General features: G+C 46.8%; 5 protein-coding genes, 3 long non-coding RNA genes and 1 other non-coding gene across 16 annotated transcripts; 5 read left to right on the top strand and 4 right to left on the bottom strand.

Annotated features, from left to right (window-relative positions):
- The first annotated feature begins 68,459 nt into the window (after positions 1 to 68,459).
- Positions 68,460 to 96,190, top strand: LOC134472475 (uncharacterized). The gene is made up of 6 exons (XR_010042300.1): positions 68,460 to 72,347; positions 74,205 to 74,319; positions 88,149 to 88,637; positions 91,445 to 91,518; positions 92,770 to 92,998; positions 94,743 to 96,190. It is a non-coding gene; the product is annotated as an uncharacterized LOC134472475 (long non-coding RNA).
- Positions 73,518 to 88,182, bottom strand: LOC134472476 (uncharacterized). 2 transcript variants are annotated; one of them, XR_010042301.1, is made up of 5 exons: positions 78,885 to 88,182; positions 77,864 to 77,997; positions 76,656 to 76,747; positions 76,062 to 76,140; positions 73,518 to 75,785 (listed from the first exon to the last, which is right to left on the bottom strand). It is a non-coding gene; the product is annotated as an uncharacterized LOC134472476 (long non-coding RNA). The 2 variants fall into 2 exon arrangements; XR_010042302.1 differs by lacking the exon at positions 76,062 to 76,140.
- Positions 96,191 to 103,959: 7,769 nt separating the features above from the next.
- LOC111756950 (small nucleolar RNA SNORA2/SNORA34 family) lies at positions 103,960 to 104,099 on the top strand. The gene has a single exon (XR_002791344.1). It is a non-coding gene; the product is annotated as a small nucleolar RNA SNORA2/SNORA34 family (small nucleolar RNA).
- Positions 104,100 to 146,286: 42,187 nt separating this feature from the next.
- CUNH7orf50 (chromosome unknown C7orf50 homolog) lies at positions 146,287 to 262,821 on the top strand. Of its 3 annotated transcripts, none has more exons than XM_063234000.1 (6): positions 146,287 to 146,435; positions 154,633 to 154,762; positions 258,042 to 258,235; positions 259,574 to 259,657; positions 260,739 to 260,820; positions 262,285 to 262,821. In XM_063234000.1, the coding sequence occupies exons 2-6, from the start codon at positions 154,634 to 154,636 to the stop codon at positions 262,462 to 262,464; spliced, it is 669 nt and encodes a 222-aa protein (XP_063090070.1). In that variant the 5' UTR covers positions 146,287 to 146,435; position 154,633; the 3' UTR covers positions 262,465 to 262,821. The 3 variants fall into 3 exon arrangements, with proteins under 3 accessions (XP_063090070.1, XP_063090072.1, XP_063090071.1); XM_063234001.1 differs by having other exon boundaries at positions 146,305 to 146,425; XM_063234002.1 differs by lacking the exon at positions 259,574 to 259,657.
- Positions 184,924 to 189,298, bottom strand: Gper1 (G protein-coupled estrogen receptor 1). The gene is made up of 2 exons (XM_005003736.4): positions 189,068 to 189,298; positions 184,924 to 187,131 (listed from the first exon to the last, which is right to left on the bottom strand). Exon 2 carries the CDS (start codon positions 186,882 to 186,884, stop codon positions 185,757 to 185,759), a length of 1,128 nt encoding a protein of 375 aa, XP_005003793.1. The 5' UTR covers positions 186,885 to 187,131; positions 189,068 to 189,298; the 3' UTR covers positions 184,924 to 185,756.
- On the bottom strand, positions 216,694 to 233,354 carry Gpr146 (G protein-coupled receptor 146). Of its 4 annotated transcripts, none has more exons than XM_063233998.1 (2): positions 233,210 to 233,354; positions 216,694 to 221,126 (listed from the first exon to the last, which is right to left on the bottom strand). In XM_063233998.1, the coding sequence occupies exon 2, from the start codon at positions 221,098 to 221,100 to the stop codon at positions 220,096 to 220,098; it is 1,005 nt and encodes a 334-aa protein (XP_063090068.1). In that variant the 5' UTR covers positions 221,101 to 221,126; positions 233,210 to 233,354; the 3' UTR covers positions 216,694 to 220,095. The 4 variants fall into 4 exon arrangements, with proteins under 4 accessions (XP_063090068.1, XP_005003792.1, XP_013008097.1 ...); XM_005003735.4 differs by lacking the exon at positions 233,210 to 233,354 and adding an exon at positions 232,896 to 233,085; XM_013152643.3 differs by lacking the exon at positions 233,210 to 233,354 and adding an exon at positions 223,454 to 225,889.
- LOC106027759 (uncharacterized) lies at positions 243,554 to 249,445 on the top strand. Its single transcript, XR_001201336.3, has 2 exons — positions 243,554 to 244,829; positions 248,165 to 249,445. It is a non-coding gene; the product is annotated as an uncharacterized LOC106027759 (long non-coding RNA).
- A 2,840-nt stretch (positions 262,822 to 265,661) lies between the features above and the next one.
- Positions 265,662 to 275,007, bottom strand: LOC100733972 (cytochrome P450 2W1). 2 transcript variants are annotated; one of them, XM_063233997.1, is made up of 9 exons: positions 274,783 to 275,007; positions 270,343 to 270,505; positions 270,010 to 270,159; positions 269,736 to 269,893; positions 268,557 to 268,736; positions 268,167 to 268,305; positions 267,905 to 268,089; positions 267,500 to 267,641; positions 265,662 to 267,376 (listed from the first exon to the last, which is right to left on the bottom strand). In XM_063233997.1, the coding sequence occupies exons 2-9, from the start codon at positions 270,482 to 270,484 to the stop codon at positions 267,189 to 267,191; spliced, it is 1,284 nt and encodes a 427-aa protein (XP_063090067.1). In that variant the 5' UTR covers positions 270,485 to 270,505; positions 274,783 to 275,007; the 3' UTR covers positions 265,662 to 267,188. The 2 variants fall into 2 exon arrangements, with proteins under 2 accessions (XP_063090067.1, XP_003469979.1); XM_003469931.4 differs by lacking the exon at positions 274,783 to 275,007 and adding an exon at positions 271,562 to 271,825.
- A 2,338-nt stretch (positions 275,008 to 277,345) lies between these two features.
- Positions 277,346 to 285,645, top strand: LOC100734254 (cytochrome c oxidase assembly protein COX19). The gene is made up of 3 exons (XM_003469932.5): positions 277,346 to 277,504; positions 278,762 to 278,873; positions 282,746 to 285,645. Exons 1-3 carry the CDS (start codon positions 277,423 to 277,425, stop codon positions 282,828 to 282,830), a joined length of 279 nt encoding a protein of 92 aa, XP_003469980.1. The 5' UTR covers positions 277,346 to 277,422; the 3' UTR covers positions 282,831 to 285,645.
- Positions 285,646 to 288,358: the final 2,713 nt, after the last annotated feature.

Genomic DNA, 288,358 nt, shown 5'->3' with positions numbered 1-288,358 from the left:
CACACAATGGTGAGGCTGATGAGCGCAGGCTGTGGTTCCCTGGCTGAAACTGTGTGATAGAGGTTTTTCACAGAGTCTGCACTTGGTCCAGAAATGGTGCACCACTTGTCATGTCCTCTTCCTAAGGGGCTGCATGTAAGGTGATGAGGCATAGTCCATGTCTGTGCTGTGTTCTCTTTGACTTTGCAAAGGGCACACACATCAGAGCGGGTCAGGGGAGGGATGATCTGCACACACTTCCACATTCTGCAGGGCTCCAGCAGTGCCTGAGGTCATCAAGACACGGCGGAGTGGCCCTGCTCACATCTGTGGTGTGTGGTGCTACACACATTCATGGCAGAGTCAGATCAGGAGTGTGTGCTCACCACTCTGTGCTGGACTCCATGCCATGGGACAGGTGACTAAAATGATGGTGACATTGCACTAAGCATCAGACAAGTGGGAGTAGGGAGGACATGATGGGAACATGAGGTCAGGTTCACAATGCACAAGGTTTCATACATGCTTGAGGCAGGGCTGACAGGTCAGGGGGATGCAGGTTTACAATAGAGAGGGCCCCTTTTACAGTTGGTTATTGAGCTCATAGGGTTCTCAGGGGACAAGACATTGGACAGGAATCACAACTGTATCCGTGGTAGGTCCACTACAGGGGGGACTGGTGTTCATGTCCTTGTTCTGCAGGACTCTTCTGAGGCCCAGGATGTTCTTTATCTCAAGGTATCATAAAAGATGCACATTTTACAGAATTCCACATCCCTGCGGTGGTGCCGATGAGACGAAGATCTGACCATACGGATGATGTGGAGTTCTTTTATAAAGAAATCCCTTCTCTGATGGGGATTGGGCGAGGCTGCATTGTCATCTACAGTGTAGCAGGCACTGCAGGGGCCCAAAATGGTCAACACAAGGGGTGTCAGTGTGCTCCTAACATCCCCATCGTGCAGGCCACACATGTACCTGAATCTGTCTGCCTGTGAGAGACCCAACTCACATGGACATCCTCCAGAGTGTGACTACAACCCTGGACAGTCGGTACATGTGTGGAGATTCTGATCACACATAGATTTGGCACGTTGTGTTCACCCTTAAGGGGGTCAGGTAGTTTGATTTCTGTTCACAGCGTGGTTCTCCAGGCCCTGACAATTGCCGATGTTGTTCAGAACATGCATTGCGCTGCTCCCATGCATATCTCAGCAGCGATGAGGAAAATGACTGAGTGCTACTTACCAGAGCTGGTGAAGAGTCGGCTTGGTACTGCTTGCATCGGTGTTTGAGGGGTCAATCCAGGCTGCCTCTCTGGTCACACATGTCTTGCAGTTCCCAGGCCATGTCCTCCTTGTGACTCTGGGAGGTGCACGTGGGAGCAGGTCAAGAGGTCAGGAGCAAAGTGTGCGACTTACATGCATGGTGCAGACAAGTCTACTGACAGGAATGGTAGCCAGGACATGCAGGCTCTGCTCCCATCATGCTGTATGGGCTTGAGTTGTCCAGGACACAGGAGGATGCTACTCATGTCTGTGTTTGCACAGGGCTGCACAGCTGCGTGGGATGGTGAGGATGCATATGTGGGTGCAGATGTGTGTGTTTGTGTGTGAGCTTATGGGCATGTGTGCTGTGACAGAGGGGCTGTTTTGCACATACTCACCTTGCAGATCTTTCCACATGTGGCTGAGGGATGGAGGAAATTGGCAGCACTTTTCAGAACCTCATTATGAAGGCCTCTGCACATGGGTGTGATCATTACCCCAGGAAATTTCTTTGGTCACAGCCATGCTGCAGTTTGTATTCCTCTGCGAGGGTCAGGAGTAGGTTGAGCTCCTGTGGTGTCCACGGTGGCAAGGCTCCCCAGGAGACAGAGATGCAAAGGCCTTGCTCATGCTTACCTGATTTACAGAGACTGGAGGTCCCCGATTGGCAGGACACGGAGACCCCTTCTTCACATTCATGTCGCTCAGGTATTCCCAAATTCCTGAGTGTGTCAGGACAGGTTGAGAGGTGGTCTTGCTCACGTATATACTGGACAGGTTCCCTATATTGTTTGTAAGTGCAGTCTCTTTGTCTGTGGAGGCCTCTGTCCACATTCGCATAGTAGATTCTCCACAGGAATCTTCCATGGTTGAGTCCCGTACTGCTCCAGGGAGGTGCAGATGCAAGCCAGCTCAAATCAGAGGTGAGATGTAGCTGGGGTGTTGGCAGAGTCTGTTCGGAGAGTCACTTTGTAGAGTGCTCACAAACATGTGAGTTTGTGAGGATGTGATGGGACATTTTTCGCAGCATAATGTAGAGGCGTCCCACGTAGCTGATGGATTGAAGTTATGAGGCCTGTGCTTCCACTTACCTTGGAGAGGGCTCCCAATCCCAGCAGATGTTTGCAAGGGGGAAGTGAGTTCTCATCCTCCTTTTGTGAGGTTCTTGACTTGCAGAGGTGATCATCGCCTATCTGGGCTGCAACCGTACCTCAGGTAGTCTGGACAAGACACGGCATCGCCCACATAGTTTTTGAGGGCTCCACAGGAACCTGAGATGGTCTTTGTGTGTGCGGGCACACGGTGACCATTTCCTGGTGGAGAGTTCCACACAGGCCTGAGGCATTGATGGAATGAGCCGCTGTGTGCCTCTTACATGTTGAAAAGGGCTCCACATGGGTGAGATGAGCACCACTGTGCACTGCTCTGCTCACCTCTGTGTCACTGAAGGCTTGTACCTACCTGAGAGAATCTGTCAGCAAATGGTGTGCCTCTTCTTGCCTCCACCCTTTAGGAGGCTTCATGCATGATGCTGAGGTCTGCAGTATGTGGGGCTCTTCTTGCCTTCTCTTTATAGTGGGGCCAGACTTACCTGAGAATTTTGGTGTGTGGAAAGGCTGTGTCCTGATCCACCCTGTCCAGGGCTCTTCCATGGCCTGAGGTTGTCAGTACAAAGGGGAGGCTCTGCTCTCAGTCAAATCGTGCAGGGGGCCACACATGCCTGAGTTGTTCAGGACAGTGAGAGGTTCTGCTCACATTCACTTGAGAGCTGAGTGCACATCCGTGGTGTTTAAGACAAGGGCAGGGTCCTGCTCACATTCACTTGGGGAGGGCCACACAATGGTGAGGCTGATGAGCGCAGGCTGTGGTTCCCTGGCTGAAACTGTGTGATAGAGGTTTTTCACAGAGTCTGCACTTGGTCCAGAAATGGTGCACCACTTGTCATGTCCTCTTCCTAAGGGGCTGCATGTAAGGTGATGAGGCATAGTCCATGTCTGTGCTGTGTTCTCTTTGACTTTGCAAAGGGCACACACATCAGAGCGGGTCAGGAGATGAATGATGGGCACACACTTCCACATTCTGCAGGGCTCCAGCAGTGCCTGAGGTCATCAAGACACGGCGGAGTGGCCCTGCTCACATCTGTGGTGTGTGGTGCTACACACATTCATGGCAGAGTCAGAACAGGAGTGTGTGCTCACCACTCTGTGCTGGACTCCATGCCATGGGACAGGTGACTAAAATGATGGTGACATTGCACTAAGCATCAGACAAGTGGGAGTAGGGAGGACATGATGGGAACATGAGGTCAGGTTCACAATGCACAAGGTTTCATACATGCTTGAGGCAGGGCTGACAGGTCAGGGGGATGCAGGTTTACAATAGAGAGGGCCCCTTTTACAGTTGGTTATTGAGCTCATAGGGTTCTCAGGGGACAAGACATTGGACAGGAATCACAACTGTATCCGTGGTAGGTCCACTACAGGGGGGACTGGTGTTCATGTCCTTGTTCTGCGGGACTCTTCTGAGGCCCAGGATGTTCTTTATCTCAAGGTATCATAAAAGATGCACATTTTACAGAATTCCACATCCCTGTGGTGGTGCCGATGAGACGAAGATCTGACCATACGGATGATGTGGAGGTCTTTTATAAAGAAATCCCTTCTCTGATGGGGATTGGGCGAGGCTGCATTGTCATCTACAGTGTAGCAGGCACTGCAGGGGCCCAAAATGGTCAACACAAGGGGTGTCAGTGTGCTCCTAACATCCCCATCGTGCAGGCCACACATGTACCTGAATCTGTCTGCCTGTGAGAGACCCAACTCACATGGACATCCTCCAGAGTGTGACTACAACCCTGGACAGTCGGTACATGTGTGGAGATTCTGATCACACATAGATTTGGCACGTTGTGTTCACCCTTAAGGGGGTCAGGTAGTTTGATTTCTGTTCACAGCGTGGTTCTCCAGGCCCTGACAATTGCCGATGTTGTTCAGAACATGCATTGCGCTGCTCCCATGCATATCTCAGCAGCGATGAGGAAAATGACTGAGTGCTACTTACCAGAGCTGGTGAAGAGTCGGCTTGGTACTGCTTGCATCGGTGTTTGAGGGGTCAATCCAGGCTGCCTCTCTGGTCACACATGTCTTGCAGTTCCCAGGCCATGTCCTCCTTGTGACTCTGGGAGGTGCACGTGGGAGCAGGTCAAGAGGTCAGGAGCAAAGTGTGCGACTTACATGCATGGTGCAGACAAGTCTACTGACAGGAATGGTAGCCAGGACATGCAGGCTCTGCTCCCATCATGCTGTATGGGCTTGAGTTGTCCAGGACACAGGAGGATGCTACTCATGTCTGTATTTGCACAGGGCTGTACAGCTGCGTGGGATGGTGAGGATGCATATGTGGGTGCAGATGTGTGTGTGTGTGTGATCTTATGGGCATGTGTGCTGTGACAGAGGGGCTGTTTTGCACATACTCACCTTGCAGATCTTTCCACATGTGGCTGAGGGATGGAGGAAATTGGCAGCACTTTTCAGAACCTCATTATGAAGGCCTCTGCACATGGGTGTGATCATTACCCCAGGAAATGGCTTTGGTCACAGCCATGCTGCAGTTTGTATTCCTCTGCGAGGGTCTGGAGTAGGTTGAGCTCCTGTGGTGTCCACGGTGGCAAGGCTCCCCAGGAGACAGAGATGCAAAGGCCTTGCTCATGCTTACCTGATTTACAGAGACTGGAGGTCCCCGATTGGCAGGACACGGAGACCCCTTCTTCACATTCATGTCGCTCAGGTATTCCCAAATTCCTGAGTGTGTCAGGACAGGTTGAGAGGTGGTCTTGCTCACGTATATACTGGACAGGTTCCCTATATTGTTGGTAAGTGCAGTCTCTTTGTCTGTGGAGGCCTCTGTCCACATTCGCATAGTAGATTCTCCACAGGAATCTTCCATGGTTGAGTCCCGTACTGCTCCAGGGAGGTGCAGATGCAAGCCAGCTCAAATCAGAGGTGAGATGTAGCTGGGGTGTTGGCAGAGTCTGTTCGGAGAGTCACTTTGTAGAGTGCTCACAAACATGTGAGTTTGTGAGGATGTGATGGGACATTTGTCACAGCATAATGTAGAGGCGTCCCACGTAGCTGATGGATTGAAGTTATGAGGCCTGTGCTTCCACTTACCTTGGAGAGGGCTCCCAATCCCAGCAGATGTTTGCAAGGGGGAAGTGAGTTCTCATCCTCCTTTTGTGAGGTTCTTGACTTGCAGAGGTGATCATCGCCTATCTGGGCTGCAACCGTACCTCAGGTAGTCTGGACAAGACACGGCATCGCCCACATAGTTTTTGAGGGCTCCACAGGAACGTGAGATGGTCTTTGTGTGTGCGGGCACACGGTGACCATTTCCTGGTGGAGAGTTCCACACAGGCCTGAGGCATTGATGGAATGAGCCGCTGTGTGCCTCTTACATGCTGAAAAGGGCTCCACATGGGTGAGATGAGCACCACTGTGCACTGCTCTTCTCACCTCTGTGTCACTGAAGGCTTGTACCTACCTGAGAGAGTCTGTCAGCAAATGGTTTGTCTCTTCTTGCCTCCACCCTTTAGGAGGCTTCATGCATGATGCTGAGGTCTGCAGTATGTGGGGCTCTTCTTGCCTTCTCTTTATAGTGGGGCCAGACTTACCTGAGAATTTTGGTGTGTGGAAAGGCTGTGTCCTGATCCACCCTGTCCAGGGCTCTTCCATGGCCTGAGGTTGTCAGTACAAAGGGGAGGCTCTGCTCTCAGTCAAATCGTGCAGGGGCCACACATGCCTGAGTTGCTCAGGACAGTGAGAGGTTCTGCTCACATTCACTTTAGAGCTGAGTGCACATCCGTGGTGTTTAAGACAAGGGCAGGGTCCTGCTCACATTCACTTGGGGAGGGCCACACAATGGTGAGACTGATGAGCGCAGGCTGTGGTTCCCTGGCTGAAACTGTGTGATAGAGGTTTTTCACAGTGTCTGCACTTGGTCCAGAAATGGTGCACCACTTGTCATGTCCTCTTCCTAAGGGGCTGCATGTAAGGTGATGAGGCATATGCCATGTCTGTGCTGTGTTCTCTTTGACTTTGCAAAGGGCACACACATCAGAGCGGGTCAGGAGATGAATGATGGGCACACACTTCCACATTCTGCAGGGCTCCAGCAGTGCCTGAGGTCATCAAGACACGGCGGAGTGGCCCTGCTCACATCTGTGGTGTGTGGTGCTACACACATTCATGGCAGAGTCAGAACAGGAGTGTGTGCTCACCACTCTGTGCTGGACTCCATGCCATGGGACAGGTGACTAAAATGATGGTGACATTGCACTAAGCATCAGACAAGTGGGAGTAGGGAGGACATGATGGGAACATGAGGTCAGGTTCACAATGCACAAGGTTTCATACATGCTTGAGGCAGGGCTGACAGGTCAGGGGGATGCAGGTTTACAATAGAGAGGGCCCCTTTTACAGTTGGTTATTGAGCTCATAGTGTTCTCAGGGGACAAGACATTGGACAGGAATCACAACTGTATCCGTGGTAGGTCCACTACAGGAGGGACTGGTGTTCATGTCCTTGTTCTGCAGGACTCTTCTGAGGCCCAGGATGTTCATTATGTCAAGCTATCACAAAAGATGCACATTTTACAGAATTCCACATCCCTGTGGTGGTGCCGATGAGACGAAGATCTGACCATACGGATGATGTGGAGGTGTTTTATAAAGAAATCCCTTCTCTGATGGGGATTGGGCGAGGCTGCATTGTCATCTACAGTGTAGCAGGCACTGCAGGGGCCCAAAATGGTCAACACAAGGGGTGTCAGTGTGCTCCTAACATCCCCATCGTGCAGGCCACACATGTACCTTAATCTGTCTGCCTGTGAGAAACCCAACTCACATGTACATCCTCCAGAGTGTGACTACAACCCTGGACAGTCGGTACATGTGTGGAGAGTCTGGCCACATGTAGATTTTGCAAGCTGTCTTCACCCATAAGGAATCAAGTAGTTTGTTTTCTGCTCACAGCCTGGTTCTCCAGGCTCTGACCATTGCCGATGTTGTTCAGAACATGCATTGCGCTGCTCCCATGCATATCTCAGCAGCAATGAGGAAAATGACAGTGCTACTTATCAGAGCTGGTGAAGAGTCGGCTTGGTACTGCTTGCATCGGTGTTTCAGGGGTCAATCCAGGCTGCCTTTGTGGTCACACATGTCTTGCAAGTCCCAGGCCATGTCCTCCTTGGGACTCTGGGAAGTGCACGTGGGAGCAGGTCATGAGATCAGGAGCAAAGTGTGCTACTTACACACATGTTACAGACAAGTCTACTCACAGGAACGGTAGCCAGGACATGCAGGCTCTGCTCCCATCATGTTGTATGGGCTTCAGTTGTTCAGGACACGGGAGGATGCTATTCATGTCTGTGTTTGCACAGGGCTGCACAGCTGCGTGGGATGGTGAGGATGCATATGTGTATGCAGATGCATGTGTCTCAGCTTATGGGCATGTGTGCTCTGTCAGAGGGACTGTTTTGCACATATTCACCTTGCAGATCTTTCTGTATGTGGCTGAGGGATGGAGGAAATTGGCAGCACTTTTCAGAACCTCATTGTGGAGGTCTCTGCATATGGATGTGATCATTTCCCCAGGAGATGGCTTTGGTCACAGCCAACCTGCAGTTTGTATTCCTTTGCGAGGGTCAGAAGTAGGTTGAGCTCCTGTGGTGTCCACGGTGGCAAGGCTCCCCAGGAGACAGAGATGCAAAGGCCTTGCTCATGCTTACCTGATTTACAGAGACTGGAGATCCCCAATTGCCAGGATATGGAGACCCCTTCTTCACATTCATGTCGCTCAGGTATTCCCAAATGCCTGAGTGTGTCAGGACAGGTTGAGAGGTGGTCTTGCTCACATATATACTGGACAGGTTCCCTACATTGTTTGTAAGTCCAGTCTCTTTGTCTGTGGAGGCCTCCGTGCATATTCGCATAGTAGGTGCTCCACAGGAGTCTTCCATGTTTGAGTCCTGGATTGTTCCAGAGAGATGCAGAGGGAAGCCAGCTCAAATCAGAGGTGAGATGTAGCTAGGGTGTTGGCAGAGGCTGTTTGCAGAGTCACTTTATAGAGTGCTCACAAATGTGAGTTTGTGAGGATGTGATGGGACATTTGTCAGAGCATAATGTAAAGGCATCCCACGTAGCTGACAGATTAAAGTTATGAGGCCTGTGCTTCCACTTACCTTGGAGAGGGCTCCCATTCCCAGCAGATGTTTGCAAGGGGGATGTGAGTTGTCATCCTCCTTTTTTGAGGTTCTTGACTTGCAGAGGTGATCATCACCTGTCTGGGCTCCAACCGTGCCTCAGGTTGTCTGGACAAGACACGCATCAGCCACAGAGTTGTTCAGGGCTCCACAGGAGCCTGAGATGGTCTTTGTGTGTGTGGGCATGCGGTGTCCATTTCCTGGTGGACAGTTCCACACCGGTCTGAGGCGTTGATGGAATGCTGCACTGTGTGCATGTTGCATGTTGAAAATCACATGCGTGAGATGAGCACCACTCTGCACTGCTCTGCTCACCTCTGTGTCATTGAAGGCTTGTACCTACCTGAGAGAGTCTGTAAGCAAATCATGTGCCTCTTCTTGCCTCCATCCTGTGGAAGGCTTCATGCATGATGCTGAGGTCTGCAGTATGTGGGGTTCTGCTTGCCTTCTCTTTATAGTGGGGCCAGACTTACCTGAGAATTTTGGTGTGTGGAAAGGCTGTGTCCTGATCCACCCTGTCCAGGGCTCTTCCAGGGCCTGAGGTTGTCAATACAAAGGGGACGCTCTGCTCTCGGTCAAATCATACAGGGGGCCACACATGCCTGAGTTGTTCAGGACAGTGAGAGGCTCTGCTCACATTCACTTTAGAGCTGAGTGCACATCCATGGTGTTTAAGACAAGGGCAGGGTTCTGCTCATATTCACTTGGGGAGGGCCACACATTGGTGAGGCGGATGAGTACAGGCTGTGTTTCCTTGGCTGAAACTGTGTGATAGAGGTTTTTCACAGTGTCTGCACTTGGTCCAGAAATGCTGCACCGCTTGTCATGTCCTCTTCCTACAGGGCTGCATGCAAGGTGATGAGGCATAGTCCATGTCTGTGCTGTGTTCTCTTTGACTTTGCAAAGGGCACACACATCAGAGCGGGTCAGGGGAGGGATGATCTGCACACACTTCCACATTGTGCAGGGCTCCATTAGTGCCTGAGGTCATCAAGACATGGTGGAGTGGCCCTGCTCACATCTGTGGTGTGTGGTGCTACACACATTCATGGCCTAGTCAGAACAGGAGTGTGTGTGCTCACCACTCTGTGCTGGACTCCATGCCATGGGACAGGTGACTAAAATGATGGTGACATTGCACTAAGCATCGGAAAAGTGGGAGTAGGGAGGACATGATGGGAATATGAGGTCAGGTTCACAATGCACAAGGTTTTATACATGCTTGAGGCAGGGATAACATGTCAGGGGGATGCAGGTTTACAATATAGAGTGCCCCACTTACAGTTGGTTATTGAGGTCATAGGGTTCTCAGGGGACAAGACATTGGACAGGAGTCACAGCTGCATCAGTGGTAGGTCCACTACAGGAGGACTGGTGTTCATGTCCTTGTTCTGCAGGACTCTTCTGAGGCCCACGATGTTCTTTATCTCAAGGTATCATACAAGATGCACATTTTGCAGGATTCCACATTCCTGTGGTGGTACACAATGGACGAAGCTCTGACCATAGAGATGTTGTGGTGGTCTTTTATAAAGAAATCGCTTCTCTGATGGAGATTGTGTTGGGCTGCATTGTCATCCACAGTGTACCAGGCACTGCAGTGGCCACAGATGGTCAACACAAGGAGTGTCAGTGTGCTGCTAACATCCCCATCGTGCAGGCCACACATGTACCTGAATCCTTCTGCCAGTGAGAGACCCCACTCACATGTATATCCACCAGAGTGTGACTGCCACCCTGGACAGTCGGTAAATGTGTGGGGATTCTGGTCACATGTAGGTTTTGCAAGTTGTCTTCACACTTGGAGGGGGTCGGGTAGTTTGTTTTCAGCTCACAGCCTGGTTCTCCAGGGCCTGAGAATTGCCAATGTTGTTCAGAACATGCAGTGTGCTGCTCCCATGCATATCTCAGTGGCGATGAGGAAAATGACTGAGTGCTACTTACCAGAGCTGGTGAAGAGTCGGCTTGGTACTGCTTGCGTGGGTGTTTGAGGGGTCAATCCAGGCTGCCTCTGTGGTCACACATGTCTTGCAAGCCCCAGGCCATTTGCTCCTTGTATCTCTGTGATTTGCACGTGGGAGCAGGTCAAGAGGTCAGGAGCAAAGTATGCTACTCACATGCATGGTGCTGACGAGTCTACGCACAGTAATGGCTGGCAGGTCATTCATGCTCTGCTCCCATCATGCTGTGTGGCCTTCAGCTGTTCAGGACACAGGAGGATGCTACTCATGTGTGTCTTTGCACAGGGCTGAACAGCTTCCTGGGATGCTGGGGATGCATATGTCTGTGCAGATGTGTGTGTATGAGCATATGTGATTATTGCTGCGATAGAGGTGCGGTTTTGCACATACTCACCTTGCAGATCTTTCCACATGTGGCTGAGGGATGGAGGAAATTGGCAGCTCTGTTCACAACCTCATTGTGGAGGCCTCTGCACATGAGTGTGATCATTACCTGAGGAAATGGCTCTGTTCACAGGCAATCTGCAGTTTGCATTCCTCTTGGAGGGCCAGAAGTAGGTCAAGCTTCTGTGCTGTCCATGTCGGCAGGGTTCCACAGGTGACTGAGATGCAAAGGCCCTGCTTATGCTTACCTGATGTACAGAGATTGGAGACCCCTGATGGCAGGATGTGGAGACCCCTTCTTCACATTCATGTCACTCAGGTATTCCCAAATTCCTGAGTGTGTCAAGACAGGTTGAGAGGTGGCCTTGCTCACATATATACTGGACAGGCTCCCTATATTGTTGGTAAGTCAGTCTCTTTGTCTTTGGAGGCCTTTGTCCACATTGGCAAAGTAGATTCTCCACAGGAGACTTCCATGGTTGGGTCCTGGACTGCTCCAGAGAGATGCAGATGGAAGCCAGCCCAACTCAGAGGTGAGATGTAACTGTGGTGTTGGCAGAGGCTGTTCCCAGAGTCACTTTGTAGAGTGCTCACAAACAAGTGAGTTTGTGAGAATGTGATGGGACATTTGTCACAGCATAATGTAGAGGCGTCCCTCGTAGCTGACGGATTGAAGTTATGAGGCCTGTGCTTCCACTTACCTTGGAGAGGGCTCCCAATTCCAGCAGATGTTTGCAAAGGGTAAGTGAGTTCTCATCCTCCTTTTGTGAGGTTCTTGACTTGCAGAGGTGATCATCGCCTGTCTGGGCTCCAACTGTGCTTCAGGTTGTCTAGACAAGACACAGCATTCCCCACAGAGAGTTGTTCAGGGCTCCACAGGAGCCTGAGATGGTCTTTGTGTGTGCAGGCATACAGTGCCCATTTCCTGGTGGAGATTTCCACACAGGCCTGAGGCATTGATGGAATGGGCCGCTGTGTGCTTGTTGCATGTTGAAAAGGGCTCCACATGCACGAGATGAGCGCCACTCTACACTGCTCTGCTCACCTCTGTGTCCTTGAAGGCTTGTACCTACCTGAGAGAGTCTGTCAGCAAATGGTGTGCCTCTTCTTGCCTCCACCCTGTAAAAGGCTTCATGCATCATGCTGAGGTCTGCAGTATGTGGCGCTCTGCTTGCCTTCTCTTTATAGCTTGGCCACACTTACCCTGGATTTTTGGAGTATGGAAAGGCTGTGTCCACATCCATCCTGTCCAGGGCTCCTCCAGGGCCTGAGGTTTTCAGTACAAAGGGGAGGCTCTGCTCTCAGTCCAGTCATGCAGCGGGCCAGACATGCCTGTGTTGTTCAGGACAGAGAGAGACTCTGCTTACGTTCCCTTTAGAGCTGAGTGCACATCCGTGGTGTTTAAGACAAGGGCAGGGTTCTGCTGACATTCACTTGGGGAGGGCCACACATTGGTGAGGCTGAAGTCCGCAGGCTGTGGTTCCCTGGCTGTCACTGTGTGATAGAGGTTTTTCACAGAGTCTGCACTTGGTCCAGAAGTGGTGCACCACTTCTCATGTCCTCCTGCTTCTGGGCTGCCTGCAAGGTGATGATGCATGTGCGATGTCTGTGCTGTGTTCTCTCTGACTTTGCAAAGGGTACACACATCCGAGTAGGTCAGGAGATGGATGATCTGCACACACGTCCATATTCTTCAGGGCTCCAGCAGTGCCTGAGGGCATCAAGTCACGGTGGAGTGGCCCTGCTCACATCTGTGATGTGTGGTGCTACACACATTCATGGCCTAGTCAGAACAGGAGTGTGTGTGCTCACCACTCTGTGCTGGACTCCATGCCATGGGACAGGTGACTAAAATGATGGTGACATTGCACTAAGCATCAGACAAGTGGGAGTAGGGAGGACATGATGGGGACATGACGTCAGGTTCACAATGCACAAGGTTTTACCCTCACTTGATCTAGGGATGTCAGGTTAGTGGCATGCCGGCAGGCCTGCTGTGATTTACTGTAGAGGCGGCCCCATTTACACTTGTTTATTGAGGTCATGAGGTTCTTAATGGACAACACATTGGACAGGAATCACAACTGCATTAAGGTCCACAAAAGTGAACTGGTATTGGCGTCCTTGATTTGCAGGACTCTGCTCAGCATCGTGATGATCTTTTTCTCAAGATGTACAAGATGCACATTTACAAGATTCCCATTGCCCGATGTGGTGCAAATGGGACAAATATCTGACCATACACATGGTGTGTTGGTCTCGTATAAACATTCCTCCTCTGGTTTGGGCAGTTTCAGGCTCCACTCTCATCCATAGTGTACCGGGCACCGCACAGGTCACAGATGTTCAGCGCAGATGGTACCAGGGCACTGCTCACCTTCCCATTTCAATGGCTGCCGGACCCCTGAGCTCATCCCCTGCAGGGTGACACAACTCATGTGTACATGGTACAGCACATGACTGCCACCCCAGACTGTGAAACATGTGTGAAGATTCTTGCCACTTGTACATTTTGCCAGGTCACCTGATCTACCTGAGTAGGTCTGGTCCTGGGGTTTCCACTCACAGCCTGATTCTAGAGCGCCCACACTTTTCTACATTGTTCAGAGCATCCCATGCACTGCTCCGGTGCATGCATACTCTAGTGCGGGTGGTAAAATGACCTAGTGCTGCTTACGAGAGGTGGTGAGGACATGGGTTGGTGCTGCTCACATGGGCATTTGAGGGGGTCTCTACAAGGGGCTCCTGTTGTCATGTCTTGCAGGCTCCTAGGTATGTCCTCCTTGTGTCACTCTGCTATGTATGTGGAAGAAGGTCATGAAAAGAAGAGGAGGACGATGGGTTGCTTATATCCATGTTATAGATGATTCTCCATACGGCAATGGTCAGGTGAACATTCAGACTCCGCTCACATGCCACATGTGCCTAACTTGGTTAGGACACAAGAGGGCGATGTTGATGTTTAGGTTTCCACAGGGAAGCACAGCTACCTGCAATGGTGAGCATGCGTGTGCCTGTGTGCGCATAAGTGCGTGCATGCACCCTGGTATAGAGGTGGTGTTGTGCGCATACTCTTCTCGCAGACATTATCCCACATGCTTGGGGGACTTAGGGTATTGGTGTCTCTTTGGTGGATCTGTTCACAAGGACATTTTGGAAGCCTCTGCACATGGATGTGATCATGGTCACAGGCAAATGTCTCTGTTGACAGCCCCACAGCAGAGGTTTTCCACATTTCTGAGATGGTCACAAGTAGATAGGGCTCTTGTTCTGTTAATGGGGGAATGAGTTACATAGGTGACAGAGATGGAACTGCCTTGATTGTGCTTTCCTGCTGTGGAGGGTTCACTGATGCTCTGACTGGCAGGACATAGAGAGCTGCTCTTCACATCCTTGTTGCTCAGCTGTTCACAAATGCCTGAGTGTGTCAGGACACATGGGGGTGGCCCTGCTCACCTATAAATGGCAGGGCTCTCAATCATAGCAAAAGTTAGGGCTCTTTACTTGGAGCAGTGAGAACCACCAGGCTGGGCTCTACCTCTACCTCACATTGCCTGGACAGGAGAGGGCACTGTCCACAGAGAGTTGTACAGGGTTCCACATGAGCCTGAGTTGGTCATTGTGAGTGTGGACCCACAGTGCCCATTTCCTGGTACATGGTCCCCCACAGGCATGAGGCATTGATGGAATGGGCTGCAGTGTCCATGTTGCATGTTGAAAAGGGCTCCACATGCACGAGATGAGCACAACTCTGGCTCCTTTCCAATCCATCTCATAAAAGATTAGCACCAACCTGCAAGGGTCAGTCAGCAAGTAGTAGGCCCCTTCTCACCTCACCCTGTAAAAGGCTCCATGCATGATGCTGATGTTTGGGGCATATAGGGCTCTACTTGCCTTCTCTTTGTAGTAGGACTATACTTCCCTGGGATTGTTGCTGTTTGGAAGGGCTGAGTCCACATTCATATTATGTAGGACTCCATCAGTGCCACAGGTCATCAGGACATAGAGGAAGCTCTGCTCCCAGTAACATCATGCGGGGCGCTACATATGCCTGAGTTATTCAGGACAGCGAGAGGTTCTACTCACATTCACTTTAGGGCTGAGTGCACATCCTTGGTGCTTAAGACAAGGGCAGAGCTCTGGTCACATTCACAGAAGGGACCTGGACATGGCGCTGTATGTGGGGTGCTCTGCTTACAGTCAAATTGTACAGGGCTCCATGTACAGCCTTGATGATCATGATATGGACATGGGGAGTTCCGTATACTACAGAATTAAACATAGCCCTGAGATTACCAGTACATTGGGGTTAGATTCTTGTTCACAAACATTTTTCTAGCGTCCCAGAGTGCAAGCAAGTGGACAATAGAAGAGATGTTTGTGCTTTCATGTTCTCTTTTAAGAGGCCCACACACAGGCGATTTGGTAGGCCATGGGTCCTTGATGCACAGATTCAAAATGACGGGCCACACACATCCAGAACATGGCTGGGACATTCTGTTCTCTGCTCTCCTCCACAAAACGGAGCATCCAGTTATCTGACTGTATCCAAAGAATGATGCACTGCTCATATTTGTGGCATATAGTGAATCCTGTGCCACTAGAGGAGAGATTAAAGACATAGAAAGCTCTGTTCACCTCCTCGTGAGATAGGTCACCCCCGCCACAGATGCGTCACCAGAGAGTTGGACTAATCATATGCAAGTTGCCCAATTTTCTACTCGTGTCTGCAGTTTTCAGGCCACCAGGAAGCTCAACTCATATTTTACTCATGGAATATTCCACACCAGCCTGGGTTGGTTCTGTGAAAACATGGCTCTGGTTGCATTCCTGATGCTCAGATTTCTATCTAGCACTGAGCTCCCAAGGATAGGGTGTGTCTCTGTCCACATTCACTTTCAGGAAGGCTGCAAATTCATGAAGGCTGATGACAGCATGCTAAATAGTGCTCATCAAAGCAATGTGGGAGAGATTTTCCACAGATCTGCATTTGTCTGGAAATGGTACCACTCTTGTGTCCTCTTCCTATAGGGCTCCATGCAAGATGGCCATGCATATGACATGCTCAGACTCTTTTTTGTTTTACTTTATAAAGGATGCACACCAGCACTGGTCAGGGTGTGGAGTGTCTGTATGCACTTCCACATACTGCAGGGCTCCAACAGTTCTAGAGGTCATTAAGACACAGTGCATTGGCCCTGTTCTTATCTGTGGTGTGCAGTTCTGCACACACTGATGGGGTGGTTGGAAGAGGAGTGTGTGTGCTCATAGCCCTGTGATGGACTTCATGCCATGATGCATGTGACTGGATTGATTGTGACATCACACAAGTCATCAGACAGTTTTGAGCAGGTTTTAGGTTGTGGGTCGTGAGGTAAAGTTCACATCATATAAGATTCTCTACAGGCCTCAGGCAGAGAGGACAGGTCAGGGTACTGCAGGCAGCCCTGCTCACATGTATAACATAGTGGCCCCTGTGCATAGCCAGTTAGTGATATCATGGGGCTCTCAGGGACTACCACATTTAATAGGGATCACAATAGAATGCGAGGGAAGTGTGCTACAGGGGGACTGCTGTTCATGTCCTTGTTCTGAAGGACTCTATTCAGGCCTGTGATGTTCTGTGTCTGAGGACATTACACTGATCCTCATTGGGAAGGACCCATGTGATGGTGCAGTATTAGGGATATCTGAGCATGTCAGTCTTCTAGAGGTCTCATATAAACAGATTTCTGCTTTGATTATAATAGAGTATGGCTGCAGTGTAATCCACTGTGTGCCAGGTGACACAGAGGCCACTGATGGTCAGCACAAGCTACTCATGTCGCCATCTTGCAGGCTGTACACATGCCTGAGTTCATGTACCTTGGGAGACCCTGCTCCCATGGACACCCTACAGAGTGCCACTCCCAGCCTGGACATTCAGGACATTTAAAGTGATTCTGATCACACTGACATTTTTCCAGTTGTCCTTACACACCTCAGGATGGCAGGTCCTAGGGTTTGTACTCACACCTTGGCACTAAGGGCCCCACACTTGCATGTGTTGTGTACACCATGCAGTGTGCTGTTCATGTGCATATTCCAGAGGTGTTGAGGAAATGCCTTAGTGCTACTTTCCAGAGGTGGTCAGGAAGTGGGTTGATGCTGCTCATATGGTCATTTTAGGCATTTCTACAGGTGGCTTTTGTTGTCGTTTTTTAATCCCCAGGTAACTTCCTTCTTGTAGCCCCGGACTACACCCCATGGAGGTCAGGAAAAAGGTGCTCTTCTCACATTCTTGTGTTGGAAGATTCTCAGAGAGCTAAGGGGGACAGGGCTTGTAGGCCTGTGATTTACACACCTTGGCTATCATAAGGCAAGTGGTTGGGCTCCTTGTCTTCAGGCCTTTTTTGCTCTCAGGGCAGCCCCCTTCCTCATTCAGGCATGTGGGGCAGCACAAATGCTTTTGGCCTGCTCCACACTGTCAAAAGCCTTCCCAGACAATCCTGCTGACCTTACAGACAGTTTTACCTTCTTCCTTCACTGCTCCACCGTCCCCACAAACGTCCTCCTGTTCTCCTCTGCCTCCATCTTCACTTTCACATCCTTTCTCCCCCACTACTCCTCCATTGCTGTCTTCTCTCCCCCAAAACACCCTGCTTCCTGCTTCTCCTCCACTCCACTGTCACCACTGTTTCCATCTCCAGATCATGCTCCTCCCTCTCACCAGGTCTTCAGGCCCCTCACACTCACTGCCATCTGGCAACCCTTCCCACAAGCTGTCTGCAGTACCCCTACCCCAGCCACCTTTGAAATGATGCTCACCCCAACCTCTCCTTCCTCTTTGTGAGTAACAAAGGTCCAATCTCTGCTCACCTCTTTTTCCCTGTCTGATCCCTCTCCGAATCACATATCTTCCACAATGTAAAATCCTTTCCTGCTGACCGGTTCAGTTAAATTAAAAAGTTTAACTTCCTTATTGAATCCTATCTCCAAAGATCTTTATCTTATTTTCACTTCCATTTTCCCCTGAACCAAAAATGGAACTGCTATTTTATTTCCCAAGCAGCATCACACATTGATACCAAATTCAAAAAGTCACATGTTGGTCCTCAATCTCCCTGGGAGACCTCTTAGGTATGCCTTTCTATGTCTTCACCAATAGAAAAACAGAAACAAATCACAGCCTCAAATAGATTACCTTCTAGGACAACCTTCAAAAGGCTGCATTCCAAGCTAAACTCTAAGGCCAATTCCTGGCCATTGCAGCTGCAGCTACAGTAGCAGCAGCTCTCAGAGCTTAAGATAAAGCACAGGCTGGAGAAAAACACTGGAGCCCATCCCTAGCACCAAGCTTCAAGTACAGCAGAAAAGTGACACTGTGCATGAGCCTGCCATGCCCTGCCGCCACGACTGGGACCCAGTCCTATCTGCAACCAAGAGGGCCTCTGGGAGTGCACCTGTCCTGTCTGCCGGACAACTAGCAAGTCATCACATTCCCTGCCCTCACACAATAGGACCTTGTCACCTTGGACTCATCACCAGCTGATCTGTTCTGCAGCACTGCTGAAGAGGAGTGATGGGGCTCGGGACCCACGGCCCTCACCAAGACATCTGCCTTAGAGCCCCGAGTCTAATGGTACATCTCAGGGAAAAACCCCTACTTTTTTGTTGACATGGAGGCCACTTCTAGTGTTCTTCCTGAGTACTCAGGCTGATGTTCTCAGTGTGAAGTCTCTGTAGTGGGAGTTAATGGCCAATGTCCATGACATCCCCAGACAGGACCTACTCCCAGCAGATTCCAAACCCTTTCTTTTGACACAACTGTCTTATTATCCCTACCTATCCTGTACCCCTTTTGAATTAAAAAAAACAACTCCAAAACTCAATTTCTCTTATACTCTCTGTCTCCCCATGGCTCTCCTACTGCACCCCAACTGTCATGTGCCACTTACTCTGCCCCCCCTTTCCTCCTTCCTCATCAACCCTGCAGTCTGAGACACCTCCAGTCCCACTCATGTCACCCACATTACTCCACTGTTAATTCATCTCAAACACACTCAGTCTTCCCTTCTGTTCCCCAATGGGGGCTTCAACCTATAATCTGCTGCATGTTAACTAATGGGTCTCTAAAAGTTACTGACTCACCTTATGACAGCCCTATTCTCCCTGTCTTCAAATCCAACAACTCCTGTCACCTAGTCCAGGATCCAAGAGCTATTCACAGTGTGGTAACACCAGTTCACACAGTGGTTCCAAACGCTTACACTGCGCTGTCTCCTATTCTTCCATGTACCTCTCACTTCTTGTATTAGACCTTAAAGGTATATTTTTCACTATTCCCTTACACCATGATTGCCTTTCCATGGATAAAACCAAATACTCCAATCTACACAGCTTACCAAGACAGTCCTGCCACAAGGCTTCAGGGACAACCAACACTTGTTTACCAAGCCATTGCTGCTGACCTCACAGCTCTTACTCTTAAATCTAACAATCTTCTCCAATATACAGATGATTTTTTTCTCTATTCTCCATCCTGTGCTCTCACTATATAACACATCCCTACCCTTCTCATCTTTCTCTCAAGTCACAGACAAAGAGTGTCCCCAGTAAAGCCCAAACACTTTCACCAAAGGTTAAATTCCTGGGTCTCACTCTCACTCCCATCACTCATTTTATAACCCAAAATCACAAAGCTTGTATCCATGATCTCCTGGTACCAACTACAAAACAACAGCTTTCATCTTTTTAGGTTTAAAAAACTTCTTTGATTTCTCAATTCCTAACTTTGCTACTCTAGCTGAACCTCTCTAGAAGACATCTAAACCTTCCCTTTCAAAGCCTCGCAACCTGCTACTCCTATACACTCCTCATTTTCTAAACTAAAACAGGCCCTTTCAAAGGACCCAGCCCCTACTCTCCTGATCCAGGCAAGCTTTCTACCTCTCAAGATCATCATTCTGTAGGAGTTTTAAGAAACACACACCATCAAATACATACAAACCATTCTTTCACAGCAGTAGCCTACCTTTCAAAACAATTGGATAACACAACACAGAGCTCACCTCCCTGCCTTGCCTCTGCAGCCACACTAATGCAAGAGGCCAAAGAGTTCATGCTAAATCAAGCAATTATGGTCCAGTCACCCCGTTCCCCATGACCTAATTTCACACAGACACTTCTTGCCTTAATGCCATCTTCTTGCTGACAACAAGTTGATTTAATACACAAACAAAATCCTACAATCACCATCTTGGCCAACAGCTCCCCCCAATCCAGCCAACTATCTTCCCATCGCTGATGTGACCCCTCTCCACAATTATATTGAGGTCCCACAGATGACTCCTATTCCCTTCCATCTCAGTGACAGTACTCCTGTACCTACATCTTGTGATATCAAATTCAGAGATGCCAACATAACCAACACAAACACTCAAAAGACAACAAAACATGCTACAATCAATGGTTCTAAGGTAATACAACCATTGACCAGTGTACATGACTGCAGATAGGCCCACTGCCACCTAAAACATCTTCACAAAAACATAACTATTTGCCTTCATATGGGCCCTCACATTAATTACACAATCACAAACAGTTATACTGATACCATATATAACTTTAACATCCTTTACTGTCATATGACTTGGCAGAAAAAAATCTAATTAATACTCAAGGGACCCCCATCACTATTGCATCTCTCATTCTCAAATTGGTTGAGACAACAAAACTTCCAAAACAGGTAATAATCATTCACTATAGGGGACACCAAACATCATCAGACTCTATGTCTCAGGAAGATACCTTTGCAAATACATGGGCCAAATTAGCTGCACAACAGCCACGTCTCTCTCACCATCTCTCCCTTATCCCAAATACCTTGCACTCACCTCAGCATTCACCTACACAACCACAATTAATTCACAAACCCACTTAGATCTCACCCTCCCAGATCAGCAAGCCATAGACAGCATCACTAACTTACATAACTTTCGTGTACACACTCAGTCACACATAAACTTCCTAACTCTAGTCACTTCTCATCCTTCTCTAAAAGATACTATTCACCAAGTCACTCACAGCTGTCATATTTGTGCTGAAATCTCTGCTCAGTGACACCTGCTTATTTTCTAACCTACCAACTGCATAGACACACTCCAAATAAACACTAATAGATTTTACAACACACAAACCTCATCAAAAGACCTACACACCTCTGCCTCACCCATTCATAGCCCAGTGTTCTGTTGTTCCCTTTGCTTGCTGGTCATTTTTGACTGCTGGTTCTCATCTTCACTGTCATACTTCAGACAGTCTCTCCCTAAAACACCTAAACTCTTCATTACAATGTTAGTTTCAAACTACCTACACTGCCTAAAATGAAGCCTTCAATCCTCCTCCTCCTTCCACTCTTTCTGCTCATTCTCCTTCTAGGACACATAAGTTGACAGATTGCTACACCATTTTAAACCTCACTTTTCCTCTCTCCAACACACATGCCATCCTAAAATCTCAAACTCACACCAAAATTCCCTAGTAGTATAACACAACAAATAACCCCAACTGAAACCCAAACTCTTTCTACCCTTTGTACAGGCTCCCACAATGCCCCTACCTTCACCTCGACTGTCTTCAAAAGTGATAATAGTGATTTCCTACTGCGCATTTTTTTCTTCTGTAAATCTGTATAACTTGTACCCCTTCACTGTTTTTTTTCTTTCTTTTCTTTTCTCCTTAAATAAAAAAAAAGTGATAACCAAAACCCTTACAATGATTAACCATATGGCTGTCAATACATCTGTCACTCTTTGTTTCTGTACTGTCATTTTCACCCCTCCACACAAATGGTGCATAACTACAACAACTAACTAAAACATTACATTAGACATAATCATCCAAAACACCTCCTCTCACCAGTGCTCCTCACACAACACACAGAGATATGCATTTAATGATGGTGTAGGTCACTCTTCAGTCCTCCTATTTCATTCGATGCCTATTAGAGTCCCAGTCCTAAGTACTCTTGCTGAGATTGTCTCTCTCACAGCATGCCTAGACTACCCACAGCACAGCTCTCCATTTCTTTTCTCCTCAAACAAACATCCAAGACTCACTCCAGAAACATTAATATGACTGACAAAGTTTTTCCATCTGGAATTCTCTGATGTAAATGACCCCTATCTCCTCCCCCTTGACATGATCTCTTATGTTATTCATCATACTTTTAATTATAGCTCTTTTTAAGGTTTTGTTTCTCCCCCAAGATTTCTTCAATACAGGATATAGACTTTCACTACCAGAGCTCCTTCTCCTGGCTGAGAGTCCTGGCATGAACTTCTACCTGGGCCTAACCCTTCAACCCAACAACCACAACAGCCCCAGTGTAATGCCCCTCTCCAACACGAAACAGTCTAAGATGAACACTGCCCCTCTTCACCCATAAACCAAAAGAATCAGAATGATAGTTTCTGCTATACTAGGGCTTAAACATCTGTTACATGGCATCTGCCCTGATAGGTACCAGACCCTGAGAAACAACTCCAAGAGTAACTTCTATGTTCTCTTTCTCATTCCAGAGATAAAAATTCCACTCCTTTTTTGCACCTGAGCCAAGTCCTTGCAGTTCCAAGACTCTACAATGAGTCAAGCCTCCACCTCTAGCCACCAGTAAGTCTTTCTGTCTCCTGTTTTACACAGATAGATACTCCTTGAAATCACCTGTTCATGTCATTTTGCTCAACTCCCTAACTACCCGCCCCGCGAAAATTGATAAAATTAGTCTCATGTCGTTTTTTTTGTTCAGAGCCACTGCACCCCTATAAAACTCTCCCAGACCCACATCAAAGGACTCTTCCTCCTTTGTCTCTTTCTTATCTTTCCCATGCTGCTTTAGATTGAGTGCCACAAAATAATCAAGTGAGACCTAAAGCTTATGAAAAAAGCAGATCTGCCTGCAGCAGGACTCACAACTAAAAGTCAGAAGCCACGAAGAGATGGGGTCCAACACAACAAAACAAAACAAAACCAACATGTCTTGAGACAGAACCCAAGAGCTGTCTGAAGCTAGCCTGCAATGAAAGTGTATACTATTAGCCAAGTATGGTAGTGCACACCTTGAATCATAGGTTTGGGATCCCGAGGCATCAGTGTGATTGTGAGTTGAAGACCAACCTAAGCACCAAAGTGATCTAAAAGCCAGCCTGAACTGCATAGTGAGACCTGTATTACACACACACACACACACACACACACACACACACACACACACACAAACACACACACACACACAACACCTCAACAACTTGTGTAGTGTAAAAAGCCAGGACATTAAATGGGTGAATGTTCAGAGAAAAAAAGGATAGTGGAGGCTACAGGACCAGAGGCCTCAATACTAACTTCTATTCATAGAGAAAACAGGTAGCAGACCTGATGAGACTGATGGAAAACAAAAGCTATAAGCATTAGGCCAGAGCAGCACCATCCTCCTAGGCCCCAAATAGTGCATTGTCATAATAAAAATAGGGAACTAAAAAATGAAAATAAAAAATAAAAGTAGGGAACTAATGCTTTTATGGTGGATAGTAGAGCTGAATACGTGGCAATGACACAACCCGTTGCACCATTGTCTAATAACGATGTGACTTGCAGGTGCCACCAATGTCCCAGAAAACAGACCATTTTGTCAGCCAAAAATGTGTCATGAGGCAATGACAAGTCCAACAGGAGGTCCTAGATCTCCCAAAGTGTCCAGTTTCCTTTTTTAGGGAGAATCTTACTCCAAAAGTTCCAAGCTCATGTAAACCTTGGGCCACAAGGAGATGTAGCTCTGAACCTGGCCTGGCCAAAAGCTATGATGGTAACAATTACAGTCCGACAAAGAGAATAAAAAACAAAAATATATACACACTATCCAGATAAGCCAGCAAAGGAATGAAAACAGCTCCTCCTTTGGAAAGCTGTCCTGGAGAAAATATTGATTCAAATCTAAGAGGCCCCGACTGAAGCCCAAGTTTCAGAATTGTCACATATATAACCAGGCCTTCCTCCCTCTATGTCCATATGTGGAAAAAAGGGATCTTAACTCAGGTCATGGGATCCTGGCATTGTCTGCTGAGATACTTGTCAAAACACACTCTGAAACCCTAGGATGGTTTCTACACCTCAGGGCACTTGATGCCACCTCGCTACTGATGCAGGAACCTGACAAGTAGACTTTAAGACAAAACTGACCATTCAGATACCACACTCAGTTATAAGCTTAATGGACTAAAAGGGATACCAAGGGCTGTTGAGTCTAAGGATGATTAAGTAGCAGCAGCTCTTATGTGAAAATTTCTACATAAATCTAGAGACAAGAAACACAATTGACCTGGCCACTTTGCTTCCAGTCCAACCAGATGTCTTCCTTCTCGATAGTAGGAATGAGGTAAGCCATGGAGCCATGGAGATATTACAGATCACCTTCTGAGAGAACCAGATGTTGAGTATTTCACAGATGGAAACAGTTTTGTATTAGAAGAGCACCAAAGAATAGGCTACACAGTGGTGACATTGGACTCTGTGGTAGTGTCCCACCTTTTCCTAATAGAACCGCTACTCAGAGGCCTGGATTAATAGCCAACCGGCCGTGTGATTAGCTAAGGACCAGAAAGTTAATATCTATGTTGATTTTAAGTCTGTCTTTGCTATGCTTCATGTTCATGGGTTTATATACAAGGAAGGAGGGATCCTCACTGCTGAAGAAAAAAGGTACAAAAGAAAATTTTACAGCTCCTCAATGCTATGTGAATGCCAAAGAGACTAGCTGTTGTACAATGGAGGGGACATCCACAGGCTGGTAACATGGAGGCCTAAGAAAACCAAAACGCACACAGAGAAGCATAATGGGCTCTTATGGTGGCTTCAAAACACAAAGGTGGGGTCTCCACACTACTCCTGATCCCAGAAACCCCACCCCTAGTGACCTCAAGTTATACTTCTCTTAAAAAGAAATAGTTCGTCCAGGAACATGAGATGTTGATCAAGCAAGCATGGGGAGATTCTCTAACAGGAGACTGGCTATATCCCAAATGATAGCCCTAGGTTTCTGAGGGGTGTCTCACATGAGGAAAATGACATGAAAGACATCATGGAATCATCAGATTTCTGTGACAAGGCTCCCTCCAGTGACTGGAGCTTTTAAATTCATTGTCTAACCTGTGCACAAAATACTGCGGAAGAAGGCATAGACAGGTCCGGCTGTGTAAGATGGTGCCACCCTGTGTGAAAACTTCTTGTGAACCTCACTGAACTGCCATAAATGAGAAGGCATTAACGTATGTTGATGCTAGTAGGCCAAAGCCTCCAACTCAGACAAAGATGGCACTAAACCTGACAAAGGTAGTGTTAAAGGCTGTCATCCCAAGATTTGAACTGGCCTTAAATGTGGGATCAGACACTGGGCCAGCATTCATGGGTGGGACAGCTCAAGAGCTCACACAGATGTTAAAAATAAAATACAAATTACAAACAACTTACCAGCCTCATAGCTCTGAAAGGCAGAATGTGTGAGACAGATAGTAAAACAATGCTGAATAAAGTATTGTTAATAAACACCCTTGGGACAGGATGAAGTCCTGCCCTGGGTTCACCTCCATGTCTGATTTACCCCTACAATCACCCACACATTCCATTATAAAACCTTGTTTGTCTGGCCATCCCCAATTCTAAGTCTTTCAGGGATGGTTCACCATACATAAATCAATACATGTAATCCACCATATCAATAAAGCCAAAAGTAAGAATCATATAATCATTTCTATAGGTGCAGAAAAAGCTTTTGATAAAGTCCAACATGCATTCATGATAAGAACCTTACAGAAAATTGGAATAGATGGTCTTTACCTCAATATGATAAAGGCCATCTGTAACAAACCAACAGCCAGTATCATGCTAAATGGCTAAAAACTGAAAGCCTTTACCTTGAAATCAGGCACAAGACAAGGATGTCTCTTATCACTGCTCCTATTTAGTATAGTATTGGAAATACTAGCCAGAGCAATTAGACAAGAGAGAGAAATAAAAGGAATAAGATAGGAAAAGAAGAAGTTGAATTATCATTATTTGTGGATGCCATGATACTCTACATAGAAGACCCCCAAAACTCCATAGAAAGACTCTTAGATGTAATAAATTCAGCAAAGTAGCTGAATACAAAATAAATACTCAAAACTCAATAGCATTTCTATACACTAACAACAAGATCACAGGGAAAGAAATAAGAGAAGCCACACCCTTCACATTAGCAACACCAAAAAAGAAATATTTAGGAATTATCCTCACTAAAGAAGTGAAAGATCTATATAGGGAAAATTATGATACACTGAAAAAAGAAAGTGAAGAGGATCTCAGAAGGTGGAAAGATACCCCTTCCTAATGGATAGGAAGAATAAATATTGTGAAAATGGCCATTCTTCCAAAATTTTTGTACAGATTCATTGCAATCCTGATAAAAATACCATCAACATACCTCATAGATCTAAAGAAATCACTCCTGAAATTCATCTGGAACCAAAAGCGACCTAGAATAGCAAAGACAGTTCTAAGCAGCAAAGGCAGGGAAGGAGGCATTACATTCCCTGACTTGAAGTTATACTACAAAGCAATTGTAGTAGAATCAGCATGATACTGGAATAAAAACAGAGCCAAACAACAATGGAATAGATTAGAAGATACAACCACAACTACAAACACACTTAACCACCTGATCTTTCATAAAGAGGCCAAACATATTCACTGGAAGAACAACAGTCTCTTGAATAAATGATGTTGGAAAAACTGGCTCTCCATATGCCAAAAACTAACACTAGACCCATGCCTATGACCATATACTGAATTAAAATCTAAATGGATCAAAGATCTGAATATTAAAAGAGAAACACTAAATCTATTGGAAGCCAAGTTGGGTAAAACCCTTGGGGACATAAGGCTAGGTGGAGAGTTCATGAACAGGAATCAAATCACACGGGAAATACTTCCCACAATCAACCACTGGGATCATGTCTTATTAAAAGGATTCTGCACGTCAAAAGAAGTCTCTAGCACAGTGAAAAGAAAACCTACAAACTGGGAAACAATCTTAGTGAACTGTCCCTCAGACAAGGGCCTTCTGTCTAAAACATATAAAGAATTAAAAAAAATCAGACCCCCAAAATCCAAGGATTCAATCCAAAAATGGGCATCTGAGATGAATACAAAATTCTCAGATGAAGAAATACAAAGGCAAATAAATACATGAAAAAGTGCTCATCATCGCTACTCATTAGAGGAATGCAAATTAAAACCACATTGAGATTTCATCTAACTCCTGCCAGAATGGCCAGGATCAAGAAAACCAACAACTACAAATGCTGGAGAGGTTGTGGGGAAAAAGGAACTCTCTTGCACTGTTGTGGGAATGTAGACTGGTGCAACTTTTGTGGAGTTCAGTCTGGACATTTCTCAGAAAGCTCGGATTGGAGGTTCCATTTGTTCCAGCTATTCCACTTCTAGGCATATTCCCAGAAGAAATGAAAACATCATACCACAGTGACATGTGCACCCATGTTTATAGAAGCACAATTTGTAATAGCCAGATCTTGGAAACAATCTAAGTGTCCATCAACTGAGGGATGGCTTAAAAAAGTGGTATTTTTATACAATGGAGTACTACTCATCTAAAAGAATGATCACATTGATCATATTTATAAATAAATGGACGCAGCTTGAGACCACACTCATAAGCAAAATAAATCGAATTCACATGCATAAATACCAAATAGTTTCTGTACTGTAAGACATGGTAAGAATACATAAAAGTATGTGGTAATCATGATTCCCCATTATATTGCTTTGAAGCCTTATAATGTTTTCATTCACTAATTGGAATGGTTTTATTCTGGGTTGTTTGATTTTATTGTCTGTGTTGGTATGAACAGCTACTTGGAAGAAAACAAGACATTATAATAGACAATGGTGATTTAATATCATCTTGTTTTGAAGTCCCACCAAGTTTTGTTCTTCTGTCTCCATTGGTTTTATCATGTTGTATCTTATTGGATTTGATTATATGTGATAGTATAAACAAAATATTTTATAGACAAGGAAATGATATAGTAACCTTTGTTCGTTTTCTGTTAATTGATTCTGAATACTCTGTGATACTTTCATTCTCCTGAATGATTTTACATTGTCTTTTTATGTTTGATACTACAATATATGAAGGTATACTCAAATATTTCAAGGAAAGAGACACTATGGTAGCTACTGTTATGTTGGACTTCTTCTTGTGGAGAAACACTATGTTGCTTAAACTGTTCTGTTCTGAACTATTTTGTTATGTCCCCTTTTAATCTTTTTATAAAAAAATAAATATCTAAAAAAAAGCAACCACACATTTGCTGATAAAATCTTGTTTGTCTGGCCATCCCCAATTATAAGTCAAATAATAGGTTATCTTCACAAACTAACTCTAAGAGACAAATGCAAGCGTGGGGATTACTATGGAAATTATCCATGGCTGGGTACAGGAAAACATGCCTATAAGTTGCACAAACCCAATTTACCTCTTTAAATCCAGAGACTCTATTTGAGTCAAAAAACTCAATCCTACCACCCTTGTGCCATATAGCCTAGTCCCCACACTGTAGTCTCATCTATCTCCACTGCAGTGAATGTTGCAGGAGTTGTGCCTTGGATCCACCACAGCTGGCTGAAATCAACAGACCACGATATTTGGACCAGCCTTCAGGAACAAACTTGCTGATCTTGTGGGAGAGTGACCATCACTAATGAGGACAGCCCTGCTCTACACATACTGGAAGCTGACTAGTATACCCAAAGCAGAAGTTTAAGGATCTACAACCCTGCTCTGGTCATTCCAGAGGCTGACCAGTTGTTGCACGCGAAAAACTTGAGGATTGTGACTCAGTTACACCACCACATAAGTCTCTTTTCCTTTTTGTGACAGCTCTCCATAAGCCCAATGGGGAACCAAGCCATCTGCTACCAAAGTAAATGATAATTATAGTGTTACTTTTTATTAAATCTTATTGACAGAAATTATCCGTGGAGAAAATAAAACAGTACCTTGTGACCCTATATGTCAAATTTTATAAATTCCTTTTTCCATAACATCCTGTTGTGTCTGAGCAGGACCACCAAGAAATAAAACTGTCACATCCTCACAAACTTCCTTTGTTTTTCTGTCTACAAAATTCCATGCAAAAGACACAATTCTCTTGAGCAAATGTGCAAAACCTGTCCTGTGTCCTTTCCTCAGGAACTTTGATCAGTAGAGCTACTGTATACCGAAAATAAAGTCCTTGTGTTTTCCCTATTGGTGCCTCTTATATCTTAAATCCTGCAACAGTACTTTTATAACAAATTTTTGATCATCTTTTCAAAATCATTACGTGAGTCTTCTCCCTTATTTGGCTCCTAACCGCAAATTTCAGTGGCCACAACATATATGTGGCTTCTTGGGGGTACATCAGGACTGAGGTCTCTCTGATCCGGTACTTACTTTAGTGGCCTGCACACTGTTGAGATGGTAAAGAGAAGACCATGTTCATCTCCTTGCTTCTACAAGTAGCTGAATATGTCAGATCATGGTGGGGAGTCTTTACACAAGTAGCTGAAAAATTTCCATCCTCTTGGGGCTCCCATATGCCTGCATTGGGGACAAGGATATGGGAGAACTGCTTACCATCTCATTATGCACGACTCCACTAGTATCTGTGATTTAGTCAGGACATTGTACAAATGTCTATTCCTGCCTTAGATCCTCAGAACATGGGAGACTCTGGTCACCTCCTGATTTTACAAGACTTTGCACACACCTGGCATGCTCAAGGCCTTGTTGCTATGCTGTAGCATGAGGTCATAGAATATACCTAGTGATAGAATTTCCCATAAAAAAATGATGCAAAAGTACTTTTTAAATTATATTTTTAGGATGTTATACCAATAGCATACCAGCTGTTTACTTTTGAGTCTGGAGACTGCTTTCTGAAGTATGCTTAAGCAGCTTCTCATACCCCATCTCTAATACTTGGGTTTATGTACATTGTTGCTCTCCTTTTGAGCTAGAAACTCAGGCATGTTTTGCTTTTATTTATTTATTTATTTATTTGTACCACGGCTTGAACTCACAATGTTGCCCTTGTTAGCAATGTTGAAGAGACAGGCTGGCATTTTAGTTACCTAATTTTTAAGACAATGGTCTTGCTGTGTTGAGCAGGCAGGGACCAACCTTATAATCATCCTGCCTTAGACTCCTGAGTAGCCAGGATTCTAAGGTATGACACTAGGTCTGGCATGGAGCTAGGCTTTTAGATAGTTTTGCTATGGTGAATCCTAGAAAAAACTAGAATATGAGTTAAGAATTGGGGCTCCTCTTTCTGATTTCTGATAACACTGCCTAGAGCACATGAATCATTAGAAGGTTTAATGTTCCCACAGCAGCAAGGAGGAAAGGTTATGAATTGTAGTAACTGCATTGTGTGACCAGGAGCTGGGGAAACCTTTGTGCTGAACGTAGAGTCACTTGTGTAGCGCTGGGCTGTCACTAAGCTGACAGCTCCAAAACCCTGTGTTCCTGGGCTTTGCCTGGGGAAAACAGCCTGGCAGGACGGTTTTGATCTTTGTTCTGCAGAACTCATGTCTGTCTTCCGCATTGCAGTATCACATACCTGGGTTGAACTGAGGTCAGTGAGCCCTGAACATCTTGTATGAAGAAGTGCTTCCCAAGCTTGTTGAACCGTGATGCTCTACAGCATTCTCAAAGTGAGGATGAGCTTTGATTGTGGCCACTTAAGCTGCACCATCTAGTGAAGTGTAAGATAAGGAACAGATTCATTGGGGTTTGAGCGGAATCCTGTAGCAACAACACTAAGTTCAGTAACTCTATCACTTAAAGTTTTGCCATGAGCATGAGAACCACTTTTATTTGAGATGAGGGCCAGACACGCTTTGGAGCTACTCAGGAGTATTTTCAAGAGTCAGCCTTGGTGAGTGGTGCTGGGATTCCTACAGAAACACCCTTTAGTGTGATGGGGGTGCAGATTGTAGCACAGGAGTTGCCTCACATGCCCAGAATACTGGGCTCAGTCCTCAGTTTCAAAATCAAAGCAATACACAGCACAGTACAACACCTCTCAGAAGAATGTCAGAATTATTACATCTACTGATGTTATTTATTTAAATTCTAATCTCATGTCAGGGTCATTTCTGGTTTTTGTTTTCTAATACTAAGGGAAGCAATGAACTGTGTTTGGACAGAGGAATAGCAAATAGCATTGAAAACTTCTGTGGTGGGAAATGGCTTCAATCCCAGTCTTCTGGGAGGCTGAGGCAGGGTAGGATCAAAACACGATCCTACCCTGCACAATTTAGTGACTTAGTGATATCTTGTCTCCAAATAAAATTGTAAAACCAGGACACAGTGTTAGTCAATCGGAAGACTCTTGGGTTATTCCTCAGTACCACAAAAAACAAACCAAACCAAACATTCCTTTGCTTATAGAAGCATTGTCTCACCATGATAACAATAAGTAGGATGATGTCATTTGTATAAAACTGCTTGTTATATGGCCAAAAGAAAGACTTGGGATAACTTATAGAAATATATCCCCCCGCTGCCATTTAGCAACTAGAAGGTGTCTAGGAGAGCCAGTGTTGGTAGCACCTAAGCGATATAGAGCCACTAAATGCTTGTATTGCTGGTTGATTATGTTGACCTGAGGCCAGAGGTCTGAGCATCTCTTAGGAAGATGACTGTACACAAAATAGCAAATATGAGGGATTTTCATATATCTTCTCTGAAGGCAAATATTGTTTTCAATATTCTGCTTTGTTATGATCAGTTGTCTTGCTTTATTCAATATTCTGTTTGATCGGTCTTATAATGTTCTGTTTCTGGTTTGATTTTGCTGCATCTGATTGAATGGACAACTACTGTGAAGATAACGAGACATACTTTGGAACCTATTACTGGTGTCCCAGTATCTGTCCCAAACTTCTGTGCCAATGTCACTGCATTTCTTTGATTGGTTTGTTCTGGCTTGTTTTTTTGTATTTTGCTACCTTCAAAATAAAATAATAAAATAACATGTATTTTGAACATTGTAAGTGCCTTCTGAAGCGCGTTATTCTTTGTGTTTACCTATTGATTCAGGTGTTCAGCTTCTCTTTGGTAAATCTCAAGTGTATTCACTGACACAGTGCAGCTGGGGAAATGGAGATAATTGTGATAATTACAAATACATTTTCTTCTGGAAAGTCAAAAGCAAAATGAACCTTATAATTATCTAATGCACATTTTACAACATACCCACTCATATGTTATGGGAATAAGCTATGAAGCTAACACAATATTCAATGGCTTCCATTCACATAAATAGTCACCAGAGGATAATGGAAGAGAAGATCCCATTTGCAGTAAAATACTTAGGAATAAACTTGAGATGACTGAAAAACCTGTATTGGAACAATATGAAGACCCACAAAGTTTGAAGAGTAGATGCAAGTCTCCAGTGTACTCACAGGACTGACATATTGCATTTGTAGAAACTGGAGATAATTTTAATAATACAAATACTTGTCCTTCTTGAAAATCAAAAACAAAATGAACCTTAAAATGATCTACTGCACATTTTACAACATACCCACTCATGTGGAAAGACACTACAAGCTCATGAGGGAATCAAAATTGTGAAATCTCATTTTGCTCAATTAATTTAAGGTCTCGTACATGCCCAGGAACTGCCCAAGGAAGTGGTTGAAATGATCGATTCTTTATAACCTGGGTATCAGAACCTTCTCTTGGAGCTTCAGTGGCACAATCAGTTAGGGCATGATATTCATGCAGACTGTCAGATAAGTTATTCTCAAGTATTTTCTCCTGTATGAGAGCTGAATTTTTCTGTCCTTGATGGTGAATGCTGATATGCAAATGTTAAATAAAATTATTTTTGTAGTGCTGGTAATTGATCCCATGCCAGGCAAGCACTCACCCACTGAGCTACATTTCCAGGTACAACAGTTTTTAATTTTAGTGGATCCCTGTTTATGTATTTCTTCTTTCATTACACATCACCTAAAAGCAACCCCTCCAAAAATCAAGGTTCTAAAGATTTACCCTTACGTTTTTCCCAACCGTTTCACAGTTTTAGGTCCTACCAGTGGATATTTGTTGCACTTTGTGTTAATTTTTGTATTTGTTAAGAGCAAGGATTCCAATTCTTTCCTCACATGTACGTATCCTGTTATCATAGGATCACTTCCTTGTCCTTTCGATGGGTCCTCATGAAGTATGATAGAAAGAGGAAAGATACTTTCCTGTATAGAAATGAGACTAGTAAACTCGGTATTTTTGTCTCTCCTATTATTTTAAAACTCTGCACATAGATATGAAAATCACATAAGGATTTTCTGTATTGCAAGTTTTATCAATGTTAAATGACCCTAATCTATCTCATCCCGTTAAAAAACTTGAAGACAGCAACGTAAGAGTAAAATATTTTCAGCATTTAGCTGTAGTAAATTCCATCAAGACTCAATTTTCTAGCTAAATGATGTTACAAGGTGTCCTAACACAAAATCAAGATTTCTCAAGAAAGATGACTTACCTGATACATGTTTTAACTCTAAGACCAAAACTGTTGTTCTCAGGAAAACAGGCAATTTGTGGTCTGGCTTCCCCAGAGTCCAAACACAGACCAAGGCCTTTTTGTAGCAATATCAGGTTTCCACCCCTTATAGATAACTCAGTATGCCCCTAGCCCTGCAGAGACTGAGATGGTGACCATCGGATCTCACATTGACATGGCTAATATTGTCTCTTGTGACACAAGAAATCACAGTTTCTGGTATGAGTGGGTAGGTTATGAATGTACTATGCAAAACAATGAATTTTGACAGTGTTCTGATCACCAGGTGTGTTGGCACATATTTGTAATCTTAGCCCTCAAGGGGCTGAGGCAGGAGGGCCTTGAGATCAAGGCCAAAGTGGACTACACAGCAAAACTTTTGTCTCAAATAAAAAGAAGGAAAAATGTTTTCTTTTTGAGTACACAGTGAATTTCTATGGTGTGCTGGATGTAATCCATAAGCAATTATAATTTGAGGCAAGCAATATCACTTTCTCATATTTCCCTTTGTCTCTCATCTATCTAAGTTGATCATAAAAAAACCTGACTCAACAAAAGTTTCAAAAGTTTAGGTGAATTTGAATAAATTTTCTAAGGGCTAGTCTGCTACTGCTTTCAATTCCCCGCTTCTCTGCAGCTTTTCCCAATCCCAACCCAAAGATGGGACCCCTGTCCCCCGTCACTGGAACCACAGACCTGGCAGAATCCCTGTCTGGGATTTCAGCTCTCAGCTGCCTCTTCCAGAGCCCACTGATCCCGAGTGAAAATGGCCCTAAATGTTGCACTAACATTCCTCAATTTTCTTTTTCTGCTGGTTGTTGACATTGTCATATTTTACTACTACAGTATCACTCACTCTCATGCTATAAACCGAATTTTATTCTTCACTCCTTTCTTTTTAACCTGGTGTCCCATAGGAGAAGGAGCCCAGAATTATTTTTTTGAATGCTGAGGATGGAACCCAAGCCATCATGCATGCCAAGCAAGTAAGTGCTCTACTGCTGAGCTACAACCCTAACCTTTTGATTTTCTATTTATTTATTTTTATTATTTTGAAACAATATCTCACTAACTTGCCCTGTCTGGGTCCCAACTCACAAACCTATTGCCACAGCCTCTGCTATATCAGGGCTGTATCACCGCATAAGATAACATTATTATTCCTAACAACTGAAGGACTAAACAGACCTTTGGTTTTGGCACCTGAGCTGATCTTAGCCTTTATGGGCCTGGGCCACTCCATTCCCTTCCCCGATCTTCAAGCCATCTGTCACCTGAGCTGCAGCCCTGGCACACACAGCTTCACTATCTGTGTTGGTCAGCATTATTAACAGTGTGGCTGTTTAAGTGGTGACAAGCGCTTCCATAATCCCCACTGTTTTTCTTTTAAATCACCGGTCTTCGTACCCTTGTGGAAAAAGTCATTAGCCGCAGGTCGCCAACAGCCACAGCCCAGCCTCTCCTTGGCCAGAGTGGAGCTTCTCCCTTGTGTTCTGGCCTGTGTCCTACTCAGGCCATGTTGCCTGGAAAGCAGCAGCTTTCCAGTAAACCAGGACCCCCAAGAAGGGAAGTCACTGGCACCTGATGGTTTGGCTCAGCCTCTGTGGGGTAGCTGCTTGCCATTGGTCGGTTGGAGGATACAAGGAACAGTTCTCGCCCAATGGGATGCGCGGGTTGTGGGAAGGCGTTACTGATGGGAACCAGAAGCTCCTGTTCTAGTTCTACTGCTGTGGCACACCAATGAGTGCTGGTAGGTGCTTGGGCCTGACCAGTACTGGTCACGCGGGTATAGAGTGGAGGCGGTTATGGAACTCTCAAATGTAAGTGGCGCTGCGCGTGCAGTGGGCTGTGTCAGCTCCGCGTGGGTGCTCAAATGCTCTGTGGCGCTTTGGGGACCTCCGGGTGATAAGGGACATCCCAGTCAGATCCTGACCTGTGCAGAAGAGCAGAGATCTCCTGAGCTCAAGGTGCACGGGGCAAGCACCATGACACTAGGTGTGGCGTTTCTCTTCCTCTACAGAAGTGGGATGGAACTCTGAGCAATCTTTACCTGTTGAGGGCTTTTAGTGCTTCCTTTGTCCTGTCAGCATGCCCTACATTTCCCTTTCATCTTTCCATTCCATGTATTTGTTTGTTCTTTCAAGTAATTTTCTTTGGATTTTTTGTATTTGGAAATTGTTTTAATAGCAGTGAATAAATAAGAGGCACACTTCTGACCTAGTGAGTTTGCATTCTAAAGAAGACTGACAAATCAGTAAGATCCCACAGAAGGTGGTAAGTACCAAGGAGAAAAATCAGGATGGTGTGGAAAGGAGTGTGGAGAAGTGAAATGCGTGAGCACCTACAGTGACGTGATGGGCAGAATGTAAATGGGCAGTGTCTAAGTGGACAGCTGCTGTCCTGACATTCAGTGTTGTCATGCCCATTGTATCTGGTGCAGAGCAGGTGGCAAGGCTCTGGGTGACCTGGCAGGACATGGGTGTGTCAGGAGGAGGCTCTGAATCCCCAAGCTTAAGTGCTCAGCCCAGTAGTGAACCCTTTTGTGTTCAGTGATATGTGCATGACAGAACATCTCCCTTGTGTCCTGGGGCCATGTTGTCACACCTTGCATCTTGGAGGTGGGCAGCCTCTCCTGTAGCCTCTGGTGATGCTCACATCTAAGTGATCTCACTCCCTGGATGAGCTGAAATTGTGAACAGGATACAGAAGAAATGATGAGAAGTCACTTGAGAGAAAAGATTGAAAGAGGACTTACTTGTTTCTTGCATGTACCTCTTCATCCTCACTCACAGGGACACCACTACCATGTCCTAGGGGGCCCCATGGAGAGGCCCTTTGTAATCTGGCAGTGGGGACTGGAGCCTTCAGTCAGTGCCTGTAGTGGACTTGTACCTGAATTCTTGTACCTGAATTAGCAAGTTTAGGTTTAGATGATCACAGCCAAGGCTCCAGCTGTACTTACAGCTCTAGCCTAGACATGTGACAGACAGGCAGGCAGAGACTTATAGTTGAGTGTCATCCACTGTCCCAATGGATGGATAACAGTGCTCTGGGTTGCTAAGGTTTGCTTTTCTTTGTGATGCAGGGTGCAGTCTTTTACCATATGGAGGAGCTTTGCTTCCCTTGGTTAGTGCCTTTGAATTTGTTGGTCACCTGTGTCATTTTATATATGATCACCTATACACCTATCCATGAAAACTTTTTGGGTTTCTAAAACATCTGATTGTTTGAATGGTTTCAGTATTGGGGATTGTACCCATGTGGGCATTTACATGCAACTCCAGCAGGCTGTTATTGTGAAGTTTCTCATACTGGCTTTGAATTTGCCATCTCCTGCCTCATCTTGGATTTATGGTTATGTACCACCACATCTAGCTGATTTTCATTCCTGAGTCAGGGGCACACAAGAGAAAGTTCTGCAGCAGGTCATCTGTAATACTGACTGCCCTGCTTTCAGAAGACCCAGTGTGCTAGAGCGGTACATGGTGAACACCAAGAGCCCCCAGGCTATAGAGTGAAGCCAAGCCTCCAAGTGTGCAAAATCACAGGCTTTGTAAGGAGAGCCATGTGCCACTACCCTACAGACACTGAGTCCCTGAGAACTAGACCTCATATTAACAAGTGACTGAAGCTGCCCCTCATGACCCACAAAAGCAGAATGTTTCAGGATGGGTGAATAGGTCATCCTTGCACTGTGCAATGAAAATGAAAATTGTTTTTCCTGAATTTTTCTACTGTTGTATCACCTAGTATGGTGACACTTCCCTGTATGCTTAGCACTTAAGCGGCTGAGGCAGGCAGATCTTAAGTTGGAAGCCACACTGCCCTACATACTGATGTCACAGCCAGTATGGATCAAATAGTGAGATCTTTATCTCACAAAAAATTGTTGTCTTCTCAGATACCCAGCTAATTTCTCTGCCTCCTGGGTGTAATCCATAAACAATTAGAATTGAGGCCTTGGATATCACCTAGAATCTGCCTTTTCTTTATTCAGCTGGCTTTGGTACCACTAATAAATGCTGACTCATATAAAAGTAATTTCAGAGCCTGGAGTGAATTTCATGAAGTTCCTCAGGGGTGGTCTACTTCCAGTTTAAATTAAACCCCCTTAATCCATCTTTCCTATGAATTGAAGGATAGGGTCCCATTCTCCTGTCCTCTGTCCCCCAAACTAGTCACAGTCTCTGTGCAGGATTTCAAATTCTCATCTACTTCTTTCAGAACCCACGGATCTCTGAATGCAAATGGCCCTAAATGTGAAGATGAGAGTCCTAGGCTTGCTTTTCTTGTGATTATGGCTTCATGATATTTTACCTCTAAAGCACTACTCTTAGTCCATAAACCAGACCTTGATTTTCTCTCTTTTCTTTCTTTTTTATCTGAGGAAGGAGCCAGGAATTCTTTCCTTTTCCCTTTCTGAGTTTGGAAGTCAGGGCCTCACACATGCCAGCATGGGCTACATTCCTAGCTCTTGTACCTATGTACTTATTTATTTATTTGTGTTATCATTATTATAACTATTATTATATTATTATTATCATTATTATTTTGCCACAATATCTCAGTAAATTGTCCAGGCGGGGCTTGAACTTGCTATCCTGCTGCTTCACCCTCCAGGGTACCTAGGATTACAGGCTGGTGCCACCAACCCAACCACAGTACGATTTATAAGTGCTGAAGATGAAATAGAGGGTTGTTCTTTGCTGCCGTGCTCTGCTGTCACAGTCAGTGATTATGAGCTGGCCCATAGCCCTTCCCCACCTGGAGGGTCCTGAACTGGTGCCCTGGCAGACAGATCTTCACTGCCTCTGTGTGTCAATAAATGTGTAATGCTGTTGATTCCTCACATGGTGACAAGCACTATTGTAACAATCTCTAACCTCTGTGTCATTTGTTTTTTAACATTTGTCCTTTTCGCCCTGGTTTTTACCAATTAGATACCAGCTGGATGCCAGCAGCCACACTCACATAGTCATGTGGTGACAGAGTTGCCATGGCAACCAGAGGAGACCCCAGCAACTTATGGCACCAAAAGATGACACCACAATCTAGCAAAAAGGCAGAGTACTGCCATGGTTCAGCCTAGCATTGCCACTGGTCAGTGCAAGGTGGAGGAAGGCATTGCCAATGGGAGGCACCCTGTAACAGCACTTGCAAAATGTGTGAGGCCTGAGATAATTCCACATAGGCCTGTCTCAAGGGCATGCACCTTTGAGCACAGGTGTGTGCAGAGGTAGGTGCTTGGTGCCAGAGCCAGTTCAGCTACTTGTGGGGTTGTCCATGGTGATTGGAAGCCAGGAGTGAAAACTGCACCATGTGGTTGAGGGGTTTCCTGGGTGGCCACTGGGAGCGTGAGAATCCTGGTGATACACACGTGGCAGGTAATGTGGAGGACCTCTGGACACCTAGGCTGCAGCTACCCATAGCCACTCTCCTCACTCAAACTCTTGACTTCTGTCTGACTCTGTAATTGCAGATTGGACATGGAACCTGGTCACCTGCTGTGTGTTTTCAGTGCTTCCTTTCTATGGTAGGAATGCTCTATATTTTCATTCAGTCATTCTTTTATGCATTCATCAACATTCCTTGGGTTCTTTTTTATTCATTGTTCTATTAGCACTGAAGGAAACAGGAGACCAACTTGGTTGCAGTGATCTTGTGTTTTAAAAGGGAAGATGGATAACAAGATCACACAGCAGATGATTCATGCCATAGAGAAAAACTAAGACAGGGATGGAGTAGAGAGAGGTGATGCAGGTGAAGGGAGCCAGAACCTTGGTATCCATAGCATCCAGGTAGCCAAAACAGGTTCCTGGGCACCACCCATAAGAAACTCAGTATAGCTATGATTCAGTGAAGGAAAAAGAGCGTTGTGGAGGATGATCAGGAGCTGTGTGGTGAGGTGTGAGGTGTGAGATGCTGTGTATACATGTGTGAGGCATGTAGGTATAGTTATACACATGGATACTTAGCGGAGAGTGGTGAACAGAAATCTGCCATGGAAAATGCTGGAGTCCACGGCATCCCGCTGGGTTTAGAGCCCTGTGGCATAAAGTGCCTGTGTCTCTCAAGTGCCCATACACTCTAGTGGTAACCATCAAATAGTGATAGATGTGTTCATTCACTTGATGTGGAACTCAGTTTACCAAGTACATGCATACAGAATCATCGCATTGTATACCTTGAATGTACACAGTGTTTTTCAGTTATACCAGCCATAGGACCAGAGAGTCATCCTGCCTCAGCCTCTTGAATGCTGGGATTCAGGCATGCACCATGCCACCCAGCTCATACTATCTCAGGTGACACCATGAATGGAGGATCCTACACGTGGCTTGATGTTCATGAATGGAGGTGCCTACACGTGACCTATGTTGATTTTTCCATCCTCACGTTGAGCGGGAGTCTCTTAATGTGGGAGCTGACCTTCTGCTGAGATGTTCTAATCGCTTGCTATTTTTCCTTAAGCACTTGGTTAAGACATTGAGATAGCTCAGAAGAGCTTAAGTTAGGAACATGAAAGTCTGCTTCTTAGTCACAGTCCAGGAAATAAGTCCTGGTATGTTTAAACTCAGAAAATTCTGTGCTTGTGCAAGAATGTGTCTCTTCAAGGTCAAGGCCACACCCTGGCTCTTCACTGCCTGATTTTCCATCTGACCTTTGTAGGGGTCTAGCCATGGCGTGGGGAGTCTGCTCACAAACTGCTATATGGTGCTGCACGGCCCCGGGTGGGTTGTACTCCTTTGGTAGCGTGGACCCTCTGAGGTCTCCCAGTTGTTCCTACAGTGCCTGAAAGGGGCACATGTTGTGCCAAGCTGATGTCTGCAAATACACACCAGTTCTGTCAGTTGCCCCGCATACTTCGAAGCATCTGTTAGGGGTTTTGTTTTCTCCTCACGTGAAAAGGTGGCAACAGCTTAATTGGAATTAGGGCATCTTTAATTAAGGCAGTTGGTCCTCTTCTTAGGTGTTGGCAAGAATTGGAGATGGGTGAGGCACCTGATGTGGGCCAGTGTAACTGCTCCCAGGGACATAGGAGGCCAGAGGCTGCAGCAGGCCCCCGTGCAGAGGAAGCCCAGGTACATTTAAAAATTTGATATTGTGGAGAACATTCTTTTATTTTTATTTTTTCCATTCATGCTTATATTTATTGGTACATTTCAGATATATAATAATCATATTCAGCATGGGAATTTGTACCAGAAAACTTGTGAAGCTTTTTTGGGTTTTTTTTTTTTTTGTCTTTTTCTTTTTTTTTATTGGTACCAGGGATCGAACTCACAACTGCCTGCTTGTAAGGCAGGCGCTTATGCCCCTGAGCTAAATCTCCAGCCCCAACACTTGTGAAGCTTTAAATATTTACATGAACTTTTGAGTAGCGGAGCATTACTGAGCCTGCCCTTCTTTTCTGAGTAGCAAGGATTTGCCTTCCTAGTTTCCCGAGTGCTTCAGCACAAATCTCTGAGGTACCCTGTGTGATGGGAAGCACTCTGGAGTTGGCAGCTTTAGGATTAAGCCAGGTGCTTTCCCCCAATGAGTCACATTGGGCAGATAACTTCACCCCATTTTTGTCTGCATTTGGTAGCCAGTGGGACGTAGTATGAATGGCCATAGGATTCACAGATGCCATCTGTCTTTTCAGTGCTCTAATGAGCTTCTGAACCGTGGGCCCAGTGTGTCCCCCAGGAAGAGCTAAGACGCACAGCTGTGAAATCAGAATGAATGAGAGTTGTGCTGGTGGGAAGATCCAGGGGTCACCCTCATAGTGAGTTCCAGGGTGTCACTGTGTGCCTGCCATCCAACTGTGGTTGTGTTTTGGTGAGTGGAACCCAGCATTATAGTGTTGACCTCCACTTTGCAGAGATACTTAGAAATCTGTGTTTCAAGTCAGCAATAAAGGAAGGAACATAAGCCAAACATTTCTCTAACTACTGACATGGGTACATTTTCACAGGTGCTTGATGTCTTCAGTCTCAGGAAGACCTTGGTGCAGAAAACTGAGAGCCACCCATGCCTCAGTGCTTTCCTGTTGTCCTGAGCTGAGTTCTGGCTGGCACATCCAGCTTGTCTCTGCATAGCGCCCATATATAGGCTTGTGTTCCATGCTGAGTGTTTGGTAAACCGCTTATTTGCCATGCAGCTGTTTAGGCTGCACCAAGGAACTTTTTCACAAGATGTCACCAAGAGGCATTTGCTGAAATCAGGAGGATTGACAGTGTCCTGAACAGCAGCCCATCAGTGCTCTTCTGGCTGTGCAGGTTAATAATTCATTGAGGGCTGTATTCTGTTCACCTTCCAAAGGCTCAGGCTGTGCCATGAGCCTACTTCAAACCTGAAAGTTTGGTTGTGAAACGAGTCAGTGAGTGAAACAGTCTTACACACAGGGTTCTACATTTCAGCTCAAGTGTCAAAATCTTGGACCTTTTCTCAGATTTGCAGTGTGTTAAGTGCATGATAGGAAAGCTGATCTCACAATGGTCCTGAGTTGCATGTCCAGATGATCCTGTACGTGGCTGCAATGATATAGAAAGATACAAAGACAACTTGCTCTGCAAGGGGAGTAAGCAGTCAGAGCTTAGGCTGTGGCATTAGCTCAGTTTTCTTCCCAGAATTTGTTTGCTGTTTGCACTTTATTTCCTTTGTTTAGCTGGTGCTTTCAGGGCCTGCTACCAACAGTCAAGACATGGGGGCTCTGCCATAATCTTCCTTGCAGAAGCTTCCACACATGATTGAGAGGGTCAGGAGAGTCTGGGCCTCTGCCCACATCCTCCTGGAAAATGGCTCCACCCATGTCTGAGTGGTCATCCCTGGGGTTCTCGGCTCATCGGCACACTGCACAAAGTTCTCTGTGTATTTTAGATAATTGGGGTAGGGTGAAACTCTGTTCACTTCTGTGTTGTAGGGGATCCACATCCATGTGATTTATCAGATCAGGAGCTCTACTCATAACGGTGTTGGGGAAGGCTCTGCAGACATCACTGATATGAAAACATAGTGGATCCTACTAAATCTACATATATGGCTCCACATACGTGAAATACACAGGATTCCAGTCACTTCGTATGGTGCAGAGGGTGTGGGTAACTGACAACGAGGACATTGTGGAGGCTTCATATAAATAAATCCCTGTTTCAACAGGGACTGAATGGGGCTCCACTCTTATCCACAGTGTACCGGGAAAGACATGGGCCACAGATGATCAGCACAAGGGATGCCAGTACACTCCTCGCATCCCCATTGTTCAGGGTTGCACTTGTGCCTGGGTTCATCCACCTATGTGGGACCCACTCACATGTACATCATACAGAGTGCAACCAGCTCCCCAGAATTTGGGACATGCAGGGAGATTCTGGTCACATCCACATTTTACCAGGTGTCCTCATGCACTGGAGGAGGTCAGCCTCCAGGGTTTCTGCCCACAGCCTGGTTCTAAGGGCCCCACACTTGATTGAGTTGGGCATTACAGGAGTACACTGCTCTACCATATTCAGAAGTGGTGAGGAGGGTCACGAGTCATGGGGTGATGCTGCTCACGTGGTCAATTTAGAGGTTTCGTCAGGGGGCTTCAGTGGTAAAATCGTGAAAGCCCCAGGTCGCATCCTCCATGGGACCCTGGGTCGCACATGGGAGAGAAAAGCAGGAGCTCTGTCTCTGCACACAGTTAAGGTCAGCAGGACTTACAGGCTATGCTCACATCATGATGCATTTGCACTAGTTTGTCAGGACACAGGAGGGTGCAGCTCACCTTTGGGTTTGTACAGGGCTGTGCAGCTGCCTGAGATGGTGAACCTATATGTGTTTGTGTACATGTGTGTGTGTGGTGTATGTGTGTACATCTGGGAGTATCTTTGGTGTGCTGCACATACCTTGCAGACAGTTCTACACATGCATGGGGAATTCAGGAAATTGGCAACTCTGTTTACATCATTGTTGTAGAGGCCTCCTCATGTGTGTGATCATCACCACAGGCACGTGGCTCTGCTCACCACCACACATCAGAGGGTGTCCACAATTCTGAGATGGTAAGAAAAAGGTAGCATTACCGTCCTATTACTGGGGGACAGGACTCCGTATCTGACAGAGATGGACTCACCTTAGTTTTGCTTTCCTGTTGTGGAGGGTCCACACATGCCCTGATTGGCAGGACATGGAGAGCTGCTCTTCCCATCCATGTTGCTGAGGTGCTCACAAATGCCCCAGTCTGTCTGGTCATTTTGGGGGGTGGTGGCCCTGCTCACATGTGCATTATACATGCTCCCCATGTTCTTTGATGTTGAGTCACATTATAACAGGAGGCCACTGTCCACTTTACCTAGTAATTGCTTAACAAGTGCCTGACAGGCACACATGGGCTGCTCTGGCCCAATAGACATGGACTGTGGCTCAACACAAAGGCGGGATATAGTCCAGACACAGGAAGAGGCTGTTCCTAAAAATCCCTTGAGAGCTCACAAACATTTCAGGTTGTCAGGATGTGATGGAGCATTTCTCTTACTACATGATGGAGGTGTCTGGAGCTGAGAGATTGAAGACATGGGATCTGTTCTTGTACTGGCCTTGGAGATGTCTCACAATCACCACAGAAGTTTGCACAGAGGAAGTGTGTTCACATCTCCCTTGTCTAAGGCTTTATATACTTGGAGCAGTGAGAAACACCTAGCCAGTCTGAGCCACAAATTGAGGTTGTCTGGACATTGGCACTGACCACAGAATGTGTTGTAATGGCTCAACATGAGCCTAAGATAGTCATTGTGTGAGCGCAAAGTGCTCATTGCTAGGTAGAGTCTTGCACGTAGGCCTGAGGCATTGATGAAATGGACTTCTGTGTCCGTGTTGCATGTTGAAAAGGGCTCCCCATGGAAGAGATGAGCACAGTCTGACACAGCTCCACTTACCTCCAAGGGTAGAAGGTTTGCACCCACCTTAGAGGGTCAGTCAGCAAATGGTGGGCTTCTCACCACCCCCCTATAGAGGGCTCCATGCATGTTGCAGATATCTGGGGCATGTTGGGCTCTTCCTGCCTTCTCTTTGTAGTGGAACCCCATTTCCCTGAGATTGTCATTGTATGAAAGGACATTTTCCACATTCACACTGTCCAGGGCTCCACTGGTACCTGTGGTCATTAGGACACTGGGGAGTTTCTGCTCACAGTCACATCCTGCAGGGTGCCACACATGTCTGAATTTTTCAGGGCAGTGAGAGGCTCTGCTCACATTCAGTGTAGTGGCTGAGTGCACATCCATGGTGTTTAAGACAAGGCGGTGCTCTGGTCACATTCACATTGTGCATGCTCCACATACACTGGAGGGAGTCAGCACATTGTGGTTGCTGGGGGTTTGGGACCCTCTGATTACAGTCAAGTTGTACAGGGCTGCATGTGTGGCCTCGGTGGTCAAGACATGGACATGGGGAGCTCTGTTTAGAATCACACAGCACAATGTTCAACACAAGCCTGAGGACATGGGTTTGGATTTCTATTAACATAAGTATTTTATGGTGACCCATGCTCTAGGGAGAAGGAGAGAGGGGATGGCTGTGTTTCCATGTGCTCTTTTCAGAGCCCTACACACAAGTGATGTGATGGGGACCAAGCACTTTGACTCACGGTTTCGGTATACAGGGCTGAACACATGCAGAACATGGATGGGATGTGGGGCGCTCTGCTGTCTCCACACAGCTAAGAAATCCACTTAACTGGTTGTGTCCAAAGAGTGAAGCAGTGCTCACATTTGTTTTGTAGAGTGAATTCTCTGCCATAAGTTGAGAGGCTGAAGACATAGCAAGCTAGGGTCACCCCTTCTTTGTGACAGAACTGTCCAAATACCTGCAACAGGCAGTGGACAATTGGTCTGCTCACATCCACCTTGTCTATGGTTTTCCAGTTGCCTGTGGATGAGAGACCACGAAACACTCTGCTCACATTCTGCTGGTTGTGACTTTCAAACATGCCTATGGTTGTCAAGACATGGTGTGGTTCTGCTCACAGTCCAGATGCACAGTTTTCCCCCTAGAACTGAGGACATTGGGTAGCCTTGTTCACAGTGATGCGGAGCATGGCTGCAGACTCTTGAGAGCTGATCACTTTGAGTTGAATTCTGCTGGTCACACCAATGTAGAAATTTTCCACAGGTCTACATTGGTCCAGAAATGGTGCACAACTTGTTTTTTTGTTTTTTTTTTTTTATTTAAAGAAAAGGAAACGAAAAAAATACATGGAGATAAAAAAAATGGGTAGAAATAATACAAAATTACAGACAAACAAAAGGTAAGAAATTGCCAGTTAATAAGTTACACATTGTCATCTTCGAAATAGCTGTTCAGGTTATAGAATTAAAGTATTTAGAATGACATTCAAAAAGTGACCCTACAAACAATTCTGCTCTATGATCGAACAAAAGCTCAGTAATATGATTATCAGTCCTACACATTTGTTTTACATGTCAAAGAGGGTAAGATTAAACATATCAAAACAGAACAGAACATTTAAAAAAATAAAAAACAATTTAAAGAAATACAGATTTCAAAGCAAGTCCACTGGAGATCTTCATTATCTAACTGTCTCTAGCTTCTTACAAATAGTTGTCCCTATCTTCACCCACTTTATATACTTATTGCATATTATAGAACTAATCAAATCATTACAGGATGATGAAGTCTTTTTAGGTCCTCAAGTTCCAAATTAGGGAAGACAATAGCAACTACCATCGCATCTCTCATTCTCTTTGTGATAGCCGTCCCCATCTCTGCATATGCTGAAGTTGAACTGAAGAAACCAGTCCAATGTCATTCTAATCAGCGAACAATAGATTGCTAGAATTTATATTATAATGCTACAAAATAAGCCTCGGGTTTCTCAGCGTCTCTTCCTCAGAGTATCTGTTCCTTACATCTTGCATTATATAATCTGTTCCCGTAAATAATTAAAAAAAAACCCATGTGTGAATTTCTACCTATAAATCTATCCTCTCTGTATTATAGGGAAAACCAAGTCATAGCAAGACAGCAAAACAATTTCCTAGAAAAACATGCAATGGATAAGACATATAAGACTACAATATAAATGATCTTCCGTAGCTACTATGTTTTCTCTTGTTATTTTCAATAGATTTGTCCACAACACTGGCTTATTATAGTTAAACATACTATCACCTATTTTTATAAAAACTTAACTTTGACAGCATTGTAGGATTTGAGAGTTGTTACTAATTCATACCAGTATGGATATCCTTTACATCTTGTCATGCTCAGAGTAGTTTCCTCTACTTTTAGGGTTGATACTAACAAGCATACCAATTTCAAATAGAATCAGCCAAGGCCAACCAATAGTCTTAAGATTCAAATACAATTAAGATCAGTCATAGTAAGACAATGTAAGTAATACAGGATTTTTAAGTTAATAGGAAAGTAAGGATAGTTACCATGGTATAACCTGCTATTTTTGGTTCTAGAGGTCTGTGTCCTCAAATCTGACATGAGTGGACAGACCAGAACAAATTAAATTCAATCTAAACATGGCACTAGGACTACTGTGTCTTTTAAATCATTATACACGATTAGCAATGACCTCTGATTTTTTTAAATAGAGTTTCAGAGCTGTCTATACTAAAGACTATAGCTTACCGTCTCTGCCTCATGTCTGCTACTCCACTTTTCTGCTATAATTTGTCCACCTTATTCCCTCATTCCATTGTCTGCCCCATTCACTGAGGCCTATCTGCCACTGTTGCTGGAATCCAGGTATCTCTTCCTCTCTTTCTCTGTAATGTCCTTCAGCACTCTCTGTAGGGTTGGATTGGTGGCCACGGACTCCCACAGTTCCTCCTTGTCTTGAAAGTATCTTATTTCTTCATTAATTTTTAGAGAGAGTTTTGATGGGTATATGAACTTTGGTTGCATATTTTTTTCTTTCAGGACTTGGAATATTTCTCCCCACTCCCTTCTTGACTTAAGAGTTTGTGTTGATAAGTCTGCTGTTATTTTGATAGTTTTCCCATTTTAGGTAACCTGAATCTTTTCTCTGGCTGCTTTTAATATTCTGCTCTTTTGGTGGATTTCTGGGATCTTGATTATTATATGTCTAGGCATAGATCTGTTTTGGTTGTAGGTAGCTGGTGTTCTGTATGCTTCTTTTATCTGGATATCATTTCTTTTTGCTATACATGGGAAATTTTGCTTTAATATATCTGTGAATATTTTTTGTATTTCATTTTTGGATGCTCCTGCTTCCTCACTCACATTCTTTATTCTTAGGTTATGTATCTTTTTGTCATCTTCCAGTTTTAGAATTGCTTCTTTCTGGTTCCTTGTTATTTTTAAGAGGCTTTTTCTTTCACATTCATATGCCCTAAATCTCTCTTCAAGTTTCAGAAGGCTGTCTTTAGTTTCTGTCAAGGCATTTTGCCAGTGTTCAATGGAGTTTTTAGTTTCCTGATATTCTCTTTGGATCTGTTTCATGTATTCTAAGTTATGTTTAAAATCTTCTTCAGATGCTTCTCTTTCTTTTCTGATTTCCTCAGTTCTTCCATCTGTGTTCTCTTGGGCGGGGCTTGTCATTTCTTTAATTAATCTCTTTATATCTTGCCTCACTTGTATCAGGAGTACAGCTTTAAATTCCTCTATGGGATCATGTAGGTACTTTTTAATTTCGGCTGATGCTGTGTCGAGTAGTGGATGGTTACTGTGCTTGTTCTCTTCAGTGTTTAGTTCTCCTGGGCTTATTTTCTCCTGTTGGGAAGCTGGAGATTTTTTTTAAATTTTTATCTCTTGTCATGTTTCTGGTTTCTTTCAGACTGTTCTGGAGTTCTCTGGCCCTCTCCGAATTGCTTAGGGCCTTTCAGAAGCGTGCTGGCTTGAGTTTTTGCTGTCCTCCCCAATTTACTGTTATCTGGGGTAGGCTGGGATGCAGGGGTGGTACAGGCTAGTCTCTAGCCTCTGTGCCAGTTAATTCATAAATTAGGCTGTACTTTCTGGTTGTCACTGAGTTGTGACTATTTTGTATCTGCTTATTGGGCCCCAAGCAGAGGCTTGGTTTAGCCCCAGTAGCTCCTGCCAGTTCTCTTTGTACCAGAAGCAGCTGAGTAATGTCACTATGGCACAGGGTTCTGCCAAAATCCCAGCCGTTCTCTTCCAAACCTCTCTGTGACAGGAGCACCAGAATAGCAGATCTGCCCAAAACCAAGATGTCTCCCACTAAGTTCTCTGTATGGAGCTGAAGCCAGCACGTAATCAGGCTTTGCCAGATTTTAAGATGTCTTCCACCAGCCCTCCCTACAGGGGGACCTGGTGATGTCACCGAGCTGCAGTTTCTGCCGCCAGACTAAGATGTCTACCACCAGACTCTGTGTTATTGATTTCCCTGTGGTGGCGGGCCAGCTGTTCTCTGGCCAACCCCAGCAGCTGTGGGGTTCCCAGTACTCACCAGAGTCCGGCACAGGTCCTCATTCCAGGACCACTGCACACCAAGCTGCCCACCTTTCCCGCACTCCCGGCACATCGTGGAACAGTGCACAGTGTGCACCCCCGGCACAGTGCAGAACGGTCAGATATCTGTGCACCGTTTAGATTTGAAATGCCAGAGCCTTGTACATCTCCTCTGGTGCAGCGGTGCAGTCCTGGCTGCTACTCGGAGTCCCGGGTCTCATTTTCCCGCAGTCACCAAAAGCAACACAGCTTTTCCTGCTGGGTCCACGGGTCAGTTTGTTGATTTAAAGGTGCGGGATTTGCAGCCTCCTGTTATCAGCGTTCACGGTCTCAGCATGACTTTAAATCCTCCAGCTGTACTGTCTTGGTTAATAAGAATCGCTATCGATTTGTCTGGCCCTCTCCATGTTGTCATTTTTTAGCTTCTAGTATGATTTCTCCGGAGAGACTCTTTGCTCGATCCCCTATCAAGCCGCCATTTTTTTTCCCTGCACAACTTGTTGATTCCTCTTTGTATACTGTTCCATGAATGACGATGACACACATGTCATGTGTGGGCTCTTTTCTGGTTGACCTTGTAAAGGACACACAAAGCAGTGCTGCTCAGGAGATGGAGGATCTGTAAGTGCTTCTACATTCTGCAGGGCTCCAGCAGTACCTGAGCTCATCAAGACATAGTGGAGTGGCCCTGCTGACATCTGTGGTGAGCAGTGCTACACACAGGGCCAGATGGGAGAGGAGTGTGTCTGCTCACAACCCTGTCATGGACTCCACCCCCTGGGCAGGTGGCAGGTGGGTGGATTGACACTGACACTGTGTAAGTCATGAGACAAGTCTTAGTTGTTGCACCATGCTTGGTGTTGAGGTCAAGTCCATAGTGTACAGGTTTTCTACACTTCTGTTGCTCAGGGTGATGCAAGCAGCCCTGTTCACATTTGTAATAAAGAGAGCCCCATCTGCAGCCAGTTTTTGGAATCTCTTCAGGAGGCAACCACTTTGAACAGAGATTGTAATAGCATTAGAAATAGGTATACAATAGTGGGACTGGTGGTCATGTCCTTTTTCCGCAGGGCTCTGCTTATATCTGCCATGTTCTGTGTCTACAGGTATCACATCAATGCACATTGGGTAGGATTCCACAGGCCTGAGATATTGAAGGTGGGGTAGAGAACTGACCTTGTGGATGATATGGAGGCCTGGGCTTCACTCTCATCCACTGTGTTCCAGCTGCCACACAGGCACAGATGGTCACTGCAAGGGGTGACAGGGTGTGCCTCAAATGCTAGTCGTGTGGCTGTACATGCACCCAGATTTTCCATTTTTTTCTACCCCACTTACATGTACATATTATATTACCACCCCAGTGGAACCCCAGTGCCACCCCAGATAATGGGGAAACACAAGGAGATTCTGGTCACATCTTCATTTTTCCAGGTGTCATCATACACCTAAGGAGCTGAAGTCCTGGGTTTCTGCTCACAACCTGCTTCTGTAGGTTCTCACACTTGTGTGCATTGTGCACAGCATGGAGTGTGCTGCTCGCATGCATATTCTACGGGACATAAGGAGATGCCTTTTGCTACTTACCACAGATGGACAGGACATGGGCTGGTGCTGCTCACAGTCATTTTAGAGGATTTTTCAAGTAGTTCCAGTGGTCATGTCTTGCAAGCCCTAACCACATCCTCCTTGTGACTGTGGTGTATGCACATGGGAGAAGGTCAGGAGGTCAGAAGCAAAGTGTGCTACTCCCATCCATGTTGTTGATGATTCTACACACAGTGATTGTCAGCAGGACATGCAGGCTATGGTCCCATCATGCTGCACGTGCCTGACTTGGATGAGATATGGGAGGTCAAAGTGAGCTCTCAAGTCTGGGTTTTCACAGGGCTGCACAGCTGCCTGAGATGGTGAGTGTGCAAATGTGTGTGTATGTGTGTGTGTGTGTGTGTGTGTGTGTGTGTGTGTGTGCGTGCTGGGGTATGGAGGGTGTTCCTCACATACTCACCTTGCAGAGGGTTCTACACAGGAAGGAGGAATTGAGGATATTGGCATGTGTTCACATCCTTGTTGTGGAGACCTCTACACACAGGTGGTTTCACACCACAGGCACATGGCTGTGGTCACAACCACACTGCGGAGAGTTTGCACACTTCTGAGAGGATCAGAAGTAGGTGGGGTTCCTGTGCTGTCCACTGGGGACAGGGCTCCATAGGTGACAGATGTGGAGCTGTCTTAGTTGTGCTTCCTGTTGTAGAGGGACCACCCATGCCCTACTTGGCATTACATGGAGAGCTGCCCTTCATTTTCATGTCACCAGTTGATTTTCAGCTTCCTGTCTCTATCATCACATGTGGGTGCTGATATTCTCACGCATACACTGAGAAGCTCCTTACTTCCAAAGTCCATTCACAATGTACATGGGGTCCTCGGTCCACATTCACTTACTAGGTGCTCTGCAATAGACTGACATTATTCTAACATGTGGTGCTCTGGCCACGTGCAGGGGGAAGCCAGCTGAACACAGAGCTGTGATGTATCTGGACCTCAGGGAGGGCCTGTTCACACAGTCACTTTATACACAGCTCACAAACACCTGAAGTTTTAAGAGTGTCATGGGGCATTTCGCACCACATGTTCAATGTATCCATGGCTGAGAGGTTTGAGACATGGGTGCTGTGCTTCCACTGACCTTGGAGAGGTCTCACAGTCAAAGTAGAAGGGTGCACAGGCAAGTGTGTTCACATCCCCCTGTCAAAGGCTTTCTACTTGGAGAGGTGATAACCACCTTATTGGGTTCCCACCCCTGCCTCAGGTTGTCTGGACAGGAGAGGGCACTGCCCACAGAGAGTGCTGCACAGGGCTGCACACAGGTCTGGTTGGTCAGCATGAGTGTGGGTGCACAGTGCCCATTGCCTTGGTAGATGGTTCCACCCAGGTTGGAGGTTTTGACAGAATGGGCTGCTGTGTCCCTGTTGAGCATTCAAAGGGCTCCACATGCATAGGATGGGCACTATTCTGATGCAGCTCTGAGCCACTCTGTGTCATAGCAAGTTTGCTCCTACCTGAGAATGTTGGTCAGCAAATGGTGTGTTGGGAGCCGTGGCCGAGCCCGGTCGCCTTATTTGGCGGACGTGAGGCCTGTAAGAAAGAGCAAAGCCTGAGCTAGATTACCCCTCCCATCGAGTGTGCTAAGATGGCGCTTATCTCCTGCTTCCTGCTTGGTAAACAACCCGCTCTGTAAGATAGTCTGCCTAGCAACAACTGATGTTAACCAATCAGCCCGCATCGCACGCTTTGAACTGATTGGCCACTGTAACCCTATAAAAGTGAGTGCCTCTCCCGCCACGAGAGAAGAAGCACGGAAGGAGCCGCAGAGAGCGGACCGGTAGAGGCTTCGGGACAGACTGTAGTGAAGAAGCACGGAAGGAGCCGCGGAGAGCGGACCAGTAGAGGCTTCGGGACAGACTGTAGAGAAGAAGCACGGAAGGAGCCGTGGAGAGCGGACCGGTAGAGGCTTCGGGACAGACTGTAGAGAAGAAGCACGGAAGGAGCCGCGGAGAGCGGACCGGTAGAGGCTTCGGCCGGGAAGAATCCCGGGGCAGACTGTACGGAGAGGGAAAATAAAGAAAAGCCTGACCACCGCCAGATATTGTTGCGTGTTCTTCCTGCCGGCCGGGAGCGACACCGACAACTGGTGGCCCGTACGGGGACTGATCAACCCCGAGACGTGGCGGTGGACTGCATTCTCCAGTACGGTGCTGCAGGACAGGTGAGTAGAGGATAAACCTGGGCCCTGGGTGGCGCGCACCTACAGGGTTTGTAGACTCCTCTCAGGCTCACGCGTAAGTGGCGGATTCCTTGGGCCTCACGTGGTGAGTAACATATTAAAAAAAAAAAATGGGAAACATGCCAAGTAGCGGCACTAAGAGTGAGGGTAGTTACGGGGGGAGCTCTCAAGAACTTGTAGAAGTACGCGAGGTGTTTGAACAGGCACAGTCAAGGAGCTCCCGAGAGGGGTCCATCAAGGAGGACAAAGGTACAGAAGAGGAAGACAGGGCTCAAGCCTCGGAGTCGTCAGACTCCGAGGAAGAGGGAGACTTGAATGACGGGGAGGCCAGAAGGGCCGACTGCCGGGAGGCTAAGCCAAGTGATAGGGAGGCACACGGCTCTTTCGCCGCGTTGCGCCGAGAACTGCGCTCCGCTCAACTAGGCTTACGGAAAAGCAGAGAGCTTCTGAGCGCCCCCTGGCAGGGGAGGGAGACAGAACCTTCCGCTCCGCCCTGGAATTCGTTCCCGGAAGCGGTCCCTCACCGCGAGGCCGCCGCCTGGGACTTCCCCCCTCTTCAGCCAGTACAGGAAGTAATGCCTAGGCCGCCATTTTCTACCCAACCGCGGCCGCCATCTTATGATGCTCCGCCGCCGGCGGGACGTTATTTCCACAGACAGCTGTGGCGTGGGGGTCGTGTGTCTAATGAAGACCACCCGTTCCCAGGGATAGATAGCGGCCCCTATGGGATATATCCTGTAGAAATGGCCCTAGGCCAGGAACGTAATGTGTGGGAACCCTTTGAAATAAAACAGATTAGAAAACTTAAAAGTGCTGTTACGACCTTCGGACCTACTGCACCGTTATACCATTGCCATGCTGGAGAACCTATCTGCCGGGCCCCTTACCCCCGTGGATTGGGTCCAGTTGGCAAAAGCCTGCCTGCCCTCGGGTAGTTACCTAGACTGGCGAGCCTGGTACGCGGAGTTCTCCGCCGAACAGGCTGAGAGAAATGCCAGCCGGGGAAACCGGGGATGGAATAAGGATATGCTTATGGGAGAAGGCCAACACGCAGATGATCAGACCCAGTTCCCCGGCGCTGTTTATGAACAAATTAATGCCATAGGGCTTCGCGCCTGGAAGCAGGTAAGTGGTGCTGGAACAGCCTCCCTATGTCTTTCAAAAATAGTTCAAGGCACCACGGAGCCATTCGTTGACTTTGTGGCCAGGATGCAGGACGCTGCTGACAAAATATTTTCCGACCAGGATGTGGCTCGTCCGCTTGTCAGGCAGTTGATTTTCGAACAATGCACAAAGGAATGTAAGGCAGCGATAGCTCCCCATAAGAATAAGGACCTTAACGCCTGGATCAGAATATGCAGAGAAATAGGAGGGCCACTTTCCCATTCAGGAGTTGCGGCCCTCCTAGCCGCAGCAGTACAACAAAAGGGCCCTCGAGGGCCGAGGAAAGAGCGCAAGGCCAAGGGGTGCTTCAGCTGTGGGGACCCAGGGCATATCAAATGCGACTGCCCGAATAACACAAGCGCCAGGCCTCGCCCCCAAAATGAGGGATCGTATGGCGTCTGCGGGAGATGCAGAAAGGGCCCACATAAGGCAGAGGATTGCAGATCAGTCTATGATGCTCAAGGAAATCGTATTTGTGGCCGAGATGTTAACGAGCCAAAAAACGGCCAGAGGGGGCCCTCCTCGCCGGCGGGCCCCCACCCCCGAGACAGAACAACACAGGGTGGCAGCCTTCCACAAGGGCTACCCCTGGGTCAGCAGGCGTGGACCTCTGTGTCGCCTCCAGACTCATATTAGCGCCCGACATGGGTGTTCAGGTGGTCGAAACCACCTTCAAGGGACCGCTGCCTGAAAATACAGTTGGCCTAGTAATCGGAAGGTCCTCCACGGCCCTTCGGGGTCTCACCGTGATCCCTGGGGTCATAGACTCAGATTATACAGGAAATATTCAGATTATGGTTCAAACTCTTGTAGGTACTATGGTAATTAATGAGGGGGACAGGATAGCACAGCTCCTGCTGCTCCCCAGCCTCCATAAGAGGTTCCAGTACTCCACATGACTCTTGACAAGAGGCCCATGCTTTTGCTTAAGATCAATGGCAGACAATTAAAGCATGGTATCCCATACAATCATCAAGGTCAAGGAATTATTGAGAGAGCTCACAAAAGCCTCAAAGAAGTTTTGTATAAACAAAGAGGGGGAGTAAGCCAAGGCCTGCCTCCAAAGGCACGGTTATCTATGGCACTGTTCACATACAATTTTTTAAACAATAATAACCGCTCACCAGCTATGGAGCATTCTAGTCCATCCCCTAGCAATAAGGGATGGGTGAAATGGAAAGATGTCCTAACAGGACAATGGATGAGCCCGGATCCGGTAATCAGCTGGAACCGAGGTGCGGTTTGTGTTTTTCTGCAGGAACCGGGACGGGAACCACTGTGGGTCCCAGAGAGACTGACACGTGCGACAAGTCCATCGGCCGAAGACCAGACTTGCCCCACCAGGGACCAGCCGTAGACGTAAAGTCAAGATGAGCCAAAAAAGGGCTGCCCTCTACACTGGGAGTGCTATCTGCTCCCTGCTTCTGCTTTTACTTATAGGACCATTCTTGCTCAGATGGGTCACATCGTTTATTAATGGACGCCTTGCGGCGGACCGACGACAGGTCCGCTTGGTTGCCCACGCGGCTCTGGCAGCGGTCCAGAACGGACAAAACGACCCCCAGGCATACGCATGGCTCGCTCGCATGGCCTACGACCGCGTTTAAAAGTGACAGGCTTCCCACATTCTCCTCCCTAGACAACAACATGTAGCAGGGTGGGTGAGTCAATGACGGGTAAGAGCGTGCCTCCCCAGCATGACTCGACCTAAGCCAGGCCCTACCCCACATCGCACGAAAGCCGCTGGATTGCTAGATTCTGCCCAGAGTCTAGATGCCTCTCCGAGGGGATCACACGGAGTGGCATGAGCGCATGCCTATGTGCATCCAGGTTCCGTCCAGTTCGTTCCTGGCCCTGGAAAAAAGGACGAGGGCCTCAAGGCCTTGGTGGACCCTGGGACGGCCGCCCGGGTTCCAACCCAAAGGCCTGCGGTGGGCCTCAGATACAGGGCGTAGGCCTCTACGCTCGATCCAGGATGGGCTGCGATGCGCTCGTTCTTGTAAAATAAAATAGGGGGAGATGTTGGGAGCCGCGGCCGAGCCCGGTCGCCTTACTTGGCGGACGTGAGGCCTGTAAGAAAGAGCAAAGCCTGAGCTAGATTACCCCTCCCATCGAGTGTGCTAAGATGGCGCTTATCTCCTGCTTCCTGCTTGGTAAACAACCCGCTCTGTAAGATAGTCTGCCTAGCAACAACCAATGTTGTTAACCAATCAGCCCGCATCGCGCGCTTTGAACTGATTGGCCACTGTAACCCTATAAAAGTGAGTGCCTCTCCCGCCACGAGAGAAGAAGCACGGAAGGAGCCGCGGAGAGCGGACCAGTAGAGGCTTCGGGACAGACTGTAGAGAAGAAGCACGGAAGGAGCCGCGGAGAGCGGACCGGTAGAGGCTTCGGGACAGACTGTAGAGAAGAAGCACGGAAGGAGCCGCGGAGAGCGGACCGGTAGAGGCTTCAGCCGGGAAGAATCCCGGGGCAGACTGTACGGAGAGGGAAAATAAAGAAAAGCCTGACCACCGCCAGATATTGTTGCGTGTTCTTCCTGCCGGCCGGGAGCGACACCGACAATGGTGGGCCTCTTCTCACGTGCACCCTGTAGAGGACTCCATGCACGATGCAGATGTCAGGGTATGTGGGGCTCTACTTGCCTTCTCTTTGTAGCGGGATCCCACATTCCTGGGATTGTAGTGTATGGAAAGGCTGTGCCCACATTCACACCATGCAGGGTTCCACCACTACCTGAGATCATTGGAACACTGGGGAGGCTTTGCTCACATTTGCATCATGCAGGGCCACACATGTGACTGACTTGTTCAGGACAGCAAGAGGTACTGCTCACATTAGTCTTGGGGGCTGAGTGCACATTTGTAGTGCCTAAGGTACGGACAGGGTTGGAAACAGGACATTGTGCTTTTGGGAGTCTTTGAGGGTGAGTCTGCTTAGAGTCAAGTTGTACAGGGTTCCATGTACGACTTTGATGTTCAGGACATGGACATGGGGAGCCATGTTTACATCCACATGGTACAAGTTTCAATACAGGTCCGAGGTCACCAAGACATGGGGTGGCTTCCTGTTCACATATACTTTATTGAATGACCCAGGCTGCAGGCAGGGGGAGGACACGGGGATGGCTGTGCTCCCATGTTCTCTTTCCAGAGCGCCCCACACAAGGGATGTAGTGGGGATCTGGGTACTTGCATCACAGCTTCCATATCCAGCGCTGCACACAAGCAGAACATGGTTCTGTGTTGTCCCCCACCCAGCTGAGGATTCCACTCCTCCAACTGTGCCTAAAGAGTGAGGCAGTGATCACATTTGTGGCTTCCACCGAGTTCTCTCCCACCAGTTGAGAGGTTGCAGACATAGGAACCTTGGGTCACCCCCTTCTTGTGACAGAGGTTTAGCACATGAGATAGTCAACAGACAGGTGGGCTGCTCAAATTCATCTTGTGCAGGCCTCTGCATGTGCCTGCAGTGGACAGTCCAAAAAGAGCCTTTGCTCACATTCTGGTGGTAGAGAGCTCCATCCTTGCCTGTGATAGGACACGGCATGGCTCTGCTCACATTCCAGATGCACAGGTTTCCACACAGCACTGCACTCCCGAGGCTATGGAGTGGCTTTGTTCACATTCATGTTGAGGAGGGCCACACACTCATGAGACCTGATGATCACAGGCTGTGTTTTCCTAGTTGTACCTGTGTGGTAGAGGATTTTTGCAGTGGTCTGCAGTGGTCTAGAAATGGTACACTTCTTGTCAGGTTCTCTTCCTACAGGGTTGTATGCCGGCTTGTGATGCCTGTAATATGTGCACTCTGCTCTTGATGACTTTGCAGAGGGCACACACATCAGAGCTGGTCAGGAGATGCAGGGTCTCTATGCACGTCCACATTCTCCAGGGCTCCAGCAGTGTCTGAAGCCATAAAGACGTGGTGCACAAATTCAAGACTGGCTTAGATATGTGGTGAGTGGGGCTACATATAGGTGGCATAGTCAGAAGAGGACCATGCATGCTTGGAATTCTGTTGTGAACTCCCTGCCAAGGGGCATGTGACCTGATTGATGGTGATATTGCACAAGTCATTAGAGAAGTTTGAGCAATTGGGACATCATGGGTTTTGAGGCCCAATTCACAATGTACAAGGTTTTTTACATTCCTGAGGCAGGATTACAAGCCAGGCATATGCACGCAGCCCTGCTCTGATTTACAATAGAGATGCCCTATTTATAGCCAGTTAGTAAAGTCAAGGAGTTCTCAGGGGCCAACCATTTTGAACAGGGATCAAAATCACATTAGAGGTAGGTGTGCTACAGGAGGACTGGTGTTTATGTCCTTATTCTGCAGGACTCTGTTTAGGGCTGTGATATTCTGTATCTGAGGGTATCGCCCCAGATGCACATTTGGCAGGATTTCCCATTGCACCTTAGGTAGTGCAGATGGAATGGGGATGTAGCCACATGGACTATGTGGTGGGCTCATATAAAGAAATCCCTGGTCTGATAGGAATGAGCTAGGGCTTCACCTTCACCTACAGTGTGAAGGCCACAGAGGGTCAGCACAAGATGTGCCAGGGAAATGTTAACATCTTTTTCATGGAAAATAGCACATGTGCTTGGGTTCAGTGCAGTAACTTTCATGGCTGTGGTATTTCCAAGGTTCAATTGAGTGTTAAAAATAAAATAAAATTGGGACTTCCGGGAGAACATGGCGGACAGATAACAGCAACTACCGGAGGCTCTCTGAAAGACTCGGCTCAGAAGCCAGGAATGGTGCGGACTAAGGAGACATAAGCAGGTGGAGATATGCTCTGCTGACTCAGGAACGAACTGGGCTGAGAGAAACCAACTTGGAATGCAGTCCTGGTGCTAAAACAGGAACAGAAAAGCCTCGGTGTGGAGCTGGACCCCGCGCCACTGTAAGCCGCGATTTGGGTTTCCCGCCGCGCGGCGGCTGGCTGCCTTTACAGTGGCTCAGCAAGGAGAGAGACACGCAGAAGCTCTGAGAACAGCAATCTGCGAACGGCAGGGAGGCGTGCACTGACTTGTGGTGAGGTGAGTGAGAGAAACTGACACTCTACCACAGTTTGACTCCAGAGGAGGACTTTCTGGGCCCGAGCAGTCCTGCGGGAGCAGGGCGTGGTGGCGACTCCAGCCACACATCCCCCTCTTGGGCGGGATTGGTGAAAAGTGCCTGGCCTGCGTGACGCTGCCGGCGGACCTGGTAGGCTGTCCCAACCCAGATCCCAGAGCCTGACGGTGGCCCAGAGGGGCGACTCCCGCGTAGGCTGCCTGGTCCGTAACTCCCTGGTGCGCAGCGGTGAGCGGGAACACCTAACTGGCGCAATTCGATCAGGCTGTGGCTGACTGGGAGAGAAGCTGGGCCTCTTATATAAGCTTGCATATATAAGGAACAGAGAAGAAGAGGCAGCATGGGAAGAGGCAGCAACAAGAAAGGCTCCTCGGCCCCCAATTCTGAGAAACAGGCAATAGCAGACACCGCACCAATATACATAAGGCACCATATAGAGAGCCTCATAGACCAATTCAGGAATGAAGTTATCAATGACCTGAAGCTAGAAGTATGCAGAATAGTTAGAGAAATGCTAAGTACCACCCAAGAAAAAACAGGCGGTGGAATGGAAGAACAGAAAAAAAGGGGAGAATTGTTTGATGGAGAAAACAGAGAAACCATAGAATATGTGAAGCAGGTTCAAAGGGACTACCAAGATACCAAGAAGTCTATAGAAGACTGGCATAACAGCTTGAAAGAAACTAAGGACAGACTATCTGAACTGGAGGGCAGACTTGTAATATGGGAGAATGAAATGAAAAACTTCTTAAAAATAACAAAGAAACAAACAGCAATAATACAAAGACAAGAAGATGATAAGAGGATCCATAACTTAAGGATTAAGAACATAAAAGAAGAAGTAGGAACACAAACAAGTGAACTACAAAAGCTACTCACAGAAATAATCCAGGAGAATTTTCCTAATTTAGCAAAAGGTAAAGATACTCAGATGTATGAGGCATACAGGACCCCAGCTACCTACAACCCAAACAGACCAACACCCAGGCATATAATAATAAAAATTCCAGAAATTCAATACAAGAACAGAATATTAAAAGCTGTCAGAGACAAGAAACAGACCACTTACAAGGGAACACCCATCAGAATTACAGCAGATTTCTCGGCACAAACCATCAAATCACGAAGAGCATGGGGGGAAATAATTCAAGCTTTGAAAGATAATAATCTCCAGCCAAGATTGAGATATCCTGCACAACTGTCCCTGGAAATTGATGGAAAAACAAGGTGCTTCCAGGATAAAGAGGAACTGGGGGAATTTGCAGCCACCAATTCAACTCTACAGAGAGTATTGCAGGATATTCTAAAAAAAGAAAAATACAAAGAATCCAGAAATAATGGCAGAGAGGCCACAACGAATGGAGCAGAGAACAAAATGAAGAAGACAAACTGACAGCTACTGACAGAAAAAGAGCTCAACAGAAATGAGGCAGAGAAGATTGGATGATAGGAACAGCTATTTTGGAGAAAATGACATCTTAATAGGTAATACTGATTTAGTATCATCTTGTTTTGAAGTCTCATCTAGCTTTTGTCCTTCTGTCTCCAATGGTCTAAATAGGTTGTATCTTACTGGATTTTATTATGTACGATAGTATAAGCAAAAACCTTGTAAAGACAAGGAGATTATACAGAAACCATTATTCATTTTCTGTTAGTCAATTCTAAATACTCTGTAATGCTGTCATTCTCTTGAATGGTTTTATATCGTTTTGATATACTTAATGCTACAGTATATGAAGTTGTACTCAAGGATTTCAAAGAAAGACAATATAGTAACTACTTTTAGGTTAGAATTATCTGGTGGTGAAACACTATTCTGCTTAAATGGTTATGTTTTGATCTGCGCTGTTTCGTTGTTATGCCCTCTTTTATCTCAATCTCCACTCCATTATTTACTTTTTTATCTTTATCCTTTTAATTAAAGGAAAAAAATAGCAGGATATATTATAGTAACCCACTTTGACTTTTCATTACTTTGATTTAAAGCCCTGTATTACTCTCACCATCTGGTTTTTAACTGATGTTCCCCTATTCTGTTTTGCTGGATAGTATCAGGTTCGAAAGTTTAGGCATCAGCTGTGAAGATAATGAGATTCATTATGACGCCCATTCTTGTTGACTTTTATCTACTTTTGAAGACCTACAATGTCTCCAATGTTTTGGTTTTGTTGGTTTTATTCTTTACTGTTTTGTTCAATTGTATTATAACTAACGATATAGGCAATTCTATTAGAGATAGCGGGAGGCATTATAGTAACCATTGTTGATCACCTTGTATTATGTTTTTACATTATCTATTATGTCCACCCTTTTGACTTGACCGATTCTGTTCTGTTATGTCGCATTTGGTTTTACTCTCTTCCAAAAAAGTAATAAGAACCGTGGGAGCAATGAAACCCAAAATGTGTAATAGTCATGGTACAAAAGAGAGGAAAAGAAAGTGCTCCAAACTATATAACTGCATGTATATTTAAGTGCATAAGATAGAAAATGATATCACAGAGTTTTATTGGATCAATGAACAGAACTGTTTGCAGTATCGTTGATGGAATGTCCACTTTACAAGCTTTAATTTTGTGACTTGAACAATTATTTCTAAGATGACAATATGTAATCCATTAACTAGTGATTTCCTACTGTTCATTTTTTTTCTGTAAATCTGTATAACTTGTACCCTTTCCCTGCTTTTTTTTTCTTTTCTCCTTAAATAAAATTTAAAAAAAAAATAAAATAAAATAAAATTAGTAGTTGGAAAAGACAGATTGAAAGAATGTGATGCTCAAAGAATTTCTGAAAAAATATTTTCAGGAAAAGCACTGGAAGTGGGATCAACTCCTGTCTATTGCTCTCTCCATGTTGATATCACTACTAAATATCTGAGTATTTCCCTTATATAATCTTGTTTGGCTGACATTCCCCACAAATAAGGCAAAGTATTGGTCATCTTTGCAAAGTAGACAAATTAACTCTAAAGTACAAATCCAGCATTTTTTTTTTGGTACTGAGGACTGAACTCATGACCTTGCACTTGCCAGACAGGGACTTATGCTGCTGAGCTAAATCCTGGGCCCACAAATCCAGTCTTTGAGAATAGCTGTGCAAGGTATCCATAGCTGGGTTCAGGAAAAAGTCCCCATCAGTTTAACACACCTAATTCATCCTTTTAAGCCCAGAGTCTCTGTATGAGTCAAAAGATAGGATCCTACCACCTAGTGCCCATATGGGATGGGCCTTACACTATAGTCTTTTCTTCCTCACTACTATTAGAGTTGGCGTGAGTGTGCTTTGGACCTACCATAGGCAGCTAAATCCAACAGTTCAAGACAAAGCAACAAGGAGACCGGGTCCAGACCAACCACACTCTCTGATTGTGTGGGAGATGCAACCTTCACCAGTGATGACAGCTCTGCTCTAGTCACACTCTGACCCACAACAGAAACATCAGGATCGACAGCCCTGCTCTGGTCATTCAGGAGGCTGACCAGTTGACGTAGGGCAGAAGTTTGAAGACCAAAGAGTCACAACCACATAGATCCCTTCTCATTTTTGTTGCCGTTTTGTCTCTGCCCAATTAGGAGTCAATCCTCCATCACAGAGTAAATCATTCTTATAGTGATGCCATCATAAACACTTTTATAGAAACCATCAGTGCAGGAAATAAAACAGTATTTTTGTCCTTTTTGTCCCTGAAAGTGAAATTGTATAATTTTCTTTTCTCGTAGCAACCTGTTATCTCTGAGCATTGTGATTAAGACACAAAGCTGTGACAGCTTGACAAACTGCCTTTGTTCTTCTGCCTGCCCATCAGTTCCATACTCATGACCACAATTCCCTTGTCCAAATGTGTAAAAACTTGACCCTGTCTTCTGTCCTTTTGTTCAGCCATTTTGGATTGACCAGTTGAGCCAGTGTATGCCTGAAAATAAGACCTCTTGTTCCCATTAGTTTCTCTTATCTCTTAAGTCCCACAAGAGGATGTTTATAATAGACTCACTGTCACCTTTTTAAAGCTAGTATATGAGTCTTCTCTCTTCATATGGATCTGAACTTGAAAGTTGTGTGTCCACATTTATGTGGCTCTTGGGAGGTACATCAGGATATGTGATCCCTCTGATCAGATACTTATTTTAGAGACCTGCATAGATGGTAAAGACAAGACTGAGCTCACCTCTTTCTTGTCTCCACAAGTAGCTAAAAAGATCTGCAAAGTAGAAAAATTAACTCTAAGATACAAATCCAGCATTGTTTTTTTTTGATACTGAAGATTGAGAATAGCTGTGCAAGGTATCCATACCTGAGTTCAAGTCCCCATCAGTCTAACACACCTAATTCATCCTTTTAAGCCCAGTACCATCCTTTTGGTACTGAGGGCCATGGTCGGGGGAGTCGCTCTACAAGTAGGTAAAAACTTCCTGTCCTTAAGGGGGAGTGGATAAGGGTGGATAAGGGTGGATAAGGGTGCAGGAGAATTGCTTACCATCTCATTGTCCAGGACTCTAGTGCCCGAGAAAAGCAAAACTTTGACAAGTGTCTGTTCCTGCCTGATATCTTAGAACATGGGTGATTCTAGTCACTACCTGCTTTTACAGAGTTCCGCAAACACCCGATGTGCTCAGAGCCTAGTTGCTCTACTATAGTGTAAGGTCTTAGAGTACACCTAGTGATAGAATTGGGTGCAAAAAGTATAAAAATACTTATTTTAAAAGCATTTTTAGGCAGTTATACCAACAGCATACCAGCTGTTTACTTAGAATCTGGAGGCTCCTTTCTGAAATGCACTAAAGCATTTGCTCATGCCCATCTCTGCTTCTTGAGTGTGAACACATGCTTGCTCTGCCATTGAGCTAGAAACCCAGACATATTTTCTTTTTATTCATCTATTTTTTTAGTCATTCTGTGTTGAACAGGCTGGGATCAACCTTACAATCACTGCCTCAACACCCTCACTATCTGAAATTCCAATGTATGATACCACGTTTAGAGAGGAGCTAGGTTTTTGGATAGTTTTGCTATGATGAATCCTAGAAAAAACTGCAGTATATGTTACGAATAGGTCATTCCTGTACCAAGGCTCCTATTTCTAGTATCAGATAATACTAGCTAGACCTCATGAGTCATTAAAAGACATATTGGGACCACAGCGAGATGGTGAATACATTATAAATGCATTGTGTGACCAGGTTCTGGGGCAACCATGGTGGCTAATTGTGGATTCACTTATATAGTGCTAGGCTATTAAACTGACAGCTCTAAAGGCCTGTTGCCTGGGCTTTGCCTTGGAAACACAGCCTAGTGGGAAGGTTTTGATTTTTGCTCTGAAGTACTCATGTCTGCCTTCCACACTGTAGTATCACATACCTGGATTGACCTGAGGTCATTGAGCCCTGTACATGTTGTGTGAAGCAAGGTTCCCAAGCTTGTTACCCCTGGTGTTGTGCGCCATGCTGAAGTGAGGATGAGCTTTGATTCTAGCCACATAAGATGTACCATCAAGTGGAGTGTAGGATAATTAACAATTGCATTGGAGATTTGAGAAAAAACTTACAGGACAAACACTATGGGTTTTTTTTTCCAGTTTTCTTTTTTGTTGTTTGGTGTTTGTTTTTTTTTTTTTTTTTTTTTTTTTTTGATACCCTGGAAAGAAACGTAGGTGCTAGGTCACTGAGCTCTATCCCTGACCGCAGGACAAACACTAAGTAAAGTAAATTCCTTCTCTTTATGTTTTTTCATGAGTAAGAAAATCAGCTTTATTTGTCCTGAGGGCCGGACATGCTTGAGAGGTGCTCTGGAAGATTTTGCATGAGTCACTCTTGAGAACCAGTGGATGAAACCTTACAGAAACCCGCTTCGGTGTGTTGGGTGGTGGGGGGGGGTGTGGGTCAGTGCCAGAGCACGTGCTCACATTCTGAAAGTGTTGTATTCTATCCTCAGAAACACAATCAATCCAAAACACAGCACAACACCCCTCAGAAGAGTAAAAGAGTTATTTTATTTATTGAACTTTACGTATTTAAACTGTAAATCTGGAGCAATTTCTCTTTTGGGTTTAATTTTATAATTCTCAGAGGTGAGAAGAAATGTGTTGAAAGAGAGGAGTACTGAGCTGTGTTTAAAGTTTGTTTGGTGTTGCATGCATTTAAGCTCAGTCTTCGGCGGGGCTGGCAAGGAGGATCAAAGCTTGAGGCCACTCTGCATGATCTAGTGATTTAGGGACATCCTGTCTCTAAATAAAATTATACAACTTAGGTTGGATGTTCTTCAGTTAGAAGGCCTGGTTATTTCAGTATCATTTTAAAAAAAAAGATCCATTTGCTTTTAGAAGGGTAACTTCAGAGCTGGGGATTTAGCTCAGCAGAATAAGTTCCTGCCTGGCAAGTGTGAGGTCATGAGTTCTATCCCCAGTACCAGAAAAAAGAAAAGAAAAGAAAACAAATAGAATTGCATCTTCGTCATAGTAATATGATGTAGGATGTAGTAATATGATGTAGTAATATGTGGTAATATAAGTAGGATGGTGTCATGTATAAAATTACTTGTTATGTAGCCAAAAGAATGATTTTCTGTGTAAAGAATGGTTGAATGTGACTACTGAATTTGAATGTCGTGTGTTATACATCCCATGAGTCTATGTCTTCAACTATTAATGCAGGTAACAGCTTCTATTTGGCAAATCTCAATTGTGTGCAGGAATCGCATGGTGCAATTGTAGAAATTGGGAGAAATGTTGGTAGTCACTAACATTTTCCCCTCTGGAGAACCCAAATCAAAATGAAGCTTTCAATGATCTTATCTACATTATACAACCTCCATTCTGTCTGCTGTAGGAGGTGGAGAAGTGATCAGAGAGAGCAGGTAGAAATGAGGAGAGTGTTGTGGGCTGTTGGAGTGACGGGGTGAGAGGTCAGCACCTTGGAGGAGGTGGTGGCTGGACAGGGGAGAGGATCCCTCCTGTTCTATTGGTGGGTGTGAAGAGAGATAGAGCACTTCTTAACAGAGCCCTGCTTCTCTCAGTGCTACTGCCTGGGGTGCCAAGATTGAGGTGGTTGTTAGGTGACAGTGTGGAGAAGCCAGGGAGCTGAGTGGATGTGTAGGATGATAGTTTCTGGAGAATTGAGGCTCAAGTGGAACACAGGTGTCATCGCCACTCACTGAACGTTGTGGTAATGTGGTCTACTGTAGCAGAGTGATATCAGAAGGACAGACACATTGACAAAGAGGTAGAAATAGTATTGTTGGGCCTGCGATGGAGATCTAGAGAATTTAACATTGAGGAAAAAGAAAAATGAGAGGTTAGTATCTAGGACTTCAGTAACATTGTCCAACAAAATAGGGAGTGAGTCATTCTCTGTTAAGAGAGTAAAATGTATGTATTTGAAAACTGATCACAAAATGTGACATGAGAACAGGATATGAGGCTAATGCATTTCTCAGTGGTCTCAGAAGTGGAAAATGGAAGAGAAGACCCCATTTCCTATGCCATAAGGCACTTAGGAATAAACTTGAAGCAACTGCAAGACCTGTATTGGAAAAATATCCAGACTCACAAAGGACCCCAAAGTAGATGTAAATCAAGAAAAGATACTGCATCCATTTGGAAGTCCATTTGGAAATCTTTTTGGAAGACTCAACTTTATGAACTTGTCTGTTTCCCCTCTGTTAATTTACAGATCTGCTGTGTGCCCATGAACTGCACCAGGAAGTTGTTGAGGTGCTTCTCTTCTCTATATTCTAGGTACCAGAACCTTCTCAGATAAATTATTTTCAAATGTTTCTCCTGTTCTGAGACCTATGTCTTGGCCTGTGACAGACCTGGTGGCAAATGTACAGAGCCAAGCTTCATGGACAGCCTTGATGTAAGAGATGGGTTCCCAGGGCAGTGCACAGCAGAGAAGGCTCTGTAGCACACTGGATCTATAATGCAGGCTGCCCAACAGTTGGAAGACCCAATGTGCCTTGCATATGAAACATCAAGAGGCCCAGGCTGAGGAATGAAGCCAGGCCTCCTGCTGTGCAGGGTGACAGCCCATGCAAGGAAGGCCATGAGCTACTGGCCCTGCACTGGCTGAGAGCCAGACCATTGGGCCTCATATTGATAAGTGACTGAAGCTGCCCCTCTAGTCGAATGAAATCACACTGTTTCCAGTAAGCATGGGTGGGTTACCAAGGCTCTGGGCCAGAAAAACATAGGAAACTTTTCCTGATTTTTGACAGTGTTCTTATCCCAGGAATGGTGGCACATCTTTGTCATCTCAGCCCTCAATAGGCTGATGTAGGAGGATTTCAAGTTAAAGAGCAGCCAGGACAATACAGCAAGAATTTTCTCAAAAGAGAATGAAAAACAACAAAAAACGTTGTCTTTTTAGGTACACAACTCATTTCTATGGGATGCTAGATGTAATCCATCAGCAATTATAATTTGAAGCAAGCCATATCACATTGTAGAATTTTACCTTTTTTTTCCTTGCCTAAGTAATAGTACCAGTAATACATCCCTGCTCACCAAAATGCAGTTTCAGATGTTCAGGTGAATTTCGTTATATTCCCAAAGAGGGTAGTACACTCCTGCGCTAATTGCCCCTACTCTACAGCTACAACATCCCTCTCAAAAATGGGACATTAATTGCAAGTCTCTGGAAACACAGACCTGTCAGAATCCCTGTCTGGGATTTTGGCTTCTCAGCTGCCTCTTCCAGAATCCACTGATTCCTGAGTGAAAATGGCCCAATTGCACTCTTTGTGATATTTGACTGCTATAGTACCACTTGCATACCATAAACCAGATTTTATTTATTTTGCTTTTTTCTGTCTTTTTTATCTTATATCACATTGGAGAACGAGCCCAGAATTAATTCTTTTTTCAGTGAAGGGAATGGAACTCAGGACCTCACACATGCTAAGCAAGTAAGTGCTCTATCGCTGAGGTCCAACCACAGCCCTTTAATTTATACTCTTTATTGATTGATTTTTATTTTGACACAGGATCTCACTACCTTGCTCTGACTGGGCTCAAACTTGCAGTCCTACTGCCTCAGCCTTTCTAGTAGCTAGCATTACAAGCATGTGTCTCCACGCCTGACAACATTATTATTTAACTAAAGGACTAAAGGTAATTGACATTAGCCTTGAAAGTGCTGGGCCATCCCATTGCCTGCCCAGACCTCCAAGTGACTTCCCACCTGAGCTGCAATCCTGGGCAGCACACCTTCAGTACCTTTGTGTAGGTCAGAGTTGCAAAACCTGTGAAAGTTTTCAATGTTGACATGCGCTCGAATAACCCCCCCCCCTACACCTTTAATTTACTCTTTATTGATTGATTTAAATTTTGAAACAGGATCTGACTAACTTGCCCAGCACACCAATATTGAGAGCTCACACACTGCATGCCAGGGATGGAGCATATCATTAGCAGGCTAGCTGACCTTGTGGAACAGGCATGTTGCCTTGGAAACTGGCAGCTATCCCAGTAAACGAGGATTTAAACAGGATTAGATCACCTGACACCTACTAGCTTGGCCTCCTGCGGCAGCCGTGTTCCATTGGTGGTTGAGAAGATGGGCAGCAGTTCTCGCCCAATGAGAGGCACCGGTATCCGGAAGGCGGGTCTGGCGCGAACCTGATGCAAGGGGTCAGTTGGAACCTCCTCTGGACTGTGCACCTGGTCACTTGCCTATCTGTTCAGTTAGGGGCGTGGCTATGACCCTTGGGCAGCTCACCAATGCAGGAAGGAGACCGTTGGGGAGAGTGCTAATATAGGCCACGCGTACTGGTGACTGAGTCTGCTCCACGTGCTTGCACGGGTGCCTTTCTGTGGTGCTAGCTCTGGTGGATCTGGAAGGCTAGGGGCAGCACAGCAGCTGAGATGTCCCCGGCTACAGGTACCAGAGCCGAGCACCTTGACCTGAACTGCAGCCTGTCTTTTCCTGTGTGCATGGGAAGTAGGACTCAGAGCCCTCTTTACTTGCTCAGCATTTTCGGTGCATGCTTTGTATGGTAAGCACGCTCTGGGTTTCCTGTCATCTTTCTATTTCATCTATTTGTCATCATTGTATCCATTCATTTGTTCTTTCTATTGCTTTGCTCTGTTTGGGCTTTGGATTAGACTTGTGTTTGGAAATTGTTCTAATAGCTGTGAACAAATGAGCCACACCTGTGATTTGGTGAGTTTGCATTCTAAAGAGAGGCAAATCAATAAGATCACAAGGAAGGTGGTAAGGTCCACTTAGAAAGTGCAGATGGACTGTGAAAGAGTGTGGAGAGGGGAAGCAGGTGAGGGACTAATTTCTAGATTGCCACTGTTAAGGTTTGTGTCTAGATGTCCCTAAACCTTATGCAGTCATGGACGCAGGTTTCTAGAATTTCCAGTTGATTTATGGTCCTATGCTCGGATTATAGGTATGTTATATTACATTGATTATTGTATATGGATATGCGTATCGTATTGCATGTTGGCTATCCTACGGTGTGTAGCTAACAAGGAAATGTAAGGGACAGAAAGAGACTTTACTATGCACTCTTTTGATTCCTGCTCTTGCTGCTTTTGCTGTCTTCTATGGCCATGAACAGTTGCCCCTGAGTCATGCCACCCTTCCTTACAGATGATTACAGACTGAAACCTCCACAAACTGTGAGCTAAATAACGCTTTGAACCTTAATTTTAGGTGTGAGGTATTTTGTATTGGCTTAAAGAGACAAGAAACCAACACAAGATGTATGTAAATGGGCCATATCTAGGTGGACACCAGCTGTCAACATTCATTCATGTGACATCATGCCAATTGGACCTGGTACATAGCATGTGGCAAGTACTATGGGAGCCCTGGCATAACATGTGTATTATAGGGAGGAAGATGTGAATGCCTTAGCTTCAGTGTTCAGCCACATGAGTGAAGGCTTTTGTGTCTAATGCTCTGGTCATGACAGAATGTTTCCCCAGTGTCTTTGGCATATGTTGTCAGACCCTCCATCCTGGAGGCAGGATGCCTCTCTTGTGGTCCCTCAGCGTGCACAGTTTTTATTGATCGCGCACAGTAGGTAAGCAAACCTTGTGAACAGAACACAGCAGAAACGGAGGGAAGTCATTTGTGAGAGGAGATCAAAAAGACTCTATAGTTGTGCCTTGCATATGTCGCTTCCAGATCATTACCTCGGACACGATCTGCTGTATCCTATGCCACCCAATAGAGAAGCCCTTGGTAACCAGGCAGTCGAGACTGGTGCCTTCAGTCAATGCCCATAGAGGAATAAATCCTCCTCATACCCAAGTGACTCAGTTTGTGTGAGTGAACATAGACAAGGCTCCTGATGTATTCGTAGGAGTCTGCCTATGCCTTGGCATGTGACAGACACATAGGCAGAGGCATACAGCTAAGCCTGACCAACTGTCCTTCTCCAACGGTAGGGAGAAAATTAACGTTCTGGGTTGCCATTGACTTGGTGTCATTGTGATGCAAAAATAGAACAAACTACAATCTGTTACCAATGTGGAGGAGCAGTGCTGGGTTAGTGCCTTCGGATATCAAGAGCACCTACGTCATCTTATATATGACCTTCACCAATGTATTGAGTAGTTTGGATTCCTGATGGGTTGATTGTTTGCAGTACGAGGATTGAAGCCATGGAGACGTTGCCATGCACCTCAAGCTATAGTTCTTTTGAAGGTTCCTACATGGCCTTGAAATTGCTGTCTCCTGCCTCACCTCGGATCCATAGTTATGCACCATCACATCTAGCTGATTTTGAGTTCTGAGTTAGGTGCATGGAAGAGAAAGCTCTGCAGCAGGTCGTATGTGTAGTACTGACTGCCCTACACTTGGAAGAGCCAATATGCTAGAGAGGTACTTGGTGAACACCCGGCCCCAGGTTGTGGAGTGAAACAATCCTGCCATTCAGGATCTCATGCTATGCAAGGAGAGCCGTATGGCACTGGCCCTGCAGAGACTGAGACCCTGAGAATAGGGCCTCACATTGGCAAGTGACAGAAGGAAGCTACCGCTGATTAACCGTGAAAGTAGAGTGTTTCAGGATGGGTGGATATGTTACCGCTAGCCTTGCAATGAAAACATAATTTGTTTTTCTTGACTTTTGACTGTCTTATCTTCAGAAAGGGTGGTGACACATTGCTGTAGTCCTAGCCCTTCGGCTGTTGAGGCAGGACAACCTTGATTTTGAAGTCACATGGGCTACATGTTTGAATTCACAGCCAGCATAGACACTACAGTGAGAATTTTGTCTCCAATGAAACTGTTGTCTTTTTAAGTACACAGCTACTTTCTATGGCTACTGGATGTAATCCATAGCGATTATGAGTTGTGGCCTGGGATATCACCTAGAATTTGCCTTTTCTTCTCTCAGTCATCTATTGGTAGCAGTGACATATTTTGACTGCTATCAATACAATTTCAGAGATTGAGAAGAATATCATGAATTTCCTCGGGAAGTGGTCTATTTCTGGTTGAGGTCAATCCCTACGCATCCATGTTTCCCAGTCTGAACCCAAGGATCGGCCCCATTCTCCTGTCCACTGACTCCAAACAAGTCAGAATCCCAGTCCAGGAGTTCACCTTTTCAGCTGCGTCTTTTGGAGCCCACTGGGCCCTGAGTGACAGTGGCCCTAAGTGTGAGACTAACATTCCTGAGCTTCCTATTACTTGTGCTTTAGCTTTGTGATATTTTACAACTAAAGTACCACTCTTATGGCATAAACCAAATCTAGCTTTTCTCTTCTGTATTTGTATGAGGAGGGAAGCTGGAACCATTTGCTTGTCTAGTGCTCAGGAAGGAACTCAGGGTCTTAAACATGCCAGAAATGAGCTCCGTCCCTAGCCCTTGCACCTGATTCCTTATTTTTATTATTACATGAGCTAGTACGTCAGTAAGCTGCCCAGGCTAAACTTGAACTTTCTGTGCTACTGCTTCTGCCTCCACAGTACCTGGAACTATAGGCCTGTGCCAGCAATCCTACTAGCTTATCATTTGTAAGTGTTGAAGGGCTGAATACAGTGTTGGTCTTCCCTGTCACATGCTCTGATGTCACATTCAGAGGCTCCAGGCCACCACATAGCAGAGGCCCTCCTTGAGGATACAAGCTGGTAGAGACAAGTTAACCCTTCCCTCAGCTGGTGCCCTCACAGATAGATCTTCACTGCCTTTGTGTGGCTTTTAGTGAGGAGAAACTGTACTGTAACAGTCCCTATCCTCTGGTTTGATTTTGCTGTTTTGTTTTTTACCACCTGTCTTTTGCACCTTGGTTATTAATAATTGAGCACCAGTTGGATGCCAACAATAACACCGACAGAATCAGCCCACTGTCGAATTGCCCTGGCCATCAGAGACACCTCCAGCAGCCAGTGGGACCAGGAAATGGCAACACCATGTTGCACAGGTATACAGTACACCTTTGCCGTGTCCTCTGGTTGTTACTGGTCAGCTGCAATGTGAAAGAAAGCGTTGGCAGTGGGATGCTCTGTGCACCCTAGAGCAATAGTAGCACCTGCACTTGCAGAAATGTGGGACCAGAGGTCATTCCACATAGGAGGCTCCCAAGGGCACCCACATGCGAGCACAGGTGAGTGCAGACAATTGCATGGTGCTGGTGCCACTACTGTTGTTTGCAGGGTATCAGGGGATTAAAGAGATCAGCAGTCCCCACTGCACCACTTGTGCTGACAGAGATTAGTCATCACTTCTTTATGTGAATATGCGAGGGCCTTGGTTGGAGTTGCTGGGTGCACTGCAGCGAGTAAGAGTCTGCACGGGGCACATGTGGTAGGTGGGCTTGGGGGACCTCAGGATGACTGGCTCCAGGAGCTCACAGCCACCATCCTGACTGAAACTCCGGCTTTTGTCTTCCTACATGGTTGTGCATAGGACTAGCAGCCCTAGCTACCTGCTGCAGATTTTCAATGCTTTCTAGGGTAAGAATATTCTGCATTTTGATTCACGTTTTCTTTCTTGTTTTCATTGAGAAAATGTGCCTTTGGTTCCTCTTGTGCATGGACATTATTCTAATCACATTGACAAAATTGAAGATGCAACAGGGATATAGTGAGCTTGCATCTACCAGATACAGGCCCATGATTGAGAAGCTCAGAAAGCAAGTGATTCATGCCATGGAGAAAAACAACACAGAGATGGATTGCAGAGGGGTGATTCAGATGAAGGAAATGAGAACATTGGTAACCACAATATCCATGTAGCCAAAACAGGTACTGAGGCCCCACCTACAAAAGCATAGTGTTCCTGTGCCCAAGTGAAGGAAACAGAACTTTGTGGGGGATGATCTGGAGCTGTGTGGTGAGGTGAGGTGTGAGAAGTGTGTGCATGTGTGAGGCATGTAAGTGTAGTTGTACATGTACATACATTAGGTTGAGGGCTGAGGAGAAGCCTGACATGGAGAATTCTGGAGGCCACCAGCATCCTGCTCGGCTTTAGTGTCACATGGCCTAATGTGCCCTTACAATCCAATGGTAGCCATGCAGTGGTGATAGTTGTGTTATTCTACTTTATGTAGAACTCATTTTACAAGTTACACACCTACAGAATCATGCCATGGTACAGGTTGATTGCACAAGTATTTATTTGTCAGGTATATCTGCCAATCATTGTGAGGGCTGACCCCTAAATCCTCTAGCCTCACCCTCTAGTGTGGGGATTGTAGGTATGCACCACACCACCCAGCTCCAGCTATCTCACCTCACATGACACTGTACATGGGAGATTGTACACCTGACCTTATGTTCTTTTTTCTTTCCTCACATTGACCTGGAACCTCTTAATGTGGGATCTGAGCTGTTGGCTGAGACCTTTCTGATCATTTGATACTTTTCCTTAGGTACTAGGTTAAGACATTGATATAGCTCAGAAGGGTCTATGTAAGGAACATAAAAAGCCTGCTTCTTAGCCACAGTCCCGGAAATACTGTTTGAACCCAAAAATTTCTGTGTTTTGACAAAAATACGTCTTAAAGTCAAGGCCTCACCTGGCTCTGCGATGCCTGCTTTACCCTCTGACTCTTGTGAGGATCTTGGTGGAGACTGAGGAGCCTGCTCAGAGCACTGCATGGTGCTCCATGGCCTTGTGGGTCCCACTCCTTGTGCAGGGGTGGCCCCTTTGAGGTCTCCCTGTTGCCTGATGGGCCAAGTGGTGTACCAAGCTGCTGTCCACAAATACACACTGGTTCTGTCAGTTGCCCCACACCCTTTTCAGCACCTGTTAACGGTTTTGTTTTTTCCTGTCTCAGGAAAAGTTCGCAACAGCTTACTTGGAATTCGTGCACCTTTACTAAACGCAGTTGCTCCACATTTGTATTGATTTCCAGTTGTACCAGTTGAAGCTGCCGGAAGGAACTGCCGTGGGTGAGTTCAAGTGCTCCCAGTGGTGTAGGAGGCCTCAGGTTGCAGCAGGCCCAGGGGCTGAGGAAGCCCAGGTACATTTTAAAATTTGATACTGTGGAGAATACTGTTTCATGTTGTTTTATTTCTTAATTAAGTGCATTGGTAATACATTTCAGATATATAATCATCATGTTCATCATAGGGAATTTGTACAAGATCCCTTGTGTAGCATAAAGATTTACATGCACTTTTTAAAAAATTATTTACCAGTACCAGGGATCGAACTCATGACCACAGGCTTGCAAGGCAGGCACTTATGCCTCTGAGCTAAATTCCCAGCCCTACATGCACTTTTCAGTAAAGACAGCAGTATTGAATCTTGTCCTTCTGTTCTAGGTTGGAAGGATTTGCTTTCCTAGTTACCTGAGAGTTTCAGTGCATATATTTCAACACTGGGTGGTGGCTAGTGCTCTGGAAGTGCCAGCATTATGGTTAAGCCAGATGTTTTCCCCCAGTCAGCCACCTTGAGCAGATAGCTTCACCCCATTACCATTGCCTTTGATAGGCCGTGGGAGGCAGTATGCAAGGCGGTGTGATGCAGAGACGCCATTTGTCCTGTGAGTCCCCTAATCAGCTTCTGCACCATGGGCCCTGTGTGTCCTCCATGATGAACTGAGAGGCACAGCTGTGATGTCAGAATAAAGCAGAGTTGTACTGTTGGGGACATCCAGCGGTCACCCTCATAGTGTGTTCCAGGATGTCACTGTGTGCCTGCCATCCCACTGTGCTTCTGTTTCGGTGAGTGGCACCATCCACTATAGTGTGGCCCTCTACTTTGCAGAGATGCTTTGGGATCTGTGTTTGGAGTGGGTGATAAGCGAGGGTGCATACGCCAAACATTTCTGAAACCAGTGACATCGATGCATTTTCAGCTGCTTGATGCGTCTCAGGCAGATCTCCCTGCAGAAAACTGACAGTTACTGTGCCTCAGTGTTTTCCTGCTGTCCTGAATATAGCTCTGACCAGCACATCCAGCTTGTCTCTGCATGGGGCCCAGAATCAGGCTTGTGTTCCATGCTGAGGGTTTGGTAAACAGCCTACCTGCCATTCAGTTGTGAGGGCTGCACTATGGAACGTTTTCACAAGATGTCACCAAGAGGGCTTTGCTGAAATCAGGATTCACAGTGTCCTAAGCAGCAGCCCTTCAGTCCTGCTATGGCCATGCAGGATGACAGTGCAGAGAGGCTATATTCAGTTAACCTTTTCAATTCAGGCTATGTCATAGCCTACTTCAAACTTGATTGTTTCTAAAATGCGTCAGTGGCTGAAAAAGTCTTACAGTGCCTTGCTGTGCCTAACTGTAGTTAAGCTTCAGGGTAAAAACTTTGGACATTTTCTCAACTTTATATTGCCTCGAGTGTGTGTCAGGAAAGCCACCTGGTCCTGAGTTGACTTTGACAGATGATCCTTTACTTGGCTGAAGTGATCTAAAAAGATACAAAGACAGTTTGTTATACAAGGGTAGGAAGCAGTCAGAGCTCAGGCTGTGGCATTAGCTCTGTGTTGTTTGCTGTTTGCACTTCATTTCCTTTATTTAGGTTGTGCTCTCAGATTTCCCTATGGAGAGTCAGGATATGGGGGACCTCTGCTGTGATCTACCTTGTAGGACACGGGGAACTCTCCTCACAGGCATATTTTAAAGGAGCCAGCCCACACCTGCGATGACCAGGAATGTGGGTTGAGGGCCTTCTGTTCACACTGACCTGAGGGAAGGTCCACATATGTGAAATACTGAAGACATGGTTTTCCACTCACATTCATGTCCGAGAGGCAGCCACACACCTGCAGTGATCAGGACAGGGTAGCTCTGAGCTCATCCACACACAACAATGTATGGCTGTTCCCACACTTATGCCTGGGATGGTTAGGAAATGTGGTACACAACTGCTTACACCCACGTTGTAGAGACCTCCACATGTGTTTATAGTGGCCAGAGTATGAAGATGGGGACATTCTGGTTATACTAAGTTTCTAGCAGGTTCTGTACACCTCAGATGGTCACAGGATGAGGCCTTTGTCTATATTCCCATTGTAAAGAGCAGACACTAAGCAATGTTCAGGACTGGGCATTTTGAACGTCCACATTATGGAGGGTTCCTCACACAGCTGAGATAGTCAGGACATGGGGTGGCCTCTGCTCACTTCCATGAGGAAGAAGCTGTGCACACAACTGACGTGGTCAGTCATGATGGAGGGGTGCTGCTCTTATCTGGGGAGGAGTGACCTCCATACAGCATTGCTGAAGTGGCTGAGACAAGGCTAAGAATCAGAATGAGGTGGTAGAGAGCTCTACTCACAGCATCTCAGGATAGGGCTCCATATGTGGGATGGGGCGTGGCACTGTTAGGTTCTACTCTCATCTACATTGTAGATGGCTCCACACACACACCTGTAGAAAGTAGGCAGTAGGGTGGGTATTTTCTATCTACATTGTGGACAGCTCTACATACAGCCTGAGGGGTTTGGACATGGGAGGCTCTGTTCATGTGTAGGTCAAGTAGGTGCTTGGCCGGGATATAAAAGCCTGAGGACACTTGGATATGGATGAGTGAGTTTCTTCTCACATACACATGGTATACAGCAGTCTACCCACACCTGAGTAGTGCAGAACATGGGTGCGACAGTAGTCACATTCATGGTGAATAGGGGATCCATGTACCATGGAGATGACCATGATATTAAGGGAACTGTTGAGTATCCATGTTAAGAGGTCTCTGTTGATTTCTGAAATGGTCTGGATAATGACGTCCCTACTTTTATCTGTGGCATATGCCAGATAAGGAAGGGAAATCAGGTGCTCCATTCACAACAGCATTACAGAAGGCTTCAGGTACCTGATGTGGTCAAAACAAGGGGCAGTGCTCAGTTCCCTGATTTGGAGAATTTCAGGATGGTCAGGAAATTCAGATGGTCAGGAAATGGAAGGCTCTGAGGACCTCCTCCTAGTGACAGGGCTCCAAGGACCTGAGAGGGGCTGGATACAGTGGTTCTGAGCACATCCTCAGGTCCACACACAGGGATCCACACATGTCAGTAATACAGGGACACATGGAACTGATGCTCACCTTTTCATTGTGTAGGTGTATAGGGGATCCCCATACCATGGAGCTGACCATGATATTAAGGGAACTGTTGAATATCCATGTTGAGGACCCATATCTGTGCCATCAGAATAGTAAGGGTACAACTCAGGCCATGTACTCTCTAGCACTGCACCCATGGCTGAGATGCTAGCATTTGTACGGGGGCTGCTGTCACATACCCCTGCCGAGGATTTCACACATTCCTGAGCTCCTGAGAACTTAGGCTGCGCGGTTTCCTTTCACACTAAAGAGAGCTCCTCACATTGAAGAGGTAATGACCACATGGGGTCCTACTGGTCACATTCAAACTGCAAAAGTTTTCCAAGGGCCCGAGTTCGGATGAATATTGCAGCGCTTCTCATTGCACAGGGCTCCATATCTGATGGTGATGCATATAACATGTGAGCTCTGATCACACTGACCGTGTAAAGGTAGAACCCACTGGATGCTGTCACGAAATGGAGGGTCTCTTCTCATATCCATGATCGGCCAGGCAACACCAAGGCATAAGGGCATCAAGATATGGAACTGTAGCCTTGCAGATATCCACATATTCCTGAGGAGGTCAGGACAGGGAAGTTAATGATCATGACATTCTAGAATTGCCCACAAAGGAGAAAGGCAGCTAGATTAACAAATCTTTTAAGGCATCACACAGGTGATGAGGATATGGGGACTATTCAGGTCTACTTCACATTGTAAAACATTCCCTATGTAACTCCCATGGTAATGACAACTGAGGTAACAGGCAAAGCTATGCTTACTTTAATATTTGGAGGGCAACATACAGAGCCAGTTACTAAGATGATGGGGCTCTCAGGGAACAACTACATTGTATGGGGATGACAGACACATTAGAGGTAGGTCCACCAAAGGGGGACTGGTGTTCATGTCTTTGTTTGCCAAAACTCTGCTGATACTGACAATAGTCTTTATCTCAAAGTATCATACAAAATGCACATTTTCCACATGCATCAGATGATGCAGATGGTACAAGATCTCACCATCGAGTCTATGCGGAGGTCTTATATAAACAAATGCTTACTCTAACGGGGATGAGGTGTGGCTCAATTCTCATCCACAGTGTACCAGGCATTGCAGGGGCAACAGATGGGCAGCACAAAGGGTGTTGCAGTGTTGGTGACATCCCCATTGTGCAGGCCAGACATGTACCTGAATTCATCTGACTGTGAGAAACTCCAATCACATGTACATCATCCAGAGTGTGACTACCAGCCTAGAAAGTCGGAACATGAGGGTGATTCTTGTCACATGTAAGATTTGCAAGGTGTCCTCGGTACTTGAGGGGGTCGAGTAGTTTGGTTTCTGCTCACAGCCTGGTTCTACAGGGCCTCACAATTGCCTGCGTTGTTCACAACATGCAGTGCGCTACCCCTGTGCATATCTCAGCGGCAATGAGGAAAATGACTTGGTGCTACTTACCAGAGGTGGTGAAGGTTCGGCTTGGTGCTGCTTACTTGGGCGTTTGAGGGGTCTCTCCAGGGTGTCTCTGTGGTCATGCATGTCTTGCAAGTCCCAGGCCATGTTCTCCTTGTGACTCTGGGGTATGCGCGTGGGAGAAAGTCAAGAGGTCACGAGCATAGTGTAATACTCACGTGCATGGTACAGATGAGTCTGCTCGCAGGAATGGTTGGCAGGACATGCAGGCTGGGCTCCCATCATGCTGCATGGGCTTGAGATGGTCAGGACACAGGAGGATGTTACTCATGTGTGGGTTTGCACAGAGTTGCACAGCTGCCTGGAATGGTGAGGATGCATATGTGTATGTGCGGATCTGTCTGTTGTGCATATGTGTGTTTGTGTTGGGATAGAGGTGCTGTTACGCACATACTCACGTTGCAGATCGTTGCACATGTGGCTGCGGGATGTAGGATGTTGGCAGCTCTGTTCACAACTTCATTGTGGAGACCTCCGCACATGGGTGTGATCATTACCACAGGAAATGGCTCTGGTCACAACCAAGCTGCACAGATTGAACTCCTCCGACTGGGTCAGAAGTAGGCAGAGCTTCTGTGCTGTCCATGGAAGCAGGGCTCCATAGGAGATGCAAAGACCCAGCTTATGCTTACCTGCTACAGCAGGACAGACTGGAGACCCCCGAATGGCAGGACATGGAGACCCCTTCTTCACATTCATGTCACTCACATGTTCGCCAATGGCTGAGCATGTCAGGACGCAGGCATTTTGAGGGGTGGCCTTGCTCACATGTACAGTGGACAGGGTCCCTATATTGTTTGTAAGTCCAGTCTCTTCGTCTGTGGAGGCCTCTGTCCACATTTGCATAGTTGATTCTCGACAGGATTCTTCCACGGTTGACTCCTGGGCTGCTCCAGCCACACATAGATGGAAGCCAGCTCAACTCAGAGGTAAGATGTAGTTGGGACGCTGGCAGAGGCTGTTCCTAGAGCCACTTTATAGAGTACTCACAAACATGTGAGGTTGTGAGCATGTGATGGGACATTTCTCATACCATAATGTAGAGGTGTTCCACGTAGCTGATAGATCGGAGTTGTGAGGCTTGTGATTGCACTTACCTTGGAGAGGCCTCACATTCCCAGCAGAAGTATGAACGGGGAAGTGTGTTCACGTCCTCCTTGTGTAAGGTTCTTGACAGAACTCGGAGAGGGGATCACCACCTGGCTGGGCTCCACCCATGCCTCAGGTTCTCGGGAAAGGGCATTGCTCACAGAGAGTTGTACAGAGCTCTACAGGAGCCTGAGATGGTCATTGTTTGTGTGAGCACACAGTGCCCATTTGCTGGTGGAGAGTTCCACACACTCCCGAGACATTGATGGAACTGGGGGCTGTGTGTGTGTTGCATGTTGAAAGGTTCCACATGCACAAGATGAGCACCACTCCACAGTGCTCTGCTCATCTCTGTGTTGTTGAAGGATTGTGCCTACGTCAGAGAGTTGGTCATCAAAGAGTGTGCCTCCTCTTACCTCCACCCTGTAGAATGCTTCATGCATGATGCTGAGCTCTGCAGTATGTGGCGCTCTGCTTTCCTTCTCTTTATAGTGGGGCCACACTTACCTGGGATTTTGGAAGTATGGAAAGGCTGGGTCCACATCCACCCTGTCCAGGGCTCCTCCAGAGCCTGAGGTTGTCAGGACAAAGGGGAGGCTCTGCTATCAGTCAAATCATACAGCGGACTGCACATGCCTGAGTTGTTCTGGACAGTGAGAGGCACTGCTCACGTTCCTTTTAGAGCAGAGTGCACATCTGTGGTGTTTAAGACAAGGGCAGGGTTCTGCTCATATTCACTTGGGGAGGGCCACACATTAGTGAGGCTGATGACGGCAGGCTGTGGTTCCCTGGCTGTAACTGTGTGAAAGAGTTTTTTCACAGAGTCTGCACTGGGTCCAGAAATGGTTCACCACTTGTCATGTCCTCTTCCTACAGGGCTGCATGCAAGGTGACGATGCATATGCCATGTCTGTGCTGTGTTCTCTTTGACTTTGCAAAGGTCACACACATCAGAGCGGGTCAGGAGATGGATGATCTGCACACACAACCACATTGTGCAGGGCTCCAGCAGTGCCTGAGGTCATCAAGACACGGTGGAGTGGCCCTGCTCACCTCTGTGGTGTGTGGTGCTACACACATTCATGGCCTAGTCAGAACAGGAGTGTGTGTGTTCACCACTCTGTGCTGGACTCCATGCCATGGGACAGGGGACTAACATGATGGTGACATTGCACTAAGCATCAGACACGTGGGAGTAGGGAGGACATGATGGGGGACCTGAGGTCAGGTTCACAATGCAAAAGGTTTTATACATGCTTGAGGCAGGGATGACAGGTCAGGGGGATGCAGGTTTACAATAGAGAGGGCCCCATTTACAGCTGGTTATTGAGGTCATGGGGTTCTCAGGGTACAAGACATTGGACAGGAATCACAACTGCATCAGTGGTAGGTCCACTACAGGGGGACTGAGGTTCATGTCCTTGTTCTGCAGGACTCTTCTGAGGCCCACAATGTTCTTTATCTGAAGGTATCATACAAGATGCACATTTTACAGGATTCCACTTTCCTGTGGTGGTGCAGATGGGATGAAGATCTGACCATTCAGATGATGTGGAGGTCTTGTATAAAGAAATCCCTGCTGTGATGAGGATTGGGAGGGGCTTCATTGTCGTCCACAGTGTATCAGGCACTGTAGGTGCCCCAGATGGTCAACACAAGGGGTGGCACTGTGCTCCTAACATCCCTATCGTGCAGGCCACACATGCACCTGAATCCGTCTGCCTGTGAGAGACCCAACTCACATGTACATCCACCGGATTTTGACTGCCTCCCTGGAGAGTAGGCACATGTGAGCAGAGTCTGGTCACATGTAGATTTTGCAAGTTGTCTTCACCCTTAAGGGGGTCAGGTAGTTTGATTTCTGTTCACAGCCTGGTTCTCCAGGGCCTGACCATTGCCAATGTTGTTCAGAACATGCAGTGCGCTGCTCCCATGCATATCTCAGCAGCGATGAAGAAAATGACTGAGTGCTACTTACCAGAGCTGGTGAAGAGTCGGCTTGGTACTGCTTGTTTGGGTGTTTGAGGGTTCTCTCCAGGCTGCCTCTGTGGTCATGCATGTGTTGCAAGTCCCAGGCCATGTCCTCCTTGTGACTCTGGAAGGTGCATGTGGGAGCAGGTCAAAAGATCAGGAGCAAAGTGTGCGACGTACATGCATGATGCAGACAAGTCTACTCACAGGAATGGTAGCCAGGACATGCATGCTCTGCTCCCATCATGCTGTATGGGCTTCAGTTGTTCAGGACAAAGGAGGATGCTACTCATGTCTGTGTTTTCACAGGGCTGAACAGCTGTTTGGGATGCTGGGAATGCATATGTTTGTGCAGATGTGTGTGTGTGAGCTTATGTGCATTTGTGCTGCAAAATAGGTGCGGTTTTGCACATACTCACCTTGTAGATCTTTCCAAGTGTGGGTTAGTGACAGAGGAAATTGGCAGCTCTGTTCACAACCACATTGTGGAGGCCTCTGCACATGAGTGTGATCATTACTCGAGGAAATGGCTCTGGTCATAGCCAATCTGCAGTTTGTATTCGTCTGGGAGGGTCAGAAGTAGATCGAGCTCCTGTGCTGTCCACGGCGGCAGGGCTGCACAGGTGACAGAGATGCAACCCTAACCCTGCTTATGCTTACCTGATGTAGAGAGACTGGAGGCCCCCGATTGGCATGATGTGGAGACCCCTTCTTCACTTTCATGTCACTCAGGTGTTCCCAAATTCCTGAGTGTGTCAGGACAGGTTGAAGGGTGGCCTTGCTCACATATATACTGGACAGGTTCCCTATATTGTTTCTAAGTGCAGTCTCTCTGTCTTTGGAGGCCTCTGTCCACATTTGGAAAGTAGATTCTCCCCAGGAGTCTTCTGTGGTTGAGTCCTGGACTGCTCTAGAGAGATGCAGATGGAAGCCAGCCCAACTCAGAGGTGAGATGTAGCTGGGGTGTTGGCAGAGGCTGTTCGCAGAGTCACTTTGTAGAGTGTTCACAAACATGTGAGTTTGTGAGAATGTGATGGGACATTTGTCACACCATAATGTAGAGGTGTCCCACGTAGCTGATGGATTGAAGTTATGAGTCCTGTGCTTCCACTTACCTTGGAGAGGGCTCCCAATCCCAGCAGATGTTTGCAAGGGGGAAGTGAGTTCTCATCCTCCTTTGATGAGGTTCTTGTCTTGCAGAGGTGATCATCGCCTGTCTGGGCTCTAACCGTGCCTCAGTTTGTCTGGACAAGACAAGATGGCATTGCTCATAGAGCGTTGTTCACGGCTCCACAGGAGCCTGAGTTGGTCTTTGTGTGTGCGGCACATGGTGCCCATTTCCTGGTGGAGAGTTCCACACAGGCCTGAGGCATTGATGGAATGGGCCGCTGTGTGCGTGTTACATGTTGAAAAGGGTTCCACATGCACGAGATGAGCACCACTCTACACTGCTCTGCTCTCCTCAGTGTCATTGCAGGCTTGTACCTACCTGATAGTGGCGGTTAGCAAGCGGTGTGCCTCTTTTTGCCTCCACCCTGAAGAAGGCTTCATGCATGATGCTGAGGTCTGCAGTATGTGGGGCTCTGTTTGCCTTCTCTTTATAGCGGGGCCACACTTACCTGTGATTTTTGGTGTATGGAAAGGCTATGTCCAAATCCCCTCTATCCAGGGCTCCTCCAGGGCATGAGGTTGTCACTACAAAGGGCAGGCTCTGCTGTCAGTCAATTGATGCAGCGGGCCACAGATGCCTGAGTTGTTCAGGACAGTGAGAGGTTCTGCTCACATTCACTTTAGAGCTGAGTGCACATCGGTGGTGTTTCAGACAATGGCAGGGTTCTGCTCATATTCACTTGGGGAGGGCCACACATTAGTGAGGCTGATGACGGCAGGCTGTGGTTCCCTGGCTGTAACTGTGTGAAAGAGTTTTTTCACAGAGTCTGCCACTGGGTCCAGAAATGGTGCACCACTTGTCATGTCCTCTTCCTACAGGGCTGCATGCAAGGTGACGATGCATATGCCATGTCTGTGCTGTGTTCTCTTTGACTTTGCAAAGGGCACACACATCAGAGTGGGTCAGGAGATGAATGATGGGCACACACTTCCACATTGTGCAGGGCTCCAGCAGTGCCTGAGGTCATCAAGACACGGCGGAGTGGCCCTGCTCACATCTGTGGTGTTTGGTGCTACACACATTCATGGCAGAGTCAGAACAGGAGTGTGTGCTCACCACTCTGTGCTGGACTCCATGCCATGGGACAGGTGAATAAAATGATGGTGACATTGCACTAAGCATCAGACAAGTGGGAGTAGGGAGGACATGATGGGGGACCTGAGGTCAGGTTCACAATGCAAAAGGTTTTATACATGCTTGAGGCAGGGCTGACAGGTCAGGGGAATGCAGGTTTACAATAGAGAGGGCTCCGTTTACAGTTGGTTATTGAGGTCATGGAGTTCTCAGGGTACAAGACATTGGACAGGAATCACAACTGCATCAGTGGTAGGTCCACTACAGGGGGACTGAGGTGCATGTCCTTGTTCTTCAGGACTCTTCTGAGGCCGACGATGTTCTTTTTCTCAAGGTATCAGACAAGATGCACATTTAACAGCATACCACATTCCTGAGGTGGTGCAGATAAGAGGAAGATCTGACCATACAGATGATGGGGAGGTCTAGTACAAAGAAATCCCTGCTGTGATGTGGATTGGGTGGAGCCGCATTGTCATCCACAGTGTACCAGGCCCTGCAGGTGCCCCAGATGGTCAACACAAGGGGTGTCAGTGTGCTCCTAACATCCACATCGTGCAGGCCACACATGTACCTGAATCCGTCTGCCTTCGAGAGACCCCACTCACATCTACACCGTCCAGAGTGTGACTGCCACCCTGGACATTCGGTACATGTGTGGAGATTCTGGTCACATGTGGATTTTGCAAGTTGTCTTCACCCTTAAGGGGGTCAGTTAGTTTGATTTCTGCTCACAGCCTGGTTCCCCAGGGCCTCACAATTGCCGATGTTGTTCAGAACATGCAGTGCGCTGCTCCCATGCATATCCCAGCGGCAATGAGGAAAATGACTGAGTGCTACTTACCAGAGCTGGTGAAGAGTCGGCTTGGTACTTCTTGGGTGGGTGTTTGAGGGGTCAATCCAGGCTGCCTCTGTTGTCACACATGTCTTGCAGTTCCCAGGCCATGTCCTCCTTGTGACTCTGGGATGTGCAGGTGGGAGCAGTTCAAGAGGTCAGGAGCAAAGTGTGCTACTCACATGCATGGTGCAGACGAGTCTATGCACGGGAGTGGCTGGCAGGACATGCAGGGTCTGCTCCCATCATGCTGTATGAGCTTGAGTTTTTCAGGACACAGGAGGATGCTACTCATGTCTGTGTTTGCACCGGGCTGCACAGTTGCCTGGGATGGTGAGGATGCACATGTGTGTGCCTATGTGTCTGTGTCAGCGTATGCGCGTTTGCACATACTCTCCTTACAGATCTTTCCACATGTGTCTGAGGGATGGAGGAAATTGTCAGCTCTGTTCACAACCTCATTCTGGAGGCCTCTGCACATGGGTGTGATCATTACTGCAGGAAATGGCTCTGGGGTAATGATGCAGGCTACAGTTTGTCTTCTTCTGGGAGGGTCAGATGTAGATTGAGCTCCTGTGCTGTCCCTGGTGGCAGGATTCCACAGGTGACAGAGATGCAAAGGCCCTGCTTATGCTTACCTGACATAGAGAGACTGGAGACCCCCGATTGGAAGGATGTGGAGACCCCTTCTTCACATTCATGTCGCTAAGGTGTTCCCAAATGCCTGAGTGTGTAAGGACAGGTTGCGTGATGGCTCACGTTTATACTGGACAGGTTCGCTATGTTGTTTGTAACTCAAGTCTCTTGAAGGCCTCTGTCCACATTTGCATAGTAAATTCTCGACAGGACTCATCTGTCGTTGAATCTTCGGCTGCTCCAGCCAGATGTAGATGGAAGCCAGCTCAACTCACAGGTGAGATATAGTTGGGACACTGGCAGAGGCTGTTCTCAGAGTCACTTTATATACAGTGCTCACAAACATGTGAGGTTGTGAGGATGTGATGGGACATTTCTCACACTATAATGTAGAGTGTCCCACGTAGCTGATGGATCACAGTTGTGAGGCCTGTGCTTGCACTTACCTTGGAGAGGGCTCACATTTCCAGTAGAAGTTTGCATGGGGAAGTGTGTTCACTTCCTCCTTGTCTAAGGTTCTTGATGTTACTTGGAGAGGTGATCACCACCTGGCTGGCTCCACCCATGCCTCAGATTGTCGGATCAGGAGAGGGCATTGCCCACAGAGTTCTACAGGGCTCCACAGGAGCCTGAGATGGTCATTGTGTGTGTGGGCACACAGTGCCCATTCCTGTTAGAGTTCCACACAGCCCTGAGGCATTGATGGGATGGGCCGCTGTGTGTGTTTTGCATGTTGAAAAGGGCTCCACATGTACAAGATGAGCACCCCTCTACGGTGCTGAGCTCACTTTTGTGTGGCTGAAGGTTTCCACCTACCTGAGAAAGTTGATCAGCAAATGGTGTGCCTGTACTCACCCCCACCCTGTAGAGGGTTCCATGTGTGATGCTGATGTCGAGCATGAGGCTCTGCTTGCCTTCTGCTTTGTAGCGGGGCCACACTTCCGTGGAATTGTTGTTGCATGGAAGAGCTATATCCACATCCACAGTCTTCGAGGCTCCTCCGGTGCCTGAGATCATCAGGACACAAGGGATGTTCTGCTCACAGTCACATCTTAGAGGGCAACATACATGCCTGAGTTTTTCAGGATAGTGAAAGGCTCTGCTCACATTCACTTTAGGGCTGAGTGCACATCCATGGTGTTTAAGACAAGGGCCGGGCTCTGCCCACATTCACTTGGGGAGGGCTCCATGCACTCCTGTGTGAGTTGGGACATGGTGCCTTATGTGGGGCACTCTGCTTACAGTCAAGTTGTATAGGGCTCTATGTACAGCCTTGATGATCATGACATGGACATCAGGAGCTCTGTTTACATCCTATCATTCAGAATTGAACATAGGCCTGAGGTTACCAGGACATGGGGTTAGGTTCTGGTTCGCATACATGTTTCTAGTGGCAAGAAGTCCAGGCAGTTGGAGGACAGAGGTGATGGATGTTCTTCCATGTTCTCTTTTCTGAGGACCATACACAGTTGAGTTCGTTGGGCCCTGGGTCCTTGATGCAAGGCTTCTAAATGACTGGCCGCACACATGCAGAACATGGATGCAACATCACATTCTCTGCCATCCTCCACAGAGCTGAGGCATCCACTTACCTGATTGTATCCAAAGAGTGATGCAGAAGACTCTCAGACAGCTAAGGGGGACAGGGCTCATAGGCCTGTGATTTACACACGTTTGCTATCATAAGGCAAGTAAGTGGTTGGGCTCCTTATCTTCAGAACTTTTTTGCTCTCAGGGCAGCCCCCTTCCTCATTCAGGCATGTGGGGCAGCACAAATGCTTTTGACCTGCTCCACACTGTGAAAACCCTTTCCTGACAGTCCTGCTGACCTTACAGACAGCTCTCACCTCTGCTCTCCCTCCTCCACCACACCCACAAAGCGCCCTTTGTTCTGCTCTGCCGCCATCTTCACTGTCACCTCCTGCCTCCCCCACTTCTGCTCCATTGCTGTCTTCTCTCCCCCCAACACACCCTGCTTCCTGCTTCTCCTCCACTCCACTGTCCCCATTGCCTCCACCTCCGGATCACACTCCTCCCTCTCGCCAGGTCTCCAGGCCCCTCACACTCACTGCCACCTGGCAACCTTCCACATGCTGTCTGCAGTATCCCTACCCCAGCCACCTTTCACATGATGCTCACCCCAAAGTCTCCTTCCCCTTTGTGAGATGACAGGAACCCAAGGCTTAGTCTCCGTTCATGTCCCCTTTTCCCTATTTGATCTCTCACATATCTTCCACTATGTAAAATCCTTGGTTGCTGACCCATTCAATTATATAAAAAGGCTTAACTTCATTATTGAATCCTAGCTACAAAGATCTTTGTGTTATTCTTACTTCCACTTGTCCCCTCAACAAACAATTGCAATCCTATTTTATTTCCCAACCACAACCAGACACTCATACTAAATTCAAAAAGTCATACCTTGATCTCTCTGGGGAGAACTCTTAGATATGCCTTTTCATGTCTTCAACAGGAGGAAAACACAGCAAAAACAAAACAGCCTCAAAAAAGTTACATTCCAGGACAACCTTAAAAAGGCTGCCTTCCAAGCTAAACTCCATGGCACATTCCTGGCAATTGCAGCAGCAGCTACAGTAGCAGCAGCACCCAGAGCTTAAGATAAGACACAGGCTAGAGAAAAAACTCCAGCCCACCCCTACCACCATGCTTCAAGTGCAGTTGAAAAATGACACTGGACATGAGCCTGCCCTGCCCTGCAGCCACAACTGGGAACCAGTCCTATCTGCAACCAAGAGGGCCTCTGGAAGTGCAACTGTCCTGCCTCCAGACAGCGAGGAAATCATCACCTTCCCTGCCCTCACAGGAGAGGGCACTGTCACCTTGGACTCATCACCAGCTGATATGATTGGCAAGACCACTGACGAGGAATGATGGGGCTCGGGACCCACGACCCTCACCAAGGCATCTGTCTTAGAGCCCTGATTCTCACTGGACATCTCAGGTAAAACCCCCTAGTTCTTTGTTGACATGGAGGCCACTCATAGTGTTCTTCCGGAGTTTTCAGGCTGATGTTCCCTGTCTGCACTCTCTTTTGTGGGAGTTGATGGCCAATGTCCATGACGTCCCCAGACAGGACCTACTGCCTGCAGATTCCAAACCTTTTCTTTAGATACAACTGTCTTATTATCTCATCCTGTCCTATACCCTTCTTTTGATTAAAAAAAAAACTCAATTTCTCTTATAGTCTCTTTCTCTCTCTGTCTCCCCGTGGCTCTCCTATTCCAACCCCAACTGTCATGTGCCACTGACTCAGCCCTTGTGCTTTCCTCCTTCCTCTTCCACCCTGCAGTCTGAGTCACCTCCAATATCACTGATGCCACCCACGTTACTCCACTGCTAATTCACCTCAAACAGTCTCAGTCTTCCCTTCTGTTCCCCAATACCCACTAGCCCGTAAACATCAATGGGGGCTCCAACCTATACTTTGCTGTTTAAGTAATGGGCCTCTGAAAATTCCTCACTCACCTTATGACAGCTCTGTTCTCCCTGTCTTCAAATCCAACAACCCCTGTCATCTAGTTTAGGATTCCAGAGCTATTCACAGTGCGGTAACACCAATTCACCCAGTGCTTCCAAAGCCTTACACTGCGCTGTCTCCTATTCTTCCATGTACCTCTCACTTCTTGTATTAGACCTTAAAGATACTTTTTCACTATTCCCTTACACTATGATTGCCTTTACATGGACGAATCCAAACATGGCAGTCTACACAGCTTCCCTAGACAGTCCTACCACAAGGCTTCAGGGACAACCGACACTTCTTCAGCCAAGGCATTGCTGTTGACCACACAGGTCTTACTCTTAAACCTAACAATCATCTCCAATATACAGATAGTTTCTCCTCTGTTCTCCATCCTGTGCTCTGACTATACAACACATACCTACCCTTCTCAACTTTCTCTCAAGTCACAAATACAGGGTGTCCCCAGTAAAGCCCAAATAATTACACCACAGTTTAAATTCTTGGGTCTCCCTTTCACCCCCATCACTCACTTTATAAACTCAAACCACAAAGCCTGTATCCATGCTCTCCAGGTACCAATTACAAAACAACAACCTTTTCCTTTTTAGGTTTAAAAATCTTCTTTGATTTCTGAGTTCCTAATTTTGCTACAGTAGCTCAACCTCTCTGGAAGACATCTAAACATTCCCTGTCAAAGCCTCTCAACCTGCTACTCCTATACACTCCTCACATTCTAAACTAAAAGAGGCCCTTTGAAAGGCCCCAGCCCCTACTCTCCCTGACCCAGCCAAGCTTTCCACCTCTCAAGATCATAATGCTGTAGGAGTTTTAAAAAACACACACCAACACATACATACACACAAACAAGCCCTTCTTTCCAAGCAGTATCCTACCTCTCAATACAATTGGATAACACAGCACAGAGCTGACCTGGCTGCCTTTGAGCACGTGCCTCAGCAGCCACACTAATGCAAGAGGCCAAAAAGTTCACCCTGTAACAATCAGTTATGATGCAGTCACCCCGTTACACCATGACTTTATTTCACACAGACACGTCAGCAAGTTGACTTAATACTCATACAAAATCCTACAATCACCATCTCTGCCAGCAGCTACCCCAACCCAGCCACCTGCCTTCCCATGGCTGATGTGATGCCCTGTCCACAATTATGTTGAGGTCCCACAGATGACTCCTACTCCCTTCCTTCACACTGACAGTACTCCTCTCCCTACAGCTTCTGATACCAAATTCATAGATGCCAAAATAACCAACAGAAACACTCAAAAGACAACAAAACATGCTATAATCAATGATTCTAAGGTAATGTAACCATTGTCCAATGTACATGACCTCCCCAGACAGGACCTATTTCCTGTAGATTGGCCCACTGCCGCCTAAAACATCTTCACAAAAAGGAAAACTAATTGCCTTCACATGGGCCCTCACATAATTACACAATCATAAAAATGTATACTGATTCCAGATAAACATTTAATATCCTTTACTATCATACCACTTGCCAGAAAAAAATCTAATTAATACAAAAAGGACTGTGGCCCAGGATTTAGCTCTGTGACGTAAGTCCCTGCTTGGCAAACATAAGGTCGTGAGTTCAATCCCTGGTACCAAAAAAAAAAAAAACATACACAAAGGACCCCCATCCCTAATGCATCTCTCTTGTCAAACTGCTTGAGACAACAAAATTTCCAAAACAGGTAACAATCACTTACTATAGGGGACACCAAATATCATTAGACTCTATGTCTCAGGAAGATACCTTTGCAAACACATGGGTCAAATTAACTGCACAACAGCCACGTCTCTCTCACCATCTCTCCCTTATCCCAAACACCTTGCCCACATCTCAGCAATCGCCTACACAACCACAATTCATTCACAAACCCACATAGAGCTCACACTTAGAGCTATTATGTGAAAATTTCGACATCAATCTAGAGAAAAGAAACACAATTAACCTAGCCACGTTGTTTCCTATCCAACCAAAAGCCTTCCTTCTTGATGGTATAAATTGTGAATGAGGTAATCTCAAGCCATGGAGATTTTACAAATCGCCTTCTGAGAGACACAGATGTTGGATATTTTACAGATGAAAACAGTTTTGCATTGGAAGAGGAACAAAGAATAGGCTTTATGTTGGTGACATTTGGAGTCTGTGGTAGTGGTCCTTTGCCTAATAGAACCACTACAAAGAGGCCTGAATTAATAGCCAACCGGCTGTGTGGTTAGCTAAGGACCAGAAGGTTAACATCTATACTGATTTCAGGTCTGCCTTTGCTATGCTTCATGTTCATGGGATTATATACAAGACGGAGGGATCCTCACTGCTGAAGAAAAAAGGTACAAAAGAGAAAACTTTATAGCTCCTCAATGCTATGTGAACGCCCATAGAACTAGCTGTTGTACCATGCAGGGGACATCCACAGGCTGGTATGATGGAGGCCTAAGAAAACCAAAAAGCACACAGGGAAGCAAAATGGGTTGTTATGGTGGCTTCAAAATGCAAAAATGGGGTCCCCACACTACCCCTCACCCCAGAAGCCCCACTCCAAGAGAACTCAAGTTATACTTCACTTAAAAAGAAACAGTTCACCCAGGAACATGAGACTTTGGTCAAGCAAGGATGTGGAGACTCTCTGATAAGAGACAGGCTATACCCCAAATGATAGCCCCAAGGTTTCTGAAGGGTGACTCACATGCAGAAAATCACATGAGGCACATCACTGAATCATCACATTTGTGTGACATGGCTCACTCCAGTGACTGGAGCTGTTACATTGCTTGTGTAACCTGTGCACAAAACACTGAAAAATAAGGGATAGACAGGTCCTGGGTATTCAAGATGGTGCCACCCAGTGTGAAAACTTCCTTGTGAACCTCACTGAACTGCCCTAAGGGGGACGGTATTAAATGTATGTTGACGCTAATAGGCCAAAGCCTCCAACTCAGACAGAAAAGGCACTAAAACTGATAATGGTAGTGGTAAAGGCTGTCATCCTAAGATTTGAACTGGCCCTATATATGGGATAAGACACTGGGCCAGAATTCACGGCTGAGACAGTTCAAGAGCTCACACAGATTTTAAAAATAAAATACAGAAAATAAAATACAAATTGCATACAACTTCCCAGCCTCACAGCTCTGAAAGTTAGAATGTGTGAGGCAGATGCTAAAACAATATTGAAAAAACCATTGTTAAGAAACACCCTAGGGACAGGGTGAAGTCCTGCCCTGAACTCTCCTCCATGTCTGATTTAACTTTACAAAACCATCACACATTCCTTTATAAAATCTTATTTGTCTGGCCATCCCAATTATAAGTCAAATTATAAGTTATCTCCACAAACTATAAAAATTAACTCTAAGAGACAAAAGCAAGTGTGGCAATTACTATGAAGATTATCCATGGCTGGGTAGAGCAAAACAGGCTTATAACTTGCACACACCCAATTTACCTCTTTAAATCGAGAGACTCTGAGTCAAAAAATTAAATCCTACCACCCTTGTGCCATATAGCCTCGTCCCCACACTGTAATCTCATCTATACACACTACTGTTAAAGTTGCATCATTTGTGTCTTGGACACTGCAGCTGGCTGAAACCAACATCACAAGACAAATGGACCAGCCAACAGGATCCAGAATGACCACACTTGTGGATCCTGTGGGAGAGTGACCATCACCAGTGATGACAGCCTTGCTTTAGTCATACCGGAAGCTGACTAATATACCCACCGCAGATCTTTGAGGATCCACAACCCTGCCTGACGAGTTGTGGCACAGGAAAAACATGAGGATTGTCATGCAGTTACAACCACCACGTGAGTTCTTTTCCTCTTTCTTATAGTTCTCCATTAGCCCAATGGGGAACCTAGCCCCCACTACCAAATTAAATAGTAATTATGGTGATGCTTTCTGTTAAAACTCATCGAGAGAAACCATCCATGGGGGAAATAAAACAGTAAATTGTGTCCCTGTATGTCTAATTTTATAAATTCTTTTTCCCATAAAGTCCTGTTATGTCTGAGCAGGACCACCAAGAAATAAACGTGTCACATCTTGAGAAACTGCCTTTGTTCTTCTGCCTGTCTACAAGTTCCATGCACAAGACCATGATTCTCTTGACCAAATGTGTAAAACCTGGGACCTGTCCTCTGTCCTTTCCTCAGGCACTTTGATCAGTAGAGCCACTGTATAATTAACACAAAGTCCTCTTGTTTTCCCTACTGGGGTCTCCAACATCTTAAATCCCGCAACAGTGCTTTTATGACAAACTTATGACCATCTTTTCCAAATCATTATGTGAGTCTTCTCTCTTCATTTGGCTCCTATCCTCAAATTTCAGTGGCCACAACCTATATGTGGCTCCTTGGGGGTACATCAGGACTGGGGTCCCTCTGTTGAGGTACTTACTTTAGTGGCCTGCACACTGTTGAGATGGTAATGAGAAGACCATGTTCATCTCCTTACTTCTACAAGTAGCTGAATATGTCAGATCATGGTGGGGGGAGTCTTAACACAAGTGGCTGAAAAATTCCCATCGTTTTGAGGGTCCCATGTGTCTGCACTGCGCATGAGGGTATGGGAGAACTGCTCACCATCCTATTATCCAGGACTCCACTAGTGTCTGAGATTTAGTCAGGCCGTTGTACAAATGTCTATTCCTGCCCTAGATCCTTAGAATATGGGAGACTCTGGTCACCTCCTGGTTTTACAAGACTTTCCACACACCTGACATGCTTAAGGGCTTTTTCCTACGCTATAGTATGAGGTCATAGAATAACCTAGTGGTAGAATTTCCTGTACTAAATGATGCAAAACTACGTTTTAAAATTGTATTTTTAGGATGTTATACCAATAGCATGCCAGGTGTTTACTTTTGAGTCTAGAGACTCCTTTCTGAAGTATACTAAAAGCATTTTCTCATGCCCCATCTTTAATACTAGTGTTTGTGTACATTATTGCTCTCGGATTGAGCTAAAAATTGAGGCATGTTTTCCTATTAGTTTCTTTTCTTTTTTTTTTCTTTTGTAACGGGGATTGAATTCACACCATTGTGCTTGTCACACATGCGCTTCTGTTACCTATTTTTAAGAGACATGAACTTGCTGTGTTGAGCAGGTTGAGATCAAACTCATAATCATCCTGTCTGAGACTCCTGAGTAGCTGGGATTCTAAGGTATGACACTAGGTCTGGCATGGAGCTAGGTTTTTAGATAGTTTTGCTATGGTGAATCCTAGAAAAAACTAGATTATATTTTGAGAAGGTAGGGCTCCTCTTTCTCATTTCTGATAACACTGCCTAGAGCACATGAATCATTAGGATGCTTAATGTTCCCATAGCAGCAAGGTGGAAAGGTTATAAATTGTAGTAACTGCATTGTGTGACCAGGAGCTGGGGCAACGTTTGTGCTGATTGTGGAGTCACTTGTATAGTGCTGGGCTGTCACTAAGCTGACAGCTCAGAAACCCTGCATTGCCTTAGCTTTGCCTAGGGAAAACAGCCTGGCATGAAGGTTTTGATCTTTGTTCTGCAGAACTCATGTATTGTCTTCTACATTGCAGTGTCACATACCTGGGTCAAACTGAGGTTAGTAAGCCCGGGACGTCTTGTCTGAAGCAGTGGTTCCCAAGCTTGTTCACGCGTGATGCTCTACAGCATTGTCAAAGTGAGGATGAGCTTTGATTCTGGCCACATAAGATGCACCATCATCTAGTGAAATGTAAGATAAGGAACAGTTATATTGGAGCTTTTGGGGGAAATTTGCAGGAACTACACCAAGTTCAGTAACTCTATCACTTGAAGTTTTGCCATGAGCATGAGAACCACTTTGATTTGAAGTGAGGGCCAGACATGTTTGGAGCTGCTCAGGAGTATTCTGCAACAGTCAGCCTTGATGAGCGGTGCTGGAATTCCTACATAAACACCCTTTAGTGTGATGGGTGTGCAGATCAGTAGCACAGGAGTTGCCTCACATGCCCAAGAACCTAGGGTCAGTTCTCAATTTCAAACTCAAAACAATAGACAACAAAACACCTCTCAGAAGAATGACAGAATTATTACATCTAATGATGTTTAATAATTTAAATTCTAAGTTCAGGGCAGGGTTATTTCTGCTTTTTAACTTCCTAATACTAAAAGAAGCAATGAACTGTGTTTGAACAGAGGAGTAGGAAATAGGATTGAAAACTTCTGTGGTGGGAAATGTCTACAATCCCAATCTTCTGGGAGGCTGAGGCATGGTAGGATCAAAACATGATCCTACCCTGCACAATTTAGTGACTTAGCAACATCTGGTCTCCAAATAAAATTATAAAACCAGGACACAGTATTAGTCAATGAGAAGACCCTTGGGTTATTCCTCAGTACCACAAAAAACCAACCAAACCAAACATTCCATTTGCTTATAGAAGCATTGTCTCACCATGATAACAATAAGTAGGATGATGTCATTTGTATAAAACTACTTGTTATATGGCCAAAAGAAAGATTTGGGATAATTAATAGAAATGTATGCCCCCTGCCATTTAGCAACTAGAAGGTGTCTAGGAGAGCCAGTGTTGGTAGCAACTAAGCGATATAGAGCAACTAAATGCTTGTATTGTTGAGTTGATTATGCTGACCTGAGGCCAGAGGTCTGAGCATCTCTTGGGAGGATAACTGGATGCAATATAACAAATATGAGGGATTTCCATATATCTTCCCTTTGAAGGCAACTATTGTTTTCACTGTTGCTTTGTTTTGATCCATTGTCTTGCTCTATTCAATATTATGTTTTGATCACTCTTATAATATTGTGTTTCTGGTTTGATCTTACTATACTTGATTGAATGGACAACTACTGTGAAGTTAACAAGACATACTACGGAACCTATTACTGTTGTCCCAGTAACCTGCTCTGAAGTTCTGTGCCAATTTTAGTGCACTGTTTTGACCGGCTTTGTTCAGTCTTACTGTATTTTACTACCTTCCAAATAAAATAAAAAAGAAACATATACTTTAAATATCTTAATTGCTTTCTGAAGCCTGTTATTGGTTGTTTTTTTCCTATTGTTTCAGGTGTCTAGCTGCTCTTTGGCAAAACTCAGTTTATTCAGAGGACTGACAAAGTGCAGTTGTAGAAACGTGAGATAAATGTAATAATTACAAATACTTTTTCCTTCTCAAAAATCAAAAGCAAAATGAACCTTATGATAGATCTACTGCACATTTTACAACATATCCCCTCATGTGGAAAGATGCTCCAAGCTCTTGGTGTTCTCAACATTATGAAGTCTTCTTTCACTCAATTAATTTATAGGTGGCATATGGGCCTAGGAACTGCCCAAGGAAATTGTGGAACTGATTGCTTCTTATATCCTGGATATCAGAACCTTCTTATGGATCTCCAGTGGCACAATCAGTTAGGGCATGTTACTCATAAAGAACCTTCTCACATAAATTATTATCAAGTATTTTCTCCTGTCAGAGTGCTGACTTTTCCTGTCTTTGAAGGTGAATTCTGATGTGCAAATGTTAAAAAGAATTATGTTGATAGTGCTGGTAATTGATCCCCTGCCAGGAAAGCACTCTTCCACTATCTTTCCAAGTACAACAGTTTTAAATTTTGGTGAATCCTTTTTATGTATTTCTTCTTTTACTACACATCACCTAAAAACAACCACTGCAAAAATCAATGTTGTGAAGATTTACCCTTATATTTTTTTCCAAGAGTTTCGCAGTTTTCGGTACTACCTGTGGATATTTGTTGTACTTTGTGTGAATTTTTGTATATGGTAAGAGCAAGGATTCCAATTACTTCTTTCACGTGTGGGTGTCCTGTTATCACAGCACCCTTCCTTGTCCTTTGGATGCAACCACATGAAGCATGATAGAAAAGGAAAGATACTTTCCGAGACTAGTAAACTCGGTATTTTTGTCTCTCCTATTACCTTAAAACTCTACACATAGACATGAAAATCAATGAAGGATTTTCTGTATTGCAAGTTTTATCAAACTTGAATAACCCAAATTTATCTCATCCCCTTAAAGAACTTTCAGACAGCAACATAAGATTAAAATAATTTTCAGCACTTAGCAGTAGTAAATTCCATCAAGACTCAATTTTCTACCCAAATGGTATTATAAGGTGTCCTAATACAAAGTCAAGATTTCTCAAGAAAAGGTGACATCTGATATATGTTTTAATTCTAAGACAAGAACAGTTGACCTCAGGAAAATGGACAATTTATTGTCTGGCTCCCCCAGAGTCCAAGCAGCAACCAAGCAGTATCAGGTTTCTACCCCTTATAAATAACCCATTATACCACTAGCCCTGCCGAGACTGAGATGCTGACCATCGGACCTCACATTGACAAGTGACTAATACTGACCCTTGTGACCCAGGAAGCCACAGTTTCTGGTATGAGTGGGTAGGTTATGAACGTAGTATACAAGAAAATGATTTTTGACAGTGTTCCAATCACCAGGTGTGGTGGCACATACTTGTAATCTCAGTCCTCAAGGGCTCAAGGGCCTTGAGATCAAGGCCAGACTGGACTACACAGCAAAACTTTAGATTCAAACAAATGAAAACAAAAAAGTAAAAGGTATTTTCTTTTTGTGTACACAGTGAATTTCTATGGTGTGCTGGACATAATCCATAAGCAGTTATAATTTGAGGCACGCAATATCACATTCTTGAATTTCCCTTTTGTCTCTCAACTATCTAGTGGGATCAGTAATAAAACGTGAGACCAAAAAACAGTTTCAAAACTTCAGCTGAAGTGGAATAAATCCCCCAGGGGTTAGCCTATTACTGCTTTCAGTTCCCCACTTCTCTGGAGATTTTCCCAATTCCAACCCAAAGATGAGAGCCCTTTCTCCAGTTTCTGGAACCACAGACCTGTCAGAGTCCCTGTCTGGGATTTCACCTTCTCAGTGCCTCTTCCAGAGCCCTGATCCTGAGTGAAAATGGCCCTAAATGTTGCACTAACATTCCTCAGTTTCCTTTTTCTGCTGGTTGTTGACATTGGCATATTTTACTACTACAGTATCACTCACTCTCATGCTATAAACCAGATTTTAGTCCTCATCTCTTTTTTTTTAACTTTGTGTCCCATAGGCGAACCAGCCCAGAATTAATTTTTTGGATGCTGGGGATGGAGCTCAGAACATGCCAAGAAAGTAAGTGCTCCACTGCAGAGCTACAACCGTAACTCTTTAATTTTCTATTTATTTTTATTATTTTGAAACAAGATCTCACTAACTTGTCCTGACTGGGCACCAAATCACAATCTTTTTGCCACAGACTCTGTAGTAGCTACCATTAACAGGCCTGTATCACTGTGTCAGATAACATTATTATTACTAACAACTGAAGGACTAACCAGAGCATTGGTTTTGGCACCTGAGCTGACCTTAGCCTGATGGTAGCAGGCCACTCCATTCCCCTCCCAGATCTCCAAGCCACCTCTCACCTGAGCTGCAGCCCTGGCAGACACAGCTTGACTATCCGTGCTGGTCAAGGTCTTAAGACTGTGGCTGTTTAAGTGGTGACCAGCGCTTCCATAACAATCCCTACTGTTTTTTTTTTTTGAATCATCAGTCTTTGTACCCTTGTTGAAAAAGTCAGTAACAGCAGGACGCCAACAGCTACAGCCCAGCCTCTCCTTGGCCAGAGTGGAGCTTCTCCCTTGAGTTCTGGCCAGCATCTGCCACAGGACGCGTTGCCCGGGAAACCGGCGGCTTTCCCACTGGCTCCTGACAGTTTGGCTCAGTCTCTGTGGGGTGGCTGCATTCCATTGGTCAGTTGGAGGATACAAGGAACAGTTCTGGCCCAATGGGATGCGCCGGTTGTCTGAAGGCGGGAATGATGGGAACCTGAAGCTCCTGGCCTGTTTCTACTGCTAGTCCAGTGCCTTTGCGTGCCTGTAGGTGCCTGGACCTTGACCAGTACTGGGCACGCGGGTGTAGAGTGGAGGCGGTTGTGGAACCCGCAAATGTGGGCAGCGCTGCGCGTGCAATGGGCTGTGCCGGCTCCTCGTGGGTGCGCGAACGCTCTGTGGCGCTTTTGCTGTAAAAAAGACAGGAAGGAGAAAGTACTCTAAAGCATACAACTGCAAGTGTGTTTGGGTGTGTTAAGATAGATGACCATATTGCTGCGTTTTTGTTGGATCACTGAACACAACTGTTTGCAGTCTCACTGTTTGAATGTGCACTTTGTATGCTTTAATCCTGTAACTTAATTATTTCTAAGATGACAATATGTAATCTATGAACTAGTGGTTTCTTACTGTTTTTTTTTTAAATTCTATATTCCTTGTATCCTTATATTGTTTGGGGGGTTTTTTTCCCCTTTAAATAAAAAAATAAAAAAATTTTAAAAATTCAAAAAAAGAAGGGGAATGGAACCCAAGAGCACTCTAGCTGCGGAGGGTTTTTGGTGCTCCCGTTTGTCCTGTCAGCACAACTTGCATTTCCCTTTCATCATTCCATTCTGTCTATTTGATTGTTCTTTCTAGAAATTTTCTTTGGATTTTTTTGTATTTGGAAATTGTTTTAATAGCAGCGAATAAATAAGAGGCCAGTTCTGATCTAGTGAGTTTGAAGAAGTCTGCTAAAGAAGACAAACAAATCAGTAAGATCCCACATAAGGTGGTGAGTACCATGGAGAAAAATCAGGAGGGGGTGGGAAGGAGTGTGGAGAAGTGAAGTGCATGAGGGCCTACAGTGACGTGATGGACAGTATGTACATGGGCAGTGTCTAAGTGGACACCAGCTGTCTTGACATTCAGTGTTGTCATGCCAATTGTACGTGGTACAAAGCAGGTGGCAAGGCTCTGGGGTGTCCTGGCAGGACATGGGTGTGTCAGGAGGAGGCTCTGAACCCCTGAGCTTAAGTGTTCAGCCCAAGAGTGAAACATTCTGTGTTCAGTGATATGGGCATGAGAGAACCTCTACCTTGTGTCCTGGGGCCATGTTGTCACACCTTGCACCTTGGAGGTGGGCAGCCTCTCCTGTAGCCTCTGGTGATACCCACATCTAAGTGACCTCCCTTCCTGAATGAGCTGAGATTGTGAACAGGACACAGAAGAAATAATGGGAAGTCACTTGAGAGAGAAGGTTAAAAGAGGATGTACTTGTGTCTTGTGTGTACCTCTTCATCCTCAGTCACTGGAACACCACCTGTCATGTCCCAAACTGCCCTATGGAGAGGCCCTTGGTAACCTGGAAGTGGGGACTGGAGCCTTCAGTCAGTGCCCATAGTGGAATGAATCCTTCTTGTACCTGAATGACCAAGGGGTTGTGTCATTGTGTCATCCTATTTGGATGGTCACAGACGAGGCTCCAGATATATCCACAGCTCTAGCCTAGACATGTGACAGACAGACAGGCCGAGGCATAGAGCTGAGCGTCATCCACTGTCCCAAGGGATGGGTAACAGTGCTCTGGGTTGCTAAGCTTTGCTTTTCTTTGTGATGCAGAAATGCATCATGGTGCACAGTCTTTTACCATATAGAGGAGCTTTGCTTCCCTTGGTTAGTGCCTTTGAATTTGCTGGTCACCTATGTCATCTTACACATGACCATTATACATGACCTCCTATACACCAATACATTACAATTTATTGGGATGCTAAAACATCTGATTGGTTGAATGGGTTCAATATTGGAGACTGAACCCATGTGGGCACTGACATGCACTTCCAGCAGACAGTTCTTGTGAAGTTTCCCACACTGGTTTGAACTTGCCATCTCCTGCTTCATCTTGGATTTATGGTTATGCACCACCACATCTAGCTGATTTTGAGTTCTGAGTCAGATGCACACAAGAGAAAGTTCTGCAGCAGGTCATATCTGTAATGCTGGCTGCCCTGCTTTCAGAAAAACCAGTGTGCAAGAGAGATACAAGAGCCCTCAGGTTGTGGAGTGAAGCTAGCCTTCCTACTGTGCAAAATCACAGGCTATGTAAGGAGAGCCATGTGCCACTGGACCTACAGACACTGAGACCCTGAGAATTGGACCTTATATTGGCAAGTGACTGAAGCTACCCCTCATGACCCACTAAAGCAATGTTTCAGAAGGGGTGGATATGTCATCCATGCACTGTGCAATGAAAAATGTTTTTTTCTGAATTTTTGTAGTATTGTCTTCACCAAGTGTGCTGCACGAACCTGTATTCTTAGCACTTGAGAGGCTGAGGCAGGCAGATTTTAAGTTGGAAGCCAGACTGCCCTACATACTGATATCACAGCCAGTATGGACCATACAGTGAGATCTTTATCTCACAAAAAATTGTTGCCTTCTTACATACACAGCTAATTTCTATCCCTCCTGGGCGTAATCCATAATCAATAATAATTTGAGGCCTGTAATATCTCCTAGAATCTTCCTTTTCTTCACTCACCTGGCTTTGGTACCACAATAAATTCTGACTTATATAAATGTAATTTCAGATCCTGGACTGAACTGCATGAAGTTCCTCCAGGGTGGTCTACTTCCAGTTTAAATTACATCCCCTTAATCCGTCTTTCCTATGAATCAAAGGATGGGGCCCCATTCTCCTGTCCATTGACCCCCAAACTAGTCACAATCTCTGTGCAGGATTTCAAATTCTCAGCTGCTTCTTTCAGAACCCACAAATCCCTGAATGAAAATGGCCCTAAATGTGAGGGTGATGTCCTAGGCTTGCTTTTCTTGTGATTATAGCTTCATGATATTTTACCACTAAAGCACCACTGTTAGGCCATACACCACACCTTGATTTTCTCTCTTTTCTTTCTTTTTTATCTGAGGAAGGAGCCAAGAATTCTTTCCTTTTCCAGTGCTGAGGGTTGAAGTCAAGGCCTCATACATGCCAGCATGAGCTACATTCCTAGCCCTTGGGCCTATCATTCCTAGATCTTGTACCTTTTAATTAATTTATTTGTCTTATCATTGTTACTATGAGACAAGATCTCAGTAAACTGCCCAGGCAAGGCTTGAACTTGCCATCCTACTGCTTCACCCTCCAGAGTAGCTAGCATTACAGGCTAGTGCCACCAACCCAACTACATTGTGATATGTAAGTGCTGAAGATGAAACAAAGGGTTGTCCTTTGCTCATGCACTGCTGTCACAGTCAGTGACCTTGGGCTGCCCCATAGCCCTTCCTTACCTGGAGGAGACAAACTCAGGTCCTGAACTGGAGCCCTGGCAGACAGATCTTCACTGCCTCTGTGTGTCTGTGAACTCTGTAATGCTGTTGATGCTTTAAAAGGTGACAAGGACTATTGTAACAGTCTCTAATTTCTGTGTTATTTTTTTTAACATCTGCCCTTTTTGCATCCTTTTTTTCAGTAATTAGATACCAGCTGGATGCCAGCAGCCACACTCACATAATCAGCCTGTGACCATGTTGCCCTGGCAAACAGAGGCGTCCCCAGAAACTTATGGCACCAAGAGATGACCCCACAATCTAGCACAAAGACCAATTACGGCCATGGTTCAGCCTAGCATTGCCACTGGTCAGCAGCAAGATGGAGGAAGGCATTGGTAATGGGAGGCAGCCCATGCCAGCACTTGCAAAAGGTGTGAGGCCTGAGATAATTTCACGTAGGCTACTGGTGTTGTTGACCCAGTGATCGGAACCCAAGAGCCAAAACTTCACCATGTGGTATGAGGGGTTTCCTGGGGACGGCACTGAGGAGGGTTAGAATCCTGGTGAAACACGCATGGCAGGTCATGCAGAGGACCTCTGGAAACCTAAGCTCTAGCTACCCACAGCCACTGTCCTCAGTCAAGCTCTTGACTCTGTCTTACTCTGTAATTGCACATTGGACTAGGAACCCTGATTACCTGCTGTGTGTTTTCAGTGCTTACTTCTATGGTAAGAATGCTCTGTATTTTCCTTCATTCATTCTTTTATTCATTCATAAACATTCCTTGGGTTCCTCTTGTGTGAGCGCATTGTTCTATTAGCAGTGAACAAAATAGGAGACCCAACTTGGATGCAGTGAGCTTGCGTTTTAAAGAGGAAGATGGATAACAAGATCACACAGCAGATGATTCATGCCATAGAGAAAAACTAAGACAGGGATTGAGTACAGAGAGGTGATGCAGGTAAAGGGAGTCAGAACCTTGGTATCCATAGCATCCAGGCTATGGACGTTTTTTGGCTAAAACAGATTCCTGGGCACCATCTATAAGAAACTCAGTGTAGCTGGGATTCAGTGAAGGAAAAAGAGCTTTGTGGAGGATGATCAGGAGCTGTGTGGTGAGGAGTGAGATGGTGTGTGCATGTGTGAGGCATGTAGGTATAGCTGTACACGTGGGTATTTTAGGGGGCTGAGCAGAAGCCTGATATGGAGAAAGCTGGAGGCCTCTGGCGTCCAGGTGGGCTTTAGAGCCCTGTGGACCAAAGTGCTTGTATCTCTTAAGTGCCCATACACTCTAGTGGTAACCATTGAATGGTGATGTATGTGTTCATTCACTTGATGTGGAACTCACTTTACAAGGTACATGCATACAAAATCATCACATTGTATAACTTGAATGTTTATTTGTCAGGTATACCAGCCATAGGACCATAGAGTCATCCTGTCTCAGCCTCTTGAGTGCTGGGATTACAGATATGCACCATGCCTCCCAGCTCATACCATCTCAGGTGACACCATTAATGGAGGTGCCTACACATGACCTCATGTTGCTTTTTCCATCCTCACATTGAGCTGGAGACTCTTAATGTGGGAGCTGAGCTTTCTGCTGAGAGGTTCTAATCACTTGCTGTTTTTCCTTAAGCAGTTGATTAAGACATTGAGATACTGGCCCTGAATCAAGGCAGGCAGTTTCCTGACGCTGTTGGTTTCAAGCTGGAGCCTAAAGCAATTTAGTCTTTCTATGGTCTGTTGGCCATTTCAGAACCTGAGCAGTGAGGTGGTCAATTGATTAGAAAGAAGCAGCCCCTCCCCCACCCTCACCCCATGAGCAGTTGTGAGCATGGCCTACTCCATAGTCCTGGGGTGGAGCCACCATCCTTTAGTAGAACCCAGGTCATTCTGGGACCTGGAGTGCTGGGAAACCAGGCAACCCACCACCACCAGTACCATGAGCAGTTATGAGCACAGCAGGATCCGGCAGCCCAAGACAGGAGCCACCAGCATTTACTGGGACCTGTGCCACTGGCAGAACCTGAAGTGCTGGGAAACCAAGCAATGCCTTCCCCCTTGTCTGTAATGTTTTGTTGAACATCAATATACATGAAAGTATGGACAGCTATTTTGAACGGAAGTCTACGACAGCCATTAGTGACTTCCCTATTGTCTGGTTTTGAAGACCTAAAATGCCTTCCTCATTCTGTTCAGATCAGTTTTATACTATGTTGTTTTGTATGAATTCTCTGTATGGGAAGACATGGACAACTATTTGGAAGAAAACAAGAGACAATATGATAGATAGTGAAGATCTCAGGTCATCTAGCTTTGAAATTTATATCTCTCACATTGCTTTCTTATGTCCTATTTTGTTCCGTTTTGTTGTGTTTAATTTTACCCCCTTTTAAATAAAAATTTAAAAAGACATTGAGATAGCTCAGAAGAGTTTAAGTTAGGAACATAGAAATCTGCTTCTTAGCCACAATTGAGGAAATAAGTCCTGTTATCTTTAAAACCAGAAATTTCTGTGCTTGTGCAAGAATGTGTCTCTTCAAGGTCAAGGCCACTCCCTGGATCTTCACTGCCTGATTTTCCATCTGAACCTTTGTAGGGGTCTCACCGTGGCATGGGGAGCCTGCTCACAAACTGCTGTGTGGTGCTGCACAGCCCCGGGTAGGTTGCATACCTTTGGTGGGGTGGACCCTCTGAGATGTCCCAGTTGTTCCTACAGTGCCTGAAGGGACACATGTTGTGCCAAGCTGATGTCTGCAAATACACACCCGTTCTATCAGTTCTCCTCATACTTACGAGCACCTGTTAGTGGTTTTGTTTTCTCCTCTCATGGAAAGGTGGCAACAGCTGTATGGAATTAGAGCATCTTTAATAAAGGCATTTGGTCCTCTTTCCTAACAGTTGTCAGTGGCAAGATCTGGAGATGGGTGAGGCTCCTGATGTGGACCAGTGTAACTGCTCCCAGGGGCCTAGGAGGCCACTGGCTGCAGCAGGCCCGAGGGCAGAGGAAGCCTGGGTACATTTTAAAATTTGATACTATGGAGAATAGTCCTTTATTTTTATTTTTTCCTTTCATACTTACATTTATTAGTACATTTCAGATATATAATAATCATATTTAGCATAGGAAATTTGTACCAGAATGCTTGTGAAGCTTTAAAGGTTTACATGAACTTTTGAATAACAGCTGGAGTACTGAGCCTGCCCTTCTTTTCTGAGTAGCAAGGATTTGCCTTCCTAGTTTCCCAAGTGCTTCAGGGCAAATATTTGAGGTGCCCCATGTAGTGGGCAGCACTCTGGAGTTGCAGCTTTAGGATTAAGCCAGGAGCTTTCCCCCAGTGAGTCACCTTGAGCAGATAGCTTTACCCTATTTTTGTCTGCATTTGGTAGCCAGTGGAACGTAGTACAAATGGCCATAGGATACACAGATGCCATTTGTCTTGTCAGTGCTTTAATGAGCTTCTGAACCAGTGTGTCCCCCAGGAAGAGCTAAGAAGCACAGCTGTGAAATCAGAATGAATGAGAGTTGTGCTGGTGGGAAGATCTAGGGGTCACCCTCATAGTGAGTTCCAGGGTGTCACTGTGTGCCTGCTATCCCACGGTGGTTGTGTTTTGGTGAGTGGAACCCAGCATTATAGTGTTGACCTCCACTTTGCAGAGATACTTTGGGATCTGTGCTTGAGTGGGCAATAAAGGAAGGGACATAAGCCAAACATTTCTCTAACCACTGACATGGAAGCATTTTCAAGTGCTTGATGTCCTCAGTCTCAGGCAGATTTTTCTGGGGAAAACTGAAAGACACCCAAGCCTCAGTGCTTTCCTGTTGTCCTGAGCTGAGCTCTGGCTGGCACATCCAGATTATCTCTGGGCCATAACTAGGCTTGTATTCCATGCTGAGGGTTTGGTAAACAGCTTATTTGCCATACAGCTATGTAGGCTGCACTATGGAATCTTCTCAGAAGATGTCACCAAGAGGCGTTTGCTGAAATCAGGAGGTTTGACTGTGTCCTGAGCAGCAGCCCATCAGTCCTGCTCTGGCCATGAAGGTTGATAGTTCATTGAGGGCTGTATTCAGTTCACCTTCCAAATTCAGGCTGTGCCATGAGCCTACTTCAATCCTGAAAGTTTGGTTGTGAAACGAGTCAGTGAGTGAAACAGTCTTACACACAGGGTTCTACATTTCAGCTCAAGTGTCAAAATCTTGGACCTTTTCTCAGCTTTGCAGTGTGTTAAGTGTGTGACTGGAAAGCTGATCTCACAATGGTCCTGAGTTCCCTGTCCAGATGATCCTTTATTTGGCTGCAACGATATAGAAAGATACAAAGACAACTTGTTCTGCAAAGGGAGTAAAGCAGGCAGAGCTTAGACTGTGATATTAGCTAAATTTCCTTCACAGAAGTTGTTCGCTGTTTGCACTTCATTTCCTTGGTTTAGGTGGTACTTTCAGGACCCAGTATTGACAGGCAAGACGTGGAGTGCTCTGCCATGATCTGTCTTGCAGAAGCTTCCACACACAATTGACAGGCCCAGGAGAGTCTGGGACTCTGTCCACATCCTCCTGGAAAATGGCTCCACCCATGACTGAGGGATAATCACTGAGGATCTTGGCTCATAGCCACACTGCACAGGGTTCTCTTGTGTACTTTAGATAGTGGGTTTGGGTGGAGCTCTGCTCACTTCTGTATTGTAGGGGATCTACATCCATGTGATAAAGGTCAGGACCTCTGCTCATATCCATGTTGTGGAAGGCTCTGCAGATACCACCAACATGAAGACATAGTGGATCCTACTAAAAATCACATATAGGACTCCACATGCATGAAATACACATTGGGCAGGATTCCAGTCACCTGAGATGGTGCAGAGAGTGTGGGTAACTGACAATGAGGAAATTGTGGAGGCTTGTTATAAATAAATCCCTGTTTCAACAGGGACTGGATGGGGCTCCACTCTCATCCACAGTGTACCGGGCATCACATGGGCCACAGATGATCAGGACAAGGGGTGCCAGTGCCCTCCTCACATCCTCATTGTTTAGGGCTGCACTTTATGCCTGGGTTCATTCACCTATGTGGGCATGTACATCACTCACATGTATATCATACAGAGTGTGACTAGCACCCCAGAATTTGGGACATGCAGAGAGATTCTGGTCACATCCACATTTTCCCAGGTGTCCTCATGCACTGGAGGAGATCAGCTCCCAGGGTTTCTGCCCACAGCCTGATTCTAAAGGCCCCACACTTGGCTGAGTTGGGCATTACAGGAGTACAGTGCTCTACCATATTCAGAAGTGGTGAGGAGGGTCATGAGTCATGGGGTGATGCTGCTCATGTGGTCAATTTAGAGATTTCCTCAGGTGGCTTCAGTGGTAATATCATGAAATCCCCAGGCTGCATCCTCCTTCGAACCCTGGGTTGCGCATGTGGGAGAAAAGCAAGAGCTCTGGTTCAGCACACAGATAAGGTCAGCAGGACTTACCAGCTATGCTCACCTCATGACACATTTGCACTAGTTTGTCAGGACACAGGAGGGTGCAGCTCACCTCTGGGTTTGTACAGGGCTATGCAGCTGCCTGAGATGGTGAGCCTGTGTGTGCGTGTGGATGTATGTGTGTGCATCTGGGGGTATCTTGGATGTGTTGCATGTACTCACCTTGCAGACAGTTTTATACATGCATGGGGGATTCAGGAAATTGGCGACTCTGTTTACATCATTGTGGAGGCCTCCTCATGTGTGTGATCATCACCACAGGACATGGCTCTGGTCACCACCACACTTTAGAGGGTGTCCACAATTCTAAGATGGTAAGAAAAGGTAGCAGCATTACTGTTCTGTCAATGGGGTGACAAGACTCCATATACAACAGAGATGGACTCACCTTGGTTGTGGTCTCCTGTTGTGGAGTTCCGCACATGCCCTGATTGGTAGGACATGGAGAGCTGCTCATCCCATCCATGTGGCTGAGGTGCTCACAAATGCCCCAGTCTGTCTGGTCATTTCAGGGGTTGGCCCTGCTCACATGTGCATGACACAGGCTCCCCATGTTCTTTGCAGTTCAGTCACATTGTAAGAAGATGCCACTGTCTACCTCCATCTTGTAATTGCTTGACAAGAGCCTGATATGGTGCAAAAATGAGCTGCTCTGGCCCAGTAGACATGGACTGTGGCTCAACACAAAGGTGTGATATAGTCCAGATAGGGAAAGGCTTTTCCAAAGTTTGACACCCTGGCAAACACTTCAGGTTGTCAGGATGTGATGGAACTTTTCTCTTAACACATGATGTAAGTGTCTGGAGCTGTCTGAGAGATTCAAGACGTGGGATCTGTTCTTGCACTGGCCTTGGATTGGCTCACAGATACCATAGAAGTTTGCAAAGGGGAAGTGTGTTCACATTCTTCTTGTCTAAGGCTTTATATACTTGGAGCAGTAAGAACCACCTAGCCAGTCTGAACTGCAACATGAGGTTGTCTGGACAGGAGAGGACACTGACCACAGAGTGTGTTGTAATGGCCCTAAATGAGCCTGAGATAGTCGTTCTGAGTGTGGACACACAGTGCCCATTGCTAAGCAGAGGGTAACACGTAGGCCTGAGGCATTGATGAAATGGACTTCTGTGTCCGTTTTGCATGTTGAAAAGGGCCCCACATGCATGAAATGTGTACCACTCTGACACAGCTCTGCTTACCTCCATAGGATCGAAGGTTTGCACCTACCTGAGAGGGTCAGTCAGCAAATGGTGGGCTTCTCACCTCCACCCTGAAGAGGGATCCATGCATGTTGCAGGTGTCTGGAGCATGTGGGGCTCTGCTTGCCTTCTCTATGTAGTACACCCCATTTCCCTGAGATTGTCATTGTATGGAAGGACTTTGTCCACATTCACATTATCAAGGGCTTCACTGGTTCCTGAGGTCGTCAGGACACAGGAGAGGCTCTACTCACAGTCACATCCTGCAGGGCACCACATGTGCCTGAGTTGTTCGGGACAGTGAGAGGCTCTGTTCACATTCCCTATAGGGGCTGAGTGCACATCCGTGGTGCTTAAGACAAGGGCAGGGCTCTGCTCACATTCACATTGTGCAGGCTCCACATAAGCTAGAGGTAGTCAGGATATTGTGGTTGCTGGGGTTTTGGCGCCCTCTGCTTACAGTCAAGTTGTACAGGGCTCCATTAATGGCGTTGGTGGTCAGGGCATGGACATAGAGAGCTCTGTTAAACATCACGTGGTACAAGGTTCAACACAAGCCTGAGGACATGGGGTTGGGTTCCTATTAACATATGTATTTTATGGTGACCCATGCTCCAGGGAGGAGGAGGACAGAGGGGATGGCTGTGCTTCCATGTGCTCTTTCAGAGGCCCACACACAAGTGATGTGGTGGGGACCCAGGACTTTGACTCACAGTCCAGTATACAGGCCTGCACACATACAGAACATGGATGGGATGTAGAATACTCTGCTGTCTCCACACAGCTGAGGAATCCGCTTACCTGGTTGTGTCCAAAGAGTGAAGCAGTGCTCACATTTGTTTTGGAGAATGAATTCTCTGCCATGAGTTGAGAGGTTGAAGACACAGCTAGCTTGGGTCACCCCCCTCCCCTTGTGACATAAGTGTCCAAATGCATGAGATAGCAGAAAATTGATCTGCTCACATCCACCTTGTCCAGGGTTTCCCAGTTGCCTGTGGATGTGAGACCACGAAAGTTTTGCTCACATTCTGCTGATTGTGCTTTTCAAATAGGCCTGTGGTTATCAGGACATGGTGTGGCTCTGTCACAGTCCAGATGCAAAGGTTTACCCCCAGAACTGAGGACATGGGGTAGCCTTGTTCACACTGACGTGGAGGAGGGCTGCAGACTCTTGAGAGCTGATCACCTTGTGTTGAGTTTTGCTGGTCACACCGACATGGTAGATTTTCCACAGGTCTACATTGGTCCCGAAATGGTACACCACTTGATTCCTCTTTGTACACTGCTCCATGCATCATGGCAATGTCATGTCATGTGGGCTCTTTTCTAGTTGACCTTGTAAAGAACACACAAAATAGTACTGTTGGGGAGATGGATGGTCTGTAAGCACTTCCACATTCTGCAGGGCTCCAGCAGTGCCTGAGGTCGTCAAGACATAGTGGAGTGGCCCTGCTCACATCTGTGGTGACCAGTGCTACACACAGGGCCAGATGGGAGAGGTGTGTGTGTGCTCACACACCTTTCATGGACTCCACTCCCTGGGCAGGTAGGTGGATTGACATTGACACTGCATAAGTCATGAGACAAGTCTTAGTTGTTGGGCCATGCTTAGTGTTGAGGTCAAGTCCATAGTGTACAGGTTTTCTACACTTCTGTTGCTCAGGGTGATGCAAGCAGTCTTGTTCACATTTGTAATAAAGAGGGCCCCATCTGCAGCCAGTTTTTGAAGTCTCTTCAGGGGGCAACCCCTTGGACAGGAATCATAATAGCATTAGAAATAGGTATACTCTAGCGGGATTGGTGTTCATGTCCTTGTTCTGCAGGACTCTGCTTATGTCTGTGATGTTCTGTGTCTGCAGGTATCACATCAGTGCACACTGGGTAGGATTCCACAGGCCTGAGATGGTGAAGATGGGGTAGGGATCTGACCATGTGGATGATATGGACTTCACTCTCACCCACAGTGTACCAGCTGCCACACAGGCACAGATGGTCAGTGCAAGGGACTACAGGGTGTACCTCAAATGCTAGTCATATGGACTATACATGTACCCGAGATTTTCCATTTCTTGTATACCCCACTCATATGTACATATTATATTACAGTACACCACTGCCACTCTGGACATTTGGGACATACAGGGAGATTCAGGCCACATCTCCATTTTGCTAGGTGTCCTCATACACCTCATACAGCTAAGGAGCTCAGGTCCTGGGTTTCTGCTCACAATATAGTTCTTTGGGGGTCCCACACTTGCCTGTGTTGTACAGAGCATGGAGTGTGCTGCTTACATGCATATTCTAGAAGATATGAGGAGACGCCTTAGCACTGCTTGCCACAGGTGGACAGGACATGGGCTGGTGCTGCTCACAGTCATTTTAGAGGATCTTCCCAGTGGTTTCAGTGCTCGTGTCTTGAAAGCCCTAACCACATCCTCCTTGTGACCCTGGGGTATGCACATGGGAGAAGGTTAACAGTAACATGTATTACTCCTATCCATATTGTAGATGATTCTGCATACAGTGATTGTTGGAAGGACATGCAGGCTGTGCTCCTATCATGCTGCATGTGCCTTACTTGGTCAGGATACAGGAATTCAGTGTTGCTGCTCAAGTCTGGGTTTGCTCAGGGCTGCACAGCTACCTGAAATGGTGAGCATGCTTGCATGTGTGTGTGTGTGCACACATGTGTGTTTGTGCTGGGGTGTGGAGAGTGTTCCTCATATACTCACCTTGCAGAGGGTTCTACACATGAAGGAGGAATTCAGGACATTGGTATGTGTTCACATCCTTGTTGTGGAGATCTCTACACACAGGTGGCATCATCACTACAGGGACATGGCTTTGGTCATAACCACAGTGAAGAGGGTTTCCACACTTCCAAGAGGTTCAGAAGCTGGTGGGGTTGCTGTGCTCTCCATAGGGGACAGGGCTCCATAGGTGTCAGAGATGGAGCTGCCTTGTTTGTGCTTCCCTCTTGTGGAGGAACCACACATGCCATGATTGGCAGGATGTGGAGAGCTGCTCTTCATATCCATGGTGCTCAGGTGTTCACAAATGCCCAAGTCTGTCAGGACATGTGGTGGGTGGCCTTGCTCATATGTGCATTGCACAGGTGCCCCACATTCTTCCGAAGTCCAGTCACATTTTATGTAGAGGCTTCTGTTCATATTCACCTTGCAGGTGCTCAACAGGAAACTGACATGGTGGGGACATGGGATATTCTGGCCTTGTGTAGATGGAAGCTGGCTCAATACAGAGGTGTGATGTAGTTGGGACATGGGAAGGGGCCATTCCCAAAGACACTTGGTAGAGAGCTCACAAATACCTCACCTTGTTAGGATGTGATGTGGTGATTCTCATGCCACATAGTGGAGATGTCAGTGGCTATTTTAGACTTTTGAGACTTGGGATCTATGCTTGCACTGACTTTGGAGAAGGCTCGCAATCACAGAAGTTTGCACAGAGGAAGTGTGTTCACATCCCCCTTGTCTAAGTTTCTGTACTTGGAGCAGTGAGAACCACCTGGTTGGGCTGCACTCCTGCCTGAGTTTGTCTGGACAGGAATAAGGACTGCAACAAAGTGTGTTGCACAGGTCTCCACATGAGCCTAAGGTGGTCAGCATGAGTACGGGCACACAGTGTCCATTGCCCAGGAGAGGATTCCATGCACACCTGAGGTGTTGCCAGTGGGTTGCCAGTATGGGCACACAGTGTCCATTGCCCAGGAGAGGATTCCATGCACATTTGAGGTGTTTGCCACTGACCTCAGACCAGTGTCTGAGGTCATCTAGACCTGCTGGAGTGGCCCTTCTCACATCGAGCATGTGTTGTGCTACACATTGATGGAATGGTGGGAAGAGGAGTAAGTGTGCTCACAGCCCTGTAGTGGACTCTCTAGCATGGACTAGGTGGCTAGATTGATGGTGACATCTCACAAATCATGAGACAAGTCTGAGCTGATGGGACACAGTGGATGTTGAGGTCAAGTTCACAATGTGTAAGGTTCTTCACATGCCCTGGCAGCCCTACTCACATTTGTAATATAGAGGACCCTGTCTACAGCCAGTTTGTGAGATGATGGGGCTTTCAGGGACAACCACATTGTACAAGGGTCACAATCTTAGTAGAAGTAAGTTCACTACCTGTAGACTGATCTTCATGTCCATGTTCTGCAGAATTATGCTCACACCTGCAATATTCTGTATCTGAGGGTATCAGCTCAGATGCTCATGGGGTAGGATTCCACATGCCTGAGATAGTGCAGATGGGGTGGGAATCTGGCCATGTGAGCGCTGTGGATATTTTGTATAAGTACATCCCTGCTGTGATGGAGATTGGTGGGGCACTACATAGGCCACAGAAGTTTCTGTACTTGGAGCAGTGAGAACCACCTGGTTCTCACATGAAGTGTGCTGGGTGCTACTCACATCCTCATCATGGAGTGCTGCACACCTGCCTGAGTTCATCTGCTTATGAGAATCCCACTCGTGTATACAGAGCACCACCACCAACCCGGGTAATCAGGACATGCAGGGAGACTCTAGCCACATCTACATTTTGCAAGGTGTCCTCATATGCCTCAGGAAGTCAGGTCCTGGGGTTTCTGCTTACACCCTGGCTCTACAGGGCCCCCTGCTTGCCTGACTAGGGCAGAACATCAAGTGTGTTGCTCAAGTGCATATTCCAGTGGCAATGAGTACTTACCTTTGTGCTATGTTCCAGAATTGGTCAGAACTGGGGTTGGTTCTGCTCTCATAGTCCATTTAGTAGTTTCTACACGTGGCTTCAATGGTCATGTGTTCCAAGCTCAAAGCCACATTGTCCTTGTGACACTGGTCTAAGCATATGGAAAAAGTCTAAGCATATGGAGAAAGTCACGAGAAAGGTGTTCTATTCACATCTGTGTTGTAGATGATTCTGTAGACCATGATGGTTGCAGGATATACAGCCTCTGCTCACATCTTGCTGCATTGTCTGAGTTTGTCTGGACACAGGAGTGCACTGGGACACCTTTCAGTTTGCACAGGAATGCACAACTGCTTGGGTTGTTGACCTGCGTGTGTGTATGTGTGTGTGTATGTGTGTGTGTGTGTCTGTGTGTCTTTGTGCTGGGTATTTAGGCATTCCAAATATACTCACCTTTCAGGCAGTTCTACACATCCCTGGGAGATTCAGGATACTGGAGGTTCTGTTCACATCTTTTGGAGGCCTCTGCACCAGGGTGTGATCATCACCACAGGCACATGGCCCTGGTCAACCACACTGTGAGGGGTTTCCACACTTCTGAGATGGTCATAAGTAGGTGATGCTCCTGTCTTGTGCATGGGGACAGGGCTCCGTAAGTGACAGAGACAAGTGTTACCTTGATTCCTGTTGTGCAGGGACCACACATGCCCTGATTGTCAAGACATAGGGAGCTTGTCTTCACATCCATGGTGCTCAGGTGTTCATAGATGCCTGAGCCTGTCAGAACATGTGGCATAGCCCTGCTCACATGTACATTACACAGGCACTCCATGTTCTTCAAAGTCTGCACATATTGTAAATGGAGGCCTCTGTGCTCTTTCGCCTTGGAGATGCTTGTCTGGGAACTGACATGTTGTGGACATGGGCTGCTCTGGCCCCTTTTATGAAAAAAGATGGCTCAACACAGAGGCATGGTGTAGTTGCGACACTGGGATAGACTGTTCTCAAAGTCACTTAACAGAGATCTCCCAAGCCCCTCAGGTTGTCGGGATATGATTGGGTGTTTCTCTCACCATATGGTTGAGGTGTCTGTAGCTGTCTGAGAGATTTAAGTCCTGGGACTTGTGCTTGCACCCACTTTGGAGAGGGCTCACAATCACAGCAGAAGTTTTCACAGGGAAACTGTGTTCACATCTCCCTTTCATTAGGTGCTATAGTTGGAGTGGTGATTACCACCTTTTTGGCCTGCACCCCTGCCTGAGTTTGTGTGGACAAGACAGAGTACTGACCACAGAGAGTGCTGCACAGGGCTCCACATAGGCCTGACATGGTCAGCGTGAGTGTGGATGCACGTGCCCATTGCACAGGTCCCACAGGCCTAAGGTGGATGGAATGGGCTGCTGTGTCCGTAATGTCTATTGAAAAGGACCCCACATGCACCAGCACCACTCTGACACAGCTCTGTTCCCCTGCATGTCGGAAGGTTTGTACCTCCCTGAGAGGGTCAATCAGCAAATGCAAGGGCTATGTCCACATTCACAGTGTCCAAGGCCCCACAGTGCCTGAGATTGTCAGGACACAGGGGAGGCTCCCATGCTGCAGGGCCCCACACATGCCTGAGTTTGTCAGGACAGCGAGAGGCTCTGCTCACATTGACAGCCATAGTGCTTAAGACAAGGGCAGGGCTCTGTTCACATTCACATTGTGGAGGACTCCACATATACCTGAGGAAGTCAGGACATTGTTGTTTCTAGGAGAGGCTAAGGTTACAGTCAAGGTGTACAGAGTCCATGTGCAGCCTGGGTGGTTAAGACATGGATATGGGGAGCTATGTTTACAGTCACATGGTACAAGGTTCAACACATGGCCTGAGGTCACCAGGACATGGGTTTGGGTTCATGTTCACATACATATTTTTCTAGGGACCCTCATTCAAGAGAGGAGAACAGAGAAGATGGCTGTGCTTCCATGTTTTCTTTTCAGAGGCCCACACACAGTGATGTTGTGGGGACCCGGGGCCTTGACTCACAGCTTCCACGCACAAGGCTGCACATATGCAGTATGTGGATGGGAAATGGGGTGCTCTGTCATCCTCCACTCAGCTTAGGAATCCACTTAGCAGATTTAGCTCAAGGACTGATGCAGTGCTCTCATTCATGGCATATAGCAAGTTCTCTGCCACAAATTGTGCGGAGGCAGACAGAGCAAGCTCAAGTCACCCCCTCATTGTGGCAGAGTTTTTGAAACCCTTGAGGTGGTCAGCACATAGCTGGGCTGCTCACATCCACCTTGTCCTGGGCTCCACATGTGCCTGGCTTGTCAGGTCCCAAAAAGGTTCTGCTCACGTTTTGTTGGTTGAGGGTTTCATACTGACCTGTGGTAGTCAGGATGGGGTGTGGCTCTGCTCACATTACAGATGCACATGTTTTCACCCAGTACTGAGTCTTCTTGGATGAGGAGCTGCAGTCACATTGTCTTTGAACCAAGTTCCATATGGCTGACAAAGTCAGGTTACAGGAGTTCTTCTCACCTGCATTTTGGAAGGCTCCACATGCCTGAGCTAATGAGAACTGAGGTCCTCTGCTCAATCATGTTGTAGAAGGCCATAAACTTGCCTGAGCTACTCAGACACGGTGTGTGTGTGGTTTGTCTGCCCATGATCATGTTGTACAGTTTTGTATATTTGCATGGAGTGATGTGAGGGAATTTTTTTGATTACTTTAGAGAATTTCACATATCTGACTGGATCAACCTTTTTTGGGGTGGAGTGCTTGCTTTCTTCTGCATTTTTGTTTTGAGACAGTGTCGCCTTATGCTGTTCATGCTTCCCTTGAACTCACTGTGTAGCCCAGGCTGGCCTTGTATACAAGGTTATCTTCCTACCTTAGCCTCTCCAGTGTTGGCATTACCATTATGAACCACCACAATCAATTTTTCTGCATTTTAGAAGGCTCCATATGCACCTCAGATGGTCAGGACAGTAGATTCCCTGGTCAAATCCACGTTCTAGAGATCTTTACTCACCCATGAATTGGCTCTATAGGAGGGCAGCAGTTCCCATGCACAGTGTGGAAGATGCCTGAGATGTTTATTTGTGGTGGGACCTGCCTGTATCCTCACTGTAGAGGCCTCATGTATATCCCTGAAATGATAAGGACATGGAGGGGCTGCACTCACATTCACAGGGTACAGGGTGCCGCACAGGCATGAGATGGTCTATACCTTGGAGACGTGGGGGCTTCCTACTTACTTCTACTCAGTGCCTGATCAAGACATGGTGTCTTCTGCTCAAATCCACATTCCAAAGGCTCTGTATAACACAGGTGCTCAAGACAAAGTGTGCACTTCTTACACCATTGTTTTTTTAGGCTCTCCAAAAGGTAGAAAAATGGCAGCTTGCTAGGAAGCTGGATAGAGAATCTCTGCGGGGAAAACAGCTCAGATGCTAGAATTTGACAACATGGAGAGGGTCGTATGATTGGAGATCAATTCTTATTAACCCAGGAGGAAATCAAAGGGAAAAATAAAATTGGGAAGAGGAAGGAAAAACGTGGGTGGACACGCTCACTGAGACCCGCTCAGTGCTGTGCTGGGTGGGCCCTGGAGTCAGACAATCCAAAGTCACGCTGAAGCCACAGCTGCTGATAACAGGAGTCGGTGAGTCCTGGGCCCTTGATGGGAGGACACAGCACAGTGTGGAGTGGAGCCAAAGTGGAAAGCTTAATTGGCTCTCAGTGAGTACTGGAAATTGGGTCCCGGGGCCCCACACCAGAGGAGGGCACAAAGAGGACCATGCACCTGGGCGCAAAAGCCGGGTGCCACGCAATTTTCTGAAGAGGCAGGATGCTGATCTAGACATGGAAAAACCATATCAAGTTAGAATCTACCTCTGCAGAGGAAGGAAAAACTTGAGTGGAGGGCGGATGCCCTACGTACTCACTGAGATTGGTCTGTGCTGTGCTGGGAGTGCCCTGGAGTCAGGCAATTCAAGGTCACACTGAAGCCACAGCCACTGATAACAGAATCGAGCCCTTGGCAGGAGGATGCAGCACAGCATGGAGTGGAGCTAAGATGGAGAACTACATTGATTCACGATGAGTGCTGGGGATTGGGTCCTGTTTGCTGCTGTTGCTGGCTGGAGGACATTTTGGAGTTGGGCAGAGCCTAGCACCGCAGTGGCATCAGTCAGCCACTCCTGGCACAGAGAGGACTGGTGGGATCTGCTAGGGCTGAGCTACACCTCCGGTTGGGACCCAGTAGCCAGGGACAAAACTGTCACGACTCTGTGATGTCCACAAGGTACAGCCTAAGTTGCTGAAGGAACTTGTGGGTCAACTGGCTCAGAGGTTTGAGGATAGCCTGCACCACCTCTGTGTGCCTGTGTGTACCTCAAATTACAGCAAAATTGGGAGGGCAGCAAAACCCCAGTCAGCATGCTTTGGAAAGACCCTAAGCAATATGGAGAGGGTCAGAGACCCCCAGGACACAGCTGTCTGAAAGAAACCAGAAACATGACAAGAGATAGCAATTTTAAAAAACCTCCAGCTACTGTCCCTGGGAAAATAAGCCCAGGAGAGGTAAATACAGAAGTGAACCAGTGCAGCAGTCATGCAATATTAGACACAGCATCAGCGGATATAAAGAAATACCTTCATGACCTCATAGACGAATTTAAAATTGTATTTCTGATCCAAGTGAGGCAAGATATAAAAAGATTAATTAAAGAAATTATAAGCCCTTTCCAAGAAAACACAGATGAAGAACAGAAGAACTCAAAAGGAAGGGAAACCTTTGATGAGGAATATAAACAAAAATCCAAAGAGATTACCAGGAAACTAAAAACTCCATTGAAAACTGACAAAATGCCTTGACAGAAACTAAAGTTAGCCTTTCAAAACTTGAAGAGAGATTTATGATGTGTGATCATGAAAGAAAAGATCTCTTAAAAATAACAAGGTACCAGGAAGAAACAATTCAAAGGCTAGAAGACAACAAGAGAACTTATAACATAAGAATAAAAAATGTGAGCGAAGAAGCAGGAGTAACCACAAATGAACTACAAAGACTATTCACAGATATAATTAAGGACAACTTCCCAAGCATAGGAAAAAGAAATGATATCCAGATAAATGAAGCATACAGAACTCCAGCCACCTACAACAAAAACAGATCTACACCCAGACATATAATAATCAAGATTCCAGAAATCCACCACAAGAACAGAATATTAAAAGCAGCCAGAAAAAAGAAGCAGATTACCTACAAAGGAAAAATTATCAAAATAACACAGACTTATCAACACAAACTCTCAAATTGAGAAGAGCCTGGGGGGAAATAGTCCAAGCCCTGAAAGAAAAAAACCTCCAAGCAAGACTGATGTAACCAGAAAAACTCTCTCTCAAAATTAATGGAGAAACAAGATATTTCCAAGACAAAGAGGAACTGTGGGAGTTCATGGCCACCAACTTAACCCTACAAAAAATACTGAAGGATATTCCAGAGAGAGAGAGGAAAAAACACCAGGATTCTAGCAACAGTGTCAGAGAGGCCTCAATGAACAGGGAAGACAGTGGAATAAAGGAGTAAAGTGGATAAATTATAGCAGAGGAATAGAATAGCAGAGATGAGGCAGAGACAGTAAGCTATAATTTTAATATAGATAGCCTTGATACACTAACAAAAAAGAAACACAGGCAGAATAGATTAGGACGCAAGATCCATCGAGGTGCTCTGAATAGGAAATACACCCAACCTGAAAGAGGGTTAATAAACTCAGAGTCAAAGATGAGAAAACAATGCTATATGTGACAGGAAACCAGAGCAAAATAGGGATAACTCATCCAGCAGCTGCAGCTAGATTGGAAAGTTATGACACTTTTGGGCAGTGTAGAACTACACAGCTGGGAGGAAGGAAAACCTTGTGACTTTAGTAAGTAAAGGAGTACAGCTCAAGATCAAGCTCAGGAGTAAAAACGTTCAGCAGCACTTAGATAGATAACAGGTTGGCCCCCTAATCTAAAAACTACAGGAGCTAGTGGGACCCAAAATATACAAAGCACCCTGATAAAGGGAAAGGGGAGGGATTGTCTAAAAAAGAAAGGCAGAGGACATTGTTAATAGTGTATCAGGATTTAAAAGTCACAATAGTCTTATCTTTGTTTAGTTTGATTTTATTTTGTCTGTCTACTCAGATTTGAGGGCACAGACAGCTCATCCAAAAATAGCAGGTTATACCATGGTATAACTTAAACTGAAACTCTGTATTACTTACATTATCTTACTATGATTAATCTTATTTGAAGCTGGTTTGTTAGACTGCTATTTTGCCTTGACTAATTTTATTCAAATTTGGTATGCTTGATAATATCAAGTCTAAGAGTAGAGGCAACTACTCTGAAGATGACAAGATGTAAAAGATATCCATTCCGGTTTTGATTACTAACTGCTTTAAAGTCCTACAATGTCTTCGAAGTTGTGTTTTTATAAAAATAGCTATGTAATGCTATGCTTAACTATATAATGCCTGATGATGTGGACAATTCTATTGAAAATAAGAGAAAGCATTGTAACTACTGTAGATCACCTAATATTGTGGTCTTTTTCATTTCATGTTTTTCTAGGAATTTGTTTTGTTGTCTTGTTTTGATCTGTTTTTCCCTATAATATAGAAAGGATATATATGCATGTAGAGATTCATACATGGGAAGAATTTCTAAACTATTTATGGGAACAGATTATATAATACACGATGTAATGAACAGATACTCTGAAGAACAAGAGACACTAAGAAACCCAATGCTAATTCTGTAGCATTATAATATAAAATCTAGCAATACTATTATTCACTGTTCAGAGTGATATTAGTCTAGTCTCTTATGTTCAATTTCAGCATACGTAAAAATAAAGACAGCCACTACAAAGAGAATGAGAGACATTATGGTAGTCATTATTGACTTCCCCAAAGTCAGGTCTTGAAGACCTAAAAAGCCTTCATCATCCTGTAATGATTTGATTAGTTATATAATGTTCAGTATATATTTAATGTGTGTGAAGATGGGGACAACTATTTGGAAGAAAACTAAAGACTATAAAATAGATAGTGAAGATATCCAGTGGACTTGCTTTGAAATCTGTATTTCTTTAAATTGTTTCTTTATGAACTGTTTTGTTATGTTTAATCCTACCCTCTTTAAGATAAAAAACAAGTGTGTAGGACTGATAACAATATTACTAAGTTTTTGTTGGATCATTGAGCAGAACTGTTTGCAGTGTCATTATTTGAATGTCACTTTGTATGCTTTAATTTTGTAACTTGAATAACTATTTCTAAGATGACAATGTGTAACTTATCAACTAGTGATTTCTCACTTTATTTTTCTGAAATTCTGTATTATTTCTACCCTTTTTTCTGTTTTGTTTTGGGGTTTTTTTTCTCTTTAAATAAAAAAAGGCTCCCCAAACAGCTTCAGCTGTCATGATCTGAAAGGCCCTATCCACATCCTCCTTCTGAGCAATAAATCTACATACCTGAGAAGGTGAAGAGAAATATGTTCTACTCACATCCATATAGAGGAGTTCTGCTCAGGATTGAGGTGTGTAGGACGAGCCAGTTCTGCTCACATTCGCCTATAGGTACTTCACATGTCTGAGTTGGTCAGTGTGTGTGTATGTGATAGACTTTGCACCCACTCCCTATATATAAGCTTACATTGTCACATCATAGTCACATAGGACATAGGGCATGGAAAATGTTGCTTGGAAGAACATAGGAGATAGGGCATGGAAATAAGCAGGACCTGTCAATCGCAAGATTCCACAGCAAGCTGGAGAAGTTTTTAGAAGTCTTAATGTGAAGATCCCAGCATAGTGCCAGATAATTCTCAGTAACTTCTTACAAGCTCCTATGAAATCTGGATGATATAAGAGAGATAAGAAACCATGTGTAGTTTGCTCTTGTGACCTCCCTTGACAGCCCATCCTAGGACTGAAAAGACCAAAGACCGGTACCTTTCTTGTTATTTTCTCTGTCTGTCTGTCTGTCTGTCTGTCTGTCTCTCTCTCTCTCTCTATCTCTCTATCTCTCAGTTTTTCCTATTTGCATTTCAGAGCTAGTTCTTCCCTTTTCCTTTTACCCATAAAATTTCGAATAAACCTTTGGTGGGTCTGCTCCCATGTACAGGACTTCACATACACCTGAGGTTGTCAGGACATGGGTGATCAGATGACATCTATATCGTAGAGGTGTCCACACACATGTGAGACAGTCAAGACAGTTAAGGGAAAGGATGAAAAGTGGTGAGAGCCAGTGAAATACATGTGATTGCTGAATCACCCTGGCTTGTGTGCCTTCCTGCAGGGAAGTTGATTATTTTTCTGACAAAGTATATAGATTTAATTCAACACACACCCCAAAAGGACCCTTCCCTGGCTCTAGCCCAGGCTGTTTCCCACACACCCACACAGGCCTGATGTCCCCCCAGTCACTTTCATTTGAACACAGTACTTAATAAACTGAGACACAGTGTGTGGTGTGTCTTTTTCTCTCCTGCCTCCCCAGAGCTCCATCTCATGCCAGATGCTTTGGTGCTGTGTCTTATCTCATCGTGTGGTAATATATTATTTGACTATGCTCATACCTGCTCTTGACTGAAGTCCTAACTTTTGGCTCTAAAGTGACATTTTATAACCTTTTGTTCTCATAGTTTTCTGTTACATCAGAGGAGGGCCACCAAGAACAAAACTGTCTCAGCTTGACAACCTGTCTTTGTTCTCCTTTGGCTTGTCCACAAGTTCCATGCTGAAAACCAGACCCATTAACCAAATGTTTAAAAGCTAAAACCTGTCCTCTGTCCTTTTGGATTCATCAGCTAAACCACTGTACACTTAGAAGTAAAGAATTCTGATTTTTCCCTATTGGTCTCTCTTGTGTCTTAAATCTCACAATGTGTCTGGCAAACACAAAGGGACAGGGGACAACAGATTTGCTTTGTCCTTTCCTTGCAGAGCTGAGATGCCTGGTGGTACTGATGAAATTTCATCTCACATAGGAAATTGACCCTCTCACAGCCCATATCCTTCCCCTGTCAGCACAAATAAGCCTAACAGGATTCAGGACAACTCTGGAGCAACAGACCACAGGGCTGTGATAGGTAAGTGTTCCCACGAGAACCAAAATCCATCTCTTTAGGAAAGAATGGGAGCATGAATACCTGGGAAGTACCTAGTATTGTGACCTGGATTAAAATCAGACTGCAAGAGCATTTCTGAGCAACAGTGGCCTGCAAGGAGAATTGGCTCAAGTGAAGTTGGGGATGTGGGACAGCCTTGGAGGTCAGACTGATCAGGACTAAGTCCAGTGGAATGTGGAAGTAGGTGGCCAGGAGGACGACTGCACATGCGGCTGGTATGGCCTGCAGCAAGCAGGGAGTGTGGGAACTGTGAGAGTGGCCCACACTGCCAGAGGCTTAGGAATCTGACACCTCGCTTAAAACAACTGGCAAAGGAGGTATACAATGTGTGTGTGAGTGAAATAAAGTGTATGTGAGTCCACAGAGTATGAGAGAAGTATATAATTGTGAGTGAGTAAGAAAAATGAAGTATGTGACTCTGAGGTCACCTGGCCTGGCCTGGGGACCAAGACTAAAACATGACTTGGCAACAAGCTGGTTCAACTGCTGGACTAAAACAAAAGCATAAGGCCATGAGACTCAGGCCAGCTGCCCCTGGTGAGACTGCAGGGACAAAGCACACACCATCTTGTCATTTTAAAGCAAGTGCTAAGTGAAACAATGTAAGAAACAACTCGAGCCTGGGGCTGATTGGCCAAAGTCCTGCCCATCCTAAGGAAGGTCTTGTACAGGCAAAATCAAATTGCACATTTCAACTAACTGATACATGTACTTTTGGTTCCTAATTTAAGTTGATTAACTGGGGTGTTTTAAATCATTTTTTTGCACACTGCAAATTCCTCAGTTGCTATTACAAGGTTAACTTGCTCTTTTCTCTATTTTTTGTTTTAAGATAAGAAAACTGATTCAAGGTTACTTAACAGTCTATTGGCAGTCAATCAGATGTAAAAGTAACTTCCCGAGAAGAAGAAAAGGGAAACTTTAACGTCAAAACCAAGTTTGTTGTAAAAGGTTTATAATAACTCTGAGAATAAAGTGTCACACTTGGTGGAGGTAAAAAGAGAAGCGTCAAAACTGGCACCATTAGAAAGGTGTCCTAAATTACTTTACGGAAGATTATACCAGAGAATACAGGGGAAAGGAAAGCTCCCAGAGGCTGAGAACTCTTTATTAAGTTGATTGGCTTTTAATGTCAGTGGCCTGCCAAGGAGGACAGTACATAAGGGAACAATTGGAAGAATGTAACAAATACCAATTAAAAATGGAAGACAGCAGATAGCACATCCAGAACAAGTTCCCTGCATTGGCTCATGTGTGAATGTGGTCACTATCAGCCAGGGTGGCTTCAACTCTTTCCGGCAACATATTACAAAACCCTTGTGTTTCAAGCTGCATCCAGAATGAAACAAATAAAACCCACTCCACCCGTATCAGTGAATTAAAACAAATTAACACAGGACTCAAGAAAGACCAGTCCTACAGGAGCAACCAGAGGAGATGGGATGACTTCCTCATTACACCCCGCTTACCCCCCTCTACCAGTGCCTACATGTGAGTATTCAGGTCAGAAAACTGAGAGTCTATGATGTCCACCCCAGGAAGAGAAAACAGAACACCAACCTAGGAAAAAAAATAATGCTCTAATGATCAGCTGGAAGATAAAGCCAGCCATCTTCAATTGGACTGTATGGATGCCCCTGTGAGACACCAGCTCACCTGTTTATTCTGAAATAGAAAGTCAAATGCAAGGAGGACAGTGAGCCTTGATTTACAAGCCTTTTTTAATCACTGATCTTCTCAGGTAGAAGCATCCTCCTCCTCCTTCCTATAGGAGAAACTGCTCACATTCATAAACTGAACGCAATCCATCTTCCCAACTCACAACCCAAATAGAGCACATTGTAAACAGCTTCTCCTGATGCTATTCAATACTGAGGAGAGTGACTCAGCAGACCTATGCTGTTTAAAGAACCATGTCCCCACAGTAGTCATGAGTGTCCAAGCATGTGCTCAAAGCCTTTTCCCTGAGGTTAAAACCAATTGGGGCCCAAATGTTGTAATGATAATGGATTGTGCAATAAAATATCAAAAAGCCGATGGAGACAGAAGAACAAAAGCTTGATAGGACTTCAAAACAAGAGGATATTAAATCAGCACTACCTATTATGATGTCTTATTTTCTCCAAAATAGCTGTTGTATCTTATTGGATTTTATTATATGTGATAATATAAACAAAAACTTTTATAGACAAGGAGATTATACAGAAACCATTGTTCATTTTCTATTAGTTGATTCTAAATACCCTGTAATACTGTCATTCTCTTGAATGGTTTTACATTATCTTGATATGTTTGATGCTACAGTATATGAAGTTATACCCAAAGATTTTAAGGGAAGAGACACTATGGTAACTACTTTTATGTCGAGATTATCTTGTGGTAAAACACTATTTTGCTTAAATGGCTATGTTTTGACCTGCGCTGTTTTGTTGTTATGCCCTCTTTTTTATCTCAATCTCCTTTTTATTATATACTTTTTCATTTTTATCCTTTTAATTAAGGGAAAAATAAATAAAAATAGCAGGATATATTATAGTAACCCACATTAATTTCCTATTAACTTGATTTGAAACCCTGTATTGCTCTCACCATCTTGTTTTGACTGATTTTCCTCTATTCTGTTATGCTTGATAGTAACAAGTTCGAAAGTATAGGCAACAACTATGAAGACAATAAGATTCATTATGACGCCCATTCTGGTTGACTATTATCTTCTTTTGAAGTCCTGTAATGTCTCCAATGTTTTGGTTTTATTGGTCTTGTTCTTTACCCTTTTGTTCAATTTTATTATAACTGATGTTATAGGCAATTCTTTTTAAGATAGCAAGAGGCAGAGTGGTAACCATTGTGGATCACTGTGTATTTTGTTTTTACATTATGTCCATCCTTTTGATTTGACTGACTCTGTCCTGTTATGTCACATTTGGTTTTACTTTCTTCAAAAAAAAAGTAATAAGAACTGTGGGAGTAATAAAACCCAAAATGTGTAATTGTCATTGTACAAAAGAAAGGAAAAGAAAGTGCTCTAAAGGTTATAACTGCATATATATTTAAGTGTATAAGATAGATAACCATATTACTGAGTTTTGTTGGATCATTGAACAAAACTGTTTGCAGTCTCATTGTTTGAAAGTCCCCTCTATATGCTTTAATTTTGTAACTTGAACCACTATTTCTAAGATGACAATATGTAATTAACTAGTGATTTCCTACTGTATTTTTTCTGAAATTCTGTATAATTTGTACCCTTTTTCTGTTTTTCTTTTTCTTTTTTCTCCTTAAATAAAATTTTTTAAAAGCCCTCATTGAAAGCTTGAAGGCAAAAAAAAGCTAGAAATATACAACAAACTACAGAGCTACTCCAAAAACCAGCACAAAGCACAATCAATTGTGCAAAACAGTTTGTGAGGCATTTTGTCTCTGCATTCCATTTAACCTGGAAGTAGCCAAAAATCAACACCTGAAAAATGCAGGTTTTATAGGACAAGCACAAGGGGAGATCATGCTGAAATTACAGAAACTAGACAGTTTTGCTTTCATGAATGCCACTAGCTCTTGTAAGTAGCCACTAAACTGTATGTTAGCTGTGATTAAAAATCAGAGGCTGGGCCGCGCCTGGCCATAGGCCTACAGAGGAGGAGCTGGGCAGATCTGGGGTGCCCTCACTGGCCTCTCTGCGTGTCTGGAGGACTCTGGATTTCTGCACCCAGACTGCTGGAGTTCCCTCAGGCTTCCAGGTGCAGTGAAGGAGAGAGGTGGGTTTGAGGCTTCCACATCAGCCTCCCCATTCCCGGCTTCATTTGGAGACCTGCTGAGCTCCCGATAGGTGGGCTGGCCCACACTACCAGCCTAGCCCAGCCTGTTTAGCTGCTGCGCCTGGCCATAGGTCTGCAGAGGAGGAGCTGGGCAGATCTGGGGTGCCCTCACTGGCCTCTCTGCGTGTCTGGAGGACTCTGGATATCTGCGCCCAGACTGCTGGAGTTCCCTCAGGCTTCCAGGTGCAGTGAAGGAGAGAGGTGGGTTTGAGGCTTCCACATCAGCCTCCCCATTCCCGGCTTCATTTGGAGACCTGCTGAGCTCCCAATAGGTGGGCAGGCCCACACTACCAGCTAGCCCAGCCTGTTTAGCTGCCGCGCCTGGCCATAGGTCTGCAGAGGAGGAGCTGGGCAGATCTGGGGTGCCCTCACTGGCCTCTCTGCGTGTCTGGAGGACTCTGGATATCTCTGCAACCAGGGAGGGTCCACAGGTTCCTGAAGCACTGCGGCCTGTGGTGAGTACCCTAACCCGGCTGCGATTGAAGAACTGTGGAGCTTCCAAGGGGCAGGTGGGCGCACAGTGTCCCTGAGGCCCAGCTTGTCTGGAACTGTGGAGTTCTGAGCAGGCAGAGGAGGGCCACTGGTTCTGTAGGCCTAATGGCTTGGAGTAGCGCGACGCCAGAGTCTCAGTAGCTCCAAACATAGAATGGGATTTTCAACAGATCCTGAGGAAGCTTTCAAATAACACTTGAAACACAGAAATATAGGAAAATGACAAAACGAAAGACCAAATTACAACCTCAAACCTCCAGCCCATCTCAAGAAACCCTAGGAGCGATGTATATAGAAGAAAATATATCCCATCCACCTCATATATTGGATACAATAGCCACTGAAATTGACAAGCAACTCCAGGAAGCTTTAAAGAAATTCAAACTCGAAATAATCTCCCAGATAAAAGAAGAAATAATAAAAGAAATGAAAGAGACTCTAAATATATCTAAAGAAAACACAGATAAAAAATTGGAGGAACTAAACAAAAAGATAGAATCCCTAGACGAGCAATATAAGAAACAAACAGAATACATAATGCAGATGCACAGAGATATACAGGAAATAAAAAACTCCACTGAAAGTTGTAAAAACCGCCTTAATGAAAGTGAAGATAGAATTTCAGACCTTGAAGACAGCATTGCAGCTAGTGAACAGGAAAGGAAAGATCTTTTGAAAATAACAAGGAACCAGGAAACAACAATTCAACAACTGCAAGACGATGCAAAGAAGAATAACATAAGAATGATAGGGATTAATGAAAGAGAGGGAGACAACATGAAGGATGTCAGGAGGATATTTAGAGAAGTAATAGCTGAAAATTTCCCAAGCATGAGATCAGAAACTGACATCAGGATCAGTGAAGCATATAGAACTCCAAACAGTCATAACCAAAATAAAACTACACCCAGACATATAATAATCACCATCCCAGAAATCCAACACAAGAATAGATTATTAAAAGCTGTCAGAGAGAAAAGACAAATCACTTATAAAGGAAAACCTATCAGAATCACAGCAGACTTCTCAGCACAAACGATAAAGTCAAGAAGAGCATGGAGTGAAGTATTCCAGATCCTAAAGCAAAATGATTTCCAACCAAGACTGATATATCCTGCAAAACTATCATTCAAAATAGATGGTGCAATACGATACTTCCATGACAAAGAACAGATGAAGAACTTCATGAACACCAAACCAACCCTGCAAAAAATATTGAAAGACAGTTTAGATACACAAAGGAAAAAACCACTAAGCAAAGCAAATAATTAAACAGAACCGAAAGATAAAGATGCAACAGCAGAGAGATAACATTCCTACAATTAACCAGCATTTAACAGTAATAACCATTAATGTAAATGGTCTCAATGCACCAATCAAAAGAAACAGACTAGCAGAATGGATCAAGAAACAAAATCCAACCATATGCTGTTTACAGGAAACCCATCTAACCCAGAAAGATACTCACAGACTGAAAGTCAAAGGATGGAAAACAATTCTTCATGCAGCAGGAATCCAAAAAAAGGCAGGAGTAGCCATTCTGTTTGCAGACAACGTGAACTTTAAACCAACAATGACCATAAAGGACAAAGAAGGTCACTACATACTCGTAAGGGGAAAACTCCAAGAGGAAGAGATAACTATCTTAAATATATACGCACCAAACTCCAGAGCACCCAGTTATATAAAACAATTATTAACAGAAATGAAAACTCAAATTATCAGTAACACAATTGTAACAGGAGACCTTAATACACCACTGACACCAAGGGACAGATCAACCAGACAGAAAATGAGCAAAGAAATAACAGAACTGAATCACACCTGTGAACAAATGGGTTTGATAGACATATACAGAATGTTCCACCCAACAACATCAGAATACACATTCTTCTCAGCAGTACATGGATCATTTTCTAAAATAGATCATATATTAGCTCACAGAATATATTTAAGCAAATGCAAAAGAGTTGAAATCATCCCTTGCATATTATCGGATCATAGCGCTCTGAAATTAGAAATTAATGACAAAGGATACTGCAAAAATTCCGCAAACACATGGAAACTAAATAACACACTCTTGAGTAATCAGTGGGTCACAGAAGAAATTAAAGAAGAAATTAAACAATACCTAAAAGAAAATGAAAATGCAGATACAACTTACTGGAATCTGTGGGATGCAATGAAAGCCGTTCTGAGAGGAAAATTTATTGCACTGAGTTCCCACATCAGGAAAACAGAACGAATACAAATAAATAACTTGATGCTACACCTCAAACAGCTAGAAAAAGAAGAGCAAGTCAAGCCCAAAGCCAAAAGAAGAAAGGAAATTATAAAAATCAGAGCAGAAATCAATGCAATAGAGACTAAGAAAACAATCCAAAGAATCAATGAATCAAAGAGTTGGTTCTTTGAAAGAATAAATAAAATCGATAAGCCCCTAGCCAACCTTATTTAAAAAAGGAAAGAAAAAGCTCAAATTCATGCAATAAGAAATGAAAAAGGAGAAATCACTACAGACCCAATAGAAATACAGAGGATCATCAACACCTATTTCGAAAACCTCTACTCTCAAAAGTTTGATAACACAGAAGAAATAGACAGATTCTTAGAAGCATATGAAATACCAAAGCTAGATCAAGAGGATATAAAACTGTTGAATAACCCAATCTCTGCTAATGAAATTGAGAATGTAATTGGGTCCTTGCCCACCAAGAAGAGCCCAGGCCCAGATGGATTCACTGCAGAATTCTACAAGAAATATAAAGAAGACCTAATGCCGACACTCCTCAAACTATTCAATGAAATTGAAAGGGAAGCAATCCTTCCTAAGTCATTCCTGGAAGCAAATATTACTCTAGTACCAAAACCTGAGAAAGACCCAACTATAAAAGAGAACTATAGACCGATCTCCCTAATGAACACAGATGCAAAAATCCTCAATAAAATATTGGCAAATAGGATCCAGCAAATCATCAAGAAGATTATACACCATGACCAAGTGGGATTCATCCCAGGAATGCAAGGATGGTTCAACATACGCAAATCAATAAATGTAATCCACCATATCAATAAAGCCAAAAATAAGAATCACATGATCATCTCTATAGATGCAGAAAAAGCCTTCGATAAGGTCCAACACTTATTCATGATAAGAACTTTACAGAAAATTGGAATAAATGGTCTTTACCTCAATATAATAAAGGCCATTTATGACAAACCAACAGCCAGCATCATACTAAATGGCCAAAAATTGAAAGCCTTTACTTTAAAATCGGGTACAAGACAAGGATGTCCTTTATCACCACTCCTATTTAATATAGTACTGGAAGTACTAGCCAGAGCAATTAGGCAAGAAAGAGAAATAAAAGGGGTAAAGATAGGAAAAGAAGAAGTTAAATTATCATTGTTTGCAGATGACATGATACTCTACATAGAAGACCCCCTAAACTCCATTGAAATACTCTTAGATACAATAAATAAATTCAGTAATGTGGCTGGATACAAAATCAATACTCAGAAATCAATAGCATTCCTATACACGAACAACAAAATTACAGAGAGGGAAATAAGAGAAACTGGACTATTCACATTAGCAAGCAAAAAAATGAAATATTTAGGAATTACTCTTACGAAAGAAGTGAAAGACTTATACAGTGAAAATTATAATACACTGAAAAATGAAATTGAAGATGATCTCAGAAAATGGAAAGACATCCCTTGCTCATGGATAGGAAGAACAAACATTGTGAAAATGGCCATTCTCCCAAAACTGTTATACAGATTCAATGCAATCCCAATAGAAATACCATCAACATACCTTATAGATCTAGAGAAATCACTCCTAAATTTCATCTGGAACCAGAAGATACCTAGAATCGCAAAGGCAATTCTAAGCAGCAAAGACAAAGCAGGAGGCATCACAATCCCTGACTTGAAGTTATACTACAAAGCAACAGTAGTAAAATCAACATGGTATTGGAATCAAAACAGAGCTGAAGATCAGTGGAATAGATTAGAAGATACAACCACAACTACGAACACACTCAACCACCTTATTTTTGATAAAGGAGCCAAGCAGGTTCACTGGAAGAACGACAGTCTCTTTAATAAATGGTGCTGGAAAAACTGGCTCTCCATTTGCCGAAAACTAAAGCTAGACCCATGTCTATCACCATGTACTAAATTAAAATCTAAATGGGTCAAAGATCTGAATATTAAAACAGAAACACTAAATCTATTGGAAGACAAAATAGGTAGAAACCTTGGAGACATAGGAGTAGGTAAAGAATTCATGAACAGGACTCAAACCGCACGGGAAATACTTCCCAGAATCAATAACTGGGACCACTTCTTATTAAAAAGTTTCTGCATGTCAAAAGAAATCTCCAGCATAGTGAAAAGAAAACCCACAAACTGGGAAAAGATTTTAGTGAACTCTCTCTCAGACAAGGGCCTCTTGTCTAAAACATATAAAGAATTAAAGAAACTCAGACCTCCGAAAGTCAAAGATCCAATCCAAAAATGGGCATCTGAGATGAATATGCAATTCTCAGATGAAGAAATGCAAATGGCAAATAAATACATGAAAAAATGCTCATCATCATTGGTCATTAGAGAAATGCAAATTAAAACCACACTGAGATACCATCTCACTCCTGAAAGAATGGCCAGGATCAAGAAAACCGACAACAAATGCTGGAGAGGCTGTGGGGAAAAAGGAACTCTTCTGCACTGCTGGTGGGAGTGTAGACTGGTACAGCCTTTGTGGAGATCTGTCTGGAGATTTCTCAAAAAGTTGGGACTGGAAATCCCATTTATTCCAGCTATTCCACTTCTAGGCATATTCCCAGAAGAACTGAAAGCATCATACCACAGTGATATATGTGCACCTATGTTTATAGCAGCACAATTTGTAATCGCCAGATCTTGGATAAAAAAGTTGTGGTATTTCTATACAATGGAGTATTATTCAGCTATAAAGAAGGATCACATTGAGATATTTATCAATAAATGGGCGCAGCTTGAGACCATACTCATTAGTGAAATAAATCAATCTCGCATGTGTGAATACCGAATAGTTTCCCTAATGTAAATAATGATTCAAATATATAAAAATATGTGGTAATCATGATTCCCCATTAGGTGGCCTTGAAGCCTTATAAAGTTTTCACTCATTAATTAGAAAGGCTTTATTCTGGGCTTCTTGATATGAAAATATTTGAAGCTAGAGTATATGAAGTTTTACCCAAATATTTCAAGGAAAAAGACACTATGGTAACTACTATTAAGTCAGGTTATAAGGTGGTGAAGTACTAGGTTGTTGAAACAGTCATGCTGTGACCTCTATTGTTATATTGTTATGTCCTGTTTTATCTCAATCTCCCCCTTATTGTTTCAAAAAAAAATTATTTAGTCATTTCTTATGTTTGTCTTAATTAAAGAAAAAATTCAAAAAAATTAGGATATATAAATAGTAACTCTTTTCGATTTCCTATTAACTTGTTTTGAAGTCCTGTAGTACTCCCACAATCTTGTTTTGACTGATTAGACTCTGTTCCATTCTATATGATAGTATCAAGTTTGAAGACATAGGCAACTACTTCGAAGACAATAAGATTCACTAAGATACCCATTCTGGTTTGACTATTGTCTTCTTTGGAAGTCCTGTAATGTTTACAATGCCTAAGTTTTATTGGTCTTGTTCTCTACTGTTTTGTCCAACTTTATAATATCTAATAAGATAAGACAATTCTTTTTAAGGAAACAAGGGACAACGTTGATAACCATTGTTGATAAACTTGTACTCTGTTCTACACCATGTGCTACGTCTATCCTTGGTATTGACTGACAGCTTTGTTTTGCCATATTTGACTGTATTCTTCCCCCCCCCAAAGAAAGTAATAAGCACTAAGGAGTAATAAAATCCAAGATGTGTAAATTTTGTTGTAAAAAAGAGAGGGAAAAAACAAAAAGAAAAGAAAAAGAGCTCTAACGGATATAACAGCAAGTGTGTTTGGGGGTGTTAAATAGCTGACTTTATCAATGTTTTTGGAACATTGAACACAGCTGTTTGCAGTCTCCCTGTTTGAATGTCCACCTTGTGTTCTTTGATACTGTGATTTGAGGAATTATTTTCAAGAAAATAGTGTGTAATCTACTAGCAGGTAATTTCTTACTGTTATGTTTTTTTGTTTTGTTTTGTTTTGTTTTGTTTTGTAGTTCTGTATTGCGTGTACCCTTACGCCGCTTTGGTTTGTTTTGTGTTTTTCTCTTTTTCCTCTTAAATAAAAAAAAAATCAGAGGCTGAATGAAAGCTTATAAAAAAGACAGATCTCTAGGGACAGCACTCATGGGAAGAAAAGACAGAGGCCACCAAGGCATGGCTGCAAAGAAAGCAAAACAAAAAAAGAGAGATCCGACTGGACAGGAACCCATGAACTTTCAGAAGCTAGCCTAGAATCAGTGTGCCCATTGGGAAAGGGGGAGATATTGGAATGGTGAATGACCAGAAAAAGAAAAGGATAGTGGAGGCTATAGGACCAGAGATCTGCTACTGATGCAGGAAAACAGACCTGACAGACTGATGGAAATCAAAAGCTATAAGCATTAGGCCAGACTGGGCACTATTTTCCTAGCACCAGAGTCCATAGTCACAATAAAAATAGTGAACTGATGAATTTTAGGGTGGACAGTGGGGCTGTGTACGTGGTAGTGGCACAACCCATTGTACCATTGTCTAAGAAAAACATAGCCACTATGGGAGCCACCAGTGTCCCAGGAAACAGATCATTTTGTCAGCCTAAAAGATGTATCATAAGGGGATGACAAGTCCAACATGAGTTCCTATATCTCCCAAACTGTCCAGTTCCCTTGTTAAGGAGAGACTTACTCCAAAAGCTCCAAGCTCAAGTTACCTTTGGGCCACAAGGAGATGTAGCTCTAAAGCTGACCTGACCAAAAGCTATGATGGTAACATTTACTGTGCCACAAAGAAAAGAAAAAACAAATAAAAGATGGAGACCATATTGAGATAAGCCACCAAAGTGGGGAGAAACAGAGTACCTTCTTTGGAAAGCTGTCATGGAGAAAACATTTAATCAAATCTAAGAGGCTCTGACTGAAGCTCAAGGCTCAGAATTGTCAGATATAACCAAACTTTCCTTCCTCTATGTCCATATGTGGGAAGGGGGGTTCTTAACTCAGGTTATGTGATCCTGGCATTGTGCACTGAATTACTTGTCAAAATAGACTCTGTACCCTTTCATGGTCTCCACAAAGCTGACAAACTGACTTTGGGACAACAACTGACCATTCAGATACCACAGTCAATTATAATTTTAATAGCCCAGAGAGGACATCATGGATTATCAAATCCAAGGGTGATTCAGTAACAGCAGTTCTTATGTGCCAGTTCCTGCATAACTCTAGAGACAAGAAACACACTTAACCCGGCTACTTTCCCTCCGTCCAACCAGGAGCCTCCCTTTAGGAAAGTAGAAATTGTGAATGAGGTAACCTCAAGCCATGGAGATCTTCCAGATCACCCTGTGAGAGACCCAGATGTTGAGTATTTCACAGATTGAAACAATTGTGTTTTAGAAGGTGTCCAGAGAATAGACTACGCAGTGGTGACATTGGATTCCATGGTAGTGGCCCAGTCTTTGCCTACTGGAACCACTACTCAGAGACCTAAATAAATAGTGGACAGGGCCTGTCACTAGAGGAGGACCACAAAGTTAACATCTATACTGATTTCAAGTCTGCCCTTGCCATGCCACATGTTCATGGGGTGATACAGGAGCAGAGGAATCCTCACTGCTGAAGAAAAATAGTACACAAAGAAGAAATTTTAGTGCTCCTAGATGTTACATGGACACCAAAGAAAGTGGCTGTTATACACTGCAGGGAACATCAAAGGACTGGTGTGATATGTGCCTAAGAAAACCATAAAGCACAGAGAGAAGCAAAATGGGCTGTTAAAGTGGTCCTACAACACAAAAATGGGGCCCTACCCCTCCTCCCAGAAGCCCCACTCCTAGAGACCTCAAATTATACTTCAATTTAAACAAATGGTTGTCCTGGGACTTACATCAAAGGAGGATGGTGGAGATTCTCTGACAGGACATTGTCCTACAAAACAATGGCCCCTAGGGGTGTGAGGGGTGTGTCACATGGGAATAATGACTAGAGAGACATTACTAAATCATCACATCTGTGTGCTGTGGCTCACTCCAATCACTGGAGGTGTTTTTGAACGGTGCCTATCCTGTGCATGGGAAAATTGAAAATCAGAGCCAGCCTGGCCTTCAGTTATCCAAGATTCTAGTGCTACACTGTGTGAAAACATGCTGTGGACCTCGCTGAGCTGCCCCAAGTGGGAGACTGTTTTATGTATGTTGATGGTAGTTTGGACTTTCTCAGGGTACACTGCAGCAGTCCAAAACCAGACAGAGAATGCACTAAAACTGACAAAGGATCTGTGAAAGGCTGTCATGGCAAGGTATGAACTGCCCCTACTTTTGGGATCAGACACTGGACCAGTGTTCATAGGTGAGATGGTTCAAGAGCTCACAATGATGTTAAAAATAAAAGTAAAAGTTACACACAGCCTACCCAGCTTAGAGCTCTGGAAAGGTAGAGTGCTTGAAACAGATGCCAAAACATTTGCTGAAAAAGTATTGTTCAGAAAAACACTTGAGATAGGATAAAGCCCTGCCAAGGGCTCTTCTTCATGTCTGTTGTACCCCACTAAACAAGTGAGTATTCCACTTATAAAATTTTGTTTGGCCACCCCCAAGTACAAGTCAAATAATAAGTGATCTCTGTAAACTAGAAATCTTAACTCTAAGGAGACAGGCACGCTTTGGAAATAGCCATGCAAGATATCCTTTGTTGAGTACAGGAAAAAAATGTGTGTAAGTTTAACAGACCAATTCACCCCATAAAACTCAGACTCTGTTTGAGTCAAAAGATGAAATCCTTTCACCCCAGAGCTTATATGAAGCAAATCCCACACTAATCTTGTCTACCCCCAGTGGTGTTAAAGTTGCAGGACCTTGGGTCCACCACAGCTGGCTGAAACCAACAGCCCAAGACAAATGGACCAGCCACCAGGATCCAGATCAACCAAATTTGCTGATCCTATGGGAGAGTGACCATCCCCTATGATGACAGCCCTGCTGTAGTAACACTGGAAGCTGACTAGTCTACTGACAGCAAAAGTTCAAGGATTGACAGCTCTGCTCTGGTCAACCCAGAGGATGACAGTGGACACATGGCAGAAAAATTCAGGATGGTGATAGAGTTGCAACAACATAATATAAATCCCTTTTCCTTTTTATTTCTCCCTAAGCCCAGTAGGGAGCTAACCCCACATACCAAGGTAAATGATAGTTATAGTGATACTCTCTATTAAAACTCATTGATAGATAGCATCAATGAGGGAAATAAAACAGTAACTTTTGTCCCTGTAAGTGAAATGTTATAACTTCCTTTTCTCATAATGTTCTGGTGAGCAGGACCAGCAAGAAAACTCTCACATCTTGACAATCTGCCTTTGTTCTTCTGTCTATAAGTTCCATGCAAAAGACAACAATTCCCTTCCCAAAATGAGTAAAAGAACCTGTCCTCTGCTCTTTCCTCACCATTTTGGATTGATCAGTTGAGCCAGTATACACCTAAAAATAAGTCCTCCTGTTTTACCCCATTAGTTTCTCTTATCTCTGAAATCCCACAGCAAGACGTTTATAATAAACTCACTGTCATCTTTTTAAAATTATTATATGAGTCTTCTCTCTTCACACAGATCTGAATCTCAAACTTGTGTGGTCACCACCTTTATGTGGCTCCTCAGGGGTACATCAGGACACATGGTCCCTCTGGTCAGATACTTATTTTAAGGGCCAGCACAGTGTTGAGATGCTAAAGAGAAAAACTGTGCTCACTTCCTTCTTGTCTCCAAAAGTAACTGAAAAGATCAGGTCGTGGGTTAAGGGGTGTCTCCACAAGTAGCTAAAAACATCCCATCCTTTTGAGAGACTCCACACATCTGAGTAAGCGAGAGTGTGGGAAAACTGCTCACTATCTCATTGTCCATGAGTCCACTAGCATGCAAGATAGTCAGAACATTGTACAAGTGTCCCTTCTGCCTGAGATCCTGGGAACATGGGAGACAATGGTCACCTCTTGCTTATACAGGGTGCTACACACACCTGAGGTGCTCAGGGCCTTGTTGCTATGCTATAGTGTGAGGTCCTAAAATATACTTAGAGAATTTCATGTAATTAATAGTATTAAAATACACTTTAAAGCCCAGGGGTTTAGCTCAGCAGCACAAATGCTTACCTGGCAAGTGCAAGGTTGTAAGTTTGATCCCAGGTACCCCTGACAAAAAGATTTAAAAATGTGTTTTTAATAAGTTATACAACAGCATACCAACTGTTTAAGAGTCTGGAGGCTCCTTTCTGAATGTACCAAAAAAGCATTTTCTCATGCCCCATCTCTGATACTTGGGTTTGAACACATGCTTGTTTTGCCATTGAGGCTAGAAACTCTGACATGTTTTCCTTTTATTTACCTATTTTTTTAGAGACATAGTCTTGTTTTTGAACAGACTGGGATTAAATTTATAATCATCCTGCCTCAGCCTCCAAAGTATTTGGTATTCTAATAGATGACACCAGGTCTGGTGTGGAGCTAGGTTTTTGGATAATTTTGCTATGGTAAATCCTAGAAAAAAAACTAGCATATGTTATAAGAATAGGTTATTTCTGTATCAGGGCTCCTCTTTTCTGCTTTCTGATGACACTGCCTAGAGAACATAAGCAAACAGAAAGCTTAATGTTCCCATAGCGTGCAAGTAGACAGATAATAAAATTCTAGTAACTGCATTGTGTGACGAGTTGCTGGGGCAACCACGGTGCTGATTATGGAGTCACCAGTTTAGTGCTGGTTTGTCATTAAGCTGACTGCTCTAAAGCCCTGTGTTGCCTCAGCTTTGTCTGCCAAAACCAATGTGGCAGGAAGATATTGATCTTTGTTCTACCAAACCCATGTCTGGCTTCCACCTTGCATTATCACATACCTGGATCAAAGTGAGGTCAGTGAGCTGTGGGAGTCTTGTGTGAAGCAGTGTTCACTCCAAGCTTGTTCACCCTCGGTGTGTCGTGCGCAATGCTGAATGTGAGGATGAGCTTTGATTCTGGCCACATCAGATGCACCACCTAGTGGAATGCAGGATAAGGAACAGTTGCGTTGGAGGTTTAAGGAGAATCTTGCCAACACTAAATTCAGTAAATGCTGTCCCTTTAACTTTTACCATAAGAAAAGCAGTTTTATTTGACCCGAAGCCAGATATGCTTTGGAGGTGCTCAAGAGTATTATGCAAATGTCAGCCTTCATGAGCAGTAGTGGAATTCCTACAGAAACTCCCTCAGTGGCATGGATGTGTTGGTCGGTGGTGGGGCACTTGCCTCACATGCTCAAGGTCCTAGGTTCAGTACCCATTATTACAATCAAAACAAAACACCACACAACATCTCTCAGAAGAATGATGGAATTATTTGGTTTACTGATGTTTAGTAAGTTAAACTGTAAATCTAGAGCAGGTCACTTGTGGTTTTTATTTTATACTTCTCAGGGGGAGTATTGAAATGTGTTGAAAGAAAGGGGTAGTGAACTGTGTTTAAACTTCATGTGGCGATGCATGTCTATAATCCCAGTTCTCTGGAAGTCTGAACAGAATCAAAAGGCAGAGCCCACTGTGCACAATATAGTGACTCTGTGATATTCTATTCAGAATAAAACTATAGAGGAGATGGGCGAGATCCCCGAGGTTATTCCACCCTACCACAAAAATCAAACCAAACTATTTGATTATAGAAATGTAACATCATCTTGGTAACAATAACTAGGATAATATCATCATGCATTCAGCTGTTATGTAGCAAAAAGAATGATTTTGTAATATTTAATAGAAATAAAGTTTTTTAATATCTTAAGTGTCTTAGGTAGCCCATTAGTCTGTCTTTGCCTATTAATGCAAGTTTCCAGCCTCTATTTGGCAAATCTTGAGTGTATGTGCAGGACTCACTTGGTGCAATTGTAGAAACTGGGGGAAATGTTAACACTCACAAGCATTTTCCCCTCTGGAGAATCCAAAGCAAAATGTACCTTATAATGATCTGATCGACATTTTACAACTGCCAGTCCATCTTCTGTACAAGGTGGAGGAGTGATTAGAGGAAGAAGATAAAAATGAGACCCTCCCGGGCTGTTGGAGTGACCAGGTGAGAGGTCTGCAGCTTGGAAGAGGTGAGTGGCAGCAGAGGGCAGAGGATCCTCTTGTGTCCTATTGGTGGCATTTGCAGAGAGAGAGAGACAGTGCCTTGCTTTTCTCCGTGCTACTGACTTGGGTGCCAGGTTTGATGTGTATTAGGTGACAGTGTGGAGAACCTCGGGAGGCGAGTGGGTGCCTGGGTTGAGAGTTTCTGGAGAGTGGGGCTTAAGGTGCAACACAGGTGTCATCACCAGTAAGACTGAAAGTTGTGGTAAGGTGACACACTGTAGCAGAATGAGGCAAGAGGAAAGAAAGACACACACATAGAAAAAGATGTGGAAATTGTAATGTTGGGCCTGAGATGAAGATCTAGAGAACATTAATATTGAGGAAAAAATGCAAGGTTAGAATCTCAGACTTTAATAACAGTGTCCAACAAAATAGGGAGTTAGCCATTCTTTCTCAAGGTAATAAAATGTAAATATCTCACAAATGATCACAGAATGTGGCATGGGAATAGAATATAAAGCTAATGCAGGTGGGCGTGATGGCTCATGCCTGTAATCCCAGCACTGGGGAGGCTGAAGCAGGAGGATCGTTGCAAGTTCGATATCAACCTGGGCCATAGAGTGAGCTCAAGGCCAGCCTGAACTGCATAGAGACCCGGTCTCAAAAAGACCCCAAAAAAAGCTAATGCAGTACTCGGTGACCTCCATTCGCATAAACAATGGTCACAGCATGATAACAGAAGATCCCAATTACAGTGTCTGTAAGGTATTTAGGAATAAATTTGCAGTATCTGCAAGACCCATAAACTCACATTGATCCCACAAGTAGATCCAAATCAATGAAAGATGGTCCATGTTCTTTGAAGTCTCAACATTGTAAAATTGTCTATTTTCCCTCAATTAATTTGTAGATCTTATATGTACCCAAGAACTATACTAGGACATTGACATGCATCACTTCTTTATATTCTGGGTACCAGAACCTTCTGAGATAAATTATTTTTAAATGTTTTCCCCAGTTCTGAGAGCTGTCTGTTCATGTCCTTGGTGGTGAATGTTGATGTGCAAAAGTTAAAGGAAATTATTTTTGCAGTGTTAGTAATTGATCCCATGTCAGGCACACACTCTACCACTGAGCAACATCTCCACCTTCAGGAGTTTTAATTTTGGTGGAGCTCTGTTTATGTATTTCTTTTTTTGCTAAACGTAGTCTAAGAAACCATTGCAAAAACCAAGACTGTGAAGATTTACCCCTATATCTTTTTACAAGAGTTTCACAGTTTTAAGCCCTACATGTGGACATTTGTTGTCTTTTGAGTTAATTTTTTTATATGGTGTAAGGAACGATTCCAATTTCTTCTTTTATATGTGGCTGTCTTGTTATCACAGCACCTTTGTTTGTATTTTTGATGAGTCCTCACGAAGCACAATAAAAAATGTAAACATACATTTCTATTTAGAAAGAAGACTAGAAAACTCAAATTTTTGTCTTTCTTATGACCTTAAAACTCTGCATGATAACAACTCAAGATCTTATGCATTGCAAGGTTTATCTGCCCTAAATGACCCCAGTCTATGTCATCCCCTTAAAAGACTTTGGGACACCAAGATAAGAGTGAAATAATTTTTAAGATTTATACATTTTAAAACCCTACTAAGACTCATAACTTTTCAGCAAAATGATTTTATAAGGTGTCCTACCATAAAGCCCAGATTTCTCCACAAAAGGTGACATATCTGATTTATATTTTAACTCTATGACAAAGACAGTTGTTCTCAAGGAAAACACAATTTGCTGTGTGGCTCCCCCAGAGTTCAAGTAACAAGGGACAGCTTTCTTGGCAATGGCAAGCTCCGACCACATATAGATACCCTATTTTGGAACAAAAACCAAAGCATTATATCGGGCAACATGAAGGCTATAAATTGAACCCTTAAAATGGACATCAGCTGTTCCAGATGCTTTTAAGGCCTTAAAAGAGGCCTTGACATAGGTTCCTGCATTAGAAATCAGCTTTCACATTCCAGTTACACAGGAAATTGCCAAGACACTGAGAGTTAAATATCATCTCCACACTGCATGGAAACCCTAATCATCAAAAAAGATTGAAAGGGACAATAAAAACTCTCAAATGAACCTTAGCCAAGCTGTGTCAAAACACTCACTGTAAGTAGACAGATCTCCTTTCCAGTGGCATTAATGAGACTCTCAAATGCTAACTTAATCTCAGCCCACTTGGGATCCTTCGGGGGGACCCTTTTTGACATCTGATCTGCTCACTCACACTACAACCTTCTAACTCCTTCCACATGGAACCCATTTAGAAACTTTCCAATAAGTTCTCCAGGAACATAAAAATAAGTTTCTTCCACTCCCAGAGACTAACAATAATTGTCAGGCTGTTCTGGTTTGTGTCTAGATGTCCCTTCAGAGCCTCATGCTGTCATAGAGGACAGCCCTTCTGAAGGTGGCTAAATCTAGAGTCTGTGATTGGTTCATTAGCTAGGGCTGGATTTGGGGTATGAATCCTACACCCACCCCAGCGCAGGTAGCCTGCATACAATATAAGGGAGGGAAAGAGGCTTGCTTTTTGTCTTTGCTCTTTTTGCTTTTCGTATTTTTCACCACTATGAACTGTTGCCCTGTGCCATGAGCCACCCTGCCATGGACTCAACTGATTATGGACTGAAAGCTCCACAAAATTTGAGCTAAATAAACATTTCCTTTCTTAACTTTGGGAGTCAGGTATTTTGTTGCAGCAATGAAAGAAAAGTGACCGTGACATAGTCCAAAGTCCACCCTGGTGACCAAGTCCTAAGAAAGACCTAAAAAGAGGGAGGACCCCAGGACTAACTCTCATCCAAATAAAAGGCCCTTGCACAACCCTGTGAACCTCCCCTTCTGCCATTAAGGTACAGGGAATAGTTAGACTCACCTCTCTAGGATAAAACTCAAGCCACCTGAGACACCAGAAAACAAACAAAAAAAGGTTGGGTGGGGGACAGAAATTTTCATATACCTGTAAACCAGTGGGCATTTTCAAATTTGTTTTAAAAACAAAAAACTACTCTGGTGAACCAGATAAAACAGTTTGCTTCCTCTAAATCGATTGTGTGAATAATCTATTATTTTGTTTACCATTCTTAAGGTCCCTGTTCCCAGTTATAATATCTTTTGGGTTGTTCCTGTTTCTTAAGAAATCATACTAGGTTTATTATCTAATAAAGACAATAAACAGTGTTATCTAACACTGATAATAAACAACTACTACTTGTATGAATCCTTAAAGCTAATCAGTTTTGCTATCAGTAGCCCCCCTAAAAAACAGACAAACAGCCTAGACAATGTTTCCCAAAATACTGTCTTCCTTCAAGACCAGATAGACTCACTAGGAGCAAAATTGTAGGGGTCTAGATCTCCTAACAACTAAAATAAGTTGCTATATTTGTCCCTAAAAAAAGTTCTTCCTTGTCATTAAGTCCACCAGAACTTTAAAAAAAATACTGCACAAAGACTGACTGACCCACTGAACATGGTGGCACACGCCTGTAATCTCAGCACTTGGGAGGCTAAAGCAGGTGGATCACTACAAATTTAACACTAGTCTGGGCTACATAGTGAGTTCAAGTCCAGCCTGATCTACATAATGAGATTTTGCATCCTAAAACAAATAAACAAAAGCAAGCAACAGCAACAACAACAACAAAAAAAACCTAAGAAGCAAACAAAAAACTAACCTTGCTTCCAAAATCCATTTTTAAGAAGATATTTTCCCAGGTCATCTGGAAAAGAGTCACAGAAAATATCTACAGTCTTTCAGATAGAGGAAGTATATGTGTCCCCATGTGGATTGTGAGACTGATGGCGAATCTGCCACCAGTTGATTGGCAGCCTCTAACAACCATTATGTCCATGCTATCTTTTCTAATAGATCAGAACAGTCTTTGGCATTTGGTATGTGACTATTGCTCAAGAGAGAGAATTGAAAGCCATGTATATTCACAAGAAAGGGATGGAGTTCACATTTGTTGCCTTGTCTACTGTTGATTCCTATTTGCTGTTACAGTCTGTAAGTGAGCAGTGTCCAAATGCACTGTGTCTAAAGGAACACCATATGACTTGACATCCAGTGACCAGCTATATTGATGACAGCATGCTAGTCAGACCTGGTTCAGAGTAGATGGCAAGCACTTGGAAGGACCTGGCAGGACATATGCGTGTCAGGGAGGAAGATGTAAACCCTCAAGCTTCAGTGTTCAGCCACCAGAGTGAGGTCTTTTATATCCAGTGGACAAGACATAATGTCCCCTTGTGTCCTCAGACCGCATCTCTGCATCTTCTTCCCTGCAGGCAGAGAGTTTCTCATGTAGCCTCTGGTTATGCCTACCTCTGCTGACCCCTCACGCTGTATGTGTTGACCTTGTCAATAGGACACAGCAGAAATGAAGTCACTTTTGAGATGATGTTGAAAAGAGGCTGTACTTTTGTGTATGCCCCTTCTTGTTCACTTGGAGAGACACCATGTGCCGTGTTTGGAGTGGCCCTTGGGATTCTGGCAGCTGTGCCCTGCAGCCCTCAGTCCAGTGTCTTAGAGGACTGAATCTTAGTACCTGAGTGAGTCTTTAGAGTAGATGGTCAGAGAGCAGTCTCCAGATATAACTATAGCTCAGGCAGACATTCTAGCTATGCCTTTGCCTGTAACAGACCTGGTGGGAAAGGCAGAGCCAAGCTTCGCCTGCAGTCCTGACCCAAGAGATGGAAGAAAACAAATGTTCTTCATTGTTAAATTTTGTTTTCATTTAGGACGCAGAAATGAACATAAGTAGTTTTTTACCATTAAGTGGGAGTGTTGCTTCTCTTGCTTAGTGCCTTTAGTTGTTAGAGGTCACCTATGTCATCTTTCATATGACCACAACTAATTGGTTGGGTAGTTTGGATGTCTAATTGATTGCTTGATTAACTGATTGAGTGCGGTTCTGGGGACTGACCCCAGGGAGTGCTGAGCTACAATCTGACCTCTTTTATATTTTTCATTTTGAGACGGGTCTTGTGGAGTTTCCCAGTGTGGCCTTGAACTTGACAATCTCTCATCTCAGCCTGCTAACAAGCTGAGATTACAGATGTGCACCCCTACACCTAGCTGATATTGAGTTCTGAGTCAGGTTCACATCAAGAGAACACTCTGCAGAATGTTGGGCCTCTAATGCAGGCTGCCCTGCATCTGCAAGACTCAGCATCACATGTATGCAAACACCAAGAAGTCTTGTGTTTTGGAGTGAAGCCAGGCATTCTGCCATGCAGGATCACCTACCATGCAAGGAGAGCTGTCTGTGTGCTACTGCAGTGACTGAGACCTGCAGTGACCAAGACCCTGACCATTAGACCTCACATTGACAAGTGATTGAAGATACCTCTTGTGATTCAGGAGTTCATTTTTCAGTATGAGTGGATCATTTACCAATGCACTTTGCAAGAAAATCATACACTGTTTTTCCTGATTTTTGACAGTGTTCCTTTCACCAGATGTAGTGGCACATACTTCTAATCTCAGCCCTCATTAGGCTAAGGCAGCAGGATATTGAGTTAAAGGCCAGCCTCTATTACACAGCAAGACTTTTTTCTCAAAAAAAGAATAAAAAAGAAAAAAGTTGTCATTTTAGGTACACAGCTAATTTCCATGGGGTGCTAGATGTAATCCATAAGCGATTATAATTTGAGGCAAGCTATATCACATTCTCGAATTTGCTTTTTCTCCTCTTACCTATCTAGTGGTGCCAGTAATAAATCCTGACTCTCAGAAACACAGTTTCAGATGTTCAGGTGAATTTCAGTGAGTCCCCTAAGGGCTAGTCTACTACTGCTATCAATTGTTCTCTATTCTGCAGCTTTTCCCAATCCAAAGATGGGACCTCTCTTTAAAGTCCTGTTCAGCACTTCTGCTTCCTAGCTGCCTCTTCAAGAACCCACTGATCCTGAGTGAAAATGGCCGTAAATGTCAGGCTAACATTCTTTGGTTCTCTTTTTCTTCTGATTGTTGGCTTTGTAGTATTTTATTACTAGAGTACCACTCACAACATAAACCAGGATTTCTTTTTCCTTTCCTTTCCCTTTCTTTCCTTGTCTTTTACCTTGCATCCCTTAGGAGAATGAGCCCAGAATTCTTTTTTCAATGCTGGGGAATAGAGCTAAGGACCTCACATATGCCAGGCAACCAAGTGCTCTATCACTGAGCTACAACCCTAGCCTTAATTTACTATTTATTTATTTATTTATTTATTTTTATTATTTTGAAACAGAATCTTACTAACTTGCCCTGGTGGGACTCAAATTTGAAACCTCATTGCCTAAGCCTCTCCAGTAGCTTGGATTACAGGCGTGTGTTACCATGCCCCACAACATTATTATAAGAATAGAAGGACTAAACAGAATGTTGATCTTAGCATTAGGGCTGACCTCAGCCTTGATCGTGCCAGCCCAACCCAATGTCCGCACTGACTTCAGGTGACCTGTCACCTGAGCTGCAGTGTAGGTCAGCGTTCCTAACTGTTGACCTCTTAAATGTTGGCAGGCGCTACTGTAGCAATCTAGTATTTTTTTATGATTAGTCCGTCTGCATACTCGTGTTTTAAAAATCAGCAGGAGCAAGACACCAACACAGTTAGAGCCCAAACACTGAGCGCGGAGCGGAGCTACCTAGCACTCTGGCAAGCGTCTGCGGAACAGCACGTTGCCCTGGCAACCCGAGGCTCTGGGTAACTAACGTCTCCTAGAGATGACGCCATCTCCGCACGCCCAGGCTGGGCACAGTCTCAGAGCAGCAGCCACTTTCCATTGGCCAGTGGAAAGACGTAGGGCAGTTCTTGCCCAATGGGAGGAGCCAGTTGCCTGGGGGCGGGACTGGCGCGTACCTGAAGCACAAGGCCTGTGGGAAACCCGCCTAGACTGTGAGCTACTCCAGCGCTGGTGAGTGCAGGTAGGTGCGTGACCAGTTCCGGACACGAGTGTGTAGGGCGGAGGCCATTCGAGAACCTGAGAGTTTAGAAAGCGTTTCGCGTGAGAGTGACCGTGACCGCTCTGCTTGGATATGCGGAGCCTTTTCAGTGGCGCGCGGGCGGCTCCGAGAAGGCGAGGTCTCCCAGTCGGTTCTTGGCTGGCCTGTGCGCGAAAGCTTAGCTTTACTGGGCTCCACGTGCCCCTCTCTGCCAGGCTGTGGGGGTCTTCTTGGTCTGTAGTTGTGATTAGTACTGTGAGCTCTCATTACTTCCTGAGGTTTTTCGTTGCTTACTTTGTACGGTAAGCACGCTCTGCGTTTCTTTTCATGATTGCTTTTCGTCCGTTCGTTAGTTCTTTGACTCAGAAAATGGTCCTTAGATTTCTCTTATGTCGGGCCTTGTTCTGATGGAGCGAACAAATAAGTGACACACCTCTGATGTAGTGCTTTCTAAAGAAGACAAGGCAAATCAGTAAGATTACACAAAAGATGATATAAGTGCCACGGAGAAAAATGAGGATGGGATGGAGTATGGAGAAGCGAAGCAGATGCAAGAGTTAGATTCTCTTGGTAGCTACAACATTGAAGTAGAGGCAACAGGTGTGGGGACCAACAGAGATCCCCGTGTGCCAGGAACCAACTGAAAAAAGAGAAGGAGAAGAGGTGAAGGCCCAGAGATAGGGTTTAGTGATGCTGCTGAAATTTTGACTTTTCCAAGGGACAAGGGAAGTCTTTGGGAGTTTTCAAGCAAAGGAGCCACATACTCTGACTTGGATGTTTTAAAGTTATTTGGGGTGGTTTGTTGGGCATCAGCTGGAGAGGCCAGGGAAGAAGTGGTTCTGAACTGGATGTGAGATGAGGTTCTGGACCAAGATGCTAACAGAAGGGGTTGTGAAAAACAGATTCTGGATACAGTTCCAAGATGCAGTCACCAGGAATTAGTGGTGGTTGGATGGTTGTGTGGTAAAGCAAGAGAAGTTGTGGATAGCACCAAACTTTGACTTAAACTAAAATCTGTATATTATCAGATGGTTGTTTATCAAGAGGCAAACACTGCAGAAGATGTGCTGTTTGGAGGATAGTCAGGAGCTGTGGTTACGATGAGTGAGGTCTGAGATTATGTGGGTATATGTGAGACATGTACCTATCTATATAGCTATACATGAGGGTAGCTGGTCTGGTAGATGACTGAGAATAAGCCTCAAATGCTGATATTTTAAAGCCACATGGTCTAATGTGCCCATACCGCCTCCACACATAACCACATAGCAACTGTTAGGTGATGAATGTGTTAATTCTCTCGGTTGTTGAACTCAGTTTACAGTGTACATGTATATCAAATCATCACATTGTGTACTTTGAAAGTATACGATTTTTGTTTATCAGTTATGCCTAAATAAAACTGAAATGAAGAAAACGTATAAAGCCACACACAAAGGGCACAAAGAGGCTAAGATTTGGCCTGGGGTCTTCAGGCTTCTAGGTCAGGGCCCTAGAACTATTATAAAACTAGGAGAGTGTGCTGTCTGTGCTGGACAAGTAAAAATGCAAGTCAAGGGAGAAGACACAGCAACAGTCATCTACTTCCTGTTGGGTTAGATAAGTTTCATACTGTGAATCAGCACTGGGTCTTAGCTACATGGTTGTCATTGTGGTAAACAGGCTGGGAACTGGTGTGAGAGAGGAGGAAAAGAATTGTTGGGAAATGAGGTGTACATTGAAGTGCTAGAGTCATGACAGTGGTTAGGTAGAGGAGATTGTATTTTTTTAGGAGAAGAGAAGACCTAAGGCTGCAGGAGAGACAAGTACTTCCAGTGATGCCTTTAGGGGTTGCAGGGTGGGTAGGCCAGCACAGGCCGAGGTGCTGGCCTGGATAGGAGCACACAGTGCTAGCTAGCTAGATGGTGTGCTCAGAGCTTATGGAAGTTCCCCTGAGTGCTTCTGTGTTCTCAGTGCTACAAACTAAGGTTGTCCACTGAGAACAGAGAAGTTGGAGGTGTTGTGGGAGGGTCAGGAGAGGTGAAGGAATGAGTCCAGGAGAGTGGCTGGAGTGGGGACAGGTGGCATAATCACCATGCAAGTCTGATTTTTTCCCTTCAAGCCTGTAAGCCTGGTCCCATGGGTTTTCTGGCCTATAAAAGTTCTAGGCTGGTTGTAGGCACACTAGCAAGCATAGGTACAGGGGTAAACTTTTAGGGAGAGAGAGGAAAGAGACACAAGGGAGTTGAGAAAGCTTGTGTAAGGGAGTGATTGTAACAATGGGGTGTGGAAATTAAACTGTACAGGGGAGAACGGAGAGGATTACAGATGTTGGAGAGGATTATAGATGTTGAAATGTAGCAGAGCCTTTAGATTGCAGATCTTAGTGAGATTGAAAGAGTACTGGATTCCAGAGTGCTGGAGTAAGGGGCAGCTGGAGACACAGGAGGTGAAAAATTGGTGGTAGATGTTTGACTCTGGGATGATGGTTGGCTCAGAGCAACTGTGGTCACCCGTTTCAGGTAGGCCTTGGGAGGGAAGGGTAGAGTGGGTTGTGTGGAAGGTCACTAACCTAGATGAACAGTTCAGAGTGTGGCCTAAGACCGGAGGGCCACAACTGTGCTCCGTCCACCGACCTCTTAGAGGTCTGCTGGTAGCAGGCCCAGATCCACCTTGAAGGCCTTTGCCTTGACCTATGGGGGTTGTGCCCCACAGGACCTGTCCAGACCAAAGCAGAGGTAATGTGGATGATCTGGGTGAGAGGTTTTGTAGAGATGCTTTCCACGCCTTCACATCTGCAGCTTTTCCTGCTTTTGTTAACTTGACCTGAGCCATGGTAGAAGCTAGGCTCCTGGCTCTCCAGTTTGTCTTAAGCTTGTCTCTCCCTAAGCCATCTGCTTCCTCCTGGTGGAATTGTCTGTTTGCTTCCTGAAGACTTTTGAGCTGTATTTTAATTTTTTCTTCTGCTTTTATTGTGAAAATTCCAGAAAAGTTAAAAAAAAAAAAAAAAACCAATAAGCGTTCTTATCATCATACTTTATAAATTATTAATAATATGATGTATTTTCCTTCATGCATAGTTGTCTAGTTTTCTTACAAAATGAGAGTTATACTGCATTCCCATAGATTTATAGACAGTGTTGCATTTTATGATGTGTTGCGTTTACCCACATGACTAAATGTTCTTTGAGATCACAGTTGCTAATCGTTGTGTGAGAGTGTTGCTTGCACAAGAGTCACTCATTTACCCAGGATACTACTGCTGGACAATTATGGTTGTTCAGTTTTTTCCTATTAGAGATAATATTGCTGTTACTATCCATGTATACATGAATCTCTGTCCCTGATTATTTTATTAGGGTGAGTTCTTAGAAGTGGAATTCCTGGGCCAAAGCACTTGATAAATGTTCTAAAGCTACCTTTTAGAACGGCTATATCAATTTGTTCTCCTATTAGACCATGATAAGATCCCTTTTCACCATTCTCTGGCCAGTACTATACAATGTAATTTTATGTCAAAATTCACTTTTGTGGCAATATTAGAGGTTGAATTCATAGCCTTTGCACTGAACCACATCTCCAGCCACCCTCCCCACTTTTTTTTTCTTTTTTTTTAATTTAAGACATGATGTAACTGAGTCCTTAAATTGCCCAGGCTGGACTTAAACCTGCCAGCTTCCCAGAGTGCTGGATTACTAGTGTGTCCCACCATGCCCAGACTAAGTTGACAGCTTTTTAAAGTATCTAACTAGCAAAGTCACACGTGCATGTAACTACAAAGCAGATGCTAGATGACCTGCAGACAACCTCCTCTCTTTGAAGTGTTGAGCTAACTGTAACCCATGACTGTTTCTGTTGGAATTACTTCTGTTTATAAATAGCACCTTGTATGTAATGTGTGATTGTTCACTGATTTTAGAAGCACTTCATTGGTTTCCTGCTCTGTTGGGAAGTTGTACCTCAGTTTCCTCATCTGTGTGCCGACTTCAGGATCACAAAGCTGACTGGACTGAGGCTTGTAAAGTGGGCAGGACCTGGCCCTGTAAGGTCTCTGTGTGACACCCCATAGTGATGTCAGTGTCAGTGGAAATAACTGGTAGCTATCTAAGCAGCCTCGACACCCCCTTATTATCGTCCACTCAGCTGCCAAGTGGAGGGGAAAGCTTAGTTTTGCATTACCTCAGAAATTAATGTGAGTCACTGGATGTCTGCAGAAAGGCCTGTGAGGAAATGACATGGTCACTGTTCATGACATGGTCACGGTTCAACCGTGATGCCAGGCTACCCATGCTACTGGTGCAGCCACAGAGCTCTGTCTCTGCTGTAAACGTGACGAACTATGTCAGTGGCACAGAAATGGCTTTCTGCAGGCATCTATGCACACGCATTTCCTCCCATTTATAATTTTTTTGAACAGCACTCAAGTGTTACATTTTTAAATTTGTAGTAACTTGAGACAGATTTTCTTATTTATTTTCTTAACACTAATTTGTGGGGTTCTGCAGCCATCATTACTTCTAACTTTAGCACGTTTTCTTTTTCCACAAATACACCCTGTACCCATTAGCAGTCACTCCCACTCTCCTCACCTTGCCCTTCCTCTAAAATACCGCTAGCTGCTTTCAGTCTCTATGATGCACTTACTCCAATTTCTTCCTGTGGGTGGAGTTACAAGTAATATAATTTCTTTTTTGGTGGTCATTTAGGTTGTTTCCACTTTTAGGATATTATGAGTAATACTGCTGTGAATACTAGAATACTTACTTTTATGTGGATGTGTTCATTTCTTTTGTATATGTACTAAGGGTTAGAATTTCCTAGGCATATGGCTAGCATATATTTTTTAATTTTTTTGTTGTTATTTGTTTGTTTTTGGTACTGGAAATCAAACTCAGGACCTAGCACCTGCCAGACAGGCGCTATGCCACTGAGCTAAATCCCTGGCATATATTTTTAATTTTTTAGTAAATATTAAAATGTTTTCCACAGTGCTGCATCATTTAGATCAACAGTAAAGGAGAATTGCAGTTTCTCCACCCTGATCAATTGTTACTGCTGTCAGTTTTCTTTCTTTTTTTTTTTTTTTTTTTTTTTTTTTATTTGAGGTCTGTTTGTAACCCAGGTCAACCTTGAAGTCCCAGTCCTCCTGCCTCAGCCTCCCGAGTACTGTGAATACCTGCTTTTGATATCAGACCTGGCTGTCATCTTTCTTTTTTTTTTTTTTTTCTTGCAGTATTGGGGATCAACTCCAGGCCTTTGTGTACTGAGCTACATCCCCAACTCAGACTGTCATTCTAGCCATTTCAGTGAGTGTGAAGTGGTATCCCTTTTGATTTGCACTTCCTAGATAACTAATGAAGTTGGGCATCTTTGATATGCTTCAGTATGTGTTAGCTGGGTGTGGTGGTGCATGCCTATAATCCCAGCATTCCCGAGGCTTTAGGCAGGGAGATTGCTATGAATTCAAGGCTAGCCTGCGCTATACAATGAGTTCGAGGCCAGCATAGCGAAACCTTGACTCAAAAAGACATAAATAAATAAATAAATAAATAAGTGACCTTTGTTCATTCTAAAATTTATTATTGAGTTGTGGTTCTTCACATTTTTACACAAAAGTCTCTTGTCATATATATGATTTGCACATACTTTGATACTGCAAGATGTCAATTTACTTGCTGGCACTGTTTGAAACACAAAAGTTTTCAGTTTTTCTGTAGTCCAATTTCTGTTTCTTCTTTCATTGCTTTTACTTTTGGTTTTGTATCTAAGAGACCTTTGCCTGTGAGGTCATGAAGATTGTGCCTGTGTTTTTTCTAAGAATTTTATATTTTAGCTCCAAATTTCTGATCCATTTTAAGTTAATTTTTGTGTACAGTGTGAGGTATGACTGCATTCATTGTTTCCTTTGTGGCTATTTCCTTGTCCAGCACACTGTTGAAGAAACAGTGTGTCTTGGAGTTGTCTGGGCACCCTTGTTGGAAGTCAGTCCACCAAAAATGAAAGTAGAAGTTATTTTCCACAACGGATGCTCATTGTTGTCTCTGTTGAATCACTGTCTCTTAGAACTATTAACAGAAACTGCTCTAGCCAGGTGTAGTGTCATAGGCATGTAATCCAGCACTCAGAACACTGAGGCAGGAGCATTTCCATGCATTCAAGGGCAGCCTGGGCTACATAGTGAGTTCAAAGCTAGCTTAAAGTACCTAGTGAGACTGACTCAGAAAAACAACAACAACAGAACCCTGGTCTATAATATGAAAGTGGATTTTTTTCCCTTTTTAGCACGTAGGCTTAGTGATTATATTTTTTGATAATTCACAGAATGAAGAAAGATTTAATTTTTGCAGTAACTGTTGTATAAGTATTTGCCAGACATTCCTTATTTCCATAACAAGGTAATTGACCCATCCTAGAGTCTGTGCTTCTATGACCCTGTGTCAACAGTCTCTCCTTCTTTCAGTGTTTCTCATTACACTGCTAATTGAAATTTCTAGCCTCTGGCTTCATATACTTTTTAAAGACAAGGCTTAATTTAAAAACATTGAGCTTGGAATTTTCTGATTCCGGGATAGAATATTCTCTAAACATGTTGTAACCAGTGACATGTGACAGCCCTGTGTGGGACAGAGAGTCACCCTGTTGCTAGCTTGCTTGGTGTCCCAGGTTCACCTTATACTCCTGGCTCTTTGTCACCAAGAGTCTAATAAGAGTAGTGTAGGGCCCCACATCTGACCTCTAGGGGTGTCCACTACCCTTTTCGTATGATCATCATCTTTTTTTTTATTTTCTGCAGTACTACAAATGAAACCTAGGCCTCATACATGCTAGAAAACACTTTCCCGCTGAGCTACAGCCCCAACTTGATCATCCTTTTCACATAGTCACCTTTCCATAACTCTGTCCTACCTTATGTTTTTGTTTTGTTTGGTTTCAGTAGTAGCAGCAGCCAGCATCTGTCCCTCAGTGCAGGACTCCACAGCCCTATCCCCATCCCCTTGTGTCTCCAGGCTCCTGGTACACATGTTGTCACACAGTCCTGCAAAGGAAATTGGCTTTATAGTTCATGGACTTCTTTTTAGGTTTGGTGTTTGGTTTGGTTTGGTTTGGTTTGGTTTGGTTTGGTTTGGTTTTAACATGAGTTTTATATACTCTAACATAGAGCAGAATGGGGAACCAGCAGAGACCGCTAGGCTTACATGAAGGCAACATGGTGTGGAATTTATTGTACCTAGGTACAGTCAGAGAGCAGAGTAAAACCTACCCCAAGCAAAGAGAAGCATGTCCCTTTTATAGCGATGGAGAGAAGGCAGGGGACATTAGGCCAGAAAATTTTAATAAACAGTTGTGGTCAAAGTTCTCTGTCAGTCTTGCACCTCAGTGGGCAGGATCCCTGAAGTCTCTGCTAAATTCTCAGGTGTCTCTAGACGTCCCAGATGTCCCAGAACGTGGAAAGTTCCTTGTCCTAACTTATCTCCTTTCCTGTGCTTATTGATGACAACTTGGTACGGAGCTGAGTTCCCTGCAGAGAGCAGTGCCTCTGCTGGCAGGCAGGATGAGGACCGGAAGAGTAGACAGATGCAATTTGAACCCTACCTATACTACTCTGCTTGAGACAGTAGATGTGATTAGAGGCATGTCATACCTCTCATTGCGGTCTGGAATTGGTCTTGGTGGTTGATCAGGCCGGGGCTACCCAAGGCCCGGAGGAGACAGCCCAGGTTCCCCAAGTCCTCAAGGCCAGGTATGGCCAGATGTCCTTGTCAGGGAATGTGACTCACCACAGCTTGTGTGGGAGTATGGTCCAGCATAATAGAAAATTTAAAAAACCAAACAGTATTTAATAGGCAATAGGAATCAGAGAATAGGCACATTTTCACCTCTGGAAATTTATAATTTTGTCACTAAATATAGTATGTGTTAATCTTAAGCATTTTGTATTCATGTTTAGTTAGAAATATAGACTATATAATGTATGTATTAATTATAGCTAAGTTAAATAAAAATACTCAGAAAACAGAAAATCACCAAACTGTTAAAACAGTGATGAGCTAGATGTTTGACTTTTATGTATCTCCCACACTTTATGAATTACCTTTGAATTTCTCTTATGATGGGAGAGTATTCTTCTTTATTAAAAATACTGTCTCCTAAGACCTGTTATTCCCTATGCATTTTAGCACTGTGCTTTCCTTTGTTGCAGGATGGTAAAACAGAAGAGAAAAAGTTCTGAAGCGACAAGGAAAAAGAGCAAAAAACTAAAGAAAGCGTCAGGGGAAGACGTACCACGGGCAGCTGAGGCCACAGCAGATGAGCAGGAAACCAGCCTGGAGGTAAGGCTCTGTGGTGCCTGTTTTGAGAGAAGACCGTATAGGCTGCATGTGGGGCTGCTCATGGCACCCAGAAGCCGTCACAGGACCAGGAGGAATCTAAGTGAATGTTAGGTCAGAGTGCTTTACTACCTGGTCAGCTGCCACATCTACAGACTGCCAGGTAATGCCATGTTTTACGTGGTACTGTGAGCTGCTAGACTAGCCTGGCGAGGGCCCTGAAATGTCAGGAGCCTGGAATGGTAAGGGCCTGGAGTGGGCCTGGGCTGTGCTGGCAGGAAAGGGGCATCATGTGCAAAAGGGGAGACTTCCTCATTGTGAGGCTCACGAATGAACGCATGAGACCAGTGTAAACCCTCAGATCAAAAAGTGTTCATTCATGTGCTGAGAGTTTGAAACTTTGTAAGAACAGTGCTTTTAGAACTATATGCAATGGATTGTACACATGATTTCAGACTCACCAAGATGGTGCTTGCGCAGTCTCTTCCTGAGTTGGCATGCTTCTGTTCTCTATCCTGTACTGCTTGTCTTCCACGATGATACGCATGTACATTTTTACTTGAACCCACCTAGTTGAGTAGTGAAATTTTATTTCTGTAATGTGCTGTCTTTTTAGTTAGTACTGTGTAGTGATCAAAACAGTATATTATCAGTTTTCTCAACTTATTCTACATAAATAAGACCTAGGTAGATACACATCATGCTTTGGCAGGACTCATGTGTACACATGTCGCAGGTTAAACCCAGGGTGTTGGACATGCTAACTAGGCATTGTACCTCTGAGCTGTGTCCCACAAAATATACTTTAAGATCTACTTTTAAGTGGCAACTCGATTAGGCCTCTCTTTGGTTTCTTTGGAAAGAAGAATAAGAAAGCACTGACTGGCACGTGAGTTTGTTCCCTTTTGTGGCATGACACCACTATTTCAAGCTTGCCTTCATGTGGTGCCCCAGAAGTCATTGTATCTAGGGGTAGGGGTGTACCACAATAGGACTGGGAAGTAGATGTTATTTCTTTCATAAAACAAGAGAAGGGGGGCTGGGGATTTAGCTCAGCAGCATAAGCGCCTGCCTTGCAAACAGGCAATCGTGAGTTCAATCCCTGGTACCAATAAAAAGAAAAAAGAAAAAAAAAGAAAAAAAAAAAAAAAACAAGAGAAGGGTCCTCCTGATGTGGGGACCTGACTCCTCGACTAGATTTGACTAGACTTTGTTCTGAGGACTTCAGCAGTGTGCACTGTCCATCAGGCTGAAGGCATTCTCTGACCCCTGTCTTAATGCTCTCAGGAGATTTGTGCCCAAGCTAGCGCTGGTCACTAGGCCTCTCTCCAGTTAGGCAGTTGGAGCCTTTGAGATATAGTGTAACACAGCGTGAGGGTCTGTGCTGGGCAGCAGACCAGGAGCCGGGGACTGGGATAGATGGGATAGGCACAGAGCATGTGTCAAAGCAGGGCTCAGCTGTGTCGTAGTGGTTCATCTCTCAGGTGCCTGAACCAACTGAGAGAGCAGGGAAAGTCACACAGGATTCCTTCCTTGACCTATGGCCTGGCTGTGTACCCGGCCATCAGCAGCTATGTGGGTATAAGGCACCTCGCTCTAGGTCTGCGTAGTCTTAGGAAACAGCAAAGTATTTTACTTGCATCTTCCTCCATGTCAGTCACGTTTACCAGGCCATTAAATTCCTGTTTCCTGTGCTGACTGCCTCTTGCTGAGGCTACTTTTGTTGGTTTTTATTTTTAAAAAGTGTCCCAAAGTTACACAAGCTGGCCTGGAATTTACTTTTTACCTTCATCTCCTAAATAGCTGGGATTACAACCATGTAGGACTACACTTAACTCTGTGTGTGTGTGTGTGTGTGTGTGTGTGTGTGTGTGTGTGTGTGTTTCTTTTTTCAAACTTGGTAACTTTGTACTGAACTACATCCCTAACCCTTTTCCCTTTTTACTTACTTTTTAATTTTGGGACAGGGTCTCACCAGATTGCCTGGTCTGGGCTCTAACTTGTGATCCACCTTATAACATTCTCCAAGAGTGCTGAGATTATAGGCCTGTGCCATCATGCCTGGTTTTTGTTTTTTACAGCTGCTTACAGATTCCACATGTAAAGGCTTGCTGAGCGCTCTGGAGCCTTGTGTCCAACTATGCTATGGTCCAGCTCCTTGCATGCAGAGCTTTCCCTCTTCCTGATGGGCCTTCCCTGCTTTTTGAGCTCCTGCAGGTTCTTTGAAATAAGCTCCATGCTGCCACCTTGGAGATTTCCAAATAATAAAACTTCTAGCTTTCCTTTCCTAGAAGATGTTCAGCATTATCTCTGCAAGCCACTGGCCTCTGACAATGCCCAGAAAACACACCAAATTGGGGCTTGTGTATTTGGGCTGAAGTTAAAATCCCTGTCTGAGCTAGAGGATGGTGGATATTTTAATTTAAATTCAGGAAGGTCTCAAAGTAGGTGAATATTTTTCATTTTTAAAATAACATGTTGATTAAAGGAAATACGGAAAACAAATGGAAAGAAGAAAGTGTCTTAGTGATGTATTCCCCTCAAAGCTCTTCTTTGGAAGCTAGATCTTGGTGCAGGTTACAACGTGGAATTACTGGTAAATTTATGTGCTTTGTTGAATTTTCCTGCACAGGTATTGAGGGTTGACCTCAGGTTCACTCTGAGCAGTAAGCCGATGTCCCATGGCTCTGGGAGGAGGTTGTCCTGTCTCCTCTAGTGTGGTGTGGACCTGGCCAACCAGCAGGGGTCACCAACCACCCTCCATCTGGAGGGAACTTGGGAGCCTGGTTGGTTCTTAGGATGGTGGACAGCTTTTCAGTGTGGTCTTCGTGACTTAGCTCTGTGGCTTAGGAACTGACGTCTGATCCCCCTTCTTGTATTTCTGGGAGCCAGCCTGTCAACAGAGAGGGGACTCTCTGTCCTTGAGAACACATGCTGGTCTCTGCTCTCTGCAGAGCTCTTGACCCACTCTTCTGGTTCTCATGGGAAATGATTAAAAGGAGGCATCAGGCATATTTTTCAAAGAAAAATAGAGAAAGCTGAACCTAAGCATTCAAGAAGGGTAGGTTGCAAGTTCTGGAGAGGAGCATCGCACGTCATCAGGAGCTCGTGGAAAACTACTCCACCAGCCCCTCCTTGTCCCCAGCGCCTCCGCATGAACCTCTGGGATCAGCAGTGGAGAAGGGAGAAGTCTCTGTCCCCTCTTGGGCTGCTGTGTTGTCCTCCCAAGAACATCATCTGGGGAGCTCGGCAGCCCGCACAGCCTCTTCCCACAGTACAAGCTCTGTGCTTGGGCCAGGACAGTTGAAGTGTCCCCAAGTGTTGGAAACTTCATTGCCCCTTGGGGAGTGGTTTCCATGGAGCCTGAGTCCCACTCAGGCTATGGGCTTGGCATGCAGAGCTACTAGGCTGTCTCGGCTGCGGCTTTTGCCTGGTGCTTTGGTCTGCAGTATGCCCAGCTTCTCGTCCCGGCTTACTTGGCACCTCCCTCTCCAGAGACCCTGGCAGGCTCAAGTGCTGGGGAAGTGGGTGGTCTGGCAGGGCTCTGTGCAGGGCAGGGCTGCTCCAGAGTGCCTTGCTTATTGTCTGAGTGGCTGGGTTCCCTCTGTCCTGCTGTTAATCTTAGAAACAACCTGGCTCCTGCTGTTCCCTCTTCTTTAATTCTGCTAGGCCAAGATTCAGGGGCTGTAGATTGGAGTTTGCCAGACTTTCCTGTGCTAGGATGATGTCCTGGACCACAAGGGTCTTGGCCTTTGGCCATCTGCCTTGGGAAACCCTTCCTAGGAACCTGAGCCTAGGAGTTCTGCTTTGGTTGTATGAACCCTTCTAGAGCTAATGCCCGGTTACTGAGTGCTATGTGACTAGCCTGTCGGTAGCTCAGGTCTCAGGACTGGTGGGCCAGGCTGGCTAACTGGGTACCCACTAGAACTGGCTGAGGTAGAAGGAGGTTGCAGGTTTGGCCTTCCTACCCTCTTCCTCTCCTTCCTTCCCTGCCCCTCCAAAGGAGGTGCTGGGTATTCTGTTTCAGTCACTGAACCGTGTGAAAGGAGATGGCATAAACATAACTGTCACACCAGAGCCAAAGGTAGGGGCTTGGGGGCCCTCTGATGAACTATAAACACAGCTTTGGCTGCCTGGAAACGGAGTGAGTGAGCTGGGTGGAAGGCAGGTCTTGCTCACCCTCTCATTGATAGGAGTCCCTTATCTCTACCAAGCACTTTTCCATGGGCAAAAGCACCAATGTTTGTTCCTCAGCAGCCCCTGAAATGTAAGGACTAAGGCCTGGGTGTTGTGACTGTGCTGCAGACAGAGCCAAGTAGCTGGATCACATGCACCTGTCCAGCTAGTGACAAAGGGGACTCACCAGCAGGCTTCTCGCCTCTGGCTTCTTGTCCCAAACACCTGCTATCATCCCTTGGTGTGGCTAGGCTGAGATCTGTCCTCAGTAGAGGTGGTCCTCTGTAGAGGATCCCCTGGGTGGTTGACTGGTACCTCACTGGAAAGAGTGGTCCATGGTGTTAATGGGGACCACGCTGTCCCATGTCAGGAATGCAGTTTGTAGTGTACAATGATAGTGTACAATGACACTTCTCTCTCAGAATGCGTGTGCATTGGAGAGCCTGCGGCTTCCCCGGTCCCCAAGTGCAGTCTTACCCATCAGTATGTTTCACATGCTTTCTGACCTGCCCAGCTGGGCTCCAGGCTGAGGCTGGCCTTGTTCAGAAGGAAGCTGCATGGCTGTGGCTCTTGAGTTCCTTCCTTGTAATCTCAAAAATCAGATGCGAATTATATGGATACTAAGCTGACAGCTTTGTATAAAACCATTAAAATGAGGTTATGACCTTGAGAATTTCCTCAGAGCCCAGATGCTTCATACCAATGGTATTTTGCCTCCAGGACTGTCACTGCTCTGGCACTTTGCACCCTTGGGGCTGAGTGATTGTGGTCTTTACAAAGAGCTCCCTAGGAGCCTGAATTGCTTTTCCTAGTGGAATTCCATCCTATCCTCCTCCCCATTCTGCGGCTACTGGACACTGAATCTTCAACCAGTTGGAATTTCAAACTGGTTGACTTGCAGGTTTGAAGGAATTTAGAAAATGATTACTCATCTTACATGTGGAAAGGGTGACCCAGCAACTGCAGTGGTCCCTGAGGCCCTTAGGTTAGCAGGAGATGGAGTCTGCTGGCCGCAGCCCATCCCTATTGAGTCCTGTGTGGGGAGCACCGCAGGTGTGCTGTCTGTGTACCAGGTGTGTCTCCTGTGAGCCATGCCTGTACCTTTGAGTTGCTCCCAGCTTGTGGCTGATACATACATGCTCTGGACACCTGTTCGTCCTCAGGGGCATCCCAAGACGAGGTTGCTTTTCTGCGAAGTAAGAGGGTGTGTGACTTTCTGGAAACCGGTCAAGCTGGTTTCCACAGCGCTGTGCCCCATGCACAGTCCCACAGCCACGTGCCTGTCCACTCTCAGTATTGTCAGTATTTTAAATTCTAAAAAAGGTCATGTTTGTGGTATAGTCATGTCTTAATGGGTGTGGTTTTTAAAAACAGTTTATTATTAACAGTCTAATTGTTAATAAACTGCATTTATTGAAAGCACATGTTTTCTCATTGTGCTTTGGTTAGCATTTGACTACTGATCCCTGTAATGATGAAGATCTGACATGTTTTTGGCTACTCATAATTGTCTTTGGTGAAATGTCTGTTCAGTTCTCTTGCCCATTTTTCTTGGCCTGTTTTCTTACTGAGTTTTGGGGGTTTGTTGTGCATTCCAGATATAAAGCCTTTAGCAGATTTTTGTTTTGCAGATATATTTTCTTCCTTCTGTAGTTGAGATTGTCATTTTCTCAACAGCAGACATTTTAAATTCAGATGAAGTCTATTTACAGTTTTTTGGTACATGGTTCAACATGCTGCTGTGGCTTAGCGTGTACTGGAAATGCTTCCAAGCCAGTATACACGACACATGTGCTGTGCCAGATTCAGCTCCCATGTTTCACCAAATGAGTGCTGGGGTCCATCCATTCAGCCATCCACTGTCAACTTTCATTTACAGGTCTCCAGCTTCTACACATGAGAACACTGAAGCGTATATATGTATCAGTTTGTATCATGTGTGAGTGGTTAACCTGGAAAAATAAATACTTACTAATTAACATAACATTCTTAACATATGGAAACCTACTTACAACTGGAATGGCAGGTGGGAGCTGTGTCTGTAATTTTTTTTTTTTTTTTTTTTTTTACTCGGGATCAAACTCGGAACCTCATACTTGCCATGCAGGCACATATGCCGCTGAGGTAAATCCCCAGCCCTGTGTCTGTAAATTTATAGTTTCATTTGGAGTGCCTCGCATGTCCCCAGTTTATACTCCTTAGAAGTCATCCCCTTACACCTCGACAGTCTTATAGGGTAGAGTATGAAGTCTGTTTTAATTTACAAGGATGATTAAAATATGTAGTAAATGTTTAAATTTTAAAGTTTGTTACAGTTGGGCTGGGGGATTTAGCTCAGTGGCACAAGCACCTGTCTGGCATGCGCAAGGTCGTGAGTTTGACCTTGGTCCCCAGTACCAAAAAAAAATATTATTACAGTAAACCACACATTGCCATGATCCCCCCTCCCCAAATACTCCCTTTTTTCTAACCCACTTATCTTGCTACTTTCTGAAGCAGTTCTGGAGTCCTCTTTTATAGTGTCTTTACCAGATGTGACAAAAGACAGTGAACACTGCTGCTGGGTGCACGCAGTGGAAACACTGTGGTATGTTCTCACCCACCTGTTCACCATAGCTGGCCCTATGCAGCTTCAAAGTCAAAATGATCATGAAAGGTAAACATTTGGAATTGATTCTGGATAATGAGGCAACAGGAGACGATCAGGAAAGAAGACTTCTAGAAGTACTCCAGATGGTGGCAAGAATGATAGGGTAAGGGTGTTTGAAGGAAGGAGAAGTATTTTGAGGGGAATTAATGGCAATAATGGCAATTTTTACTTTATTCATTTATTTATTTATTATTTTGGTTTTTGGTTTTTTTGAGACAGGGTTTCCCTGTGCAGTTCAGACTGCTCATCAACTCACTATGTAGCCCAGGCTGGCCTCAAACTCACGGCAGTCTTCCTACCTCGGCCTCCCAAATGCTGAGATTGCAAGTGTCCATCACCGCCCCCAGCTGGCAGTGTGTCTTTTACTATAATAAATTTTTAAAATTTAACACTGACCATGTATTGTGATCACATTTTGTCTATCTTCCTTATTCCTAGTGAGACTGAAACTCATTTAAACTATTTATTAAGCATTTTTCTTCCCTGAACTTTGCAATCACCACTTTTGCCTGTTTTCTTCTGTTAAACTGATAACTTTAAAAAATATTTTTTGTATGCGTTTATCACATACTTTCTCTTAGTTTGTTCTTATCTTTTTTGCTTTTTTATTTTTTTTCTATAGGAGCATAAAATACATGTACAGGTACGTTGTCTGTCTTTTTTCTTCATGGTGAAATATTCTTTTCCACAGTGAACAATAAACATTTTGTTACACATTTTTCTTTTAAATTTTGTAGTTTCAGTTTTTGTATTTTGGCCTGGGATTTAGCTCAGTGGCTTAAGCACCTGCCTAGCAAGCGTGAGTTCGTGAGTTCAATCCCCAGTATCAAAAAAAAATTTTTTGTATTTTGTTTTTTAAGCCGTTTGAAATTTATGCTCATGTCTTATGTGAGATAGGGATTTGTTTTTAAAAGAAAGACAAAATTGTCCTTGTAATAATAAATATATGGTAATATAATAAATTATAAAACCTTAGTGCATCTCTAAATTTCCCTGTCTGCATTTGGTTCTATTTATTGATTTTTTTTCATATAGTGCTTTAGAAATAACATTCATTTTGATTAGGTAATACAGGCAAATGCTCTGAAATTCAAAAGAAACAGAACAGCACATCACAAAACGTCAGCCTCAGCAACCTGGTTCTCCCACCAGAGTGTTTTTTGGTTTTGTTTTGCCATTTTCCTAAGTTTCCTTCCAGAGATTTGATATTCAGAACACATTCTTTTTGCATGTTTGTTCTGGTGACATATATTCTCTTGTTATATATTTTGCGTCTGCAGTGTATAGGTACTGTGTTGTGCTTTGGGGAGGAAGGGTGTCCTCTAGGAGCCTGTCTGTGTGGCCAAAATGTAGCTGGTTACCAAGATGTTCTGAATTCAGGGAACAGAGATGCACTCACTTTGGGAAGAGGAGAGGGATCCTCATTATTTTATTTTGTTTTTTGAGAGAGTCTTGCTATATAGATCCGGCTGACCTCAAATCCACAGTGATCCTCCTGCCTCAGCCTCCTGAGTACTGGGATTCCAGGTATGCACCAGCTTATCTGGCCTCTCGTTATTTTCAAAATAATATCTTTATTGGTATATAATTTATATATCATACTATTCACTTTTTTAAAATATGCAATTTGTTGGTCTTTTAGTATATTAACAGAATTGCTCAGCCATCACCACAATTTTGAATTTTTTTTTTTTTTTATGATACTGGGGATTGAATCTAGGACGGCCTTCACACTGAACTTTTGAGACAGGGTCTTGATAAGTAGTTAAGTTGCCCAGACTGGGCTCAAACTTATGATGCTCCTTCCTCAGCCTCCTAGAGTGCTGGTCTGATAGGCATGCAGCATCATGCTTGCCTGCATTTTTTATTACACTGAAAAAGAAGCCATTGAAGTAGTTCTCCACTTTCTCCTACCCCACCTTAAACCCCCAGCCCCAGGCAACTGTTAATCTACATTATGTGTCTGTAGATTTTGCTTCTTTTAGACATCTCATGTCATGGAACCAGTGCCACCCTGTGTGGCCCTTCTGCAGGGCGTCTTCCATGCAGCCCTGTGGGCCAGTGCTTCCTTTCTCTTTACTGCCAATAGGATTCTGCTGTATGAATTACCACATTTCAGCTGCCTCTCACCCATCCGTAATAAGGACTTTTGGATTTGGGGCCACTGTTTTAATAAAAGCCCTTCTGGTGGGTGTGGTGGAATGGCATTTCATTGTGGCCTTGATTTGCATTTTCTTTGTGCCTGAAACATTTTGTCGTGTTCTCCGTGGCCATTTGTATATCTTCTTTGGAGAAATGTCTGCAGATCCTTTGCCCATTTTTAAAGTGTTTTCTTTGTTTTTTATGGTTAGTTTGTAAGAGTATAAATATCCTTTTTTCTCTATTTTTTGTCCTGTCTTTTGTTTTTGTGGTACTAAGGCCACACACATACTAGCCAAGTGTTCTACCACTGAAGTATACCCTCAGCCCTAGAAATACCTTTTTTAAGCTTTGCTTTACCTTGTTATGAATCTTTTCTTTTGACATGATGATATGAATCTATTATGATTGAACTGATTAAACCCCTAGCATTAGAATGGGGTTCTGATTTGAGCAGGGGGGCCCCCGATCCTTGAACAGGTAAGCGTGCTGAATTATATTCCTGTGCATGAGTATTCCATGTTTTTTTGTTTGATTATTATTAAGGTGGGTCTCGAATGTTTTCCATCTTTTAGCTGTTATGAATAGTGCTTCTGAATACATTTGTGCTAGTTTTATTTAGAACCCTGTTTTTGTTCCTTTGGCAGTGCTTTATTCCTAGGAGGCCACTTCTGGATCATATAGAAGTTCTATATTTAGCTTTGTGAGGAACCGTTGAATGGTTTGTTCAGCAACTTGTGCTGTTTCATGTTCCCACCCTCAACTGGAGGAGGATCGCTCTCCAGCCCTGCTCTTGTCTTTTGGTCCTGTCTTAGTGAATGTGGAATGTGGTTTCGATTTACTTTTCCTCAGTAGCTAATGGTGTTGGGAGTACCTTTTTCAGGTGCTAATTGCTTATTTGAATATATATATATTTTCTTTGGAGAAATGCCTATTCAATCTCTTTCCCATTTTTAAATTATCTTTTTATTATTGAACTGTAAGAGTTTTTTAAATAAATTCTACATATAATTCTTCTGTCAGATATATGACTTCTAAACATGTTCTACCATTCTTTCAGTTGTCTTTTCTTTCTCTCTCTCTTTTCTTGAATATGGCTTGAGACAGGGTCTTGCTATGTAATTTAGGCTGGTCTTGAACTCACTATGTATACCAAGTGCTGGGATTATAAACATGTGCCACCACACTTGGTATCTTTCACTTTCTTGACAGTGTCTTTTAAAGCACAGAAGTTTTATGTTTTGGTGAAAAACAGTTTTTTTTGTTGTTGTTGTGCCTATACTGATGTGCCATATCTAAGAAACTATTGCCAAATTCAGTGTCAAAAAGATTTATGCATGTATCTTTTCTAAGAGTTTTATAGTTGAGCTCTTACATGTAAATCTTTGATTATTGAGTTAATTTTTGAACATAGTGTGAGATAGGGGTCCAGTTTCACTCTTTTGCATGTGACTGTCCAGTTGTGCAGTAGCATTTGTTGAAGAGACTGTTTTTTCACCATTTCAATTGTTTTTAGAACCCTGGTTGGAGTAGTTTATCTTTTCTTAGAGTTACATAATATCCCATTATCTTATTATACCATTATTTTGTTAGGTCTTTGTTATATTGCCTAATATTTTAGTTTTTAAATTTTGTTTCAATATATAAAGTAAAGCAATTATTCTTTATTTTTTTGTTTGTTGAGACTGTGTCCTTGGCCTTTGTCATGTATTGTTTTATTTGTATGGATTTTGGAATCAGATTTTATATTTGTCGTGTGCTAATTAAGACTATCCTTGATGTCATTCAGGAAACTGTTATGTTTTTCTTTGTAGGAATTGCTTACTTCTTGCCTTTTCCAAGGACATAATGGCTATAGTAGTTTTCACTAGCTTTTTAGCATAAAACTTGCAGCAAAAATGCAACTATGTGAAATCTTGCTGGTGCCAAGCAGACTGTGGTTGCTTATCCAGGCTGCTTATGCTCTGGCGTGCGGTACTGCTGGCCACTGTGGTTGAGGCCATCTCCCAGAAAACGAGAAAACCCAGTGATGGATGTGTTCTGACCTGGGAGGTCACCAGTGGTTTTCCCTGGTTTCCTCTTATGCATTAAATAGCTAGTGGCTTTAGAATTGCCACATGGAGATGAGCCAGCCCTGATGGATCTTGGAGTGTTTCCCTAAGGCTGAGAATGGCTGTTTCTTGGTGCACTGTCTCTTCCCTGCACCCGCCTGTAGCGCCCTGGCTGCTCAGAGGCCTAGTGTCTTGGGACACATCTAGGAAGGGCTGACCAAAGATGGTGGTGACTGCATGGTGCCTCCGATAGCCAGCCACCTTCATACCCCGGGAGTTCTGCTTGACACAGGGAGGACAGAGCTTTGGGCAAAGGGCACTTTGTGAAGCTAACTGTCCAACTCAAAAGGCCTTGTCCTTAGAAATGCTGAAGCTCAGACAGGAGGGGCATCTCCAGGAATATGGGAGATTGAGGGGTCCTTCGGCTTCTATCAGTGCTCCAGGACTCACTCAGGCTTTTCTGCACCCTCCTGGCCTTGCCTGGGTGTTCCATTGGCAGCATCCTCAACAGCTGCTTGCTGTGCAGCATGTAGACATGGCTGGATCTGGTCCTGTGGAGGAGTGGCTATTTGGGGAACTTCAGCTGACAGAAGAAGAGTGGCTCTCTGTGTGCAGGTATCACAAGAATATGGCAGGACCATGCTATCAATGCTGGTCATTCCTTGAAGATACTTGTAGATCCATAGCTAGGTACTATTGTGGTTTGTATCTGGATGTCCCTTCAAAGCCTCATGCAGTCATGGGGGCAGGTTTCTAGAGTTTGTGATTGATTCACTCATTATCTAGTGCTACACCCACCCTAGGCTGGGTGGCCTACATACAGTATAAGGAACAGAATGAGTCTTCTCTCCATGCTCCTCCCTTTTTGTTCTTGTTTCTTTTGCTGTTTTCTGTTACCATAAACTATTTCCCTGTGCCATGAGTCACCTTGCCTTGGACTCAGCAGATTATGGACTGAAACCTCCACAAACTGTGAGCTAAATAAATCTTCCCTTCTTTAATTTTGGGTGTCTGTTGTTTTGTCTCAGCAGCGAGAAAAAGTGACCAACACAGGTGCAAAACATTGCCCAGTCTCCTGCAGTGATGAATCCAAATTTCAGAACTAGCTAGGGTAGTGGAGCCTACCATAGAGCTGTTCCAGCTTTAAGAGTCAAAGGTGCATGCACTTTCATGCATGTGCACATGTTCTCATGCAGTTTTCCTATGCATATGATTCTATAACCACTACAGTAGACTGTCTCTCACCCACTGAGTGAAAGGCTTATGGGTTGTCATAGATTTCTGCTTTTGTGAATATAGCTGTTATAAATATTCATAACTGTGTTTTTATTTCTTTGGGGTAAATCCCAGGGGTCTACTTGCTGAGTCATAATGTACATGTATGTTGAGATTTTTAAGAAACTGCCCATATCTTTTTCCAGGCAGCTATCTGTGTTGCATCCTCACCATGTCGGTGTGAAACATCTGGTTTCTCTGTTCCTCAGCAGCATGTGGTCTGATCACTGTTTTCTGTTTTAGCCATTCTGAATTTGGTGCTCAGGTTTTTAAGAGAATAGCCAAGAGTTAGGAGATGCAAATAAAATTTTTGCTTTTCTAGGCTTTGGTGATAGGTGCTCTTGTCCTGTTCAATTCTAGAAATTGCCCATATGGTCCTGTCTGGAGGATTTTCCTGGTCAGGTGTAGATGCCTCCTACTGTGTTCATGATAAGAAGGTCTCCACATCTCCCCTTCCTGTGTGACATCCTTGTCTCCTTCAGGAGCTTTCAGGGGTGACTGTTCTTGCCACTGAGTAACTGACAGAGTCACTGACAGTGCAGAGATGAGTGGACCAGCTACACTCCTCACCAGCTTCTGCACACACATGTGCACCTCGGGCTCCTCAGCCTGTCTGTCAGACCTGAAGAGCTGTGCAAGAGCTGGAGCCTGCCCAGCTTTCTTCCTGCTGCCATGGAAATCTGACAGTTCCCAGTCTGGGCCAAAGAAAACAGGATCCACTCCCCTCCCCCAGAGCACAGCTGCACTCCTGTCGATATCCACTGCTTTAATTGAGGCCGCGGTCATCCGGGGAGATGTTTGTGAGCTCTGCTTCCTTGTGGTCAGCAGAAAATAACTCAGCAAATATAATTTGAAAAAGTAATGTTTGTTGTTTTTCCTGAGTTGTACATGATCAATGTAAAAAACATTGGAAAATACAGGAAAATGTGCATAAGAGGCCAGGAGGCCTAGTTCTAGTACCCAGAGCTAGCACTGCAGCCAGTACCCTGGAGTGTGCCCTCCTCACCTGCCTACAGTGGCACAGAGGAGAGCTCCTGTTACCCCTCAGCCCGAGGCAGTCTGTGTGACAGAAGGGCTGCTTTCATTTTCTTTGCTTACTTCCAAGAGTGGTCATCTCCCATATATGTAATGTTTTCTGTTTGAGTTGCCATAGTATGGTTTTTTTCTTTTTAAACCAGTCCTGTTATAAAGTATATTTTCATATTGATTTGAAAGCATATCTTATATGTATGCAGAGCTCTTTGTCTTTCATTTATGTTTCAAGTGTTTTCTCCCAGTTACTTGTGATTGGCTCTTGCCCTAATAGCATGCCCTGTACTGAACTCTGCTCACAGGCAGAGGCCACCTCCCTAGACCCAGTGTCCACTCTGCACCACTTATTTTTGCTCTGACTTGCTGCATCCCAAGCATAGAAAGTGGCGCAGGAAGCTAGAAAGGTCTTGGCTGCCTCAGAAACACACCTTCCCTGCTTCGAGGGACATTGCACAGAAGTCACCATACACAACCATTTTGCAGGGGAAGCCCCTCCACAGGCTGGGCTTTTGACTCAGAGCCTGAGCTTTCTGTGTTTCTGAGACCTCAGGGTCTGGTTGTGTCATGCAGGATGCAAAGGAGCAGGGAGAAGAGGTTCATGCATGTCCTGCTTTAATTATGTGCATACTCTCTTGGCCCTATCATGCTCCAGCATGGTGTGTTGTTACTTGCAGTGTCAAAGGCATGTGGAGGTCCCCTTGCAGGAGGCAGAGAGGCAGTGGCGCAGAGTTGACTTAGTGAGCATCTGCGTCAGAAATCTCCTCAGCTAAGAGGTACAGTTGTAATTCTGATCTAGAAGCCAGTTCTGGCGGCCAGGAAGCCTGACTGAGACAGGCAGTGACCCCAAGCTGTGCTCCAGACGACTGTATAGTCATTAAGCCCTCTCAGTTCTCACACCTGGGAACCATCCTTGCTGTGCACAGGGCTGTTGAGGGCAGTGTGAGTGGAGTGTGTTAGACTGTGAGTTCAAAGCAGTTGAGTTATCCAGTGGAACCCAACAGAGAAGGCCTGGTGTGGGCAGGTAAAGTGAGTTCCTAGGGGATCTCTGGTTCATCATTTCTGGTCCATAGAAATCAGGATCACTGGGATGGTCTTGATTCTTTTAAGAGATTAAATCATCAAAGTAATAAATACATGCTCATTATAAAAATTCAAATATTATAAATATAGAGAATTTCATCAACAGGGTAGATCTGCTTCAAACATAAAAATCTTAGAATAATTATAATAGCAAAATTACTTAGCATAGTAGCTCAAAAGCAAAAAACAAAGAAACTTAAAGCAGCCTGATGAGTGACACCAATGCAGGTGGACCTGGTGTGGGGAAAGCCAAACGTTCATGTCCCACCTGAAAAGCCTGTACCTCTTGTCTTTAATGTGTGAATTATAGGACCTTGGCTGCCAGCCCAGACCTTATGAAAAGATCAAGAGCCATTCCGTGAGTCAGTCCTAAGTTAGTACTGCTTGTGTCACTACCAGACCGACATGGCCTCCAGCCCCATAATGGGGCACCACAGTTGGGAAGTGGACACACAAACCAGTGTAAACCACACAGACACACACAGAACAGTCCACCCCCACTCACTGAGGGCTCGCTTGGAAGTTTTTCCACCACAGGGCACAGCAGGGGCATCAATAGGTAAATAGACTAAAGTTCACAGAAAAAAAAATTGTAGTAGGTTTAAAGTACTCACAGGCATGAAGGAAAGCCCTCCCTCTATATGAGATGTGAATAGGTGCAGTAGGAAAAAAATGAGATACTGAAAGTAAAATATGGTGGTGGAATCAGAAGCCGAGTAGTTGAGGCAAATAGCAAGTGAGATGGAGCCAGAGTGCCGAGGAAGCTGGAAGGCAGGTGTGAGGAAACGATGGCCCTGGGCACTGTGACACAGAGACAGAAGGTGGAAAGGTGGGGTAGGGGCTCAAACCTCTTCAGTAGAACAGAACCAGCAGAACAAAGGAAAAGCAGTGTTTCAAGGAAAAACTGCAGAGATTTGAGAATGGTGAAAGGCTCGAATAGAATGAGTAAAAGTTCACATGCAGATAGACAGTGAAGAAAAGGGCAGAACATCAAGAAGGAAGTCAGTCCTAGAGGACAGAGAGGCTGGTGCACCAGGAAGGGAGGGAGGGAGGCAGCTACGTGCAGTCCGCCTGGTATCTGAGCTCAGGGCCTGGCACCATGTTACATAGAATTCCATGAGAAGGAGGCAGAGCAGATGCCTGGGGGAGAACAGTGGCTTCCCCTGCCTTCAGCATGGAAGCCAGGTGCAGGGGATACCTTAGCTTCTCTGTGACGTTTCGACAAAGTGTGGCAAACCATGACAGCTAAGGGGCAGTTATCTAAAACCAGTAGATACACACAGGGGAGGCAGCTCAGTGGCACAGTGCCTGCTTGGCAAGCATAAGGTTCTGATTTTGATTCCCAGTACCATATAAATAAATACTGGTACATGTGTATAACAAGAAGAGCCCATTCTGATGATGGATGATGGGAATGTTCTAGAAATTTTCAGGTATCAAGAAGTTCTGAGCTCAGTTTTCTTCATCTCATATTTGTTTGTAGTAGAAACTAAACTGAACTGACAAGAAAAAAGATAGAATGTTTGTGTCTTTTCCCATGAGAATTCTATATAACACATCACGGAAATAAAATGATTTCAAGCTGAATATGATGGCACATACTTGTAATCCCAGCTATTCAGAAGGGCAGGAAGAAAGATCACAAGTTCTAGCCTAGCCAGGGGCAACTTGTCAAGATCTTGTCTCAAAAAAGAGCTGGGGATGTAACTCAGTGTTCCCTGGAATCACAGTATCACCACCAAAAATCAGTCATTCAAATCAAAAGCCTTCAAGTATAGCTGGTTCCCTTACAGGCAGCACTATACACAGTGTCTGAGGTGGCAGGGAGTCCAGTGCTAGCACAGTTTCTTACATCACCTAGAGGGCCTGTGGCATGGGTGCACAGGCTTTGGTAGCTGCATGATCTTTCCTGTCTGCCACCAATGGGATCCAAGGAAGGAATTGCTCTCCAAACTAGGGGAGAGAATACCTAGTTATTTTCAGGTTGTTGGGAAGCTAGGGCCACCCTGGGACTCAGTCCCATCCAATCCTCCAGTTTGAGGCCAGATGCTGCTGGGGAGGACAGCAGGTGAGTAGAGGACTGCTCTTGAAGTTTAATTCCCTGAAAAGCAGTAAAGATGCCCCCAATTTCACTGGGCTATGGTGAGAATGAAGATGTTCATGTCAGGAGTGCACGGTCCCTGGCGTCTCTGCAGCATGCTCTTGGGAAATAGTAATTCTCTTACTGTTCTTTGCATGGGACTGCATTTCATAGCCCCTGAAGTGCTGTGTGCATGAGACCATTGTTGAACTATGTTCCTGTCCTAGGCAGACCAGGCAGGAGAAGATCGTGTTGCAAACAGATACAGTACTTCTGAGTAGCTATATTTCTGGAAGCCACTTGGACCTCACCTACTTAACCCTTGGGTCTTTACCCCACCAGAGCCACCCCTTCCAGATAGGTTGGCAGCGTGGAAGGACTGGCCCTGAGCTAAGGGGAGCAGTGGGGTGTGCTTCTGCTCTGCTCATTTGCCCTCAGTTCAAGGGCTCTGGTTTCCTTGCCTGTCCTGCTGGATGTACGCTGTAGCCAGTCTCCTCACCACTCATTCACTTGGGACAGCTGTCCTCCTGCCAGAACAGTGATTTGAGCATCAAAACAGGTGTCACCAGGAACATGTAAAAGCTCTGGGCCCTTGGCTCTGGTCTGATCCTCGCCTCCTCCCCCTCTTCCTCCTGCTTCTCCTGCACTGTGTCACTGCCCCTCATCCTGCACTTGGCCCTGCATAGGCCCGGAACGCAGTGAGCCCTCCAAAGTGTTTATGGACTCAGCTTGTTTTCTGGGTCTCTGTGTGACTGTGGTCTGCACTGCCCTCTAGTACCTTCATGCCTTTGAACCTGGAGAAGAACTGACCTGTCTGTCTTTGTGCAATGAGGTTGCAGATGCCACACTGGGCTTTACTGCACACTTGGGCAAGCAGTGGCCAGGTAACACACAGGGCTTGTATCTCCGCTTGTCTGGCATGAGGCGGCAGCCCCAGTCATATCCAAGGGTGGTGAGGGGTGGTAGAAACAAAAAACATACAACACATCCCTGGAAATGGTGTGCTCTTCCCATCTGCTTACTGAATAAACAGTATTACAGTGATTAAAAGGGAAGATTTAAAAAGAAGAGGTCACCAGCTCTACCTTCTCTGTACGCATTGTTCCCCTTTTCCTTGTATGTGGACATATCTTTTGACACAGTTGAACTCAACATATGTTTGATTTATAGGTTGTCATTTTTAGCATCATTCCATTATTATTATTATGACTACTTCTACTTTATTTTTTGATGTATGTTGGGGTCCCTCTTGCCCAGGCTGACCTTGAATGCCTCAGTTCAAGAGCTGTTCCTGTCTCAGCCGCCTGTGATACTGCCATTGTTTTGGCTTAATATCATACTTAATTTTTTGGCTTGGGTTTTTTTGCTGTTCTTCCCCCCCACCCCATTCCAGGAATCGAACTTAGGACCTCAAGCATGGCAGGCAGGCACTGTGCCGCTGAGCTTATCTCCAGCCATACTTAATTTTTAAAAACAAAACCTTTACTCCCCTTAAAAAAAAAAAAGTGGTATCATTGTAAAATACATGGAAGAGTTTAGAAAGAAATATTATTTTTTTCCAAGCATTTTAAAGGTATGGTTGACATTCAGATTTCTTACAAACTTTGTTGCTGTTGGTTTAGGGGTCTGATGGTCTGATTCTCATTGCTGACTTTGACAGTGAACCATACTGCGAAGCCCAAAATGGCATCAGGTAGCTGGGTCTTGAGGTGTCTATATATAAAGCCAAGCAGAGCAGATCTGAACTCCCATCTTCGGACTAGTCTCTGCTTCTGATGCTGCTTCACTTCTTGAGTCACTGTCTCAAAATTGGAGGCCATGGTATGAGTTTGATATTTTAACCTAAATGGTGTTTTGCTCCAGAGATACTGCAAATGTTTTTGTGATTCGTGCAGGTGCTTTGCCAGGTAGCTTTCCCCAGGGCTGTGATGTTTTCATTAGAATTGCTTAATAGTTTCCTCCACAAAATTGTGCACATCAACAGAATGGAAGACGCCTCTGTGCCAGGCTTCCTGACTTGGCTCTTTGCTGAGATTATTTCTACTTCCTGATTGCTTAAGGAAGCCTCTTGATTCTTGGTGTCAGTGAGGTGTAAGTGATGTTGCCACCTTTGTTGGAGAGCTCACTCTGTTTGCAGGTCCCTGGAGCCTTCAGGAGTATTGGCACTGGCCTGTCATTCGACCTGTTCAGGGAGTCCCTTTAGTTTGGGGCCTGAGATTCCAGAGTAGTCAGATTAGGCTGCATATCCATGCAGTCATTTCAGAATTATTCTGGTAATGCCATGGAAATATTTCCCAGGGTAGAGTATCCACAGCTGGGAAAACAGTCGTGGCTTTGAAGACGTTTTCCCAGGCACAGGACGCGCATCTCCTGCTGTTCGGAGCACGGACAGCATCTGACGTGACTTACTATGTTCCTGGAGCATTCCATGGTGGTGCACAGCCTTTCCCTGGGACAGGCTGCATCATCCCCGGTCAGGGGCACGCTCTTAACAACCTGGAGGGTGGGGCTTTGATTTGCCCAGGCACCTGAGTGTACCATGACCTCCAATTTTGAGAGGGTGACTCAAGAAGCAGGGATGGGGAGTATGTGGCCCTCACGGCTGTGGCTTCCTATGGGTTAAAGTGTTCACAATTCTGTGTTGAAGACCTGGAAATGAGAATCAATGCTGAGGCCAAGTCCTCTGTGCTTACTGTCAAGTTGGCCCAAGTGTGTGGTCCTCACCTTCATGGACCCTCTGTGACTCCCCAGCCACCCTGACACAGGCCCATGGTCTGCTGGAAGTGAGCAAGAATGGCCGGGCCCTGTGTTGAGAGCACAAGCTATCCTTTCTACTATTGGATGCTATGACCAGGACAAGGCACGTGCCAGGACAGGCTACTCCTTAGTTAACCCTGAGGTCCCATTCACCAGCCTTCTGCAGGACTGAGATTTGCCCTTAGGTTGGGGAGTGCTCTCTCTGCCCAGTGACCTATGGTATTCTCACCCTGTGTGGTAAGACATCTGCCTGCCTTCCAGACAGGGAACCCGTGTCACCGAGAAAGGATCCATGGAATGATTCTGTATATGTGTGTGTGCATATATGTCTGGCTCTGCACAGGTGGGCCTGGGGCTTCCACATTCTAGGTGGTTCTCCCATGCATAGGCAGACTGAATATCCCTGACCTAAGAGCCAACTGTGTCCCACTGTGCCAGGACCCAGCCTGCAGGAGCCCAGAACTGGTACCTCTGCAGTTGTGTGTGCCCCAGCCACCTTTCAGGTCCGGAGATGACTGCTCTATTTCAGTCCCCTCTGTGCATGTCGCCAGCATGTCTGAAGAGGGAGTGTGGGTGTCTAATGAGGGACGGAGGTTAGAGATATTCCCATGCATGTAAATTGAGTTTCCCTGCAGTTCCCATTCGGTAAGAAATCTAATATGTGGCACTTTCTTTCTTCCTGGCCCTGCACTCTTCCTTAATACAAACAATCACAAGTGCCACCAGATTATCCAAGCAAGTGATTTGCAAATGGTAACTGTCCTGAGGCTTACACAGCCTCATGGAACTTAATTTTAAAAAGAAAATAAAGCTTTGTTAAGACAACAAACAAGTTTCCTTTCACTCTGCAGAGCAGCACAGGCCCTGGCTTGAGTGTGGGGCTCCCCTGCTAAGGGTCTAGTGGCTGACTCTACCAAGGCACAGGGTTGGGTGAGCCAGGCCAGTCTGGCCGCCAAGAGGGCCATGTATCTCCCCAGCCAGATTTACAAGAGAAGCAGCAGGCCTTGCCTGTGGGATAGAGTAGGTTGTAGAAAACTCAGCCTTATTAAAAAAAAAGAGAGAGAGAGACTGTAATTATTAATGCATATTATGTATTAATTATACAAATAATTGGTTTCATTGTATCATTTCCGTACATGCATAGAAAGTACTTTGACCATGTCTGCCTTCTCTTCTGCCTGTTCTTCTCCCTCTTCCTTTAGTCCCCTTCTGTAGAGAAAACATGTGATGCTTGTTTTTTTAGGGATGGCTTGTTTTGTTTAACATTATGTCCTCTAGCCTCATCCGTTTTCCTGTAGATGATATGATTTTTATTCATTTTCTTTAAACATTCACTTATTGATGGACACCTACCCCACTTCATGTCTTGGCTGTAGTGAATGGTACCTCAATAAACGTGGGTATGCAGGTGCTTCTTTTCTTGAGTCTATAGTTAGGAGTGACATAGAGGATCACATGGTATATCTTCTTTTAGTTTCTGGGGAACTGCAATACAGTTTTCCATAGTCATTATACTAATTTACATGCCTGCCAGCAGTGTATAAGGGTTACTTTTTCCACACATCCTCATCAGCATTTTTTTTTGTTTTTATGATAATAGGTATTTTGTCTGGAATGAAAAAATTCTTAATGCAGTTTTGATTTGCATTCCACCAATGGTTAAAGATACTGAGTATTTTTTTCATATATTAGGTGGCCATTTGCACTTCTTTTGAGAATCACCTGTTCAAATAATTTGCCCATTTTTTTAATTGGGTAAGTTATTCTTTTGTTTTCATAATTTTTAACCTAGTATGATAGTATATGCCCATAATCCCAGCACTTTGAGAGGCTGAAGCAGGAGGATTGTAAATTTGAGCCCAGCCTGGGCAGTTTCATGTCTTAGCGAGAGAGAGAGAGAGAGAGAGAGAGAGTATTTGTGTGTGTGTGTGTGTGTGTGTGTGTGTGTGTGTGTACGTGCACCTGCATATGCTCATTGTCAAAAGGCCAGATAAAGACAGTGGGGCCTAGCATCCCTTGAGTTAGCAGCCCTGGCAGTGCCTTGTGAGTGGGGACCACAGTAGGGGACCATTATGGACAGATGTCCTAAAGGCCCTCATGCTAACCTCTGCTATTTCAAACTTGCTTCTAGACATTGACCTGGAGCCTCCCATCCTTTGCTTTCTGTTCCTCTCAGATACTGATTTATGAGTGTTGCTCATGCAGCATCCAGGCATATGGCTGCCCTGCCTTGCCCTGCCTGACCAAAGGTTGGTCCCAGAGCCTGCTGGATGAGCCACTTCAGCCTCTCTGGGAGAGGGTAATCTTTGGAAATGACATTTGACCCCTGCCGACTGAGTTGAGCAGGGCAGGAGTTGAGGCAGCCTGTCCTGACCTCCTTCATTTCTAGATTGTGGACGTTTTGAGTCAGCAAAGGAGAATGCTGTGTTGTATGTAAAGGGTGAATGATCTGTGTGGGCATTGTCCACCTTCTTCCTTCACTGTCTCTTCCTTGGCCTTGTGTTCCTTTGTGGACTGTGGCCCATGCTTCTGTCCTGGTAGGTGGTGTAAGGAGATGCCAAGGCCTAGAGGGCGAGCTGCATGGCCACACTGGTCTCTTGAGCCAGTGCTCGGAACTCATACAAGTATGGTACTGTCCACCCTTTTGGATGCCAGGGGTCTCAGTGGGAAAGACAGAGACAGCTGGAAGTAGGCAGCATTTTAGAAACTGTCCAGGTGACATTCTGCATGGAAGGGAGAGACAAGGAGGAAGGAACAGGAACTGTGTGAGAAATCACCCTTTTGATTGTGCTTTGTCCCTTGAGAGCCTCCTATCAGCTCTGCTGGTACTCAGAACTGGCTCCAGCCGTGGCTGGGACCGCTCCAGGACCCACAGCTGATCTCTTGTGATAAGCTTCGGGTTGATTCTACCCTGGTGTTAAGGCATAGAAACACGGTCATATCAGTGTACCTTTGTTCTGTCTTCCTTTGGCTTCTAAGACCCTTGTTCACAGGCAGAGTCCCCACCCACTAGACAATGGCAGTGGTCAGATTAACTCCACAGCTGACGTCTTTCTAACAGCCTGTCTGGGTGTGCGTGCTCGGCTCTCTGTGAGTCTCTGTGTCCACTCAGGGTCTTCCTGGGAGACTAGAGGCTCTGAGATGCCCCACTATGCTACTGTTTAGGGAGGACTGACAGCAGATATACCTGCTATGACGCCCTTGTCCTCCCACCCAAGGGGACCTCTGTCATCGCCCTGCAATGCTCCTACCCTACCCAGCACCCATTCCCAGAGGACGTGCTGTTGTTTATAGCCTCCAGCTTTCCTTGTAGGAGCTGCAATCTATGCTTGTGAGCGAGATGCACTAAGAAAGCTACTTTTATCTTGAGAACCCATAAGTGGAGACCATGATATTGAGGGGTTTCTGGGGAGTGAGAGCCTTGGATAAGAAGCTGTTAGGAACGATCACCCCAGCAGAGTCAACCTTCCAAAGAATTCAGAAGGCAAAATGCTAGCAGGATCTGCAGTGTCCTCTCTTCTCTTTAGCCAGCTGATGAGTGATGAGAGAAGGGAGCTGCTCCCAGGTCACTGCAGTAACTCTTGTTGCAGAAAGATCAAGGAGAAATGCTGCACGACCATCTCTTCCTTGACCTGAGAGAGAAGGCTAATGTTCAAGGCATCTGCAGCTGTCCCATGCAACTATATCTTTGGTCTCTGTGATTCTGGGTTTGCTGATCACAGCTCTGATCCAAAATACAGAAGTGCTGTAGGGTCATTTTTGTGAGGAGCCTTGTTTCCCAGAGTTCTGAGTGCATATTCCTGGGAAAATGTCTGAGAACAGCACAGAGCAGAGTAAGTGGCTGATCAGTTGCTTCCTGCATGTGGCAGTTGCCACTGCATGGGTGGGTACCATGTTGCACCTGTTTGCCTGGGAGCCCTGGCTCACTGGGCAGCTCCCAGCAGGATGGAAACCGGCCTCTGTTGCTTCATGAGCTATCCCAGAGAATGAGTTACTGTGTTCAGCTTTAATTACTGAAGTTCTTTTCCTGTATTTTTAATTTTAAAATTATATCAAAAGACACCCCAGATAATTAGTTTCCCACCGTGGAAAAGAAAAGAAAGCTTGAATTACCAGGCAGTAAGTAAGAAAAGAACTTTAATTAGAAGCCCTACAGTAAATGTTGGAGGTTACCCACTAGGACTCCACGTGGCCAAACTACCCGCTTTTCAGGAAGCACTTAGAGACCGCGGAGGGCTGATTGCCCTCTGAGGTCTGAAGGAGGACCACCATCAAAGTGGAACTGATACTGAGGTGCTAGGCCACGTTCCAGAGACCAGTGGCATCTGAAACATCATTGCTGATGCCCAGAGAATGTTGTATTGAGAGATACATGCAGCTCAGACTCACTTTCCTCCATGTATGCCTCAGTGATGTCAGTGGTCATAGCACTGTGGCCTCTGCCCTCTGTTGGAAAACTCCAGGCACTCTCCTTCCCCCAGCCGTATAGCCTCTGCCTGCCTCCATGGGCTTCACATATGGCCTCGTGTGCCTGGTTTCTTCTACTGAACTTGCTTTCAAAGCTTATTGTTATGGTAGTGCATGCCAGCGCTGTGCTCCTTCTTACAGCTAAGTGATGTTCTGGTGTGTGGTATGCTGAATGTTTGCATCTGATGGACACTTAGCTTGTTCAACTCTTGGCTGTTGTGAAGAGTGCTGCTGTGAACGTCTATGTGCAAACATTTGGTTGAACACCTCTTTTCACTTCTTTGGGTCCATAAGTTTGAAGTGGGTATTCTTAGCATTTGGCCCATTGTTTCAGTGGTTGTTGGCCTGCTTGTGCCTACGTTGTTTTCACATGTGCCCTCCCACTGTATGAGGGTAAGTCACAGCTGGTCATGGTGGCACACGCTTGTGATCCTACATACTCAGAGGCTGAGGCAGGAGGATCACTAGTTTGAGGTCAGCATGGGCAACTCAGGGAGACCTGTCTCAAAATAAAACAAACAAACAAAAAAAAAAAACTAAAGGATAGCTCACTAGACACTACAGTAGCCATTAGTGACTGCCCTGTTGTCTGGTTTTGGAGACCTAAATCACCTTCCTCATTCTGTTCCGATCAGTTTTACACTATGTTGTTTTGTATGAATTCTCTATGTGAGTAGACATGGACAACTATTTGGAAGAAAACAAGAGACAATATGATAGATAGTGAAGATCTCTGGTCATCTAGCTTTGAAATTTATATCTCTTACATTGCTTTCTTATGTTCTATTTTGTTCTGTTTTGTTGTGTTTAATTTTACCCTTTAAAATAAAAAAAATTTTTTTTAAAAAAAGGATAGTTCAATAGTAGAGGGCCCCTGAATTCAAGCCATAGGACCACAAAAAAAAAGAAAAAAAAGGCAGCTGCAGACATCATATCCTTTACCTCTGACTATTTTAATGGGTATTTCCTAAGACTAATAGCGTTATTTTGCTTAATAGAACACAGTTATCAGTCTCAGGAAACAGAATATTGATAGAATCCTTTAATCTGCTTAGTCATTACAAGTTTGTTCACTGACTCCGGAGTATCCTTTGTTTCCCCCAGTGCTGTGTTACCCACAATGGGCTTGACCTTGCAGTCCTCCAGCCTCAGCCTCCTGAGTCGTGCATATCACAGAATGCCATTATACCTGGCTCCAGATATCCTTTATACTTTTTTCTGTGTTAGATCATCCCATCTAGGATCTATGTTGAATCTGTTGCCTCTTTTTTTTCTCCTGACTTTGGAGCAGCTGCTCCAGCATTATATGTCTCATGACATTAAACCCCTTACCAGATTTAAACCCAGCTCTTCACACTAAGCTACATCCCCAACCCCTCGCCATGCCTTTTTCAGACTGGATCTCCCCAAGTCACTGAGTTGTCCAGACTGGCTTGAATTTGTGATCCTCCTGTCACAACCTCCCACACTGTTGGGCTTATAGGCATCCATAACCATATCCATGAACACATGGTAGTCTTTGACATTTTTAGTACACACTGTTTGTCTTCAACATGCTGGATTTTTTTTGGTGTTTGCTTCTGATAAGATTTGGATGTGTGTCCTTACAGAAGTACACAAGAGGCATCCTGTCCTTCTTGGTGTCCTACTAGACTTCTCATGCAATGTTGATGTCACTCCTCGGTCCAGGGCTGTCTTGTCTCTGGGATATAAGGTAGGCTCTGTGGGTGCCCACTCCCCTTCAAGTGCCCGACGTCAGCCCCTCTGAAGCTCTTATGTGTACCTTCTCACAGAGAAAGCTGTAGGGAATGATCTCCAAAGCATCCTTCTCTACCAGCCAGTGTCTATACTCTCATTCATTCCTGTTTCTTATTGTATTGTATTTATTTATTTAAATTATATTTATCTATTTATTATTGCCATGAGCTCATGTGTTCTTATTTTTAAAATAGCTTATAATTATTTTCTCTTTTTAATTATCCTGGTGCTCTGATTATCCCAGATTTGGCCAGTGGTAATCTGTTGAGCCGTCTCCTGTGTCCTCTGGGTGTGACCTGTCATCTTCTCAAAACCTCTCAGTAACCCACATGTTCCAGGCACAGCCAGTGTCTCCCAGCCCTGTGGAGACCAGAGCTAGTACCCAGCATCTGGGCAGACAGAGCAGAGAATATGTGAAAAGCTGTGCTGCTCACTCACTGTACACACACGGACATACATGTCCAGCACACATGCCTGTGCATACACACATGTGTTCACAGGCACAGTCTTACTTTAGAAGTCTTGGGTTTAGACTGATCCCTTCCCACTCAGTGCCTGCTGCCCCCACCACCCCGTTACTGGATAGGATCTGAAGTGAGAGGATCAGCTCTCCCTGAAGCTGAAATAGAAACCTCGCACACATTTTTTGTAGAATAAGTTTGCAAGGTTACTGACTTCCATGGAAGAAAAACAGTTTTTAAGGACTAGCCAGGAAGAGGTGTAAGAAGCGTTTTTATTAGAGAAAAATTAAAAGGTTCACACTCAGAAAGAGTACAGGCCCTCAAAGGAGAGAGGGGTGCATTATGTGCCAGAACTGGAGGTATTTATGAGGTCTTGGAGGTGTGATGGGTGATCTAGGCTATGTGACCCTACTGGCTGTCAGGTTACTAGTCTGCTATGCTGTATCAGAATGCAAGCTGATTGTGTGTCTGAAATTGAGAGCTGCTGCTTCCTTGAGGATGCAGAAAGCACATTTACAGGTGAAAAACACAGGACCATAGCAGTTTTCAGAACCTGCTATGACTAATACTTTCAGGAATTTCTCCCAGGGAAGAGAAAAGTACCTGAATAATTTATGTGTCCTGAAGCCATGGGTGGGGTGAGGGTTTGTTTGTTTGTTTGTTTGATTTTTAAGTGTAAGGAATGCCAAAGAGGCTGAGACTACCTGGCTTGTGTAAAGGCAACATAGTATGGAATTTATTGTGCCTGGGTGCTGGCAGAAAGCAAAAAGGCCAAGTATAGGGGACCAAGAGAAGTGGGCCTTTTGGAGGGATTGAAAGAAGGCAAGAGACATTAGGAAGATTTTAATAAACATCAGTGGTCAAAGTCCTCTGGCTGTCTTGCACCTCAGTGGGCAGAGTCCTTGAGGCATCAGGTGTAAAAATTTTTGGATGTCTCCAGATAGCCGGGACCTGCAAGATCCCTTGTCCTATCTTATCTCCTGTATGACATCCTGTGTTTGCTGATGACAGCCTCAGTGCTGAGCTGAGTCCTCTCTAAGAACAGTGTCTCTGCTGGCAAACAGGTTGGGGGCTGGGAGAGTCAGGTCCAATTTGAGCCTTACATTAAATACAGTTTTAAAATCCGTATTTCTATCCTGCTTTACACCCTGCCTATGCTGGCCACCTTCAGCCCTGAGCACCCTAAAGTTGCACCCTCTTACAGAAGGCAGCTTCCTGAAGGGCACCTGCCAGTGAAGCTTGGAGTTCAGAGTTAGGGGACATGGTCTGAAGAGTTGAAGCAGAGAGCATTGGAGCTATACTCAGTGCTACCCGAGTGATTTCCATGTGCTTATGAGTTACTACTCTCCAGCAATCCTAGGGCTTAAACAGTTTAGGTTAAGGGGGAGAGTTGTGTTACCAGGAAACAACAAAGCAATTAAAACGCCTTGATTTTATCTTGTGGTGTTCCTGCCAAAAATAATTACGTTAGCTTCAGCTCCCAGACAAATGCTTGCAGAAGGCTGGGCAGGCTGTGCCCGTAGCCCTGTGGGGCCTGCAGCCTCCCTCAGCTCTGCCTGTCTACCAGGCACAGCTCTGGGACCTCTAGCACCTCCGCCCAAAGAGATTCCAGAAGGCCCCGCCTTGGGCCCAACCCAGAGGGTCCCATTCTGTGAGTGGGGCCTTTGCTTGCGCCTGACTCTCTAGCCAGCTACCCACTGGCCTTGGAGCAGCTCTACCCTCACTTTCACAGGCCAGCAGCACTTCTCTGTTAGTAGGGCTGCATTCCAACCCCATGTGGCCTGAAACCCCACCACCACCACCCACAAGCCTGCTTAAGGACAACCTAGTGGTCAAAAGTCTCAGGGTGGGCCAGCATGGGAGAGACAGTGGCATTTGTGGCGTGGGGAGGAGTGGCCTTGGGGGTGGAATGCGCCTTGGGGGTGGAATGTGCCAGTAGGCTCCTTCTGAGGTCCTGAGGACTAGAAGAAACAGTGGCCCTAGGGGCTAATTTGCTGCAAAAGAATGTGTCCCCGTTTTGAATCTCTAGTTGGGCCCAAGCAGAGCAATCCTTCAGTCCTTCAGGGAAGAGCTCCACTTTGCCTTCCCTGTAGTGCTTTGTGATGCAGCTTAGAAAAGAGAAGGCAGTGACCTTGGCTGACCTTTTTGTGCCCAATGCTCTCTATTTTGTTATTCCCAAATGGGTGCTTTTGCCATGTATTGTGGGTGCTAGGTTTTGGACTTACCACTAAGGCTTTGGACAGTCACAGCCTTGGTTTATTCTAAGTGATACACATAGTATCTACTTTGAAGGATGTGGAAAGGACCACACACTAAACAGCTCCTTGTCTTACTCTTTGTCTGCCCCCCTTCACCTCCCCGGCAGAGCTAAAATTTAAAGGTCACAAGCCAGGTATGATGGCACCCTCCTGTAATCCCAGCATGCCCTCTGTAGGCTGAGACAGGAGGATCGTTGTGAGTTTAAGAGCAACCTGGGCTACAAAAGTGAGCTCAAGGCCAGCCCAAACTGCATAGCAAGACCCTGTTTCCAAAAAAAAAAATCAGGTCTCCAATGTCTGCATGCCTGGAATATCTGTGTGACCCACTTTTCAAACAGGGCTGGGCACAGATGGTGATAGATATTTTTTCATGTGTTCGGATGCTTGTGAAGTGGGGCCAACCCTGCTGTCTGCCTGTGTTTGAGCTGCCGGGCTTCCCGTCACCAGCACTTAGGTCACAAAGGGAACTCTGATCAAGTGTTATTCCTGTCAGAACCTTACTCTGTCAAGTTTACAGCCACAGTCTGGGCACTACTGTTGCGTCCCTGGGCACCCTGGAGAAACACCACGTGGTCCAGTCATGTCACAGTACACATGTCATCGTACCCTGAGGCTTCTGACCACTAGGTTGTCCTTAAGCATGTCATAGTACACAGTACAGAGCTGGGGTAAAGGTATCTTAGGGGTTGGCCCCTGCACAGTGCACAATGAGGTTTCCACCCTTGCAGATTTGATTCGCAGCACAGCTCAGGCAACGGGAGGGGCTCTTCAGTGTCCATATGGCAGCTGTTGCCACCCTGGGTGTTCTGCAGGTCAGTACCACATGTGCTGGTCTTCCACCTATGCTGGGCTTATTGATCTGTGGGGATCATCCTGAAGGAGTCTTCATGTGTCCCTCCTGGGCGCAGCTTAAGAAATGCACAGTACTGGAGGTCACTGCTTGGGGTCACAGTTGAAGACCATACTATCTCAGAGATTTGCACTGACAGTGATTAGGGCCGAGAACCCAGACATCTCCCAACTGTCAGATTCAGATCTGCCCCACCCACCAGCGCACAGCCTTGCACCCACAAGAACCTTGGAGCAAGAGAGGAAGAATGAGGCTCTAGCTTACTGTAGTTTGGTCTAGGAGCCACCTGCTCTTTCCAAATTTTGTTTTGTTTTGAGGCAGGGTCTCATTATGTAGTTTTGGCTGGTTTTAAACTCATCATGTAGCCTAGGCTGGCCTTAAACTTGCAGTAATCCTCATGGCTCAGCCTTCCAAGTGTGAGATTACAGGTACGTACCTCCCACCAGCCTTTAGATGTTTTCTTTAAATAAACTTACCTTTTCCCTTAAAGTTATTCATAAATAAACTTCTTATCAAAAATAAAAATCAGTGTGATAACTTTAAGTAGAAAATGACATGAAAACAGTTAAAACCAATTTGGTCACGTCTTTGTCACTTACATGTCACCTGTGTTCTCCTTTGAGACATCCTGCCTCAGCTCCTGCATGTATGTCTAGAGACCTGAGTTCCTTGACCAGAGCAGGTCAGGGCCCTCTGGGCGTGGCAGAGAGTTATCTGGGATAGAGCAGGTCAGGGCCCTCTTGCTTACAGCAGGAGCTGCAGGAGTTGTGGGGGGACACCTGGGCAGGGCTGAGCCCTGTCTCTGCATTTGTAGTAAAATGCATTTGGTGCCCAAGGACACAGCACCCAATGACAGCCTGCAGCCTATGAGACCTCCTGGAAGCACCAGGTACTGCCCAGCTGGCCAGCTTTAGATATTGCCCTCAGCAAGTTCTTTGGGTGACCCGTGAACTTTGTGAGGCTACAAGCATATTTTCCTTTGTGAGAAAGGAGTCCTTCTGATCCTGTGGCTCTATCTGAGGGCCCCTCCCCTCGGCCCTCTTCTCACCCCCACCTAGGCAGCTGCTTATACCTTTAGAAGACTCTGCACATGACTTCATTTTGTTGATAAACACTACACATTACTAGCATTTTTCTTTTCTTTACATTTTAATGAGAACTGTTTATGTCATCATCATCATCGTTATTATTGTCCCCAGTGTTACGATTGTAGTGGCAAATTCTTCAACTGTACATGCAGAGTATTTCATATTGGCTCCCAGTCTCATCCCATACTCTGGGAACTGCAGACTGTTGTAAACAATATAGCAACAAAGTGGGCATCTCCAGGCAGGTGGGCAGATGGGCAGGCACTCTGCTAAAGGAGGGCCTTCTCAGCTCAGCACCCAGGGTTACCTGGCTGACATTCGAGGGCTGGCTAGGGGCAGTGCTGCAGCACGCAAAGAGATAAGAATGCTCAGGGTGTGTGCAAAAGGAGCACTTCTTTCTATTCCTCTTCAGCTTAGGATATGCAGGTTACTACATGTGTAATGAATTACATTCATATGTACGGGAAACATCCAGTGTAGATCACTAGGTGGGTTCTATCTCCAGACTTTGTTTTCCCCCAGAGCCACTGATAATGTTGCAGGTTTCCCTTTTACCCAAGTGCTCTCACTGGGATCACCCTCTTCATTTTGGCTGTTGTTGGTCAAGAGCAGAATCATTTTCCACTGGGGAAACAGTATGTGCAGAGACAGCCGAGCTACAAGCCATTCCCGTGCCCTTTGAGGCCAGAGCCATGCAACCTGCAGTCACGAGTGCTTGGTCCCTTGCAAGTCTATGAGCAGGACAAGGCCAGGGAGGACCTGAGCAAGCTGTGTCCAGCAGGTGTGACTCACCACAGCACCAAGATATGGGAGTGCGCCACAACCATGCCTGCTGCCCACCTTGCCAAAGCACATGCTATTTCCAGCAAGGCTTCTCACACAGCACTGCTGAACTTTGTGTCTGACTGCTCAGTACTGTCTGGGATGACTGCCTTCAAGGCTGCATGGCAGAAACGGTTCAAGGCCGGCAGATTTGTCTTCTCCTTAACATACAGCCTCAGCTTGTCCCTGAAGGTTTCCCCAAGGAAACTGTAGATGAGGGGGTTCAGGCAGCTGTTGGAGAAAGCTGCAAGGTTAACGATGTGGCCGGTCAGGGGGTAGGCATGGCGGAAGGACTGTTTGCAGGGAGCATCGCCTGGTTGTGTCCGCTGTAGGAGGTGAACACTGATGAAGACATTCTCTGGCAGCCAGCAGATGAAGAAGACCAGGACCACAGCGAAGATCATTCGGAGGGCCTTCTGCCTCCGGGGGTGTAGGCCTCGGTGCCTGTGAGCCTTGATGAGCACCCGGACGATGAGGGAGTAGCAGAGCCCAATGATGGCAAAAGGCACAATGAACCCCAAGGTGACCTCCAGCCACTGCACTTCCTTGACGTCTGCAAAGCAGAAGCAGGCCTCCTCAGTGTGCTGCAAGTGGACAGCCGTGAAGGGCACTAGGGTGGCTGAGACAGCGGCCATCCAAATGAGGCCGCAGCTGAGCCTGGCACGGTGCTTTGTGCGGAAGAGGCTAGAGCGCATGGCCTTGGCCAGCGCAATATACCTATCAAAGCTCATCCAGGTGAGGAAGAAGACACTACTGTACATGTTGATCTGCAGGAAGAGAGACATGAAAGTACAGAGCACAGCAATGTCATAATACTGCTCATCCAGGTTGAATACCTCAATCAGGGAGTCAGCCACCAGGATGAGGTCTGCCGCGGCCAGATTGATGAAGTATAGGTCTGGGATCGTCATCTTTTCACGGAAGCTGATATTCACCACCAGTATCAGAATGTTCCCCACAAAGCCGATGGGGAAAAGGAAGATGGTATAGAGGCAGGAGAGGAAGAGGCCAATGACATACTGCTGGTGCTCGGAGAGGTCACCTGTCTGGTTCACCACGGCGGTGCCAAGCAACAGCTGGGACAGGTTGAGTTCTGGGGAGGTACTGTTGGTGGTTGCCAGCTGCACGGTGCCTGGGTAGATCTCCACATCAAGGATGTGGGCTGGGGAGGTCACATCCATGTCTTTACCAGCCCACGTTCAGGATTTGCCAAAAGGGTCACAGAAATTGGTTTCAAACAACAGTTCCATCTTTAGAGAGGAAGGTAATTCTCTTTTAACAGCCAGGCATTTATATAGCAGGAAATGCTGTTATGGGGAGCTCTGTGATGGTTTGGTTTTGTCAGCTGCAGAAGCTGAAAGAGTGGGTATAGTTGGTCTGCAGCAGCATCTTTGGGATGCAGCAGCTGTTTCCTCACTGTGTGGGCACCTGGGAGAGCAACAGGAAAGGATTAAGGCTTGCAGCCTCCCTGGTGGACCCCCTGAGCACTAAGGGAAGGCAGTGCTCTTGGCTTTATTATCTTGGGAGATGGTGTCCCTGGGCTGAAGCAGAAGAAATGAATGTGGAAAATCTGCTTTCTTGGCTCAGAGCTACAGGAGTTGCCTGGCTAAGTTGGAGACAGCTATGACTCATCCCCTGAAGCACTGGGTGACAGTTAGATAGCAGGCATGCTGAGTAGCGTGGCCACTGGGCATGGGAACCTTAGGAAAACTACTGTTTGTCAGCACAGGAAGTAAAATTTATTTCAGCCACTGTGGGGAAGTGAAATAGCATGGGAAGGGAAAAACCCAGCTTTTCTGGAAGGCAATAGATTCAGAAAACCTGGTAGAATCAGCAGTCTCGAATAAAATAGGCAAAGTAAATCTAGCTTTTTCTGTGAGACTAGTACTAAGCTTAGGTGCTGAAGTAAAACTTTTTCATAACACGGAATGAAAGACAGAGAATAAGGAATAAGAATGGTCAGGAAATAGTGTTAGCTTGGCGTAATGGTGCATGCCTGTAATCCCACGTGCTCAGGGACAGAGGCAGAAGGATCGCTTGAGTATAGAAAACAAGGCCAGCCTGGGCAACACAGAGAGACCTCATCTCAAAACAGAAGGGAGGGATGGAGGGCAGAAAGAAAGTTAAACATTTTTAACTTACAATGTTTTAACAAACTACTGAAATTTGTAATATGTTTTAAGCGGGGACTGTTAGCTACCTAGCTACTTGAGAGAATGAGGTAGGAGGATCACAACTTTGAGGCCAATCTGGGTAACACAGTGAGATCCCGCCTCAAATAAACCCCCAAAACAACAACAACAAAACCTTAAAACATTTTTGTAATACTGTTTTAACCTAGAAACTGAGTAGAGGAAACCTCCTTCAGTTGTTTGCAGTGGAGAGAGGGTATGAGAATGGATGTGGAGCTACTTGTCACCTGCCACACTTGCTGCAACCCGGAGTTCTCTGTGGCATGGCCAGAGTTCTTAATAGCATGTTGGCAGTCTCCGGAGGCACTGAGTCAGAAAAGCTGAGGTGGGTGCTGGCATCTAGTAGGTAAGGCTGGGTTGCTACACAGGATGACCCCTCCCAGCAAGAGATCGCTGGCCTGGGGGTCTCATTTTACCCTATGAGATCATTAGGAATCTTTTGTAAGTGGTACAAGGGCAGGCTAGTAATTTATTGACCTCTCAAAAATACTGCCTAAAAAAAAAAAAAAAAACAGGAAAGAAAAAAGAGAGAAGCCCAGCTGTTCTGAAAGTGTTCCATTACGGAGGAACTGGGCAGGTAGGCTTGATTGTATTGGCTACTTTGTGGTTTTTGTCTTCCAATTCGAGCAGTGTAAGTGTCACTATTCTCAGGGTCTGTCTGCAAGGTTCAAGGCCACTGTTTTTAGTATCTGTTTTTAAACTACTTAGCCTTCTGATTTGCTCTTTCAATGTGGGAACCCTGGAGCATCTCAGGCAAATAGTACAAGGATGGTTGCAGGTGAGCAGACCCTCAGCCATAAATTTACAGGTAAAGAAGGACACCAAATAGTTTGGTATAATTTCATCTCTTCTCCCACTTGTCCTGACCTAGGAAATGGAGGCCATTCTTCCGTTGAGTGTACCGGCCCATGTCTTTCTAAAGCACTTTGGGTTGGCAGGAGTACTGCACCACAGTACAAGGCAGAGCCTCAAGTGAGACACATTCTGGCTTGAACAGAGCCGGCAGAGTGCTGGACTGGATAAAAGACACAGCTTCTGCTGCAGCCACCCTAGGTTCCCGTTTGGAGGGTAGGAGCTCCTGAGCTGCTCTCCCTAGGGGACATCCTGCCATTTCAGCCTCAGAGCTGCAGCTGTGGATAAACCCCAGAACCCAGGGTGGGGGCAAGGCTTACCTGGGTCACAGGCAGGGCCTCCCTGAGCCATCTGGAATCTGGAGAGACCCTTCTCATGTTCCCCTCCCTCAGCAGGTTGCTGGAGATACACTTGGAATTTGTCTGCAACAATGAAATCCTGGATTTGGGACCCTGTCAACAAGGCTGAGCATGAGAGCAGCAGGAGACACAGAAGAAAGCCCCGCCTGGGGAGGCTGGTGGGAAGGTTCCCCAGGAAGCCTGTGGCCATTAGAGGCGCAGTCTGGCCCCCTTGGAGCACTGGGCTGGCTTTATAGGCTCCCAGGGCCCTGCTCATTGGGCCTGGCCGCCTCCTTTTAAGGCCAGCATTAACCATTTTTTTGCTGGCCTCTTTTCTCCCATACTTTGGCAATGAGCTCAGTGCCAGTAGATACATGGAAGTTTTCAGTGTAGTTGCTTTTCCTCTTTACTTTTTTTAAATTTGAAAGAATTATAATAGATATTATTTATATGTTAGATAATAGTCTAGCATTGTTTGTTCAGACAAGCAGTACTTTTCCTGTTTGCTTTAGCACCTTACTGACTTTAAAACTACACATTGAATTTCTTAAGTTAACGTAGTAGCATAAGTAATACATAGAGAATTAAAATTATGACTTTCACAAAGATATTTGCAGAAAATAACTTATACCCAAGAAACAGCAGATATTTTGGCAAGAAATTCATATTCCAAGTTGCTTTGCTGGTACATTACTCTTGCTTCCCTTCTGCTCCAGAGGCCATCTGATGGTACCCGTCTTCCAGGTGCTGGTGGGGCCCTCAGTCCCACTGTAGCCACTTCCCTAGGTGCTGCCAACCCTGACTTCTGCAGGCTTGAGGCTGGCTTCCATCACCAGGCATCCCATCTACTGCTTGTTGGGTGTTTACCCTCCACTTTGCTTTTTTGTTTGGAATTCTTTGAGACAGAGTCTCAGCGTTTAGTTTCGATTGGTCTTGAACTCATTGTGTAGCCTTGGCTGGCCTTGAACTTTCAGTGAGCCTCTTGTCAGCCTCCTGAGGACTGGGATTAAAGGTGTGTGTATGTCTGGCTACCTTCTGCTTTGGAAAGAGGTTGGCATGGTCACCTTGGGGCAGAAACAAGTTTCAGATTTGAGTATTACAGTTCTTGAGGTTTCCCATTACCTTAGACCTGAGCAGCCCAGCTGAATTATTTGGTCTTCATAAAAATTAAATTTTAATTGATCTCCTTGTACTTTCCTCCTGGTGCTTCTGTTTATTTATCTTTATTTTGTTTTGTTGGGTTTTGGGGTTGGGTTTTTGTTTTTTGTTTTTGAGGAGGTACTGGGGATTTTACCCAAGAGCTGCTTTCCCAGCACTTTTTAAAAATTTTCAGACAGAATTTTATTAAGTCACCTTAACTGGGCTCAAACTTCTAATCCTCCTGCCTCAACCTCCCAGAGTGCTGGGATTACAGGCATGCACCACAACACATGGCTTCTTTCACCTTTTGATGTTTTGGAGTGTTTTGGTTTGGTTTGGTTTGGTTTGGTTTGGTTTGGTACCAGAGATCGAACTCATGACCTTGCACTTGCCAGGCAGGTGCTTATGTCGCTGAGCTAAAGCTGTGGCCCTTACCTTTTGATGTTTTAAAACTGTGAGTTTGGACAGAGTCATCTTATATGTGCTAAACACAAACACTGTAGATTGCTACAACCCAAGGATAGGTGAAAGCAGCATGCACTCCTACAAAAGACCACCAGAAGCTTAGAGAAGCAGATGTCTATATCCAGAATGCAGGTAATCACCTGGTTGCTTGCTACTCTGAGTTTTCTCTTTGTAGTGAACAAATGTGTTTCAAAGCATTCTGTATGATGCTGATTTGAAATCTTTCAGAATTGTTTTGGAACTAACATAAATATTTTTAAACAAGGTATAGCATTATATTTTTTAAGGAAAAATACTATAGTTTGGGGTACTTCCAGCTATAGAAATTCTGACTCTATCTACGTTAGTTTTTTTTATTTGAGTAGCATGGTGAAGAACAGTTTGGCCCTAGATATCTTTTGACCAGCTGCAAAGCCAAGAGGATTTCAACATTAAAAATGCTCATGACACCATTGTGAAAGAAATAAGTCATGAGAAAGTACAGCTTCCTCTTGAATTAAATAAATAAAATAAAAACTCAAGCCTTGAAATAGCCAAAGCATGTCACTTAAAAATAGCCACTCCCTGCTCTCACACACCCACTGCCTAGGGCCTCACTGCCTGTAGGAAAGGTGAGAGACTGCAGGCCCCTGAAGGCCTGAGTCTGCTGCTTCTTGACCATATCCTTGCTAGTGGGTTTGCACAGGTTAGTCTAGTGGCAGATGCTCTAACTTTGAGCTCCTGATGCAGGACAGGCCACTGCACTTGAAGCACCAAATAGTTCTACTGGAGAATTAGGTGGTTAAGCAACTTGTCAGATCACACAGCTGCTTAGTGAAGGGATGGGACTGAGTCGTAGGGACTTCAGTCCTGTGGCCTCTAGAGTCTTGGGGAGGTTTCTGGAAAGCCTTAAGACCCTCTTTCACTTTTAAGCCTAGCATCTGATAAGGGCCTCCTCATTCTGCCCTGCTTCGGGAATCCTTCAGAGATGTGGTTGGCTCTGAGCCACTGTTCCATGTACTGGTGAGGGACTGAGCCCCCAGAGACACAGCGTGAGCAGCTGCCACCAGGGGAGCCTGGGATCAGGCCATGTGGCGTCCATCTTCCTAAGAGCCTTGGCTGCCACACTACATTGTGGTCATGTCCTAATGCTGCTCCACTGTAGGATGTCCTTATGGATTTTCAGAGAGGGTAACATACATTTCTGTCCAAACCAGGATGGGGTAAATGGAAGTGGAAAGAACTGAGAGTCCAGTCAAATTAGCTTGCATTTTATTAGGTTTACAAGTAGCCTGATACTGCCTAACACATGGATAACAAACATCAGTAAGATAAAGTGGCCCGTAAGCCCTGGCAAGAGGCATCCCCAACCCCTTTCCTCATGGCTCATGCATGCAGCCATTTTCCGGGGCAGCCCCTTGTTCCACCAGCTACTGCACATCTCCTCCCCCTTTGCTCCCTCTGTATTTCTCACCTGCCTGTTCTTTTCAGTGGCATGGAAACTGTCGCCACACCTTGTGACCCAGGGTCTCCCTCCCTCCTGAGGCAACCTGATACCCTGAGGCACAATATTATGGTCCAAGCAGGCCCACTGCTTACCATAGCCAGAGTCTGCCTGTCCAGTTCTTCTGTCCACATTTGACAGTGTGATGGCCATTCACCTGAGCTGTCTGAGCCTCCCTGTAACATGGGGTGTTTGGGCTGTGGTAATGAAACTGGGTGGCTCCGTAAGATGCCTTTTGACAGTGTTGGTCCCCTGCTTTATTTGTGGAGGCTTCCCTTCTACCACTCTGCCACCACCTCTCAAGAGGCAGTGACCCTATTGAGAGCCCAGCCTCAGTGACATTTGCCCAGATAAATCCAAGTGACCTCAGCTTTTCTTTTCTTTTGGCACTAACAAGGGAGGTGGCCTGTTGGTTAGAGGTGCTTGTGGGGTCGCTTGTGCACTATAACTTCCTCCTCAAGCCACATCAGTGAGAAAGTTTAATCTATGTTGGAAGGGCCAGGGATTTAACTCAGTGGCATAAGTGCCTGCCTGGCAAGTGTAAGATCGCAAGTTTGATCCCCGGTATCAAAAAAAAATAATCTGTGTTGGAAACTGCATGAGGCTTGGACGAATCCTCCTCTGTGTGTTTCTGCTCTCACAAAGGCAGACCCCCTCTGTTCTCACAAAGGCAGAACACTTATATATTTTCTCTGATGATTCAAAGTTAGGGGGAACAAGGGGCTCAGAGGCTGTTCCTATTGCCTCCCACCTCACTATGAGTCTCACAGAGCACTTTCAAACAAATTGTCCTCAAGACAACCCAAACTGTTAACCAGTGCAAGCACCATTCACGCCCCTTCTTTATAAAAAAAGAGACCAGGGTAGAGAGAGAACTGCACAGGTCACCCAGCAGCAAGTGGCCGGCTGGGGTTTTGCCCTCCTGAGTCTTTGCCCCCAGAGAGTCCTCCCCTGCACCATCTTCCGTTCTAGCTTCGGACATTTGTCTCCCTAGATGCCAGCCTGTCCTTCACCTTGGGACGTGTGTCTGTTGAGCTGGCAGCCAGCCCCTTAAGTGAGATGAGCATCTTCATGCAGCAGGACCCCAGATATCACATGGGGTGTGTGCAGCACAGATGCTATCCCCACTGTCAAAGCTGTTTCCTGGAGAAGGTCAAGCTCGGCAATCTGATTGTGCTGTGTTTTCTGGCATGAGAAGGAATTTATAGTGCTCAGGTTGTCACAGCCTCCGCCCTGCAGCACCAGCAGGAAGCAGTCCTGGTGGCTTCATAGGTGTTGACTTTCTGGATAGCTGGCTCCTTTCTGTGGTTGCTGGGAGCGTCCTGGTCACTTCCTCTTAATTCTTTGAGAGCGATGGCAACCAGAACTCGTTGCATGTAGCTTACAGAAGTGTGGACAAATGATGCCTTTTGCACCCTGCTTGGAAAGTGTTTTGGGGTGGTATGCTCCAGAAGGAGGGGCTTATGATCTGTGTCCTTGTCCCAGCTCCAGCTTCAGTAACCACCAAAGTGTGTTCCTTTGGGAAACCAGATAGGCTTCAATAATTTGCTTCACTCCCAATCAGTTCTGATTTTCTCCTTTGAAATTAAGATTTTATCCACCCTTGCTTTGAATGAGAGTGTCTGCTCACTGCTAAAAACATACTTTGAGATGGTTTCTTAGTTTACAGCTGGCTCTAGGACTTTCTCTGACTCCTTGTCTCTACTGTGTCCAGACCTTTGTGACATGAATGGTGAGTGACCAGGTGTAGAGAGCCAGAGTCCAAGCAGCACCAGCCCCATCTCTGTGGGGCTTGCCTGAAACTTTGTGACTTGGGTCCCCACAGAGGGGTCTTTGGTAGGATCTGGGGTTCCTGTGGAGAAGCCAGTGGTAATGTGTGAGGTTCCTATAGAGAGGCCCTCAGTGGGGTCTGGAAATCCTACAGAGGGACCTTTAGTGGGTTCTGTGGTCTCTTGCTGCTCCTGTCCCACCCCAAATCAGAGCAGAGGCTTTTTTAATGTTTCATGTTGGGCCCCTGTATAACTTTTTAAAAGACAGGATCCTACTGTTTGAGAACTGCCAATGGACATTTTTGCGGTTAGGTTTCTAAAATTAGTCCTTTGACCGAATTGCTCAGGAACTCAGTATAACTAGAGACTCCAAGCTTGTCCTGTTTCTCTCCTTCCAGTCCTGGAATCTGTTGTTTCTGCCAAAAGCTCAAACACATGGGAGCTTTTCATGACCCTACCTGATTCTGAACTACTAGCTCTTGGCATCTGTTCTTGGATAGTACTTAGTAACTTAGAGGCATCCTCTTCTGCATGAGTGCCATGAAGGGTCTGGCCATGAGCCACTAAAAGGTCGATGAAGTATACAGATCAACTGTTCTCAGGCACTGAAACAATAGGCGTGCAGACCTGAGCCTGTTAGCCAGGGCCCTGTGCTCCCTGCCTGTTGTCTGAGACTATCTTCATCCATAGCACAGATCAGGGATTCAAGCAGAGCAGGGCTGGCTGCCAGAGCTGAGGGTACAGCACTTGAATGTCTGGGAGGCCAAGAAGGTGTTACCAGGAAAGGACATACCATTGTGAGGAGAGACCTGCACATCTAGATGGCAGTCTTCTGGGCTCTGCAGGGAGTGAGGACTCACAGGGTCAATCTGAGAGCAGCTAATGGTCTGTAGAGTAGTCAGAGTAGAGAGCCATCTTTGAACACATATGCACTAGTTCTGTTTTCTGTTGCTGTAACAAGACACCTGAGGCTAGCTGAGTTATAAAGGAAAGACGTTTAATACACCAAAGGAAATATATCCTCTTTAATAAATGGTCCTGGGAAAATTGACTATCCACATGCAGAAGATTGACTCTACACCCATTTGTCTAACCATGCATTAAACTAAAATCAAAATGGATCAAAGATCTAAATGTTCAAACAGAAACACTTAATTTGCTAGAAGATAAAAAATACATACAACTCTTGAACACATAAGTGTAGGCAAGGACTTCCTGAACAGAATCTCAATTGCACAAGAAATAATACCGAGAATCAACAAATAGGATCATATAAAATTAAAAAGTTGCTGCATTACAAAGAAAACAACCAACAGAATGGCAAAAAAATTTCCACCTATTCCTTGGACAGAGGAATAATATCTAGAATTTTATAAAGAACTCAAAAAATTAGAGCCCACCCAATTTAAAAATGGGCAACTAAGAAGAACGGACACTTCTCAGAAGAATTACAAATGGCCAGTAAGTACATGAAAAGATGTTCAGCATTGCTGACTATTAGAGAAATACAAATTAAAACAACACTGAGATTCCATCTTACTCCAAAAAGAATGGCTATCATCCAGAAATCAAATAACAACAAATGCTGAGTGGGCATGGTGCCACATGCTTGTAATCCCACCACTCAGGAAGCTGAAGCAGGAGGATCACTGCAAGTTCAAGGCTAGCCTGAGCTCTACATAGTGAATTCAAGACCAACCTGAAGTACTTTTCAATACCTTGTGTGAAAAAGAAACAGATGCTGGCAAGGCTTCAGGGGAAGCAGAAACCCTTCTACATTGTTGGTGGGAATGTAAACTAGTACAATTACAATTACATTACAGAAATCAGTTTGGAGATTCCTCAAAAACTAAAAGTAGACATTCTGTTTGACCCAACTATTCTCCATCTAGGTATCTTCTCAAAAAAGTTAAAGATATCATATTACAATGATATGTGCATACTCATGTTTATAGCAGGACAATCCATAATGGCTAAATCTTGGAGACAGCCTGTATGTCTGTCAACAGCTGGGAATGCATAAAGTAACTGTGGTATTTACACACAATGGAATACTACTCTGCTGTAAAGTAGGAGAAGCTCAGGTCATTTACAGGAAAATGGATGCACCTTAAGACCATAATGTTAAGTGAAATAAATCAGACAAGCTTTAATATGCATGTTTCTCTTAAATGACAAACCCAAAGTATAAATAAAGAACAAATTAAAAGATCAATAATAAGAAACAGAAAAATAGATCTGTTGCAGATGGGAAGGGGGCAAAGAGATGAGTAGAGGGGAAGCGGATGAAAAAAGAATTAAGATGCATTATATACATGTACCAGCTTCCCAGGAGGAATCTAATCATTATACATTGTGAATGTGTACTAATTTTAAAAAATTAAAACTGGGGGAAAAAAGAAAAGGTGGCCCTGGGGTTTATTCTCTTGTGAGGCTCCTCAACTGGGTCATATCACAGCAGGTGACATCATGATGAGAGAGACCATGAGATGAGACAGGAAGCCAGAGAGAGACCAGGCAGGGGACTCCACAATCTTCTACTCATCCCTACCTCTCTTAAAGGTCCGCTCACCCCAACAGTGCCATGCTGGGAACCAAGTTTCCAACACAGGAAACCTTAGGAGATGCATTCAAAACATTTCCAAACCATAGCAGCACATGACAGTTGGTAGAAACACACCAGGGTGACCCTTGGTGTCCATGCTGGATTAGCTCCAGGGTTAGCATTCCTATAGATCCTGATTACCAAAGCTAAACAAGAAATCTCAACAGAATCACAAGTATCTGCAAATAATAACTGCCCACCAAAGTAAACTTTAATACTCTGTAAAGAGAGATAATAAAATTCAAACGTTCAGCAAAGAAAAGCCTCAGTGTCTGGCATCTAAACTAGTGACTGTATTGTGGGAAAAGGTGACCGTTAAGTGTTTGCTCTGGGACTGTTCCTGGCTGCTTCCCCTGGGTGGAGGAGACATGCTTCTCAGACTCCCAGCTTTGTCATTCGTCTCTGGTGCCCTCCCGCCCCCGCATGCTGCCAGCAGACCTCACTTTCACACACTGTATCAGTTTTACAAGTAAGAGTGAGTGAGTGACTGAAGAAAGAAGAAATAGGAATTTTTTAAAGCATTTAGGAATTTTAATAATGTATCACAGCTACTCCACTGTAAAAGATCCAAATCTTTTCTCTTATGAAGAAATTTGCAAAGACGTAAACACTGAAAAAAAAAACTCACCATAGACATGCTTTTGTTCTTTAGTTCTCATACCAACATTAAAATAAACATTAAGTTATCTAGGTGTAGATTTTATAAAACTATAGAAACTTCTTCCACCTGCATGTGTCTTTTCTCTACTCAACAAGAAAATATTAATAAAAATCAGCAAAAATGACAGATGTAAACTCTGGAATCGGATGAATGACTGTGTCTTATATTTTGTGTTTTATGTGTCATGAGCTTGTCTGCAGACATGTCAGATAGGACAGGCAGGGCTTTTGAAACATGAATGCTTTACTGGCCTGCCAGACTTTCTGGGCAGGTCCTGCCAGTTCTCAGTGGAACAAAAAGGCTCTGGATTTAGAGGAGTATCAAAATGGCGGCTTGCGAGGGGATCGGGCGAAGCGTCTCTCCGGAGAAATCACACTAGAAGCTAGAATATGACAACATGGAGAGGGCCAGACAAATCAATAACGATTCTTATTAACCAAGACAGTGCAGCTGGAGGATTTAAAGTCGTGCTGAGACCATGAACGCTGATAACGGGAGGCTGCAAATCCTGCGCCTTTAAATCAACAAACTGACCCGTGGACCCAGCAGGAAAAGCTGTGTTGGCTTTTGGTGACTGCGGGAAACTGAGACCCGGGACTCCGAGTAGCAGCCAGGACTACACCGCTGCACCAGAGGAGATTGTAAAAGGCTCTGAAGTTCCAAAGCCAAACGCTGCGCAGATTTCTGACCGTTCCACGCTGTGCCGGGAGCGCACACTGTGCACCGTTCCGCGCTGTGCTGGGACTGCGGGAAAGGTGGGCAGCGTGGTGTGTGGTGGACCTGGGAGGAGGACCTGCGCTGGACTCTGGTGAGTACTGGGAACCCCGTGGCTGCTGGGGTTGGCCAGAGAACATCTTGGAACTGGACAGTGCCCGCCACCACGGGGACATCAATAACACAGAGTCTGGCGGAAGACATCTTAGAGTTGGGCAGAACCTGCGGTTTGGTGACATCACCAAGTTGTCCTGTAGGGAGGTCTGGTGGAGGCCATCTTGAAATTGGGCAGAGCCTGATGCCGTGCTGGCTTCAGCGTCATACAGAGAACTAGTGGAAGACTTCTTGGAATTGGGCAGACCTGCTGTCCTGGTGCTCCTGTCACAGAGAGGTCGGGAAGAGAACAGCTGGGATTTGGGCAGAACCCTGTGCCATAGTGACATTAGTCAGCTGCTTCTGGTACAAAGAGAACTGGCAGGAGCTACTGGGGCTAAACCAAGCCTCTGCTTGGGGCCAAATAAGCAGATACAAAATAGTCACAACTCAGTGACATCCAGAAAGTACAGCCTAATTTATGGATTAACTGGCACAGAGGCTAGAGACTAGCCTGTTCCGCCCCTGCATCCCAGCTTACCCCAGATAACAGCAAATTGGGGAGGACAGCAAAAACTCAAGTCAGCACGCTTCTGAAAGGCCTTAAGCAATTCAGAGAGGGCCAGAGAACCCCAGGACAGTCTGAAAGAAACCAGAAACATGACAAGAGATAAAAATAAAAAAAAAATCCCCAGCTGGCCAACATGAGAAAATAAGTCCAGGAGAAGTAAACACTGAAGAGAACAAGCACAGTAACCATCCATTGCTCAACACAGCATCAGCCGAAATTAAAAAGTACCTTCATGATCTCATAGATGAATTTAAAGCTGTGCTCCTGATCCAAGTGAGGCAAGATATAAAGAAATTAATTAAAGAAATGACAAGCCCTGCCCAAGAGAACACAGATGGAAGAACTGAGGAAATCAGAAAAGAAAAAGAAACTTCTGAAGAAGAATTTAAACATAACTTAGAATACATGAAACAGATCCAAAGAGAATACCAGGAAACTAAAAACTCCACTGAACACTGGCAAAATGCCTTGACAGAAACTAAAGACAGCCTTCTGAAACTTGAAGAGAGATTTATGGCATATGATCGTGAAAGAAAAAGCCTCTTAAAAATAATAAGGAACCAGAAAGAAGCAATTCAAAAACTGGAAGATGACAAAAAGATACATAACTTAAGAATAAAGAATGTGAATGAGGAAGCAGGAGCAATCAAAAATGAAATACAAAAAATATTCACAGATATATTAAAGCAAAATTTCCCATGTATAGCAAGAAGAAATTATATCCAGATAAAAGAGGCATACAGAACACCAGCTACCTACAACCAAAACAGATCTACGCCTAGACATATAATAATCAAGATTCCAGAAATCCACCAAAAGAACAGAATATTAAAAGCAGCCAGAGAAAAGATGCAGATTACCTACAACGGGAAAACTATCAAAATAACAGCAGACTTATCAACACAAACGCTTAAGTCAAGAAGGGAGTGGGGAGAAATATTCCAAGTCCTGAAAGAAAAAAATATGCAACCAAAGTTCATATACCCGTCAAAACTCTCTCTCAAAATTAATGAAGAAATAAGATACTTTCAAGACAAGGAGGAACTGTGGGAGTTCGTGGCCACCAATCCAACCCTACAGAGAGTGCTGAAGGACATCCTACAGAGAAAGAGAGGAAGAGATACCAGGATTCCAGCAACAGTGGCAGAGAGGCCTCGGTGAACGGGGCAGACAATGGAATGAGGGAATAAGGTGGACAAATTATAGCAGAAAAGTAGAGTAGCAGACATGAGGCAGAGACGGTAAGCTATAGTCTTTAGTATAGACAGCTCTGAAACTATATTTTAAAAAAAGGCAGAGGTCATTGTTAATGGTGTATAACAATTTAAAAGACACAATAGTCCTATTGCCATATTTAGTTTGAATTTAATTTGTTCTGGTCTGTCCACTCATGTCAGATTTGAGGGCACAGACATCTTGACCCAAAAATAGCAGGTTATACCATGGTAACTATCCTTACTTTCCTATTAACTTAAACTGAAATCCTGTATTACTTACATTGTCTTACTATGACTGATCTTAATTGAATCTGAATCATAAGACTATGGGTTGGCCTTGGCTGATTTTATTTGAAATTGGTATGCTTGTTAGTATCAACCCTAAAAGTAGAGGCAACTACTCTGAGGATGACAAGATGTAAAGGATATCCATGCGGGTATTAATTAGTAACAGCTCTCAAATCCTACAATGCTGTCAAGGTTAAGTTTTTATGAAAATAGGTGATACTATGTTTAACTATAATAAGCCAGTGTTGTGGACAAATCTATTGAAAATAACAAGAGAAAACATAGTAGCTTCGGAAGATCATTTATATTGTGGTCTTATATGTCTTAGCCATTGCATGTTTTTCTAGGAAATTGTTTTGCTGTCTTGCCATGACTTGGTTTTCCCTATAATACAGAGAGGATAGATATATATGTAGAAATTCACACATGGGTTTTTTTTTTTTTTAATTATTTACGGGAGCAGATTATTTAATGCAAGATGTAAGGAACAGATACTCTGAGGAAGAGACGCTGAGAAACCCGAGGCTTATTTTGTAGCATTATAATATAAATTCTAGCAATCTATTGTTCGCTGATTAGAATGACATTGGACTGGTTTCTTGAGTTCAATTTCAGCATATGTAGAGATGGGGACAGCTATCACAAAGAAAATGAGAGATGCGATGGTAGTTACTATTGTCTTCCCTAATTTGGAACTTGAGGACCTAAAAAGACTTCATCATCCTGTAATGATTTGATTAGTTCTATAATATGCAATAAGTATATAAAGTGGGTGAAGATAGGGACAACTATTTGTAAGAAACTAGAGACAGTTAGATAGACAATAAAGATCTCCAGTGGACTTACTTTGAAATCTGTACTTCTTTAAATTGTTTTTTTTTAAATGTTCTGTTCTGTTTTGATATGTTTAATCTTACCCTCTTTGAGATGTAAAACAAATGTGTAGGACTGATAACCATATTACTGAGCTTTTGTTCGATCATAGAGCAGAACGGTTTGTAGTGTCACTTTTTGAATGTCATTCTAAATACTTTAATTCTATAACCTGAACAGCTATTTCTAAGATGACAATGTGTAACTTATCAACCAGCAATTTCTTACTTTGTTTTTCTGTAATTTTGTATTATTTCTACCCTTTTTTTAAATCTCCATCTATTTTTTTGTTTCCTTTTCTTTAAATTAAAAAAAAAAAAGGCAGGAAAAAAAGAAAAAAGGCTCTGGATTTAAACCAGCTTTCCCGTGATATTCTCCAAGCCCTGATGGTAATGACAAAGTTTGAAGAGAACTTTCATGGCAAGATTTCTGTTGCCTGGATTTCCTGGCACTGTTGAAGGTTGACCAGCAACAACTGTTTAGGACCAGATTATAGGGTGGCCACAGAGGTATTTGAATGATATTTTTATTTCCGAGTTTCTGTTTCTGTCCTATGGTTGGGGTGGGAGCCGAGGAATATGCAAGCAGTAGACAAGCTGATTGTGGGCCCCCAGCCACAGTCAGGACACCTCCCGCTGCATGGAGACATATCTGTGGCAGTCTCTGCTCCCATGTCACTGCATCTACCACATGCATAGTTGCTTGAAATGTGTCTGTTGTTTTGGACCTTTGCACAGATTGAGTTTAATGCCCCACACCTGATGTTTAATAAGCACCTTCCAAACCTTCATGTCATCCCTCTTGGAGCTTCCCAGGAGAATCTGCATTACAGAAAATAGGTAGTTTTTCCTAAATGCCAGGAAGGCTCTTCTACTTGCTGGTGTGATTCATGTGAGCAGTCTAATTCAGACTTCATCCCCTATTCTGCTTACGGGGACTCTGACCAGTCCCTCCTCCTCTGTACTTCTGGTCAGGGTGCCCCGGGAGGTACAGTAGCGTGAGTCTATAGGGCTGGCAGGAGAGTGATCAGGGAGTTCACAGAGGAACAACTCAGCAAGGTTTGTGAGCATCTTGTCCTTCAAGGAGCCATTGTCCCTCTGCAGCTTCCAGCCACTGCAGGAACCCATTGCAGGAAAACCATGTCATCAAAGAGCCCGCAATCAAACATTCTTCCTGTGACAACCAGCACCACCTGGTAAAGTGAAGCTGCCCCCTTCTAGGCACGAGCTGTCTGCCTAGAAGGACAAGACCTCCAGAGAGCCAGTTTGAGAACAAGGCCATGCATGAAGCGCAGGTTGAGCATCGCAGTTGTGTATTCAGGCCATGCAGTTAGCGGGTGCACTTGGCACAGAGTGGTTCTGTGCAGCTCCCTAGATGTTCTAGGAGTATCACCACGGCCAATGAGCTGCAGGTGGCCCAGCCCCAGGTGGCAGCCAGGCTCACCACAGGCTTCAAGGGACCCTGGCCCCTTGAGCAGATAGACCAAGGAGCCCTGCAGTAGCAACAGAACAAGCATGGTGCCCTGCAAGTACTAAGCATTGAAATAGCAGGTGCTGGAAAAGGAGAGAACCCTACAACCTAGGTTGGTCATAGGCATGTAGTTGGGCCAGTGCTTCATTGAGTGACATTAGTGTCACCAGGATGCTAGTGACCATGAGGTCTGAAAGCAGCACATTCAGGGCTGCCAGCATGGTATGGCTCCAGACGAAGGTTGGTCAAGTAGAAGAGCCCATTCACCAACCTCAGAGGGACAAACAGCAGCGTACACACACACACCCAGCAGACAATGTTGTGCATAGTGATGATGCCTCAAAGGTTGGGGACACATGGCTCAGGTACTGGATCCAAGACACGTGAGAGTCCATCTCCAGGGGAACCTCTCACATCTGTAACAGAAGCACATGCCCTGCAGTCATGGGGCAGGCCCAGTGAGAGACAAGCTCTGGGGCACAGAGGACAGAAGATAGTCCCCAGCCCCTGAGCGAGAAGCTTGCTCAGAATGGTGATGTCTGGGCCCAGCCCTATTTTGAGGGCATGTGGGTGCAGGGAGTGGTGTCTCCAACAGTAGAGAGGCCAATGCTATTGGATGCTGGGGGTTGGGGAGCAAGGATCCTCACCTCCTTTCTAAAATTCCCTCTGCTGCCATCACCCTGTGCTTGGAAGAACCTCATTCCTCATCAGCTAAAAGACATCCTGGGGCACAGTCCCAATAGAGTGCTACTCTGCTGGAACAAGTGACTAAGCACAGATCCCTGTGAGCCAGCTCTTGGCAGTACTGTCCTCCCTGAAGAGGAAAGAGTTCCAAGGAACAGAGTTCTAGGATTTCTGATTTTGAGTTACTCAGCACCTCCTGATTAATTTGGTTGTGGTTTCTACATTTCATGAGAGTTACCCGGAATCCACAATTCTTGGAGGCAGGGCATGACTTTGCATTTGTGATCTGGCTTCTGAACCCTGAGTAATTCCTCCATCAGAGACCTCTTACTGCTCTTAACAGACACCAGAGTCTGGTGTGCCAGGCTGGGGATACTGCCTTCTGGGGTTGTCAGGACTCTTGCCTTTCAGCTGGGAATTGTTTTATTACAGTAACTATAAATTCCTGGGGCTAGGGCTTTAAACAATGAGTTGTTCTGCAGCGCCGTCTGTGGTAACTCAAATAATTTTGTATCTATATAAATGTCCCTTCTCTCCCTTTAAAATTTAACTAAATAGTCGATGAGGCCGAGAAACAGGATTGCTGTTTTTTAAAAGTAGTAAAATTGGAAGCACAAGTTTGGAGGTGGGTGCTGGGATTTGAAGCCAGGGCCTTCCCCAATCCATGTTTATTGTTTATTTTGTGACAGAGTCTCACTAAGTTGCCAGAAGTCCTCCTGCTTCAGTTTCCCAGAGTGCTGGGAATGCAGGCATGCACCACCACCATGCCTGGCTGAAAGTATAATCTTAGCGGAAAGCTCGAGACTGGCCTGCCTCAGCCATCTTTGTTTTCTCAGAAAGGGCTGCTGCTCTGGACCGTGTGTGTTGTGTACACACATCTCTGGGAGCATGTGCTGCTGCAGGCCCAGACTTAGATACACACAACATGACCACACATTGCGGACTTGAAACTCAGAAATGGAGAGGGAAAGTGAGTGGCCAGTTTCCTCCAAACTTACAACAGCCAGCATAGTGTGCCATGTCGTTGGCTGTATACGCGATACCCTGTAGACTGAACCATACCTGTCATCCTCTATCAGACTGTCACCAGTAGGTGCTCTCCTGTGGGACAGGGAAAGGACTACGGTTCAACCACACGAAGCCCTGTCCATGAAATGAGGAATGTGCCACATCACTTCTGTCCAGCCTCTCAGCCCCCAGTGCACCCACACGTCCTCCATGGGTTCCAGGAGAGTAGCCCATGGCTCCCGCCCTCACTCTGCATTCCTTCTCCAGTCTTCCTTCTGCATCAAGGGTATTTTTAGGATGTTCTTTAGTGAAAACCCTTTAGTGTTTTCTGGTGCTGAAAATTGTCTTTGAAAATGTGATGGTTTTCTGGGATTAGATGCCAGAATGGTTTTGTTTACCTTATGCCGGGACTCAGCTTCATGTGCTGGGACTCTGTCCTCTGCATCTTCACTGTCTCCTTGCCTCATTATTCGCTCCCTTTCTAAATGATGGCCAGACACCATCTCCCTCAATGATGCTCTCTGTAGACTTGTGTTTCAGTCATGGTCTTTCCTTTTAGCTATGGCTCATCAGCCCTTAAAGCCATCTTTCTAGTTTTTAGCTTTAGTTTTTGTGTTTTGTACTTCTGGAGTGTGTTGCGGTTTTTTAAAAATCTGACAACCTTAAAGGTTCCCCTTCCTTGAACATGTCTTCAAGCTTATCTTTTAATTTCTATCTCTGGTTACCTCTGAATAGGATATTGGATGACGCACTTGAAAACTGAGAAGTAATTTGTGAGAATGGTATGCTCCAGAGCATATTTGTGCTTCCGTGAGGCAGCTGAGAACTCCCCACATTTGCAGTGCTGAACCCCAGGTCAGTCCAGTATGACCATGGTCATGGTTCCATGTGACAATCCATTCTAGTGCCCCTCTGTGGCCGTGCATAGGGCTCATCCGGCTTGTAGGTCAAGCCAGGCTGTTGCTGGAGTTCTGATTATCTTGAAGGAGCAGGTCTGAGGGGGCAAAACACTCCCCATCAGTATCATTCACCCTTGTTTTGCCTAGTAATACTTACATCTTATCTTTTTGATGGTTCTTGCCTTTAAATGTTTACACCTCCCCCTACTAATTCTTGTTTGTTTGTTTAACTGGTTTTCAGTATGTAACAAAGCCCACTATTATCAGTACAGGGCAGGTCACTTTTATCTGTAAGGAGCCTTCTGGTGTCTTGGCGCACTACATGAGGCCACCTTTAACCAGCGTGCCTTTTGTCCTGCAAGCCTACAGGGGCCAAGTGGGGCCACACACTCCTGAGTGTGTGTCTGGCTCTTTCGGTTTGAAGAGACACAGAAGTGAATTGTGATGTTTTCCATCCGCTAGTGCTTAAGGACCTGAGCGGAATAGAAATTAAGAATCATGACCAGCCTGAGAGGAAGCGAGTTGGACCATTTGTCTCATCAGGCACAGTGGGAAGAAATCTTCTGAATGCTGACCACAGGTCAGGAGACAGATTGACTCTCCAGATGTCCAATCTCTGCAGCTGGTCAGCACTTCATGTGGACAACTGTTCTGTGAACATCCACTGGCAGGTCCTGTCCTGGCTGTCAGCATTCAGCTCTGGTCTGATTTGACTGTGGCCAGGCAATAAAAGTGGTGCTTGCCTTTGGCCCTGAGCACATCAGGGATGCTTCAGCCCCCTGGAAAGTCTGGGCTGATTCCTGCCACACATGAGTTTTTCCCTAAGACAGGAGGGGACCTTTCTCAGGTGGCTAAATACGTTTGCTGTACTGTCTCTCACCTTCTTGTGCATTGTGACATGGTGTATCATCTTGTCTGGGAGGTATTGTCTGGCTTTGCCACCTGCTGTCCTGATAATCTTCCCAGGCTAGGCGCATAACAGGGAAGGAACCCTCTGAGTAGCAGTGCTAGGCTTCCTCTACTCTCCTGATGTCCAGGCCATGCTTCACTAGGCTTCAGTCACGTGTCAGCATGTTGTTAGTTCCAGGGCTTTTACCCAGTGCTTCTCAGGGCAGGAGGGTTGTGTAGGCACAAATGCCATGTATACCCTGACACCCACCCTCCTTTACCTTCCTGGTCTGTGATGCAGGATCCTGCTTTTCATACCTAAGCTCTGCAGCATGGGTTGTGCTGAAGCCAACTTGTGAGGTATAAAGGGTACCTGAGCACTGCCTGGGCATCCACCTTAATGGTGTGTGCCACCCTGTGCCACCCAGTGGCCCTGAAGCATGTCTTGCTTGGGAGGGGCCAAGCTTCCTGAGAAATCTGAGATCAGCTTCCATAGCTGCCCACAGGGGCTGGATCCAGGCCTCACACTTACTCAACCACTGAGCTACACCCCAGCCCTTTTCCAATTTTGTTTTTAGACAGTCTCACTGAGTTGCCCAAGCTGTCCTTGAACTGTGATGCTCTTGCCTCAGCCTCTGAAACAGCTGGGCCTACAGGTATGTGCCACTGTGCCTGACCACTTTGTGTGTGTGTGTGTTTTACTGGAGATTGAACCCAAAGCATTTGCCCCAGCCTTTCCATTGTCTATATTTTATTTTGAGATAAGGTCTTACTAAATCACTAAGTTGCCCAGGATGGACTGGAATTTGTAATCCTCCTGCCTCAGCCTCCAAGGTGCTAGATTACAGGTATGTACCACCATACCTAGCTCACTTTCATTTTGACTGAAGAGACAGTATAACAAAAACCTGGAGAATATCTCTCCAGAAATCATCTACAATTCAGTTTTTGCTGCCCAACCCCTTGCTCACCCTCTCCTGGCTCCCATGTGCTTTAGACTTCTTTTTGGCTTTTGTGGTCTTGTACTTCCTTTCCATCCTCACCTTAGCCACCCCCAAAAGAGATGAAAAAAGGAGAAGGGAGGAGGGAGTACAAGACAATGGGTCCAACAGGGAGTCTGGGTTGAGCTAGGGTCCTAGGCATCACATCCTCTACTACTTAGTGGTTCTCTGGTTGAGTATTTGCTGGCTGCTATCCAGAGCACTTCACGTCTTAACAGCTCATGCAGACCACAGCATCCACATGAGCAGGGCATACTGTACAATAGAGGCAACTGAGCCGTGGCTGAGGTGTTTTGCTCCTGGTCAGCAGATGGCTATCTATGTGATAAAGATGACCATCTCAGTAGTTTATCCAAGAAGCTGCATCATGGTTACCATGTTGGTTACTTTTCTCTCATTTCTGAGGCAAAATACCTGGCACCCAAAATTATGTCGGGGGGAGGTTTCTTTAGCTCACAATTTGTGGAAGTATTAGTCCATACTCAGCAGGCTCCAAGGCTGAGTGACATGGCAGAGGGTAACAGCAAAAGCAACAAGAGCAAAAAGGGAGGAGCACAAAAGCAAACCTATTTCTCTCCCTTATACTGTATGCAGGCTACCTGCCCCAGGGCAGAAGTAGCACTTACACCCATAATCCCAGCATGGGACCATGAATCAATCACAAACTCATGGAGGCCCACCTCCATGTCCAAATGAAACATACCATAAACACATACCATAATAGTTACTTTCTCATCACTAAGACACAATACCCAACATACACAGATGAGAGGAAGAAAGGTTTATTTTGGCTCATGGTTGTAGAGATTTCAGTCCATGGTTCACTACACCAAGACAAGACAGCATGGCACAGGAGCATTTGCCAGAGAAGCTGCTCACCTCATGGAAGATAGGAAGCAGAGAGTGAAGAAGGAGACAAGAAGGGACATAAACCCTTCTGAGTCATGCCTCGGTGACCTGTGTCTTCTGACGGGCCCCACCTCCTAAGAGCAAGTCAGCTACAAGCCCCATAATCCAGTCACCTCCCAAGAGCCTCGCCTGTGAGCACATGAACTCTAGGGGAGACATCTGTTGGTAAACCATAGCAGGTACATTGTTTTTAAGCCCATATTTAAGAGTCTTCACATGAAGAGAGAGACCAAGATGATGAAGTGTTAGGCAGCAAAGAAAGAGCTTCTCAGAGAGTCACAGTCCACATACTGGAATATAGCAACATGAGGAAGACAAGAAGGAGGGAAGTGGCTCCCCTGGATCCAGGAAGAATCTAAAGTGCAAATTGAAGCCCATGGAGAGAATAAGAGAGAAACTTCAATGAAGAAGAAGTAAGTAGCACCTTCTTCTCCTTCAATGAAGAAGTAGTGGCACCTTCTCCCTGAGACAGGACTCACTGCATGAGAAGAACAGTTCAAACCTGCAGACACAGTGATAGCTGGCAACCTCAGAGGCCTCTGCAGAGAGATGCAGTAGTGGACATGAAGCACTGCACAGGCTGGTGTGTGTGTGTGTGTGTGTGTGTGTGTGTGTGTGTGTGTGTGTGTGTAGGGCTTAGTCCTCCTGCAGGAGAGAGCAACTGGTCTGGAGACGGGCAGCTGAGATCAGGATTCTGAACTGCTGCTGGCTCCATCTAGCAGTTCCCAGATGGGCTCAGATGTGAGAAAGGTGCTCAGATGATTGTGAGCTGAATGAATCTGGTCTCAGCCAGAAAGCATAGGCTTGCTGAGATTATCCACTGTCCCACTACTGCTGGCTTGCTGGCACGGATCAGGACTCTGACCGCACAGGTTGTCTACCAGTGAAAGCAGAGACAAACCTAGAAGTGAACTTTTGTCCCCTCTCTCACTCTTGTTTGTTTTTGTTGTAGTGGTGGGTTTGTTTGTCAAAAATAGCATGGGATAATGAGCAGCTGCTTGATGAGACAAAGAATAACTTAAGATTGATTGGAGTCAATGGAAAAGCAGGAGCTACCACAAATGATATTGAAATGTTCACAGATGTCATGGCAGAAACTTCCTTGGTAGAGAAAAAGAATTTGACATACAGTTAAGTGAGATATATAGACTCCAGTTAGCCACAATCAAGAATCTTCACATGATGAGATGTACTCTGGTGTGCGTGCAAGGGCTCTGGTCCTGTCCTCACCTCCTTCACATGCGGAGTGGCTGTCTGTTCCTGGTGGTCAGTCCATCCCCACAGCCCTGGCACTGATCTGCCTGCTTCCTACTTCTCCAACCAGCAGGCAAGGGGAACCTGTTTGTGTGGAGCCCCATGTCTGGCTCTCTCACAGGAGCCTTCATAATATTTTGCCCCATGCAGCTGAGACTCTGTCACTTGGTAATCTAAGTGGTAGTCTATCTAAACATTTGTACACCCATGTATACATACATGTACCTGTGCACATGGGAGACATGGAGTGTCTCCTGATCCTCATCTTTCGTGGAGTATCCAAGGGTCAGTTGGCATCCTGTGCCTCATGCAGGCAGTAGGAAGATGAGGCCCTCCTGTGCAAACAGCCAAGGCACTGGGCCTCCTCAAGTTTCCCCAGCCTCCCTCAAGAAATCTTTGCATGCTGTTCTCAAAAGCCATGTGACTCCAGAACAGATGGGCTACATTTGTTTGTTTTTAAGGCCTCCTTTCCAAGCGCTCCTTCCTCCGAGAGGCTCTCTGACATCCTTAGCAGTTAGGGCACAGAGAGGAAGGGTTATCTGTCAGGAAGGTGAAGAGCTCAGTCTTGAGGTGACCTTGGGGCCCTGCTGGGGACCCTTTGCCCCAAATACCCCCACTGCTGTGCGCAGCTCCTCCCCAAAGCTGAGGAGGACTACATGGAAATGGGGTAGGCAGCACATGTTAAGAGTCCTGTGAGACACCGCCCTATAGGCTAGAGCCAATACCATCTCCATTGGTGTGGATTGTATGTCACCAAAGGCTACCAGAAGCACTGAGGTCAAAAATCTTGGATTGCCTCCCTGGTGCTCCTAGTACCTCCTGGGCATGGGTCCCCACAAGCAGGGAATTGTTTCAATTCAAAGCAGTTGAAAAGTGAGCTAGCCATGTGGGGAGACTGAGGGAGGGCACAGCTGTAACTGATGGGGGGGCACATTTTCTGTGACAGAGGTGGTATAGGGCACTTGATGTCCTTCTGGTGCCTCAGTTCCTAAAAGTCTCTATATGCTTTGCCGTGATGGCCTGGAGTTGTACTCAGCAGCAGAGGAGGCAACTTGTCCAGCCTTTCCTGTTCCTATGGCATCCAGTGGTGACCCAGAGGAGGCACCAGCCCAGGACTGCAGGGCTCACAAGTCTCAGGGAAAGTGAGGAGCAGCCTCATACTACTGGGGATCCTACAGAGCTATTCATGAATAGCTTGTGGCACCCAGGCCTCCATGGCACCTCTGTACCCTGCCTGGCGCTGCTCCCTGCTGCCTGGCTCCTCTGCTGCCACAGATCTCTGTCTTCTTCTAGCCATTTGCTCCCAGCAGGTCCTGATGGAGTGTTGCCTGTACTGGGTTGGGGAGCCCCAGTGGGAAATCCCAAGGGCACCTGGTCAGCCAGAGCCAAGCAGGCGAGCACTAGCAGAGTGATTGGGAAGGCAATTGGTGATTAGCCCAGCTGACCCAACTGCTTCCTCTGAGGATGCTAGAGGCTCCCTCATAGGACTGCATCTGAAGGAGCAAACTCTGCCCTAGGGAGGGCATTGAGGAGGTCTCTGGGGGCATCTTTGTGGATGTTTAATCCTGCACGTGGGCATCTCTCTGGGCTTCAAGGTGCATGTTGGCATATTAGGAGCCATGTGTAAACACTCCTTGAACACAAAGCTGCCTTGTGCAGAGGCTGCTTGCGGGACCCCGCCACTGGGAAAGTCCAGCCCACTCTGCTTGTTCTGCCCTCTAGGCAAAAGAGTGGACATTGGGGCGCCCACACTGCCTGCCACAGTCAACCAGACAATCCCAGCTTCCACAGCCCGTGCAAACACACACACTCCAGGCATGTCTACTGCAGAAATGTGAATTATATTTTCCCAAATCAGGCTCTTCCTATGCTTTTGTCCTATGCAGTAAAAACCTAGCAATACTTATTTATCCGGCAGCTCTGTCAACACCCCACACATTTGCTGACCCTCCACAAACCTTGTGCAGCTCTATCTTTACCAAATAGAGCCACTGTTGACCTTTCCTTAATGAGGAAGCTGAGCATCTGCTCTCATTTCCAGAGCCAAAGTCTAGAAAAATAATCACATTTTCTTTTACTTAATGAATCTTGGATTTTCAGAAAGAAACTTCCCACAGCTGTGAACTCACTGTAGCCCCAAGGTTTTTTCCCTAGCTGGCCTCAGACTTGTGATCCTCCTACTGCAAAACTTCTGCAGAGCTAGGGTTACGTCATGTACCACAGTGAGTACCAGCAAGGTGCTCAAAGCCCTGAGGACTGTCACGAACCCCAGAGAGCCCCTGGGCACCAATCATCATAACAGGGCCACTCCTGGCATTTTTCACACTTGACCTGACATTGCTTTATGTGGCTGCAGTATACAGCTTTCCTGGTGGTCTTCAGTAGGTCCATAGATCCACATTCTGTCCCACCTTGTAGAATGACCCCTGACTCGTGGTCCTATGAGCCTGGTGCCCCAGTGAGCGGTTCCTGGCAAGCGGGAATCCCAAGCCTCACTCTCCCCTGTAAAGGCACACAGGGATGTAGTGCTATTAGAGGATGAGGCAATGGGATAAGTGGAGTCAGGAGGCCTGCTTTGCCCACTACCCCGCCATATTTGGGTCCCACCATTCCTTGCCGACTCCTGGGCCTTCCCCCAGGTCTTAGCAGGGCACTAAGGTGAAAGGGCCCTGGGGCCTGGCCTAGCCATCCACTTGCTTAGGCACTATGGCAAAACAGCCGCCTCTCCTTGACAGACAGTTGCCCTCATGTGGAGAGAGGGCACCAGCTTCTGTTCTGGAGCGGGTCCTCCAGATACCACACCCTGTCCCTTGTGGAATGAATGGACCCTGTGCTGGCCTCCTCTCCTGGAGTCCATCCTCTGGCCCATGATGGGCAAGTGCTTGGTGTCATGGCTGCTTTGGGACAGATGCTGATGTGAGAGACCCTACTGGTTTTTTTGTTTGTTGTTCCACAAGCTTTAGGGAGGTCCAAGATTAGTCAAGAGGGTCTGTCCTGCCTCTGGTCTCATGAGCTGAAGCGCTGGGAGTTTGTCCTTGCTATGGCAAAGCAAAAGTGGTTTTCCCTGTGGCTCTTTTGCCTGCATAGGATTCTGAGCTCTTGGAGAGACCACAAGCTGCTGGCCTCACCTGCGTTGGTTCTTCTGTTAGGGCAAGAAATAAGTATACACCTCAGTTCCCCTGCCCAGGGCCAAGGAGGCCTCTGTTCTGTGACAGTCCTCCTGCTGGCCATGGGCACCTCAGCTCCAGGGCCATAAATATAAGCTGTTGTGGCCAATATAGTCCAGGCACAGCAGGAACCTGTGTGATACCTGGTGTGCTCTCTGTTGGTACTCCTGTCTGGTGAAGCCATGCTATGCCTTGTGCAGCTCTGTCTTGCCTGGCCTTAGGCAAATCAGCCTGAATCCAGGCACAGCCTGAATGAAGAGTGAAGACATGAGGCCAGGTGCAGCATCTCCCTGGCCTTGACTCCCTCCTGTTAAAGGGCAGTGGCAGTAACATTCATGCTCAGTGGTCATAGAGAAGATCATCTTGAGGGACATAGCTGAAGAAATGAAAGGACACAGAAGGCCTGTGTTTGGGGAATGATAAAAAGGTAGTGATGAGGTGGCTTCATTTCCTACCTGCTATGGAAGGCCAGCCCTGTGGCATGAATTCAGTGTGTCTGTGTTGCATCTTGTAGTATAGGCCTGGTTTGTCATGTGTATACATCCACGGTGTGGCCTGTGCTCATCTGTGGTACAGGCTTGGTGTATCTTTAGCATGGTCTGTGTACATTCATGGTGTGGGTTCTGCGCATCTGTGGTGTAGACTATATATACCAGTAAAGCTTGATGTGTCTACAGTGTGAGTTCAGCATGTCCATGGCATGGGCTCTGCATGTTCGTCATGTATTCGGTATGGGTCATGCATTTGTATGGCATAGGCTCTGCATGTGTGTAGTGTGGGTTCTGTGTGTCTCAGCACATCTGATGCTCGCAGCAGCCCATCTGGGAATGGAAAAGTAGAGGGGAATGAGGAGCAGGTGCTGCTCAAAAATGCCTTTGAATATGGTTGTCGGTGGTGATATTTGGTTTATTTTGGAGTTTGAATGAAAGAAGTCAAAGGTGCTTCTGCTCATCTCGTGGTAACATAACTGCATGCCAGTAAGGGACATGCTCTTTGCTAGATAGGGATTGCCAAGACTAACCCAAGATAGAAAGCTTAATCAGTCATGTAACAGTAAAATTAAATTTGTCATTAAAACACCTCTGCAAGAAATAACTAGCTTGCTGGGCTCAGTGATTGAGTAAGCCCAACAATAGTTGTTCACAGATTGCAGAGCTGCCCCATTGCAGATGGGTAGGTGTCTTTATAATCGCACTCAACTCGATCTGAGCAGTGGTTAGTTAGGAAGGGTTTCCTGATATAGACTCATGTTGAAATCAAGGCAGGAGTCTGGGAGCCCTGCAAACAGGGAGTCTGGAATGTGGTCTGGGAATTGGAAGGCCAGCATGGATCCAGCTTAGCATGTCAGGTTGTGCCAAGAACTCTTCGGCTCTGGGTCCAGTGCTTCTCCACCCAGGGTCTTTGTTCCTCTGCCCTCCTTGGCTGTCATCTCTACACCCACATCCATTTCCTTCCTGCTTCCTAGCTATATTTTTGGTGCTGTTCCCGCCTATTACTACTCGGCCCTCCATCTCATCTTCCTTACTGTGTGCAATGGCACAGGCTCCTCTGACCCGCACTTCCACACCATACAGGTTATTGGTGGCCCATGACTTACCTGCCGAAGGTCTAGGGGTCACCCCACCCCTCCCACTAAGTTCCCTGGGCTGGATCTGCTCAACAGGTAGCTGAGAACCACAGAAGTGACACTTCCCACATGGCATCACATCACACCAGACATGTGATGCCAGCTGTCCTAATAATCGAGGTGAGGTTTAACTGCCTGGTGCTTCTCCTTCACAATTAGGAGCCTGTGAGAAAAAGCACCCTCCCTCCCCCCAACTTGTTTTTGTGGCCCTGGAGATGGAACATGGAGGCACTCTACCACATCTTGGCTTTTTAAATTATTTTTGAGCAGGGTCTTGCTAAGTTGGCCTGTTGAGACTTGAACTTATGATCCTGCTGCTTCAGCCTCTCTGAGTGCTGGATTATAGGGGGGTGCAGCCGGGGCTCGAGACACCAGAGCACTGGTATCTCTGTGCACTGCAAGTGCACTGCATGGAAGTATTGTGTGGCAGTGCCTTGTCTGTGTCCGTAGTTTCTTCTACAGTGTCCAAGGCCAGGACAGGTGTGACAGACAGTATCCACTCTGCCTGAAAGAGGTGAAAGCCCTGTCAAATGGGTCTCCCTCAGCCCTCGCTGCCCACACATCAGCCTCTGTACACAGACTGGTTGAGTCCTCACCCTGGGACAAGTGAGGCCTTTGCCACTGCTGGCAGGAGTCTGGGGTTGAGACACCACTTCAGCCTCCTCACGGGCTCTGGACAAAGTGTTCCTCGCCAAGGGCCTGGTCACCAGCGGCTGTGAGACCTAGGGTCTGAAAGGCTCTGGGAACCCCTGCCCCAGGACAAGCAAGCAACAAGAAAGCTAACCTCCTATCTCTTCCTTCCTGTGGCCTTATCTCCTTTTGGCCCAGCTGCCTCCAAGGGAGGGAATGGAGTGATGGAACTCCTAGTGATGGAGTTCCTTATGCCATACCCGGTGGAGGAGAAAGGTTGGTGGAGCTGGAAGGGGTAGGAGTCCAGCTTGATGCTTAAAAGCTTGCTGCCAAAAATACTTATATGAAAATTACCTAAAAGTCAGACTGGGGATTGTGACATATGCCAGTAGTACTAGCTACTCAAGAAGCCAAAGCAAGAGCAGAAGTTCAAGGCTAGCCTGGGCAACCTAGTTAGTTAGGCAGACTGGGTCTCAAAAGTTAAAAATCATCATGGATATAGTAGCGCAAAGGCCTTAGGGTTGCTGACCTTAAGGTATATAGTCAGTTAGGGGTAGAATAATGCTGGGTTCTATCTTCGGCACCAAAAAAAAGAAAGAGAAGGAAAAAGGAAGTCAGGCCTTTCTTTATGTAAAGCCTTTTATTTGTGTCTTGGGAATCCTTGGTGTGATGGTGGGTTTCCGGGTGGATGCTGTTCTGGTCCCATGGCTGGGTGCTCAGAATTACCCAGTGTGCTGCTCTCTTTGCTCTTGAGCACCATCAGCCGCTGGATGGAGCTCTGAAAACAAGCCTGTCGTGGAGCTGACTCACACCGTTCTGCTCAGCCCCTAACAGCGGCAGCTGCAGCGCTTTATTTACTCTTTGCAGCATCTTGGAGGGCGGTGTAGCTTGTCTGTGCAAGTGGCCTTGAGGGTGAGTGTTTCCCTTCCCCTTTTTATGAAGCACCCAGATCCCAGCTACCCACAGCCACATGCACAGATCTCATGTCCAGATTCATGAGTGCTGATAGGTGCCCTCACCCACATCGCCACCGCCTGTCAGGAGCCACTGGCTTCATTCCAGAATGTCCTGGAGCCCAGAGGCAGTGTCAACTGCTATGGTAGACAGGCCAGCTGAGGGGACCTGTAGCAACACCAGGTATCCACAAGCCTGAGGTTAGAAACTTCCAAATCCTTACCCCAGTAGAAAAGATAAATGAACTGTGACCCAGCTAAGGAACCACAAAGCCTAGACAGCTGTGGAGCATGGTGTCAGGCAGGCAGGTAGTGAACTCTGCTTCTTAGGAGCATAAACAGTGCAGAGAGCCCAGGTGGGGACTGGCATAAGTGTGAGTTCCTTCCAGTCAGGGGTCCTACCCTCCTCAGTGCCCCAGTCCCTGCATGGCTGACCTTTGGCACCCCATGGCCCATGAGTCCCTTTGCTGGTCCATCTCACTGGCACCATCAGGACTGGGTTCCTAGATTTTTTTTTTTTAAAGATGGGCTCTCACTATTTTGTCTCAGATGATCACTAACTTCTGAGTTCAAGTGATCTTCCTGCCTCAGCTTGCCTAAAGCTGGAACTGCAGGAGTGTACCACCATACCCAGCCTTTTGTGTTTTCTTTTTTGACCAAGTGGAGTCATAGCAGTTGAAATGGTGCAGTGACCTTAGACTTAGGGTCAGAAGGCCCTCAGAAGGGAGTGGGCAAGAAGCCCCTTCTGGAGTCAGAGTCCCTGGGCAGCAGATAGTTGAGGTGTTCACACATCCAGGAAAAGCTTGGCCCCCAGAGCTTGTCACACAGCATCAGGTCAGCACCAAGTACCTGTTAAACATGCTGCCACCACCTCAGGTTCCATGGCCACATGTATGGGCCTACAGGGCCAGAAGATGCACTGTGCTGGCCCAGCACAGCCACAGCAGACACACCCAGCACCAGCACAGGGGTAGCACTGGGCCACAGGAGCATCACTGTATGAGTGGAGTAGTTGGAGGCTTCCAGAAAGTTGTGAGAGGGGCTGCTCAGCCTGGCAAGGTGCAGGAACCCAGGAAGTTCTGTGATGCTGAGGCGCTCCCCTGGGGTTGGGGCAGGCGCAGGCCACGCGAGGTCATGGGTCCATGGGGACAGAGGCAGGGCAACTGGGACCATCTGGCCTTGTGCTACCTCGTGTGGGCAGTCAGGGCCATCGCCACTAAACAACCACAGGTGCACATATGGAACTGAATGGCTAGTGGTTTATTAGTTTGATATAAATTTTTAATAAAGACAAACTATAGAGAAATAAGTAAGAACCTTGATATTCATGTTATGAGGGAAAATAACCAATTTTAAAGTACTTCCTGTGCTGGTTTTCTGATACGTATCACACACTCGTACAAAGACACATTTTAAGAATCTAAAAATTAGGAAATTAGCATTAAATAACTTAATAGCCTTAAAATGTGTGGGACCCTCTAGCAGTTTCTTCTTTTTCAAATTCACAGAACCTCAGGCCCACAGGCACAGCTGTTTGGGTAGAGACCACAGAACAGAAGTCAGAAGGCTTCTAAGTTCCAACTAGTTTTAAATTCAGGAATTTAACACACAGTATAACTTATTTATTCTGCTTTATGCTTTGCAAATTGCTTTTTTATAAAAGAACAGTGGTGATTTTGTGATGTATCTGCCACAATTAGCAATAGGTCCTTTCCTACAGTGAGTCACGTAACCTTGGTAAAGAAGAAATGCAAGATAAAACTCACTTTTTGGAATACTAAATACTGAAACATGGCAAGCTTTCTGGTGAATTAAGAAAAATAAGATCATTACTGTTAAATAATAGTCAAGAAGAACTAGTTGGTGCAAACCTCGTGGCCCTCAAGCACAAATTCATAGACGTTTGACCTGCATGGTCAGCTCATGTGCCAAGACGAGCACTGAGCTCATGGTCCCCTTGGGCTTTTTCAGAGAGCTCCTTATTCTCTGCATAGCTTGAGTGCTTTCCTCCCCTGCCCCTTGAAAACATGGCAGAAGAATATTTTAGAGGGCAAGAGACAGGTTAGGCACACAGGATCCTCCAGGCCAAGTTTAGCACAGTACACAGGAGCAGGTGTCTAATGACAGGAACTGAACCATGCAGTGAGGAGAATGTGGCAGCAGCGGCCAGTGCAGGTGAAGAAGGATGTGCCCCTGCTGGGGCCCACACTGTAGATAGCTGCCTGCTGAGGGCTGGGCCTTACCAGGACAACCCACACGGACTACTGGCATCTACTGTATGTGTCCCTCTGGGCAGGTGGGGGTCAGTCATGTGGGTTTCCCACATGACATAACCAGTTTGCACTCAGAGCCACTGAGAAATTGAAAGGGACATGTGATCCTCCTTCCCCGCCACTGCATTGGGGAAGAATGCTTAGGTGGAAGAATCCCAGGACAGACATCCTATATCTCCTATACCATCCTATACCTCTTTGCCTGGAGCAAAAGGTACAGAAGGTATAATCCAGGAAAAAAAAAGGTCTTTACCTTTTTTGTTTGTTTTTTCTCGCTATGTAGTTCAGGCTGGCCTTAACTCACTGTGTAGCCCAGGCTATCCTTGAATTCATGAATATCCTCCTGCCTCAGCCACCCCCATGCTAGGATTGCAGGCATATGCCACCACCACAAAAAAGTGCTCCCCATCTGGAGCCTGTTTCCCCTACTACCTAGAAAAGTCGGACTGCCTTTTGGCTTGACCTTGGCCCCTATGCCACCTCACCCATAAAAGAATTATAGACAAGCTAGGGGTTTAGCTCAGCGGCACAAGCACCTGCCTGGAAAGCACAAGATCATGACTTTGATCCTCAGTACCAAAAAAAAAAAAAAAAAAAAAAAAAAAAAGTTATAGACAAGTAAACACCAACCAGCTACCTATGCAGGGCAGGGCTGGGCTGGAATCTGAGGGTTGGGGTTATCACTTCCTCAGCAAACAAAACTAATGGCTATTTCTGTGAGCAGTAGACCTCCTCAAACTCTGCGCATGAGAAGGGAAGGAAAGACAGGCTTGCACCCTTAAAGACTTGAATAAGAGCCTGGCATACCTAAACAAAAACTTCACAGTGAAAAGCAACTCAGAACCATTCTCCACTTCAGCCCCACTGCTTATGGATAAGGAACTGGGCCCCATGGAGCTCACCAAACATATCACAGCTGCTAGGGGCAGACTTGGACCCAAAGCCAGGGCATCCAGTGTATTTTCATATTTCACAAAGAAAAAGTAACTCAGGTACATCACAATTTGAGGATTTGAGGAGACACTGTTGGTGTACAATAAATACAACTAAAGCAAGGTAACTCATGGCTGAATTTCCCAAAAGACTAGGACTAGCGCTTAAGGCACTAATCATAAACAGGCCAGAATGCAGGGTCACACTGTACTGCACCGCACACAGGTGTGTTCTGAAGCCAGCCACAGGCCTGCATGTCATGTGTTAGAGACACCAGGTCTGGGAACACCCATCACAGTAGCCATGCTGCAGAAGGAGGGCAGCATGCTGGAGGTTCCTTACATCACTTCTGGTGGTCACTTGGGGGAAAGTCTTCCTACATACAGAGCTGCCTGGGTTTCAGAATTGGGGATTTGGGACTGTGGGCCTATAATTAAATCCTGCAGAACTGGAGTGGAGGACGTGGGTGGTGTTGAGGGATGAAGGTTGGTAAAAGCAGGACTAGGGCAGCAGGTAAGTGCCTCACTTGTGCTGACCCACTGCTGACACCTTGGTGCAGCTGTGCACAGGCCACCTTACCACCGTGGATGCCAGACCCTGGACACCTTGGGGAACTAGCTTCATACCATCGTGTCCTCCTCCTGTCGCTCATGTTTAGGTAGTAAATTAGGAATCCCTCCTTCCTGACCTCATGTGTATTCCTTAGTTTGTGTGCACTCTGGGAAAGAGGTTTAGAGGGACAGGTCAGTACTGAAGGAGATGAGCTGGTGCTGTCTGTAGGGGCAGGGCAGCAAGGATGCATGGTGGTAAGGAACTACCATGTCATTTACACCCATTAAAGCCAGCACACACGGGCCACCACAACTCCATGCAGCTGTACACCATGCCATGTGCCTTCCTCAACCCAGGCTAACAGATGGCAATAATGTTGCCTCCTTTGTACTGTTTCCTTCATCTTAATACTTGTCATTTTTCTATAAAACAAGGGGGGGGGAATCAAGTACTATGGCAATACAAAGTATAAATACTGGCTTTAAATTTTATCACTTCATTCAAAAAGCCTGGTGTCGAAGAGGCTGAAGGTCAGTTCGCTGTGAGGACACGGACTGAGAGATGTCTTGAGCAGAGATGCACCATCTTCTGAAGAAGGTGGGGTGGTAAGAGGCTGCCTTTCCCACATACAACAGGCCTGTGCTTTCCCAGAATGGCCTGCCTAAGAGGAGCATTTTGGGGGAAAACAGAAAACCTCAAGAAAATACGCCCCGTGCTGTTCTTGCAGCAGTCTGTCTTTGAGAAGAAAGCGCCAAGCATCTGGTAACAAAGTGCTACGCATCCAGTTGAACTTGATTTTCCTTGTAGCCAGCTCATCTCCCAGGACCTGCAGCCAGTGAGGGGCAAGTGAAGCTTCCAGCACGGTTACTGCCATTGGCACTCTCTAGGCTTGTGCCATCACTGGCTGGACCCCTGAGGGATCCGGGGAGCAATGCCGAAGTCCACAGTTCATTTTCTTTATCAGTCGCCGGAGTTTGCTAGGAAAGTTTCTGTTGATGTGTCGGTATAGCAGTGGCGTCACAGAGCTACTGGAGAAGGCCAGGAATTTGGACAAATCTTTAACAAAATACAGGATCCCTAGGTAGTGCCCATCCACCGGCTTCCCCCTCGAGACCAGCACCGTGTGTCCCAGGAGGCTCAGGTAGTAAGGTGTCCAGAGCCCGAACTGCATACACACAGTGGCCACCAACAGCCTGTGCACCCAGGGCTCCAGCCTCCCCATATCCTGGTCCAAGGGCGTGTCCTCTTTTCGGATCCGAGAGATGAGTGCCAGGGCATACAGCACAGCCAGGCCTGGCACCACATACCCAATGAGCACCAGGATGGCATCAGCAGCCTCTGTGTTTTGCATCTTGGCACACTCAGCAACCCGAGAGGACACATGGCTGCAGATGTAGAAGAGCAAGGAGGAAAAGCTGGTGAGCAGCGCCCCACCCCAGACAAAGCCACACACATGCCGTGTATTATACACGCTGGCCATGTACGTACGTGGCAGGGCCCGCTCGATGTAGTAGTCGAGGCTGAGCAGGACAGTGGAGTACATGGTCACTAGGGAGGCCACGTTGAACAGGATCAGCAGTGTCACATGTGCTTCACTGCTGAGGCTCCACAGTGCCCACCTGGTGTGGGGTAGCCCCAGGAGGTGCACAGGAGCCAGGGCGCTGAGCACTAGGCCTGCCACAGCCATGTTCACAAAGTACACATCCGGCATGGTCATACTGCTCTTGCTGCTCAGGTTCACCAGCACCAGCAGTGTGTTGTAGCCCAGGCCCACAGGGACACCAGCCACCAGGTAGAGCAGAGAGAGGACCCAGAGCCCTAGGCGCAAGTCCTGGCACAGCTGCTCCTCGCCCTGCATCGTGCCATTGAGTGGGCCGCAGCTCCACATGGCAGCCTCACCCAGACTCCGCAGCTCTGTGGAGAGAGGGGACAAAGTCAGCCAGTCCCTGTCCTCTTGCTTGGCACCACTAGCCCCTGGGAAACTGTACAAGGTCCCAAGTAAGGCTGCTATGACACCCATGGCCATGATCAGGCTCCAGGATCCCATTTCCTCAGGAAATTAAGTCCTGGACAACTCATTCCTGACACTGCCACAGAATCTGCCCAAGCAAAATGCCATGCCATTCCCTGAATCCTGAATCTACCAGCAGAGTGCTGCTGCCACCTTTTGGCACTGGGGGGCTCTACAGGGACAGAACTCACCGGACCCCAGGTACCTGGCAGTGCTATGGGGCCCCCTGCCAATTGGTGGGCTATTGCTGAGCACCTACTGTGAGTTGGAGGAAAGAGGGACAACACAGTGTTACCTGGTGGGACACAGATATGTGTACCTGTCTGGGCACCTGCCGAGCAGAAGCAAGAAGGAAGCACCTGGCAGGTGGGAGTATTGTGTACACATGCAGCACAAGCTGTGGGCCACAAGCGGACCTGGAAAGGCCGCTAGCACTGAGCTGCGGGACCCCGAGGCCCCCAAGAAGAGCTGCTGCTCTGGAGAAAGGTGCAGTGCTAGATCCCAAGAGGAAGCCCAGCACACTCTGCAGTCTTAGAACTGTCATGCCTGCACAGGGCGACTGAGCTGCTCTCCCCAGCCTGTGCAGACTAACACCATGGTTCCTAAAGCCTGCTCGTGACTGGTGCTCATGTCTGCCAGCACTGAGAGAGGCTGGCAGCACAATGGTCAGCCCAGGCAACACTGAGCCTGGGTTGCCTGGGGACACAGCACATCTTGAAATAACCTAATGTGAAACTGATAGGTGAAGCTGAAACTTAACACAATTCCTCCTCTACAAAAAACAGACATTTTTTCAAGAAACTTACATTTAAATGTAGTTTGACCCAACCGGACCTCCTGCTCTCACAATGGAAGACAATGTTGAGGCAGACCATTGAAAGCCGGCCGTCTTGTTTCCCAGAGCTCAGAGACAAAGCAAGGAAGCCAGGCTACTGGGATTGGCTCTGATCCCGCCTGCTGTGGGCCTCACCAGAGGAGGCTCTGCAGTCCCCACCTCCACACAGGATCCCAGCAGTGGGAGGTGGGGGCTCTTGCCACCACCACCACCACCCCCATCTGCCAGCAGCATGGCTGAGGGTAGAAACAGGAAAGTTTATGATGGAGAAAACAGTCTGCTGTGGCGCCACCCCTCACTCCCAGTGCAGGCCGCATTGTGAAGTTCCACAGCACCAGGGACACTGCCCCTAGGCCAATCCGCAGTGGTGGCTTTGGTCAGCATGCCCCAGACTCAGGCATGTGGTGCTGTGCTAGATTCCAGACTGCAGTTCTCAGGTGCATATGGGAGGAACACCAAGCTCAGGGCATAGTGCAGAGCCGATGTGTGGTCCCCACAGTTGAGATAGGATGTCAAACAGTAAGATGCCAAGAGCTAGCCCCACTAGGCACAGGGCAACCTTGCTCTCCCCGTTCTCTTTGGGAATGTAAGTCCCAAACTACAGCAGCCATACTCCAACTAGGATCCTGCCTACCCTTCTACTTAACTATCCTGACCAGCCCCAGGCAGGGCCAGGGAGCCCATGGGGTGGGGGTGGCAGGGGTGCGAAGGGTAACAAAGGTGTGAGTGTCTCTGATGTGTCCTCAGAACCATCACCTCTTGAGATGCCATCTATGATCTCTGGACCAACCCAACAACTGATCCTTTTTGCTTTTCTCTCTGTTGAGTCTCCCCAACTCCTGACTACAGAATGCCTACAGCCAGCACCTGTGATTAAGGGCTGTCTCAGGTGTGTTAGTCCCCAGGCTTGTCTCCCACAATGTACAGCTTTGGTGGTCACTGAACAGAGCTGGAGCCTGTGTTGTAGGGACCCAATCCTACCACTATCCACCAGACCTCATGGGCTACAAGTCCCACAACACATTCTGTGGCCACTGAGAGAGGGTGTCAGTAAGCCATGTCTGCGCCCGAGTGTCCAGAGCCTGCTGGCCCAGCCCCTCTGTGGCATCCAGAACTTTCTGACCCAGCCCCTCCTGTGGCATCCAGGACCTACACTTTGTGTGGGGTGTCCCCTCGCATTCCCACTTCAGTTTTCCTTCCTTGCTCTGGGATAAACAGCTATGAAAGCCACACACAATAGGGCCACATAGCAGTGATGGGGCTATGTTCTCTAGTGACCTCACAGGTAGGCACATCCATCCAACAGACAGGGTCAAGAGCCTGGCTCACTCTGTCCCTCCTGCTTACAGTGGCTGCTCTCCTGGCCACCCACCAGCCCCAGCCATTGGCTCTTACCTTTACTTTGCATCCCACATTCTGTGAGGCCACAGACTGCAAATGCTGTACTCGGGCAGCATGGCAGAGCCAACACACCACTGCAGAGCAGAGGGACTGTCCTGTGCCTCTGAAAGCCCACCAGCCCCTTCAACTGCAGCCAGAAGGCATGGGTGCGGGTGTGTGTGTGAGGCTGCTGCAGGCTCGTGCCAGGAGACGCCACACTTGTTTTCCTCCAGCAAATTACTCACGCGCCTCTTGCCTCCCTTGGCAGCAGAGCTGCCCCTCCCCACCACTGTTTACAGTCGGTTTCAAGAAATGAGAGGTCATGCTTGGACGGGCTGGTGCTCCCAGATCAAGCGTGTTCACATCCTCTCACGCTTGGCTTGGTAAGTGTCCAGGCTCCCAAGGGCTGACTGGTTTACATCGAGGCAGCAGTGGCATTTCCCCTCAGTCCCTCCTGTGTACATCCGGCTCCCAGTGTGTCCTGGAGGGAGTGGGGGTGGGTCTGGCACAGACTCAGGGTCCTGCTACTCAGAATGGCTGAGGAGATCAGTTACAAATTCTGCTCCCCTGAGGAAACAAACTGAATAGACGTTTGTGGAAACTAAGCTGTGGCTGCTAGGGCTCTGTAAATCCAGTCAAAAGTCGGACCAGAAAGTTCCTGGCCGCCCTCACGTCAGACCCAGAGACAGCAGCCCTTTGAAGGTACAGCTGTATGCAGGACCAGAAAGAGGGCTGTTCCTGCAGCCTCCACCTACATTGCCAGGCAGCGTCTGCCTGTGCAGTGTCCACAGGGACTGGGAGCAGCCTCAGGAGGGTGGGTGTCAGCAAGGTCCATGCTGCAGACAGCTGCACCCTGTGCACCAGAGTGGAGACTGCATCTGCCTAGCCTGCTGACTCCCACTGCCAGAAGTGGGGCAGGAAGAGCCTTCCTGGAAACGTCACGTGGAGCAGCACTGTTTAGATTCCTGGCGCTCACGTGCAAGGGTGGCTTCCCCCAGGGTCTGCGAGAGCACTGCCAAGGAAAGTTCATGTGTTTACACCAGCCAGGGCACACAGCAGAGGGGGCCACGGCTCCTGCTTTTATTTACTGGCAGCTATACCATGGTGAAGGACTTTATAAGCTAGAGTTAGCTTGTAAGTAGTTTTCTTATGTAACTATAACTTTTGTTTTACATGAGGACCACAAGCCAGATAGTACTCATTTTCATTCACTTTCAGTCCCCCCGAAAATGACATGCTTTGCTTTTCATCTGACATTACCTCCAGGAAGCTAATGTATAACCTGCAGATCTTGGGAGCAAAGTGACCACAGTGGGCTAGTGGCCTTCAAGGCTGCTGCCACCCACCACAGGGATGTCCACAAAGTTGAGATGGGCTGTGGCAGGTGGAGAAGCAGCGCTGCAGTCATGGTGAGAAGCAGAGGAGAACCTGGGCATCTTGTGAGGGTTCATGACACTCTTTCACCTGCAGATGTGACCTGCAGCCTCAGGATGGTGAAGCAGCAAATGCTGCCCCCAACCCACACACACCTGTGTGTTGGGGGAGGGAGCAATGGCTGCCAGAGCTCATTGAATCCAGTCAGGAAGTGTTCTTGCCTCACCTCGTCACAGGGCAATGAGTGATGCTTTCTCCCATTATCCCTTTGTCCCTGGAAGCCCTAGCTGAGAGAAGTCCTATCGTGCTCTAGGCCCATGTGACCAGTGGGATCTGAAGGCCCAGGCCCCATACCCATTCTAGCTACAGGGGCTTTGCGTGGGGGCCAGGGCCTGTGCAGGCAGAGCTGCAGAACTTATCTCTCCCTCCTCCCTTCATGGTTCCTGTTCCCCTGTGGTCCTCCCCCTCCTTCCTGTTCCCTTGGCTGTTTGGGGAAGAAGGACATCCTGTAGGTAGGAAACAATGGCTCGGTTTCCACCCGCCAGCTCCAGCCTCAGGACCTGGGCTGGGCAGTCTTTCCAGTTAGCCAGGCCTCCTGGAAACTTCCTTCATGAGAAATCAGAGCACAGAACCAGATGGTGGGAGTTTAAGAGGTTACAGGCAGAGAAGAAATTCCCCAATGTACCCTTTCAGGTTTAGTCTCTATATGATGGATAAGTCAGAGTTTAACAAGTTTATCAGGATGGAAGATTCCAGAAGATCCCTCACGTAGTAGAGAAACAGTACAGAGAAGGCATCTTTCAACTATGGTGGGGCCTTTGCTCTTGGCCTGGGCCAAGGCTGAAGGTGCCAAGCACTCCTGGCACACGCTTGTGTTCCACTCATTTTCATTTGGGAAGCTGCTGACCAGATGGCAAGATCAGTTCCCAACTTCTGGGGCCCTTCCACCTACTGCCCTCCTTCCACTACAGGGGTCCAGGTCAGCAGAACCCCTGGAGGCCTCTCACTATCATCTCTAGGACAACCACCCTCATCACAAAGCACTGCCCACCCAGCTGCCCCAGACCCCCTGCCAGCCCCTTTACCCATCTGTATCCTCGTAGAGGGGCTGGTGAAAGCCCAGGTTTTCAAGAAGGCCCTCTCCCCCACCCCCTTCCTCCACCCCCAACTGTTGCCTCCCCTGGGCTCTCCTGCCAAGCATGTTCCTCCTCACACTGGCTGGTTTGGCCACCTTCCTTCTGCTCTCATCATTGGCCTCTCCCACCCCGAAACTCTTCCCCCACCATTGCTACAAGACCTGCCAGGCTCATTCTCACCCACACCCCTCAACACAAGGGCACTTCTCAGGCCAGGCCCTGACTCCCAGTGCCCCTTTCCCATGACCCCTTTCCCCTGGAAGCAGAGGCCCCTGCTGACCACATTCAGCTCACCTTGGCAAAGCCTTGGGTTTCTCCTGACGACCTGCTACCCTGCCCTGCTTTGGGCCTGGCCACCTCCCAGGTAGCTTTCCAGCTCTACAGTAAGCAGGAACATAGTCCAGTTGTGCCCTGACCCCAGGTGCAATGTCCCCAGAAAGCAATTGCAGGGACACACATAGCCCCAGTTCTCCAATCACTGGGGGAGTCTGCCTGCTAACCTCAAGATCCTGCCCAAGGTGGCTTCAGGGTCACTTCCCTGCCTTGCAGTGTGCCAGGAGATGGCAGTCAGCCTGGTCCCCAAGTATAGGTATACCTGGAAGGGCAGGTGGGCTTCCTAAGCCAAGGCTGTCTCACTCAGTCTGGCCAGGAATAGGTGATTACAGGGCCATGTGAAGGCCTCTGGCTACCAAGATGGTCCTAATCAGTCACTTCAGTGTTTTCTCTTTAGAATTTATTGATGATGTAATGTGACTTACATGTGCTCTCTTTCCTTTTCCCTTTGTCTTTTTAATTACACTCATGAAGAAACCACAAGATCAGGGCTGGTTTTGCATCTGCTTACACTCTCCCATGGCAGTGATGCACCCTGTGTGAAATCTCACGGTTGTGGGTTCAGGACCAGCAGAGGAGAAAGGGTACAAAGGCTGACCTTGCTGAGGCAGAAAGAGGACAGTGCTCATTCAAGTCAGCTGTGAACCCTGATCAGCACTGTGATCCACACTCAGGTTGGCTCACAGGCAGCTGACAGAACCTCAGCCCACTCTGCTTATAGCCTCTCCTCTCCTCCTCTTTGTCTCTCAGCACCTGCTTCCCCAGCAAGAGGGAGCAGTTGACAAATGCATCACAGAGCTGGGGATAGAAAGGAGATCGGGGACCAAGACTGTGGTGCCCATGTGAGCCCACCCTGCCTCATCATGGTTAGGAGGCCTTTCTTCTTCATGTGTGTCGGGAGGGTGCTGGGGCATTGGTGGGAGTGCTGTGCAAATGAAGCCTTTAAGGAATTAAAGTGAGCACAGAGCCATCCCCTCCCACTAGAGGACAGCTTGGCTGGGTAGCCAAGAGCTGGTCAGAAGAGCTTCCAGGGCACATCACTGGCCACCCATTACGGTTCTGTGCATTCTGTCCAGCACAAGTAATAAGGTAGCCACCTCCAAAGGGGTGGGGCCAGATCTTATTATCACTTGTGGAATGATCAGCAGTGGGCACACAGATGGTTGTTTTCATTCTGAGGTGCACTGGGAGGTCCCAAGGAGCAGTGTGCCTTGGGAGTCTGCATAACCCCAAATTGTGGATCCTAGTGGGGGTCTCTGTCTGCTTGACAGCTGCTTGCATCATATGTCTTCCTGGGTGAAGGCAGAACCACCTGCCCACACAACCCTGAAGGCTGAGGTTATCTCACAGGAAGATGCAACTGCCCTGGCCCCAAAGCAGTTCTTACCAGTGGACTTCCCCTTGGCTTCCATGAACCCCCCACCCCCACCCTCCATCTGTATTGCTTTGGAGCAAAGGACCACCAGGAAAGAGTCCTCTGCTAACCATTCTCCTTGCAGACTTAGAAGTTGTGGAAGTGCTCACCCCAAGTCAGGTGGTTTCCTTCTCTCTTCTGGGCCCTGAGCACACACCTAGGGGTCTAGAATTTCCTTCTAATTTCTAGCCACACGTCCCTTGAGCGTCTTTCCCCAGAGGTCATCTCCCAACAACACTGAAGCACCTGGCCAGTGTATTCTGTGCCACCAAGTTGCCAGCCAAGGAGTTCCTAGTCAGAGGTGGAGCAGAAAGAAGCCTGGAGGCAATGGCAGCCTGTAGAATGAGACCCCACTACACAATCCCACCCTTTAGCACCTGTGTTGACTGTGAGTCCTCACACTGGCTGGTCTGCAGGACCTGGAGGTCCTGAGCAGTAGGTACACCTACAGCACGGTACAGTTCTCCTTCACTGCTGGCTATAAAATGGGAGGTGCTGAGCACTGACGTCCCTAACCAGGGCTTCACGCTCAGAAAGCTGGGGGCTTCTAAGCAGGGTGCTTAAAACAAGGTAATACAAGTCCTAAAATAGCTTTCATACTCACACTACAGGGAGCCTGAACATGAGGATCGGAATAGATGGTGCTGCTATATGAAAGCTGTGTCCTGTGCTCTGCAGAGAACTCAATTGGGCAGCATGAACCAGTATCCAGACCTTAGAGAAACTACATATCCCTAAACTATCCATGAAGGAAGTGCTTGAGAATTCAGGCTCAGGAGCCAGGCTGCCAGGAGTTGCATGCAGTCTTTCTATTTACCAGATGTGTGTCTCTGGGTGCGCAGGAAGCTACTATCTCTGTGCTAAGTTTCCCCAAGTGTAGGAAAATCTGCATGTGATTGCTAGGAAAATTACATTCATCAATTCTTGGAAGCCCAGAAGAGTTCCTAGCACTTGTTAAGCCCACGCTGGACTTTGATGGTAGGATAACAGGGTCACAGATCTTCAGCATTACCACTACCCCCAACTGTCATTAGAGGCAGAGGAAGCTGGTTTGTTTCCTTTCACTCAAAATCTTTGTCAACTGGCACATGTAAAGAGGAAACTAGAAGGGAGGGTAGAAATGACAGCACATGAATCCAAGTGACAAGCCACTGGATTCATGTGGTTCTGTCTGGGGGAAGTGCCATGCCAGGGCAAGCCTAAGAGGAAAAAACCTCCAGACTTTATTCTAGGGTTCAAGCTCACACCAACCATGTACACTGTCAGAAGACAGAGGCTCTGCAAACGTCACGACACACTGGCCTTCCTGGTGGTTCTCTAAGCATTAAACTACAGCATAAATATTTGCTTCTCTGGGTTGTGTTCACTGCTTTCCAAGGAATGTGGAACTGGGAAGGAGGGTGTGCTTCTCAGGTCTTAGTTCTTTCCTCTTGTAGCTTAAACATCTTGAGGCCCTGTGACACAAGAGTGAGCTGGCGGGTGTGGGTGAGCCACTCTGCACAGCTGACTGCCTGCTTCTTCTGAGCTTCCAAGAACACACTGCAGTGGCCCTATTCACCCTTCAAGATTGACGACATGGGTCCATGTGCAGGGTAGCTGTTAGCGCATTTCAAACTGAGGATCTGTATCATTCATTACTCCTATGCCTTATTTAAAAAGAGCCCAGAAGTGTGAACTGGCCTGTCAATAGTGAATGTCTGTAAGCAACAGAACAGGCAGGGCTGAATTAAGTAGTGATTCAGGGAACAGCCCCTGGAGAATACGGCCTGGTGACAGCAATAGTGGGGACAAGTGCCACAGCAGGCAGAGCCAGCAGAACACAACACAGCAGAGGAGCCTTCCCACTGCCAGGTCGCTAAACTAATATCGTTCAGTATTTCACTTCCTTGTCTCTGTTCACTGAAAATTCTGACTTCTTGTTCAGGGCCCACACCCTTTCTCACTGTTGTCTCATATATGAGTCCCATCAGGATACCTGGCCTTGTTTTTCAGTTCCCTCAAGACCCTGTTCAGCCCATCTTTGGTGTTCTGTTTGGGGCAGTAGCACCCTTGGGCGCCCCTCCCTCAACAGTCTCCACATGCCCCCAGGAGATCATGCCAGACTCACAGCCTATGTATCTCTCCTGCCCACACAGAGCCTGAGAGTGAGGAGGCTGCCCTCCTGTACTATGCCCTGCGACCTGGCTGAGGATATCTTTGTAGAGTGGACAGGGTAGCAGACCAAGTGGGGCACTTGCTCTTGTTCCAGGACAGATGTCTCTCACGCTTGACACCTGAGAGATACGTATCTGGAAAGAGATTAGAAGGCCCAGGCCATTCCATCCTGAGAGGGATGGTAGGGTCAGGGCTGACAGCAGCTCAGCCTCCCTGCTGAGGGGCCCTCTTACTGAGCCGCCTGCAGGTTGCTTCTGTTGAAAAAAGACCTGCTCTCCACTGTGAGATGCTCAGTTCCAGGTGAATGTTCTGGAATGAAGTGTTGAAAATGATTCCTGTTTGGTGGTGTTGGTTGTTTGGTTTCTTTTTGTAGAAATGAGCAGAAGATTTGGTGACAACATCCAGCTCTCATAGCCAGACCCTGAGAGAAGGCTGGTGTTGTCATAGGTTTTCAGTGTAGAGAGCTTGGGCACACTGATTCCTATCACACAGTGCCTCCCTGGGGTGTGATAAGAACGCTTCATTATGTAGATGGCTGGCTTTGATTTTTGTAGCCTTTTGCTTTTTATAGTTCTAACTGCAGAGCAGGGAGAGAGCCAGAGTGAACCAGGCAACCTGACTGTGATGCATAAACAAAGTGCATGCTCTCCTCCTTGGAAAAGCAGGAGCTGGGACAGCAGGGGGGTTGCTAAGACCAAGTGACTGAGTCCAGCTCCTCTGCCAGGGAGTGAGCAGGGCACTGTGGGGCCTGAGCTTTGTTTCCCTGGAGGAAGATAGGACACATTCTTTTGCTCATGAAGTGCTCATTACTGGGACTTTTGTGTTCTCTGACTAACTTGGTTTGAGGCTAATACCCTTTCCACACACAGCTCGCCAGCAAAAAACAGAAACAAAAAAAGACTGCTCAGAAATTCAAGGGCCAGACTGATGGTACAGATAGTCTCCGTTTCAGATCCTGGGCTGGCGTGGCACCCCTTCTTGGCTCCCCACTACCCAAGCTCTTAAGTAGGTGTGGTCTTACCTGCAGGGAAGTGCTCAGAGCCACAGATCTTATCGCAACCTGGTGGTTATTTTTACTTGTCACATTTGGTCTAACAGCAACAGTTGCTTGCTTGGTTTGCTCTGGTTCTAATTAAAATGGGGAAACTCCTGTCTATGTTCCCCTTGGCATGTAAGGAAGGGCCCCAGGGTGGGCCATCAGGTTGAATAGGACATTTGCCCATCTCATTCTGTCCCTCTCTCTGCTTTGTGACAGACTCACAAGGGACTGAATCCTGCTTCTTCAGCATGTCACTTAAGCACATCAAGCTAGGAGAAAACTCACCGTTGTACTCTCTAAACTGAGTCTCTCCTCAGCTGTTTGATTGCTGCATGGCATTTTAGGACTCTTGGCCTGTGAGGCCCTTGGACAGCTACAGCCTAATGCTGTGCTGTCAAGCAAATGCAGAAGTGGACAGCCTCCTTGAGCCTTAAGGGGAGTGAGGGGCCAGCAAGGAGGGGAAGTAACTAGGAAGCACCTTCTAAAGAAAGCAGTGAGCTCCAGTTATTTTGTGCACTGGGAAAGGGAGTGATCTCCTCCTCCCCAAAGGGATAGGTATGGGTATGATTGAATGAGTATGGGTCATTAAAGGCCCAGTGACAGTTACTGTCTCAAGACACTCAAGTGACAGCCTAACGGCTGTGATGGAGGCAGCCTCCCCTTGGCGTGCTAGCAAGGGCCCTAGCTGAGGCCCCTGCCTCTCCCTACCTGTGCATCACACAAACATGTTTTCCCAGCCAAACTCTGAAAGCACGCCATTTATCCATTGTTAGAGGTAATGGGTCTTTCCATGAAATCTGACATCCTGTATGTACTCACATTACAGTGAATGTAAGTGAATGTAAGCCTTACTTTTCCCTCTTCATCAGCCTGCTGTTATAGGAATATCAAGTCAACTCTGCCGAGTCTGCGTTCAAGGACACGCACACAAGTGTGTACCCCCGGGGCAATGAGCTTACTCTCTATGAACTGGCACAGTAAGCATTCAACATATACAAGCTTTTCCTAAAAGTTAATTACCTTTAGAGGACTTTTTAACTTAGTAAGATACCAGAAGTTCTGGTTTGGAGAAGTGACGTGACAGAAGTTCTTTAAGGAGCTACAAAGGAGGTCATGACCCAATAATGTGACCCTACATTAAGTATAATTATTCATAGTGCCCCTTTGCACTCACAGCAGTGCCCAGTTAGGATGACAGAGCATCTGGTCGCTATCATGCATGAGTAGCCTGGGAACACAATGAGAACAGCTTTATTCACACAAATTTGCAGAAGCTTTTAAAGAAAGCTTGTAGGCACTCTGTTACTGAATGCCTCTGCTAGATGCTCAAGATAAGGGGAAAAGAAGGTGTCAGCTGATTATTTAAAGTAAAATAGAGATCTCAAATAACTACCTCTCTACAGATAAGGAAATGAAAGGTGACAAATGCTGCTCTGAAGAGCAACTATAAAATTATTCTCAGATTAGCATGCACAGCACAGATGAACCACTACAACTAGTTATATTAGGAATCTCCAAATGTTTAGTTTAAAGACGTGATTTACCACCTTTACAATATTAATTCTGGGGATCTGGTTACTAGTGGATGTTTTGGAGCCTTTCACTAAGGCAGTGAAAGGTGCTTTCTGCGCCCTATCAACTGTCCAGGACAGCTGACACCAAACTGGTTATCTCCATGCAGTCAGTTCCAACACCAAAAATCCTATTCCAGGGACGAAAACGATAACCATGGTACCTAGGAGAACTCGATAGGTTCCCGCCGGTCATGTGCAGGACCTGGCCGAGCGCCTCCGTGGGCCGGAGACCTGGCTGCCGGTCCGCAGGTCAGTGACCTCGCGCCCGTACCCCGGCTGAGGCTTGGCTCGGCCGGCAGCCCTCCCCGCCAGCACGCGCTACCGGGAGCGGGCGCCGGGCAACTGAGCGCAACTCTGCGCTGGCTCCCGGACCACTGAAAACCAAGTTTGTTCGACCGACCCGGCCCAGCCCCCAAGCCCCGGCCCCACTCACCGGCTCGCTGGGCGGCGGCCACTGCGGGCAGCGCGGGGCTCCGAGGAGGCGGCGGGGGCTCACGGCGCGCACGCCGCACGAGCCCTGTGTACACACGTGATCGCGTCGGGTCCGCCCACGGCCCCGCCTCCCGACCGCCGAACCCAGCTATCTCGGGTCCCACCCACGGCTCCGCCTCCCGATTGCCTAAGGCAGCCCTGGCTGCCTTCCCTCGCCGCGGTACTTGACGGGCCTGTGCAGAGGGAGGGAAGGCGGGCGGGGGTACACCTCCTGCATCGGGTAACCCGAGACCTTCCCCGTAGGAGGACGCGAACCTGAGGTCCTCCTGCAGTACTCTCAAACGTCCCTTGGTGTCTGCTAAGGCGTCTTTGGGGGCGCGGCGCTGGCTGCTGAGTCACCCAGCCCTAATCTGCGGGGCGCACGCAGCCGCCCCAAGGAAGCCGGCGAGGTTTAGAGCTGAGGGCGGTAATCTGGCTCTCCCAGCTGCACCTGCTGCGCTTCCACCCTGCGCTCGCTCTTTCCACACTCGCCCACTACTTTCTGGCTACGGGGCTTTCTTTGTAAACAGAGTGGGTTGCAGGAAGGCAATATAAAGAACCGGTGCCCTGTCGGATGCCTGATTGATTGTGTGGCTGGTGTCGGAAAGTTGGAAGGGCACTTCCATCGCATGTTCTAGTTCAGTATCCAAGACTGATTGTTTTTGAAAATTGAAGTACGTGGATTTCAGAGCTTAGTGTGGATTTGCTGTGCGGTCAGGGGTTAAATAGGGCCAAATTGGCTCTCAGCTGCTTCGTGATACCACAGGCCTGAGAGGGAGGCTGAGGTCTGCTAGGACCAGACACAGGCAGAGACGCCTTCTTTGGACAGGTCGTCAGTGGGGAGTTGGCGCACATGTGTAACACAGCTCGTTTTTCTAATCCCTGTCCTTCTCCCTCCTCCTCTAGCTCTCCTTTCTCCCTTTTCTTTCTTGTAGACATTGTTAATCTTAGTTCCTGTTTATGTTATAGAACGTCCACATTCATTGAAGTTACTAAGATCTTATACATGAATTGTCTCTGCTTTTTTTATTTCCTCATCCCCTGTCCCCCACCTCTTGGCCTTGGTCCTCTGGACCCCTTCCCATGTGAAAGAGATCCATCTCCTTGTCTCATTCTATCCTTGCTTTATTTTTCTCTTAGTTTACCTTTTGCCTTACTCAAATGAGAGATATCATAGGGTATTTAAGTTTGTGTTCTGAGCATCCTGGTTTTAGAAATATTAAAACGAGATAAAATGTGTCAGCATCAATGAAGTACAGTATTTTTATTATCCTCACATGATATTCCATTGAAAATACTTAAGCAAATTGCCCGAGGTCATATCCCAGGCAAGTGAGGCAGGATTGAACTGAGGTGGTCTTTGGCTTTCTGGACTCATTTGAGACTGTGGGCCCTCACCACCTGCCTTAACAGTAAACCCTTGTCGCCTCCATTATATGAATGGTGTAAGACCTCAAGGCTCCTGATCAGAGTCTGGGCCATGCTGCAGAATGCAGGCTTCCAGAATCTATTCAGGGTGCATGTGGCTGGATAGGACAGCTGTTTGTGGGTAAGAATGCAGGTAGCTCCACCACGCTCACTGCTGTTAGTCACACAAGCAGGCAATCAGAAGGACAGAAAGTCTGATGTATTGGGGGGATTCTTCAAAGTGAGCCTTCTCTCCAGCTGAGCTCACAAAACCATTAGAGCCCCATGCTATGGCCATGAGGCTGGTCCGTGATAATCATAGTCTGTACCCTGCAGCCCAGTATCATGCTGAGGTCACACACCATAGAAACATCAGAATTGCCCTTCCCTTACCACATTCTTGAGACTTGGCAGGTCTTCTCAGCTGTTCTAGAGTGGCAATCAGTAAGATCAGCTGCATTCCACACCAAGGGCACTTGGGACTGCTGGTTGGGAGCCCAAGAGTTGTCAGCTGCCTAAAGCTGTGGGCATTTAGTCCTCTGATGAGGAGGTGGAGAGGTTGGTACAGCTGTAGTTAGTACACTGTAGCCAAAGAGAAGGCTAATGTTCTTCTTGATGGTGGACTTTGTTTTAGTAATTGTGCATTCACAGTGTAAACTTAACTCTACATGACATATAGGTCAGGACAGGCAGTATTTTTAAAATAATTTGTTCTTAAACAGTGGTTTAAGACCAAATGTGGTAGGGCATGCCTGTAATCCCAGCACTCAGGAAGCTGTGGCAGGAGGATCACTGAGAGTTCAAGGCCAGCCTAGGCCACAAAATGACTTCAAGGCCAGCCTGAACTGTACACTTTAACCCTGTCCTACAAACACAAAAGGTTTAAAAATTTAAAAATAAAACAGTGATTTCTATTTTTTGCTGGCCCACATGGCTGCATTAATATAACAGTGACAACCAGGGCCCAACAAAATATAGCATTTAATAAGGAAATATGAATGTCTGATGAGAGAACAGATCCTCCTGCCCTAAAGAAGCCAGTGAAAGATGACAAAGAGGCACACTGCTGTAATTCTTTTTTTTTTTGAAAGTAGTAAAAATGCAACAGCACAAGACAGAACAAAGCCAGTCGAGACAATGCAGTGAAATTGGTACAGGATTTCACAGTAGGATACTGGGATAGTAGTAATATGTATTATGGTATATCTCTTTAACTTCACAATAATTGTCTAATCAATTAGGTATAGTAAAATCAAACCAAAAATAGAACATTTTTTAAAAAATTTTTATTTTGAAAGTGTACAACAGAACAAGTCAGAATAAAGCCAACTAAGATCGTACAGTGAAATTGGTACAAAACTTCACAGCAGGTTACCGGGATAGCAGTAATAGGTATTACAGTATATTTTGTTATCTTTATAATAGTTGTTCTTTCAATCCCATATATCAAAATGAGATGAAATATAGAACACTATAAAACTTATCAAAACAGAATATTGAATAGAGCAGTGCCATTAATCAGAAAAGAGCAAAACAGTAATAAAAATATTTGCCTTCAAAGAAATGGTAGAAGGAAGTCCCCCTTATTTGCCATGGTCAACCTCCCAGGAGATGCTCAGATTTCTGGTTCCCACTTGCTAATGGGCAGGGAGGAGGAGGAGAAGGAGGATAGGGGAAGTGGGATATTTGACTCTAGGCCATATAGCAGTAGGTTCACTATTGCTAAGCAGGGAGGCAGAATGGTCATTTGTTTTCACAGCGTCCTCAGCTCCAACATGGCGTGGATCTCAGGAGACACTGCTAGTTCTCCCCCTGAAAGGGCTGCAGTGGGCCACACTACCGCTGCTTACCAGGGAGGGGAGGTGCTGGCTTGGCTTTCCAGAGTCCTAAGTTCCAACATGGCGTGGATCTCAGGGGACACTGCTAGTTCTCCCCCTGGAAGGCTGCAGTGGGCCACACTACTGCCGCTTACCAGGGAGGGGAGGTGCTGGCTTGGCTTCCCAGATCAAAAATAGAACATTATAAAACCAATTGAGAATACTGAATAGAGCAAAAGAAACATAACAAAACAGTGAAAACAACCTATGCCTTCGAACAGAAGATAGAAGGAAATCCCCCATATTTGCTATAGTGCATATGGTCATCCTCCCAAGAGATGCTGAGACATCTATCCCAAGTAGCTATGGGGAGAAGGGGCAGGTGGGGGAAGGGTGCTTGATTTTTCAGCCCACATGGCAGTAGGCTCACAGGTAATGGTTCTCCTCTAGGCCCACGCTGCAGATGCTTACCAAGAGGGCGGGTGAATAAGCTGCCTGAGCCCCTCCATGGCCGGATCTCGGGAGTCCACTGCTGTAATTCTTAAGAGGCATGATTCCTGTGTGGTCATCATGGGTCTACTCTCTGTCACCGCATTAACCTCAACCCCCTTCCTTGGCACCTCCATCCCCCTTTCCAAATTCCATCCAACTGGCTGAACACTAGGAGTTTCTGCCCATGGCAGAAGCAGATCTTCACAGTCATACCCCAAGAAGTACCGAGATGTGCCCCAACCTCGTTAGGCCTTTTGACCTGACAAGGCTTCTGGCCTCTGCTATGGCTGTCCTTGGCATGCAGGGCCTGACAGTCACCACTTGGCCCTGCACAGTACAGTGCTGTGACAGTCCCCACCCACCATCCTGCTCTGAGCTTCGCCCTTCTTTTGAGTGTGACTTGGAACATGAAGGACCAGTGCTTATTGAGAGCACCTTCCCTCTAGGAACCCCCTCACCCTGGCCGTGGGAGATATCAAGAGCAGTAGGAATCAGCGTAGGGCAAAGAATGGGAACCATCTGAGCCATAGGGGACCAACAGGACACACCAAGCCGTGAGCCAAGATTATAGTGGCCCTCACATCTCTATCCCCAATCACCACACCCACTGCCTTCTCTAGCCTGAGGTGGCAGGTGCTTCACACATCCTCACGTATCCTGGATGACCCATCCCAGAGAGCTGCCAGAACAAGTAGCAGCAACTAAAAAGGACAGGGAACTGTGGCTATCTGGCAGGTGCTGAGCATACACTGTGTCTGGCCTTACACCACAACCTGGCCTCTCCTGCCCCTGTAGAGAAGACCACCCTAGCAGGCCAGGACCATCAGGGACTCTGGCTGATGACCAGGCTCAGGGAGATAAAGGGGAATGAAGCTCCTGCAACACAGACACTGTCTCCCCCACCCCACCCCCACCCAGGAAGCTTTTGGCTGCTCCCCTCAGTCTGGAGCCGGGCTCTGACTCACACACCCAGGAGGGCTGCGTTCGTTTGCCTAGGGCCTTGCCCAATATGGGTATACTACAGCCAAGGGGCGCACAAACAAGCAGGAGGACAGCACTTACTGGCTGTGTACGTGCTAATGAGAAGCACTTGCAGTCTGTGGTTTACATCCAGAAAAACCTGGGGCCTTGAGGAACAGGGTCAGAGCTCACGAAAACAGCTGCTTGGAAAACCCCACACCTGCCTATGGGGTCAGCCAAGGTCAGGATGTGGAGTGGCACTTAAGCACTAGGGAATTGTGTATGAATTGTGCCCTAACTTGAAGCCTCATTGACCAGGATTACATTTTCTGTACACCTACTAGCTTTCAGCATCTCGCCCTTAACTTTCCTACAATGGCATTTAATTGGAACCAGTTGCTTTAGAATGGCTTCTTTCACTTGGGAATAAGTACTTAAGATCTTCCATAGCTTAATAGCTTGCTCCTCTCAGCACTGAATTAATAAATCATTGGATAGAATTTGGTCATCTATTAAAATGGTGGCTTCTGAGTTCAAGTAATTATGAGCAAAGCTACTATAACCATCCATGTGCAGACTTTTTGTATGGACATAAGTTTCCACATCCTTTAAATAAATACAAGGAGCATAGAGGTTGGACTGAACAGTAAGATGTTTAGTTCTGATGCCAAACTGTCTTCCAGAGTATACAGTTCTGCATTCCCCTCAGCAGTGAACAAAGGCTCCTATGACTCCACATCCTGGCCAACATTTGGTGTTGTCAGTGTTGATTTTCACCATTCTCATAGATATGTATGTCAGGCATCTTTTCATGTGCCATCCTCCTAGGTTCAAGATTTACTTTTGCTCATGGATGGCCAATTGCTCCAGCACCATTTCTTTCACAGCCTTTGTCCAAAGTCAAACTGTCGCTGGGCATGATGACACACATCTGCTCACTAGGCTGATGCAGAAGGACTGCAAATTCAAGCCCAGCCTAGGGTACTTATGAGGACTTCTCAAAATAAAAAGTGTTAGAGAGAACTCCCCTATCCTACGTTCCATCCCATATGGCAAGAAGAAAAAAAAAAAATGTCAGATTGGTACTGTGGGACAATATCTGAGTTCTTAATTTCTGTCCATCTGTGTATATCTGTCAGTCCTACACTATCTTGTCCCCATGGCTACATAATAAGCCTTGCAATCAGGTAGACTGATTCCTTATGCTTTGCTCCTTTTTTTCAAAATCGTTTGAGGTACCCTAGTTCCTTTGCTTTGCCATATAAATTTTACTTGTTTGTTTATTTATTGCAGCACTGGAGATTGAACCCAGGGCTTTTGCACTGAGCTACATCATCAGCATTTTATATGTTTTAGTTTGTCACTCAGTTGCCTAGATTAGATTCAAACTTTGTAGATCTTCCTGCCTCAACCTCCCAGAGTCCTGGATTACAGGTGTGTCTACTCACCTGGCTCATTTAGACTTGTAACTTTCCTTCATCAGTGTTTTGTAGTTTCCTATATAGTGGTCTCGTCTGTGTGTGTTAGAGTCACAGTGAAGCCTTTCCTCCTAATGAAGAGTAGCAAGTGGTGCTATAGTCCAATTTCCATGGCTGCTGTATGGAACACAAAGACACTTGCTGCTCACATCCTACAGCTTGTCAGGCTCACATGCAGTCCTAAGGGTTATGCTGGAGATTCCTCAGACTCTTCCACATCAACCATCCTGTACAGCAGGTGGACACAGTCCTCACTCTTCTCTTGACCCGTCCCACTTCAGCCTCCTCTTCTTGCTGTGTGCATTGGCTGAGATGCCCAGTGCCTAGCTGAATACTTAGCCAGGACCATCTGTTCCTGATCTGGGAGCCAGCTTGCAGATGTTCTTTACAAACTGAGGACATTCTCTATCCCTAGTTTTATCATGAATGTGCCTTGATTTTTGTCACATGCTTTTCCTGTGTCAGTTGATATAACCATGTGGTATTTCTTCTTGTCCTGCAGATAAGATACATTACATTGATTGGTTCTTAAATACTGAACTAACCCATATCTCTGTAATAAATCATGTTGGTTGTAGTAAATGATCCTTTTTTAATTTTAAAAAGAATAAAGCCAAACAAAATAAAACAGAATAAAGCCAATTAAAAAATGAAAGTGATATAGGACTTCAAAACAAAATAGGAAGTCAACAGTGACTACCATAATGCCTCTTGTTATCTTCAAAATAGCTGCCTATACCGTCAGACATAACAGAAAAAATCAAACAAAATCAAGCAATGAAAATGACATAGGACTTAAAAACAAAATAATAGGAAATTAACAATGGCTACCATAATACCTTTTGCTATCTTTGAAATAGTTGTCCAGACCATTAGACATAGGGATATAAAATCAACCAATCAAAACAACCAACCAGTCAATACAAGATCTGAGTTGCTTTTTTACTTCAGTTCTATCTTTTCAGAAGTTTCAGGTATGTGACTTCTAATTTCTATTATGTCTATGGCTCCTGAACTTGTTCTGTGTGGGCCAGAGGTCTGAGATTGTGTTCTGCTTCTTCATCTTGACATTTTCCTGTGTTTCTCCAAATCAGCTCTTTGTTGCATCCTGAGTGCTTCCTGCATTTGCTGCCAGTCCCTCAGTGTAGGCGACTCCACTAGGTACCTGGGTTCCTCCAATGTAGTGTTCCTGGTGTTATGGAGATGCACAGGGTGGTGGCTTACTGATGCTCCCCCCAGTGGGACCTGAGGGCTGGCTTCTTCTCCAGGCTCACAGGGAGTTCACCAAATCTCTTCAGGACACTAGCATGGGGCATTAGGGCATAACTTCTTCCTATTAAGTCTAGATTGGTCCTATTAAGTCTAGATTTGGCTCAGCTCTGATATTACTTTGCTGACTCTCTGTCTAGTCGGTACATCTCTTGGTGACAGTAGAGTATCAAGGTCTCCCATTACAACTGTGTTATTGCTTATTTGATTTTCCATGTCTATCAATAATTGTCTTATATAGTTGGGTGCTCCTGTATTAGATGCATATATATTTTATGATTATTATGGCATTTATACTGTCTCCGGGTGTCTCATTGCTCACTGACCACAGTCAACCTTATGTTGTTCTTCTTTGCTTTATTTTGTAGCTGTTGGATTGATTTCTCATGGTCTCTTGCTATTTTTAAGATGGCTTTCCTTTCATGATCATTACCTGCAATTCTGTTTAAGATCTGAAATTCTATCCTTTCTTTTATTTAATTTGTTGCATATATTTTCAATAGAGGATTTAATCTACCAGATCTCTTTTTGTATCTGTTTCATGAAACCTATGTTGGGCATTTTTTTTGTTTCCATCTTTTTCAAAGCTCGTCTGTTATTTGTGTCTTCTCTAATATCTTTAACTGTAAGCATCATTTCTTTTTGTACCTGAGAAATCATTTTCCCTATACTCTTTTCCATTTGTGTTTTCACTTCGGTTGTCATTTCAGAGAATTCCAGTGTTTGGCTTCCACCTTCATCCATCTTGTTGAGTTGAAGGCCTGTCTGGGGTGGGCTGGGGGGCTGGGGCCTCACCGCACATCTGAATCTTGCTGCTCTCCACCTTTTTTTTTTTTCCTTTTGTCTTCTATGTTGTGCCTAATCTCCCGTGATATATAGCTGTACCACTATTGAGGCCTCTCTCAAGGAGGAAAAGAGATATCCATTCCTCAGGTATGTCTTCTAGATGTAGCTGGTTCTCTATACCTATCCCAAGAATCTACCTTCTTCTGGTCTTTATAGTTCTATAATAATGTCCGTGTTGCATCCCAGAAATGTGCTGGGTGTGAAGCCAATCTTGGCCTCTGGATGTGGAGGCTGGGACTGGTCATCTTGGTCTGTGGAATTCTCCAGAGTCCAACTGCTGTCTTCTCACTGCTGCTTCACATGCTTACACATTACTGGCTGTGCTGAGCTGTTGTCCTGGGTCTTGGGGTTCTCACAGGTCTTACACTCTTCCAGCTGGCCCACCCTCCAGTATACAATGGAGAAGGCCCTGATTGCAAACTCACTGTCTTCTAGCCGGCCTGCCCTCCAGAATGTAATCAAAATGATCCTTTTATATATATCCTCAAACCAGATTTTTATATCTATATTTATGAAATGTATTCATGTGTAGTTTTCTGTTTTTCCTTTGGTACTATTTTTATCTAATTTGGGTTATCAGGATACTACTAGCTTCATAGAATAAACTGGGATGTGTTTCCTCCTCTTTAATTTTTCTGGAAAAATTTTGCAGGATTGCTGGTAACTCTTAAGTGTTCAACAGAGTTGCTGAGACTTTCCTTAAACTGTGCCAGTGCCACGAAGTTCTGGGAAAAGGAGCTCTAGCTCTCTGGGACTACCAAAGTTTCTGGAAGAGGGTTGTCCTCACAGGGTCTTAGAACATGCAGACTCCATCAGCACACACCATGAAGGTTCAGGCTGTTTGGTAAAGGAGCATTATATACACTTCAGTATCCTTGCATTGTTTGACTAAAGTGTCATTATTCAATTTCTTTAAAAAATGGTTTTTTATTCTCCCTCTTCCAAAGTGCTTTCTGCTACAAAGTAGCTGACTGTTTGAACCTCTCACCCCCTCCCTTCAGTGAGGAGCCACTGCTGCTAGTGTTAGCTGGCAGCACTGGCATAAGCTCTAGGCCTTGAGATGCCAGGGCCCCCACGCCAGATCTGCCAGCTTTTGTGACACCATGGTGCCCACAGATGGGGTGCAGGTGGCAACAGACAGGAGCCTGAAGAAGTTAGTACTTCCCCCCGTTGCTTCCTTCTGTTTGGCTAACGGCAGATACCCCTAGGCACCCCCACCCTCACGTCCAGTTTCCATCCCAGTGATCCTGTTTCTATGTAGGCAGAGTGGGAGAGAAGTAGCACACCCTGTGAGCATGAGGTCTCAGGTCCAGGCATAGGATGTTCCCAAACCCTGCATGCTCCTAAGATGTCACCTGCTCAGCCCTCTGGGAGGTGGCAGGCAGGAAACAGATGGAGCACTCTAACTAGCCCATTGGTTTGGTTAGTAAAATGAATGTATTGGACATTCTCCTGAAACGTTCAGGGTGATTCCTGTGGTCTTGGATGCCTAGCCCTTATTTTTAAGACTGATTCTCACTGCCTGGGGAGGTTTGGTGGCCAGGCAACCACATCCCATCCCCGTGCCTTCTGTCCTCTGTGGGACCTCCACGTCTGCCACTTGCAGATGACCTCATGACTGTACCCTCTTCTGTGGTCTCTACTCAGTGGTCACCTGCAGTGCTATTTCCAGACTTCCATCCTCCCAACCACTGGCAACTGCAAAGAATAAGCCTATACTTCCTCTATTGCTTCCTCCCTATTCCTAACATTTCAGCCTCAGCATTCTCTCAGGGGATGGGCATTTTCCTCTTTATATTCCCCACAACACACTCAACACTTCAGACATTATCCAGTGTACAGGATGTGCTGTCCTATAGCATCCAATATACAGCACCTAGAACAGTACCTGGCATATAGGGCAGTCTTGGAGCATCTAGTGTACCTAGGATGGTGTACACTGTATAGCAGTTGCTTCACAGATGTATGATATGAGGACAGTACATGTCTCTCATGTATCCCTCTTCCTGATAGCACCTGCTACTTGCCTAAAAAAAGGGGCTCCAGGGATTGAACCCAGAACTCTTACAGTATGCTACATCCTAATGAAGCCCAGGCTGTGTGGACCCATAGTCGGTGGTGGGAGACCTCCCTCTTGGCCATACCCTCACCACCTTCAGGGCTGTGCTAGGTACCACTTCTCCCAGGGACAAGCTGGAGGCACCTAACAGAAAGAGCTCCTGCCCAATACCACAGGCTCTGCTTATGGCTTGGTAGGGGGACAGCACCATTCTGCAAACCAGTCACGAAGCAAAGAAGGGCTCTGAAAAGGAACACTGGCTGTTACCTGCCTCACCTTCCGCAAGCCTCAGCGTTTTAGTCTGTCAAATGTGGACTGCAGGGTGGTTGGGAGCATGGGATGGGGGTAGGAGGAAAACCCCATGCGCTGTGTCTCCTTGTCAGTGCCCTGCCCATTCCATCGGGCTGCACCCTCTTGCCAACCAGCTGAACCCCACCCCTCTGTCAGGTCCCCAGAATGACCCATTGAGCAGGAAGGAGACAAGAGCTGGCAGGTGCTGGCAGGTTGCCAAAGGGTGCGTGGGAGTTAGCATTAGCAGGTCAACACCAGATCTGTTAGGACTCAAGATCTAGGTTTATAAACATTCCTGAGCACTGGTCTCCCTGTCAATAAAAGCGTTTCTGCTATCTACATGGAATTGACCAGATACCACCTTGGCCTCTGCCAATCAATGTAGGGAGGCCTCCAGGACCCAGAGTGTCCCTGCACTGAATAGGCCTCCCTATGTGGGCTGGCCCCAGGTAGTGCTGAAGGGACAAAGGGGAAAACCACAAGAAATCCTAGCTGAAAGGAAAGATATCTTGGAGCTGGCGGCGGGACAATCATGCCCATCACACCATGGGGGAGGGGACCTGGAAGAGGAAGTACACTGACTCCTCCTCTCCCATCTAGTGCTGAGGCCCACAGGGGATCTGGAAGGCTTCTGGTGGCCCCTGGAAAATAAACTAAGTCGCAGTCCAGACATGTGGTTGTGCAATGAGGAAAATGCACTGTGACACCTTTGTGTGTCCAGTAAACATTTACTGAGCATCTGCTTTTTGCTGGTGTCACCCCAGCAGTGTTGCGGCCCCTACAAGTGTGCCTGTAGGATGCAGCTGGGACACTTTGGGAAGCCCAGTCTCGCCTGGGCTCACCATGGGAACAGGCGATGGGGGTCTGCACTTCCTACCAAGCAAAAGCAGGTGATGCAATGCGGGGTACAGCCACTGGCCTGCACCCGGCAAAGCAGCATCAATAAATGAATCAGAAAGCTGCAGCAAGGGACGCCCAGTGATCCGCCACCTTCCCCATGCCGGCGCCCGAGGCCTCGCGCGCCGCAGTACAGAGATCGCCACGTGCAGCGACAGACTCCGCCTACGCGCCCCACCCCGCCCATCTCCAAGGGCGAGGGCGCGGGCGCGCTTGCGTCACTGCCCAGCCGGCTGGATCTGGTTCCAGCCGAGCAGTCGGTCTGACCTGCGCAATGCTTACGCGCTGCGGCGGGCTGTGGGCCGGGTGAGAGGGTGCCGGGTTCGTGTGGGGGTCCCGGCTGCCTTCCCCGGAAGACGCCCACCAGCCGGGACGCGGAGGTCAGTGTTTACCGGTAGGAGGGAGAGAGGGAGGAGGCGGGGGCCTTGTGCTTCCTATCCTGACCCGCCCCGCCCCGCGCCGACAGGTGGCCCGGCGACCCCGAGCGGTGGCCGCAACGCCGGCGCCCAGTAGCCCGGATTCCCCCGCGCCCCCTACTACGTCCCTTGGATTGCCAGGTCCTCTTCGGAGATGGGGTTCCCCACCTCCCACCCCAGGCCTTCCTGCCTCTGGCAGACTCGTCCCAAAACGCTACGAGACGTTAGCTGGATTGCTTTTGAAAGTATTTGGCATTGAGTAACTCATGTAATTTGGCAGCATGATTTTTCTCATTGACCACGTACTCCCAAAGTTCTTGTAGACTGAGAAAAACACTAACTCACGTATATCTTTTTAAGTGAAGACTGATTTTTACAATGGAATTGATAACAGTGAATGGTATAGACATTTAAAGAAGCACTTACTTTTATTTCTGCTGTTGTCTTACTTCGGCGCCATGTTTTGTTTTGTTTTCCCATAGCTTAAACTTTTTGCAGATCTTTGAGCAGTTTGTGGCCCTGGTACGGTGCCTGCAGGACTCAAAAAGCCAAGAGGATCTCTCTCCAGGTGCTCCCCGTACAGTCGGTGTGAAGGTGGAAGGGGAAAGGGGCTCCCCAGATGAGAACCCGAGTGTAGGTGTTTTTCAGTGTGTACTCATCTTCAAGCATTTTTAAAAACACCAGGCACCAAGCTGGGTAGGAGAGGCAGAGCTAGGAGCTGCAAGGTTGAAGCAGGACAGCACATTAGAAAGTCTTATCACACAAAGTTGCTTTTTTTTTCACTTCTCTCCTGGGGATACCGTGGAGACCTTGTGTTCTGTGCAGACTGACCCTGGAGCTGATCCATGACTTGGGTGACTTTGCACTTTTGTAATAGGTTTTTCAAATGTTAAGAATCTGGTTTGCATTTAAATGGTAAAATCACCATGGACAAATTAGGAACAACTGTCAGCTAATTTCTTGCAAGTTGTTGAGAAATATGTTTTCTGCGTGGTAAATGTAATTTATAACCCTGCACTGCCCTTGCTGGCCATGAAGCTAGGGCTGTGTTTGCACTTTTTTTTTTTTTTTTTTTTTTTGAGACAGGGTCTCACTGTGCAGTTTAAACTGGCTGTGAGTTCACTTTGTAACCCAGACTAGTCTTGAACTTGCAGCAGTCCTCCTGCCTCAGCCTCCTACTAAGATGACAGGTGTGCGCCACCATGCCCGGCTTGCACTTTAAAAACAAATATAGCCTTGGACTCCTGGTTACTCATCTGCTTCCACAGATGAAGGCAGATTTGAATTTTAATAGCTAGGAAGGAAGCAGTCTTAGCCAGAGAACTGCAGATCAAAGAGGCCTTCTATTAACACATAGTAACATATCTGTGTGTGTGACCTTTGCCTTCCAACCCAGTTATCCCGTGTACCTAAAAGTCATGACCATGTACCTAAAAGTCATCCACCATGCAGAATTCAGCTAGGCTCCTGATCTGCATCAGCCCCACAGTAACCAAAAAAATGATGAGAGACTTGTGCACCATCAAACAATGTCCATATGCTTAAAATCAAATCAGCCTGTCCAACACAAGTAAACAAAGCTGTTACATCAAAGAAAAAAGCCCAAGCCAAGGGATGTGTTTATCTTCCAAAGGACTACACCAGAATTCTAGGAGGCATTAGAGTGGTGGTAGATAGCCAGCGTAGGTAGCAGGTGTGGGGCAGGAAGGTGTCTGTGGCCTAAATATATAAAGTTCGGTGCCTGCTTCAGAGATGTCTCCCTGGGAGGTAGCCCTGTGGTTTCTCTGCAGGAGTTTGAAGTGCCAGAGAAGGGTCTATGAGTGCACTTGACCAGAGCCAGAAAGGAGCCTTCTGGTTTAGGCAGTGACCTGTGCCAGAAACTAGCTGGTGGAAGCTTCAGGAGAGTCCCATGCAGCCTTTGCAGGTTCCAACTAACTGAATCCTCAGCTCCACCCCAGAGATGTGGTCTCCAAGTAGATGTGCTGCCAGAGACAATAGTCACCAAGTTGCTTCTTGGTGGGCTGAAAATGGGCCTGTTAAACACATACTGACAGGGTCAGGCTGTACCTTCCTGGCCTCTGTTGTTCTTTTCAATGTGTTCTGTGGTCTCAGCATAGCAGAGAGCTGTAACCCAAGTCTCTCTCTGCTGTGAGCCCTTTCCCTGCCCTGCAGGGCTCCCTGCAACAGTCTACTAAAACACTGTGAGTCAGGGCCAAAGCAGCACCTCCCCTGACTCATCTCCTTCCCCAAACCTGTATCAACTCCCCACACCCACCAGATCCTCTGCTGTCTCGGAACTTGGCCTTCCTGGCAGCCCAGCCCTCCAGTGCTTGTCCTTGGGAATCTGTGCAACAGAGATTAAACTCCTTTGTGATGTGACACACTGCAGGCTTTGAACTAGTGGGCCCACCTGGGTGGCTGCGCCCCAGGGGCTGCCACTGAATGGTGCCAGGCTTCTCCAGCCAAGCGAGAGGTAAGCTATAGCAGAGGGGTGCCTAGTGGGGCTGATAAAGCAGAAGACCAAAGGCCGTGTATTTTGCCTGACCTCCGGTTTTTGTCCCTATCTACATACACACACACCAGGGTTTTTGCTCCTTGTATCTCACTTCTTCCTCTGAGGCATGAGTTCCCAGGATGGGGACTGATATGCAGAGATGTTGAAAAATTGGTGGACAGCCTGTTGAGATGTTAAAATGGGCTCGATTAAAAGCTTCTATCTAAGAACTTTGTTTCTAGAAACTGGATGTGGTCTTTGTAAAACATGCGTTTCTTTCCCTACACATCTTGTAGCTGGAGGGTCTGCTGCCTGTGAACCAGGGAGTAGAAACCAGAGACATTATTAGTACAGATGCCTATGGAGGCCCATAGCGTTTACCCCTTAACCTTTAACCTGCTATTTAATGAACTGCCTCACACCACAGATTTTCATTTTAATCTGTAGGTTAAAGAGCAAGGGTAAGAAGTTTTCTACTGTTCTGGCGAAGTTTGATACTGGTGCTTGTGGCTGCCACATCTTGTACCCACAGTGGTTTCCTAGTGTTTTGTGACAGACACAGGCTGCTGGCACATGCAGCTTAACACAGGCAGTATTCAGAAGCTGTGGGAGGCTCTGTGCTGCTGGGTGCATTTACCTGTGTGGAGCCTCTGTTCCAGAGGTAGGACCATGCAGTCAGTTCTCAGTTCTAGCCCAGGAGACAGGTACCACTGACAGCTGAGATAGTGGGCTTTTAACAAGAATGTCTGTGCAAGGGCCCTGTCCTGGTCTCATCCTCTTGAAATCTCCATTTCTTTCTCTGTAGAATGAGGAAGAGGGCTGACAGGAGTCCAAGGCTTTGCATTTCTGGGAAGAGTGTCCAGCAGCTTTCATCATGTTCTCCCAGGCCCAGGTGGGAGGAGGCTAAATGAAGACCACAAAACTAGGATGCATAGAAAGACTCCATGTAGAAGAGCCTGGCTTCCCAAGGATATCGTATATGGTGTTGGCCTGGGACTGTGGACTTTCAACCTGGGTCAGGAAGTTTTAGCCTGGATAAAGTAAACATACCTGTTTTCACCTTCAAGAGACATGTGGCATTTCTTTCTACTGTGACCGCAATGGACAGCAGTGGCCTGGGCAGGACTTAGGCTGAATGGTGGAAGCACAGAGGCTTCCTGTCTATCGCAACTGGGAACATCTCACTGTCCTCAGTTCCATTTCCCAGATATGGAACCTTTGACCTGAGGCTTGGTTTTGTCATTTGATGTGTTGACGAAGTACAGGTATCACTGGGACTGTGGTATTTTTTGTGGGCTGATAATAAGTACAGTTTGTATGTAAGTGTATCTCCATGTTCTGCTTTATGTAATTATTTTGGTTTGTCTTGGGGTTTTTGGCAGTACTGGGAATTGAACTGAGGGCCTCACACATGCTATGCAAGTGCTCTTCCACTAAACTGCATCCCTAGCCCCTGCTTTGTGCATTTAGAAATGTCATTCCAGGAAGGGTCCCTAGGCAGTGTCATCCCTTTGGTCACAGCTGGGCTGCAGCAGGAGAGCTGGCCCTAAGCCCCCATGGTGACCTGGATGGGTGGCCGCCCTCCCTGTCCTCCAGGAGCTCACGTATGCCTGCTTGTGAGCGCCTCGATGACAGAGCCGGCGTCCGCCTCTGTGTCTGCAGCCTCTCATGGCAGCATCCTTGAGTGGCCATACTGGTGCTCAAAAGTTGCTCCGTTTGTGATCAGGATGTCTTAGGATGGGAGAGCAGGCAGTAGTGAGGAAGGAGCCAGACAACGCTCACATCCTAGTTCAGTCAGATACTACTATGTTGGAAGGTTGGGAGAAGCAGGGTCGGAAGAATTTAGGGATGTGTGTATTTATTAATAATTCTAATCAAGTCTGTCATGTATGTCTCATCATTAAAAGGACCCCATGACCCCTTCAGTCATGGCCCTGGTCCCAGGCAGGATTCTTGAACAGGATCTTTCCATGTGCCTTCAGATGTTACTGTGGGAAGAATCCAGCATAGGTTGTCCCTGGATGACATTGCACACCCACCTACGTTTCTATAATTGTCTCAATAAAAGGCTTAATTTTTTAAAGTCTCCTTTTGTTTTCCACTGTTTTCAGGAAGAGAGTGTGTGAGTTACCCTCTTGAAGTCTGAATAATTGGGGTAATAAGACTGATTAAGGTCTAGAAGAGGTGATCAAAAATATGGTGAATATTTTTTAAATGTATTACAGTAAAAGACATCACCATTAATTCCCTCAAAATATTCCACACCCTCATGCTTCAAACACACTTATCCTATACTTCTTACCACTTTCCAAAGCAATTCTGAAAATCCTGTTTGTGAGTGTCTTTATGAGTTGTGATCAGAAATACAGTGAATACTGCTGCCAGTGCCATCCAGTGGAAAGGCAGGCTTGTAAAAACATGCTGTGTGCCCTTCTCTGTTTCATTCATCAGATCTGGCATCATGCAGTTGCTATCTGTTCTCCAAAGTCACAATGACCATAAAAGGTAAGCATTTTCAATCAGAACTTCAAGGAAGCCATTACAATGCAAGTAAAGACACTCAGCAAAGAAGACATCCAGAACTACTTTAGAAAGTGGCAAGAGTGACAGGATGAGAATGTTTGAAGTGAGGGGGAATATTTGGAGGGGCAGTAATGGCCATGTATCTTTAATAGCCTTTTTTAAAACAAGGATTCACCAGATTTTTCATTTGCCCCTTATGTAAACTGGGACAGAATCTCTGATCATGCCCGCTGTTTGAGGGACAAGTGGTTAGCTCATCCCTTCCAGCCTGTGCATGGACTGTGTGGGGAGGTGGGAGCAAAGAGCTTCCTAGTCTAGGGTGTGATGTAGGTGGATGAGGACAAGCTCCTCAAGACCTGAACTGGCAGTACTGCTATAGTCACCAGTGCCTGCTTACAGAGAGGAAATCGGCTGCCTTGATTCTAGGCAGGGCTTCTATTCTCCCCTCTTAAGGTAACTGTCACCTGGGTCATCTGTACACGATGACCACGGTGCCCTTTGGTGTTGATGCACAGGTCCCAGTGATAACTGCCCAGTGCCTCCAGGGCAGGACTTGGGTTGAGTGATACAATCAAGGCATAAGTACTGTACTTGGGCTGTGTGTCTTGCCATTGATGAGACACAACTCTGTCCTCTAAATGATTGAGTGTATGACCCACCCTCCCCTTAGCCACCCTGTCACCCAAGATGGAGAGGAAGGTGAGGGCCCTGTGCCCCAGCTCACTGTTGCCCAGGAAGGCTGCACTTCCAACATGACTTGGCTGACAGCAGTCATGAATGCACTTCATTCAGCCCTCTGGTTCAGTGGAGCTGGTTGACTATAAAGCAGGTTATGTCCTGTGGGACTCCTGGGCACTGGCTCTGAGGAACTCTGCTTCAGGACCCCTCACTCCTCCTCATCTGCCACCACAGCTCAGCTTTGGTTCTAGGGACAGATTGGTTCCCAAACTGAAGGCCTGACAGCTCCCCTGGGGTCTTGACTATACTGCAGGCCCATTGTCAAAGTAGCACCGCAGTGGCTGCCACCAAGGGGTGGACTTCGTAGATGGAGGTGGGGCATATCAGACTCTCAGTTGAATTGTCTGTAAACCCATTGCTGCTAAAGTTCAGTCCCTTCACAATGGTGAACATACCTGGAGAACACGAAAGTACAGGAAAGACACTGTCCTGGGTCCCATAGGAGTGGGCTGTGCTGTCCCCTTTGCTGCCCCCACTCCCCATCCCTCAGGTCAAGATCTGGCTTTACCTACGGGTTTCTGGAATCCCTACTCTTTCTCCTGTTCCCTCAGTGGCACACCAAGGCTCTTGTACGCTGTGAGCTGGTGTGCATGCCTTCCTCTACACCCATCCCCATCCAGTGTTCCTGAGCTCTGGCATGGCCAGGAAGGAGGACACAACCTTGGCTTTGTGCACATCTTCCTGCTCAGGTCATAGGGCTAAGCAGAAAAGGGCCAAGTAAAAGTTCTTGGTTAATTGTATTCTTCATCTTCCTATTGTTGCCATATGAGACCAGTTATCCATGCTGGCAAGTCCAGGGCAAGGAAAAAGCCTCCCGAAGGAAAGAGATGGTGTGTTCCTAGCCCATTACAGCCCCTCTGACTTGTTGGGGATTCTAGGGGTCAAGTGGAGGCAAGAGACCCCCAGAAGTGCTGAGGGAGAAGGCTCTGTGATCCCCAGGTGGGGTTGTGCCTGCTGGGCATGAGAAGGAGAAGCCCCTGCCACTTTGCCCAGCGCTGCCCCCAATAGAACTCACACAGGTCTCACAGAGATCTCCCTGCTGTAGAGACACTGGAAGCCCTGCTTAGGGCTTCTGTTTGAGCAGAAACTGGAAATACAAGGGATCCATCCCAGGCCACTGCTGTGCCTGATCCTGGTTGAGGCATTCTCCGCCACCCTCTGTAATTCCAAGGATGTTCCACCAACGCAGCTGACAAGTGGGTGCTCAAAACCTCACATAGGGACTGTGGGCTGGTACAGTCTGAATGGTCCACATGGTCCTCTCCATGTCTCCTCACCCACACAGTCACCAACAAATCCAACTAATGGAGGCTGGGCCCAGCAGTTCTTTGCTTGGAAGGCCAGGACATCACAACCTGGGCCTGGCAGCTTCCTTCTCTCCATTCTGCACAGAAGAGGGTTCTGGAAAGGATAATGGGCCCTTTCTCTGCTCAGTGGTTCTGCCTCCACATGCAGCTTCTTTAGACTTCCCTGAAGCCTAGTCAGCAGGCGGCCAGGGCATGCTGCCATCCTATAACCTGGGTCTGGTGTACCCCAGCCCTGAATGCCTCCCCACAGACCCCAAGGCTTCATAGCGGTCAGACTTCATCCAGGGCACCTGGCACCCTCCACTAAGCCTGCAAAGAAATGGCCAAGAACCTTGAGTGCCACTCTGGCCTGTACTCCCCTGTGTATGCCCATCCACCATGCCATGACATGAGAGGGCAAAAAGCCCAGATACCAGGATATCCAGCTCAAAAACAGATCATGCGGAAGTGCACTGGGAAAGATATTGGTCTTGGGTTGTGGGGCCACCCAAGGCAGGCTTCCAGGAGCGTAAGGCGTATCTTCTTTGCAGATGCCCTCAGCATGGACTCTTAGGCAGACACAGATATAGAATACAAGTTTTGCAGGCCAACAATAACCCAGGCTCTATGTAGACACCAAAGCACAGGGAGGCAACAGGTGCAGAACTCCCCCCATCTACATGTGGGGAGGCCAGGTCAGCTGGGGTCCCTGACCATTCAGCTGGACTCCCTGTTGAGACAAAGGATGTGGATCTGTGGGTGGACATGGCAAGTACTGGCTTCACCTCTGAGGTTCTGTGTCATGTGTGGGTCATGACCAGCGTGCTCAGAAGTCCAACATCTGTCTCAAGTACCCCATCTTCCTGTGATGCCTGTCCCTTTTCTAGGGACACCAACTTCCATGTGCCCATCTGTGATTCTCATCCACTCTGGGGCGCAGCTGGTGCCTCCAAGAGCCCATATCGTAGAGCCTGAGCTAGAACATGTCCTGTGTATGGAGTGGCATTGTTTCTTCCACTTATCCTCCTCAGCTCAGCACTGCCCTGGTCTGTGACATTGTGAGCACAGATACCAGGAGAGTAAGCTCAGGCCCCCTAGTAGTATCGCCTCCACCCACCCAGGTGCCTCCCTGAAAGGCCTCGGGAGGGAGTTGTCCATGTAGCTCTGGCTTTGATCCAGCCAGCCTGCCTTTCCTAGTAAAACCTCTGCTCCCTGGAACTGGAGAAGAAGAAGGTTAAGTTCAGGTAGAACGATGAACAAAGGTGGGATGGTTAAGATCCCTCTAGGTAGTTCAGGCTGGCCTTGAACTTGCAGTGATCCTTCTGTCTCAACCTCCCTAGTCCTGAGACAACAGATGTGTGCCACAACATCCAGCATGGAAAGATGACTTGCTCTAGACAAACAGGATGGCATACGCATGTACTAGGATTTCAAGTTCAAAGCCAGCCTGGGCAATTTAGCAAAACCCATCTCAAAATTTAAAAAGGTGGAGGGGGTGGAGCTGAGACTGTACCTCAGTGTGAGCGTACCCCTCGGCTCAATCTTTAGTACTGGGGTGAGGGGTGGGAGCCCTGAGGCTAAGCATCCTTGACCTTAGCCTCAGCCACTGAGGCTGCTTCCAGGATAGTGGGCTGTGGGGAGGATCATGATCAGTCTCTGGAGCCTTTCTCAGTTCCCACAGCAACCTGACCAGCCCTGCTCAGCAGCACACCCCCCACACCAAATTGCTTGGACCAGAGCCACTGGCTTCCCCAGCCCTAAGGATGTGGGGTTCCTGCTGCATGGCCCAGCCCCTCCTACAGGGCAAAGGTGGAGAAGACAAGATGGGCTCTGGGGGTGTCTACAGGGTAAGACCCAGCCCACCTACCCAGCCAGCATATTCCTGCCATGCCACTGTCTCTACAGACTTGGGTTCACTGTTGTCTTTCAAGAAAAAAATCACAGAAATATTGCTTGCAGTCTAGACACAGCCCATGTCCCATGTCCCATGGTAATACGTAATTTGTGTATGGGATGGAGTGTTCACCAGAGGGAAGATCCCAGGGGAATCTCCATGGTTCTTGTCACCTGCTGGTCTGGGTGAGTGTGCCTAGATTTAGCCTGCCTGACAATAACAAAAACACCCACACCAGGGTACAGCTTTTGAGTGTCCAGGTGTATTTGTCATACTGTGGGACAGACACAGACGACACCTCCCAGATTCCCAAATGGGAACCTGTTCTTTTTCAGATCTGCTCCTTGAAGATCATGCCTGAGAGTTTCTGCCTGAGTTGCTTGCACGGGAACCTTTTCAAGTGAAATTAGGGCAGTCTCTCTTGCCAGGAGCTGCAGGACCGAGGGAGAGAGCTGGTTCACATGCTGGACAAGCGTATGCGGTGTGCCGTTTCCTCAGCACTAACCTTTCTGGGAGATTGGTCACCATGTTGCTCTCTGTTTCAAGGACCACTCTTTCCAGTCTGTACCTTTGGTTTCCTGGTTCATTATTGTTCACTTACTGCTTGTAGCCAGTATTTTTATTGCACTAACTGTTGATACAGGTTTCATTTTGAAATGCATTTTTAATCACCTACATGCTACATCACCTGACACAGGATAGTATGTGACGGCATCTGTGTTGTGAAGCATTCAGGCAGACACCCAGCATGGAGGCTGAGGTCCCAACTGCTGTCCCATGACCCTAAACTTCGTCAGCTAAAGTGGGTGTCTTGCTTGAGGTCCTCTTGCATGACAAATTGTTTTCTGCATTTGCTGTATGATCCCAAGGATTTCTAGCTGTGGAAGAGAAAATGCATTGCTGAAATTTTGGTTTTCATGTCACTTGTCTTTTTCATCAAAAGTAGAGACTGACACCACTGAGGTCAGTGCCAACAGAAACCACAGTCAGAGGCCTCTGCCGCACCTCACCTTCTCCTGTGGCTTCAGTCCAGAGCCACATGAAAAAGAGCCCTGGCCTACAGGGTGGACACAGGATTCTAACAGGGCTATTCGAGCAACCTAGGGTCCACATGTGAAGTAGGCAGGAGGCCTAGCCATAGGACTGAGGTGTGGTGTTCTTAGATCCTACTTTCCCCAAAATGTCACCCCCAGAATGGGGGCCTCACAGGCTTCACTGGGGGCTTGGATTCCTTTACAGTTTTCTATGTTAGTGCAGACTGTTTGCAAACCTTAAGTGAGATCACAGTGATTCACTAAGTTGCGACCTCCTGCTATGTGTGTGGGTCTCTGTGGAGGGGTAGGAATGCCTGCCTCTGGGGAACAGCAGCGCCTGGTCTGTGACTGTGTGTCCCTCAGTGTCTAGTGCTGCTCACCACGCTCCTCACGCGTGTGGTGCTCTGTCACTCACCTGTCACCTCAGAGTAGCTGAAATCTTCCACATCGTGGCAGTAGCCATGAGCAGATCTCATCCAGGCCAGGAACATCAGGCTGCCCAGTGTACACAGCAGACCTGGGGGTCCATGTGCACATGGCAGACAGAACTACTGCCTCCCTTGTCGCTCAGGCAAGGCCAAGGTTAGGAAACACAAATTTAAGCTCCTCCAACTTGCCCCCCCCCCCAGGCCCTCATACTGAGCCACGCTCTCCAGCCCTTTTTAATAGGATTGATTATCCTGGGGGTTGAGCCCAGGGCCTTTGTACTGAGCTACATCCCAAACCTGTTTTGTGTTTTGAGTTACGGACAGGATTTCTCTAACTCAGTCAAGGCCCTGGGCTTAAACTTGGTGATCTTTGTGCTTCACCCTCCTAAGTAGCTCGGATTACAGGTGTACACCACCACTCCTAGCAGGATTTGGCTTTTTGACAAGTGACCATTGACTCAGGAAAAGTGAGACCCCACTTCAAGTCCATCCCAGGACAGCTGGACATTTTTGCACAGAAATGGCATTGTGGCAACAGTGTCTGTTCTTAGTCTGCCCTGCCAACAGGGCCTTCTCTGCCTGCAGCAGCCAGAAAGCTGGCTGTTCTGAAGCAGCCTGGCTACCCAGTGCCACTGTGTCTTAAGGACAGTTTCTGGCTGGTGCCCAGGATGGGCAGTACTATCCCTCTGTAATCTTGACCCCCAGTGCATCTAGAGCTGGGCCAGTTAGTCCTGATGCCACAATGGGTACTTTCTGTGCCAGCGTTGCCACAGAACCCCTCAGCCCTGAGTAGGGCCTTACTGCTGGTCCAGGGATAGCGCCATGGGATAGAAGCATTTGCCTTTGCAGGCTGGTAAACTGGGCCACAACCATGTACTCAGAATGGCAGTTCCCCACACACACACACACACACACACACACCTTCTGTGGACCTCATAGGACTCAGGTAAACCACAGCTGGTGTGAGAGCTCAGAGGAGACCATGTTCCAACTGTTTCCTCCCCTCCCCCTGCCCCTTTCCTTTGAAGCCTTGGAGGCAGTGCACATGGGATCTAGCAGCTATGCCCACCCCCGGCAGGCTGCAGAAGTAGGGTTCAGGGTCCTTAAGGCCCTCACATAGTTCACACACAGCAAGATATACCTTGTTTATCTGGGAAAGGCAGAACTTTCAGTGACACCCATCAAAAGTCTCACATCCACTAGCTGTGCCCTCAGTGTGGTCCTGAGACGTGGCTCTTCTTGAGAGTGTACTTAGCTTCTTCAGGCTGGAGCTTGGGCACTGACCACTGCCAGAGGCCAAGAGCACAGCTAGTTTGAAGAAGGGGTACCGTAGCTTCTACACTGTATACCTGGTGCACAGTGCAGTCCTGTACTCTGGGCTTTCCAGGAACCCTGAGAGGAACAGGTAAAACCCGAGTCCCCATCTAGATCCCTTATGTGGGTGGCCTGGCCCTCACCATGCAACCCAGTGCTGCACCAGGCTCAGACCCCACTGTTTCTGCTCCCTCCATCTCTGTCTTGCCCTTGCCCTCTGGCATCTCTTCCTGTGGCTCCTTGTGAGGACTATATCCGTGTGCCTCTCTGGCTGTTCAGGTCCCTAGTAAATGTCCTTCCTGGAGGCACCTGGGCTCAGTGGTGTTGAAAGTCTACACACATTTCTCCAGACCCCTTTCTACCTGCTGGTCTCGCTCAAGGTATGGAAAAACAGCTGGTCGGAGGAGCCAGTTGGGTCATAACCAGAGAGACAAACTCCTCAAGAGGCTCAGTGACACCCTGTCATGCTCCTCCCCTTTTCCCTGAGCATCCAAAGGCCCCCATGGGGGTCCTGCATGGGTGCCAGGAGAGTGCTCTTTGAAGCAGAGGAGCCGGAGGGAGAGATGTCCTGGCAGTGGACATTCTGAGGGAACCCGCCAGGAGGAGGAACTCCTTCTGCCTCTTAGTTTTCTCCTAGGCCAGGGCTCAGAACCTGGCTGCATAGGGTGCTCCCCCTTCCTGGAAGTGCTAGGGTGGAGCACGCGGGCTCCTGGCCTAGTCACAGTAAACACTGATGTTCTGGTTTTTCCAGGAAAGATAAAGTGGGTGGACAGCTGCTGGAATGCTCTCAGCCCCTCTCCCAACCAGAGCAGCCTGACACCCATTTGGCACACTTGGATTCTCTGCCTCTTTTGCTCATAGAAGACCTGGGATGGGGGGCACACGCAGGGGACAACGGAAGTGCTTCCTGGCGCTGTGGCTAGGAGACAGTGCTTCAGGAGACCAGAGGCTGTCCCAGACACTTCCCTTCTTGTGTGGCTGTCACTGTGGCAACCCCTTGGGGATAGAGACCATGCCAGCCACCAGTGTGTCCCGCCTCACTGGCCACAAAGAGAGGCAGCAGGCGGACTCCTTAGGAATGCTGCCTTCTGCTGGCAACATGCAGTGACAGCACCAGGCTCTTTCAAGGAGGGGCTGGTCAGGCTGGATGACAGCCATCCCTGACTCTGCAGCCAGTTTGGGGGTGTGGGAAGAGGGCTTCATGGGCCTGTAGGGGGATCCGCTGAAGGTGAACTCAAGGGCGTGCAGTCAGCTCCAGCGAAGCCACAGCCTCTTCCCTGAAGCTCCTGTCCCTATCCTCACATAGTACTCTCCAACCCTGATCCCACAGCTGAGAGCCACTTGTGCAAGCCAGGCCAGTACTCAGGGATGGGCTCCTGGCATGGGGTGAAATACTGGGAAGCCTACAGCACACCCTTGCTGAGTCTAGTCCCCTAGTCTGACAAGTACTGTGCTTGACTTCCAGGGTGTAGCAGAAAGCGGGGTGCAGGACACAGACTCCCAGCTGTCCCCAGAGGAGAGGAGGATCCTGGAGAGGAAGCTAAAGAAGGAACGGAAGAAGGAGGCAAAGAAGCAGCTGCGAGAGGCAGGGGTCTCAGCAGTGCGGACTCCACCAGCCAAGCGCTCAGGTGCAGAGCTGGCCTTGGACTACCTCTCTGGGTAAGAATGTGCACACGCATGCAAGAGGGGCGGGGGTCATGGAGCCCCTAAGTACCCTTGTTCTTACATGGCGCCCTCAACCACCGTTGATCCCAGAAAGCTCCATAGAAGGAAAGGGGTTGTAGGGCCTGCAGTGGCCTCAGAAGTGGCCTTTCTCCAAAGGTTTGGCCTTGCTGGAAGTGGAGGAGGGGGACAGAGGTGAGGCTGGGGTCTGGAAACCAAGCCAGTGCTCGAGCAGCCAAGGTTTCAGACAACTCCGCTTCCAGATGCTCCCAGCCCACCGGCCAGACACAGCTGGGAAACTTTGGCTCAGCCCTATGGCTTCTCCATGGATTTTCAGTCCATACCCACAGCTGCAGTTCTGGTTGCACCTATGGCAGAGGACTGTCCCACCACAAGGGAAGTGCTGCCCATGGCAGGCCTCTCCTCCCCACCCCATGCTGACTCACTCTCCACGGGGAGATGCCAGGGGGAGAATGAGGAACGTGACACTGAGGAGAGGTGGACCCAGAGGTCTTGTGTCTGGTGTCCTGTGGAGCTACCCAGATGCAGGCAGTATGGTGGCGGGGTGGGGGTGGCTGGCGAGTACAGATCCCAGCTGGGAAGATGACAGCTGAAGGGCAGGCATCAGAGGCAGCCACACAAACATCGATGTGCTTAGCACAGCTGAACTACATTCTAGAAGACAGTAAGACATACATTTTATGTCACACGTGTCTCTAGTTAAACCCTTGGGCCTTGCTACTGGTTGAACATGACAAGTCCAGGTGACAAGTAACCAAAGTACAGCCCAAGAGAGGTCAGAGGAGCAGTTGCAAGGTGGCTGGGTGGTGCACAGTCACAGCTGTCTGTACTGCTGGCTGCATGTGGAGAGCATCTGTGTCCCCACTCCCACCAACTTGGTGAGCCCCAGAGCCTAGGTGAGGTGGCGCTGGGAATGTCCCCAGGAAGCTTCCTCAGGGGCGTGGGGCTGAGGGGGACTGGGGGCCACTGGAGGCTGCTCAAAGAAATGGGAGGAAGCCCACTGGTGTGTCTCTCCAGCGCTTTCTGCATCCTCCTGCGTATCTGGTCAGGAAATATTTATAAAGCCGCTCCTTTTGCACAGGGCAGGTGATGTAAGGCTTAGGGGTGGGGAGGCAACAGTAGAAGCCTGGCCCTGGGGTAAGGTCTGAGGGAGGAACTGGCTTCCTGTAACCCTGGGAAAAACCCACACAGGTGGGCTGCCTGCCCACCACCCAGTCAGACCAGCACTGTGTCCAGGGACCAGCAGGGACTCCCAAGGCTGCTCCCTCCTCTCCCCTCTCCCCTCTCCCCTCTCCCCTCTCCCCTCACTGCCAGCTTGATTCTCCCTGCATCCTGCCACTCGTCTTCCTCGAGGCTGATCCAGCAGGCTCTGCCCTGGACTCCTGCCCTCACCCAAAGGTACTGTTCCTAGGAGCATAAACTGAGGTAAAGCTTCGGTCTTGGGATCAGATTGCCGGCCAGACCTCTCTCTGGGTCACACAATGTCCCCAGGGCTCCAGGCAAGACAAGATTGGCTTGACCACGTGCCCTCACTGGTGCTGCATGGCCAGCAGGTGCAGAGGGGTGGCACATGCCTCCACCCAGAGCCCCCGACTATAGATGGTGTAGCCTTTTGGTCCCAGAGAAGATGGGTCAGGTGAGTCAGCAAGGACTGGCCCTCCCCTCTCCGAGTCTGTTTTCTGAAGCTAGAATTATGCTCTGAGTGCCTCTCCATCACCACTCATGTGCCCCAGCCCTGGGTCTCAGCCAAGCAAACTGCTGCCCACCTCCAGGGCATCGCTCTCGGCATATACCAGGTTCACACAGCAGGCCCTTCCCAGTGCACCAGTTCCACTGCCGAGACCCAGGCCCACATACTGCCCTCACCCCTGCAGCGTGAGCTTGGGTTAAGTGGGTGCAGCAGCACTGTGGGGCTGACAGGAGCTGCTGTAAGAAACTCGAGAGCAAAGTACGCCCCACCCGTGTCTGTCCCCTAACCCTTGAGCCCCCCAGGCTTACAGGCATGCTTTCTTCTCCCTCAGGCTGAGGCACACCTCAAGGTGCAAAGCTGTCCCTGTCCTCTAAGGGCACAACAGCCTCCACTAGCTACTGATGCCCGCCCATGCTCCATGCAGAGGGAGGACCGTTGGGGTTTGCTGCCATACAGAGTAGAAACTTCTCAAAGAATGACTGAATTTAGGAGGATGAGAATGTTCACTCGGGAGCTGTAAAATCACAGGACTGTTGGGCTGGAAAGAATCTATGAACCACTCATTCTTCAGATCTGTTATAGACACGGCCACCCCAGATGGGTTGAGGGGACCCTCAGCAAGCATGCTGAAGTGACAGGTCCACATCAGTGGCAGTGTTTCACCTCGGCTGGGACAGACTCACAAAGCATCTGGGACCCTGCGGCCTCAGTGTCTAGCACAGGCAAAGGGGCAGCTGTAGAGGAGCCTCTTCCTTCCCCACCCTGAGGTGTCTGTCTCGGTTTCCCCAGATGGGCCCAGAAGCACCAGAGCTGGAGGTTCCAGAAGACAAGGCAGACGTGGCTCCTGCTAAACATGTATGACAGAGACAAGGTCCGTATACCATGGGAACAGGGTCCTTGGGACAGGATGTTTGCAGGGGAGAGGACAGGGTTCCAGGCGACAGGATCCACACCTACCCGGGCCCCTAAGAGCTGAAGCCACAACTGGGAAGCACTGTCCTCGTGGTGTCCACCTTCCTTGTGCCCATGCTGGAAGGAGTGAGGCAAGGCCGACCTGGAGGCCACCAGCCTGTGACTGTGTGGGAGTACGGAAGCCACCTGCTTTGGGGTGTGTGTGTGTGTGTGTGTGTGTGTGTCTGAGTGGTTTCCCCCATGGACTATCTCAGCAGCCTTGTCACAAATCATCAGATAAAGGATTTACTTCTGGTTTCTGTCCTTGTGCCAGGACATGTCAGGACCTTGTTGTCCTGGTTACTGTTGCTTACATAGGGTTAGAAATCGGATGTATGAGTTGCCAGGCACTTTTAACAGGACTCCTGGCCACTCCTCTTGTCAGCTCACTCCACCCCACAACATCTTCTAGAGGAAGGGTGCAGCCACCCCTACAGCGAGCAGAGTTCTGAGTAACAGGAATCTGGTTCGCTTGGCTTCCCACATTACTCGCTTGAGCGTCTTCCTCCTCGGTCTGCTTAACCCTCTCCAGGTCATCTGTTCTTCAGCTCCAAAATGCTGCCACTGTGATCTCTTCACCCATGCTTTGTCCCCGTAGATTATTTTCTTTAAAATGTACCTGTTTGTGAATTTGGTGGCACTTCAAGGAGGGTGTGATGGGGGCCAGCCTTTTTAACCCACAGGAGCACCTACCTGGGCGAAGAGGCTGTGAGGTTGTCCCAGGGTCTGGCCCCTCATCCCATGTACCTCTCATGTACCATGTACCATCCCATGTACCATGTCTCTCGTCTCTCACAGAGCAGGGAGCCCTTTGCGTGGTACAAGGACACTGTGGGCTGGTGGCCAGAGGTCGTCTTTTCACTTCCGTCCTTGCTGAGACACCATACTTGACACCCACAATTTAAAGGAGCGTTTATTTTGGGTTTTTTATTTGTTTTTGTTTTTCTTATTTTGTGATTGTTTGTTGGTTTGGGATTTCGTTTTAGCTTGGGTTTTTGGGTTTGGGGGGATGGTTATTTCGGCTCACAGTTTGTAAAAGTTTCAGTCCATACCTGCGTGGCAGAGGGGCTTATTGGGGGGCAGCTGCCCCGCACATGGTAGCAGGGAAGCAGCAAGATGAAAGACCTGGGAGGGAGATAGAAACCCTTCCAGGCCACACTTCCATGACCCCTTCTTCCAACCAGACCCCACCTCTCAACAGCAAGTTTACTATAGACCCCATAATGAATCGCCTTCCCAAAGCCTTGGGTCTACAGAGAGGACGTGGGTTTTTAGGGAGACATCCAGGCATAAATCATGAGGACTGGGCACCTTGCCCCTCCATTACTAGGGCCCCTATGTCTCAGCCATCCTGGGGTTAATGCTGCTCTCCTCCTCCTGCCAGGTCCCAGAAGAGCACTTCCCCACCCTGCTGGCCTATCTGGAGGGGCTGCAGGGCAAGGCCCGCGAGCTGACCCTGCAGAAGGCAGAAGCCCTGATGCGGGAGCTGGATGTAGCAGGGTCAGATACTGCCCTGCAGGAGAAGGCCCCGCGCCTGCGCCAGGTGCTGCAAATGCTGTCCTAGCTGGGATGGCAAAGATCGGGGGAACGCTGCCACCTGGCATTCTGGGCCCTCAGATGCACAGGTTTCAACAGGAATAGGCCGGCTTTGTCCTTCCTCTTTGTGATGATGGGTCTTTGTGCCTTTAGAGGAGTCACTAGACTCACCTTGCACCCAGGAAGTTGCTGTCACACAGATGTCTATTTTTCTACTAGGAATGTCTTAGAAACTTGCAGCACTGGTCCTGCACCAGCTGCAGCTCCTCAAGGTTGGCATAGGATGTGCCCCAAGTTGGATACAGGTGCAAGGAAACCCCACAGGGGCTGCAATCTACCCATGCCTGCGTGACCACATCACCAATAAAACAAGCTGCTGCCTGTGTTTTGTTCTGTGTGTCCACACTCTTGCTGGCTATGGCTCTGACATCCTTCTTGGTAGGAACATGCCCAGGCCTCATGCTGTCCTTTGCAGCAACCTCCCCAGGACAGTGTCCTGCTCTGGAATCCAAGCTCCATCTGTGACACTCCCAATGGTCAGTGCTGACTGACCACTTCTATCAGCCTCTTCTCCAGGTGTTTGGTGACTATCCCAGCCAGGATATACACTGCACAAGAGGAGGCATCTGCAGGTCCCCAGCCATTTATGGTCCCTACTGCCTGACCTCCAGATGACAAATGTGATGACCCAGCCCACAAGGCTGTGGGAGAAGCTGCCAGTGATGGGAGGGCATCAAGAGGGCTGGGCTGGAGCCAAGGTGCCTTCAGTAGGCCTCAGGCCCTGAAGGCAGCCAGTGGCTCTGGGTTGGGCCGCCCAGGAGGGCAGCCTTCTCCCGGCCCAGGTGGCAGGTTGGCGTTGGGACTGGTGTGGTGTTGCTGGTCAGGACAGGAGATAGCTTTGTCCCAGGCCAAAGGTCTTGACATCCTGTGACCATTATGCTGGCCAGGCCTCATCTACAAATAGTATCCTCTGCCTTGGCCAGTGACCTGAGATGCTGCTGTCACTTCAGGTTTATTCACGTTAAACATCCAGCCAGGGACCCTGTGCATGTTTCTCATTGGCCACTCCCCATGTCACCTGCTCACTGTCTCTGGGCTGGGAGAAACCTGAGGGTCATGCCACTGGCCTTTGACCTGTCCTGCTGTGGGCAGAGTATTGCTCCTTGCGGTATATGGCCCTGCCCCCACCACCCACAGCATAGCTGGGATCATGGTGTCACACACAGATGCTAATGTATGTACAGTGGCCCTTGGGGACAGGAGGTAAGGAGCCCTCCACCTTCCTAGTGTCCTACGGTGAAGTCACAAACAGGAAAACAACTTCCCACATGGATCAAAGGGGCACTGGGAAGCCCTGTGGCAATACTTCGGAGGACCATGTGGCCCCAGCTGGCCCAGTGCAGTCAGGCACCAGGGTTGTGCCCAAGCTAAGTTCACTGAGACACAGACAGACAGTGATGGAGATCCACCAGTCACAAAGGTGTGGTAAGGAATCAGGACTGGATCTGAAACCATAGCTCTGGGTTTCCTTGCAGCCCAGTTATAAAGGGAAATGGGATGGAACCCTCGCTGTCAGAGGACACAGTGTTGGAGACCTGGGCCACCTCCCCTCAGATGGCCACCTGACACAACTAGAGGATCCTCTTTCCTTCCTGTGACCCCATCCCACACTGGGCAAGGAGTGCAGTGTGCAGTCTCCCTGGCAGGCGGTCCAGGGGGAGTGCAGGTATGTCAGCTGCAACCACACTCAGGAACCAAGCAGCTTCTTGAGGTCTTGGTACCTCAAGAAGATGAGATGCACTGTCTGAGGACACCCTGTGGTGCTGGGAGGTCCCAATGTGGAGCTGTTAGGCCCCAGCATTGAGCTGTGAGTGCTTGGCTTGAAAGCCTGCATGGGACTGCCTGGATCTGGAGACCTCCTGAGGTTGGCTGTTCACCTTTCAACCCCCAACCAGAAGCAACCCAGCATCCATCAACACGGAAGCAGACTGGACTACATGTGTTAGTTGGCTTGTCATCGCTGTGGCAAAACACCTGACCCAAATGTGAAAGAATGCCTGTTTTGGCTCCTGACTTCAGAGGTTTCGGTTCATGGTCACCAAGCTCTGTTGTGCCTGGACCCATGGAGATAAAGAACATCATGGTGGAATGTGTGAGGGAGCAGAGCCATTCATCTCGTGGTGGGAACAGAAAGCAAGGGAGAGCATCGGGGAGGAAAAAGGAGGCCAAATAGACCTCCCAGGGCCACACCCCACAACCCATCCCACGTGGGCCCCCTCCTGTCTCTGTCACTCTTGATCACTCTGCCACCTTATAATTGCATCATAATAGAGTCTTCATGAACCCATCATCTTTCCAAACCAAACCAGGCCAAGAGACAGAAGCCACACAGGTAAGGACAGACTGTATGACTCCATCTATGAGATTCCAGAAGCTGGAAGTTGACCAGTAGTGACAGGGACACCAGCATTGGTCAGAAGGGGCAGACAAGGCTTGTGGTAGGACCCCCGGCCTCAGCTATGTGGTCACACAAGTGTTTGAAGATTGCAGAACCCACCAGATCATACACTTGATGTACATTATCAGTAATTCCTCAATAAAGTTGATTTTCAGAAGTTCCTGTTCCCCAGGGAACCTTCCAAGCAAGGACACCCTGCAGGACAGAGACCACAGGCACCCTACCACCATGGGATAGAGGTCAAGACATACTCACAGGTCAGAAGTTACAAGTACACCCTCAGTGCAAGTCAGGGACAACCGCAGGTCAGAGATTACAGACCCAGGTAAAGGTCACAAAAGGTGGCCGTAGCGCCATGTTTGTTTCTTTGTGTGTGTCTTTATCAGGGTTGTGTGCCCCTTGGGCCACCAGCCAGCACTGCTCAAAAGTCGGGCACATTCTCAGGGCACCCAGTGGACAGGATAGAAGCTTCTAGATAGGGCTTTACAAACCCTGCTGCAGCTGAGAGGATGGCGTTTTAAGAAGCATGGCTCAGCTCCTGACTCTCACAGCGCCCCCTACAGTCCTAGTTGGCCCAAAGGAATCGCTGTGGCTTCTCATGACAGGTGATGGTGCAGAGCTTGTTCTGGGTCCACAGGCACCTTTCTTCTGGAGGGACTGCCTGCCTCATTCCTCTCAGCCAGACAGCCAGGTGTTTTTGTTGTTTTGTTGCGTATATTTTACAGCACTGGTGATTGAACCCAGAGCCTTCACACCAAGCTACACCCTCAGCTTTTTAAAATTTATTTTGATACAGTCTCACTGTCACCCAGGCTGGGCTTGAACTTACAGTCCTCCTGCCTCAGCCTCACAGAATTCTTGAATCACAGGCGTGCACCCTTACACCCAGCTGCCCTCTCCTTTGCCATAGCCTGCCTAGGGTACCCCCAACTCGAGCTCACCAGGCTGATATGAACTGTGCCAGGAGCCACACAGAACCCCCACGAAAGTCTGATTCTTAGATAACCCTGTGTGTGTGTGTGTGTCCTACAGAGGCCCACATTGGAGAGCCCACCCCAGGGCATTCTGTGGGAGCCAGATAGATGTCTCTGCCTCCGCCACGGTGAGGACAGAGGTCACAAGATGGGCTGGGAACCAAGTACAGCCATCTAGATCTCCAGCCCACACAGGAGGCCATGGAGCCCAGTGGGCAGCGGGTGCCACCTGGGCCCAGCTCCTGCCCTCAAGGCTTCAGTGTGTCATAGCAGTGGGGAGAGTGGAACTCTGGCTGAACTTTGTGCATTTCAGCACCTCAGTTTCCAATCTGCACCAGATTCCATGAGCAGCCAGTCCTGGTGGTGGCTGTCCTGAGTGGAAGTCTTTGACCTCCTGAGATGGAGTGCAGTGGGGCCTGAAGAACTTGCCAGCTGCCTCTTCATTCCCTGATGTGCCCCCTGAGGTCCCAGGGACCTCCCCTTTCCTTCCTGTGGATGCCTCTGGTATCTCAGCCTGGGATACCTCAACCCTGTATCTCCCAATGAAGCTCTCTGGTTCTCTGTCATGACCCATTCCACAGATGAATAAACTGAGATTCAGGTTCCTAGTCCCCAGTACACTGGGGTAGACCAGGGCCCTCAGTGCAGCACCCATCATGAAGAGCACACTAGTTAGGGAAACCAAGGGCACCATTTGATGGTAAGCAGAGGCCTCCAGCCAGTGCCCCACAACACCCCCAGAACAGGGCATCTGCTGGAGAATCAGCCAGGTCTTCAGGCCTGGTTGATGCAGGGTGAGAACTGGTGATATCAGCCAAGGTTGAGCCATGGTACATGGTGCCCCAGGGCCAGTAGCACCTACTGCAGCTATGGAGGGCATCTGGCAGATCCTGCCCCTGGCTGGAGGAGGCCCTGGGAAATGTGGGGCAACATGAGGCCTCCTGGGATCTGAGATAGGCTTAGGGGAGCACTGAAGGGACACTTCTAGTCTGTACTGGGGGCCTGGCTGCCCAGGGGGCAAGAGTAGAAGAGAGCGGGTAGTACGGAGGATGCAGGAGCCTGAGAGAGAGCTAAGGCCTTGGCAGAGACAGACTGGGGCTATGAGGTCACATTCCCTCTCGGGCACCCAGACAAGAGTCTGTTTCCCACCAGCAGTGGATGTGATCTGCTCACAAAAGCTGACTGCTGGACACCTAACCTTTTGTGACTGGGTGGGGTGGGTCTACTTGCCAGTCATCCTCAGGGACACTGCTGCTGCCCCGTCACCTACCAGGGACTCCTGTGCTGTGGGCCAGGCAGGGAGTCGCCTGGTAGATCACCCTAGTGCCGGGGTATCGCACACAGGGCCTGGGCCCGGGGCCTCATGGTAAAGGCCAGGGCAGGCATGGTGTCCAGGGCAGCAGGGCTGACACCAGGTGGAGGCTGCAGGTGGTAACGCTGGAGCAAGCCAGCCAGCAGCAGGAAAAGCTCAGTCCTGGCCAGGCTTTCTCCAACGCAGACACGGCGGCCTGGGGGAAACAGAAACACCATGTGGTGTGCCAGGTCTCTCCTGCTGTGGGGAGGGGAGGCCCTGCAGGGTAGGAGTGACAGGAGTGCCTGTGGCCTCTGACCACCCATCAGGGCCGTGGTACCTGCAGAGAAAGGCAGGAAGGCCAGCCGCTTCAAAAAATGCCCATCCGAGTCCAGGAAGTGCCCCGGATTGAACTGGCTGGGGGTCACCCACTGGGTCTTGTCCAGCAGTACCGAGGTCAGCAAAGGGATCACAGGCGTGCCCTGTGGGCACAGGGGTGTCACTAATCAGGTGCAGCTCTGGGATCCAGGAGAGACCCCAGGACACATAGCGACCCTTGCAACATACCCAGAAGGACCCCCCAGGACAAAGAAAGATATTCCGATCTAGCTCTAACACCGCAGCAGGAAGACAGTTTAGTGACTGATCCCCTTCCTTCCTCCTCCCAGGGAACCTGTGACTCTATTTTCTCCCCTTGTCTGGGTCCACTTGTCCCCCATGGGACAAGAGAAGCGTGTGGACCCACCTTGGGGAGCAGGTAGCCACCCAGTCGGGTATCAGTGGCTGTGCAGCGAGGCACATGGGGCAGCAGCGTGATATAGCGCTGCACCTCATGCAGCACTGCGTTGGTATAGGGCAGCTGCTGCTGGTCCTCAGGCTGCGGGAGCCTCCTGGCACCCAGCACACGGTCCAGCTCCTCCTGCACACGACCTGTGCCAGAGCGGGTACCACGTCAGTGAGGGCCATCCCTTCACCCTGGGCTCCCATCCAACTATGTTGGACCTCACCCTGAATGTCCGGGTGCCTGGCCATCAGTAGGGCTGCCCACTGCAGCGTGGCAGAGGTGGTCTCTGTGCCAGCCATGAGCATGTCCAGCATGCAGGCCACAACATTGGCCTCAGTGAACAGGCCTTGGTGGTCATCCCCCTGTGAAGCAGGTAATGGGGCTCAGCTGGGAGGTCTGGGGCCCTTTCTCCAAGCCATGTATCCAGTCTTACCCCAGGCCTGGGACAGGAGAAGACAGACTGGGCAGGAACAAACAGACCCAGCATCTGGCTAGTGTCCCACTTCATAGACAAGAGACCAAGGCTCAAGGAGGCCCCAGAAGGGAATGTGGAGCTCCATGCAGGCCTGCAGAAACTCCCAGCCCCAGCCCCTGAGAAGGAGCCCCATATCACCTGTATCTGACTCTGCTGGATCAGAGCATCCACATAGCTCTGTACAGGGCCACCCCTGGGTGTAGTGCACCGTCGCTGCTCCAGGATCGTCTTCAGGATGGCTCGGACCTTTTCAATCTTGCGCATAACAGGCCGGTGCAGACCAAGAAAGGTCCCCAGCCATGGATAGATGTTGAAAAGCTGGGGACAGAGGGCAGGCAGATGGAAGGTTGGTTGGAGGAGTCTGTCCAGCATCGACAGCTGTGCCAGGGCAGATGCTGCCCTCGGCCACAAGAGGGCGCTCACTGCAGAAAAGAGTCGCTGGATGGTAGCACATAGGCTGGCTGTGCGCAGATCCAGAGAGGCTGTTCGTGTTAATCCCCCCTCCCAGAGCCAGGAAGATTGCAAAGGAACCGGTGCCACATGGAAGTGACCCCATGGGCCTGAGTTGCAGAGAAGATTCAGAGCCTTGACCCAGCTCTCAGTCGTGGGCTCGCAGCAGATGGGATCAGAGATGCAGGATGCTTGCCTCCCCAGGGCATCAACACCACAGGTAGAAAATGCCACATAAGTCTCAAAATGTGGAGCTGCCATAGGCAGAGAAAACCAGAGACCACCTGGGCCCTGGGCCATCCGGCAGGGCCACTAAGCCACACACGCTGCTCTGGGGCAGGCAAGCATCCCTATACCTAAGAGGAACAGGCTCATTCAGGGCAGTGGGTCCAAGGTGGGAAGCCCAAAGCCTCCCCTTTCACTGCTCCCCAAACCGCACCACACATGCCTCTGCTCGCTGAGCTTTGTTCCACAGTGGTAACAAAGGACACACAAGATGAGCCCAGCTGTCAATTCTGGGACAGCACATTAGCATGCAGGATTCAGTAAAGACAGCTAGAAATGGCAAAGTCCTTAAGCTTTGGCGAAGAATGCAGTATAAACCCCGGGGCTCCTGAACATTGGAAGGGATGATCTGAGAGATTCTGTGGTGTGGTGACAGCCTGGCTAGAGGGGCCTGCGGTGCTCAGGGCCACAGTCCTGGGGAGAAAATTTGGTCCTGCCCCCACCTTTGAGCACGTGCATCTGTTGCCTAGGGGAAGATGGAGACCCCTTTCTTGAACCCCTATTTCTCAGACAACACATGCCAGCAAGGGTCATATGGATGCTGCCTGAACCTCAGCTTGTAGCAAGAGAGCAGCCTCTTACCTGCAGGCTGGGTGACCCTAATAGGACCATGACCTCATCAATCAGCCCTAGCAGGGACTGGAACACAGGGTCCTGGTAGTCAAACCGCTGGCCGAAGAGAAGCGTGAATGTGATGTTGGAGGGTGCCCAGCCCAGCAGGGCCAGTGGGAAGGGCTGGCCTGTGGGGAGACAGGACTCAGGCAGATGGAGGACCTTTGGAGCCAGCAAGGGCTGGCTTTGAGGAAATGGGGCTCAGGGTGGGGGCTCCAGGCAGGGGTGTCTAGCCCCCACTCACCTCTGAAGCCATCCAGCTTTCCTGTGAGACTCGCCAGCTCCTGCAGCACTTTGCCAGCCACTGGGCCCTGCCCCACACCCAGGCTGTGCAGCACTCGCACTGTGAACCTGCGGGCAGACCGCCAGCGCGCCCCAGAGGAGAAGAAGATGCCTGCAGCAGAGGTAGCAGAGACTTAGATGAGCCTGCCTCACCTCTGAGAGTCAGTAGGGAGCAGCTGGGCCCCCTCACACCCAACCTTCTCCTGTTCTGGGCTGGCCTTGGCCCAGGATGGAAAGGCCCAGGTGGAGACACCCTGTCCCTCCCAAGGGCTGCCCAAGAGCCCTCTGTACCTACCACGGCCTTGCTGGATGAGCTGAAAGATGGGAATGGGAGGCCGGTCAGCCAGCTCCTGTCCAGTGCCCACCAGGGCATCCCTTACAGCCTCGTAGCCTGACAGCACTACAGTCTTCTGGCCTCCCAGGTGAACTGTGAACATCGGCCCATAGCGTTCTGAGAGCTGGCGGAACGGTAGGGTCAGTGACAGGGAGGGGCACAGTATAACATGACAGGAACCTCCCTTCCAGGGGCCCATGAAGCCCCTGGTAGGGGCACCATCTGGCAGACTCAGGCAGCCCAGGATTCCCAGGGTTCCAACCCTCTCTGGGGCTCAGCTTGGCCAGTGGCTCCCCCAACCCACAGCAAAGGACAGGCAGACAGAGGCAGCTTAGAGGGTCAGTCCTGCCTTGCTGACCTGTGACTCAGTGAGGACACAGAACAGTACAGGGCTGCCCCCCACCTGCCCCTCCCTGCCCTGAGGGTGTCACTTCCCATCTTAAGAAGAGGAAATCAAATCCTTAGTAGGAAGTGAATTGCTTTCAGGCGAAAACACTGGGTCCCAGCTGGGTCAGCTCCTGCCCAAGACCTTCCAAGGCCCAACAGTGAGCCTGGGGTCCAGCTCTGGGGAGTCCAGTACATCTCAGCCTAGGAAGGGACACCAGGCAGCCACACTAGCGGTGCTGAAAATAGGAGCCCTTTGGGCATGGGCATCCCAGGAGTGGCAAAAGTGTAGAAGCCAGGGGGCCTGGCTGGTCTCTGGCCAAAGTCTTAGGGCAGGTGTAGAGGAGGCAGGGTTGCTCCAGTCTCACGAGTTCCCTTCAGTGGGATAAGGATTTTCTTTCTCCAGCAACCTGGGTAGCCACTCCCTGGGCACCCCACTTGCCTGAGGACACTTCTGACCCTTGGGGGTTCTTTCCAATTGTAGACACTTCCTGGAGCACCTGCCTCCTACCAAACCAGCCTCCTGTAGCCCATCTTCAAATGCTGCCTCCTCCATGAAGCCTTCCAGGCCCACTGATCCTGAGCGCTGACCCTGGGCAGCATTTCCCAGGGCTGCCTTCCTGTTGAGTGGGTCTGTCTTCTCCCACGGGCAAGGTGATACTCCGGCCTCTTGTGTCTTGCAGTGGGGGCCAGCACCACACAGAGCTGGACGTAGAAATGGGGCTTGGCCTCCCCAGACACAGGCTGGGTTACAGCCACAGAGGCTGTGGGAGCTACATGGAGGGGCTGCCCCTACCTCCAGCAGCCACTGGTCCTGTTGTGAAGCTCGAAGCAAGGGCAGGTTCCCCAGGAGCGGCAGCGGGCGAGGCCCAGGGGGCCACTGTGAAGCTGGGGAGGGGCCTGGGGCTGCGGTGCAGAGCAGCCCCCAGAGGCCCAGGAGCCCCAGTAGTCCCAGCAGTCCCAGGAGCAACAGCAGGGCCATATAGCAGCAGTGGAGGCCCCAGCTCCCCTGTGGGCCCCCGTTCCTGAGCCTTATAGCCACCCTGCTGAGGGCGTGCCAGGACCCCACCCTCCCCACCACCCCGAGAATGTGGAACAAGCAGTTTGCAGGGGACAGCCCCAGCAGGCAGCTTAAAGTTACAGGCTGCATGGAATGTGGGGTCGAGTCTGCGCAGGGGCCTGAGCAGGGTGAAGAGCCCAGGAGATGCAGGGCCAGGGCCCAGGGGGTGGAAAGGCTGTGTGAGATCAGGCATCCATGACACGTGGGTGCCCCTGTTTGCCCCAGGACCCAGGCATGACTGTTTTGTGCTCCACACTGTGGACCAGCCTATCTACCTTGGTCTCCCTGTCAGTACAAGTCACTGGGCCTGGCCTCACCCACAACTCTCTCAGCCCCAAGAATCTCTGCAAGACTCTGGGGCAGCCATCTGCATTCACCTGTGTCCACTGGGCCCAAAGGGGTCTTTGACAGGGTGCCCCTGCTGGGCACTATTCACAGGGCCTCAAACCCAGGGCCTTCAGAGGTCACCACCTTCATGCCTAGCTGCATCTCTGACAGTGGGCCCACCCTAATCTGCTCCTACCTAGCCTTTCCACAGCTGCAGCCGGAAGCAGGGGCTGCCCCAGCATGGATGGGGCAGGGACAGGGTGAAGGCTGCAGCTGGGGGCAGATAGCCAATCACAGCCCTGTCTACCTGTGTCCAGCTGGGGGGTGGGAGTGAGGTGCTCCTCTTAGGAGGAGGCAGGCGGCTGTTGGCATGAGAAGCAGCCAGGCCTGTCCCAACATGAAGCACTGAGAACCCCACTACCTCTGGCAGGGCCCCTCACCTTGGGGCTGTCATGCACTTACCCTCAAACAGCAGAGGCAGCTGTCAACCCTCCCAGAACTTGTCACCCTTGATGAGCTATGAAAGGAAGGCCCCAGCCTGGATTGCACACCTCCTGTGGTGGAGTGCTTGAGGCTGCACCTCCTCGTGCATGTGGGCTGGGCTTGGCAGCTGCAGAAGGGGCACAACCCTCACACACACTAGCCTCTGGGTCATTCTGCTAAGCAAGGCCACTCATGTCCAGGCTGGGGCAGGGGCACTTCCTGCACAAGGATGTCTACCTAGGTACTTCAGGAAGCGTTTATTAGACACCTGTCATTTATCAGCCTCCACCAGGACTACAGAAATTGGTGGCATAGTGACCCAAAAGGACCATGCTCCCATAGTCCCCTGTGTGAGATGGATGTGACAACTGGTTTTGTACTATAAATGCCTCTGGGGTGCCGTGGGGATACCACAGAGAGGAAAAGGCTGGGGCTGCTTCTCAAAGCATATAGTCTATATTGCAGCAGGTGAGCTAGGACCCGCCAGGCTCACGGTGCAACATGAGCCTGGAACAGAATGTGGGGTGACATGAGCTAGGCCAGACAGGACCACAGTCAGTTGGGTAGGGGTATGAGGAGCTCCAGGCCCAGGGTAGGGCTCACCCAGCAGCAGAATGAACCCCAAATAACAGCCTCAGCAAAGAACCACAGCCATTTACCCCTGTGCCTAGGAGGCCAAGAGCTCCATCGGGGGCTCTGAGGGCAAAGCTTTGCCATGTCCCCATTGTCTGGTGTGGCCTACAGCCCTTGGCTTGTGGATACCTCACCAGCCAAATCCCCCTGCCTCTGTCCTCACATGGTCTTCTCTCTGCATCTTCTCTGTCTCAGATCACCTGTCATTAGATTTAGAGTCCACTCTAATTCCAAGATGATCTCATTTTGAGATCCTTACCTCAGTCACATTTGTAGAGGCCCTATTTCTATTTGTTGTTTGTTTTTGTTTTTGGTACAGGAATTGGAACTTCCCAGGCAGCTGATGTGCTTCTGAACTACATCCTTGGCCCGAGGCCCTATTTCTAAATAAAGTGCCAAAAGGAAAGTTGAAGCCCTGTGTAGTGTACATGCCTGTACTCCCAGCATTCTGGGAAGCTCAAGGAGCAGCAGAAGGGTCAGAAATTCAAGCCCAGCATGGGCAATTAGCAAAGCTCGGCCTCAAAATAAAAACTAAACAAGGCTGAGGTTGTAGCTCAGTGAAAGCCCTGGGTTCAATTCTCAGTACTGGAAAAAAAGAAAAGGAAAAGGAAGGGAGGGAGGAAAAGGCAAGGCAAGGCAAGGCCCAGGGTAAAGGAGAAGAGAGGAAGGGAGGGGAGGGGAAGGGAGGGGAGGGGAGGGGAGAGGGGAGGGGAGGGGAGGGGAGGGGAAAGGAGAGGAGAACAAAGGAAAGGTAAGGAATAAGAAAAGAAGGAAGTCAGTTGTGATGGCTGAAATGTCCCACAAAAGAGGCCCCTCCCTACTGGGCCATCCACTTCTGCATCCTCCAGGGACACATTTGTACCCTGTGGTCTATGTGTCTATTTTTACAGCTTCACCAATGCACCATGAGCCATATGTTTAAAGCATACAATCCAATGAATGTGATGACATGCAACTGTAATCCCAGTACTTTACGAGCCTGAAACAAGAGGATCACTAGTTTGAATCCCACCTGGGCAATTTAGCAAGACCGTGTCTCAAAATTATAAAGAGAGAGAGAGAGAGAGAAGGAAGGAAGGAAGGAAGGAAGGAAGGAAGGAAGGAAGGAAGGAAGAAAGAAAGAAGAAAAGAAAGTTGGGTTTGTAGCTCAGTGATAGAGCACCCCTGGATCTGATATTCAGTATCATAAAAAATAAAAAGCATGTAATTCCAGTTTGACACATATCCGTACCCACATATCCATACCTATGAAACCACTGCCACAATCAAGACAGTGAGTACCCATTACCCCAAAGCTCCCTGAGCACTTCTTTGTCCTCTCTCTGCCTCTGAATGTTGCTTGTTGCCTTTTTTTTCAGTACTGGGAACTGAACCCAAGGCCTTTGCTCTGAGCTACGTTCTTAGCCCTTTTTATTTTTTGAGATAAGGCCTCTCTAAATCACGAAGTTGCTCAAACTTGCAATCCTTCCCCAGCCTCCAAGAAGGCTGGGATTCTAGGCCTGCACCAAACTTACCTTGCATTTTTAACGGTGCTGTATGCCCAGAAGTAGACAGGGCCCCCACTGGCTGCTGCCTGATGCAGACATGGCTGGGGCTCAGCATTTCCTGGCTCCAGTCCTGGGCTCGGGCCCAATGCCCTGTTAGAAGTATGTCACAGCTTCTCGGTGTGTGGCTGCAAGGATTCGGCAGAGCAAATTACTACTGGTGAAGCCAATATGGAGTTAAGGTCTATTCCCTCTGGATTCCAAAGATACTCTCAGTGTCCTACAAAGACGAGTGTGACACTTTCCATCCTGGTCACTCAAGCCTGTCTGATCAGGCAGGTGGTCAGGCTCCCTGAGCAACCCCTGTGGCCAGGTCCAACACAGTGCTATGACTGACACAGAGACGGGGAGGGGATCAGTCCCCCTCAGGGAGTCAGATGGCTGTAGTAAATGACAGCACCCAAATGCTCCCAACTGCATGACCCTCATGATATGGGCTTTGCCCCTCCTATGAGAGAAGAGACCTATGTCCCCTGCCTCTGAACCTGGAGGACATTCTGACCATAGTAGAGGCTATACTGTGGGATTTCCAAGGCCAGCATAAAAAAGACACAGCTCCTACTTGTTCTCTGTCCACTCCACTGCGAGGAAGACTAGGTGGCCTTGAGAAGCCCAGGTGGACAAGCGAAGGCCCGAAGAAGCAGGGCCAGTCTTACCTGACAGCCGATGCCTGTTGCCAGCCACAAGAAGTAGAGACCCCAGCTGATGCCTTGTGGAGCTGGGCCACCCAGACCTGCATGGACTACACGTTCCTGAGCAAGGCAAGAAATTTTGCTACCACACGGCACTAGGTTGGACTGGTTTATTACGCAGCCATAGGCAGTTCATGCAGTGGCTCTGTAGATTTCAGCTGGGACTTGATCCCTTTGTTTAGTCTCTTGCACGAGATGATGAGACTAAAAACACCTAACTGCATTCACTCACTTCAGAACCTTCTTATAAGCACCTACTGTGTGCCCAGGCACCATTCCAAGTTCTGGGCATCCCCTCGGGAAAGAGCCTCCTACACAAGAGGGCTTCAGAAAGGACAGTTCCTTTCCCACTTTTTATACCCCTGAATTGCAAATAAGTCTTTCCTAGCCAAATCTCATATAAAGCAATAATCATTTACCAGGTGACAGTTAATTAAAATTCATTGTCACTTCTGGTAATGACCCTCTGCTGCTTCCCATCAGAGGTGCCACACAGAATCTGGACAACCTTAGGGGAAGGGGGTGTCCTTTCCCTGCTAAGTGATGTGACCTAGTCAGTAGAAAGGACAATCTGTTGAGTAATAAAAGCTTCTATTGTTCACATCCTTGGAAACATATTAATAAATAACCCAGTATTTGGCCTCATTCCAGCTGTGTAAAATGGTTGTTTCTATTAAAAAAAAAAAAAACACCAAAGCTTGATTTTCCTTTTTTGTAGTTTTAAGTGGGCCCAAAGCCTCAGACTGATCAAGATCCCTGATGTTTAGGGCCTCCCTGGGGCCTTGGTGGTGAAGTCCCCCTAAGACGCCCAGCACTGGCTTTGTGCTTCCTCTGAACACACACTTTCTCCAACCGGCCTCAATCCAGTGGTGTGTGCTGCAGCGTTGCAAGCGTGCCAGAGAACAAACAAGGGAGACCCTGGCATCCTTCTGAAGAGGAGACCCCAAACCAGGCTGGCAGAAGGTTTGTCCTGGGATGAGAGTGAGGACTCTCTGGTCAGGATCCTTTTTCTGCAGCCCTTTTAAGTTGAAGGAGTTGGTTTCTTTGGTCAATACTAGTGGTATTGTCTGCCATCAAAGCATGGGGCTAGTGAGGCTCTGTCCTCTCCTAAGCGTTGGGTAAGTGGGGTCAGTGTTAATGAGACACAGGGATACAAGCACACTCAGGAGGCAAGTTGGTCCTGTGAAGTGGAAACCCAGACAGGGTGCCCAGTCAAGGAGCACCAAGGATAGACAGGACGCTGGCTGCCCAAGACTCTTGGTCTCCTGAATCTGGGAGAACACATTTTAGTTTTTTCAGCCATTACTTGTAGCACTTTGTTAGGGCAGCCACAGGCTGCTGAGGTACACTCCTCTTTTTTTTTTTTCTTGGTATGGGAATTGAACTCAGAACCTTGCACTTGCCAGGCACGCACTGTGCCGCTATTTTAGCGGTACTGGGGATCGAACTCACGACCGCCTGCTTGCAAGGCAGGTACTTATGCCGCTGAGCTAAATCCCTAGCCCCCTCCAGTCTTCTTGCCACAATTAGGCCCTGTGTGCGGACAGGCAACCGACCCGGCTGACACCTGAGATCTCCATCCCGGGGTTTTAACTATGTGTCCTCGGGCAAGTTGCTGCACCTCCTAGCTTTCTTCGGCTACACCGGGGGTTGAAGGTAGGCTTCTACCGAGGGGATATGTCGGAAAGTACTTGGCAGCCCGCTCCACCCGGACGTCAGGAGCTTTGGGAAAGGACCTGGGGTGGGCGGGGCACACGCGCGCGGCCAGAGCCGGAGGGCAGCGCGGTAGCTGTTGCAGCGGGGTTGGGGGCGGGTCCGCTGCTCGAAGCGCTCTGCGCTCCCTGGAGCCGGCTCGGCGCTCTGCCGGCCGCCCTGCGCACGGCGCTTGCATCGCATTCTATTTCCCGGCGTTATCATCATGTCGACCGCTATGAACTTCGGGACCAAGAGCTTCCAGCCGCGGCCCCCTGACAAGGGCAGCTTTCCGCTGGATCACTTCGGTGAGGCCAAGGGTCTCGGACAGGGTGGCTGTTCGCAGGCCCAAGAGTGCGGAGTCTGAAGTGCAGAGTGTGAGCGGCGGGCATTGGGCGGACGGGGGCGGGGCTGAGGCGCAGGTTCTAGGCGGTCTAGGTTGAGGGACAGTGTCTGGAGTCTAGAAAGCAGATCTGAGGTGCAGCATGGCGTAGATGTAGAGGGCGGGTTTGAGGTGCTGGTTCTCTGGTACAGGGCCAACGGGCCAAGTGGGGCAGCAGATGTGTGGTTCAATCCTTGGGATGCGGAGCAAGCTTGCTCCTGGGCTATCAAGCCTACTCAGAGCCCCATGAAGGTGCAAAGCAGGGAAACAGGTTCGGGAAAACTAACTTGGGCTGAGTATTACCCGCCGAGGCGTGGACCGTGCAAATGACAGCCGACAGGAGTGTGGCCCTAACGGTACAAAGACAGTAACATTCACTCCTCGCTCCAGTCAGGGTCTTTCTTCTGGTTCCTACTGGAAGACCATCTGCCACCCAGGACTGGAGTGACTTTTGTTAGGGAGCAAAAGAATGCTCTAGGTTGTCAAGTGAATGTCATGCAAATAAATATATTTTTATTTTTATTTTTTGTGGTGCTAGCTATTGAACCAAGGACCTGTTGCATGCCACCAAGCAACATTCACACCCCAAATACATGCTTGTGAATATTATGAGGTCTATAGTTGCTGCACTTGATTTCAGTGGGCTCCCCTATATCATGAACTACTCAGTGTCTCCCCTGCTGGATTTTGCCCTTAACATTTTGTTAGACTTGCATAATCACATTGTTGGATTGTTTCTTTCCAGTATTGGCTTTTTCTGTGTGTTTCTGAAGAAAATAAATGGGGAAGGTGGTTTGGTCTAGTCATCCAGTCTAGTACCTCATGCATCTAGGCAGGCACCTTACCACCAAGCAACAACCCTAGCACTGTGAAGGAGACAAGATTTATGGGTTCAGTTTTGTTTTGCAGAATTGGAGATTGAACCCAGGGCTTTTGCACTGAGCTATATCACTAGCCATATATATATATATATATATGTATTTATACTTCAAGACAGGATCTTGCTAAATTACCTGGGCTGACCTCAATCCACCTGCTGCAGTGCAGCGATTAGGAGAATACACCATGTTGCCTAGCTGGGAAATAAGATTTAACAGAAGAGTAAAGTCATCCTTAAGGCTGCTGTGTTAACAGGTGAAGTTTCAACTTTAAAAAGAAGACACTGTTTTCCTTTTCATTCTAGGTGAATGTAAAAGCTTTAAAGAGAAATTCATGAAGTGCCTTCGTGACAATAAGTTTGAAAATGCTCTATGCAGGAATGAATCAAAAGAATATTTAGAGTGCAGAATGGAAAGGCAAGTACAAACTAACATTTATGACTCCATTTCTCACTTGACTAAAGCTTTTTTCCTCCCTCCCAAAAGCCTGTTATGGTAAGCTTTATTTGGACCTGGGGTTCAGTTTGTATATTTCAGAACCATAGATATTTGCTAGTGAAACTGAAGCTTATCAAACGAGATTGTATGAAAAGCTGTTTAAAATCCTGGAACCCTTTTCTTGAGTGACAGCATTATGCATGATTACATTCCTCAGAGCATTTGCTTTCCAAACTTAGGTGTTACTGACCTGTCACTAAGGCTTTATAATTGTACATCGTGAAAATGCTGACTGAGTCAAAAGATTTGAAGATTCTGTGGGTGCAGGTTATTTTCTTCACGTTCTCAGACCAGAAAATTGTACTCTGTATTGTTTGGTTCCACCTGCAGCTGTTTGGAATGTGATAGTGGTGACAATGGGCTGTTTAAGAAATAATGAAAAATGAGTAACTGCTGCTGTCTTGAGAGGAGTTCACAATTAAACAAAATAAAAACATTTGTAACTGTAATCCATAGAATTTTTACCTGAAATAAGAGCTATTAATCCGTAATGTAAAAAAAACACATAGCATAAAATTATATGCTTGTGGTGCTTTCACTTTTGATTTTTGAAGCCACAGTTAGCTCAGTAGGGATTCAGTCTTCACACAGCCTTGTCTGGACTATCAGATGCTCCCCTGGAGGCACAGGTGTAGGGGCATTTGGGACTTGAAGTGTGCTGAGTTTTTCCTGTGAGGCCCTGTGCCCCTCTGGAGGTGTTCTTACAGGTCTTGAGTCTGCCCAGGTGCCACACTGCATCCAGCTCCTGCCTCTAAGTAGCACATTGATTGGAATCACGTTGTTGAGTCACTGTCTTAACATGTTCACGGTGGGGCCATAATTCCTATTTCGTGCTACCAGGTGGCTCTGAATCACTGGTGGTACCAGTATGACTATCCCATTGGGGGGCATGGGACAGTCTCATCAGGACTGCCTGATGGGACACTGTTGCATGTACCACCAGTGGTTCAAGCTGGCAGAAACATGTTAAATATGTGCCTTTAGAAAAGTGGAACTGAGAGGCTGAGGATGCAGCTCAGTGGTAGTGTTCCCTCGGGTCAATCCCTGGTACTGGAAAATAAAAAAGAAAAAAGTGAACTGAGAATTTCTCTTTGATGCTGCTGCACTTTAGAGAGAGCTAGGGTGGTCTCTGTTTATGAGGGTACAAGCAGGTCTCCTGCCTCAACACAACTCAGGTCCCAGATTTTCTTTCTTGTTTTTGTTTTGAAATAGTTCCTTATGCAATTCAACCTGACCTTAAACTCATTATGCAGCCCAGGCTGGTCTTAAACTTACAGTGATCTTCCTGCCTCAGTCGCCAAGTGTTGGCATGGCCAGCACGCACTACCACCTCTGGATAGTTCCTAGATCTTGAAAATCTGTAACATGAAGTTCCCCAAAAAGATAGCAAGTATGATGAACATGCTTGGGCTCATAGACAGGCAAGCAGGCAGGCAGCTGTTGCTGCTTGGGTTGCTTCAGAGGGTGTGGCTGGCTTTGGCTCCCCAAAGAAAGTTCTTAGCCTGCCAAGTAAAGGTTTCCAGGCAGGGACTGCAGAGGATTTCTCATTTCCCAATGTTCTGGAGGTTAGCTGTAGCCACCACTGTGACACAGCTGCCTCAGGCCTGTCAGGATAGAGCACATGTGGTATGACTTCTAGTGGTTTCACTGATGCTCAGGTGACATTCATGTGAACACAGAGGTGTGTGGCTTTTGATTTGGTCAGTTTGACTGTAGGCTTTTGGTTGGTTATAAAGAGATTCAACGTGCAAAACTAAGGCTGTTTCAGCCTTCCAAAGCCACCCAGATGAGGTCAGGGTTTCATACAGTGGCCGTCCACATATACCTCCCTCATCGTGTGCATACATATTCTGACTCTTTCTCTTTTTTTCTCCATTCTTTGACTTTAGAACTTGCTCAGAGTTGTGGTTGTTCTTGATGGCCTAGCTCAGGTGCTAACTTTCTGAAGGTTTGCAGGTAGTGGAAGAAATCTTTTGAGCTGTGCCTCATTTGGCTTAAAGTTTTTACTCCTTGTTCCCTTTTCCTGCCCTAATCACAAGTGGCAGCATCTGGGTAAGCACAGCTACAAGCATTTCCTGTAGCCACTGTGACAGGCTCTGCAGACAAGCAGCTTCACCACACACACTCAGGACCTTCAATATGTAGGTCAGGAGTCTGGTCCCAAGTCTCCCTGGTCTGGTGCTGGCAGGGCTGATCCCTGCTGGAGACTGCAGGCAGAATCTGTCTCTTGCCTTTCCAGCTTTGAGAGGCATTCACATCCCTCAGCTCATGACCCCTTCCTCCCTCCTCCAAGCCCATGGCCATGCATCTCTGATCCTTTTTTCTTTGGCATTTTTCTCTAACTGAAGCCAGGAAAGATTCTGTAGTGTTATGGAATCATGTGATTAGGTTATGTCCAACTGTGTCACCAAAGCAGCCTCATTTCAGAGTCAAGATTTACAGCCGTAATCTCCTCCCCAGGGGAGGTAACACATCCACTAGGTCCAGGAGTCAGGTATGGATGTCACTGGGGGTCATGATTCCTTTACAATGTTTGAGGTCAGCATCTAGAGCTGCTGGCCAGATATACTCTTTGCCGAATGTGGGGGAAATGTGTTACTGTTTACCTATCTTGTGCTAAATGCTGTCTTGTGCATTCCAAACTGCAGAATTGCTGTGCTGTGCATAAATTGTATTAAGTGGGGTTGGGCACCCCAAGGAATGAAAGGGGTGGATCAGGGTCTTTTTGGCTCTGAGCCACTGCCAGCTCATTGGGCGAGGCTGCAACAGAGCAGAGGGAGGTGGATCATGGGGGCAGGGAGGGGCCTGGTTCAATCTGTCGTCCCCTCCACAAGCAAGTTTCAACATTTCCTCCTAGGAGTGGTGACACACCTCAGCGTTTTGAGGGGCGCGATACCTTTGATTTCTTAGGTCTGAGAATCACAGAAATGGGGCACTGACGAGGACCTTAGCCTTATCATTTGAAGTGCTTGCCTGTGGTAGGACTGTGTCCCTAGCTGTACAGCACTAGAGATTCCCCTTATGGGGCCCATGGCACAAGTGCTAAACATTTGACAGTTAGCCTTAGCCAGGCATGGTGTTAATCCCAGCACCTAGGCGGGCTGAGGCAGAGGATCACATGTTTGAGCCCGGCCTGGACAGACTGTTGACTTTGTGAGAACTTGTCACAAAATAAGAAAAGGGCTGGGGATGTAGCTCCATGTAAAGGCTTGGATTCAGTTTCCAGGACTGGAAAACAAGGCCCACACTAGCAGAGTGTTGAGCTGTGTGCTCTGCGCCACCTCGGCAGCTCTTCCTCTCAGTCCCCGGGTGGCCAGGTGTGAAGAAGTCATGGCCCCCTCAGCTTTCTCTGAAGAACGCGGCAGCTCAGGGGAGTCCACCCCACTTTCTCCAGCCCTGGCTGTAGCAGAGGCTTCAGGGCTCCATGCAGACTTGTGTGGACACCTGTGCTGTCTGGGCTCTGCACCCCTACACCCGCCTGGGTGCTGAATGTGCGCATCACCCTAGGGCAGGCCCCGGAGTTTTCAGAGCATGGCCGAAGGGGCACATGGGGGCTGTGGGTGGGTGGGTGCGTCCTAGGCCATCAACTCCTGGTTCTGTGGGAAGAGCCTGATCTGAGACACAGTGGAGGCCAGGGCCCCCCAGTGTGGATGAGGTGAGTGTGTGCTGTGCGTGGCTGCAAGTGAAGACCTAGTCTTCCTCTTTGTCCCCCTTCCTTCCGTTCAGTCCCTCTCCTCTCCCGCCATCAACTTTTCTTCCCTCCCTCTGACAACTTTCCATTTTTCTTTCAGGCAACTGATGGCTCGAGAACCACTGGGAAAACTGGGATTTGGAGATTTGGTAGATGGACAGTCAGAGGCTAAGAGTAAATTTTGATGAATGAGGACCATTGGCCATCAGGAAGCCTTTTGCTGAGCCATGGGCCCCTTGAACTCGCCCTGAAGCCACATGAAGGTGCCTCTCTGTGGGTGTGGCCTATAACCAGGGACCTGGCTTGACTTCTGAAGCTCCCAAATCATTTTCATTAATTGCCATTCTTTTTAAATTCTCATTTTCCCACAAGGAAGTGTGTAATCTGTCAATCCGCATGCAGCACAGGGTCCCTGGGAGGCATTCAGCAGTGGGGAAGAGCTCTGGAGTGGTGTCCTGCCTAGGGCACCTCCACACTGTGCTGCTGTGAGCAGCTTTCCCAGGGGCCTGCTCAGCATGCGGATTTCAGTCTCTTACAGAGATCGTCAGAGGATAACCGATCCCCAGCAGTACAGATTTCAGTCTCTTACACACACAGATCGTCAGAGGATAACCGATCCCCAGCAGTACAGATTTCAGTCTCTTACACACACAGATCGTCAGAGGATAACCGATCCCTAGCAGAACACTTCCTATTTTATATGCAGTTATGCATGCCAGTCTGGGTTTGTTTGTTTTGTTTTTCCTTTTTCTTTACAGATCTAGAATATAAAATAAGAAGTGAGAAATTATTTGGTTTTTGACCTACTGGGCTCTTTTCTTTTTCCCCCATATTAGGGATTGAATCCTTGGATGCTTTACCACTAAGCTGCATCCCATCCCTTTTTATTTTGAGACAGGGTCCCACTCTGTAGTTCAGGCTGTTCTTGAACTCACTTGTAGCCCAGCCTGGCCTTGACCTTGCAGTGATCCTCCTGCCTCAGCCTCTCCAGTGCTAGAATTGCAGGCATGCACCACCATGCCTGGCTTGATTATTTTTTTTAATGCCTAGCACCAAGTAGCTTTATAATCAAAGGTCATTTTCTGATTCATATCAGGCTATATTTATAAAACTAGACATTTAGTTTCAATAACTCATTTTCATACCTCTGAAGGCTAGAATATTGAGTATAGTTCCACCCATGTTGTCTTCTAGGTTTTTATGCTGTAATAGCACCCAGTCTTAGCTCCCAGCCAGCACTGGCTCAGGGCCCCTGTGTGCAGGGGCGTCGTCTGGTAGCATCGTGTTCAGTAAGCAAGCCTCTTCAGTCCAGGCAGGCTTACGAGTTGCTTGTGGAGTTTAAACATTATAGCTGTCTGTTGGCCAGGCAGAATATTGCAGGTTGGTTTGCTCTGTCTCAGGATTCAAAGCCACAAGCAGAGATTTGGGTCTGTGTGGCCTCTGATTTGTCCTGCTTCCTGGCGCTATTGGAATGGGATGTCCCACAGGCCGCTTTACATGGCTCTCAACACAAAAAGAGGAGATACTTACTCCACATAGGAAATCTGTGTTTCACATAGACAATTCTGAGACTGCATACTAGGGTCGAAAAATTAGAAATCCATTATGGATGATGAGAACCCGCTATATCGAACTGGTGGCTTTTCTGGTGTAAAAGTAGCCCAATACAGAAATAGGTATAGGTGTCTGTGAGTGTGCACAGAAATGTCCCCAGCCTCGTGTGCCCAGGGCCTGGGAGCTGTGATGGCCAGCCTCGGACTCTGGGTTCTCATACTATTCTTTAACAGAAGGAACTGGGTCCTGGCTGAAGCCAGGGCCAGCAAAAGGACAAAGGACGGGATTGGGGAAGGGACATAGGAGGCAACAGAGCTCCTGGTGGCCAAAGCCAAGACAGAGCAAAAAGGTGATGGCTGAAATATTGTGGCCCACTGCACACATTGGTATCCATGGGCCCATGTGGGTAGAAGTCACTGGTAAGTGGTCATAGGGGAAGGGACAGCTCTTCCTTACTAGCTAGGGGTGTGGCTGGTGTAGAAGAGATGCTAGGCACCGTGTCTGACAGTGCAGTCATAATGGCTGCAGATGAGAGCCATCAGTGGGCCCTGAAGCGAGTGGCAAAGTATCATGCAAAATGACTGAAGAAACCTCCACTCAGGCGCTTGGCGATCACAAGGGAATGACAGTGGCATGCAGGGGGGATCACTTTAGCCATGTAGTCATCAACAGGGATGCAGTCCACTTTCAGTCCCCCCCCCCTTGGTCTGGCTTACAACACTTTGGGAGGGGAGCTGGGGCCACATGGAAGAACAGCCCAGGGCTGTCTTGGTACACTTAATCCTCAGCCCCAGCACCCCAGCCCTCTGCCGGCCTTGTCCACCTTCCTCCAGGAGCAGGTCGATTCCTCTGTGAAGTCTCCTGTGCTCGTTTGCTGTTGCTGCACTGGCTACTGCAAAGTCAGTGGCTTCAGGCAGCACAGACGTGTCTTTTTCTAGAATTCAGACATCTAATGGTGCAGGGGTCTTGTCCCTACAGAAGGCTCTGGGAGAATCCATTGCCTCATCACCAGCTTCTAGAGGCTGAGCACATTCCTCAATGGTGATCCTTCCTCCAGACACAGCATTGTTTCTGGGGCGGCTTGACCCACACATACAGCCAGAATCCAGAGGGGACACCAGGCCCAGCTGGAGGGCAGTATTACCAGACATTTGCCCATGGTTGCCAGTGTCGAGCATCAAGGTCACAGAGGACAGGGCCTGTGACAGCCAAGCAGATAAGGACATAGGACTTGGCGCCCTGTGGGTCCTGGCAAGGAAAGGACACCGGGACAGGCTCAGATGATGAGCCTACAGGTCAGCAGCCAGTGTGATGCCAGGTCCACCTGCTTTGACACTCGGAGGTTATGTCTGGGTCACCAAGGGAGCCAGACACAGCCTGTTCCACCTGTGCAGTTTTTGGAATTTCAGATTATTTTGAAATAAAGTTTTCATATGACACTGTAAATCCTGTATCTTCTCTTTTTGGTACTGGGAATCAAACTCACAACCTCTCACTTGCCAGGCAGGCACTGTACCACTGAGCTATATCCCTGGCTCTCATCTGACACTTTGTAGTTGAGCTTCATGTGTGTAGGATTAAGTCCTCATTTGGAAATGAATTGTGGGCAGAGATGCTGTCCCTGGTGGGGTAGGAGGGACACAAAGCAGTCTAGTGTAGGTCCTGGTTTGATTGGCCCACCTCAGAGGGGCTCCATGGTGCTGATGTTCTGGGTCTGGTTTGCAAATTTTGGGATGCCTACGAACCCTGGTGGCCTGGCTCCCTGCCAGAGCTTCCCATAAAGTATTTTTGGTAGACAGTCATTTATCATAAATGCATTTCTCCTGTGACCCTGTTGTCATAAGCCAGTGAGATCATTAACAGGAACAGGCCCAGTGGTGCACACCTGTAATCCCAGCACTACGAGGATCACAAATTCAAGTGCAGCCAAGGCAATTTAGCAACTTAACAAGACCCTGTCTCAAAAAATAAAAAGGACTATGGATGTAGTCGGTGCAAAGTCCCTGGGTTCAACCACCAGTACCACAAAAACTGAGCCACCATGGAGGAGAAAGAGGAAGGGAGAAGAGCAGGAGGTGGAAAGGGGAGGAGAAGGAAAAAGGAGGGAGGAAGAAGAAAAAGATTCACCCCTCCTTGGCCTGGCTCATGATGCCCTGCAAGGGAAGCTGGTGTCCTGTCCAGGGACAGCCCAGGGCACCGCAGGCTTGGTGGGCTCGGTCCTCAGCCCCAGTACCCAAACCCCCTGCTGGCCCTATCCACCTTTCCCTGAGAGTAAGTCAGTTTCTCTGTGAAGCCTGTGTTCCTTTACTATTACTGCGCTGACTATTGGAAACAGTGGCTTCAAGCAACACGGATGTGTTTTATTCTGGAACTCAGACATCGTTGTGGGTCCAGGGCTGTGTCCCTGCAGGACACTCTGGGAGGATCTGTTTTCTGGCCTCTGCCAGAGCTCCAATTAGGGCTGAGCACATTCTCCAGTGGTGACAATTCAGCCTCGAGTCAACAGTGTGGCTGCTTCTGGTCTCAGTCTGCCTCTGACTCCTGTGCCTATGTGCCCCCTTGCCAAGCAACCCAGGGTGATTACCCTGTCTCGATCCTAGCCCCAACTGTGAGCCTCTGTCACTAGGTGTGTCCCATGTTGCAGAGATTAGGACCTGAATGTCGATGGCCATATTATTCTGCCCCGTGTCCCCCACAATGACTCTCAGCTACCCCTGGATGTGGCACGTCAACAATGATGGGTCCCCCTGGTCTAGGGGACCGGTTGCAGCTCTGTCCATGCTGCAGGGACACGGAGCTCTCTGGTACCTGGTTTCTCGTAATTGTCAGCAGAAGCTAGGTTGCAGAGTTTTCTCAGGGCCAAATTTTAAGCCCTGGATTTTTCTGAAATCATTGGTGCTGCTGCTTGCAGGCACATGATAAAAAGAACAATTATGTACAGAACAGACAGAACAGGAAATTTCAGCAGTCCACAGCACATGTGGCACGGTCTTCATTCTGGGAAAGTCTTTGTCTACCCAGACATGTTCAGATTTGTGCAGACAGGGAGACGCGCTTGGAATGCAGCAGAGCGCACGTCGGGGACATGGGGACAGAATGAGTGAGGGAATGTGGCTTGCTTGCTCTTACGTGTTTATTAATGCATTTTATAACCATCATGCATCATTTTAATAGAAATAATAAAACCATTAGTTTAAAACTCACTGTGACAGGCCTGGGATTTAGCTCAGTGGCATAAGTGCCTGCCTGGCAAGCACAAGGTTGTGAGTATGATTCCCTATACCAAAACAAAATCAAAAACCCACTGTGACAAGGTATAGTGACACGTGCCTATAGTCTCAGCACTGTATGAGGCTGAAGCAGGAGGATTGAAAGTTTAAGCCCAGCCTGGGCAATTTAGCAATTTAGCCATACCCCAGCAAGGGCTGGGATCTATCAGTGCAAAGACCCTGGTTTCAATCCCCAGAACTGGGTGGAGGTGGCGGTGATGGTGGTTTAAGCTCATGTGATTGTCGTTTATACCCTCCAGAGATCACATGCCTGTGGTCATCTCATTCTGCCAGACGCAGCCCCTCTGCTCATTTCTCCTGGCAGACATGGTGCCCACACAGCACACAGAGCCACGAGGTAGGCCTGCTGCCAAGGCCACTTTCCTGCACACTGGATAGGAGGCCCTAGCTTGTCCTCTCGTCCAGTGGTGGCGCTGGGGAGGCGTTGTGTCCGTCAGCTCACCCCCCAAAAGGAGGCCTCAAACACGGCAGAGGTGTGTGTGTGTCAGATGGACTGGCCACTTAGGGCCTCTTTTCGTCCATGTTTTCCAAATACATGGTAAATGTTTATATTCTAAAAATTTAGTACAGTAAAAGGCACATGGCTATGAATCTCGCTCAGAACCCTCCCCCGTGCTTTGAACATACTTATCCCATCCTGCTTGCCGCTTTCTGAAGCAGTTCTGGAATCCTCTTCCCTGAATGTCTTTAGTTCTACTGTCACGGCTCTTTGATGTCCTGAATCGATTCAATATGCTTTCCTTTCATGCTCATCTTGACTTTAGAGAGGAGCTAGAAATCACACGGTACTGGATCTGATGACTAAGGCAGGGTCATGGTTTTACAAGCCTGCCTTTTCATAGACGACATTCAGCAGCAGTGCCCCTGTT

This window comes from Cavia porcellus, unplaced genomic scaffold, assembly GCF_034190915.1.
Source record: "Cavia porcellus strain 051 isolate PalLab524CR breed Dunkin Hartley unplaced genomic scaffold, mCavPor4.1 scaffold_23, whole genome shotgun sequence".
Taxonomy (NCBI): domain Eukaryota; kingdom Metazoa; phylum Chordata; class Mammalia; order Rodentia; family Caviidae; genus Cavia; species Cavia porcellus.
Note: the sequence above shows the minus strand (reverse complement) of the source record. Positions and strands in the feature narration are given on the sequence as shown.

What these genes read in the sequence shown, in the direction of transcription:
- Gper1 (XM_005003736.4), bottom strand. Translation starts at nt 186,884, where the DNA reads ATGGATGTGACCTCCCCAGCCCACATCCTTGATGTGGAGATCTACCCA.
- LOC100734254 (XM_003469932.5), top strand. Translation starts at nt 277,423, where the DNA reads ATGTCGACCGCTATGAACTTCGGGACCAAGAGCTTCCAGCCGCGGCCC. An exon ending in CTTTCCGCTGGATCACTTCG is followed by an intron (nt 277,505 to 278,761) that starts GTGAGGCCAAGG and finishes TTTTCATTCTAG; the next exon opens with GTGAATGTAAAAGCTTTAAA. An exon ending in TTAGAGTGCAGAATGGAAAG is followed by an intron (nt 278,874 to 282,745) that starts GCAAGTACAAAC and finishes TTTTTCTTTCAG; the next exon opens with GCAACTGATGGCTCGAGAAC.
- CUNH7orf50 (XM_063234000.1), top strand. Translation starts at nt 154,634, where the DNA reads ATGGTAAAACAGAAGAGAAAAAGTTCTGAAGCGACAAGGAAAAAGAGC. An exon ending in GCCTTGGACTACCTCTCTGG is followed by an intron (nt 258,236 to 259,573) that starts GTAAGAATGTGC and finishes CCTCACTGCCAG; the next exon opens with CTTGATTCTCCCTGCATCCT. An exon ending in ACATGTATGACAGAGACAAG is followed by an intron (nt 260,821 to 262,284) that starts GTCCGTATACCA and finishes TCCTCCTGCCAG; the next exon opens with GTCCCAGAAGAGCACTTCCC.
- LOC100733972 (XM_003469931.4), bottom strand. Translation starts at nt 271,747, where the DNA reads ATGGCCCTGCTGTTGCTCCTGGGACTGCTGGGACTACTGGGGCTCCTG. An exon ending in CAGGCACCCGGACATTCAGG is followed by an intron (nt 268,090 to 268,166) that starts GTGAGGTCCAAC and finishes GCTCTGGCACAG; the next exon opens with GTCGTGTGCAGGAGGAGCTG. An exon ending in CTTCCTGCCTTTCTCTGCAG is followed by an intron (nt 267,377 to 267,499) that starts GTACCACGGCCC and finishes TGTTTCCCCCAG; the next exon opens with GCCGCCGTGTCTGCGTTGGA.